Genomic DNA, 227,779 nt, shown 5'->3' with positions numbered 1-227,779 from the left:
CAGGTCCGTTGATTACACTCCTGGATGACGTAATTGTCTATAAATGTTATTTAGGCACAATTCCGAATATTCTGGTCTAACCGGACTCTCGTTTCGACGTAATTATGCGAGTCTCACATCCCGCACCACAGCAACGTGATAAGTCTGGCTTGCAGTTTACGTAAATTCTCACGTAGCGTAAAAAAGAGAAGTAGAGTTTATTTCGCCCAATTACGATTCAAGAAACTAGCAAGATAATGAATTTGAGTTTATGATCAGTCAAGTCTCTCTGCTCATAGTTTTTCCTTGAAAAACCAACCCGGTGTCCGGCTGTTAATAGCGGTTGCGTCGAGGCTTACTTGTAGTTGCGCAGCATGGTGGACGATAACCCGGGCTGGGCACTGGTCGATGCGTAGGTGAATGGAACAGCCTTTTCCATTTTAGCAGCGGCGCAACACGCCTGCACCCGACGAGCCGAAGTCGACTCCACCAGCCGCCAGCACCGTCTCCACGCTCGCCAGCCGCAGACCGTCGCAGGTTAACGCGTCACCATGACGTCATAAGGCTTCGCGCGCCGCGCGGTGTTGGCTCGCGGAAACACACACAAGCGCAGCGCCGTGAATGTCCGTAATGCTTATGTTTTAATCAATCTTCAGGACGAAAATGAACCAAGTGCCAAACATATGATATAATTAATTACCAAATTAAAAGGAGGCGTGGCAAACGCCTCAATGCCTTAAAAAAAAAAAAAAAAAAAAACACTAAAATATCCTCAAAATGACTACGTATTGAGCTATTTTGAGAGAATTTTTTTTTTTTTGGAAAAAAGATTCACTTTTATTCCTCAAAAATTTCCAGAGTCTTAAATGTCCTAAAAGAGGTTAAAGACTCCTTAAAAAATTAAATTCATGCCGCTGAGTCTGGATCTTGATCATTGATACAAATAGCATCCAAAAATATGATACCTTTAGTGTAATATGACAACTCAAGTACATGTTTACATAAAATGAAAAATATATAAATAAATAAAAATTGATAAAAATATTTAATAAAAACACATGCCATTGAGTCCTGAGTCCTCGGGTCGATTCCCGGTGTTTGCAATAATGGTACAAAAATGGACCTAAGATCTTCCTCCATGGCATATATTACTTCCATATTTAACATAATGGCTGCCATCTTGGATCCCTCGATTTGTTTTCATTGCTAGAGTTTACTGCAGCCATATTGATTTATTTTTTACCCGAAAGAGTGCAGTGATATTTATTACCAAATCATCAATTATTGTCGCGTCCACCATCTTGTCAGCCATCTTGGATGCTATATTGAAAAGCAGTAATTTCCACTAAAAAAATTCCAGAAATCATTACAAAAATAACTTATTAATATATACTTATTGATTTTATCGTTAAGGTCCTTGGTTTTATCCTTGGTGTATAAAAAAATATTAAATTTAGCTTAAAAATACTTATTAAAAATTTATTTAATTACATATTATTAAAATTCCCCCAAATTGGCTTAGAAGCTTATTCTACCACATCAGTAGTCTGTCATCTTAAAATATCCATAGCTATAGTCCAAAAAATTAGAATAAACTTCTAAAAAATTGTTTAAAAATTGCCTTGTATTGGTTGACTCATTCTGTCCCCACCTATGCAGGGATCACAGGTCGTACATAATTAATTAAATTGACTCATTACACTAGGTTCCAGTGACAAATAAAAAAAACATCAATATCACATTAAACAGCTGGGCAGAAAAGAAAGGTAACAGCACACTCGCCAAGGGATAGTCACTCATGTGGTGAGAGTCGAGTGTTCGATATCTACCTCGGGCATAACAGCTACTTTGTTCTTGCATTGTTAGATATATTATTTAAAAATACATGTGAAATTGAAATTATTCACGTAGAACTAGTCAAAGAACCTAAATTCAAGCTGGGCTAGAGCCTGAGGCTGGCCAGTTACTGCAGCCAGGGAGACTTAAGGCACGCACACGGAGAGAAGCGAACCAAAAAGGTGCTCTGGCTCAGCCGCCTCAGGATCGAGTGTTGTCCCAATCACCTGGACATCAGCCTGGTACAATAGTTCCTCAGTGCGCTGTATAAGGGCTGTGTACGAACGTATGTACACGTGTTCTCCAGGAAGACTTTCCAATGGCAGTCGGGTCATCTACAGTCATCATTATCATCATCATCACATGTGTTGAAAAATATTGCAATGAATTTACAGTAGAACTTGGCTCTTTAATTTCTGTTTTATAAAAATAGTTATTTTTTCGGTTTTATAATTACAAGTCAAGTTGGCGACTGTTTCTCATATTGGGAGGATTGTTGCATTCACTTATAATTAACCAGAATGTTCACCAATTTTAGGCAATTGATTGGGCTTACTACTTTTACTATCACTTCTTTAAATTGACGCCGACCGCCGGTGCTCCCTCTGGTTCGCACAGGCCGTTATGTCACAACAACACTTACTCTTAAGTGCATCAAACACGCCCGAGCGTGATTTCCGCCGAGTGTGTAAAAGTGCGCCGCGACGAACACCAAAGCGACGACAGCGCCCGGCGGGGTGTGGCAATGCGCCTAATTAAATACGTAATTATTCTGTTCAAATCAAAAACAACCAATTTAATAACAATTTAAAACATAATTAATTTAAGGGAAATCATGTCTAATTATTGTATAATCATATATTGTGTAACATGTCTTTTAAACCCAAAACTGGCCGGATATGTTTTCCCGCGCTCCACGCGTTTAGGCGCGAGGCCGCAGGGCGGTCTCGAACCCAGTTACCGTCGGGAGCTCGCAGGGGTCGGACGCTCCGCGAACGTCGAGCCATCAACTTTCGCGCTACATCCACATAGCAATAGTGTAAGTTTTATAATCCTTCTTCCAGCTCGGCGCCGACCCCACCCAGTCGCACAATATTTCGTGCGAGTCGTAACTAATTAAATTTATACCAACAGGTAACTTTACATTTTCTACGTAATTTCGTGTCCAGAGATTAAGGACAGCGTAATTGTGTTACCCAGTTTCGGCTTCACAGCCAATTAATTGTTATCATCGAAGACTCTTAGCAACGTGTGTCGAGTTCTTACTCGCTAACTTTCGCCTTTTAACTTTCATCGTCTGTAAATGTGTAACTTGTAACATGCAATCCAACCGAGTATCTTCTGATTAATAAGTGACTGTAACGTGTATGATTCCAGCGTACCGGGTTACGTACTTTTTCGGGACCTTAATATTTCGCCATAGGTTAGATTGCAAATAACTTTGGAATGTCCGTTTGTATGTGCTGTTTTCGATGCTAACGTAACTGCCTGTAGAAGTTCTTGCAGCACAGGATATCTGTGGCTATCCGCAGCGCCATTCACATTTATAATCGGCCACTGCATAAGTCCGTGTACACCACTTGGCAACCTGTTCTGATCGTGTGTACCGTTTACTTAGAAAGAAACGCGTGTCGCAGCGATTAGACAACAGAAGCGTGTCAAATCGTTTACGAGTTATTTATAAGGCGTCCTGGGTGGCCTGAACAGACCGGGTAGGTTTCGAACCGCGACGCGCTCCTGCCTGCAGCCACGAGGCCGAACCCCGTTAAAACCCCTGAGATCACTTTCAACATTAATAATCAATTTAAAACTTAGACGGGCAGTGGGAGTGGCGTCAAAATATGTAGCGAGAATTAGGGCCAATTTCACCATGCTATCGTTAACATAAGTTTGACTGAATGTAGTTTAAAGTTACCTAACCTTTTTTAACATATGTTAAGCTTTTTCACTTCACCACATATTTCTTTTGTTTCCTTAACTCATACAGTTATGTTAAGATTAACTTTATTGAAGTTTGTTAGAAATTCAATTACAAGCAGTACGGTAACAATTTTTTTTTTAATTTTTCAGTGATATAAACTTAAGTTTGTAAACAAATACAGTTATTAAGAATGAAGACATATTTTAATAACTTAAACATTAGTTTTATTTATTTTACAAACAAGTTTTTTTAAAAGCACATTTATGTCGTGCACGCCATGATAGTAAAGCCCAGTCTCCACCCTGCCAGTACCAGTCCCAGCTGGCAGAACGCACCCTTACATCACATCTGTAAGAGTCAAGTTAGTAAATGTATTCGCAACTAAGAAGTGCTCTGTGCCATGTGTTAGGCACCTGTATGATTACCAGTGTATTTAATTCCTCTAAGAATTTATTTAAAGTCATAATATTCACAAAATAAAGTGAATCTTTAAGTATGCGTGTGACCCCTTAAGAGTAACTGGTTTGACGAATGCCATAATATATTTTACGACGATTTAATACGCAGTGCTCACTGAGTATATTTAATAATATATAAATAGTCTTGCTCAAGGTAATGGAGTAGCCCACAAGCGACGAACAGTCTCTGGTTTAACTGCTGATTTTCAAATAAAATTTTTCCATATAGATTATATACCTACACATGTTTCGACCTACTGTCAATCGTTTAATAAGGGGTAATTTAACTAAGTAAATTGTAAGATGTTTAGATGGTAAATTATTACATAAAGCATTTATTAGTGATTTATGAATGTGGCATGCGAGGGCTATGTCCCTCCCCTCTCCCACCACTTCCCTCTGGAACAGTCTTCAGGAGTTCGAGGTACAAGGCGGACGTGACCGTTATGTGTGGAAGCTGTAACGCTAACGCTCACATCACTGAGTTCTCCGTACTAGTAACCTTATTAATCAACAGAAACTTTCGGTACTTAATTCACCATGAATACCTGGACCAGTTTGTAGTGTATGGAGTGACCCTCCTGCCATAACTTCTCCGATGCCCCACGATTACACCGTGGAGTTTTAAAAAGAGTACAGGGCCGACTGATTCAGATCGCAATCTTTCTATAGAAGGTCGGCCGCCAGAGGGCATAGACGAGTAACGTGAAGTGAAACATTTGTTATCAGTGTTTCCAGTGTAATTTGTAGCATACCGACTCAGGCTTAGTACCTGCACATCGGCTTGTGTAAATAAAACTACGCCTCCCAATATGTTTGTTTCATTCAGTAGTTCTCCACCCAACCTACTTAGGAATCAACTACCTATATGCCGAGAAGGGAGCGCTCATGAATGTCTTAATTTAGTAGGGTCTTCACCAACAGGAGCAGCCACCGAGCTAGGTAAGCCACACTGGAGCGGCGACCCACACCAGCCCTGGGGTCAGATGCCCGGGCTAACCTGGCGCCTCCTAGACCAAGCTCATATTTAAATTATTGTTCAACCCCGTTCTCAGTCACAAGACCTCCGAGTGGTGGCAAAATCAAATATTTTTTTGGTTAGGTTATTTCTGTTAGTGAAATTGTATACCTAGCTGTAATAAAATTATGAAAATGTGCATTTAAAATTAAGTAAGCGATTGATAAGTAAAATATGAAATATAATTCTAACCTTTGAAATTCCTTGCTTAGTTTAAATTGTGAAATCATGTTTTCAATAAATATATAAATTTTCAACTCATAAAGATGTCTATGAATTTAGTATTAAATCTTTGTGGAATAAATAGAATGTGTCCTTGCAAAACTGATGAATATTTGAATAACCCATAATGAGGAAGTAAAAAAATCGTTTGTCTATAATGGTTCATAACTCTATGAGTTTAGCAGTCAAAAAAATGTTTTTAATTAAGCCCTGAAAAATTCTTGCTACTCTACCACTCTACGACTCTACCAACAATGCCGGCCGACTGTTGGTGAAAATAATATACACATGAAATTTCACTATCAATATTGCAGTTTCAGCCTTTTTTTGTGTACGGACATTCTGTCGAAGGAAAATGTTGCTGAGCTTTAAATATTTTCTGTCATGTGTCATAACGTAAGATATATTGGCACGAAGTACGTTATTGAATTTCAATGTAAGTTTTAGCTATTGATAGCCAAAGTAAAAACCTAGATTGGTGGCTTGGCGAACGAGAAAATAAAAATTTGTACTTTTTTTTTCCTGGCTATTTTCGATTTATACTGTAAGAGATAGTTGTGTATTAGTTTACTGTTTTGATGACTAAATAGTAACACACATGCTGTGCTGTGCTAGCATGAGAATGGTTGGTTGGGTTACGTTATTAAGATACTTGAAAATTGTGTGAACTGTTAGGTTAGGTAAGCTACATTAAACATATTGTAAAATTACCTGAATTGATGGTTAAGATTTACCAGTTTATAACGTAGCATACTTAATCCAATGTAGCTAACCCTAACTAACCAATCATTCACACAATCTCTTAGTATTTGAGATTTAGGTAACCTTACCAAACTATCAATTTATAGTATATATTTAATATAAATAACATAACCTAACTACCTGTTCATACAATTTTAAACCTGAATTACAATAGTCTGTCACCTCCGTCCGTCCGTCCGTCCGTCCGTCCGTCCGTCCGTCCGTCCGTCCATCACATGACTGTTAGCCAATCGAATGGCCCGAAAAATTCCATGCATCCATTGGTCAGAGGCTTGATAACTTCACTCTTTTGCCGGAAGGATGAAATTATAACCTCAAAATCTGTGTAAGGGTTTTGTGTGTCATATTTTATTATATAAGTTTTTGAAATTAGTTTAATTCGTTAGATGCTTATGTGATTATGTTTTTAATTGGTAATTATTGGACGTTGCTGTTTTTTAGGACGGAAAGAAAACAAAATCGGAAAACATGGTTTTCACACAAAACACATGTCTCTAAATTTACCCTGAAGGGTTGGTTTCTTAATTCTGACTAGTTTGAGAAATATAATAGATTATAGCTTACATTACTACTTATACCACCATCGTACGTCGTGGCTTTGGAGAACAAAAAGCAAATTTAAATGGAAAATATGGTTTCAAGTATTAGAGATGTCCCTAAATATACCTTGAAAACATGGTTACTTTACTGGTTCGTAAAAAATAATAGTTTAAAGCATGCATTACAATATCTGTGTTTTTACACTGTCGCACCCTATCATTGTTTATCAGCGATCGTGCATCTCTTTGTTTAGCACAACTGTAGCCAACTGTGGAGAGTTGGGGGGGGGGGGGGGGGGAATTACTAAGAGACCTGAAATATGTCAAGGGAATTCTGTTTGAGGGTTTTGCTGTAGGCTACAACCTGAACATTACATTTATTAAGTTGTTTTTTTTTTTGTGTGTACAAGTTTGCACAAAGATATTGGACAATTCTTTTTCCACCCAGTTTTAATTATTTGAGCGAGTGATGAAACACAGCTATGAGATGTGCTGGATTCATTTATGCTCGAGAAGTGTAGTGCTAACTTCCTGAAAAGGGGAGGGGGACTAAAAAAATGCAGGGGGAATTTCCTTTTTTTATTTTTAGAAAAATCTATAAATACCACAACTGCTTATAAATTTAACCCCAAACCAAACAAAGAATTAATGCAAAGGGAAATAAAATGATACAGTTTTACTTACCAGTACTTCTACACTTGAACTCTGTGAAGCAAAATGTTTCAGATTTGTGAAATCCAGTTTTTATTTACTCTGAAGTGAACACCAATGTTATTTTGTGATCTATAACACAGACATTTAAGCTCTACATATTATGTTTGTTATTCAAAAACTTTATCATCCACAATCAAATTTACATTTTAGTCTAATTAAAAAATAAACAAAAAAGAACTTTTAATTTTTCTCATGGGAATAATTTTAATTTTTTAGTTTAATTATACCTGAACTTGATAAAACAAAAATTTGTTTGAAATGATTTGAGATAATTTTGTTCATTTGATGCACTGTTAAAATATGACACAGTCAAAGATGGCTTAAAAATGCTTAACTTTTCTATTTTTCTGCCTGTGTAAAGCCTAACTCTGTATAGTAAAGTGGCTGTACTACATTTTCATTTCTCCCCTGTAGGTTGACATGGAGCAAGAAGTGATAACCTTGTCGGACAGCGGAACTGAGGAAGTGTCGAGCACAAACACAAAGCTGCCCAGAAGGAAGAAGAGACGCATACGTTCCCTCCACATCAGCATGACGTTGGAAGACTCCTCGGATTCCAGGGAAGATGACGATGGAAGTGATGAAAGTTGTCATCAATCTAAAAAACTTAGGAAGAGAATATCCGTTGTCTACGACGACGAGAATGGCGAGGATGAGGTCGCAGACGGTGGCTCCGACGTGGAGGAAATGGAAAGCTCTCCCACGAGAAAGCAATCCAGAAAGAAGAAGGCCTCCTCGGACTCGGATGACGAGTACGTGCCGGAGAAACCGGCTGCCAAAAAGAGGAAGCTGGCAAGGGATGAAACGAAAGTTAAACCTCCACCGAAAGCAAAGGTGAAAGTGGTCAGAAAGCCTAAAACAGAGGGGAAACCTAAAACAGAAAGGAAACCTAGAACAGAAAGGAAGCCTAAAACAGAGAGGAAGCCTAAAACGGAGAAGAAGCCTAAAACAGCGACAAAGCCAAAGACCTTAGCCACAGTTCCCAGCGACTCGGTCGACCAAGATGACATCATCGAAGTACCGATCTCAAAAGATGTGAAGGCTAAGGTAGGTACTTTTACAAATCTGTACCTCGGAGGCACTTTTGGGCAAAGTACACTTTTAACTTTTAACCATAAACTTGACCATTGTTTGATTTTTTTTTTCTAGTGGCATATAACACCAAGACATGATATGTCAAAAATTCACATATTTTGAGTAGAAAATACGTAGTTGAATAAAATATTCAAACGGCTCTCATGAAAAATATGGTTTTTGTGAAATAGTGTCTTATGCCTCTGAGGTACAGAAATACACTGCAATATCCTATATTTTACGGTCCATTATAAAAAAAATATAATTATTTTATATATATTTATTTATTTAAAAAATGAGTATTCCATACGGTACATATTATACGATGAAGAAAATGTAATTAAAGGCAAAAAATTACCCTCTTAAGTTTGCCTCTTTCAGTATTAAAAAACTGAACTATAACAAACATGTTTTTTTTTGTATGAATTGTTTTCAGTGCTGCAGCCATAGAATACCTTTGTTTTCAGTAAACTGGAAATCGTGCATGAAGTGTGTGTGACATTGAGAACACAAGTGGTCATTGAAACAGTCATAAAGCACTCAAAACCAGGTAACCATTATTTGACTGCTGTAATGCCTGTCCTTGGAAGATTGTCCATATCCAGGGGGGCAAGTGGGTCACCTGCCCCCCCCCCCCCCCCTCTACCCCCTTCTGAAATGGGGGGGGGGAAAAAAAGAAGAAAGGTCCTGTAGTTACTAATTCTGGCAAAATAGTGTCGGGAAAATTATTTTATGAATATTATTTTTTCCTTTTGTTGTTATAGGCTCCATAGACCCTCCTTCCCCATGTAAGAGGTTGAAATCCAGAAAATTTCTTTCTCCCCTTTCCACACATTTAGGTTTTTCTGGTAAATTTAGTAAAATGCCCTTTTTTGGTTTTGAGCTAGATTGCACCCGTGTGCGTATCACTTGAACTGTATGTCCATTATTGGTCACAGTTTATTCTCTTCATGTCAGTAATGTGATCATGTATTTTGTGCTGCCAGCCAGTAAGTTTGTATTATGATAAAAGTAGGGGAAAAAAAACAGACTTCAATTTTATTTCTTCTTTGGTTTCATCTCTCAAGATGATATGCCAGTGCAGCTTGAATCGTCATGGTCGTATCTATAAGTTAGTCTTGTGTACGTTGTTTGAATATTCAAGCATGCAAGGAATATTCACTGTGCAGATCAATTATACACTATTCGGGAGCAGGGGAATAAATCAGTTTCTCTCTTCAAACGTTAATCATTGTGTACAGAGAAAAAATTAGTGCCTTAATTTTTCTCTTTGATTTCGCTCATCGCCAGTACAGCTTGCAGAAGTTCTTGAAATGTATCAGCTCATTCATTGTTTTTTTTTTAAATCTGGTTTTGGTATCTGGCGGATAAGGAACTTAAGATTTTTGCCAGGGCACAGAAGTGTTAACAGGTTAAAAGTGTTAACATTTTTAAGAGTAATTTTTGTAATTTTTTTTGGTATGGTAAATTACTTAAGTAGCAAGACATCTTGCACTAGTGAATATGGGTGCTTCCATATTTTTAGTTAATGTTCATTAGTAATGTTTTTCATGCATATTTATAAATATTTTTGTAATGTATCATATTATCATGGCCAGGTTGTTATAGAAATTTTTTGAACGTAGCAGATACTAATTAATATACTGAGAGCCTTTGTAAAATTCTGCCATATTTATTTTTTATATATTTCTTATAAATAATTATTTAATGAATGTTTACATATATAGTTTTTTTGGGAAACCTGTCTCACAGTCTGTTTTACTGCATTTGGTTTTAAAGTTTGTACAAAAAAAATCAGTCTGAAAATAATTTTTTTAAAAAACGTCATCAAGCATTTATGAACTGCTGCTTCAAAGAACCTACTTTTTTTGATAGTACAATATTTAAGTATGTAATTTTAAATAATATGTTTTCTTATGAATTTTACATGCACCCTAATATGAAGGGTTTAAATTTTTTTTGCACGAGTTAGGTAAATAATATTTTGCATGGGCAATATTGTGCGAAATAGACGCAAACCCGGGCCGTGTGTGTGAGTTGTCTCCTTTAGTTCTGGAGCGTAGAAAAGGGGACACAGCAAAGCTCTACAGACCGGACGGAGTGCGGCTGGCTTTGGGACGAGTTGGCAGGTTCCCCAAGGGCTCCCTGGGTGAGGTCCGCAGGTGGAGACCCACGCGAAGATGGACTGGGAGGAGGCGGAGTACCTCTCCGAGCTGCAGAGACTGGAGCCGTGGGTGGCGGCCAACGTGACGAGACTGTTCGACGAGGACAACACCATCCCCTTCATCGCGCGCTACCGCAAGGAGATGACCGGGGACATGACCCCGGAGAAGCTGCGGCAGGTCAAGGAGTCCTACGAGATGATCAGGTTAGGTTCGCGCCACTGAACTGCGAACATAGTGTGATATGTGCCTTGTCAAAACTGGCAGAAATCACTGAGCTGTCACTGGTAGTGACACTATTACCTGTGGTTTAGCTGAGCTGGTTAAATAGTCATATCACTTATTTCTCACCAAGGCAATGTGTGTTCCACCTGTGGTGGGGTGAAACATAGGTTTCCCCCCCAAGTGCTAAATATGTTGGATTTACCATGAGCTGGGTTTTTCTCAGGACACTTGTGTTAACCCTACTAATGCATCCCATTGCTGTTTCATGCCTCATCTGTTTCTGATGCTCTTATGCTGACGAGATTTTAAACCCTAAGTTGAGATTTTGAACTTTAAAGTTAATTTGTTTCAAAGATTTTAGTTCAAATTCCTTTTTCTGTATTTCATTTTGTGGATCCAGGAGCACAAGGTTGGCAACTAAGTGGTTCGTAATCCACTACGAACTCCGAGGTCCTGGTATTTCGATAATTGCTCTGCTTGAAAGTGGAGATGTGAGAGCCTGCCTCTGCTCGGAGTGTGCTGTGAGTGGACGGTGGTTGTGGCAGGACCGTGAAGCACAAGGCGGAGGTGACCTTGAACAGCATCGACAAGCTCGGCAAGCTGACGCCCGACGTGGAGCGCAGCCTGAGGTGCGCCCGCACGCTCAGCGAGATCGAGCACATTGTGAGTACCGAGGGCCCCGGGGGCAGTCGCGCTCCTTCCACTGCTCGCCCGAGTTACGGAGGAGCCATAGCATGATTGTAGCTCGAAAAAACATTAGCGTCATTTGTAGCTGGTGTTGTAATGAATCTCATTTTAGGTTGTCCATAGTATTGAAAGCTTGGGGAAAGTCAAAGAAGTTGGGGTGGTCAGGAAAAACCATTTAGAAACATTTCAAAGTGTTCAAATCATCAACATTGATAATGCTTGGATAGACAAATGCGTTGCCCCTGAACATTTTAACGCTGGTTGTGAGATAAAGTTTTAAGATCATAGCATTTCACCCCTTTTGCGTGTTACGCAGTTTCATGTGTTTAGTTTGTAAAATAAAATAATTAAAAAAAGAAATAAAGTAATAGAGATTTGGTTTTATTATTCAGAATATTGTGTATTGCGCAGATAAATTTATAATGTGGGATTTGAGTATTTAAAAGTTTTTGTCATAGAAAGTTGGGGGAACATTGTATTACAAAGTTGATTGGACATTTTGTCCCATGCTTCATTGTACAGGCCCAGTCTTGGTGTGAGATGTATCGGCAAAGTTTCAGTTCTGTTGTTTGTTACTAAAGTATGGTAATCATGAGTACGTTGTGCTTGATTGAGGCTTTGGCAATCCTTAGCTCTGTAGTGCCTAGTCGGTCTCACTTGGGGTTGGCTCAGGAACAGAGGCTACACACAACCATCTGTATGTGACGTGAGTCACCATCAAAGTGGGTGGAAGCTATCCAAGTCTGGAAATTAGGATATCCTGTTCTCCATGTGATGTTATGGTACTAACCATGTCCTTTTTGAATTTTCTTTTTTTTATTTTGAAGCTGGAGTCATAATGCCACGATGAATATGACAAGTCATGCCCGGCACACTTATTAGCCAATTAAATACAATGTCACAGTAACATCAACATGACAAAATATGCCCTGTAACAGTCCGCAAGTAGATTTTATTTCTAATTTTGTGTCGTGACACACAACGGAAAACAAAATAGAAACATTGTTGAACTAAACATAAAAAATATTTACCTAGGTACTTCGTAAATCTTTATGCTGAAAAATGAAATTGAATAATTATGTTTGGGTACACTTTCACATTTGTAGTGTGCCTTCACCTGTTTATTACATTTTTTTTTATTTGCAGCATAGCTAACAGGGAAATTATTTTCTGTCACTTATCTACATATATGTAGCTTGCTTACTTTTATCTAAAATAAACCTTATCTCACTTATTGCAATAGATGACTAAATGTTATATTGTTATGCATTTCAACTGTCACCAGAAAATAGATGGGCCTACACTGTTTTGGCCTACACTGTTTTTAATGCATTCTATACTGCATTTTATGTATGCATTTGGCTTGGGTAGACTTACAAACAACTATAATTGGAGTTGGTTGTATTAATGTTGTCATGGTATTGTAATCCTACTCTGTTAACTCTGTTGTGGTGGAACGCTGTACAATGCCTAATCATGTTTGTCGTGTTATGTTCATCGTGGCATTGTGACTCCAGCTTAAGAGTTTGAAAAAAGTTTTTTTCTGGAATTGTGTTTCTACATTTATACAACACTGAAGCTGCAGCTTAAGAGTGGATGGTAATTACCTAATTACTTGGTCGGAATATTTATTCAACTATTTTGGCATATAGAATATCTTACCGACACAGCTATAATCTGATTTTAATCAATGGGTTTCATCCTGCAAAATCTGGGAGGGAACAATTTATTTCTTCATAGAGGCAACTACGTCATAATTGTTACGCTAGTACACCAATGGTGATTTCAGTAATCTTAAAAGTTATTTACAATGTAGTTATACCCTGTCAAGCAGTGAAACGTGCTTATCGCAAATTCAGTGCTGTAAGTTGTGGCAAAATATGCAATGATATTACAAGTTGTTTGGAAACAGTCCCAAACACAACACAACTTGTATGAGAACAGTGAGCTGGGAACTCTTTGGTGTTGACTGAGGGTTTCTTGAATGCCAGGCCATGCGAGAGTATTTCTTGAATGCCAGGCCACGTGGGAGGGTTTCTTGAATGCCTGGTCACGCGAGAGTGTTTCTTGAATCTCAGGCCACGTGGGAGAAAGTTTCTTGAATGCCCGGCCAAGCGAGAGTGTTTCTTGAATGCCAGGCCACGTGGGAGAAAGTTTCTTGAATGCCCGGCCAAGCGAGAGTGTTTCTTGAATGCCGGATCACGCGAATGTTTCTTGAATGCCTGGTCACGCGAGAGTGTTTTTTGAATGCCAGGCCACGGGAGAGAGTGTTCGGGGAGCGTGACGCAGTGGGTGTTCCGCAGAACGCGCCCTTCAAGGTGGGCGGGAAGCGCTCGCTGGCGGAGCGGGCCAGGGAGCTGGGGCTGGGCCCCACGGCTGACGCGGTGCTGGCGGGCGAGGACTTCGTGAACCTGCACGGCCTCGTGCGGCCCGGCGAGAAGGGGCTGGGCTCCCCGGAGGAGGTGCGCCAGGGCGTGCAGCACATCATAGCCGACGTCATCAGCAAGGACAAGCTGGTGCTGGAGCAGGTGCGACGTCTGTGAGTATGCTGCCCTTCCACTTCATGGCGGGTGACCGACCAGGAGGTACATGCTTTTCAAACCAAACTTATTATTTGTTTCCCTCCCGACTCACTCCGTGGTGCGCAGTTGTGGTCTCAGGGAGGAGTCTCCCCTATCGTATCTGTGTCTTGGGAGATATATATATGTATAGATATAACAGTAAGTCACTTACAGCCTCTGCCCCGGTGCTTGACTTTGGCTGCACATGCGCCAACTCCGTCCTTGTTGTGCCACACACACTCACTTAGCACGGATTCATTCTGTACACGTCTGTACACTCCACCGCGCACCGTTTTGGGTGGCGCCGTGAGCGCTGTCATAACTACTAATTTAACTACCAAAATATTTTAGAAACAACTGATATTTATTTTCCTTTAAACAACATACAAAGCTAATGTTTGATTTTTAACAGATGTAACCGATCCGGACACACCAGGTCGGCCACAACCACTAAGCGGACATATCACCCTTATACACTTCACTAGTGAAACACTAGTTCGGCAAGCACTGTAAGTGTGAGTTAAAGACGTAATGGGGCTGACCCTAACGAACAGACTTAATACAAGAGGTACCAAAATATATATTTTATTTTATAATAATTCAGAACAGTATCATCACAAATAACAAATGTATAAGATATTTATATAGTGGAAACAGATACATTCATATAAAACAAATTTATGTTAAACGCCCATGTCAATATGAATTGCGCTATAAATACGGGCGCACAGTCACATACGAATTACAAATGCAACACACATATATGTCTGCACAATCTGACTTACTTCCTCTAGACCCTTGCCTTAATAACGTTAGTAATACGATAAGTTAAGCGCATATACAAATCAACGCACTTGTACAAACAGTACATGCCTTAAACGCATACTTATGTACGCCATTCAAGTGTTTGGTAGCTAAGTAAATTATCATGAACAAATATAAATATACCCGTATAAATATCTGTAATTAAGAACTCTTAATACACAACACGAATAAAACAGAATGCATCTCCTACTAAAGTTAGATGAGCCTAACAGCCCCTAGCAAATTTAAGAACGTAAGGAGGTACTACACCCGAAATTACAATAGAAACACCGGACATGTGTAGCACAAAGACCGTCAAAGACAGACACCGAAAAACGGAAAGTCCAAGTACAATCTCAAAATAAAACACCTAATGAAAACGCGCCCGAAGAAACCCGCAAATCCCGAACACAGACCACTTGCTGTGTTTGCAAAAGGAAACAGGCGCAGCAAATAAAGCGCAGCTAATAAGGACGCGGCTCTATGTTCCAACATAGTAACGGCTTACAACCACTGCCATACGGGCGATCAAGGAGCCGACGGGCATAGTAACGGTGTCAGAACGAGCTCGTAGTGCACATGTCGGTGGACAGCCTTGCTCAGAGGAAGCGATGACTGCAAGGAATAGCCTCAGGCCAGGGGCTTAAATACCAGCAAAAACTAAGCCGATAGGGGCGCTAAAATCGCGGTACACAGGGGAAAGGAGGAGAAAAGAGGGGAAGGAGGGGCGGCATAGCTGGACTAGAGGTGGGGCGGGCAAGTTTAAGAAGGGGAGGGCGGGGAAAGTATTGGCGGGCCGCCGGGGCTTGCTGAAATTGGCTACAACTCCCCCCTCCCTAAGCTCCTCAAGCCTGCGGGGAACGTCAGTGCAAAAAGATTCGGCAACGTCCAGTCTCTGTGCAATCATTAATCTTGAAGCGTGACTGGTAAGACTACGTCGCATTTTCTCACATCATCTAAGTTTTAAGTTGTATTGAGCTTGACCCAATTCAGCATGGATAAACGTTCACAGTAGCAGGGTCAGTCATAACACATATCAGGCACAGGTACCAAAATCATCTCATGGGGGCGCCAAGGAGTGGCTAACCATCCCACCGGTACCCCTCTTGAGGCCTGCAAGAAAAGGCACAGAAAACGATCGCTGACCCAAATCAAACGCCTCCAGACATCCACCAGACTCGGGAAGTCGGAGAAACGCAGAAAGCCAGAATCTAGTTAATCTTGCATCCACTCACGCCACCCATTCCGGGGTGGACCGATGTGTTGATCTCGACGAGAAATCCATCCCGCAGGCGAGGTACACTCTAGCAGGAGGGAGAAGAACGGGATCAAACAGACGTCTCTGTCACTGTCCCGACGAGGCGATCCCACGAAGATTAGCCCCGGCGTGAATGCGCCAGGAAAGGACGAAGAAGAATACAAGGGCGGGCGCGACCAGGCTAAAACAGGTAACAGAGGTGGGGGGGAGCCGCACAGCACCGAACAAACATGGAGAGAACACTCTTATACCTACATATACAAAAAAAGGGCTCCTAAACTGCTTTATTGCCATAGAAGGGCTTTATCTGCTCCACATGGGCCTTGCGAGATTTTCTAGGATTTTTACAATCATTAAGCAGAACAGTGTTCTTACCAAGAAAACGATCTATAACAAAAGGACCTGCATAAGGGGGCATAAGCTTAACATTGAGCTGCGAAGCTAAACTAGGCAATTTGAAACTCCTAACTAAAACAAGATCACCTACTTGATAAGCATGGTCACTCCTATTCTTATTATAAGCCTGGGCAACATCTAGGCGTGCCTTGGTAAGGTTGCAAGAAACAGAATCTAAAACGTCTTCCAGCTCCCTGGCATCCAAGTTAGAATCTATGGGAGGAAGACCCCATTGGTTAAGGAGAGGGTGGGACACCTCCCTGCCCAGGAATGGAACGCAGGGAGGGAACCCAGTAGCAGAATGAGGAGTGGAATTGAGCCCTATATTAAGGAATGGGATGTCGGTGTCCTACAAGGTTTGATCATGTCGATAAAAAGAAATAAGAATACTTTTGATCACTTTGTTTACCCGTTCAACCATATTCCCTTGCGGGAAGTATGGAGAGCTATAAATAGGTTTAATGGCCCACTGGAAAGCAAAGTCTTTATAAATAGCGGACTGAAAGTAAGGCGCGTTGTCTGAAACTATCAAATTTGGAGGTCCAAAAAATTTAAAAACGTAATCTGCTAAAGATCTTACTATGGTTTCAGCCTTCATGTTACGCATAGGTAGCAGGATAACAAATTTGGTAAAGATATCAATAACTACTAAAAGGCACACATTGCCCTTCTTTGACCGTGTCAGTGGCCCAAAGATATCGACATGAATGCAATGCCATGGAGCCTTAGGTGGGTCAGCCGCATACAAACCCTTCTTAGTATTGTGGGGGGGCTTAGAGAGTTGACAATCGATACAGGTTTTCACAAACTCTCGTGTATCCTGGCGCATCTCGGGCCAAAAAAAATGAGAAGAAATACGTTGAAGTGTTTTATCAATCCCTAGGTGACAACCTATAAGAGAAGTGTGAAAATACTGCAGGATCATAGGGCGCAGGACCTTAGGTACCACCGCCCTTCGTGCCCTACCATTTTTACCTGTATGATATATCAATCCATTTTCAACTATAAATTCATTTGTTTTCTTAGCCTTAATATCACGTATTAATTCCTTACAAAATAAGTCATCTTGTTGATACTGGCGGATATTTATATAGGATTCTGGAAAAAGTCTAAAAGCGTTAATGCTATTCACATTATCTGTTTCTGAGATTGTATTTATATTGAACTCGTCAGGGTTGAACATACGAGAAAGGGTGTCTGCAACAATATTCTGATTACCGGGAAGGTGATGTATTACAAACCTAAATCGTGATAACCTCAGAATCCATCTACCTAACTTGCCTAACTGCTGCGGATGGTTAAATAACCAGCTTAGGGCCTGATTATCCGTGAATAAATCGAACTCCCGGTTATCCAGGTATGACTCGAATTTTTCCAAGGCGAATAGGCACGCTAGGGCTTCTTTCTCATATACCCCTAAACGGCGCTCTGATTCTGATAGGGTCTTACTCGCATAGCAAATAGGTCGCATTTTATTCCCTTCCAAGTGTCCTAATACAGCGCCCATAGCTATACTTGAGGCATCCACATGTACGGCAAATCTCTTGTCAAAATCTGGAAGGATCAAGACTGGAGGAGAGCTGATGGCCTTTTTTAATTTATTAAAGGCTTCTTCTTGTGCCTGTTCCCACTTAAACGTTACCTTTTTCTTACGTAACTCGTTTAAGGGAGCGGAAATGGTGGCATAGTTAGGAATGAACCGAGCGAAATATCCTATCAAACCAAGGAAGCGTTGAATCCCCTTAACATTTATAGGCCTATGAAATTGTGTTATTGGGGCAATCTTTTCTGGGTTCATAAGCAATTGTCCCTGATGAATAACGTACCCCAAAAAGGTGACTGACGTCTTACCCCACTCCACCTTCTTGGGATTAATGGTCAACTTAGCTCTCCGCAAACGATCTAGGACCTCGGTCACGTGAGTAATGTGTTCCTGCATCGAATTGCTATATATTATTATATCATCAATGTAGTTAAACACAAATTTATACTTGATATCGGCTAATATATGATCTAAGACTCTGCTCATGGCCTGAGACCCAAATGTTACCCCCATGGGTATCCTATTGAACTCATAATGTCCAAAGGGGGTCGAGAACGCTGTATACTTTCTACAAGCGGGGTAACAGAAGCTGATGAAAACTATTATTAAGGTCAATGATGGAAAATATTTTGGCTTTACCCAAATGTTGCAGTGCACATTCTACTGTCGGAAGGGGATATACGTCGTTGTAAATAATTTTTTTATTTAATGGGATATAATTGTGAGCCAAACGCCAACTAATCCCGTCTTTTTTACGCACTAAAAATGTGGGCGAGCTGAAATCTGAATTTGATGCTGTAATTACTTTAGCCTTAAGGAGGTTTTCAATAATCTCACGCATAGCCTGGAGCTTTGGGGGTGAGGCCTGGTATGCCTTACTCCGCACCGGGACTTCATCCATAAGGTAGAATCGATACGGTAACACGTCACATTTGCCTATATTCTTGGTAATGACGTCAGGATAACGCGAAACCACTTCTTCGAGAGAACAAGCGGGTACATGATTGTGTACCTCCGGGCAAACAAATATAGTTTCGCAATCCTGTTTAAATTGTAAGGGAATTTTACAAGTTTGAGCAAAATAAAAAAAAAGTTCATGTTTGTTTATATCCAATACGGCTCTCGTATGACTTAAGAAATCCAAGCCTAAAACGAAGTCGGGATTTATCCCGGGGACCACAGCAAAACACCACGACCACGAAAAGTGTTTGATTTTAAAGTGCAAGATTACGGACTCTTCCGAAGATATGCAATTACCATTAGCAACGCATATGGTTGTAGGTTGTCGCACAAATGACGTGGAGTTTATTAATTTTGGAAATAAAGCCTTTAGACTATTCAAAAAATTTAAACTTATGGCGGAGCACGTGGCACCAGTGTCAACCAGGGCCGGGAAATACTTATTCTGAATTTGGACTTGAAGGAAATGTAAATAGATTTTATTTTGAAAAGAGGCTTTGCGGAGAAAACGACGGCGGCGACCTCTTTTGCGCCCCGTCAAGGCCGGTTTTCCGGACACAAAGCCCTGTAGTGTCCTGGTTGTTTACATTTAAAACACGTGCGGTTGTTTATTTCTACCCTGGGAGCCGAACAGTTAACAACTGCATGACCAAACTGCATGCAGTTGGCACATCTACGGTGTACAAACTCTAGGTCGGGTTGCCCGCCCTGCCGCGCCACCTCAGCGGTGACGCAGCGCGCGCCGGAGTCAGCTTCGGGCGCCCTTACCCTAGCCGCGGCGCGCGGCTCGCGATGATCGCTCATGACACACCGCTCCGGGGTCGTAGTTACAGTATGCCGCAGGGTTTTATCGTGGTACATAGACGTAGCCGCAGCCTTGGCTTTACGGTCACTATTGATAAGCTGGGCGTTCCCGCCGATTGAAGCAGACTGGTAAAACCTTTGCCGAGCATTAATCCGTGTGTCCACGTCGTTTGCCCACTTACGTAAAGTTTCATACGTAATCGGCAGAGGTAACATACTTGCCAAGCTAATGGCTTCAGGCCACACATTCCCCAAGATAAGTTCGACGAGTTCTTTTTCGTCGTATCTTAAATCTAACACCTGTGCGTACGATAGTACACTGTCAACGTATTGTGAAACTGTCTCGTTGGACAGTTGAAGGCGCAAGACATAATCTCGCTTACAATGTTCAACTACCAGGGGTGGACACACAAATTGAAGAACAGCGGCTTTAAAAGCTGCATACGATTCCTTCTTAACAATTGTATCTGTTAACGCACTGACGTAAACACCAGTGCATTTCGACAATAGGGCCTTAAGGAATGAGTCATGCGGAATAAGCTGTAACTTATGTAACCTATCCGCTTGTAAGAAAAAGTCTAAAACTTGTTTAGGGTCACTAGACTCTAGTGTGGGCACATTCTTAAGAACGGACAGGAATAACTTGTGTGAAAAAGGGTCTGAAGTGACACTTACTTCAATATCAGTAGGTCTAGGATTTCCGACTTGGATGCCAGGAGTGTCCGCCAGGGAGTCTCGGATATGCGTAATCAAACGTGAACGTAAGTCGGCCACGGTTTCGGCGGGGTCTGTAGGCAGCCCATTTTCTTCTAGATACTGGATTAGGTCTGGTTTATGCAATCGATAGACCCATCCAGTACCCTCGCCACGCCCGGAAGTTGCCATGGAACAAAAAACAGAACACACACTGTAAGAGCTGCCCTAGCAGAGTTGCGCAGTAATTGTAACCGATCCGGACACACCAGGTCGGCCACAACCACTAAGCGGACATATCACCCTTATACACTTCACTAGTGAAACACTAGTTCGGCAAGCACTGTAAGTGTGAGTTAAAGACGTAATGGGGCTGACCCTAACGAACAGACTTAATACAAGAGGTACCAAAATATATATTTTATTTTATAATAATTCAGAACAGTATCATCACAAATAACAAATGTATAAGATATTTATATAGTGGAAACAGATACATTCATATAAAACAAATTTATGTTAAACGCCCATGTCAATATGAATTGCGCTATAAATACAGGCGCACAGTCACATACGAATTACAAATGCAACACACATATATGTCTGCACAATCTGACTTACTTCCTCTAGACCCTTGCCTTAATAACGTTAGTAATACGATAAGTTAAGCGCATATACAAATCAACGCACTTGTACAAACAGTACATGCCTTAAACGCATACTTATGTACGCCATTCAAATGTTTGGTAGCTAAGTAAATTATCATGAACAAATATAAATATACCCGTATAAATATCTGTAATTAAGAACTCTTAATACACAACACGAATAAAACAGAATGCATCTCCTACTAAAGTTAGATGAGCCTAACAGCCCCTAGCAAATTTAAGAACGTAAGGAGGTACTACACCCGAAATTACAATAGAAACACCGGACATGTGTAGCACAAAGACCGTCAAAGACAGACACCGAAAAACGGAAAGTCCAAGTACAATCTCAAAATAAAACACCTAATGAAAACGCGCCCGAAGAAACCCGCAAATCCCGAACACAGACCACTTGCTGTGTTTGCAAAAGGAAACAGGCGCAGCAAATAAAGCGCAGCTAATAAGGACGCGGCTCTATGTTCCAACATAGTAACGGCTTACAACCACTGCCATACGGGCGATCAAGGAGCCGACGGGCATAGTAACGGTGTCAGAACGAGCTCGTAGTGCACATGTCGGTGGACAGCCTTGCTCAGAGGAAGCGATGACTGCAAGGAATAGCCTCAGGCCAGGGGCTTAAATACCAGCAAAAACTAAGCCGATAGGGGCGCTAAAATCGCGGTACACAGGGGAAAGGAGGAGAAAAGAGGGGAAGGAGGGGCGGCATAGCTGGACTAGAGGTGGGGCGGGCAAGTTTAAGAAGGGGAGGGCGGGGAAAGTATTGGCGGGCCGCCGGGGCTTGCTGAAATTGGCTACAACATGGTAAAATACATTGCAACACACAACCATAACTTCCAACTTGCAATGACTTGGTTGAACAGAATTGTTATGGTTTAAAAGATCTCGTCTTAACTTTTATTTTCATTTTTATTTATTCGTTTCTCTCTCATTTATATATATTTTCAGATGTGTAAAATATTTCTTTCGTTAGAAGTGTTTGCTAATTGATCTAAATTTTATCCCATAATATTCACACTATCAGCTTATAATCAGATGTCTGTGTTTACACACACATGAAATGATTAAATGTAGATAGATGCTTTAGATTTGTTTTAGCTTAGACATAACTATCTGTTTAGCAGAGTAATGCCTTCCCTAATTACTGTGTTCGCGGAAGAAACATTAACACTTAATGTATATAATGAATGATTTTGTAATGTTTACTGTGAAAGAGTGAGAAGCATAAATCTCACTACCGACTTTACGCTTTCATAATTAATAATTAGTTATGTATTTTTTTCATTAAAGCTAAAGTGGTCTTAGTTCGGTCCTCAACATTCAGCCGGGCAGTGGTACGAGTGACTTGTGAGCTGTGTTTTGGGCGGAAAATAAAATAACGGTCGACGGCTGTTCGGCGAACAGTTTCGAAATTCATGAAACTGTTAACGAAATATACGGAATATTATGTCGCAGAGTGTAGTTAAAATTGCAGCGCAGATTTTGGAGCTTTACCGAGTAAAATATTTAGTATAGACCTGCTGGCAGTAACTTCCCATTTACCCATTATACTGGAGGAACGTTTTCGTTGCAAGTGACTATGACTTTAGCATGCTTTAAAAAAACTGTTTCGCTCACCGAAGAGTTAAGAGTGGATAATTTTTGCGTTCTGCGAAATTTCTGATTACCAAAAATCTTAGTAAATTTTTAGGTAGGGAATTATTGTGGAAATAAATATTGTTTATAAATAAGTTTACATAATTTTTTTAAGGAATTTTATTTGTTAACGTGATGGTATTTTTTATTAAATTTTGAATTTAATAATTTTTAGATTGTTTGGCTATAGCGGTCCGCTTTTTTTTTTTTTTTTTAAAAAAGCCAGTAAGTGTAAAAGTAAATATTGTAATATTTGTTATTTTTATGTTGCTATATTTTAATTTTAATGTACGCTTTTGTATAATTTTATTAATGAGTGCCAATTATTATTATAGGATTTTTGGTAACAGCCATTTTTCACAAAGTAATTGATATAACTTTGTTCTGAGTTAGCTGGTTAATAAATCTGTCCATTTTTCAACTGAAGTCAGTGAATATTATGTATTGGGTTAGTAATGTTTACCTTTTCAGTCGTTTCCACGCAGTGCTCCAGTTTTGGTATTTGCAAAATTGTAGATTTATTTAAGACCATCGCTCAGGAGGGTTGGAATTGTTTTTTTTTTTGTGTTTTATGTTAACGCGCTTAGTGCGCGAATCGCTTGAGTTTTGCGACTCCTGGCAGAGAGCGAAGAAGTTGTGCTCGCCTGCGGGTCAAATACTGTACTGGTTTGACATGCAGGTGGAGGCCACACTTTGCTTGATTAAAAAACTAAATAAAATCATTATTTACACTCATAATAAAAACTCTGCTGTAATAAATTAATTATCATTGAGCTATTCTATTCTTTTACCTTGAGAGGGTTGATAACCTTTTAAATAAAAACTTATGAGAGAGAGAATCAATGAGAAATGTACTTTCTATTGGTTGTTAAGATTATATTGAAAAAGTAAAGATACTAGATGTTACTAATTAGTTGAAAAATAATGTAATCGAATAAAGTCATAGAGATGTAAATCTTAAATGTAAGGAATAAATTGGAGTAAACGATGATAACATAAATACAAGGTAACTATGATTAAAGGAAAATTAATCCACACAAAACACACTACGGAAGCCCATTGTAATCGTGGGAGGCCCTCGCCTGTATTGAAAGTATGTTCAGTGTGAATGAGAAGGGGCAGAGTCGTGGGTAATCGCGTGGCTGCAGGAAGGACGAGGCGTCGAACATCGAGCTGGAGACGACGAAGGCGAAGGTGATGAAGGCGGCGGAGAAGAAGCGGGCGATGGGAGAGAAGGGCCAGCCCAAGGGGAAGGACGCGGGCAAGAAGGTGCGGGAGAGAAGCAGGGAGGAAGAGGAGCACAAGTTCCGGGCGTACTTCAGCTTCAAGACGAGGGTTCGGCAGCTGCGTCCGCACCAGGTACCGTCCCCTCTTCCCTCGCCGCGGTGGATCCTGGTCCGAACATTTCGGTTTCGGTCCTTCGTGGCTTCTCTAAATCACTCCAGGCAAATGCTGGGATTGTCCCTTACTGTAAGCCACGTCTGATTTCCATTCCATCCTTCCCTTTCCGCCCCAATTCTTCTGCATTCCTGCATTGTGTTCATCGTATGCTCATCTCAAATGACCTCTCTGTTGAAGACAGGTAAAGGAAACCTAGGCCTGTGAAAATCTTCGACTAATAAATCAATCGAAGCTCTTTTTAATAATCAGTTGGACTTCGCCAGGAAGTTTTCTATTTGATTAGTTTGTAGCATCGGTTTTTAAACAGAAATTGCATCTTAATGTGAATCATTGTGTTCGTTGCAAAGCTTTAAAACTTAATAACCTAACATTCCCTTATGAAATAAAAAAAAAAGTTTTCTTTAAGTTGTATATTTTCTGCGTGAATAAAGTTGTGATACTGAAAAAAAATCAAAAGGAGGCACTTCTGCTTTTATGAATGCTTAATATTAATATTATGCAAAGTTACTTAATCAATTTTATTGAACTGTGTTGTATTTGGAGTCTAACTTATGAACATTTTCTTGCGGGGTGTCTGCAAATCAATATTTGTTTTGAAATCTATTTGCAACCTCGGTTTACATTGCGAGTGGCGGTGGTTGATCGCTCGGGCGTGGTCGCCAGGTGCTGGCCATCAACCGGGGGGAGAGCCTGAAGATCCTGTCGGTGAAGATCGTGATACCTGACTGGCTGTCCAACCAGCTGAGCGGCTTCTGCTTCCGGCAGTGGTTCCCGCGCGGCCTCCAGTACCCGCTCCGCCAGCAGCTGCTCAACGACAGCATCCAGGACTGCTACTCCCGCCTGCGTGAGTCCGGGGGCGTCTGGCGACCATGAACATGTGTACTACTGGCTCGCTGTAGGAAAGGTTTTGATGGAGATTAAAAACTGACGAAAACTAGCTTCTACTGCGCAGCCTAGGTTCCCCCCTTCCTTCTTTGCGACAGAGAGGGGAGTGACGGAAATTCTCTGTCGCAAAGAAGGGAGGGGGGAACCTAAGCTGCGCAGTAGAAGCTAGTTTTCGTCAGTTTTTAATCTCCATCAAAACCTTTCCTACAGCGAGCTAGTAGTACAACAGTTTCTTTTAGCTCACAGGTTAAAACTCAATTAATTTGTGAATTCTTATTCAAACTACAAATTTTTTTTAATGAAACAAGCGTGTGTTACAGTTTGTTTACATATTTACAAATTCGTAGAGTTGTCATAGGAGAACTGACGTGTAATTAGGCCTGTGTGAAAATCTGTTTTTTTTAGTTAGAATAAAGTATGAATATGAATACTAAATGTTCTCGAATATCAATATCAAATTCAAATAGTAAGAATGAAATTTCTTTCACATCATGTAACAAATAAGGTAAAGATAAAGTAAATTTGAAGTATAGTGGCTTCTGGGAAATTAGACAAATAATACTATAGTGTAAAGTTGGTTAGTTTAAGTCAGCTTCAAACATTATACCACGTAAAATGTTTGTTAAAAGTTTAAATTTAGAAGGAAAAAAAAAAAGTTTTTTTTTTTTTATTATTTTGCAGCTAACCTAACTTAACCTAACCATCCAACATTTCATTTCAGTTCGTATTCATCTTATTTTTCAGAACCTGCTACTCTACATGTTGACCCAAAAAATTATATTGATTTGGGATTGGAAGCAACATCATTGAAATTATGTCACTTAACTTGGTACACAGAAAAAATATAAACTACCGTGTTTTATCGCATAAAGCTCGCACGCGCGTAATCATCGCAACCATATTTTAGGCTGTCAAAATTGGGATAAAAAAACTTCTCGCGTAAACGTCGCATGATGTTTTTGGTCCCGCTAGTAGATGCCGAGCGCTTTGTGTAGTTACCGTAATCACTCGCGTAATGTCCGCAGTAATTTGACCACATTTTTGGCCAAAAAAATGGGGTGCGGACATTATGCGAGGAAAAACACAAAAATACAAAATTTTGTGTCTTAATTATTACTAGAGCCACGATTATATGGTAATGCGCGATAAAACGAAATAACACCGAAAACCACTTGAAAACACTAAATAAAACGAAATTGTGCGAAATCCGCGATATGTCACGAAAGTTCGTCTATCCTGATTATTTACGTTTTTTTTCCATTCTGTAAGGACAATTCACATCTTCAGCACAATCAAATATTTCTTACAGTAACTAGCAGCCATATATATTATATGCGACGGTGATTCATTATAGATTTTAAAATGAAGTCTCTGAATTAACGTAATATTTTCTTTAAACTGTAATCTTGTGTACCATAATAATTTAAGATGTTGATAACTATGATACAATGGCCGCCGTTCACTTTCTGTAAATACAAAAATAACAAACGTCCAAAATATGTTTTTCTACGATTACGTTTTTAATCATTAAAATATTACACACTAAAGCGCATTGCTTTTACTGTTTATTTAAAATAAAGTACGTAGGCTACGAAAATAAAATTAACCCTGCTTAACGTAACGATTGTAAATAATAAATAGTACATGTTTATGTCGGTATTAATTTTCACGTACGTATGTTGGTATTCGGTATGCGTTTGTATTCACATCTATTCTCCATTGTTTTGATCTTTCCAGCACGGCAAGTTTTTGCGTATTGAGAGGTTTAATTCTTCCTATGTGATTAAAATTTTTTTGATAATGCCTAAAACGAAGGTTTCTGCCAGTGACCGATCGAAAGAATTTTCCAGCGAAGGATTTTATATCAGTGATAAAATTTTAATGTGCAAATTCTGTAACTGCAGACTAGACTACGAGAGACGCGATACGCTTGTGAAACATGTCGCGAGTGAGAAACATAAGCGTTTGAGGCAAAACTCATCTGTTAAACGACATCCTTGTCTAAGAGTCTTTAATGCCATTAATTTGCTGTTCAACCCAAGAAATGTGAGTAGGGTTAGAATAGAAGATGCAAACCTACAGAAGTCTCTGCATAACTTACCTTCTGTTTCCCATCTTCCCATTGATACATTCATACATGGCTATGTTGCTTTCAAAAAAATAATTGAGAATGAACTTTCATTGCCAGAAACAAGCCAAATTGATGTTGCAAAGGTACTTTGCTCCCTTAAAGGGGACTACAGTGAATTTGCTCAAGCCAGTTTAAGGGCAATCTGGTTCCCAACATCAAATGTTGATGCAGAACGTTCATTTTCCAGGTACTCACTGGTAGTTAGTGACAGAAGACAACGTCTCACTCCAGAAAATGCAGAAAATTTAACTATGATAGCATTTCAATAAAACCGTCTTAATAGTAACTTTGGAAGTGCTTAATTGTGTAATTTTGTAGTGTATGTGATTGTAATTAAGTCGTGAAATTTTTAGTAGTTATTTAAAAGTTTGAATTTATGAATTTGCAAATGAACTTAATTATCTATGAATTTGCAAATGAACTTAATTGTAATTAGATCATGAGGTTTTAGTGTTTATTAATATTTGTTTTAATAAATTTGCATGTCGTACAGAAAAGCAAGAAAATTTTGCCGTGGGTATTTTTAGCGAAAAAATAAAACCATATAACACCGAAATCTTTATTTCTTTACACCGAAATTTGTCTTAAAATAACACCACAAAATCTTGACTCTAATTATTACTAAAAAGGCACAAAACGTATCTAAAATCATTTTGAATTTCACTAGCTATTTTAAAAGAATATTGCTGCGGGATCGCTTGCAAACAACCCGGCTTAGACCATGTTTACTTTGCTGTAATTGCCACCAGTAACTGTCTTGCACCCGCCAGAACATTAAAAAAAATTACGCGCTACACTGAAATAAGTGTGGTTACGTGTGCCTTATTAATGTGATTAATATGTGATGGATTAAAACTGCTATTAACGGCACGGCTGCAATATTTTAGCCGTACCATATCCTTACGTGCGGCGCGTAGGGAACCAGCGAGCTGGCAACAGCGCAGTGACTCACCAGTTACACATCTGCTGCTGCCCCTCCCGGCAATCTGATGGCCTTCGTGACGTAGAGAAGGAGGAAGGGGAAGGAAACATTTAGAGCGTGAGAATGGCCAAGGGAGGGATTCCAACCAAATGTAAACAGAGGGGTTCTGTTCTGTCCTGACACGTAAAACAGGGTACACACTAATTAAAGTTGACGTTTCTTTTACGCTGCGCTGCGTGTCTTACCTCAACAGAAAACTAGACTGATCCACGCCGTGTTGCATTTGTTGACTGCAACTGCTCTTTTATTTTCCGCCACTGACAAACACTTTTTTCGTGCACTTCAAACTCCCTTTCAGCAGCCCTGTTCCCATGCTCTTCAGCATAACAAACAACTCTTAATTTAAACAGCGCAGTGAAGGATTTATATTTACCCATTCTGTACTCTACACTACAAAACTCGACGCAAAACTCATGCCTTGAACTTGCGTGCGTGTTGGTCAGCTGTGTTTACCGTTACCGTGCTTTGTTCAGTTCAACGAATTTCCCCATCCTTTCAGGACAGGAGAGAAAGGACAGCTCATTGTCACGGCTTTGTATACATAGCCGTCAACTTTCCATTCATACTGCGTCCTTTAGGGGTGGCCAAAGTTGTGTTGCCCGCCGTAGACGACTGGTGCGGACATTATGCGAACATTTAATTTTTTCTTTTAAGGATATATAAATAAAGGGTGCAGAAATTATGCGAGGGCGGACATTACGCGAGTGAATACGGTATCTTTTCCGTATAAAACGATGTATTTTAAAGTATAAATCTAATATTTATTCGGTTATTACCACTTACTTAATAAATTAACGGAAAAATACGAAGTTGTTTGACGTGTTAATTTTTAGGCATGTGCGAAGGTCTCTTTTTAAATGCGAAGCGAAGTCGAAGCGAAGCTTATATTGTGCGAAGGAATGTCGAAGGAAAATCGAAGTCAAAGGATTTGAAATAACATAATTTTTAATATTAAAAAATTGTTACATAATTATGTTTCATCATGATTATATAGACTAAAGAAAATTCCATTGTACCAAACATCTTCAAAAAATGTATACTACATAAGTACTGTTAAATGTCTTAATCCACAGGAAAAATAAGTACTTTTCATTTATTTAAAATTGTAAAATTCATTCATCTGGTTTTCATTAGTAAAGTTAATTTCCACCTGGCTTTGAAACGTGTGAGCCAGCCATTTGAGGCTTGAAAATTGTCAATTTCAAGCCTTAGTGCCTCCATTCGTGCTTTTTCTTGCAGTGCTGTGCCCAAGATGGGTATGTTATTAGAGCGTGCTTGCACAATCCAATCAAAAAGATTTTTGTCAAGGTCACTATCGATACATTTGCTATATCTTTTCCTCTTCTGGTGCATTTTTTCAGCATTTTCTTCAATTTTTGCTCCGTCTTTTACTATTGTGGACAGAGTTGTAGGTGCAATATTAAAGCGTTTTGCAACATCACACTTTTTCTTGCAGTTGTCAACAGCTGTAAGAATCTCTAGTTTTTTGCAATGCTGATACCCACACGCTTTTGGGTACTCATAACTTCTACGGGTAGGCCTACCTACATATGCTGCCCTAATACACTTAATATTAAAAATATAAACAGGTTATCCACGTTGTCATGTCGCGTCGCCATTAAACATGCTTCACGAAACGTCACAAAATGTTCACTAGCGTCGGAAACGTGCCACTAGATCTGTTAAATAAATGTTGCATACGTATTACATTTGTGTACGATTGCGAAAGATGTCAATCTGAAATGATGTTTACAAACAAATTATAGGTTAGGTCATCGTAACAGAAAACAAACGGTAACAAAAACGCGTTAGTAGTCGTTGGCCATCGTATAATCCACATTTTATGTATCTAGCCAGATATGGCCGCCATCGGCCAATATCCATTGCTACAAATTCAAACGCGAAAATACGCATTTTGTAGGATAAATATTATAATCGAATAGTTTTTTTCTTAATTGAAAAAGTTAAGCGTTTTTTATTTATAACTGTTGATTATTCCGCATAAATGTTATGTTGTTACGCCAATCACACAAAAAAAGGACATTTTTTTTTTACGAATGAATATTCTATCCGCACGGTTACCAGCACTGCAACTGCCATTTTACTCAACTAAATAAAGAAAACGTCTGTAAACAATTTTACTCAACTAAATAAAGAAAACGTCTGTAAACAATTTCCACAAGACCTGTCGTTAAACAAAGCTATAGAATTGTGAATGAAATGAGAAAATGTTTAATATTTTGTGTGTTAATATCGGCAAAACAATACGTATTAACGAGAAATTACCGTCCAGGGCTTTGAAAAACGTACGTTATATATTTATTATGCCTATTAATTTGCATGGTGTTTCAAGAGACCGGCGGCTTTATACGTTATACTGGATTGTACGTTAACAAGAGGGATGTACTAGAGAGAATTTGCTGTATTCATAATCGGGAAATTACCCGCCGCAAATATATTTTGGCAGTATATACATATTGATCCAAATAGTGGGCCAAACGTTTCTGGCAAAAATCTTCGACTTTTCCATTCGAAGTTTATTTTTGTCGAAGCCAAAGTCGAAGGAAAAAATATCTTCGATTCGACTTCGATTACTCGAAGCTTCGCACACCCCTATAAATTTTCTTATAAAGACGTTTCTAAACGTTATTTCCTTTATCTGATCGTCTGCGTCGCCGTGGTGTAGGTATAATCTAAAATTTAATTTCGGTCATTACCACTTATTTATTTGATTAACGGAAATACAGAAGTTGCCTGACGTGTAAATTTTCTTTTAAAGACATTTTTAAACTGTATTTCCTTTATCTGATTGTCTGCTTTACCGCGGCGTACCGCTTATAAAAATGTAGCCAGCACATCATTCATGTTTGGTTATGTTGCTTCCCGTATAGAGCGTGCGCACGTAGTCGAATATCGATATCTCGCCGATTGGATGCAACGCGAGCTCTCTGTCAGGTGCTGAGTTAACTACATTTGATAGCCCGCATTCTTTCGTGGCAAGTGTGTACTACGACACGTTAGTTCACGTCAGATTCAAGTGGCTTGCGTTCGCGTTAGAGTTTTGGTTTTTCTATTTAAAGCTGAAAAAAGGTTTTTGTTTAAGGAATTATTAATATAGATTGTTTGGCGTGCTCTTGTATACTCCACCTTTTTTTAAATAAATGTACTTTACATAAACGGGTTTTGTTTTTATGAATAACTTTACCTAACAAAATTTTTTTTTTCGCATAATCGACGCACCCCTACTTTTCAAACTTGATTTTAGAATAAAATGTGCGACGATTATACGAGAAAACACTGTATTAATATGTCTCAAAAACATCTCATCCATCCCATAAACCATTAGTAGTCCAAATGATTTCAAGTTCACAAAAAAATATTGATACATAAGAACAAATAATAAGTAACAAATAATGGAAATAAAAACAAACATCTTATTCCCTACTCATTTCCCGTAATTTACTTTTGTTCTTACATGATGACCAACTGCAAAACAGGGAAAACTTATTAAGAGGTCAAGTTAAAAAATTTTCAAACCCATTATGCAGTAAGTTTTCTTAAGTGTGATTTTCTTGAGAGGGTTTTACTGCAAATTAATGATAATAATACTTGTATAACTGTGTTATTACCTGTCATGACAGAAGGGATTGTAGATAATAGAGAGATAAACATCCAAACTTTGTTTTACCACATTAATTTTATCCTAGCATTGTCAGGAATATTTGAGGTTGTGATACGTGGCAAATACTTATAGATTTTTTTCTTGACCATCATGAATTACGTTTATGGTCCGTGTGTGTTTCTGATCATGTTATATTGAAGGTCTCATTGCCTTGTAGCCTCTGTGGTCTATTTATATCTGTGCCATGGAAAAATCTTTTCTTGACACTTTTTTATCACGACTTTTCCAGCAAGCATGGAATAGATTTTCAAAACAAAAGCAACCTAATCGTGGTCTATATCACACTTGTTTTATTTTCTAAGAGAGATCATGTTATAATGAAGGTCTCATTGTCTTGTAGCCTCTGTGGACTATTTATAACTGTGCCATGGAAAAATCTTTCGTGTACACTTTTTAATCACTACTTTTCCAGCATGCATGGATTAGATTTTCAAAACAAAAGCAACCTAATTGTGGTCTATATCACACTTGTTTTATTTTCTAAGAGAGATCATGTTATATTGAAGGTCTCATTGATGTCACGAGGATGTGTGTAGAGGGTGAGGTGGTGTCTGCAAGTAGCGTGTTTGTGTGTGTTGTGCGCGCGCCAGTCCAGCCGCTGCTGGCGCGCCAGGTGAGGGCGGACCTGAACCAAGAGGCGGAGCGCGCCGGCATCCAGGTGTTTGCTCAGAACCTGAAGCAGCTGCTGCTCCAGCACCCGCTCAAGGGCAAGACCATCCTCGGCATCGACCCAGGTGCGTGCCCCCCCGGGGCTCCAGGGGGCGAGGCCCCTCCGAGCCGGTCCCCGCCCCAGGGACCTCCTGGTGCCGCAGGCCGCGAACCACATCACGCTCTTCTCCTGGGTTCCTGCACAAGTGATCAGCATCGTGACTCAGTGCGGAAGGTGTAGGTCGAAGGAGCTTGGTGTTTCTATCCCGCTGTGCTGCCGCCCGATCCGAGACCTTGGTGTTTATTGACAGGGCCTCGTCTCCAGTGAAATGCGGCTAACTTCTTTCTTATAGCAAAAAAAATCATGTATATCTCTGAGGTAGTAATGGGTTGGTCCCGGTTCTTGGTTCTCCCCCCCCCCCTTCCCGGTTCTCGGCAAATAAACGTGCACCGAGAACCATAAATGTAATCTCTGTACCGGTGCCGGTAGGGCGGAAAGCGCAACGGCTAATCTTTCACCCGGTGAAAATACAATAGACTTCTGGTAAAATGCCGTGGTATATTACCAGTGATGAGTTATTTGTTAAATAGAGCAGTTTTTTCCTTATATTTCTGTACTGAACATAGGTACTCCATAATGTGCATCCAGCTCCATAATGAGAAAAAATTGATAAAAATTACTTTACAAGTGAATATTTACTCAAAGTAACGATGAGAAACAGTATTTGACTAGTCAGCAATAAACTTGCTACCATAGAGTAAATAAGGGTACGCACACTATGGCATGACTTAGTTTGCAAATTATTTATACAGCCATCAGAACAGTCTGCTCGTGACGAAGTTGGAGCAGTCATTCGATGTTGACGTCTCATGTCTGATCGCGACAGTTTTGTGGCGTCGTGTCCCGTCTGATTCTGTGTGTATTGGAAGTCATTAGGTTCATGGAAGTCAGTTACTAAAATTACAAAATGTCGCGACTCATTCTGTGCCTCAGGCGTGACTTAACACAGACTTGTTCCAGCAGTGACCGAGGTCAAAGCGAGCACGTGTAGAGTCTTCACCGGCCGTGTACGGCGCAGTGACGTGCAGCCTGCGTGCCTGCAGGGTTCCGCGCGGGCTGCAAGCTGGGCGTGATCTCGCCCACGGGGCAGGTGCTGGCCACGGACGTCATCTACCCGCACTGCGGCCCCCGCCTGGAGCCCCAGTACGACCCCAGCGCCCGCAAGCTCAAGGAGATCCTTCACAAGCACACGTGAGCGGCGACCACAGGCCTGGAGCACGTCGTACATGCGTTATTCACCTCTGATGTTGCAACGGATTTGCTCCTTGGTTAGCAGTGTGTGATCGCTATACCTGGGGCCTCGCTCTAGGCAATCCCCAACCTCAGTTAGCCATGTGCCAGGCGTGGCTGGGAGCAGGTGGGCTCTCCCCTACCCTTTCATTCCATAAGGCCCTGACTCGTCTCATCGGCCCACATCATGTGCAGTGTGTTCTTGACTCCTCTAGCACCGATGTCTCTCTTGGGTGAGAGCCAGGTATCGGGCGGAGGAGGAGGTCGAGCTGCTGGTCTTGCCCCACGTGAGGCGCCAGCTAAATTGATGTCGTCTCCTCTTCTTCTCTCGCACCGATGTCTCTCTTGGGTGAGAGCCAGGTATCGGGCGGAGGAGGAGGTCGAGCTGCTGGTCTTGCCCCACGTGAGGCGCCAGCTAAATTGATGTCGTCTCCTCTTCTTCTCTCGCACCGATGTCTCTCTTGGGTGAGAGCCAGGTATCGGGCGGAGGAGGAGGTCGAGCTGCTGGTCTTGCCCCACGTGAGGCGCCAGCTAAATTGATGTCGTCTCCTCTTCTTCTCTCGCACCGATGTCTCTCTTGGGTGAGAGCCAGGTATCGGGCGGAGGAGGAGGTCGAGCTGCTGGTCTTGCCCCACGTGAGGCGCCAGCTAAATTGATGTCGTCTCCTCTTCTTCTCTCGCACCGATGTCTCTCTTGGGTGAGAGCCAGGTATCGGGCGGAGGAGGAGGTCGAGCTGCTGGTCTTGCCCCACGTGAGGCGCCAGCTAAATTGATGTCGTCTCCTCTTCTTCTCTCGCACCGATGTCTCTCTTGGGTGAGAGCCAGGTATCGGGTGGAGGAGAAGGTCCAAGCTGCTGGTCTTGCGGCAGGATTCGCAGTTGGCTGGTGAAGGCGAATAGCTAGTGGGGTGAGGGATGGGGGCTAAGCTATTCATTGAAAAATGTCGGTATTTTACAAGGAACTTTTATTGACCTGTATGTCCAAACAGTTCAATTTGTCGCCTTCATCGGCTTTTACAACATACACTGTATTGATACACGATACACCCTATCGTCAAGAAAGGTGGGGGGGGGGGGAGGGGAAGGGAGACAAATTCCCTAGGCCGAGATAGGTCCTCGGATGGCCTAACTCGCGAAGGAGGGGTGCGAGCAGCAGAAAACGGATAGCCAGTCGTTCTGCTGCTCCCCCTATGATCGTCCTATGGCCAGTGGGCGGAATCCAGCCTCACTGGCCGTCGGGCCGATCAACTGACTTTCAGGTGGATGACCTCGCCTTTATATAGGGAGAAATGCGCGGGAACGAAGAAATGAAGGGAGGGGCGAACTAACTCCTCTTTGGAAGGGATGAGATGCGTGCGCATGCATCTCGCCGAAATTTCCCTGACCTGGTGGTGGAAGTATAAACTAGATATAATAATTAAAAAGAAAAGATAAACGTGGCATAAATAATTATATGTAAATACATATATATTCAATCCTATGTATTAAAAAGTATTTAAACTTGCTTTCACACTTAATTAGTTAAATTTATACTGTTATAAAATATAAATACAGTTGGTAGATCGCCGTTCACAAGATGGCGTCACAATGTACATGTTTAGCTCTGGCAAGAGAAAAATATACATTGTTTATATAACTCGTCCATATTTACTATTATATTCTGAAGTACGTTAATATGTGTGGTTATAGCGACGTAAAAAATAAAGGGCGAAGATGGTTGGTTGCTTTAATGAATTATTCTATTTTTCGTAGCTTTGTTTATGACCTAGGACGTTGCACAGATTCGTCGCCGCATATTACGTGAGTAGGCCTACTGCCGAAACATTTTTCCCTGAATTGCTTCTGAAGTTATTAAAACTCGTTTTGGGTTTAATTATAACGTAAAGTAACGTGATATTTAATATAGGAAGGGCGGGCAGGCGTCAATTTGCCCACGTGTAGGTGAAACTTTACAAGTTCTCATTCGTTCGAACAATTCATTCATTCGTTCAGTCATTGTCATTCAGTCGTTCGAGCATGTTTGGCGATGCTCATTTTACCACATTAGAAATATTTTGGAAAAGCAGTTGGCAGCACTGAATTTCCAAACATTGTAACTTTAACCGGAAACATTCAGTTCCTAAACGTCAACCATAATTTTGAAAGAAGTTGAAGAAGTTTTCATCAGAATATCTTTACAATGACAACCAAGTCAATATAGTAGTATATATTTTTGCCAGCAGTTGGATACTGATCTCTACCAGAATTTGTGCGTTATATGGTGCAGTTAACTGTGATTTTTTTTTTACGTTCTGAATTTGTAAGGTCGTAACGAAGTATACAAAATTCAGGTTTTACATTGGAAAAGAAATAGGTTTTCAGTGTTAAGATGGATGTCACATCATCTCGGTCTTAAGGAAATTCGGTAATTTGTAACTTTTACAAGTATGGTAGATGTGATGCATAAAATTTTTTTGGAATGCTAAATTATTATGAACATATGAAAAATGCCGCTTGATCGACTTGACTCAAACTCGCGAGTTTTTGCCTAGAACTCACTTGGCTTGACTTGAAAACCTTTCCTCACAGATGTCTAATAAAAAGATTCAGTTAGTAATTTTATATAATACTATTAGTATAAAAACATTTACTTTTTAATTCATCCAGTAAAGAGGTATTTACTATTTAGTTTAATCATTTCAAGTTTTAATGATTTAATCGTGGGTAAATACTTACGCAGTATATATTTGCTACTAAACAAAAGATATTCGTTCATATTTTTTGTGTTTTTAAAACAAAATTTATCTTGCACACAAACATCATTTTAAAATGTACATCTACCTCTATATCTGTGTGACTTTATTTTGGTATCTATTTGCTAGCATTGCAGCTGTGGTAGAGGGTACTGTCCTGTGGTGAGCAGGTGCGAGCTGGTGGCGCTGGGGAACGGCACGGCGTGCCGCGAGACAGAGGACCTGCTGGGCAGCCTGATCCAGTGCGGGTGGTTCGCGCCCCTGGACGTCACCTACACCATCGTGAGCGAGCAGGGCGCCAGCATATACTCCTGCAGCCCCGTGGCCCAGAAGGAGTTCCCCGGCATGGACCCCAACCTCGTCAGCGCCGGTGAGTGCGGGGGTTGTCTGTGTGCGGCGTAGATGTCCGTACCATACATGCGGGACTTCCTGATAGTTCATAGAATCTATTGTATTTACTGTTGATTCTAATATGTCGGCTTTGTGTAGTTCTTTGATCCTCGAAAAATTGATATGCGACTTTGCGATAATCTTCAATGTAATCAATACGTAGTTTTTTTTTAAAGCTAAGGATGTTAGGCTGATGATTTTTGAATTTTAACATATTTCATTGACCCAATAGAGCTACTTTGCAGATTTTAAGCATGAATTTTTTATATTATTTACCAACCGTATTTTAGATGACATATATTCATCAAAAATATGTATATTAAGATAATTTAAATTCAGTACTTTTTTTGTCTGTGAATAGTTAAACCCATGTCTATACAACTTTTGTCACGACCTTGACCTCCAACTTCTCTGTCAAGGTTGACAAACTCCCCACGCGCTACCAAGAGGGCCATGCACACCTATCTACACTTGGTTCCCCGAAGTCTGAGTCCTCCCTTGATCATGCTTTGTGAGATTCAGTAAACCAAACAATTTATCAACAAAGTTTATCATTTCGTCTGAAATTTATTTAAAATCACATTTGTAACGATCATGGTTGTCGCTGCAAACTGTAGTGTCATTTTAACATGGACATTTTCCACTTAACCCACAATGCTAATAAAACTGTATAAACATTATAAAAGTTTTATGTACACAGTTTTTTTGTATCAAATAGGTGTTCTTAATCTCGCCATGCAAACGCGTAAAAAATATATAAATGAATGCCAGGTAAATATAAAGAATATTATCTCAAAACACTTTATTCCCACTAACTCTAGTCACTATAAAAATGTATTATTAAAAAAAAATAAAACTATCTATTTAAACTACTGTCTTTAATTTGAGCACTTCTAAATATGGTCTTTTGGCCATTCGTAATCATTTTGAAATTCTGAGTCTATTTACTTACATTCTTGCCCATAAAACTATTCCGCTTACATTCGGTTACTTACCGTATATACTCGTGTATAGCGCGCCCTTTTTTCCCCTCAAGTAAAGGAAAAAAATAAGGATGCGCGCTATACACGGGAAAAAAAATTTTGGGGGGGGGGGGGGAGGCGGGGAGGAGTGGAAGTCGTTAACTGCCGGGTGACCCCGGGTGATGTTTCTGGCCAGCCCCCACACATACGCACAAGCAACAAGGCCTCTGTTTCACACACACACACACACACACACACACACACACACACACACACACGCGCACGCGCACGCGCGCGGCAAGCTCGCACATCATGGTCTCTTGTTTATTTTTAGACCTCCCCCCTTTACAGAAAGCCAGCTCAGAAGCTAGTAAAAAGAGAGAGAGAGAGAAAGAGAGAATGTTGTCACCAGTTTCCCCCCCCCCCCCCTGCAACTTCTTCGCTTCTTCCATTCCTCACCGGTGAGTCATCAAGTTCTCCGCGCCAGCTTAGCAACCCAGTTGTGACGATATAGCGCTTCATTATCTTCCGTTTAGACAGCAGAGTTTATGTATTTTCCTGACGCATCACCACACATCAATTTAAATAATCAGGTACCACAAAATGTTAGTAAAATTTATTTATGGGGGAAAAAAAAATTTCAATTTTTTTTTTCTTTTGAATTAGTTGCAAAAATCGTGGTGCGCACTATACACGAGGGCGCGCTATACACGAGTAAATACGGCAATTCACAAGCCATTCATTACAATTATGTATTATCATTAACTCGAAATTCCCATCCACAAACACAGCAATTTTGCAAGCAAGAAGGCAGAACTCACTGTTAAATAAATGTCTCTCTTTTCTCACACTGACGTATAGAATTCATCAGCAACCAACAACAAGAATTTGCTATACGTATGACATAATATTAAATAAACTGCATTCTTAACTTATATGAGTCAAAGAACACTGGGCAAAACCTTTACACTTTTTAATTCTTATGAAATCTGTGATTTTAATTGGTAGTTACTGAAAACAGTACATTGCTCTACTGTAGTGTTAGAAATGGTATTGCAGTAGAATATCATGAATATGCTGCAAACAGGAACACACGGTAAACCAAGGGACACATGATGCTGTTTTGAGGTAACGCTGTTGGCACAAGATGATCTTTCTTGTCATGATCTGCCTGTGAACTGCTTCACTTATGCACTTTAGTCCGCTCTTGTTTATGGCTTTCTGAACCTTGGTCAGGGAAGAGGGGTGGAGCGGGCATGACAGATCGGACAAGATAACACTCTGGAATTGCTTCTCCTCTCCCACGTATAGCCACAGCATTCTGTGCTCTCTGACGTATGGCTGCTTATGAACTACAACCATAAAACTCTTCTCCTGATGATTGCTGCCTTTTTTTTTTTCCTTCTAACTGCCGCTCGCTATATTTCAAAAAGGTAGGGTTGTGCGAATGTTCGGTATACCGATACCGAAATCGAAATTTTGCTACTTTCATTTTCGATTTCGGTAAGAATTTCATCTGTCAAAGTTCGTTTTTAGCGAAATATTTCGAGCCAAACGAAAGTTCAATAGCTTACCGAAGTTCCGTTTGTTCTAGTTGAAAAAGAACTCGTAATTTAATAAAAATGTACAGTAGAATACCGGTACAATAACGTACCTTATTATAAAGTATATTTCACTTAACGAATTTTTTTTAAGTCCCCGCCAAAAATCGTATCTTCGCCATGCAAAACGGTTTCAGTTTAAAGTATCATATTTTCACTACAACGTAAAAATTCTACTAGTAGCGTGGCATTACTACACCAAAATTTACTTAAACTGGTAAATAAATTTCCAGCTAAATTATTAATGTAGTAGAACAAAGATACACAAATACCACCGCAATGTATTTTCTAACCTCTAGATTCTCAAAACAAAGTTAACAAACAGTTGCGCGCACAACCATAGATTATACCGTACGTAGTATGCGACGTGAGCAACACAACACTATTCGATACATCGAAAGACGGAGGTTTGATAGAAGTATTAATTATTTAGACAAAAGTGTTACGCTACGCTAAAAATACTGTTTGATGTCTGTGCCGGGATTGTTTATTGTTATTGTTGAGTTTATTTTCAGGTTACGTTATTTAGACACCGCATTGTATTTGTGCTACAATATGAATGATCCTAGAGATAAAAAGAAACGAAAGCAATTCACGCTTAAGGAAAAAGTGGATATACTCAGAGAACTAGACAAGGGGAAAAAAGCAAGTCGCAGTTGCTAATACATATGGCATTGCGGCTCTCCTGTAGCAATTTTTTATATATTTTTTTTCTCTTTGTAAAGATATGTATGCATGTTTCAGTACTAAGTACAAAAACTTGAGGTACCTGTAAGTACTTAGCACTGAGATTCTACTGTAATGTCTTTATATGATTTGCTTGTTATTACTAATAATGTAATAACATATGCAAATCATATAAAGACATTAATTAGAAAAAAGATTTCCATTAAGATTAATTTACGTGGTGATGAAAAAAACTCACATTAATGAAAATACGGTAAAATCATAATTTGAACAAACATGGCAGATAAAGTAAACAAAATTCAACCGTGATTACAGTAGGCCTAGGTATCAAAACAAAATCATGCAATATTTGAAAAATTACCTGATTCATTTGCTTTCAAACAGTAGTGTAGGTACTATATTCGTAAAACATACATTCCAGAACTGTTAGTACAGTATTTAGTATTTACCGTATACACATAAACAAAGAACGTACCTACTTTTATTCACGCACAGCCAAACAAAAACATTGTCGTCTGCTTTATTTAAATTTTACATACTCTGACTGGCATATAAAATCCTCATAATATACAGCCAATTAGACAAAAAGGTCAACAAGTAATGACCACTTGGCAGCAACCATTTGTTATGTTTTGTTTTGACCATGTCCCTTGCCTGGTCTACAGCTTCCTGAGCTAGCTATGTGTGACAGTGGTGCAAGATGGCGGCCGTTCCGCAGTATTCACGTATTTTTTCATCAGTACCATGCACGTGATAAATATATTATCATAGACTGCGACATTACGACTGTAAAGGAAATAGTCTGTGTGCTGAAAATCTGGATTGATTCTTGAAATTTACGAGTGACATGGGGCTGTGTTGTGTGGTCTAGGGCGGATGTTGATTATATTAAATAATAATATTTATATATATATATATCAAAAGGTACCAAAATGATTTATGTAATAGAATTTATTACTGGAGAGCAAATTTTGGGGCACTTTTTTCTTTGTTAATTAAAAAATTTCGCTTAACTTTCGTTAAGAATATATTTATCTCATAGAAAAATTCATTTTCGTTTCACTTTCGCGAAACTTGATAAATTTTCTTTCACTTTCATTTCGTGTGGAAAAAGTCACTTTCGCACATCCCTACAAAAAGGCAATGCCATTCACTCTACTGGCGGAAAGTGGCACCAGAAGAGCTGTTAGTAAATATGTGTTTGGAGTGTGTTTAGTGTACATAGGTATTTAAGTATTTTTGCTGACGTTACGTGTGCAACAAATTTGAGACTGAACATTCGAACATTTGAATTCCCGCGCTGCACAAGTAGCAGCGCCACCCCTTCACAGTTGGCCACCATGGTTCCAGATTTGGCAACGCTGCCAAGGTTGGCAGCGCGTCGGACTTCCGTCAGGAAGTCAGTTCATCGTGTGTTTTCGTGATGGTAAGTGTGGCTATCGGGCCCGCTCACCATTGTTTTTCGTCTCGTAACGCAATCCGTTGCAATCGTTGTTTGTACAGTCAATTATTTCGCGTGATGCGAACATTTGGTCCTCCGGGCCGGATCTATTTGTGCCGGCGTCGCTTTCGTTGTTTCGGCGTGTCGTGTGCCGCGTGGTGAACGTTTTTGTGTGTAGGGCAAATTTCTTGGGTATGTAATTTTCTCTAACCTTTTGTGCTTCGTTGAACGTTGAGTTTGTCTCCGCTGTAGTTACTCGTGCGTCACCGAGGTAACATTTACCGGCATACTTCTCACGTGGTGGTGTTTTAGGTTATGTGTTGAGTCATTGTACTACGTGACTATTTACTATGGCGGATAAACGGTCAGCGCTGATACGCGTGCGCATCGCAGAGAGTCGCCTGAAGCGGGCATTTGACCTTTCTCAAAGCGCGCGTGAGGACCCCTCGCAAAGAAACTTATTTCTTGCAACAGTGCGCGACTTGGAAAACATAAAGGAGCAGTTCGAAGTTGACTGCGTCGCGGTGGAAGCAGCCATCGGCGAAACAGATGTGGACGTAGCTGAGCACGCTTCTCGCATGGAAGCTTTCGATGATAAATACTTCCAAATCAGGGCCGTTGTAGCCGGCATAGAGGACTCAAAGGTACAGCCCTCCAGCCAACCACAGTCTCAGGTGAGCAAACCACGGGTGGCCCTGCCGAAGATATCACTTCCAAGTTTTGATGGTAGTCCACAGCAATGGCCCAACTTTTCGAACTTGTTCAGTACACTTATCACCAATAATAGTGAGCTTTCCCCTGTAGAAAAGTTAGCCTATCTGAGATCTGCCCTCAGTGGAGAGCCTTTAGGGATGATCAGTTCCTTGACTATGTCCAATGCCAACTTTGATGTGGCCTGGAAGCTACTCGCAGGGCGGTATGAAAATAAGCGACTTGTCGTGGCAATACACGTAGATGCACTCTTGCACGCACCAGCTGTTACCTCTGACTCACCTAAAGCACTACGCCAATTGTTGACAAACATCACTGAGAGCATTTCTGCCCTGACGGCACTGGATGTGCCAGTGACTCAGTGGGACTTGATCCTGCTTCCTATCCTATGCAAGCGCTTAGATTCTTGTCTTCAGACACAGTGGGAAATGTCGCTTACTAATGAGTTCCCTACAGTGAGTGATTTCGTAAAGTTTTTGGAAAAGCACTGTCGCGCTCAGGAGGCTGTTGCTCAGTCACGTGGCAAGTCGTCAGGACTGCAGCCGCCCATGAGAAAATCTTCTCCACCATTCGCTGGCTGGAAGCAATCTCGTGGTCAAGCGCTGAATAGTTTAGTCAGCTCCTCACAGACCTGCGGTCTGTGTGGTGGCCCACATGCTCTTGTAAAATGCAGTAAGTTTAATCAAAGTGACCCTAAAGATAGGTATACCATTGTGAAAAGACAGGATCTGTGCTTGAATTGTCTTTCGCCTGCACATCGAGCCAAAGGTTGTCCATCGTCAGCATGTCGTCATTGTGGAGCTCGCCACCATACTTTGTTACATTTTAAGCAGCAACCACCCGAAGGCAGCTGTGCATCTCCAGAAGGCTTCAATGCTTTGTCAACAGAAGCTAATTCTGCGACAGTTGCCGTTACCGCCGCAGCCCCGAGCTGTTCTAAGACTGTCCTGTTGTCAACTGCTCAGGTAAACATCCTCGACCGCACTGGTACACCATTTGTTGTTCGGGCACTGTTTGACACTGCTAGCCAAGCTAGCTTCATTTCAGAGAAGTGTGTTCAGAACCTGCGGTTAACTAAAAGGGGGACGCATTTGCCCATACAGGGCTTATCCAACACCCCTGTCAATGTGGCCAAATCCTATGTTTCAGTTGTTATCACACCAGTTGGCATCTTAGCGTCTCAGTTTGCGCTGGATGTTTTTGTGCTTCCTCGTATAACCAGTAGCGTGCCAGGTACAAAGTTGTCTGATAGGGTTCGTAAATCTGTGGCACACTTGCACCTTGCTGATCCTGCCTTTGACACTCCTGGTCCAGTCGACCTACTTATTGGTGCTGACCTGGTTCCGTATTTAATGAAAGGTGGAAAGATTGATGGGTCTCCAGTGGCTCTAGACTCTGTACTAGGTTGGATCCTGATGGGGAAGGTGGAAATTGAACAGACTTCAACCAACATGACATCCCTTTGTGTTTCGCTGGTGACCTCTCATCCCCCATTACCTGATGTCATGAGAAGGTTTTGGGAGATTGAAGAATTTCCCCTTGTGAAGCATCAGTCTCCCGAGGATGTACACTGTGAAGAGCTGTTTGTGAAGTCTTACACAAGGCATGAGACCGGCCGGTACAGCGTTGCGTTACCGTTTTGTCAACCTGAGCCAGAGTTAGGGTCCTCTAGACCTCAAGCCATTAATCGTTTGCTTCGCCTGGAAAGACGTCTCAAAGGGGACCCTGCCCTCAAGCAGAAGTATTCCGAGTTTATGGAGGATTATCTCGCGATGGGCCACATGGAAAGAGTCGCTGAGACAGAAATGGACTGTGCCCATGCCTTCTATATACCTCACCACGCTGTCGTGAAACCAGACAGCTCCACTACAAAGGTGCGCGTTGTTTTTGATGCATCAGCCAAGAGTTCCACAGGTGTGTCGCTTAATGATACTTTGTTAACAGGGCCAAAATTGCAGCAAGATATTTTTAATCTACTATTGAGCTTTCGTTTACATGTTGTAGTTTTCACGGCAGACGTAAAACAAATGTATCGCCAGATCCATGTCCATCGTCATCATCAGGATTATCAACGTATTGTGTGGCGCTCTAGTGACGCAGCTCCAGTCCAGGACTACAGGCTGAAAACTGTGACCTATGGAGTGTCTTCAGCCCCATTCTTGGCACTCCGCACTCTTAAGCAGCTGGCTGAAGATGAGAGAGAACAATTTCCCACTGCCTCTCGAGTGTTGTTGTCGGATGTTTATGTGGACGATGTTGTTACGGGTGCGCCGTCTGTGGACTCTGCAGTGGCCATGCAGCAAGAGAACATCAAGCTTTTAGCGAAAGGGGGATTTCAACTCCGAAAATTCATGAGCAACCATCCGACACTCCTGAATTGGCTTCCTGCTGAGGATATTGAAACCCTCCAACCGTTAGCCTTGGATCAGGACAGCTGCACTGTAATCAAGGTACTGGGACTACAGTGGAACCCCACCTCCGACACATATTCATACAAGGTCCGAGCCAGCGCCTGCCCTGCGACAAAAAGGACAATTTTATCGAACGTGGCAAGGATTTTCGATCCTCTCGGTTGGTTGACACCTATCAGCATGTTTGCAAAATGTCTCATTCAAGTCCTTTGGGTTCAAAATCTCGACTGGGATGCAAAACCACCACCAAACATATTAGACAGCTGGAACAAGTTCAACAGCCAGCTCCCTCTTCTGTCTGCACTCAACATCTCTCGCCTTGTCAGGGGAAAACAGGGCTGTTCCTATCAACTTCATGGATTTTCAGACAGTTCAGAATTGGGTTATGCAGCAAGTGTCTACCTTCGTGTGGTTGATGTTGATGGGACAATCACGGTACACCTGCTCGCTGGCAAATCTAAAGTAGCCCCTGTCAAGGCCCAGTCTCTACCTCGGTTGGAGTTGTGTGGAGCTCTTCTCTTGTCTCGGTTGCTTCGTCACATGATAAATGTGCATGGAATGGAACTTGAATTCACCTCCATTGTTGCCTGGACTGATTCACAAGTAGCCCTAGCGTGGATCCACTCTTCATCTCATGAGTTAAAAACATTTGTGGCAAATAGGGTTAGTGAGATTCAGGACCTGACCCCTTCAAGTTGGTGGAGGCACGTGCGTTCAGAACACAACCCTGCTGACTGTGGCTCACGTGGATTGTTACCTGCCCAGATACTTGACCACCACCTTTGGTGGACAGGCCCTGCATGGTTGACGTTACCTGCAGATGAATGGCCTGCAAGTGCTTCGTGTAGTGACATTTCCGATTTGGTCCAACAGGAGAAGAAGTCGTTGGCATTGGCAACTATTCTGTATACTGAAGACATTGATTCACTGGTCGAACGTTTCAGCAGTCTAATGAAGTTACTGAGAGTGACTGCCTATATTCTGCGTTTTGTTGCTAATTGTCGTCACTCACAAAGTGCTCGTGAATCAGGGACCCCGTGTCCTCGTGAGTTGGAGACTGCCTTAAATTTCTGGATACTTAGAGTTCAGTCGATGGTGTTCAAAGATGACCTGGCCTCTTTGAGAAAGAATAAGCGAACCTCACCACAGATACGGAAGCTTCATCCTTTCCTCGACTCTGATGGGTTTCTTAGGGTGGGTGGCAGGCTTGACCAGTCGAAGCTCCCGTTTCAACACAAACACCCGGCCTTGCTTCCTAAATCAAACCCCTTGACGAGCAGGATTATACAACACTATCACAACGTCAATCAACATCCCGGGATACAAGCACTTCAAAGTATTCTTAGAGAGAAATTTTGGATTCTCTCAGATAAGCAGGCAATCACCAGCTGTGTTCACCGCTGCTTGAAGTGTTTCAAGGCACAGCCACCCACTTTTACACCCCTCATGGGAAGTCTCCCGGCCATGAGAGTCCAGCAAGTGAAACCATTTTCGAAGGCCGGCGTGGATTACGCTGGCCCCTTTTTCATAAAACTGGCTCGTGTGCGCAAAGTCACTCTGTTGAAGGCCTATCTGTGTATATTTGTATGTTGTACCACTAAGGCGGTTCATGTGGAGTTGGCGTCTGACCTGTCGACTGAGGTGTTCCTTGCTGCATACAAACGTTTCATCGCCCGCAGAGGGAGATCCTCTGACCTCTATAGCGATTGCGGGACGAACTTTGTTGGAGCCCACAACCAGCTGACAGAACTGCAACGCATGTTGTCATCCTCATCGCATCAGCAGACCATAGTGGATTGTTTAGCTCCTTTTGGAGTGAGGTGGCACTTCAACCCTCCAGCCGCTCCTCATTTCGGAGGCTTGTGGGAGGCTGCAGTTAAGGCGTTCAAGTCACATTTAAATCGGGTCATTGGTGAACAGATTCTCAGCTTTGAGGAGCTCTACACGGTCGTGGTCCAAGTGGAGGCCATACTGAATTCTAGGCCACTCTGTCCATTAAGTTCCGATCCCAATGATCTGCGTGCTCTCACCCCAGGACACTTCTTGACCATGGAGCCGCTGGTGTCGCATCCTGAACCCGAATTGGAACAGGTACAACTTAACAGACTGCAGCGTTGGCAACTAGTATCGCGGTTGCATCAAGACTTTTGGCACCGGTGGCACCGCGAATATCTGCACACACTGCAGCAGCGTTCGAAGTGGCAAGATCAAACGATAGCTATCACACCAAACCAATTGGTGTTGATAAAGGAAGATAGAGTACCTCCCCTGCAATGGAAGTTGGGACGCGTCCTGCATCTTCATCCTGGATCTGATGGTGTGCCTAGGGTCGCTACAGTGCGTACCACCTCTGGGAGTCTAAAACGCCCTGTAGTGAAGTTGTGCCCATTGCCTCTTGAGTAGTGTTGAAATGGGTCATTTCAAGGTGGGCAGAATGTTTGGAGTGTGTATAGTGTACATAGGTATTTAAGTATTTTTGCTGACGTTACGTGTGCAACAAATTTGAGACTGAACATTCGAACATTTGAATTCCCGCGTTGCACAAGTAGCAGCGCCACCCCTTCACAGTTGGCCACCATGGTTCCAGATTTGGCAACGCTGCCAAGGTTGGCAGCGCGTCGGACTTCCGTCAGGAAGTCAGTTCATCGTGTGTTTTCGTGATGGTAAGTGTGGCTATCGGGCCCGCTCACCATTGTTTTTCGTCTCGTAACGCAATCCGTTGCAATCGTTGTTTGTACAGTCAATTATTTCGCGTGATGCGAACAATATGGTATAAATAATTTTTAATTTCTGTGTGTTTGAATTGCGAAGTATTTTTCATAAATTCACAATTAACAAAATTTGGCGTTGTTCTTTGTTTCGATGAATTTCTTCCGGAGGACCATAAATATATAAAGAGTCTGATCTAGTGAATACAACTCTGACAACGAAATGATAGTTGAATACAAATCAAACGACCCGACTGCACGCGGCCCGCCATCTCGCCGAGCTGTCTATATGACACGCCAAAAGGGGCACAAGTAACACTTCACACAACAAGGACATCGAACAGGCGTTGTGTTGTGCTGAGAGTGGCAGGGGAAGGCAGCGCACGCGGAGACGCGGCGAGCGTTGTGCCGCAGTGTCGCTGGCGCGCCGAGTGCAGGAGCCGCTGGCCGAGCTGGTGAAGGTGGAGCCGAGGCACCTCGGGGTCGGCATGTACCAGCACGACGTGTCGCCCCGGCAGCTGAGCGCGACCCTGGACGAGGTGGTCATGGAGTGCGTGAGCTTCGTGGGCGTCGACCTCAACACTGCCTCCGACATCCTGCTGAGGTGCGGGCCGTCAGCTTTGTCGGAAACACACCACGTTACTTGACGTTAGCCATTCATCTGTGCAGTACATTAAACATTTTGAAAGTTATTTTTTTCAAATCATAACTTATTGTATTATTACACTCATTTAAAAATGTTTTTGTTGTTTTGTAGGGACCTGAAAAATTTGCGTTACTACTGTGTTTGGTTAATAGCTGTAGATAAGTTCCTGCATATTTTAAAAAAACCTTGTTTATTTATATTGTTTTTTTTGTTTTTTTGTTTTTAAGTGTTGAAACTAAAGAAGAAACAATGTTATGCGAGACAGAAGAAAAACTTGACAACATCGACTGAATAAATGTTTACATTAGTAAATGTATACTAGCCTGTAGCATCACATTTGATTTTGGAAAATAATATGGTTTTTTTCTTTCCTGGTTCTTGTTTATTGGCTGTTGAAAAAATGTAGTGCGTAAAGTATTGTAGACACGATTTTCAGACAAAGTATTACGACGAGCCCTCTAGTACCGTTGGCCGTGGGATCGACTGTGTTCCTCAGGCGAATCGCGGGGCTGAACGCTCTGAAGGCGAGCAAGATAGTGGAGTGGCGCACGCAGAACGGGCCGTTCCGCAACCGTCAGCAGATCAAGAAGGTGAAGGGCATCGGTGAGAAGAGCTTCGAGCAGTGCGCTGGGTTTGTGCGCATCCTTCCCGAGACGTGAGTGTATCGACAGTTTCTTGTCCTTTTTTTTTACGCTGGTGTTGACTTGTTCTTCTAGGGAGTAGAGATATTCTGTAGTTTTAAAAATGTAGGATGTTAACTTTGTTATATTGAAATTATTGTTGAGAAAAAAAAATTAATATTCATAATCGTTATTTATTTTATTATCCGTAATGCATTATAGGTCGAATCATATACAGTAAAACCTAGATTCTATGTACACTCACGGTTCTCCAAAACACTTACAACCGAGATGTACATACAAACCAGTGAGCCCCAAATCACGTCCATTTGTGGCTAACCCCCCCCCCCCCCCCCTCCATCATTTTTCCTTCTGCCGCCGCAGGAAATGAATTGCCGTTGCCGTGTCCATAAGGTCACGTACATGTGCCTTTGGCAAACAAGTAAGGTTTTTTACATGTATGTTTATTATGCTGATGTATTTTCGATCGAAATGATATCCTATTCATGCAGAAACAACACTTGAGCTAATCAAACATAAAAATAAAAAAAGACAACACTATGTCTAGGCCAAATATACAGCTTACGAAGGCAGTGTCGTACGCCCCGTTTTTTACATTTTTAATATTTTATATCAATAAAACAAAAATAATTAACACGTAACATATTTGCTCAAATAAATAAAAATACAGTGGGTTCTTTATAAATGTAGATAAGATTAGCTAGTAGGCCTAAAAACTTAGTGAAAAACGTAACGTTTATAGTCGGTAATGAGCATTTTAAATCACAAAATATGTATATTTTATAAAGTTTGTACCAAAATGTATGTACATACCAAAGGTAAGTAGATTTGAAAAAAATCTTGCTTTCTGTTCTGGTGAAGCAAATATCATTTAACAAGTATGTATCATTTTTGTTGAAAATTGTGCCATCTTTAAACAGAATGCTTAAAAAAATAAACACAGAAATTCCTTTTTTAAAAAATGAAATTTACCTGAAAATAAAACCATAAAATCTTGTGTATCTGTGTGGTTCCTTGGGGCTCCGTTGGTCTGCCCTGAGCTTGTGTCTCCACGGGACTAGAGCCGAGTGACTGGAAGTGAACTGTGGTGTGTTCCAGCTCGGGCTCCGGAGATGAAGCCGACACCAACTCCCTGGACCGCACGTGGATCCATCCAGAGTCGTATGCAGTGGCTTTGAGGTAATCACTGCCATGTGTGTTCATATCTGCTGGTTTGAACTAATTTTTCTTCAATTTTTTAATGTTGGTAACTATGTAGTGAAGGCCGAGTCCCAATTTTCTGGAATCCGAATCTCGGAGTGCCTTCGAATCTGAATCTAGGTCTCAAAGAGTCAAAAATTAAATAATTACGTGTTTGTTTCTGAGCTTGTAAGCTACAATTTGGATTGGTAATTCGTAATGATTTTACAGTATTTTTAATGTCGGTAACCTACACCAACCAACCCATTTTACAATATCACATTATTATATTTATACTTAACAACCATTTGATAAAATGAAAAACTACTCTTACAATGCCATCTTGCAGAAGGATTTCAAAAAAATGCCTGGAAATTAAGAAAAAATCTTTTTCAGATTCCTTCTCCCCCTTCCACTATCAGGAGCAGGGCTTTTCTTCAGAATTATTGATTGTTTTTATAAAATAAAATTGGGGTTTCAGAAACTATCTGAAAAAATATAAGCTCATCTCCATAACATTCTAAATTCAACCAAAAAAATAAAATAACTTAATGTTAAATCATTACATCATGTGGTAGGTACTAGATTAAGCAATACACCAACTCTATCTTTTGGCTTAAATTGGGCAGAACCTATACAGCTATACAATGTGTACATTTCTAGATGATGTAATAACTAGAGTAAATGAAAAATGAGGATGGAGCTAAATGTACGTTAAACACATTGTAACACGTCTTCACATACCATTAAGAATTATTTCTTGGCCTAACCTATAAGGTCTCTAAAATAATAAGTATAAACAAACACTTATACGTATAGGTTAATACCATAGAATTTTTCAATTTTGTTTGGATGTTTTACAGGAAACTACGTATTTCTCCATTTGAAAAGTTGAAATTTTTGTGTCACATTAAGTAATAAAAGTAATATACGTAAACCTGGTAAATGCATTGCAGCTTTTCCTATTAACAGTCTCATCTTTTTTTTTACCCATCAAATAACCAAGATATGAAAATACAAGATGTACAAATACAGCACAAAGAGCAACATATTGAATTTGTGGCGTTCGAGATATCAAAATACATTGGTATTAAAATTTGTTGCCTGTGTTAAAGATCTATGACCCTATGACCTTCCGGGTGAGTTTATCAAAAATGGCGTCAATCAGTTCGCTAAACATCTATGCACTGCGCCAAGTTGAGAAATTTCGGAAAGAACTTTAAAAACCGCAGAATTTTTTTTTTTCCCCACAAATTTCACGCTTCACCATATTTTTAGATCCTTAAATATGGCAACCTATACATTTATATTTGTTTCATTAACAAAATTTCCAGATGAGTACATGTTATGTATTTAATTTACTTAATGTATTAATATCAAAAGAATAATATTGTGAAATACATACAAAAATTACAATAAATAAGCCTTGTTAACTTTTGCCAGTGTTGAATTTTTCAATTTATTATTTTTTCTGTAATGTTAATTTTAAAATAAATTATTGATGATGCTTTGTCTTGTGTAGTTACCTAAGATCATTTATTTTACGTTATTAACAACAACATTTGATGGCTTAAACAGTAATAAATGTAATTTGTGTTGCATGGATGTAATATTTTCTCTGACTATCATGTGCTAACCATTTTGCATTATCCATCATGTGTTCCCTAATAATCTTTTCAACGCTAACAAAAGATGAGCTGACAATCCTTGCAAATCAACCTCATTCGCCAATACTGATGGCGATGACTTGGTGACTCGCCATACTGTACAAGATAGCAAATCTAACTGTTGTGTTTCTTTATTGAGGCTGTATTTGACGTGATAACGTCTTATAAATCAATGAACGCCGGCTGCACGCACGAAAAATTGTCACGTTCCGCCTGAGCAGAGCGTGCAAGAACCGGCCAACCACAGTGCCAGAAAATCTTCTATAATATCAAACAGGTAGAGGCGGGCTTTTTAACTAATTGTTCGTGATTATATTTAAACAAATTATTTAAATTAAAATTGCAAAAAAATGTTAATAATGTTTGAATATTAAAAAGTATGCAATTTTTCATCAATGTTTTCTTATGACGTTATCACGTAAAATTATCATCCGTAAATCGACTTTACAGACAACCCCATTTTTGCACCACTTTACTTGGCCAGTCATGAGGCACCGCCTCCCCTACCGAGCTGTGGCCCGTAGTGACTGGTCCACGCTTGTCGACAGGTTCATCCACCTGTGTGCGGTCGACGTGGGGGACGTGGGCAAGCCTCACTTCATCTTCCGGGTGCAACACACGGTGCAGGACCGAGGTACTCCAGGCGACCAGTTACCGTTTACAGTCGTCGGCGGGCCGCCGAATGTGGCAGGCGCCCGCCGTTTCCTAGGATTGGATGTAGTCACTTCTTCGGAGGTCTGCGCGCAATCTCAATCCTCTCGGGAGTTCTGTGAATTGAGATTGAGTTTTACTGAGCCCTTGAGCTTATCCTGCACACGCTTGCCTCGAAGTCACTGTCTATGCTGGTTTTTAATCAATGTAACTGCATGAGTAAGTATAAAGTGTTTAAACTGCAGAACTCTATTAAAAAGCCATAACGTCACATTTTTATATGTAATTCTAATGATGTTAATGACCTCATTGATCAACTTACAAACTGTATTTCCAAAAAAAATCAATACATGTATTTCACTATCTTTAAAATCCAGTCGAATTATCCTCTTTGGTTCTCAAGTGAATTAATACGTGCTCTAAAACCTAAGAAATATTTTCACAGGCTCTACAGAAGAAACAATAATTTATTTGACTATTCACATTTCTTTCATTTTTGAAGATTAGTGAAATCTCTAATAAAGCACAACAGAATCCATTGGGACTATATTTATGAACAAGAATGTTAAGAGAAACCCAAAAACTAATGAAAGATTGTTATTATGAACTATCTTAAAGTAAATGGTGATATTTCTAATTACCCTCATGTAGTATTGGATGTATTGAAGGGGTAAATTAGGTTTTAAAATGAATAATTATATCTCCGAAGCTAACCAAGCATGAGAATTTTGAATGGGCCCCAGTAATAAACATACGAATACTATGAACCAGAATTTTACAATTTTGGAAAATTCAACCTCCAAGGGGTGAAAAAGGGACAAATTAGGTTTTGAAAAAATTATATCTCAGAATCTAAACAAGCATAATAAAAGATACTAAAACAGAAGTTATAAAAAAAGCATGTAATGAGATACCGAATCTATTCTAAAAATTTTAAAAGCATATGCTTAACCATTTATTGAAATATCATTCGTAAATGGTTTTGTTATGAATTAAATAGGGTGTGCGAATCCTTGATATTCAGTTCGGTTCGAATCCGATTTGAATCCCTGGCAATATTTGTGATATGAATCCGATTCCGAATATTAAGCACAGAATAATTAAATGATTAATTTAAAAATAATGTGTGTTCTCATTTTTCTAACTGTAACTACTGGCAATTATTTATTACACTGAGATTGAAATGTTTATAAGTATGTAAACTTAATAATAAACAATTTAAATTATGAAAACCAAAACATATTCGATTCTCCAACTCAATCGTAATAAACTGCACGCCACAGGGAAATCTCAGTTTTATAAACATTTCAGCAAACGAAACCATTTTTTCTCCAATAAATAGCCAAGACGTTTTTTCTTGTAGGTAAGTAATTGTTTTTAGTTTATAGTTTTGCTATACGATGAAATTCGTATTTATAGTTTAAGGTCTGGAAATCTCAAAATTCTTTTAATGTCACTGTGTTAATTATTTAATTTACATATCTTTCTTTGATACATCATATTATAAATACTTACGTAATAGTAGCCTAATTTTATTTTTCACTGCTAGTAGTTTTGAGCCGTATTAAATTAATTTATAACTTTTGTGAATATTCGTAATACTGTTCGAATCCATGTACGTACAACAATTCCGGGTTCGGGTAATTGTGGACCCGAAAATATCGGGTACTCGCACATCCCTAGAATTAAATCTTTTATGGACCTGACAATAAATTGTGCCTGTTTGTTTGGTTTGGATTAAATCACACACATATTGTAGGATCTGGGCAATACCCTGGAGTTGTGCGAGCCTGTCAAGAAGCAGTAGAGGAAGCCCGCGAGTGTCCCCAGGACTGGCGCGGCTGGCGTCGGAGCTGGGCGTGCCGGAGCTGCTGGTGAAGCTGATCGCGGACGGGCTGCAGCAGCCGCCGGGCTACGACATCCGGGCGGACTGCAAGCCCCTGTTCCGGCGCGGCGTCACCTCCCTCGCCGACCTGCGGGACGGCACCGTGCTGACAGGTCCGTGCCCTGCTACAGTGCTCCAGGGATGCTCCCTTAGCACTTTGGAAACATTATTTTTTTTTCAAAAGAAATTTGTTTAATTTTGTGAGTGGGTTATAAAGAACCATTTACCGTATTTGCTCGCGCAAAGGCCCCGCCCGCGTATACGCCCCCCCCCCCCCCCCTCCTTGTTTTGCAAACATTTTTGAGAAAAAATTTAAAAACTTGTTTTTTCTGGGTTTATCTGAGGGCAGGGCAGCTTGGCTTGCATCAAACAGCAAGCCATGTATTGTGAGCGGCGGGAGGTGATTTGTAAGCGGTAGTGATACAGAGACTGGTATTATAGTTTGTCCGCTCTCAGTAGGACCGTCGTGAGGCATGCCAGATGTAAGCAGTTAGTCCTATCTCAAACGACATAAAGATAAAGAAAGTTGGACTCGCACGCTTGTGTTAATGTGCAGTGTTGACGGAGTAGAAGAGGGGTGGAAGAGGGGAAGTGAAGGAGGAAGGGAAGTGGGTGGAGCAGGTACCTACACTCCTATGTCTGGTCGGCTGGCTAGCTGGCAGGAGGGAGGTTAAGCCACGCCTATTCCTCTCCCCCCCTCCTGCCACGTCGCTGCCTCCCCCACCCTCCCTCATTAGAACAAAGACACACGACTTGCCAGTCGTTCTGCCAGCTGTTTCATTTAATAAAAATTTAATTGGCATATGAATAAGTTGTGGCGGTATTTCATTTTGCTTTTATTTAATTTTAGTTTTTCATATCTGAAATACCTCCAAATTCGTGTGTAGGCCCCCTCCCCATTTTGGAGTCGAAAATTTGGAATAATTTTGGAATTTTCTGAATAAGATACTTTTGTTCCTGCAGTGAGCAATTTTTTTTTTTTAACTTAACAGATCTAGTTCTTAGAAATTTAGACCCATTACTAGGGCCATGCAATTTTCGCGATCGCGAAAAAATGACGAAAAACGCGAAATATTCATTAAATCTGGTTTTCCCACGAAATTTGCCTTTTTTTGACAATTCACGATAAAACACACGAAATACGCAAAAAATATTTATTAACTCCTTTGTTCAACACAACAGAGACAGTGCCAACTTGTACCACCTTACTACGAAAATAATATGCAATACGTTTTATAACTGTAAACACGGCAAGAAATTTCAACAATCCTTAAAAATCTGACGTGAGTAGAGTATTAAACTTGTATTCTCATAAATTCATGCGGTAAGGGATGTGGATTGGAATACAAACGGTATTTTTGTCCCCCGTAGCAACGTAACTATTTATAATATATTTTTTTTCTAACCTCAGATAACTTGTCGTATATATAAAGCTGTCGGAAAAATATTAAATAGAACCATCCGTCGAAACGATCGTGGTAATATATTTTATTAACGAAGTCACGCGCCATCTTCTTTGTTGATATTGCAAATTTTACCAAACAGTCACAGACTCTTTCTATGCATAGATGTGTTTATCCAGATGTAGAAAGTCGCTCACCCGAACAGTTCCGAAGTTTTCCAATCGCAAGTAAAAAAGCACCATAATTAAAGGATTAAAATACTTTTATTTTACGGTCATTATTTTAAATAACGCCAACCTAACCTAAGATAACGTTTAACTTCGGAAGATTTCAGGTTGTGCTTGTGGTTTCTATTTGAACTGTAAGTTATCCATCCAATACAACACAATGTTTTTAAAAGGCAATATCGCCACTATTCCAAAATGGCGCCGTTCTGGAAATGAATGCAACACATTAGGTCCTGAAATTCAAAAAAAAAAAAAAAAAATTCTTGGAAGTAATTCATTGTTGGTTAGTTCAACATGCCAAAAACGTGTAAAGGAATTTAAAAGTGATGGCTTTTTTATTTTTGATGAAGGAAGTAAAATTATGATGTGCAAGTATTGCACAAGTATTGTATATAGTGTGGAGTGGCTACGAAAAGACTTGATTCCTGTAACTGCAGTCTGATACTTCAGGCCAACCATTTCAAGCATACTAGGGACATTTTTGTACATTTTAAATAAATTATCAATATAAATATACATATATATGTATATATTATTAAAATTTATTGCAAAGTATATGCATTAAGTGGCTTGAATATAAATGCATTATATATTATATGCTAAGTTGATTAGTTTTAATATGCTATTCTAAAGTTAATAAAGTGTATATATGCATATTTGTATAGGAAATTCAATGGAAAAATAATTAAAAAAAATATTATTTGCCGGTAATTTTTTTTTGCTGATTTTTAACACCGCTTTTCAGTTTTTTTAACAAATTTTTATACCGCTTTTACCTGTTTATGATGACAAAATACCTCTTTTTTTTTCACCACTTTCAGGTGGCCCTACCCATTACCAGGAAAATTTTTATTCAGATGGTAAAAATTGTACGTATTTACATATCCAGTTCACTTTTTAATTTCTATTTAATATGCAAACATTTATTCCACTTTCCCAAAGAGGGTTTTACTCTGTGTTTGTGTGTATGTACATGCATGCATAATTTAGCAGATAAATTTCTTTTTGTATTGTTCTGTGTTTAGTTTGTTTGAAAATATGGTGTTCGCACGAGCTAGCATCACACTGTGGCTGTCACAGGTCGCGTGCAGAACGTGACGCACTTCGGCTCGTTCGTGGACATCGGGGTGGGCACGGACGGCCTGATCCCCTTGTCGCAGCTGCGGGGGATGAACCCGCCCCTCGGCAGCCACGTCGAGGTGCGGGTGATGTCCGTCAACCTCCCCCAGAAGAGGGTGTCGCTCAGCCTCGTCCGCGTCCTCGCGTGAGCGCGCCTCTGTGTTCTGTTGGCTGCCACACGTGCTTAGGGACACCTGTATTCGTGTCAAGGTACTTTACAAAACACTGTAGATTTTTCTTGTAATTACTGGCTGTGGTCGGTGAAGGCTGTTTTCCGGCACTCGACGGGGCCAATGAGGACGTAGTTACCGTACTGCTGCACGCCCGCAATTCGCCAAACCTCTAAGAAAAAAGCTACAGTTATGTGTGAAATAGCCTGACACGAGATGTATTCGCGAAATACAGGTGTCCTTACACATGCATCTGGGATGCAAAAAGTTACTAAACTCTCCAAAAAGAATTTTGAATGTTAGTAAAAAAAAACCTGGGGAGTATCAAATTTACTGGTGTTAAGAAGCTAATTCTAATGTCAAGTTTACCATTCCATTGACTGTGTTTGTTTCATTCTAAGAATGATGTGAATGACCTATTTTTGTGTAATTGTTTGTTTATAATTTCAGCTGTTACAGAAAATATTTTTTTTTGTTTGTAAGAGGTTTAAGACGATTGCTCTAAGTTTATCAATTTTTTTTTAATGATTATTGAGGTATTTCCTATTTATTATATTTGATGAAACTTTTTTTTTTTGCAACATGACTTTTATGGTAGACTTTAGTGAACTTGCGCGCATATTCAAGATTTACAGTTATCAATATACTCTTATTTTAGTTGTAAACTGAAGGAAAAGTTATTTGCCAGGCAACTAATGTAAAAGTGGGAAATGGACAGGTACACGTACACACAGGTCAACATATTAGGCACATCTTTGTCAGAGTTTTTTCGTGGTAAAGTCAGCATTGCAGCCAGTTTATCGGCTTTGCTGTGCCACAGCTGTAAACCAAGCTAGTGACTTTTTTTTTGCCCCAGTTGGTGAAAACTAGTATTTCTGTTAATTTTTCACTTTCAATTATTTATAGTTATGCATATCCTTTGAAAGGATTGGGTAATTTATTCACAGCAGTTGTGCTAATACAGTATCACTCTCTCTCAGGAGAAAATTTCCCACTAAAAGGAAATTTCCTGGGTATTAAATTTTAAATATTAATACCTACGATATTACCCTTTAAATAATTTATCTCTGATAATAAGTATGAATTTCTATGTACCTGGAGAAAACATCTTAACAGGGATTTATTGAGTCATTACCAATAAATTCTGTAAATTTCAGTTTTCGTGCAATATACCCTTACTATATATTGATAGTGTAATACTCTAATTGTTTATAATTGCAAAAAAGGAACATACTTACAGTAAAACCTCTCTTGTACAGCCCCCGGTTTGTACGTACATCTCGGTCGTACGTACAGATTTTCAGAAACCGTGAAAAATGAGGCAAAAAAAATACGAAAAGTGTAAGAAATACGTTAAAGTTTATTAAAATACAGTTGCAACCTGCAGCGTTTATAACAAATACGGGCTATTACACATTGCGTCACAGTAAAAATTAAAAAAAAAAAAAAAATGGCAAATTGATGGAAATTTACCGTCAGTAGCGCGCCGTACGCGGAGAAAGGTCATTGTACTCGGTCAGCTTTTGTTGACAGCGCGGCGTAGCCGCCAGCTGGCTCTCTCTGTTCTCTGAGCTGCGCATGCGCAGTATAACTCACTCAACGCTCCGCCCAGACTCGTGACGTTCCATCAGCAGCCAGCCAATAGATGCGAGCTTAGCAGAAAAAAATATAAGCTCCACCTCCCGTGTACCAGTTTTGTCCAGTTCTAATACCAGTTTATTGGTATACGCACCAGTTTTCTCGCTGCCGTGACGTGTTCAAGTTTACGTTCACCTTGATACCAATAATTAATTATTAATTACGATCCCCAGAAATAAATGGTTAGTTTAAAAAATATGCGTCAACTGTACAGTACTTCCTAAATTATAAAATACGTATAAAACAGTTACCAAGACTCCGCTCATTTTATCTTGTGAAGTTTGTCTCGTACCAGTATTTTGGCTAAGTTGTGACATAAATACAGTATCAAAACTTACAAGTAGCCACGTAATATACCCGACATTCCCGTTACGTTTATACATTTGTGAGTTTACGTTTTTCCCTCGTTCATTTTAGATTGTCTCCTGCTATTATTACTCAGACTTTTACACGCCTAGGCTTAAATTATTACATGTTTAAAATTAAAGCAACTTTTCATGTTATAAAATATATATATTTTGCCATTTAAAATGTTCATTGCTTGCTATAAATGTTACGTATTTTACGATGTTTTTAGGCCTACTGGCTAATCTTATCTACACTTAAAGTACCCACGGTATTTTTTTATTTGAGCAAATATAATGTTTGTTAGTTATTATTTTATTGATATAAAATATAGTGGCTTAAGACACTGTCTTCAGTGTCGAGTTTTTATTTTTACGTTTGATTAACTCAAGTGTTGTTTTCTGCACGAATAGGATATAATTTCGATTGAAAATTCATCAATATAATATATAGACACAGCAGGTGGCAGCAGGACACGGCAACTGCAATTCATTTCCTGCGGCAGCGGTGGAATAAATTGGGAGGGGGGGGGGGGGAAATAGCCACAAATGGACGTAATTTGGCCTCTATGGTTCGTACGTACGACTCGGTCGTAAGGACAAATTTTGGAGAACCGTGAGTGTACATAAAATCAAGGTTTCACTGTATTTAATATTGGTTTATATTGGATGCTCATTTTTGTTGTGTTGCAGTGTGTAAGGTTGTACATATGCAGAGATGCCAACCTTGTAGTGTGCCTGTCAGTAGTGAGAAACATTTGGCATTATAAGGAGCGAAAAGGGGTGGTGGTGGTGGGGGGGGGGAAATTTTGTTTAGTAAGTACACATTGGTGCTAATTTAACCATTTTCCTGGTAGAAATACCAATATTATTTTAAGAAATATTTTCTGAAATAGGAGACTGGGGAGGGTTGATACCGTATTTGAACAAATAATGTCTGCTAAACACATAAAACAATGAAAACACGGCCTTAAATATAAATCCGTGTAAGATTTCCGATACTGCTGATTCGGTAGCTCGCTAGTTTTCTTCGAACTTGAAGGCTCGCACATATTTTCAGTGATAGAACTTTTACGTTTCGACATTTTCTGTCATTATATCGAAAATAACACGCCAAATGTAGTGTAGCATACACACGGAATTGATTCAAACATAACCGAAACACCGGAAAATAACAAAGTAAAACGAAACTGCATAGATATGTTGAGTCATTACTGGACACTTGAAAATAAAATGTTACGGAACGTGAGTCTAGGGCATTTTGTTTCACAAGTCTGACATAACACATGCATATATCTATGGAACCACGAACGCAACATACCGCATATTGCTGCGACGTGATGTAAACAAACAGAAAGACCATAAAATGCCTTAAATCCGTAGTTTAAACCTACCATCCGTATTGCCGTAGTCAAGTAACGTAGTACTTGGCATCTCTGCATATGCCAATGAAGCTGTTCGTTATGGGTTGAGCTATGTGCGGCAGTTTTAAAGGTAATGTTTTAGTAAAAGGAACATATTTACTTAATATTGGTTTATATTTGATGCTCATTTTTGTTGTGCAGCAGTGTGGAAGGTTGTACATATACCATTAAACCTGTCTGTTGTGGGTAGAGCTATGTGCTGAAGTTTTAAAGGTAATGTTATAGTATTATTAGTGTGTTAAATAAAACATGTTTGTGACAATTAGATACAAGAAGTGTCATTAAAAATACACTAAATTTCTACAACTTGCAGACATAAAATTTAATGTAGCATGTATTTTAGTTATGGCAAACTTTTTTACCTTGTACTGTTGACATTTTCTGAACCAAAATATCATAAATTAATTATTATATACATTTTTGCAGTATTCCAAGTTTAAGGATGTCGATTCTCAATATCTATTTTGAAAAATGTGAAAAATTTGCTTTTAGAATAAAATGTGCGACCATTATGCGAGAAAACATGGTACTTTGAAGATTTTTGAGGCATTGTAACATTATCTCAAATACACTAGAGTCCCGTTATAGCGAGGTGTCACGGTTCCGGTTTTGATCCTCGCTATAACCGAATTGGACAAATTTTGGCCCCCAAAAAAATAAAAATTAACCGAAAATAGCATAAAAATTGTGTTTAAACCTGTATAATTGGAAAATAACAGGTTATATTAACAAAATATTAATTTCTGTGAGCAGATGTGTGAATTCTCTTTAAAACAATACCCCATAAGTACGGATGCGATCACCGATTGCGTCAAAATAACCAGAATACCCTACCACGCCACGTAAGTATAGCATCTCAGCCCGTGGCAGACGCAGCATTGTCCTGCTATCTATTGTCGACGCGGGCTGTCTGCTGGCGGCCATGTTGGTTCGGGATGTTGCTAACAGGTGGTGCTAGTGTAGCGCGACGATTTATTCCTTACAAAAAAGCAGGAGTGCGGCTGCGGCAACGCACGTACGCCCCGTACGCCCCAAACGTAATAGTCGCTGGAAAACTATACTTTTTTCATTTAAAGAAACCTGTCAACTTTTTTAGAAAATAAATTTGGGATTAAACTCAAACCATCACCACCCCTTTCCCAAACAGATACCCCAACAACTGACCGAAACAAAAGTTACAAGAAAACTGCCCTAGCGATTTGGTAATAAATACAGTAGTGCCTACTAGAGGTGTAAAAGTAACGAAAAAATGTGTACCCGTATGTATTCGTTACTATAACAATTAGTACTCGTTACTATCGTTACGTTACTCCTGATACCGCATAACATGCTATGTTATGTTGCAGCAACGAATCCAGTCGTATTGCGTACATATACAGTATGACGTTGCGTAAATAATAATAAATAGAATATAAACAATTAACAATATTTGATAATTAATAGTTTTTCTTAACCAAGAAACAATTAAATCTCATTAGAATGGCTTTTTCATATTATCTCTTAAGATAACAACCAAAAAAAACGTGAAAATACACGATTATAAAAACAAAAACATACATATTTCTAATTTGTAAAAAATACTTTCTTACGTTGTTTCTGTTCCAATCTCAAACTTTGTCTACACACGGCACAGATAACTAACGGAAGTTTGATAAAAGAAAGAAAGGATGGGATTCAATTTTTAAAACCACGCACTTAGGTGGCGACGGCACGGCTGAAGAATGTGACAGGCGTCAACGGCAAGATGTCTAGTGGCGAGCGAGAGGGGTGGAGATAAAGCAGACAAATAGCAAAAGCGCGTTTCAAGCTATCACGCCGTCAATTCCTCAAAAATACCTCGTTATAGCAGTGTTCTCGCTATTACCGTGCTCGCTATAACGAGATTCTACTGTATATCTATTGCTTGCGGATATTTAAATGGATGCTTTATAGCTCAATGCATTATAAAATTTCAGCTTTCCAGAACTAAGCTTACGATCACCCCTCACAATAAGGAATTGCAGCTCCGGAACATCTGCACTATCTACTTGTTCACAACATACACAATAAGTCCCGCTGGGTATTTCACGGTAAGAAACTTTGAAAATGTAGCAATGAGCCAGAGAGTTTTCTCAAGTGTATCCTGTCCACGGATGGCATTGACACACTATTCCTTCTCCAGAGATTCAGTAAGATTTTTCTCTTCACTCTAATGTGGCAGAAATATCTACAGTGGAGGAATACATATTAATTAATACAAAGCGATTACACATGCCATGTGTTGCCATACTTTAATGAATGTAAAGGCTTAACTACATATTATAACCTTCACCATTAAAAACTGTCAAACATTGTGACTCTTCAATAAGCTATCCACAAAATGCAAGAAGAAAATATGAGACATTTAATAACTTTTATAATACAAGAGCACAAAACGATATTGCCCGAGGTGCTGCCCTCCGCTGTGACAGCGTTCACCTCCAGCTGCTGAAGGAACTCCCTCTGGAACACAGTCGAGAGCGTGCGTTCATGAGCTTGCTCCTGCGTCTTCCATGCAGCAACCGAACATAACACTACTTTGGGCGAGCTGGCCTGCCACCAAATTAGGTTCCTAAATCCTCTTTACAGCTTTTAAAAATCCTGAAAAATGTATAGCCTTAATTGACATAATTTATTTTTCATGGTAATTTTAAATATACATTGCATTCCAAAACATAATTTAAAAAAAATCAAATGACGTTAAAAAATTGTTCAGATTTGCCACTAACATTACAAAACTAATAGTTGGTATCAAAATAAAATGAGAAGTAATTTAAAAATTTCTCTTCAGTATAGGCTTTGGTGCTTTTCTTATTTACAAACTATAAATACATCCATACAACTGAAATGATTTACAAGTTTAAAAAAAAAATGTATTTCACATCATTAACTAGCTACTTTTTCATGTTCTGTGCTTTACTACTACTTAAGTCACGTAAGAAGTTTGTTAACAATTGCCGCACCTAAGTCATTGACATGGCAAAAAATGCCTGTGTTTACTGACGCCATGACACTTCTTAGCGTTTAACTCAACAAACAAAAAGCATTTCCCCGAAACTAGGGGTGAACCGATCACCACATTTGCCGATCATGCCGATTTTTTTGACAGATTAGTGCTTTTTTTATTTAAGTTGGTTGTAAAATATGCTCCAAATTACTTAAGTTAAATATTATTTATGTTAAATAATTTTACTTGAAACTACTCATTACTGAATACCCTAAACAAATAGGTTACATATATTTTATGACAAACTTTTCATTTAGTCACTGATTATTAGTTATTTCCATAAACTAATCTGAAAATCTATTAATCCCTTTAATAAAATCTATAACACACTGTTGACCAACTAATCATCATCATCACACCATTCGAAAATGAATATTTGTTTACATTTTTCCGCTTTTTGGCGCGATTTAAAATGCTTTCTGCTTGATATTACGACGCTGTTCCAACTATATGCCAGCGTCCCCGGCTGACGTGGTATGGCCACTCACATAAGGCTGTTCCAAACACCGCCACCGTTCGCCCAATCATCTGCTTGCTTTTGTATTTATCGGGTGTCGCTGTTCCAAGCTGACGTCAGTGCCCCGAGAGGTGTGCGTAGGCTTTAAAACTTAGCCTGTTTGTCCAAACATTATACCGGAAAGGAAAATAAACGCTGTAGTTTTACATATTTTTACAGTATATTTTTGAGTTTAACATGAGCGTGTGTAAGCTTTTGTTTGCTTTAGTGCATTATGACTAATGTTCAGTGGCGGCCATGTTGCGGTGTTTGTTTACCAGTGGCGAGACAAGTCTTTTACCCAGTATTTAAATTTTGCTTAAAAACACTGCGATTTCGCATTTTAATACTAAATTTCATGTAAAAACGCTGTGTTATGGCGATTTCGCGTAAAAACTGTAATTTACTTTGATTTCGCGTTTATTGTCGTTTAATCGCGAAAAGAACAGGCCCCTATGCATGACTTCTTAAATGGTTTGGTGTGCTTTTGTTTACTCTTTTTTAACAAACGTACTTTTCATGAATATGTTTATTTTTTAAGAATAACTTAATTTTTTTTTTTGCAGAAAATATTAAAACACGTAAGTAACGTTAAAGTTACTTAAAAACGTCAAGCAACAGTTCTGAAGCAAAAAATATGTTGGCGCTTTTGTGTTACGTTGAGATTTTTTTTTGTCTTCAGGAAGCGGTAATCGGCAAAAAGGATTGGCATGCATGAAGCCGATCATGCAAATGACAAAAATGACCAAAATCGGCCGATCTTAATAATCAGCAATCGGCATCGGCTCACCCCTACCCGAAACCATAGATACTGTACTTCATGAAACAATATGTGAGAGTATTTGTTTTTGGTTTGTGGTTAAACGATTGGAAGTTCCATGGCGCTACACCTAACGTGGGTGTTTGCTTTACTGTTGGACGCTTGTGTGGTTTGACAACTTTAAATAGCTAGTTGAAAGTAAATATTCACACGAACAAAATTCAAATATGAAAATATCTGCGAAGCATCATAAATGAATGTCGCCGTTTATCCGTTAGTCCATTTTCAGCTTCAAATATCAGTGAAAACGGATAAAATCATCCGTAAAAACGGCAGGCCTGCTCTATGGCACACGTAAAGGCCGTCATGATTCTGTGAATATGATGGCAAGTAATCAACCACAACAGTGGTTTCACATGCTCAGTAAACATCGATTTGGTCTCATCTCAAGCTCCTTTTTTCACTTAGTTGGGTCAGTATTGGCAACCTGCTTGCCCATTAGCACAAAAGGTCAAGCGCCGACATGCGTTCCTGTGTTGAGCAGCATTTGTCGAACCAGAGTGACTGGAATCATAAAACAACGTCGCTCACCCGAAGGTGGAGGTGGCGGGGAAGGCGGGCGCGCTCTGCTGGGTGTTGCCGAACACGCTGGCCTGCGGACTGCCGAACCCCTGGGCCTGCCCTTGTCCCTGGGCCTGGGCCAGGTTGCCGAAGGTCACCGTGTTCTGGCTGGCCATGCTCTCGAAGGCAGACGGGGCCTGGCCCGCAGCTCCGAACCCTGGAACCACGCCCCCTCCCCTTCACTCTCCTCTCGGAGCTCACGTGGCGTCACGCATGCTCACAGTTCCGCGGATTGCAGTCAGAAGTTCACCACACATTTCACCCCTCCTTTATCTCTCCCATAAAGATTGGATACTGGCGTGTCCTTGAGCAGAACTAATTAATACTGTGCCGATACAAATCGGCAGAAGCCGATTTTGCTGATAATATTTGGTCAATATTATTGAAAAATTTAAATGCCTGTCATAACCTGAAAATACACCAGTACCCTTTTCACTTTTTGAAAATGGGCTATCCTCGATTTTACGAAGGCAATCTTTTGGAACCGTGAGCCTACATAAAATCGGAGTTCAAGTGTATAAAACTTTCTCGCTTTGTATCTTGATGACGTTTTGAGGAATTATCTTTTCACAAGAGGTTGTGGAGAGTAAAAAGTCTTGGAAGCGCTTACTAGGGATAAGTGTGAACAGAAACTGGCAAAAACTATTTTAATTCTAGGGATAAGGGTGAATAAGTGGAAAAAGAAAGGTAATTTCTGTAACTTCAATACAGAAAGGAACCACATAAGTATATTTCTTATGTGGTACAAGAAAATCATGTTTCAAGCATGAAAAACTTATTCCCACTGCAAAACCCCAATAAAAAATATATTAAAGTTAAAAAAAAATTTTTTTTCATTAAATTTAATTATATGCAGTATTGCTTTTACAGAGTTACCTTATGATATTTTTGTTTTTCACGTGCATAAAACAATTACGAGAGCTAGCTTACATGCTTCAGTTACTGTACCTACTTCATTTTAGCCTATAATTTCTGGATTACATTTATTTTAAATGTTATTTTTTTATTAAATATTTATATGTAACATTTATCATGCACCAGATTATTTATTTAATTAAATGCACATGAGGCTGTAGTTACTTTATCCCTTTTACTTTCTATAAGTTTTATTTAAATTAATAACCTGAATAGAATGAAACGCAATAAAGTTGATACTTTTAAAGTACCAAGAGATATTGCTCAGAAGTAACTCACCAGTGCCGATCACCGGAGAAGTGTTTCCAAACACCTTCGGAGGGCTGCCGAACGTGGGGGCTCCCCCGAACGAGGGCGCTGCCCCGAACGAAGGGGACGACCCAAAGGCAGAGGCTCCGGGCTGCCCGAAGACCGGCGGACTGCCAAACCCACCTGCCGAGCACACACCTGCATCGCTACTGTTGCAAAGGAACTCTGTACCTGTAGGTAGATACAAGATTTTATGGTTTTATTTCAAACACAATTTCATTTTTGTAGCCAAAGTTTTTGGTGGTATCGTTGTGTATTATAAAATTTTTAAAATATCACACTAAACATTTTTGAATACTTATTTTACTAAAATAGTGTAATTTTTAAAGTGTTACATTACAAATTTTTACAATAAAATGAATTGCAATAAGCATGTGTCGGACAGAATTGCTTCATAAAAAAAATAAATTGGAAAATGTTTGTGAGTATAAAACAGCAAGGAATTGTTAAACACCAAAGTTGGAGGACAAAAATAAAGGGGGGTAGAAATAAAAAAAAAGTTATGAAATCCATACCTTTAACATATTCCTTTTTATTGTAAACCCCTAAAAATATTATCTTCAACTTTCATTCTAAATTATTTCTTATATGACCAATTTTTACTGCAAGGGGTGGAATATAATAGGTAGAGGTGTATGAAATTCGCAATTGCGATAAATGCTAAATAGATGCGAAATTTTTCAATTACCGCGATTATTTGCGATACTTCAACATTTATTAAATACAGCGAAACCCCTTATTTACGTTACCGTTATTTACGTTTTCCCTTATTTGCATTATATTCTTCAGGTCCCGTTTAGTTCCCATTTAGTCCAATACAATACTTTCACGCGAATTATGTCTCAAAAATCGAATCCATCCCGCTATTTACCTCACGTAACAACCATAGTAGGCCTAAAAACATTGTGAAAAACGTAACGGTTATAGTCGGCAACGAAAATTTTAAATCGCAAAATACTGTATATATATTTTATAACATGAAAAATTGCTTTTATTTCTAAACAAAAATAATTTAAGCCTAGGCGTGTAAAAGTCAGAGTAATTATAGTAGGAGACAATCTAAAATGTACTAGGGAAAAACGTAAACTCACGAATGTATAAACGTAACGGGAATATTACGACTTTACGAGGCTGCTTATAAGTTCTGATACTATATTTATGTCACAACTTAGCCGAAATACTGGTACGAGACATAAACTTTACAAGATAAAATGAGCGCAGTCTTGTAACTGTTTTATATGTATTTTATAATTTCGGAAGTATTGTACAGTTGACGCATATTTTTTAAACCAACCATTTATTTCTGGGGATCGTAAATAATTAATTATTGGTATCAAGACATCAAGATGAACGTAAACTTGAACATGTCACGGCAGCGAGAAAACTGGTGCGTATACCAATACAGTAGAACCTCGATGATACGTTCCCGTTTCATACGTTTTCCCGTGTCATACGCCGATTAATTTTGGTCCCGCCGAAAGTACTATATTTACAATGGTTTACTTTCCCGTTTCATACGTTTTAACGATGCGGAAAAGCCCAAAATTCACAAATTTTTTTTGTTATATTCCTCCTGATCAACTACATTTTAATGCTTTTATTTTGAAAAACGTTCATTGTTTACATTTGCAAACGTAAGAAAATAACTTTATCGCACCATAGATAAGGATATTATCAGGAAGACTGTGCACTTCGCTAGTAGCATCTATGGCCAGCACCAAGCGAGACTAGTGGCGCAAACTGGCAATGATTATGAAAATGGTGCACGCGCTTTACCAAGGCACGGATCTCATATTTTGTGCATTCATTAATCTTTGAACTGAATATACCCGTTTGTTATTGTTTTCTTACGATCGGAGTGTTTTGTATTTTACGTTTCTCAAGTTAAAAATATTATTGAAAATTGTTCTGTTGCATAAAGTTGTTTGTAAAAAGAAACAAACAAGCATAAATTTCTGATTTTCTTTTTACAATAGCCTAATTTTTTTTTAATTTCTAATTTAGGCTTGGTGACTTTTCCTGCCCTCCAAGAAAGGACTTCATAACATTTTATAAGGCCTCTGTTTCTCATGTCAGCTTTACTTGATTATGGACTGTATTTTACATTTCTGGTGGTTTTATTATATGTATATATAATTATGAATTCATATCTTTCATATAATGCAATTATGTATTTACACATTATGTATTTAAGTTTAATCTGACATTGTGCTGGTATGCTATATTGAAGAAAAAATTATTATTGCCATTCCCTTTTCATACACTTTCCCGCATCATACACCATTTTTGTGCCCTCCGTTGAAAAGTGTATGACAGGGGTTCTACTGTAAACTGTTATTAGAACTGGACAAAACTGGTACACGGGAGGTGGAGCTTATATTTTTTTCCGCTAAGCTCGCATCTATTGGCTGACTGCTGATGGAACGTCACGAGTCTGGGCGGAGCGTTTAGTGAGTTATACTGCGCATGCGCAGCTCAGAGAACAGAGAGAGCCAGCCGGCGGCTACGCCGCGCCATAACAGCTGATTGAGTACAATGACATTTCTCCGCGCACCGCGCGCTATTGATGGTAAATTTACAATTTGCGGCCCTTTTTTTTAAATTTTTTTACTGTGGTGCAATGCGTATGTGTAATGTAGCCCGTATTTGTTATGAACGCTGCAGGATGCGACTGTATTTTAATTAACTTTAAAGTATTTATTACTTTTCCCTTTATTTACACTTTTTTACTTTGTCCCCATGAAAAGTGCAAATAAGGGGTTTTGCTGTAATTTCAAAACATGCAACTGAAATCCCCAAAAACCGCGAACTGCATTTTAAAATTCACTTTGTCATTACTTAATACCTATGTGCGTTGTACATATGCTTTAATTATTTACAACAACAAAATCAACAAAAATAAATGAGAGTAAACAATTTTTTTAAATGCTACAAAGTGCTAAAAATCACAAAATGGAAAATGCTATAAAATGCTAAAAATCACATAATAGATGCTATAAATTAAATTTTTAAAAGCTCTTTTCATACACCTTTAATAATAGGGGTTGAAAGACAAAAGAATTCATAACTCCCTCAACATGAACACTAATAAATCCGTTCAATTTGTTTGCAAACTGTATAAATATTAGGGATGTGCGAATCCTTGATTTTCAGTTTGGTTCGAATCCGATTCTAATCCCTGCAATTTTTGAGATATGAATCCGATTCCGAATGTTAAGCACAGAATAATTAAAAATAACTGATTAATTTAAAAATAATTTATTGTTTCTTTTTTCTAACTGTAACTACTAGCAATTATTTATTACACTGAGATTGAAACGTTTATAATTATGTAAACTTAATTAATAATAAAACACTTTAAAATATAAAAACCAAAACATATTTAATTCTCCAACTCAATCGAAATAAACTGCACGCAGCTCAGTTTTATAAACGTTTCAGCAAACGAAACCACTTTTTATCCAATAAATAGCCAAGACTTTTTTTCTTAAAAAGTCAATGCGATGTACAGTACATATTTCACTTTCATTTATCATTTTCAAACCTACCCAAGGAAATGACCATCAATAATATAATTCTAAAATATAGTATGTATAATTATGTTTTTGGGGGAACGTCACGAGAGAGCTGCACGTAAGTCACGCACGCACCTGTCTTGGCCTGGGAGAAGGGGCTGGCGCCGAAGCCCGCCTGGCCCACGGAGGAGCTGGCTCCGCCGCTGAAGGCCCCAGAGCCACCGCCGAACACACTGCCCCCACCTGCAGACACACACCGCACCCCGACTCAGCACCACCGCGGTGCCCGCTCGGTCGTCCGACAGTGTGCACAGCTTCACTCACGAGTCAACATGTATTACTGTCACATTAACCTATTAAGACTTGTTGGACATTCGCAACAAAACGATCGTCATACATAGTTACAAATTTACTCCTTAGATGACATGAACAGGTTACTAATATTTTATTGACGTGACATCTAATAAATCGATGAACGCCGGCTGCACGCACGAAAGTGTCCCGTTACGCACATTGTCTGGTTACGCTGTGTCCCGTTACGCTCATTGTACGCTTGCGCCGCATCTATCTCTCTTCCACTCGATTGGAACAACCATCGATTTGACTTTTTCGAGGTACATTAAACTTGAAACACTCCCATTCGTTTCCTTCTTTACCTATCATCGTCCTATCCTTAAGAGAATAACACACAGACTGGAAGAAGTTAAATAGCAAACATGTATAAAAGTTATAGTAAAAATAATCTCTTCGTTAAAGTAATAAACATATTTGAATTAATGAGTGCAAATAAAAGTAAATTTATCAATTAAATTGTAGATGTCATTTCACTCCTTTGTATCCATACAAAATAGTGATCGATAAGTCAATAAAAATGATTCAATTTAATTCATAAAAGTATGCAATAATTTCATCAATTTTTTTTTTTTATGATGTTGTCACGTTAAACTATCGTCCATAAACCGACTTTACAGACAAACCCCCCCCCCCTTTTTTTTTTTATATAATTACTGACAAATTACTTACTGATTATTGATTTACATTTACACTTTCAGATGAAGCTCAATTTTAAATTTTCTGATATCATCAATGAAGTTAATTTCTTTTGAGTGGATAATTCACATAAATTTAGAAGTATTTAAATATAACTGGTTTGACTCTTTAATAGGGATGGGGCGACAGAATCCAATATCCGCCGAATCCGCCGAATCCTAGGGATTCGAAGGTTCGGCGGGTCTGATATAGGATTCGTCAAAGGATTCGGTTTTTTACTATTTACGGGAAAAAAATACAGTAAAACTCGCTTACGAGGTCCCGCATGGTAGGTTTTTCCGTATAAAGCGTTTAAATTGCCCGAGGTCTCATCATTTACGCCATTAAATGTGTGATATAATGTCCGTTAAAATTTTTTCTGAAACTTCCTGTCTCAAATAATGGCCTACGTAAATATGAAGAAAAGACAAATGAACAACATACGAAGAAATATGGATGATGTACCATAACTACAGTACAAAACCTAATAGTTATTTTAAGATAATTACCATAAAAAGAACTAAAGATTCTTTGTAGAATACCATAATTACTACAGAAGCATGATAGCTACCATATTTGCACTATAGTTACCGTAACAACTGAGATGTATATTTACCATCAATGTATTATTTATTTATGACATATTAAATTAAAGAACATTGTTGGAAAAAAAAAAGGATGTTAAACTTTGATATGTACGGTTGGCACATGTTGCTAAGAAATAATGCGATCTGAAAGAATGCAGCACTACTACGAAAAGTGAAAATGGTACTCGTGGATTTTTAGGTTATGGCAGTCTCTTTCGTTTTTCAGTAATATCGGCCGAAAATTAACGAGCGTGCTGTATCGGAAGTCAACAGAAATGCCGATTCAACTAAATATTGGCAAAATCGGCTTCTTCAATACAGCTCTACATTTAATGACATGAGTAAACATATTTCAGACTTCAGGATATTGAAAAAGACTTTAATTTCCATGTAGGTTTATTGTGTGTATGTTTTTTTGCAAGTGTAAATTGAATGAAGTAAAATGCTTTTATTTTTATTAATTTCAATTGATTAAACTTTAATGACCAGTTACAGATATTTATGACACTAATTTTGAGGTTAAGCAATTTTACTAAAGCATTCCAGCCAAGTAGGTTGCCAGCGAGAGACGCTTCTCATTTGCTGGAAACACTATCTCATCTCCAATCGTAGAGCTAATTTAACTTCTGAACGTGCAGAACAAATTGTTGTTCTGCATGATAGATTAAAGAACAGAATTGAATACTCTGTGACAATCTCTCTCAGAATTATTGTGCTGAAAAGTGGAAATGAAACATGATTTTTGGTGCTAAGTTTGTTGAAGCTCAGTAAGGACTCCAGAAAAATTGACAAAGATGAAATTTTTCCAAAGATATGTTACATTTACACAAACATATACTTGGTTATGTTAGTTGGATGATATCAGTTACTAATTAACCAATAGAAACAGGTAAGATTCAATGGAAAAAAAATGTTATTTTTTTTATGGCAGTGCAAAATGTAAACACACACTGTAAATAGTTACCCAAAATTAATAAGCCCACTTCATTTTAATACTTTATTCAAACATTATACTAAGTTTAAGATAAAAATAATTTCCCAAAAGTGTAACTGTACACAAAAGCTCGAGCTAGGCTCGAAGTAAAATTCTTAGGCTTGCAGACCTCTAGCTTATTTATAGAAAAAATCCTAACCGCTAATCTGTACTAAAACTGAAATTTCTCAAGAAAATTTTTTTGTCTTTATATGCACTTATACCAGAAATGTACCAAACTACATGTGATAAAGTCAAGGGACTTTTAGTGCAAGCAGAATACATCTCACTTACATTAGATATGTGGACATCATCTATTAAAAGATTCGGGTTTGGGTTCGAGATTCGGCAATTCCAGTCAAGGATTTGAGTTAGGATTCGGATTCGAGGAAATCAGGATTCGCCCCATCCCTACTCTTTAATAAAGTACATTAGTGCATACACCACACATTCACCTGTATCACTAAGCCATAAAATGCTAGGTTCACTATGCAACATCCCACAGAGACATTTCAGTGCATTGTGCGTAAAGGCAATGAACGGGAAGTCTGGTGAGGAGTTACTGTCGAGACTCGTCATATCTGTCCAACAAACATGATATCAAGCTCTCTGTTCACCAATACCTGAAGTGTCGTAAATATGATTAATAATAAACATGATTAGGCAAAAATAATTTTATGATATTCGATGAACACATCCATATCCGTCTATTAACAATGAAACAGAAGCAATCAATTAGTTTCCTTGTTACCCATAACTATAAAAAGTAGTGCACCACCAGAAAATTATTTCAACCCAACACAATTTACCACAGTAGCCCCGTATTACTCTATATGTAGAGGGAAGATTATATGGTGAATTGCAATAAAAGTGAAATAACAACAAAATTGAAGTAAATACACCGCCAAACACAGAAGGAGATGTCAATAATACACATCTCAATGTATGGAAGGAAAAAAAAGCAATATGATGCAAAATTCACTTCAATTACCTTGTGTCTTCTATTAAAATATAGTAATTCTTTACACATATCTTTAGTTTACGCTTTTCTTTAAAAACATAAAATAATATGTATAATGATTTCAGGATTTTGACACTGCGTAGTAGTTTTTTGATACTAAAATAGTGAGAATATTATTTTAGACATTGTAGTTAAAAAAGTTTAGTAGTACTTTTAATTTTTATATTTATAACTTTCTCATGAACTAAGAAAGTACTGAATTTTTTAGCTGCAGGTTTTCTTTTTTACTTATATGTAGAATTTTATGTGTGTTACCATGAGATGTTGAAGCATCGTAATTGTGCTTGAGACACAATTTTTATTAGCCCAACATGTGTTTTAATTATTAATGACGATGAAGACGGAATCCGCTATTTTTAATGACGAAATTAATTTGTTTTACAACACCACACAATGTTGGCGCCATCTACGGGATCCACACGTGACGGTCCTAAGTGAAGCTCTCCGGGAGCCGGCACTTGCCTGGCTGGAAGGGCGAGCCCGCGCTGGAGGCTGCCGACGTGCTGAACGCTGGGGTCGACGTGCCGCCTCCGAACACGGACCCACCACTGCTGCCGAAACCAGGCCTGCCACACACACACACACACACAACCAGCGATGGAGAAACATTCTTGCGTGGTTTGGTAACACAGAAAATAATATGATAAATCTGGTATAACAACTGCTTACGACCCACCGTTCTAAATATTATGCGATTCCTTATACGGTACAATTCCTCCTCAAAGTTTGAAAATCGACGGTTCCGATTCCACATGGAAATCAGAGCAATTGAAGTAATGAAAAATTGGCATACCAATTCCTAGAATAAAATATAAGATTCGGGTCATTATTAATATATATTTATCAGAATCAAAATTATTAGAGAGGAAGCTAGAGATAAACCAATAATTAATCTCAAAAGTGTCACCATGAAGCAAACACAAAATTGCTGCTGGCAGACACGCAGCAAATCTTTGTAGGAATCAATAAGATAGTATTAAGTATGTATATTAGAGCTGGGTCAGTCGAATCCTTGAACCCTTGAATGCCATAAAATTATTAGTATTTGAAATATTTTTAGTTAAAGAAAAATATATGAAGAACAATACTGGAAGAAACGTAGTAAATTCAAAAATTAAACATGGGGTACGCAGGGCACGAACGTTTATCCAGATTCTGGAATCTGCGGAGTTTAGCTCTGCTTCATCACTATTCAGAACAGGGAAGACGCCTATGGGGGTTCTCAGTGCAGGAGTCTGCTACCCTGTGAGCAACGCCCTGTCAGTATCCAGTTACACACTCACAACCAACTCACTTTGCTGCCTGGCCGAACACGGAGCCGGACGACTGGCCGAAGGCCGAGGAGCTGAAGAAGGAGCCGGTGGGCGGCGTCTGGCCGAACAAGGACGGAGCAGCCGTGGTGGTGGTGGCGGTCTGGCCGAACGCCGGCGCGGCGGCCGCCGCCTGGCCGAACGGCGAGCCGAACACGGGTTGTGCCTGGCCGAACGGTGACGACGTGCTCGTGGCCGCCTGGCCGAACAGGGAGGGCGTGCTGGTCGGCGTCTGTCCGAACACGGGAGTTGTGGTCGGGGTACCGAAGGTCGAAGCGGCGGTCGTGGTCGGCGTGGAGGCCTGGCCGAACACGGATGACGTCTGGCCGAACATCCCGGGGGCGCCTGTCGGCTTCTGGCCGAACACCGCGGTGCTCGTCTTTGCCTGGCCGAAGGCAGAAGGGGTCGTGGCTACTGCGGCGTTGGCATTACCGAAGATGGAGGCTGTGCTTGCCTGTCCGAAAACTGAAGTGCTCGCCTGCCCAAACACGGACGGTGTGGACGTCTGCCCAAAAAGTGTCGGCGTGGAGGTTGTCGGGGTGAAGAGAGACGTCTTCGCCTGGCCGAAGATGTTTGCGGGCGACTGGCCGAAGGACGAGGGACTGCACACGGGCTGGCCGAAGAAGCTCGCTGCAGAGGTGGATGTGGTGGAGGCGGGCCCTGCTATCGACTGGGCCTCCGGGACAGTGCTCTGAGAGAATGCGCTGTCAGTCTTAGGGGCGAATGCTGACGAGGTCGCCGACGTGGTGGGTAACGTAAAACTAAAGTTCGAAGTGGGTGCGTGATCAGAAGATTTAGACTCAGATGGAGATTTTGCCGACGTGACCGCGACAGGGGTCGACATCGTATTCTTTCCGTCCACGGACTGGGGCTTGGCTTCTGCGATTGATGTAGCAATCTCTAAAGAGCCAAACGAGAATGAAGACATGCTACTTTTGACACTGGCATTCTCCTTCATCTCCGAGGCATTTGCAGGTAGTTTCAGAGCTGAAGGTGTGGTAGGACACACAGTAGCTTCAGCAGACTGTGATGTTGGTACGACTGCAACAACCGTTTCCTGAGGAAGAGTGGCCTCAACTGGCTCAGGAGGTGGTGTTGTCTCGGGAGTCTGCAGAACACTGCTTTCTACTTCCTTATTCGAGGCCGGGCTGCCAAAGAACATGCTCTGAACGGCATTCTGCTTGGCAGAAGAGTCCAAAGACAAATTACCAAACAATGGGACTGACTGATCGAGAGAATCTGTTTTTGGTTCACTTATAACTTTACTGCTGAATTCTCGTGAAGTTTCCTTCAAAATGTCCCCACTACTTGTAGAAACTACAGTCTTGTTTTGCAGAGCAGACTCTTTGGGAGAATTCTGGGCGCTTAGAGAATTATTGAAATTAGATGTCGCAAGTCCAAAAACTGACGCATGTGGAACATTATCCTTTGCTGCGCTCAAAGAAGAGCTTTCAGAAGAAGGTGAAATCTTGGCAGTTCCCGCACCGAATATACTTGTTTGCCAAGCAGGTTTCTCTTGGTTTTGGCCTCCGCTTGAGAAAGACAGACTGAAAGGAGTTTTCTCCTGAGTATTGGACACTGCAGTCGTGAAAGTGAACGTACTTTTAAGTGCACCCCCCGATGGCTCCGAAGAGCTTTGCGGTATGACACCGAACTTGAACATCGTAGCTGATTTGGGTGATGATGCCGCAGTACTGCCAAACACAGCAGTGGCAGAATCGTTCACCTGCTTCACGGCAGGTTTGTCTTCACGAGGAGCCGGCTCCCCGATGCTAGCGACAATGTCACTTAATGACGACAAAGAACTTTTCTGAGGTTTCACGCTCGACTCCACAACCTTTGGAGAACCTGCAGCAGGAGGCTTCGGCGAGTACGAAGATGAGAAAACAGACGAGACAGGAGGGCCCGAAGTTCTCGAATCCGCTTGAACTTTATTTACTTCTTTCTCGGAAGTCATATTTTTCGATGCAACCGCAAATGCCGGTTTGCCCGCAACGGAGCCACCAGCTAACGAAAAGTAACTGCTCGTGAGCTGAGCAGTACTGCTATCAGGAGCATGCGAGAACACGAAAGAGCCCTTCGAGAAAAGTGGAGAATCAAGTTCCTTTGATGTAGTTTGCGGGGAGATGGGGCTTGTGAAACCCTGGAAGGCGACACCCGGGGCAGGGCTTGGCTTGGACTGGGCGGTCTTCCCCGGGGAGCTCTGGCCGCAGGGCTTGGGGACGACGGGCGTGCCGCTGGATATCCCGCCGGGCTTGGCGGCCGTGACGGTGAGGGGGGCCGGGACGAAGGTGGCGGGGCCGATGGGGGCGCTCCTGGTGGAGCAGATGCGAGCCACGGGGCGCTGCTGCAGGAAGTCCCTCAGCCTGCTCTGCTTCAGCGCGCCGAGGGAGCGACGGCTGGCGGCTGGCGGGGCGACGCCCGGGAGCCCACTGCTCGTCATGTCCGACACTTTCAGGTTCGTCACCAGCGCTTCTGCCAGGTCTGACAGCTCCTTGTCTCTGCACAGAAACATTACACAATCGCACTCCCCTGCATCTCAACTTATCATCCAGCCTCTACTTAATGTACAGATGAGATTTAATTTCATAGTACAGGTATTAACGAATTGGTTCCACACAATAATGAATGATTCATGATCATCACAGGCAACGATTAATGGAGATTTCAATCTCTCACTTGGGAGCGATGCAAGCTTCAGTAAAGTATTTACAACACTAAAGTTTGTACTCAAAATTTCATGTACCTACTAGTACTAGTATATTGCTGCTATATCAACCATTTAATTGCTACAATGAACGTAAAAAAAAATATTAACTCTGAAAAATCATACAGAATAACGTCAATAACTCAATATTTAATTAATTATTCTTACAATTATTTGTAATAGTAAAGTTTACTGTCTATGTTGTGAACTTTAAAGAGTTCCCAATCATAAATTATTCTCATTGTAAATCATAACACTGAATATTTTTAAAACTTTTACAGGTTTATGCATTTATTTTTCATCTAATAAAATAAAACCATACATAACCTCTTTTCAAACACTCATAGATTTCACAAATTTTTTCATGTCTTTAAAAAATTGAAGAACTTAAATGCCAATGTTATCTATAAAAATTAAAATTTAAGACAAGAAAGAGATTAAACAATTTTGATACTAATGGTCGCATAAATTGTCATGATGCGACAATGAACATTCCTTAAAATTTCTAACAAACTAACGCCAAGTAAGTCAAGATACAGAGGTAACACCACAACTAATCTTAACTTTACGTCATCAAACTGAAAGCTACACATAACATATTACTACGAACTGGAATTCACAGTTTAAAAATCATACGAACAAGATGGCTGGAGCGTGAATGGATGAAAATACTACTTGCTTTATGGTGAAGTTGTGGCCTGTGCGCTCCGGCTACTTTTTTACAGTTATTTTTGGCAATATTTTATAATAACTTTTTTTTTGTAAAAAGATTTGTCTGTTTACCTTTTTTAAACTTTTATCTTTTAATTACAGAAATCTTTTTTGGTTTTAAATTGAGTTAGTTAAATGTTCTAAGAATGTTTTTATAAGTATAATTTTTGTGTCTTTTATTATTTAATAGTGTCATTCGTTCACCTGAGGGCAGTATTATTCGGCTATTGTGAGTAATTACGTGAGTGCAGCTAGTTGTGGTCAGATACGTGCAAGACTGACGCATGTGCAGACTGTGTTTCTTTGGAATGGTTGCCGCGGAGCGCCAGTGGCGGAGAGAGCAGTCTGATTGGGCTTGGAGCGGCTACCATCGGCGCAGCAACGGGGGGAGGGGGGGAGGTGGGCCGCACACCGGCCAAGGATGACCGCCCCAATTTATGCGTAATTTATAAAAATAATTTGCACTCACATATATTTGAGCTCATTAGGAAACACATTTTACAGGACTTGTAGGAATTTTTAAAGATTTGAATAAGCCCTCTTGAAATTTATATTAATTTAATTTAATATTAAATCATGTTGTTGGATTGTTCCCTGTTATGTATGATATGCATGTTATTAAGGTATTTATTTTAGTACCTATATTAATGTTTAAGCTTTCAGGTGTATGGAGTGCTACCAAATATGCACAGAGGCGTTTTGGGTATTATCAGCTCGTTGCTTAGGAGCGGTAAGGTAAAGCTTATTTACCCTTTTCTGCAAAATACATGCGTTAGTAAACACACAATTTTTTTTTGGTGCAGGGCAGTTCCTCTTCGGAATTAATTTTTTGTTTGTTTACTGATTTTGCTTTTGCTTTCAACATAAAACTTGGGGGGTTTCTCGCATGCGAGTCCGGGAGAGCCCACAAAGTGAAACTGTGAACACCAGCTTTAGCATACAAGAACTGTTCATGGATAGGTATTATCCCAAGGCATTAAGGGAACCACTCGGTAATCAGTTCATACCAAAAAGGCATCATGGTAAAACAACATTATGTATTGCATGTGAGCTCAGTGTTGATTGGTGTTGCAATCTGTCCATCTCGCAACTCCAAATACAGTAAAACTTTGTTAACAGGTAACTGACAGGACCTCAAAATGTAGGCTTTTAATCACAAAACATCTTGAATAATTAAATTACAGTGTTTTCTCGCATAATCATCGCACATTTTATTCTAAAATCAAGTTTAAAAAGTAGGGTTGCGAAGATTATGCGAAGAAAAAAAAATTTGTTAGAAAAGTTATTTATGAAAACAAAACCCATTCATGGAAAGTACGTTTATTTAAAAAGTGACGTTTAAAAGAGCATGAAAAACTATTTAAATTAATAAGTCGTGCAACAAAAACCTTTCTTCAACTTTAAATAGAAAAACCAAAACTATGACCCAAACACAAGCCACTTGAATCTGACGTGAACTAATGTGTAACTATTGTAGTAGTACACACTTGCCACGAAAGAGTGCGGGCTATCAAATGTAGTTAACTCGGCACTTGACATAGAGCGCGCGTTGCATGCAATGGCGAGATATCGATATTCAACTACGTGCGCGGGCTCTATACGGAAAACAACATAACCAAACACGAATGATGCCAACTAGCTCTGGCAACATTATTATAAGCGGTACACCAAGGCGACGCAAACGAACAGATATACGTTATAACGTTTAAAAACATCTTTAAGAGAGAATTTCCACCTCAGACAACTTTGTATTTACGTTAATTAAATTAGTAAGTGGTAATGTCCGAATAAATATAAGATTTCTACTTTAAAATACATTGTTTTATACCGAAAAAATACCCACACAAAGCGCTCGGAAATCTAATAGCGGGACCAAAAACATCATGCGACGTTTACGCGAGAGGTTTCTTTATCCAAATTTTGACGGCCTAAAATACAGGTGCGACGATGATGCGAGAAAAGAGGGTAATGCGTTGATGGGACACGCTACTCACGCCTCATCCCGGGTGCTCGCGACGAGCGGCACGGAGCCTATCTGCTGCTTCTTGACGCTGGGCAGGCGTGCCAACAGGCGCCGCACCAGCGCGGACTGCCGTGTCAGGATGCTGTGGTGCGCGACCATGGTGCGGTACACTGCCTCCAGCGTCGGGATCTGCATTCGCTTCCTGCCACAGTCCACCCACCACTTCACCGCGCTTCTTAACTCCACACTGGCTACATGTTTGTGAACACAGTACTGGACTAGTAGCTCGCAAACACATATAAGATTAATGTTTTATATATGTACATTCTTAATTGAAAAAACTTTGTTATTTTAACATATCCATAACACTAAAATTTGAGCGTTTTAAAATTAAATACATAGGTTTAGCAATACATAGCAGCAGTTCATTTACATCGAAAAATAAATACTAATATGCAAATTTGCATATCAGATAAAAGTGTATTACCAAAAATGGAGTACAATGTTTCCAGACGAATTGATTTATTATTTAGATTAAGTGATAAAATCATGGGAACTAATAAAAATCTGTGTTTTTCAAGAATAAATTTTTTTTTACCTAATTTAACTTCCTAAATTAATTTCATTTTGGAATTTACTGACTTAGCATAGTTATGTGACACTACACCTAGCTTGAATTTTTAGATTCTTTATAAAGAGACTTTTTTGAGTACAATTATTTATTAATATTTAATTCAAACTCAAATTGGAACATATGTCTAGCCCGTGAACTTGTAACTGTCAGTTTCGTTTGAGTTAGTGAAGGGAGGAAATGATGAAAATCATATACTGCCACATCAAATAAAGATACTATATGAATGTAAAATAGTAATTATAAAGCAATACCTTAAGTAGCTTGGCTTCAGGGTTGTAGCCGCGTCCTTGGCAAATAATTCACCGACGTTTCGGTCGACATTGCAGTCGCCATCATCATGGAGCAGTAGGTAACTGTTCCCTGATGATGGCGACTGTAATGTCGACCGAAACGTCGGGGAATCATTCGCCAAGGACGCGACTACAACCCTGAAGCCAAGCTATTTCGGACAACGGCCGTGAAAACCTGAGAACATTATTATTATCGAAGACAGTACCTCAGTTAACACGTCACCAGCTGATGGAAACAATAGAATATGGAATTAAGAAGCTGCTGAGGTATTCAGAGAAGTGCTCAAATGCTATTTACGAACCTATTTAAGAAAGAGGAAAAGAGGTACATGAAAGCATGATCTGGGAACGGCATAGCACCGGACGCTCGAACAGGGGTAGAGGAAGAGATGGACTTGTGCAGAGACAATAACAACCATGTATAAGTGTTCAAACCCCACCACAAGCCCAGCTACTGCAAGGACTGGTCCTGCTCACGGCACGTACTTGGCGCTGGACTGCTGGAAGGCGGCCCACTGGGAGTCCAGGCAGCGGTTCACCTCCTGCAGCTGGCCCTCCAGGTAGTCGGCCAGGCGGTCCATCTCGCGGGACCGCGACAGGTTGATGTGGTCCAGCGTGCGCAGCTGCGTCAGGTGCATGTACCTGCGCAGACGGCCGGGTCACGACGCTGCGCGGCTGCTAGTTTCCGACGTCATGACGTCTTATAGATCGATGAACGCCGGCTACACGCACTAAAAAATTGTCACGTCCCGCCTGAGCCGAGCGTGTGAGAACCGGGCCAACCACCGTGCAAAAAAATCTTCTATAATATCAAACAGGTTAAGGCGGGCTTTTTAACTGATTGTTCGCGATTATATTTAAAAAAATTATTTAAATTAAATTTGCAAAAAAACTGTAAATAATATTTGAAAATTAAAAAAGTATGCAATTTTTCATCAATGTTTTCTTATGACGTTATCACGTACTATTATCGTCCATAGACCGACTTTCCATGGTAAATGTGTACTACAATGATAGTTACGCATTAGTTCACGTCACAAATTCAAGTGGCTTGCGTTCGGGTCACAGGTTTTGTTTTTCTATTTAAAGTTGATAGAAAGGTTTTTGTTGCATGAATTATTAATATAAATTGTTTGGCATGCTCTTGTATACTCCACTTTTTTTTTAAATAAACGTATTTTCCATGAACGGGTTTCGAATTTACGAATAACTTTACCAAACAAAACAAAAAAATTTCCGCATAATCGTCTCACCCCAACTTTCTAAACTTGATTTTAGTATAAAATGTGCGACGATTATGAGGGAAAACACATTAAGTTGTTCCTGTTCTCACACCAAAGTCTCAGCAACCCCCCCTTCTTCAGTCCTTCCATTAATATCAAACATACATTCTCAGATGGGGACATCATCATGTTGAATTTTCAAAAACCATAATTATTCACTAACACATAATTTCTCTCAACACTACGCCCAGTTTTGAAAGCTGACAGCGCACCTGGGGCTGCTGTGCAGCTGCACGCGGGAGCGCGCGTCCTCCAGCCAGGCGAACGTCTCCAGCAGCACGCCCTTCAGCTCCTGGATCTCCGCGGCCTGCCCCAGCGTCGTGGCCTTCAGCTCCCGGCAGAACGCCAGCAGCTTCTCCGGGCCGGCGCGCAGGGCTGCCACCTCCTCCTCGCCCCCGACCTGCGCGAGACGTCACGGCCCCCTCACCCTCCGCGCACGCCACACGGCAACGAGCGGTGCCGAGCGAGACTCACGTGGCAGCTGACGGCTGCAGCCCGGGCCCGCAGGTCCTCCATCTCCTCCCGGAAGTGGTCCAGCTCCTCCCGTATGGCCGCCTCCACCACGGCCCGGGCCTCCTCGCGGGCCGCTCCCGCCGCCGCCTCCGGCGCCCCCGCCGCCTCCGGCGCTGTGGCGCCACGGCCGCCCGCCCCCAGCCTCAGTATCACCGGGGGCGGCGTCCGGGCAGCCTCCGCCTGCTGCTGCAACACACGGTACGGTACATCCCGCGGCTCCACGGGCTCTCTGTCGCCCAGCTGGGGGTCTGCCCAACCCCGTCTAGCTCCTCACGCTGGCACTTGGCACGCCCTGTTGGGCTTGCCGACCACCACCGCACAGGACACGACACCAGTCTGATCCGAGGCTTACGCTCAGCATGGCGCTTCCGACATTCCACGCCCCCAAGCTTCCTGGACTGTCAGATAACACGCCCCTCCTGCACAGTGTCAAGAGGGATCAACCTTGGTCGACCACTGCGAATACACACAAGGCTCCTAGAAACTTAGTATACAGTGTGTTTACAGAGCAGATTAGGAACTGGTCCAGATTCTGCAGCATACGTGTCCAAGGGAACACTTTTAGCCCTCGCTAATTCCTGAGCTGGTGTTGTCTTTGGGACACGGCTGCCGGCTCACCACTCTAGCAGGACACCGCTCTCAACTGCTAAATACAGTCAGTCAAACTAAACAAAGATTACAGATTCTTCAACTGGTACTGGTGTGAGTTGTGATTGCACTGATGTAGCATTCAGTTGCTGTGCTAATGTCCTATTATAAATTCAAATTGCTAATAATCAGGTATTAAAAAAATATTTTCCTGCTAGACTTTTATTTATCTGTTAATGGCCAGAACTGTTTAAAGGCTAGCTGACCTAATAAGTCATTAGGGTTGAATAATAATGTTGTAACTGTAGTTTTATTATATATTTTTTTAAAGTTTTTTATACATCTTAGTTTCACATTCTGCAGAACGTCTTAAGCAAACACAATAAGTGAACCTGTAATTTCACAACCATGAAAATTAAAACTGTTAAAAGTATGTTTTAGAGGAAATGTAAACACAGATTAGGTGCAAATATGCCTATGTATCATAATATCAGTCTGAACTGTAGATTCTGTGGTCAAAACATCTGCATGGTAAAGCCAAGAATCCCAGGTTTGACTCCCGGTTGGTTCATGGATTTTTTTGACTTGTGTTAACTTCCCTCCCTGGTTCAGGGGCCAGGTGATGTGTAGTTTCTCCCCCCAGCATAATGCAGGAGGCAATGGGGTATCATCGCAGAACTGTATTATTATTAGGGATGGGGCGACCGAATCCAATATCCGCCGAATCCGCCGAATCCTAGGGATTCGAAGGTTCGGCGGGTCTGATATAGGATTCGTCAAAGGATTCGGTTTTTACTATTTACGGGAAAAAAAATACAGTAAAACTTGCTTACGAGGTCCCGCATGGTAGGTTTTTCCGTATAAAGCGTTTAAATTACCCGAGGTCTCGTCATTTACGCCATTAAATGTGTGATATAATGTCCGTTAAAATTTTTTCTGAAACTTCTTGTCTCAAATAATGGCACACGTAAATATGAAGAAAAGACAAATGAACAACAACATACGAAGAAATATGGATGATGTACCATAACTACAGTACAAACCCAATAGTTATTTTAAGATAATTACCATAAAAGAACTAAAGATTCTTTGTAGAATACCATAATTACTACAGAAGCATGATAGCTACCATATTTGCACTATAGTTACCGTAACAACTGAGATGTATATTTACCGTGATAGTAATGTATTATTTATTTATGACATATTAAATTAAAGAACATTGTTAAAATAAAAAAGGATGTTAAACTTTGATATGTACGGTTGGCACATGTTGCTAAGAAATAATGCGATCTGAAAGAATGCAGTACTACTACGAAAAGTGAAAATGGTACTCGTGGATTTTTAGGTTATGGCAGTCTCTTTCGTTTTTCAGTAATATCGGCCGAAAATTAACGAGCGTACTGTATCGGAAGTCGGCAGAAATGCCGATTCAACTAAATATTGGCAAAATCGGCTTCTTCAATACAGCTCTACATTTAATGACATGAGTAAACATATTTCAGACTTCAGGATATTGAAAAAGACTTTAATTTCCATGTAGGTTTATTGTGTGTATGTTTTTTTGCAAGTGTAAATTGAATGAAGTAACATGCTTTTATTTTTATTACTTTCAATTGATTAAACTTTAATGACCAGTTACAGATATTTATGACACTAATTTTGAGGTTAAGCAATTTTACTAAAGCATTCCAGCCAAGTAGGTTGCCAGCGAGAGACGCTTCTCATTTGCTGGAAACACTATCTCATCTCCAATCGTAGAGCTAATTTAACTTCTGAATGTGCAGAACAAATTGTTGTTCTGCATGATAGATTAAAGAACAGAATTTAATACTCTGTGACAATCTCTCTCAGAATTATTGTGCTGAAAAGTGGAAATGTTGAAACAACATGATTTTTGGTGCTAAGTTTGTTGAAGCTCAGTAAGGACTCCAGAAAAATTGACAAGGGTGAAATTTTTCCAAAGATATGTTACATTTACACAAACATATACTTGGTTATGTTAGTTGGATGATATCAGTTACTAATGAACCAATGGAAACCGGTAAGATTCAATGAAAAAAAATGTTATTTTTTGTCTAGCAGTGCAAAATGTAAACACACACTGTAAATAGGGCAAATATTTACTTGGGCAATATTTCCGAAAAAAAATGTTAAAAATCCGAAAATACCTTTATTTTATGCTCTTCAACTTCCTCTTTTCATTAAAAGTGGCGGAGGTAAGAAATTCCAAATACTTTAGGAGATATCTAATTTTTTAATTTTGCAATACAAGACCTGTGGAACCATTCGAGCGGCGCCATTTTTGTTATTTTGCCGTGTGTTCGTGAACACGTGAATCGTGAATGCGTAATTAATAAAATGGTTGATTAGGTCAGGTCAGTTACATTATTAATATTTTCAAACTAAGCCGACATTAAAAATTATTTTGTGAATTAATTTTAATGGCTGTTTAGTTTTAAAATATTTATAATGTAACTGACCTGACCAAACAAACCCGGACAGAGGGTGAACAGTAAACTAAAATGGTCGATTAGGTCAGGTCAGTTACATTATAAATACTTTCAAACTAAGGTGATATTAAAAATAATGTGAATTAATTTTAATTATTCTTTAGTTTTAAATTATTTATAATGTAACTGACCTTACCTAACAAACCCGTAACAAAGGATGTACAGTAACAACTCACGTAAGTTTTTTTGTTACTTATTACTTGCACAACAATATCAAAATAACAAATAAGACTTTAAAATTAGAAACGTTAAAAACTCACCTAAGTTGGAGGCGGTAATTAAACACCGTTTTAAACAATAATTGAACTAAATAATCACGTATTAGTTCATTTGAATTCTGGCCTATCACGAACATTCACGTGACATCATTTTCTAATAAAAAAATAGATACTCGTACGTAAACAAGAAACAATGGTGCACGCACGCCACAGGAATGCGCTGGTTTTGTGCTGAAATTTAAAAATTTGATATCTCCTAAAGTATTTGGAATTTCTTATCTTCGCCGCTTTTAATGAAAAGAGGAAGTTGAAGAGCATATGATAAAGGTATTTTCGGATTTTTAACATTTTTTTTTGCAAATACCGCTCAACTACATATGATGAAATTTAAAAATTCGATATCTCCTAAAGTATTTGGAATTTCTTACCTCCGCCACTTTTAATGAAAAGAGGAAGTTGAAGAGCATAAAATAAAGGTATTTTCGGATTTTTAACATTTTTTTCCGGAAATACCGCCCAAGTAAATATTTACCGTAAATAGTTACCCAAAATTAATAAGCCCACTTCATTTTAATACCAACATGATTTTTGGTGCTAAGTTTGTTGAAGCTCAGTAAGGACTCCAAAAAAATTGACAACGGTGAAATTTTTCCAAAGATATGTTACATTTACACAAACATATACTTGGTTATGTTAGTTGGATGATATCAGTTACTAATGAACCAATGGAAACAGGTAAGATTCAATGAAAAAAAATGTTATTTTTTTTCTAGCAGTGCAAAATGTAAACACACACTGTAAATAGTTACCCAAAATTAATAAGCCCACTTCATTTTAATACTTTATTCAAACATGATATTAAGTTTAAGATAGAAATAATTTCCCAAAATTGTAACTGTACCACAAAAGCTCGAGCTAGGCTCGAAGTAAAATTCTTAGGCTCGCAGACCTCTAGCTTATTTATAGAAAAAATCCTAACCGCTAATCTGTACTAAAACTGAAATTTCTCAAGAAAAAATTGTTGTCTTTATATACACTTATACCAGAAATGTACCAATCTACATGTGATAAAGTCAAGGGACTTTTAGTGCAAGCAGAATACATCTCACTTACATTAGATATGTGGACATCATCTATTAAAAGATTCGGGTTTGGGTTCGAGATTCGGCAATTCCAGTCGAGGATTCGAGTTAGGATTCGGATTCGAGGAAATCAGGATTCGCCCCATCCCTAATTATTATATGTATATTATAATATTATATTATCTTATTCAATTCGAGATTTCGAATTGAATCGTTTCTGAAAAAAATCGAAATATTTGTTACTTTTTATCTTGCACATTTTTGTTTGGCCGATATTCGTAGGACGTAAATATTAAAATCCCGTTAATCTAACAATAAGAATATGGTTACATCTATTATGAGTGGCGTTATTAACTTTCGATAATGTTCTGCCCGGTCAACCCGACTGTGACAGCTGAGGTTCCCAACGCCCTCCCAGCATCACGCTAGGGCAGATGTCCAGCGGGACCGGGCGTGTACCTGCTGAGGTGCCCCCAGCGCGGAGGTCGCAGCGGGGACCCCGGGACCTGTCTTCGGCTCGCCGGCCCCGAACAGGTTCTTGGCCAGGCTGGCCGGGGCGACGGCCGGCGCCTGCAGCAGGCCTATGCCGGAGCCAAACGTGTAGGTGGGCTTGGGGCCGAACGCTGGCGCAGGAGCGCTGCTCGCGGCGGATGGCGACACGTCTTCGAACCTGAGACACCGCACCCGACCGTTAATAACACAGCTAGCTACCGACATGAATTTTTCCGAACTTTCAAACATCACAAAAGCAGTAATTTAAGTCACAGAATTCAGCGTTATGTTTTAAATTTTGTGACAAAAAAATTTTACCAAACGTAAAATCACACTATTTTAATTATTTATTTAAAAAAAAGGTTGAAAGTGCTACATTTAAATACATATAACATATAAGAAAAAACATATATAAATAGTTCCATTTACATTTGATGAAGTTAGAAACACTTGCATGGTTCAGACTCATACTTTCCACATTGCTGCCGTAAGTTTTTTTTTTATCGCAGATGTTTCATTGGAAAAAATGAAAATATAAGTACAAAAAATATTCAAGTTAAAAAAGTTCACTTCATGAATGTTAATTTTGCCTCACAAAACTGCAAACACTGTTAGTGTTTATATGAGCACTTTTGATATACCTCTAGTCCCACACCAAGTTTGCCAGTGATGTGCACATGCTAGTTTTCATAGAAGGAACTAACAAAAGATTAGTTATCTTTCCGCCTTTTCTCTACCCACGGCAAGGGGATGGGTAAAAAAAAATATACAACAGGTGGAAGAAATCAAGGGTATAAAAAATGGCAGTCTTCTCCTGTGTCTTATTGTTAGGTATTGCAGGAATTGGAGAGGTCATAAACATAGCGGGTATGGTCGGATTCAAGAATATTGGGATTTAACCCCTCACTAGTTATAAAAAATCTTTATACTATGAAAAAAAAACAACTAAATTTTGTTTCACTTTTCACTGGAGAATGAGGAAAAGTGAGAAATTTGTGCTTTTGTGTTTAATTCACGAGTTGGGGCGTTAAAGTCGCAGAGGCAAAAAAAATTTTTTCGTCTCTATACAAACAAAAATTTTTTCCACGCAAAGTGCTAGCTACTCTAGCAATGGCCACCACCAGGAAAAAAATATATATAAGTGCAAAACACGATATGCAAGGTTTATCGGACGACGACTCTACTCACTTCTGGCTCAGGTTGACCCGTACGTTCGGGAACGAGGAATTGGCAAACCAGCTCGGCTGCTGCTGCTGCTGCTGCTGCTGTGGTGGTTGCTGCTGCTGCTGCTGCTGCTGCTGCTGCTGCTGCTGCTGCTGCTGCTGCTGCTGCTGCTGTTGTTGCTGTTGCAGCTGTTGTAGTTGTTGCTGCTGCAGCTGTTGTTGTTGCAGTTGTTGCAGTTGTTGCTGCTGTTGTTGCAGTTGTTGCTGCGATGGTTCCTGTGGCTGCGGAGGCCGCTGCTCCTCCGCGGGCGGGGCGCCAAACAGGGCCAGGCCGCTCTGGTCCTCGGGCAGCTCCGGCGGGGCACAGAGCACGGCCGCGCCCGGCCGCAGGTTGATGGCGTGGAACAGGCACAGCAGCCCTTGGTGCGACAGCAGCATCAGCAACGGCATGGGGGGCAGCACCTGGTTGTCCCCTGACACGACCACGCACACACACAACACCCGTTAAAACATTCACGAACCACACACAACACCCGCTAAAACATTCACGAACCACACACAACACCCGCTAAAACATTCACGAACCACACACAACACCCGCTAAAACATTTCATGAACCACACGCAACACACACACATTCAGAAAAGACACATGCAACATTATATGGTGATTTGAAATAAAACCAAAATAACACAGAAAAGCATGTTTGTACAGTACAACCCGGTTATAACATTCCCGTTTGTAAAATTTTCCCGTCTATAACACCATAATTTCATGGTCCCGTCATTTCTCCATTTATCACAATGCTTTAATTTCCCGCCTGTAACAATATTAAAATTTCTACATTCCCGCCTTTAACGTTCAAATTTGCTTTGATAACTGCCACAATTTTCAGTATCCCTTCCTTCAAAGTCATAATTTAGAGCGAAAGCATAGCTAGAAAATACAGCATGCATATACAAACATCAGATGTTTAAATTTGTGTAGATCACTATAGACGTGGTACACACGCACTCCACAACTTGCACCGGATCAACTATCAATATGGCGTCCTGTTCGCGCTCATTTGCCTACGACTTGTTCTGTTATACTTATGATGCACATTTTGTGCACAGATACATGGTCGGAAACAGTTCTACTGTATTCTATGGTGCTGGTTTTTGTTTCAAAGTTTTAACACCTTGAGATGGTTAAATGTTCCATGGATATATTCACGGCTTTTGTTTGTGGTTAACCTTTACCGTAATTATTTTTTTCACTTACTTATTGTAGTCACGGTCGTATTTGATTAAAATATGCAGTATTGAAATTTTATTCAGGTTATTGTACGGCTATGATGGCCGATAAATATAAGCGAAAATCATATTCTGTAGCTGAAAAAATTCAGTTTATTAACCAAGTGGACAGGAACCCCAACAAAACGCGTGTTGCGATTGCAAAAGAGTTGAATATTTCTGTTTCGACTCTGAACTGTATCGTACAAAATCATGAAAAATTGTTTGCTGAAAGTGTAGGTACATCTGAAAGATACAAAAAATTAGAAACAGGAAACACGAAGACGTTGAGAAAATTTTTTGCTGCACAAAACAATACACGTGACAGTATTATGAGCTCTGTGTGGCATATTGAGAACTACTTAGTGAAAGTTGCTCAAACAAACAGTAAACAAACTAAAATCACCAATTATTTTTCAAAGTAACTGTAGTAGGTGAATCACAAGCAGATGGAATTTCATTCCAAGTTATGTTATATTTAAATCATTTTTTTCTTTAGCATATTATTAGGTATTATCTATAAATAAAATTAACCAATTTTCCACTCTATTGCTGTACTTAGTGTATTACTCCTGTACTTTGTGTTGTTTTACTTATACTCTTTAATTTAATCAATCCACGCGTAATTTATACAAAGTGAAGATGTAATTTTATGATTTCCTGCTTATAACATTTTTTTAATTTGGTCCCTTGGAGAATGTTACAACAGGGTTGTACTGTACATGGTACACAAAGTCATTTTCAAATAATAAAGAATTTCTAGAGGACCATGCGCGATACGACCACTACTTGTCCATCACACTGCTCTTCATTTCCGGCCAGTGTGTGACCGCACAATGTTTGTAATGAACATTTCCTACCATAAACAAAAAGACCCAGATAATACACTTCATAACACCGAAATGCAAGATAATACACCATTTAGCACCAAAATGCAAATAAATTCATGACATAAACCTGCAATTTTATTCAATTCACCTCAAATTACCAAAATTTAGTCTTTTACTGTAGTAAATCCCATGAACGTTATTTAGTTAGCACGAAGAAAGAACAAAAAAAATTAATTGCAAAAATTCTATTTTTTTTTTTAGATTTTTCATCTTTTATTAGTAATACGTACCTTTTACATTAATGATGGCATATTTTTAATATACATAAAAAAATTTCGACTATATTGCATTTTTCTGAGTATTTACTGTACAAGTGCATTATGGATCAGTAAATAAGTGACATTTCTGTTGAAATGAGTACTGAAAAATATCAATTTTCATATTTGTCGACAATACACAACCTTAGCTTCATGAACAGACAATGTATAAAAATAAAAACAAATAATGCAGATATCGCCATTTTTAAAAACAAAATAAACCTAAAAATAAAAACCATTAAATATTGTCCCTATACATTGTAAACGGTATACAATTCTTCAAGTACACATGTGTACAGCACCTGCCTGGAATGTACACGAGGCAGTGCCATCTACGTCTAGTAAGCAGATTAATACCACGGTGCATCTATGTACAGTATGTTACGCAAATGATTTAGCAGTTAAAACTGTCCCAAAAAATTTAACATCATAATTTGTTAATTTATAGTTTTTCTTCAGTGTGGCAACATATAAAATATATATACAGTAAAACTATTCGTCTTCGAAACTATTCGCATTCTATTCAAAAAATTTAGGTTTCGATTCGAAAATATTCGACCATCAAAATCCACTATTCGCACACCCCTAAAGGATAACGTGGTGTAGAGAGGTGTGCGATACTCCGAGGTGTGCGGACGAGGGAAACGGGCCTCACCCCAGGGCAGGTTCTCCTGCCAGCTGGTGTCCAGGGCCATGCCCACGGGGAAGGTCTCCTGCCGCACGCCCACCGACTGGTAGGGCAGCTCCGCGCGGGCCTCGTCCTCCTGGATCCACTGCTGCCACGTCGCCTGGTCGCCTGCCAGCCCCAGCACGCCCACCTCCGTGCTGTTGGCCGAGCCCACCATCAGGACGTTCCTGCGGGCACGGCGACAACGCGACCTCACTTCACTTTCCTCGATCCGATGGCACCTCCCGGTCACCAGTGCAAGATTCTCTCTTATAACAGGCCTTTGATACACGTCACCAGGGCTCGATTTTAGCGCCTGTCCGCCTGCCCGGGACAGGCAAAATCTCGTCCGGGCAGGCAAAATAAAAAAGGCAACTGTCCGGTGGACAGGTGCAACTTGTGACGCTGAGATTATTCGCACGCACTAATGCAGCAAAGGTGATTAATAACATTTATGCGACCACGACCGCAAATAAAACGTCTTTGACAATATCTATAAATAAACAATAATGGCTGCTCTTTTGTGACGAACGAATCTGGCTGTTGTATACCGCGGGAAAAAAAAAGTAGGTTATGTACAAACCGTGCTGAAATCTTCTGAATCATAATTCTTAAAATCTTACGTTCACGTAATGATTCACGTAACATAGTCGTATTCGTATGCTAGAGATGCAAAACATCTCACACCGATGATGTTTGTTTTTGTTCTCATGTTTTAATATTAATTTCGTTGCAGTCAAGCCAACAATTATGTAATTTACCATTGTATACTTTCAAAATATAATTTTTTTAATTTATTGTCTTTATAAATCGCGACTTTACTAATTCCTTGCTCTACTTTAACATAGTTTGTTAACAAAAAAGCGTTTTCGCATGGTTAACATTTCACGGCGTACTACAGATGCAGCCGACAGTGGCCGCAGTGACTGCGACTGCTTGAAAATTCGCCTGTCAACTGTTGCATCATAAAATAAACATTACTTGTTTACAGAGGACACGGTAATCTTTTACAGTTTATCTTGTCACGGCGATTGTTTAAGTATTTAATTAACTGCGTTACACAATGTGGAAATTCATTACTGGTGCTTCAAAACCACCAGAAAAGAAAAGAAAAACGGACGAGGACAAGTCAGAATATAATGTTAAATATGACAAAATCACCCGGTCCCGTACCTTTTTAACGTCTTGGTGTTCCGAGTTTCTTTGGCTTCGTTACGACACAGAAACAAAACAAATGTTTTGCAAAGTCTGCGAAACGCATTCAAAATCATCTGGATCAGTTTTTGTTACAGGCTGCTCAAGTTTTCGCAAGGAAAACCTAACGTCGCATGCTACAAGCAGTGCCCACAACAAGTCTCAAGATATGGAAGATGCAATACTGACAAAACCTGGACAATCCAAAGCAGAGATGACCTTACAAAGTATTCAAAAGGATGTTTTTCACTAAACTGGAAATACTGTGTTGTACATCTCATGCCCTGGCTAAACATGGGCGACCTTTCACAAACTTTTTTTGGCAGTGTATACTTGACACAAAGAAAGGCCTTGATGTTGGTAATACTTACCGCACTGTCAAGAAGTGCAATGAATTTCTGGGTTCCATTGCAGAAATAGAACGCCAGGAATTGGAAAATAACTTAAGAAGTGCACCATATATTTCAGTAATGTGTGATGAGTAGAGTCAAGATTTTGTGGTGTTATTTTAAGACAAATTTCGGTGTAAAGAAATAAAGATTTCGGTGTTATATGGTTTTATTTTTTCGCTAAAAATACCCACGGCAAAATTTTCTTGCTTTTCTGTACGACATGCAAATTTATTAAAACAAATATTAATAAACACTAAAACCTCATGATCTAATTACAATTAAGTTCATTTGCAAATTCATAGATAATTAAGTTCATTTGCAAATTCATAAATTCAAACTTTTAAATAACTACTAAAAATTTCATGACTTAATTACAATCACATACACTACAAAATTACACAATTAAGCACTTCCAAAGTTACTATTAAGACGGTTTTATTGAAATGCTATCATAGTTAAATTTTCTGCATTTTCTGGAGTGAGACGTTGTCTTCTGTCACTAACTACCAGTGAGTACCTGGAAAATGAACGTTTTGCATCAACATTTGATGTTGGGAACCAGATTGCCCTTAAACTGGCTTGAGCAAATTCACTGTAGTCCCCTTTAAGGGAGCAAAGTACCTTTGCAACATCAATTTGGCTTGTTTCTGTCAATGAAAGTTCATCCTCAATTATTTTTTTGAAAGCAACATAGCCATGTATGAATGTATCAATGGGAAGATGGGAAACAGAAGGCAAGTTATGCAGAGACTTCTGTAGGTTTGCATCTTCTATGCTAACCCTACTCACATTTCTTGGGTTGAACCGCAAATTAATGGCATTAAAGACTCTTAGACAAGGATGTCGTTTAACAGATGAGTTTTGCCTCAAACGCTTATGTTTCTCACTCGCGACATGTTTCACAAGCGTATCGCGTCTCTCGTAGTCTAGCCTGCAGTTACAGAATTTGCACATTAAAATTTTATCACTGATATAAAATCCTTCACTGGAAAATTCTTTCGATCGGTCACTGGCAGAAACCTTAGTTTTAGGCATTATCAAAAAAATTTTAATCACATAGGAAGAATTTAACCTCTCAATACGCAAAAACTTGCCGTGCTGGAAAGATCAAAACAATGGAGAATAGATGCTAATACAAACGCATACCGAATACCAACATACGTACGTGAAAATTAATACCGACATAAACATGTACTATTTATTATTTACATTCGTTACGTTAAGCAGGGTTAATTTTATTTTGGTAGCCTACGTACTTTATTTTAAATAAACAGTAAAAGTAATGCGGTTTAGTGTGTAATATTTTAATGATTAAAAACGTAATCTTAGAAAAATATATTTTGGACGTTTGTTATTTTTGTATTTACAGAAAGTGAACGGCGGCCATTGTATCATAGTTATCAACATCTTAAATTATTATGGTACACAAGATTACCGTTTAAAGAAAATATTACGTTAATTCCGAGACTTCATTTTAAAATCTATAATAAATCACCATCGCATATAATATATATGGCTGCTAGTTACTGTAAGAAATATTTGATTGTGCTGAAGGTAGTGAATTGTCCTTACAGAATGGAAAAAAAAAAACATAAATAATCAGGATAGACGAACTTTCATGACATATCGCGGATTTCGCACAATTTCGTTTTATTTCGTGTTTTCAAGCGGTTTTCGGTGTTATTTCGTTTTATCGCGCATTACCATATAATCGTGGCTCTAGTGATGAGTCTACAGACAGTGCTGTACAAGAACAGGTCATTGTTTATGTAATGTTTGCTGTTAAAGGGGTAATACATTGTAAGTTTGTAGGTGTTAAACATGTAGAAAGGCCTAATGCAGCCCTGATTTATGACTGCATATTGTGTGTTTTAAATGAGTATTGTGGGTTCACCATTTCAGATTTAAAGCTGCATTTTGTAGGCTTTGCAAGTGATGGTGCAGCAGTGATGCGAGGATTGCATAATGGAGTTAGTACCAAATTGAAGCAATCAATTCAGCCCAATTTGGTTGCTATACATTGTCTAGCACACCGTCTTGAACTCGCATTGAAGGCTGCACTTTCTGAAACACCATTTAATCTCAAAGTGGAAAATTTCTTGAAGAAATTCTTCCACCACAGTCCAGTGCACCGAGCGATCTTGAAAAAATATTGTGAAACTCTGAGAATCAAGTTCTGTGTGCCTACCAGAGTTGGAGGCACTCGTTCGGTTTCTCACACCAAACGAGCCTTGACAAATGTGCTCAAGATTGTTCGTGCACTTATCCTCACTGCAGAAAATTTACGCCAGGAATCAACGTGTAATGCATCAACTGCTGGTTCATGCAAATTTATTGAAGATGCACTGAACAATTTGGAATTTTTTCAGTATATTCACTTCTTTTGCGATGTAACCTCCGTTTTGAGTTACTTTTCACAACTTTTGCAACATCCTTATTTGACTGTAGCAGAAACACAAAAGTCACTGTGTGATACTATCACCATATTGCAGAAGCTCTGTGACAAAGATGGCTTTCATCTCCGTGCATGCAACAAATTAATTGAAGATGAAGCTAAGCTGTTGAAAGGAACTCCTTTGCAGACACCCAAGAAAACTGCTGTTATAAATGCAATAGTTGAAAATTTAGAATCTCGCCTTGGAGATAAGAAAACTGGACTCTGTGAATTACTGACTGCTACAAATTTGTGTAGTTTTAAAAAGGTGGCCTACAAGCATTCAGCCAGAGTTTGGTGACACTTGCATCGTTAGGTTGATACACTTTTTTTCTCCCTCCCTTGTGAATAATGGAGTAAAGTGTGAAATGATTGAGTTGGAATGGACAAGTCTAAAGACCACAGTCTACCAGCTGTATAATCCAGTAACCAAAGCAAATTGGAGTGATATCAATCTCAAATACCACACTGGTATGAAAATGTACTCTCTCTCATTGATCTTGTGCTATCCCTGCCAGCTCACACTGCAGATTGTGAGCGAGGGTTCTCGCTCATGAAGTCTATAAAGACAGACTGGCGAAACTGTCTAAATGATGATACACTGTCTGCCCTCATGCGTGTTCAAATACAGTCACCTTCTGAAAGTGAGTTTGATCCAGCACCAGCAATAAATCTCTGATATCATAATGTTCAGAGAAAACGTCGACCCTTTCAGCCTCCTTATCGAAGATGTTCAAGACAGAATCAGCCAAGTAATTCGTGCAGTGACTCAGACAGTGACTCGTCTGAAAATGATGATTAAATAAGGATGTTAAGTGTGTGATAAAAATAGGTGCAAAATGTAACAAAAATTGTTTTTTCTCACTTTTTCAGCGACTTTGAAATTTCTTTTATTTGGGTAAAACAGCGGACAGGCAAATTTGATGGCGGACAGGCAAATTTTCGATTACACCTGTCCGTTGGGCAGGTTAAAATATTCCTTAAAATCTAGCCTTGCACGTCACACATGGTTCAGCTGTACCTACAACAAAACCTACACTGTGAAAAGGACTTTGGTCCGATAATTCGGCACATTCCGTAATCTCGCACCATTGGGGCGCGCACGTTCAGTGGGTTCCTGCTGTTAACTTTGGCCGCTAAAAAGAAATTCCTGCACTGCCAGCGCTTCAGTTCGCTCAGTTGGTGTCAAGTTTTCATTTCAGTACAGCGTTCCCAGCACGGCCGTGATTCCAAACATGCCAAACTAAACTCATTTCACTGCCTTACAGAAAACACAGCCTGAGAAATGGATGAGACTCGTCAATAGTGATTCATTTCTACTGGAATAGACTGAATTATTTTATCAGGACGAAAAAATTTCTTTCCGCTCCTTTTACCCTAATGATACGGAGAGCCCAAAATACATCGACTTGAACAGCCGAGCATCAGCAAAATGCTCTCTGACGTGAAGGTTATGTTCTGCAGCAGTGCCCGTATGTGCTCACCAGCTCTGAGAAGGACTATTTGTTTGGCAGGACTGGTCTGGCTCAGGTGATACGTCATTCCCCGATGCCTCACCAAACTCTGATGGGGTAAACATCGCCACTCACCAAGTGGGCTGGTGAATGATGTAGAACTGGGACGGCCGGAACTCGGCACTGCTGTAGCATATGTCTTCGTAGTTGACGAACGACACGTCGCCGCTTTTGGGGGCGTTCACTATCATCAGACCTGGAAAGCAGGTCACACAAAAGTGTGCTTCACTAAGAGCACTGAACGTAACACTCAAACATTACAGTGTGATCAGTTATGCAAGACAAATGCTGCTACTTCACCCACATTAACAAGATTAATTTCTACTCCGAGGTATCCAAACAGGACTACAAAAAACTGGTGAGCAGATTATGCACAGCTAAAGGGTCACATCCCTATACATAGTTAGAAACAATATTTCGTGAAAGTGAACTGTGATAAAACTTAAACCAAACTGAAATACAATTAAATACATGATATAATATCAAAACACAAGTTACATACTATTTGATTAAGTAGCATTATAAAACAAATTAATGCAAATCACCACAAAATTCAATGAATTACATTATTTCTGCTAGTAGTTTGTATGAAAATATAGATGGAATGGATTGGAAAAATTGATTCTCATGTTTGATCACGCATATATTAATAACTTATTTTTACAATACTAATGTTGCGGTATATTTATCACATGCAGAAGTAACTGCAGATAAAATATTTGGTGAAAATTAATCTGTGTAAGTCATGCTTGAAATAATTAATTTTACAGTAAACATGTATAGTAATGATAGCTAATGCCCGGCCTCATTCAATTTTGTTTTGTAAACTGTTTGAAGTAGGTACAAATATACAAAGCAGCTCTCACTCTCTCTCTAATTCTCTCTCTATCTTTCTATGTACATCACCAAATATCTTTAATATATATACGTACATACACACACCTCTCTTTATCTCTTTTTGACCTGATAACATCTTATAAATCGATGAACGCCGGCTGCACGCACGAAAAAGCATGACTCATTGTCACGGTCCACCTGAGCCGATAGGCAAGAACCCTGCCGACCACCGTGCGAGAAAATCTACTACAATATCAAACAGGTTAAGGCGAGCTTTTTAAAAGCAGCAAATTAAAAAATTTGATTTATTTTTCGATTTTGTCATTTCAAATCAACAATTTATTGACATTGATTTGATTTCAGTTTATTTCTATAACTAATTGTTCCTTATATTTAAACAAATTATTTAAATTAAATTTAAAAAAAACTGTAAATAATATCTGAAAATTAAAAAGTATGCAATTTTTCAATCAATATTTCCTTATGACGTTACCACGTAAAATTATCGTCCGTAAACCGACTTTACCGACAACCCCCTTTTTTTTTTATCTTTCTCTATCTCTCTACAGCTATATGCTTTATACAAAAACATTAATCATGAAAATAAAACTAATGAATAGAAACGGAAGCTGACACGCACTGTGGGTGCCGGCCCGGTCCTTGTAGACGGCCGCGAACTGGTAGTTGGAGAGCCAGGCGACGGCCACGACGCTGCTCGGCTGCCCTCCCTCCAGGACGGGGGCCGGCAGCTTCTTGACGGCCTTGAGGTCGGGCTTGTACTGCGTGAGGGCGCCCGCGCGGTCCCCCACCACCAGCTGCTTGCCCTTGGGGCTCCAGCTCAGGCACCTGCGCACCCGCGCACAAATACACCAGAGACTTACACCGGACAGCTCTGTACTAACAACACAGGCGACGGCGTGACAAATAACCTAGCGGCAAGAGGTGTAACCACAAACATATTATATTTATATATAGTGTCAAATTATATATAATATTATCTGGTGTCAAACATTATTAATTTAATTTTTAAAAATTTAAGAACTGGAGGTTTATCTCTCTCATAAATCTGTACTATGAATAAAAAAAGTTTTTTCCAAGAGAAATGAAAGTTATTTTTGTTACCATAATGTTGGTACCATATGTATACAACAGATACATTGTTCATACTGGGCATACCGTTTGCCATTTATCGGACGGACGTGACAACAACGCAAGGTTTTCACACAAATTTCTTGGAGCTGTCCGGTATTAGTCTCTAGTGTACATATTTGCCCACACACATCTCTCACATCACTCACAGCGTGCTTCGAGGACCTAACCAACGAGTCCCTGTTGTTTGCATTTACTAATATCAATCAGAGCCAATCTGACAGAGGATGCTAATGTAAATACAGTCAAACCTCATTAATACGAATCCGCTTAGTACGAAATTCCCGTTTATGCGAAGTACTTTCACAGTCCCAGAAAATAAGGTATGCTTTCCTATGTTATTCAGTACTTTTAATACGAAATACGGTTAATATGAATTACGAAGTTGTTTTCATCCCTCAAGTAGCTGTTAACGTGTATAAGTAAACTGTTAATACGAATTTCACAGCCGAAGTTTAAAGTAAATCACGTCTTCATAACCGTCATGTAAACAAACATGTCTCCAAAGATAGATGTATGTATCCTACAGCGCAAAATGGTCGAAAAACAAGATGAAAAGTTCAACTCTAGTGGCGATGTCAGTAACTAAACTAGAAAAGATGCCATGTTGTAAACGGAAAACGAAAAGGAAAGTACTCTATACCTTATTAATCTTAGTCGTCAGAAGTGTACATACGTAGAAGTTTAAACAATCTATGAAAAAAAGTTCTGATATTTTCCATTGTTCACGCACGTGTGTCTTAACCTCAATTTTGAGTGTGAGTTGTTTTGTAATATGACTGCGAAACGTAAACGCAACGACCTTACAATGAAAGTTAAAGTTAAAATTATCGAGGAAGTAGACAATGGAGAGAGAACGAAAACTGAAATTGCGAAAGAATTTAACATCCCGCAATCGTCGTCGTCGACAATACTAAAAAAAGCGTGAAAAGATTGAATCAGCTTTTGCGAGTTCGTGATAATTATCAACAAGAAAAAGAATGCGAGGCCCAAAACATCAAGAAATGGAATCTACCTTGTTGCAGTGGTTTGAAGAAATGTGTGCAGCAAACTTGCCTATTTCTGGACCTATGATTCAGAAGAAGGCAGACTACCTAGCATTGAGTTTAGGAATTTCAGACTTCAAGTTCAGCAATGGTTGGCTACAACGGTTTAAGGATCGCAACAATCTTGTTGGCAAAACTATGTGTGGGGAGTCGGCAGCAGTAGATACGACCAAAGTTAAAGATTGGATACAGACTGCTCAACCAATACTTGATCAGTACTGGCCTTTGATAAGCTTTGTAATGTGGTAAACAATGCCTATAAGAAAAAAATAGTGCAAACCAGAATTGATGTTATTTAAACCAAATGTTTGAATAGAAAATGTGTCAAGATTTCAAGTTTATTGAAGTTTGTATTATGATTTATTCTGTGTTTCATTGTGTTTGTTTTCTTCAGTGTTTACAATTTGTTATGCATGTAGTGAAGCCAGCTTATACTACCAATAGTGTACGTATATAATTTTCTTTATGGTTGTACATATAGGCATTTAAAGTTCAATCAATTTTTTTTGTCGTGATATCCCAATAGTTTGGTTAATACAAACCCTCGTTATTACAAAGTGCTAAAATTATGGTCCCTTCAGGTTTGTAATAATGAGGTTTGACTGTACCAAGAAAGGGTTCCTTGTTTCCTTTTGAGCCGGCAGCCCGACGCCATCTATATTTGGATTCTTCATGACAAAACTGACGCATGTCACGTACGCAACTACTGACATATGCCAATACCAACGTCCCCCCTCTCTTTCTTCGTCTCTGCTAGCGCCCGGGTGCGGACAGCAGCACGGTCGCCATCCCGACACACGCCCGGCTCAGTGCTGCTGCGTGACCTTGGACCACCGATATTCCCCTGGGGAGCGAGGCAGCGCCTCCTACCCTCCCTCCCACAGCTACTCAACATGCATCGCCAATCAGCACTGCTCTCACTTCCCACTGGTTACTTTCCTCCCGGCCAGAAGCCATAATTACCAGTTGCCACCTAACCGCCGACTCTCCTTACTGCCTTGATACTCGACGCCTCGTCTCGTTTATCCTCTCCCGTAGGAACTGCCTGCACTTCAAGACCTGCCATGCGGTCATTGTAAAAGGGAACTGCTGCCGATCGTCCTATTACCGTACGTGCCAACCCATCTGTCCAACTCTACAGACGACTCTTTGCGGCACTGTGCGGCCGGCGAGGCACGAAATCTTCAAGATCGTCGCAGGCAGTTCCGCCTCCCGTCAGTTACGAGTCCACTAACAGTTGGCGCTACAGGGGCAGCTCCCCAGATGTGGTGGTTTGTGTTGGGTACAATAAACAGCCTTGCACTGGAAATTGCCTCGACGCATCACTTACAGACTGGAACCTTGTGCATGCTACAGCGGAGAACCCCGGCCACATCATCATCCCTGAAAGAAACTCTGTCGCAATGACCGCGTCTGCCGCGCCTCAGCCACGCTTCTCACGACTTAGCAGTGCTTCTCGAAAATCGGCCGCCTAGTGGCATGGTCACCATTGAGACCCCGAGCGTCCCAAAACCTCGTCCCATAGTAGAGAAGCCCGCATCAGGGAAGGCCACGCGTATCTCAACATAACGCTATTAAAAAAATTTAACAGGTAATAAAAGATGCCAAAACTGCCAAAAAAAAAATAGACACGATAAAAAAAAAGAGGATAAATATATGTTTTCCAGAGCGACGTTCACGTTGTCACGGTTTGGGGTTGCCGATTGGATTTCGGCTAGAGATAAAATTACATTTAATAGCACTTAACCATTCCACAAAGTTAAAACAACATACTCACGTATTCCTGACAGCAAAATAGTCTAAGCGTTAAACGGGAAAGGGGGGGGGGGGGGGGGGGGAATTTACAAATTATCGATGGATGAAATTCCTCCGAAAAACTTTAATGTTTATGTCGAAACGACTTCTCACCGAACCTGATGGATTCGGTTTTTAAATAATTTAGTTTTAGAATAGTTCATAAGAGCAACAGTTGTAAAAATTTGGCATGTGTATAATACAGGTTTTCAGGAAATGAGTAACAGGCTTGCAAAACAAGTAATTTATGTGTACAGTTTGTACATTTAGTCAGCCGCAAGATTAAATTAAAGACAGGATGTTGCTGTCGAAAGAGACTTCAAAAAACAGGAACGTGACAGAGTGTGAGTGTGTGTGTGCGTTATGGAACGCGATGGTCAGCACCGACGCGGCACTTACGTGGCCTGAGCCTCCGGGGGCAGGACGTGGGTCTCGATGCTGCCCGCCTTCAGCTCGAAGACCCCGGCGCCGCCGTCCGACAGGCAGCAGGCCAGCACGCCCGGCACGCCCGGGTTCCAGGCCAGCCCCGCCACGCTGGTCTGGGGGCCGGGCGACAGACGCACCTCGCAGGCCGGGCTGGCGTTCTGCACACAGCACACGCACGCTTCTACACATGCACACGGGCCCGACACCGCGACGGGCTTCTGAGACACCTTTCGCAATCCAATCAAGTACGAAACCACTAAACAATTTCCAATATTTTTTCTAATTGAATTCAAACAAAACATTTTTTTTTGAAAAAAAAATTTATGAAAAAAGAGAGAAATATTTATAATATATAATAAAGAAATGTAAAATTCAAAAAAATAAAAAAAAATATCTAGTACTATAATTTTTTTAAATGAGTAAAAAAAATTTTTTTTGAAAATATTAGTAATTACAGATTAGGTATTTGTTATATACACAATCAGAATGTATGTGCTCTTTTGCAAAAATTAAATAATAATAATAATAATAAATACAAACATCTCAATAAATCTTATTAGCTTCCTACATGTTATATATTTAAATAATTTGTGAATGAATTGCACTTGTAACCACACGTAACGAATAGTTAAAATAATTATTCTATTCCAAATGTTGAACAGATGGGGACAAGATTCTATGGTTTAAATTTAAGATTTTGGTTCCTGGTGTTTTTATTTTTTTTTATGTATTCTGCTTATTCATTACCATATTTATTGAAAGAAAAAAAAATCACACATGATTTTGACTAATATACATTACACTTTTATAGCATAACTTTCAATAAGGATGTTATGTTTCCAATCTTTATAGTCCACACATTCTGCTACAAATTTCCTGCTAGACAAATTACACTTATTGAATTTACTGTATTAAAATACATATTATGTTTTTGTGAAGATTTCATTTTAAGTTATAATGCTGATTAATTTAATTATTTGAGTTGAATTTTGGTGCTCAATAGCATATTAACTTGCATTTTGGTGTTACATTGACGCATTGGTGTGTTATTTGGGTTTTATTGCAATTGACCATATAATCTTATCCCTATGAATAGAATATCAAATTACTGTTGAATATAGTTTATTTTTCAAAAATTTGCAGACCTCTGTTGTCAGTATCAGTTGATGAACATCTTTTCACGTACATATGTTGACAAATTGTTAATCAGACACACACTTTTTCTTAAAATTAATAAATGTAAAGTTGTTTTTTGCCCAATTAATTTCCCCCACATTTAATGTTTTCTATGCCTTGTTACCACTCACCACCTCCGGATAGCTCAAAATTAGGTGATGAGTGGAACATATAGGTTATGTGGCATGTCACGAAAAAATCCATTTACAATGTAAATGTTTGATGTAATTATCTTTTGTTTATTTTATTAAACTCAAAATATCTTTCAAACAAACAGAACACGAAAAAGAATTGAAATTTACATTGAGAAAAGATCAAACACAGAGCCATCGCCCGGGCCCGCCGCCCGAACAACGACCGCTCGGCCCGGTGCTCGGACAATGACTGATCTCACAGCCTTCCTTCCCTTCGTGCGGGCAGTGTCCTGGGCTCGCTGACATTATTCTCAGCCAATCATGGCGCATGGCAATAGAGGCTTCCACGAAATGCTCACTTCTGTTCCCACCACGACGCAGCGATATTGTCTCTTTCTCGCACTCCCGTGAGCGTGAATCACACGCCTAGCGTGTGAAACGAAGCCTAGGTCATGGAAAAAACAAAGGATAATTACGTCAGCACGCCTTCCCATACAAAGAAGACAGCAAAAAAAAAAAAAAAAAAAAAAAAACACTTGAAAATGAACTTTTTAATTTCAAAAATAAAAACCATAAACCCGGAGAATTTCGTTCACAATAACGTCTAAAAGGAAAAATTCTTTACATCATTTGAAAACCTAACCTGAAATATGACAAATCATTTATAACAAATGATTATTACTGGATTGCATGAGGAAGGCTGTAATCTGGGTTGTTACAACCTGTAGCACATGGTGAACAGGGTGTCCACAGTTAGTACTTTCGTACTAGATCTAGTACTTTTATAATTTTTTTAGTGGTCTAGTGCATTTACGCCCAGATCTAGTACTTTTTTTCTTTAATATAATAATGTCACAGTAACTCCAATATGTTTTATTATTAAGCGTAATTATTTTTTAAAAACTATGGAATGTATGTGTGTGTGGTGTGATATTTAAGTTAGAACATTGCAATTTCATTATAACTTCCTAAATTGTTTAAACCATAACAAATTATAATCTAGTACTTTTTTTCTCGCCTAAGTTGGTCCTTGTGGACAGCCTGGCGCACCTGCGAGAGGAAGCACGGCACGTGGTACACGAAGGCGTGGGGGCAGGCATCCTTGCTGGCCACCGCCGCCAGCAGGCCCTGGTCGCAGCTCACGCCCAGGTGGGAGGGCGGCGAGGGCAGCGGCACGCTGCGCCGGGGGAACTGGCTCACGTCCGCGCGCCCGCCCGCGCCGAGGCCCGCCAGGCTGGCCGTCCGCAGCACTGCGCACACACGCACGCCTCGCTGCTGTCCCGCTCTCGCCACAACTAGTGGCTCCAATACAATGGGAGCATTCTGCACCATCTCATTTATCTGAGATGTTCTTTAAATGATTCATGCAATGGGGAACTTTGATTTAATGCAGTTTTGCACTGTTTTTCATTGAAAAATTCTGAAAAATAAAAAAACAAATTCACAGAAAACAAGACTGAATCAGCTGATGTCAGACAAACGGAACTAACGATGAAACTAAACAAGTATTATGGACAGCACGACGACAGCACAGACGAGACCAAGTGCATCAACCAGAGAAAATGTTCAAAGTTTATATTTGTATCAAATTTAGTTTGAAAATAAAAAAAAACTACTGTACGCAAAGCACGTCTCTCTTGCTCGTTATAAAAAAACTACCCGTCTAATGTTGCACCTACCGGGGTACAGTACCGGGCAAAATAATTTCTTAGCAGAGGTTTTACCATCTGCAGACTATCAAAATCATTAGTAGAATAATTTAAACAATTACTCAGCAAAAATTTAATTCCAGGTCATTCAATGTTGACATTATTTGTAAATACTATTAGGGAAGCCTTATAACACCTTTAGTAGGATTATTAAAATGACCAAAAATATTCATGTTTTTTTAACCTACATAAATTTGCCACCATAAAAAAAATCAGAGCGAAACATGACTCAATAGTGCAGACTGTGTGTGTGTGTGTGTGTGTGTGTGGTATGTAAAATACACACATATGTGCATGTACACGGGGGCAGCCTCACCCAGCACGCCCGAGGGGCAGCCGACGAACACCAGCCCGAAGCGACTGGCCGCGGCCACCAGGCTGACGTCCTGCGAGAAGGCGGCGTCCCCCGGCGCGAACACCTTCAGGCGGCACAGCAGCTTGAACCGGAAGTCCTGCGACACAGGCACGGCACGGCGCGGTGAGGGACGCTCCCCCGGCACGCGCACGGGGCAGGAGGTACGGGACGCTCTCGAACCCAGCACGCGGCGGCAGAACAACCAGGGTTGGCATCCCCGCACCGTACTAGTGATGACGACGGGCGAAGATGCCCAGAGGTCGCATCACGCCGCAGACGTCGCCACCGGACGTCTCTGCGTGACGGGCGAACCTAGGCGAGCTGAAACTGCAGTGGCCCAACACTGCCTTCTGCAGATGACGGGACAACACAGTCCCGGCGCACCAGGAGGGAATTCTCTACCCACAAGCGAGGGATCCCCACCCGACTAAGTACCAAACATGGGACCTCCGCTACCAACCACAGCTTTAGCTAGAGATGTTAAAATTTTAGTTTTCTGAGAAAATTTTCATATCAAGTCATACTTTCACAGACACCAACCAATTGATTTTATAAACTTTTTTTTTTACACAAACATTAATAAATAAAACATATATTTGCTCTTACTTTGCACTGAAATGGGTCCATTAACAGTTGAGAGTCTGGCAGGCCCCACGGAGGTAAGGGTGTTGATGTGACTTGGAAGTCAATATGAGAACCCCTATCTGCACTACAAAACCACTTTTGGTTATAAAGAAGTTTAACGCAATTTCTTGCAGATGTGTTGGTATTACGTTTGTTCAGCAATATTCACTACATGATGGCCTATTTTGAAGATTCTTCATAGCGAGTTATTTTCAAGCTATTAAACAAATTATAGATATCCTATTGGCCTTTATACAGCTACAATTTGTTTTGCTACCCAATTACTAACCAGTTTACTTCAATTTCTGAACAGATACTCACTCCACAGACTATACCTCCACGGTAGGACCCAAGCTACTCTCTACCAACTGCTAGGAACAAAAAAAATGTTGTTTAAACAATACCTATAAATCTGCAGAAAAGAAATTATTGTATAACATATATCAACTTATTTTAATTATGTAAATCTTATGTTGGTAATGGAAAAAAAATAAATTCTTCTGGAAAATATAAGCACATATTTTTCTGTAAAATTTTCCCAATCACATCTGTATCTCTAACAACTGACCCCATTATAATTGCAAATCTGCACGACTATTCGTTCTGAAGCAGGGTAGCCACAACCATCTACAGAACATTTCAGTTGATATGAAACATTTTGAATTCTTTGAAGTATTTTTATAAGTATCAATTAGGAAGCCATTCAAATATTTTAACAGAAGAATACTGGTTCTCAATGTTCTCAGAACAGGTGTGAGATGGGTATTTCAGGTCACTATTGACAGCAATAGCTGTCAGAAATTGGTCACTAAATGTTCATAAATAAAATTGTAGTTTGGTTAATTATTTAAAATAAAGGGTCAAATGTTGCAGGTAGCAAAGTGTGCCCTTTCAACTTCCTCCACTCACACTGAGAAAATTATAAACAAAAAAGGCAATGTTTTAAATAGTGGCTATTGCAAAAAAAAAACTACTTAAAAGTTCCCAACTTGTGATACTAGTTATAATTATTTTTTTTTAATTTTTACCCGGGCATACATACAATGTGCATAGTACCTATACTATGCAATTTGAAAACTACTTAAGATATCCGAGGAGGGTCTGTATACGAAAATAATTTAAGAATTTTTGAGGGCCGAAAAAAATAAGTTTGTTTTCTGATTAAGTTTTAAAACTGTATTTTTAGAATATTTGATATGGCTAAAAGGTGTGTTTTCAGAGTAATTTTTAGGGAATAAAATAATCGGTTCCGAATCTTGAAAGCACTTATGGGACTAGCATTGCTCCTTTGTCTTAATTTCTCCACCATGTAATGTTACGGTTACATCTCAAATTTCACAGTTGTTCCATGCTCAAGAAGACTGCGAGCCAATTCAGAGCCTTGTGCTTAGATGCGATATCACGATAGAAACACTTATCATTCTACCTCACTAACATATACACCCCTGACAAGGTGGGCCCCATAAGAGATTTTATTTTCACTGGGATGTTTACGTTTCTGTATCACGTCTGCCATATTAAAGTTTACAAAAGCCTTTTAAGTGATTATTTATCTACTTATCAGAAGACAAATGCTAGCAGCAATTGGTACCTACTAATTAATAAAAATGTCAGATTGTATTTTGAAATAGGTACAAAATTACTGATCATGTTTGTCTTTATGTATTTTATTCTATTTTCTATTTTTTTTTCTGTGTAAAACTGATATATATTTATATATATATATTGTTCTTTTACTGGAGGTTTGGTTAACAATTTAACAATTCTAGAAGAAAACCTTTAAACGTGAATAAGTTGGTATGAAATTATAGTAGGTGCGTAAAGAATTTTATTATTTTGTAGTTGTCACCGACTTTGTACATTATGTAGAAGTATCAGGGCGAAATATGTAACAGTAATTTTAAAGCTGTTCTGTTCGAATTATTTACTATTTGAAACTGTAGTAGAGACTAATATTTTTATATTTTAGGAGTTCATTGTGCAATAAATATTTTATCTAGGAGTGTTGATACATGTACAAGTCAGAAAGTGATGTTTTATGTTTTATTTTTAATTTATTTTACATCGTGGTCTGTTGTGTTGTGTGAATTTTCGCAAAGGGTATGTTTTTTAGTGTGGTTTTTTCAAAGAGAGCTGTGTTTTCATTACTACGTAACTGTAACTAACATCACATGTTGGTTATATTAGTCTGTTTTATTTAAAAGTACATACAATAGTCCAACTCTATCAATTCTCTGCAATCTTAAATCATTATTCCCACTGGCTTCTTTAGAGTCAAAGAGAATTGTTTGGTTAGTGAATTAAAAACAGGTAAATATTGATAATTCGCTGTTATTAGGTTCATACATTAGTTATAATTATTTCGCATTTATATTTTCGTGTTTTTCATAATTTGTACCCATTAATTTCTTTGGACCCCATCATACTAAAAAGGACCCACACAAATTGAAAAACTCTTGTATTGCATAGCAATTAACCAACAAAAGTAGTACTTAAAATACCACATTCGGAACTTTTAAATTTATTATTCGCACAAGCCTCTCTTTTAAAATTACATGAAAATTTGCTCAAGTAAAAACAGTAGTATTCTGGATCCATTTAATCACTTTTGTACGCTCAGAAAGTCCACAAAATATAAGATACTTACCTGGCAGTCATTTCTGGCTTCTGGCGGATTTACCACAGACATTTTTTCAAATTGTCTCGAAGAAAATATTTTTAATTACAAGCCTCCATGCAACCAACGACCATAGTTGTAACCACAAAAAAAAAATTTAACTTTCTTATTTTCAGATTCAAAAACAACAACTAATCAAAGAGCAAAGACGATATAGACACACTGTATTGATGCTTCATGCTGAACAAGAGTAACAATTGGACAATTAACGTTGGCCAAAAAGTTTCTGATAATACTTTTATTCTTAATAATAATTTTAATAAAATTCAAAAGTAAAATATGGTACACTAGAAAGTCCACAATATAATTATAAAAAGTTGTGTACCCTAAAAAAACAATAACATAAGTTTGGTGAACTTCCTTGCACCATTTTCAACATTTTCTAGCAGGAGCATGTGATTTCTCCCATAATGGAGTTAAGATTTGTACGGAGATTACAAGCCCTAACATTGTTAGTCACTTTCTACTGTTTATCGTCATATTGTAATACCCAAAAATTTGTGAAAATGGTGCTTGTCCATATCATCAAACGTGCGTTTCTTTTTGATGCTAAAAGAGAAAATAAACATTTTCCTGGAATCGTGTATTTTACAGGCTACGTTCCAACCTCATTTGTCCTAACTTGCTGAAACCAGAGGAGGGTAAAGGTCCGCCATATGGCTTAGTGAAATACATATGACGCCGTCCCCGCTACCTCCTATGATTTTTGCTTGGGTTCGAGATCTCAGGGAGGTTCGGCCTTATGGCTAGAGGTAGGGGTTAACGCAGTAGGGCCCCCCGAGCTGTTATGGCCATTCGGGACGCCTGAAGAATAACACAAAGTTTCTGGAAGATACTTGATGAATTTATTACGGCACAGCCCTATACAGGATGCTGCCCGTTCTGGCCGTAACGGTTTTCCCGACGCGACCAGTCACACACGCAGCTCACTTCCTCAGTGGCGGCTCACGATTTTAATGCGCGTGAGGGGCGGACTTGTACACGTGATGCGACAGTTACAAAAATACACTCTAACATGACGAACGATATCTTGACGAACAATACACTTCACTATGACCTAACACTTAATAAACTGGGCTAGTGGCACGTAGGCCTGTGTCTCCGGCGACTCTACGTGATACCTAGATGTGTCCCAGGGACTGAATCGTTACTACATTTGGTGGCACGATGCCGTGCAGCGGTGATACCTAAACTCTAACATGACCGATTACACTTTGACGAACAAACATTTCACTACTACATAACACTTAATAAACTGGGCTAGAGGCACGTAGGCCCGTGTCTCCGGCGACTCTACGTGATACCTAGATACGTCCCAGGGACTGATTCGTTAGTACGTTCGGTGGCACGTGTCGCCTGCTGGCTGCCCCGTGCAGGCCAAAAACCAAGTAGCCGGTAAGATAAGTTGGGGCGTGAAGCGCCGACATAAAGTCTCGTAGACTCCCCACAGTACTTACGTATTACGTAGAACACTCATCTTGGAGCACTGATTTAATTAAGTTAAATACCTCATGGTAGATTGAGGCCGGCCGCGGAACTGTACGTAAAAGTTTAAGAAGATATTACACTATTGAAAACTACATGTCAGTGAAAGCAAAGGTTGATGGTTCCGCGTTGCGCGCAGGCTGCCGGCCTGTCGGAGCTCCTGAAGGACACTGACGGTTTCGCCGCGCGCGACCCCCCTCCCCCGCCAGCCCTCCCGCGGAAACGTGTGAATTTCGCGGGAAACTGAACCAGCCAGGTTCGGGACAAATCGCACAGTGAAACATGATTTTGCAAGGACTGAAATATTAATTGATGAAATATAATGTTTAATAAAAACCTGTGGAAAAATATACATAAATTTATTTGTTGTAGTGCGGCGGAGGGATATGCCACACCCGGCTGGATCCTTCCGCCGGCGCAGCACTCGTTGCCTGGCGTTCGCCTCGTCGCACGAACTACACTTTGCTGCGCGCACGAGCGCGTTCGGTGCACACGCTTTTGCGAGACGCTGATGAGGCATAGTGGTCTATGCGACATAGAGGAGCATTGGCGGTCGGCGTCACATAGTTGACTTCGCTATTTGATTACATTGGGAGAAGTTGAAAGTTTGTTAATTTATGTATCGTTAATTTGGTTTTTGTAGGTGAATATGTTGTAATTTCTCAAAGGTTTGGTTGTTTTAGAAGTAGAATGTGTGATTTTGAACCAGTGTGACAATCTATAAAGCATGATCTATTAATATATTATGGCTTCGTGTGCTGTGTATGGTTGTGTGAACAGAAGTTCTAGGAAAACTGAGAGCCAGTTACTGAAGGAAAAGCATAAGAAGATAACCTTTCACAGGTAAATTGTGTTTGATTATTTTAGTGAAATACTATTTTTATCGGCTCTATTAGTTGCTATCTATATTATATTTAAGATGCAATAGACAATGTCGCAATTCCGTAGGACCAAATTTAATCCGACTGTATTTAAAAAGTAGTGTTACGCATCAAATGTTAATAACTGTTGGATGGATTCATTGTAAAAGAACGAGATATTAGTGTTGAGCGATGGCTACCCAGGGCCGGCGCATCCATATAGGCGAACTAGGCAACCACCTAGGGCGCCAAGTAGCTGGGGGCGGCGCAGCACGACACATAACAGCTGATATAATATGTTGAACGATTGTTGAAACTAAATGAAAATGGAATTTTGTAACTGTTTGGAATGTTTATATTGATATAAATAATTATTTAAAGTCCACGTGACCTGTTTATGATTTGTAATAAGTAAAAAAAAAAACACAAACCTGCTTTCATTTGATTGTTGACAAAATCTTAGGCTTACGTAACGTATTTTGAGGCAAGGAAAAATTTTTTTTGTGGTGTCCGGCAGGGGAAGGGGGGGCATTAAGGTTTTTCGCCTAGGGCGCCAATTTACCTTGCACCGGCCCTGTGGCTACCCTGAATTGTTGGCTGGGGAGGAGGATCTAAGGTTGAAGGCATAGATTGAATTTATGGATATGTAAACGAATAGAAAGCATTCAGTTAGTACCTTTCTTTGTTTAAACTACATCTGGGTTAGGTAGGTAATGATGGAACTGATTATTGATGTTGAAGTGGTAATTATCTCGGCTATTCCCTCTATCCTTAAAAAAAAAAAAAGGAAAAAAAAAAAAAAGGAAAAAAATCGGCAATACTTTTATTTCGTGCTACAAATTTCCTCTATTTAACACATTTTGTGGAGATAAGAAATTCCAACTTGTTTAGGAGATATCGCTGTTTATGAATAATTATTAACATACCTGTACATTGATGCGGACAGTGCCATTAATTTTTGCCGTGTGTCCTTGTATGTTTGTTTAGATCAACTCATGATAACTAATGGTCGATTAGGTTAGGTTGACGTCGTACCGACCATGGCCTCTAAGCCTGTGCTCCGCACCGCCAGTACCGGATCCCGTTTTCGGAGCGCACCCCTAGCCCAGCCGGAATGAGTCAAACGAACGCCCCGGGCGATAATAAACTCGAATAAACTTCAGGAAACGAGACCCCGGGGACTCGATTTCATAAAACAATCAATGAATGATACACTAGAAAAATAGTAATTATTCATAAGCATTAAGCAAGTGCTTCGTAGGTAATCCGTGCGAGCACCGCACGCACGGAGTGGGCAACGAACCTCATTACCAGTCGCCGCGGCCACTGGCCTTAATTACAGTGCCCGTGAACCTGATCAAGTCATGTTACGAGAAATCCAACGTAAACAATTTACATTGAGACAATTTGTCACGATATTGACAGTCGCCAACTTGGTGCGACATTTCAAATCATTAAATAATACAAAACAGCTGTTAAGCCTTAATCACGTAATTACCAGGTGCTAGATTTCATTTAAGCTCCTGGAATGTGTTTTTTTGTTATAATTCAACCAATTAATATAATATAAATTTTGGCGCCGTCTCACAAGGGAAGGGAATGTTTCCCCCCCTCCCCCCCCCCCTTGCGAGGCGACCATGTTCGGCAGTCTTGAACCACTCTGCGCCGGGTCAAGACGTGTTCGTCCTTGAGCAGCCTTCACCTTTGTGCTCACCGATCGCTTCTTCTGTAAGTAATGTAATCACGTTACATTCTAATTTGCTGTTGCTCACATCGACTCGGCGTGTATTCCGCAGAACCGGGCCTATCCCGACACTCTTTTTAGTGATTCCGCACCGCGTCGCGGATCACACCACTTACAGTACTGGCCGCCTCTAGCCACAGTGTTTTTTAGTTAATTCGCCGCGTATACACCTGCCGGCTCCAACGTCACGTAAATGTTACAGCTAATTTAGGGTCACGCTTGTCAAGCCCTCCCAGACTCGTTAACTCTCGGCGCTGGCCGTTTCCAGCAAACATTAATCACGTTTCCGCGAGACTGACGCGGTAAAATCCAAGAGTTGTTGTTGTTGTTGTAGTGTTGTGTTTTGTTTTAAAGTGTAAATGTAATAGGGCATAGATCCCGCAGAGCACATTAGCGCAGTTTGTGTAGTGACTTTGTACCGCGTAGTGTATGTGTAGGGCGTACCAGGTACCCACGTGTACCACCGGAAAGTACGTGAATTAAACACCGTTTAATATAAACTGTGTAGTCTACCATCATTCTGCACCCTTCCGTCCTCCACACGGCCGAGCGCCGCAACTCAGCATAGGTTTCAAGCCGCATACCTGGCGGGGCACACGGGGGCAGAGTACCAACGACCCACCATCAACGGCCTAGTATCGCACTAGCCTGGTGCCCCCCGGACATCAGCAGCACCACGACGCACGTAGCGCCCGTCAGGTACCTCCCGGGCCTTAATCAGAGGTCGGATGACGGCAAGGTTAGCTACATTATAAATACCTAAGTACTTTACAAAATTGTGGATGGTTGGTTATGTTAGGTTAGTATAGCTACATTAAAAATTCTGTCAAATAATTTTATGGTTGCTTAGGAATTAACATTTTAATATGTAGCGATCCAGACCTAGCAAACCGTTCACACAATTTCACATTATTTTGATGTAGCTATACTAACCTAATTAACTGTTCAAAATCATTATTTTAATGATTTTAATGGTTTTAGAAGTATAACAACATGTATGTGTTTGTTTGTTGTTTAAAACAGCTGTTCATGTAAACAATTTCTCAGCAACATAGCCGCCATATTGCTTAGTGAATGCCAGCTTCAAGAAGTATCGGTTATGTTCCATCTGGTCTATTTACTTATCTCTGGCTGAAACAGCACGCACTCGTTCTTTTTCACACATACTTGATGCCACAAAGTGATCTAACAAGTTGTCCCAACACAATGGAGAGAAATATAAAACTGGAGTTAACAGAAGTATTTGACTAGGTACTCCATACTCTTGTTCCCTTTTTAGGCAGCCATCTTGGTTTTCAAGGTATTTACATTTATAGTCATTAAGTTAGGACTTCCCCATGCTACTCCTCTCCAAGACAACAATCTCTCCCCCCCCCCCTCCACCCAATTGTTAGCAGCTAAGATCACTGTGAGCCAGCGGTGGGATCTTCGGACTTCAAGATTTGGATTGCATGTCTTGCCTCAGCGAGCTTCACCTGACCGAGAGACATTCCCCCTCCTAATCCCCTCCCTTTAATTTGGCGTGGTAACAATTTCCCCTCCGAACCTGTGCACTATGGTTAATTTTAAGGTAATGTTACAATTTTTTTGTGACGAGCTGGATCTTCTTCGAGTAGGTAGCTCTCGACCTGGCAGCATGCAGAATTCACTTAAGTTAGGCTGTCATAGCACGAGGGTGGTGGGGGAAATATAAGTGAATTTTAATTTGAGTTGTGCTTTCCTAAAAGCTCTTTCAGCTCCGCTCTCATGGAAATTTCTGTTTTGGTTTTGTGACTTGTTTGGCTATGTTGTGCTTCTTTAACATTGCTTTCATTTACTTGCTTTTGAGCACGAGTATGTTTATCTCAGTAGACAAATTAAGAAATTTGACTCACCCTTGAATTTAAATTGTTTGGACTCCTCACAGGCATAATGTTCAACAGTCGTCGCTTGCCCAACTTAGAGGCCGGATGTGTGGACACGAATGCCACGGGGTCCTCGCCGCTTTGTTTGTCTAACTTAGTTGCAACTGTGTAAGTGCATTCTAATCCTATCTTTAATCGGGCCCGTGGCTGGCCTCACCTCGGCGCAGCTTTAAAGAGCTCGGGAATTTCAGCTTCACTTCTCTTGTAGTCGACGGGCCATGTGCGAGCCTATCTTCAGGCAGGAAGCTGCAGTTGTGAACTCTTGACTTTCGCCCGCACTGGGCCATCCACAGACGAAACATGTAGACTCTTTCCTTACATAATCTAATTGGTATTCATTCTTTCGTGGGACTTTTGCTGTAGGTCGCATCAGCACTTGAGGAACGTGAGTGTGGGAGCTGTCTCCCATGCTTAACCATCGATACGCTTAGCATCCTGTGCAACATCGTCCCAGTGTTAATTCACATGTAAACGAACTGAACTGTATTCCCCGCGAGACATATCAGATGACCGTTGTTCGCGCAACTTCTTTTGGACTCGGACCATGTGCTCTTCTAGCATTTTGTAATGTTAAGTAGTATGTGCTTTGTCATCTTAAAGTGCTCTGCCGTGAAAAAAAGTTTTCATCGTGTACTACATCATGAACTTCATGTGTCAATCTGTAACCACGCACTGTCTCTCGTGGACCTCCGCTCCACGACATCTTAAAACTGGTAATTTCGAGAACCGATTCCTACCCGTAATGCTCATGTTATATAAGTACGCAGGGTTGTGCTCCAGCATCGAAACACAATGGACTATGTAAAGTGTGTTTTTTACATTAAAACAACGTCGTTCTTTATCTTTTGTGCTTCATTTCGTAATTGCTGTCTCACGCCACGTGGCCAGGAACCCTCCTTGAGAACTCACCGGACATAAACTTGCCTAACTTCACCTACGGGACAGCCCAGCAGACGACAGCCTTTTCTACTGCAGTTTCCTAGCAACTGGTTTGATTAGTTCTAAAGCATTTAGGAATTCAGTTTGCCAAACAGTGATCTTATTTGTTGATTATGTGTCAACTGAGTCAATAATAATGTTGTCTGCTCTTCTAGATGAACTGATCTTATTTGAACATTACACAGGTGTGCATTTAAAATTGCTTTATCAGTAGACACAGGTTACATCAAAATATATTTTCTTTTAGGGCATTGTTATTTAATGCACTAACTGTAATGCATTGGCTTACACACGGAGGATGGGCAATCACCCCCAACCATAAAATCCCAAACAATCCTACATTCTAAAAAAAAAAAAAAAAAAAAAAGGAAGCAAATAGTGGCAAAGTGGTTCTATCCTCCTCCCCTCTCTTCGGGCAAAAAGTAAAGTTAATCCCGCCCCCCTTTTTTTGTCATGATATTATGGCTGTGATAACACCACTAAAAACTAGGTAAAATTATTGACTAGTGCTTTTAGACTATGATAGAAAACCTCACCAATCGAAGGCAAATTAGATAACATTAGCCTAGAACATGGTTGTATTGTATTTATACCCGAATCAAAGGATTGGGCTGTTGTGGGTGGGTGATGCAGATTCTGGCATTATGCAATGGCAAGCGTTTTTCTCACTCTTCAGCTTCTTAGTCGTCAATAATTGTGTTTTAATTATTTTAAGAAGTACTGCTATATATGCTTGTTGGTTGTTTCTTGAAGACTCGCTTGTAAATATAAAGTAATGTTGATATTGCAGGTTGGGTTACGTGAAATCTTAAAGGTTATGTATGTCAAGGGATATTCATGCGCAGGCTGTTTAATACTAAAAGCTACATTTGCTTAAGTCATTTGCTTTTTATTCCAGTTACACGTACGTAACAGACTCGCAAGAAACAGCCTACATATTTAGCGTGTCTTCGAGGAAGGCTGCATGCACGCGCAAATAAACTCGTTCAATTGTTAACGGGGGTTCATATCAGATTGTACGTGTCGGCATTTGGACATCTAGCATTAACTTTATTCCTTTGTCTTAAACGACTGAGAACATAAATGAAGCCATCAGTAGTGAGTGCCTCAGTCCTGTGATCAGTGATAAACCCCCCGATATTCACAAACGGGAAGCCTTCTTTTCACAGACGAGTGAGCCGAACGCCCGATCGTGCATCTTCGGTTTTTTTTTGTTCATTGTAAATAAATATGGCGGTGTTGATAAAAGGATACTAATGGTCAATTAGGTTAGGTTAGCTACATTATAAATACTTTAAAACATTGTGGACAGTTGATTTGGTTAGGATAGCTACATTAAAGATACGGAAAAAATACATGAACTTCGGGGAACTTCGGGTTTTGGCTCTCTCGTCGGTGAAAAGAAGGCTTCCAATTCACAAACACGACACACGTCCGGCCTGCGAGCACAACATTAGACGTCAAACTTCTAAGGCATGGTGCGCGCGCAGAGAGCATACTAAAATTAAACCCTCATAAAAGTAAAAATATGAATCAAATAATATATACATCCCACTTACAAATTAAATCGCGTGTTTTTAAATATATCGTGTGCAAAAGCAAATAATTTTTACGTAATTATTCTCGTTTCATTTGGCTTTATTTTTAGCATAGTGGAACAATTATCTTATAGAAAACTAATAATTTTTTTTTTTTTTTTTTTTTTTCAAAACTCCGCGACCCCGGAGAAACCCCCGGATGGCCTCCGCATGGGGAGCCCTAGGAAAGAAACGGGCTCCCCATTTGGAAGCCACCCTGCAAGGTTTTTTGTTTCCACCCACCGTCTCTTTGGCAGCCTGACTTGTTACAAGGGATTGTATTCGTATCAGACAAATGCCGCCACTTGCCTGAGACTATACGCCTTGGAGGAGCCGGGGCGCGAACCCGCCTGTGTCTCGGCTCGTACATGGAATGTTGGTGGGCTTGCAGTCTTTCAAAAATAAACTCTGCTGAAATTTAAGTATTTTTTCTATCAGGAAATTAAAAAAAATGTTACTCTGCTTCTTTTAAACTGTCAGATCAAATTGAAATTCAGTTTTTCGTGCCTTACACCACTTAGAAACGAATTATGGCACATACATAAAAAAAAAATAGGTACCATATAAGTACATAGAATAACAACCAAGAATACTAACACAAGACATACACTTATACATATCAATAACTTTACGACAAAACACGAAACAACACAACACACAGATTAATAAAGACTGAGAAAGTTCATATTAACTAATTGGTTATAATTGGTTTTCAAAAAAATATTAAACATGAACTAAAATGGAGTATACAAAATAAATATGGTCGATTATAAAAGTTTAAAATTACTTTTGACGTGACAACGTCTAATAAATCGATGAACGCCGGCTGCACGCACGAAAAAGTGTCCCACTATGGATGTGTCCTGATTGCTCATTGTACGCATGCGTGGCATCTCTCTTCCACTCGATTGGAACAACCATCGATTTGACTTTTCAATCATATTTTCGTCGTTTGAATTATTAATATTATGTAATTTAACGATCGTCCACCGATTTTCAGCACAATCTGTACGGTTATTTAAAAGTAATGTTAAACATTAAAATACGTTTTAAACCAACAATTTTGTTTTACAGTTACATATTATAATAATTCAAATTACACCGGGGATCTTTTGCACAATGTTTTAAAAAATATTGTAACACATTATAAATAAGTTTGGTGTATTTGGGAGGCGTATTTGTTATAAAATCGTGTTATAAAAACGAAATAATATTATTCCCCTACCGTGAACAAAATTTGTATAAATATGTATTGAACTATTCGGCTCTGAACTATTATCTGAACTCAAGTGTAGTCAGATTTAATAATATTATAAATAATAAATAGTTCTCTCTGGATATTAATTACTTTAACTATTAATACTCTGTCGAGTATAGACTCTTTGGTTATTTTAATTTGTATCTGGGCGCCACTCTTATGCACAGTTTAACTTAATTACTAGGATAGGACTAGTGTAGTGTGGTGCATAAGAGAAAAAGGAAATAATTTCACACTTCAAATCTACAATGGGCATGAGATTGACAACATGTAATTTAAGGTCATTAAGAAAACAAACATATACACAGAAAAATGATAACAGGGTAACATAGGATTAAACAAATAATCTTTAATCAAATCAAATATAATTAATTAATGGTTGGACCAGTGGTATACTATTTTGTTTTCTTAAATAACAGGAGGTATGTTGCACACATGATAAAACACAACAAAAGTTCATACAGTTCAAATTAATTATGTCTGTTGCTCTCAATCTAGAATCGAATTTTAGTGTGAAAAAAATAATGTTTATTATCTTCGTAATTTAATTTAATTTAGTGTACCTCGGCTGAATTCAGTGTATAGATGTGGCAGGGCACTATGAGAGCTCCGTCTCATTTCACCTCTGGGTTAGAACTAATTAAAGTGTAGATCAGGATCGTAATTGGCTTTAAAAAAATGTTTATCTCAATAGGGCTTTACTGTGCTCAGCTCAAAATTCAACGTTTATATGTCCGTCGGCAATATTAAAATTACGTTAATGCGGAAATACAGTTCATTCAGGATAGCATCACGAGTCAGATTTACTCACAGTAATGCACTCCTAATTACACGTCATATAGGACGTTATTTAAATAACATGTAATTTATATTCACACGACGATTGAAAACATCCTAGTAATAGGATGATCTAATTAGCTCGTAGATATTTCAGATTTTTAAGGGGATTGAAACCCGGGCTATCTAGCCAACGCCGTCGTTATTCCAAGACTTTCTTCTTAATTTCAGTAATGACGCTTATCTTAAGTAACATGGCCTCTCATTAGCCGAGACACAAAGATCGTTGACTTAATTATCACATCAAAAAAAAATACAGACACTTAACAATACAACTTAATATGCTAAAATGTCTTAAATTTAAAACTTGATTTTTAACAATGAAAGTTCTGTTATGCAAATTACGTGTCAAAAGTACAATTTTCCGTTTAGTCAATTGCTCCCTAGAGGGGTCTAGCTATTTGAGCTTCAAAGTCACTTGGGCTACGCCATAGAGTAGAGTACTCGTAGATATGTCCAAATACACAACAATAGAGCAAAACATAAAAATGTTAACAAATAATAATAATAATAATTAAAAAATGTTATTTATAATAAAAACAATACACTTTCTGTGCGTAAGACAGTCATGCAAGTGCACAGTATATAACTTCTGATACTATTAATTTTCAAGTATGGCCTCGTGGCCATGCGGTCAGCATCGCTAACATTTTCCTTCAAAGACAATCAATTGAAACTTCCGTTCATCTGTACCTAAACCTATATAATATGTAAAACCAATGTTCACCTTTTAAATGGTATATAATTTTTGGCGAAAGAGCACAGATGCTGGCATGTCAAGTGTATCATGTAAAAGTGCTAATGTATGAAAAAGACATAATAAATAGCTTTTTGAATTTTATTTCCAATCCAAAGGTTGTCGGTACGAATCCTGGCCGCTGCGAATTTTTTTTTGTACTTGTAAAAATAAATACGGCGCACGCAACATTTCAAAAGTAATAAATAAATTTGAATTAATGAATGCAAATAAAAGTAAATTTATTAATTAAATTGTACATTTCATTTCACTCCTTTGTATCCATACAAAATAGTGACAATTCAATAAAAATGATTCAATTTTATTCAGAAAAGTATGCAGAGGTAGATTTTATCATACAAAGGATAAAAAAATTTAAAAAAATTCTTCCTCAAAGAATATAATATTTTTAATGCCTAAATGGTTTGGTTGCAAAAACCTATTATGGCTCAGTCTCAGGCCGAATATGATATTTCCTTTTCTTCTGGATCAATCATTTCATCAATGTGTTGTTATGACGTTGTCACGTTAAACTGTCGTCCGTAAACCGACTTTACAGACAACCAATTTTTTTACAAATTTTATAGTTACTAATGATTTTAAAAGCGTCACTATTTCTTTCATTGCAAGTTTAAATTCTTAATTCAAACCGAAATATTGTGTAAAGCATCAACAATGGGAATAAAACGTATGTAACAAATTGTGTACCACTGATTGAACGTGTAGTAAATAGAACATGCAAATTAAATTTTAATAGGAATGTAGTATATTTAAAAGGCTGAAATTTATAATATTAATTGAAGAATTTTTTTCTGCATACTTTCAATTCTATTACAATCAAAATTTGTTATTTAATTCCAAATTACGACACAATATTCTACTTCATAGCTAATCAATTTGAAGAACAAATGATGCAGAGAAATTTATAAATTTTTAAGTTCAAGATCTTCAAGTGCAACTAATAGTATTATCTACATGTTGGTGAAAAATAAAAACACCACGTTTGTCATTTCTTACGATGTGATAATTCTAATTAAATCTAATTAAATCTTATACAATAAATGCTATCGTAAATCAGAGACGTTTGTTAACTTGAAAACCAGATCTGGACAGCTGAAATATCGCGCTGAATAGTTTCACAAACATATTTACTTTTTTTTTCTTCAGCATCTTTTCTTTATCAATTCCGATTACAGTTGGAATATCATTTAGTAAATACTAGCTTATAGCCCACGGCTTCGCTCGTGGCAACTTCAGGATACTGCTGATATTGCTCCACAGCGCCGCTCTACCACTCTGGTTCTGGGGTAGAGCGCCTGCCTTGTGACTTGTAGGACCCGGGTTCGCGCCCCGGCTCCTCCAAGGCGGATTGCCCAGACGAAATGGTGGCATTTTCTCTGGTAGGAATACAATCCCTTGTAACAAGTCAGGCTACCAAAGAAACGGTGGGTGGAACAGAAAAAAACCTTCCAGGTGGCTTCCAAATGGGGAGCCCGTTTCTTTTCTTGGGCTCCCCATGCGGTGGCCATTCCGGGGGTTTCTCCGGGGGAACGGAGTTTTGCAAAAATATTTTAAATTGATTTTACTTTTAAATCAACTAACTTGTAACTAAAAAAAACACATTAAATATAATTTATATTTAAGATTTCATATGGTGGAAAATTTCCCACTTGTGACAATCCGCCGGGTATCGATTTCCGCTAACCTTAAAATGATTAATTAAAAATATAATATAATTTTATGACAATCATACTTTTTTCGTCTTTTTTACTGAGATAATATATTTAACTTTATTTTACATTTTGTCTTTCTATGAAAATTCCACTTTCAATTATTTAATTATATGCACAGATTGAAATTATAGTCCCCTTTTTTCACTTCATCAAAGACACCTACATTATTTTAAGATTGTTGAAACAATCGCGTCTTAATTTGAAATAGAGGTATCAATTTTCTTATCGTACGTGTAAGTAGATAAATAGGTATGCTTAGTACCAATAAATCAATTTCCCAAAAAAAAAAAATATTTATTTGTTTATATTCTTTTTTTTATAAACAAAAGCTGACTAACTTAACTTCTACCTTTGAAGGTTATTCTTTCTCAGTTGGTTTGTTACCTCCCGCTTGATTTACTTCGGAGATTTCATTTTTATTAATATTTCCCACATGACTCCGCACGTTTCTGAGGTTAAATCGTATCTTACCTCACCTCACGGTGCTTGATATCAGATGCCTCAAATTTTCTAATACCAATGGCTATTCCTCAGAACAGAGTCATTATGAAAATTAAAAAAAAGAGCACCCTACGCTTTAATTTCATTATAATTATTAAAATTATTAAATATTTTATGTTATAAGCCTACAGTTGAACAAATTACTTAAAATTAATGTGTGTGTGTTTTTTATACTTTTAAGTTCATACTATTTTTATTTTTAACTTAGTTAATTGTTAAAATATTAACCATGTCCTTCGCTCTAAAATATAATCTGATATTTGTAAATGATACCTCTTAAATCCTTTTTTTAGTCTGCACCAAACATTCAGCAGCTATTTTGAAATATATTTGATACTAGCGGCCCGTCCCGGCTTCGCACGGGCACAGAATAAACAATTGCACGGGTGGACATGATTTTTTTACCTTTTATTTATATTTTTTGACGTGACAACGTCTAATAAATCGACGAACACCGGCTGCACGCACGAAAAAGTGTCCCACTACGGATGTTCCACTACGGATGTGGCCTGTTTGCTCATTGTACGCATGCGTGGCATCTCTCTTCCACTCGAGTGGAACGACCATCGATTTGACATTTCAATCATAATTTCGTCGTTTGAATTATTAATATTATGTAATTTAACGATCGTCCACCGATTTTCAGCACAATCGGTACGGTTATTTAAAAGTAATGTTGAATATTCAAATACGTTTTGAACCAACAATTGTGTTTTACAGTTACACATAATAATTCAAATTACACCCGGGAATTTTTGCACAATGTTTTAAAAAAAATAGTAACACACTATAAATAAGTTTGGTGTATTTGGAATGCGTATTTGTTATAAAATAGTTTTATAAAAACGAAATAATATTATTCCCCTACCGTAGGCAAAATTTTTATAAATATATATAACATCTGAAACTAATATTTTTCAATATGGCCTCGTGGCCGTGCGGTTGGCATGGCTGACAATTCATATAATTACTTGTTAAGTGTAATTTAAAATTAAGTTCATATGATGTAAGTGTAAATATATTATAACTAAATATAGTGCTGAAAAAAGACATTGGGCAAACAAGCCCCCAGGACACTGCAAGAAGGTTTTTTAAATTTTCCTTTAAATAAACTGTATTTTCTGTTTCTGTCGATGTAATGTATAATGTAACAAATGTAAATATTGGCAAAAGAGCACAGAGTGCTGGCATGTCTACAAATATTGTATAAAACACTGTAAAGGGTACTATATGTAAATAAAAACTCTTGAATAATAACAATAATAACTTCCAATCCAAAGGTTGTAGGTTCGAGCCCAGGAAGCTGCGAATTATTTTGTACTTGTTAAAATAAATACGGCGCACGCAACATTTCAAAAGTAATAAATAAATTTGAATTAATGAATGCAAATAAAAGTAAATTTATTAATTAAATTGTACATTTCATTTCACTCCTTTGTATCCATACAAAATAGTGATAATTCAATAAAAATGATTCAATTTTATTCAGAAAAGTATGCAGAGGTAGATTTTATCATACAAAGGATAAAAAAATTTAAAAAAATTCTTCCTCAAAGAATATAATATTTTTAATGCCTAAATGGTTTGGTTGCAAAAACCTATTATGGCTCAGTCTCAGGCCGAATATGATATTTCCTTTTCTTCTGGATCAATCATTTCATCAATGTTTTGTTATGACGTTGTCACGTTAAACTGTCGTCCGTAAACCGACTTTACAGACAACCAATTTTTTTACAAATTTTATAGTTACTAATGATTTTAAAAGCGTCACTATTTCTTTCATTGCAAGTTTAAATTCTTAATTCAAACCGAAATATTATGTAAAGCATCAACAATGGGAATAAAACGTATGTAACAAATTGTGTACCACTGATTGAACGTGTAGTAAATAGAACATGCAAATTAAATTTTAATAGGAATGTAGTATATTTAAAAGGCTGAAATTTATAATATTAATTGAAGAATTTTTTTCTGCATACTTTCAATTCTATTACAATCAAAATTTGTTATTTAATTCCAAATTACGACACAATATTCTACTTCATAGCTAATCAATTTGAAGAACAAATGATGCAGAGAAATTTATAAATTTTTAAGTTCAAGATCTTCAAGTGCAACTAATAGTACTATCTACATGTTGGTGAAAAATAAAAACACCACGTTTGTCATTTCTTACGATGTGATAATTCTAATTAATTGATTAAGTTTTTTTACTAAATCTTATACAATAAATTCTATCGTAAATCAGAGACGTTTGTTAACTTGAAAACCAGATCTGGACAGCTGAAATATCGCGCTGAATAGTTTCACAAACATATTTACTTTTTTTTTTCTTCAGCATCTTTTCTTTATCAATTCCGATTACAGTTGGAATATCATTTAGTAAATACTAGCTTATAGCCCACGGCTTCGCTCGTGGCAACTTCAGGATACTGCTGATATTGCTCCACAGCGCCGCTCTACCACTCTGGTTCTGGGGTAGAGCGCCTGCCTTGTGACTTGTAGGACCCGGGTTCGCGCCCCGGCTCCTCCAAGGCGGATTGCCCAGACGAAATGGTGGCATTTTCTCTGGTAGGAATACAATCCCTTGTAACAAGTCAGGCTACCAAAGAAACGGTGGGTGGAACAGAAAAAAACCTTCCAGGTGGCTTCCAAATGGGGAGCCCGTTTCTTTTCTTGGGCTCCCCATGCGGTGGCCATTCCGGGGGTTTCTCCGGGGGAACGGAGTTTTGCAAAAATATTTTTAATTGGTTTTACTTTTAAATCAACTAACTTGTAACCAAAAAAAAACACATTAAATATAATTTATATTTAAGATTTCATATGGTGGAAAATTTCCCACTTGTGACAATCCGCCGCGTATCGATCTCCGCTAACCTTAAAATGATTAATTAAAAATATAATATAATTTTATGACAATCATACTTTTTTTCTGAGTTGATATATTTAACTTTATTTTACATTTTGTCTTTCTATGAAAATTCCACTTTAAATTTTTTAATTATATGCACAGATTGAAATTATACAGTCCCCTTTTTTCACTTCATCACAGACACATACATTATTTTAAGATTGTTGAAACAATCGCGTCTTAATTTGAAATAGAGGTATCAATTTTCTTATCGTACGTGTAAGTAGATAAATAGTTAGGTATGCTTAGTACCAATAAATCAATTTCCCAAAAAAAAAAATATTTATTTGTTTATATGCTTTTTTTTATAAACAAAAGCTGACTAACTTAACTTCTACCTTTGAAGGTTATTCTTTCTCAGTTGGTTTGTTACCTCCCGCTTGATTTACTTTGGAGATTTCATTTTTATTAATATTTCCCACATGACTCCGCACGTTTCTGAGGTTAAATCGTTGCCTTAAATTTTCTAATACCAATGGCTATTCCTCATAACAGAGTCATTATGAAAACCCCACGCCTTAATTTCATTATAATTATTTTCTTTATTAAAATTATTAAATATTTTACGTTATAAGCCTACAGTTGAACAAATTACTTAAAATTAATGTCTGTGTGTTTTTTAAACTTTTTAGTTGATACTATTTTTATTTTTTAACTTAGTTCCTTGTTAAAATATTAACCATGTCCTTCGCTCTAAAATATAATCTGATATTTGTAAATGATATCTCTTAAATCCTTTTTTTAGTCTGCACCAAACATTCATCAGCTATTTTGAAATATATTTGATACTAGCGGCCCGTCCCGGCTTCGCACGGGCACAGAATAAACAATTGCACGGGTGGACATGTTTTTTTTAAATATTTTTACCTTTTATTTTTTTTGTTGTTTCATTTCTATATTTTTTAAACACAGTATCACATTATCTATGTATACTTACAATCCGAACTTGTTCATCGTTTTTTTATTATAGGAACTTATTTAGTCTTCAGAGATACAATTATTACTTAGTATTTTTTATTTACATTTTTATCTGATCCTACCTAATTAAATTTCCTAAGTTTTTTATATATTTACAATTTTTATTCATTCTTTTTGTTGTTTTTTGTGTTTTAGGTGTGTATTTATTTTAAAGAGTTTTTCTAAGTCATTGTAATTTTTACATTTCTGTATTTACATTTTTATTTTAAAGCTTTATTTAATTCTATTTAATTTAATTTTACAAAACTTTTACCTTAAAGCTTCACTGTACACTATGTTGGCAGTGGTATTTGCAGGTGATAACTCTGGGTCTTCGTCTTCTTTTAGGTAGCTCGGCAACTATTATTTCATCAATTTTTTTTGCCACTCTACAGTATGCATATAACATTTGACCGGCCCAAAAATCGCGTCTTTTGTGATTATTTTTATGAGATTTTTAAGTGAAACACTCGAGCGATGATGACGTCATGCCGGTAGAAAGATCGCAGACCGGGAAAAAGATTCTGCTTTATTTCTTTCCATACCGGATTACACGTGTAAGTTACAAAAAGGTCAAGCCTTCCATAACTGCGCACATATGTCATAGCATCTTGCGTCTTTTCGTGGAGATACCTCGGAGAACCAGTAAATGATGACGGTAAGATGACATGCTGACCTATATTGGCGGCATTTACGCTTGCGTCTTGGTTCAAAGCATCCCTCAAATTAATATAGTCATCTGCTCTAACCTTTCTGAAATCATCTTCACCATCATATCCACACAATACTGATTAAACAAATCTTTGTAATAATGCAGTGTGTTAAAACAGTTGGTCCTAATCATTAAACGATAGGCATAATATTGCATACATGACACCGTCTTATTTCGTAAGGCATTCTGCTGAGGAATAGTCACATAATATCCGTCGTCTCCTGATACAAATATTAGTGGATATTATAACGAATCGTAAGCGCGGTGCAATTCCGACACTCGTTTTAGTTGTCCGTCTCTACCATGCAGTACAATATCCCTGGGTCCTTTGTCTTCCTTTACCAATAGAACGGCCACTTCAATTATGGAAGGAGCGTTATATCTGCCCTGGTGTTCTGCCTGAGGTGTGCGATCAGAGTGAATGATTAATTTTAAACTCTCAGGGTTGTTAAATTCGATACTATGTTTAAAACTTCGTATGTACATGTTGTGGCTATTTAATACGGTCTGCAATTCGTTAATCAAATCTATTTTTAACATAGGGGCCATGTTTGATCGCAATGATAGTTGGTCAGCTTCTGAAATAAAATATATTTGCAGAAATTGAGGGCTTTGTCCTGCTGGCGGTAAGAGGCTAACCATAAGATGATAGACTTGCCCTCTCTCTAATTTCTATCGCCCCAAACGAAGTCATCTGAAAAAGGCTATTGTATCTACGTGCATTATTTTAAAAAAATGCGCGGAAGATGTGTGATTATTATTCAAAAGGCTTTTTATTCGTTCTGGTGGCTCTTTAATATTAGAAAGAATAACTTTCCCAGACGCGCAGAACATACCGCTCGCTTCATCATTCCATTTTTTAGCAAAACATTTAGGACAAACCTAATTCATTGCTCCGATTTGGATGCTTTCTGATGACCGTAATCAATATGTGGATCGTAACTGAATGCTAATCTATTAGTATGAGCTAAAATTCTATTACGCATCCTAGTTGTTAACGAATGTTGTCTTTCTCTCTGTGCAATAAGTCGCTGCGAGCGATCGGCGCTATGTTCCCGGGCATGCGTTCGCGAGTTCCTAACTCTATTATCAGCAAGGCGCTGCGAGCCTTCGGCACTCGATTGTCGTTCGTATAGTTGGAACAATCTGGCATTTTGTGCTGAAAGACGAAGCGAACGTTCGGTGCTAGATTACCTCGCGCGTGCTTGTGACATTCTGTCACTATTTTGAGCAAGGCGTTGCGAACGTTCGGCGCTAGATTCTGTGGCCCGAGATTGCGAAGCATACGTTCTCTGATTTGCGAGACGGTCTGAATTTTCAGAAGATGATTCTCCAATACGTCGTATTTTTGCTAATCTCGCTTGGGAGAAACTTTTAGATAGTTGAGACTTTTTTTCCTAGGAATATCGTTGACTTTTTTTAAATCAGATAAAATAAGAATAGAGCTCTTGATAAATATTTACTATTGAAAAAGTGAGATAATACTATAAAAAATAAACAGTAAAGCGTGAATAAACAATTTATAATTAGTTCTGAGAATAACTTTTTAAGTTGGAAAAAACATTTGCAATTAAAATAGTCAAAAAAAGTTCGCTGCGTAGGGAGCTTTCCACGCGTCTCCCTTTTTCATAGATGTGCCCGCCCCTCTCCCGCAACCCTGCAATGCCTGGCTAGCCACGACTGTATCTGTGAATTTTGAAATTCGTAATATCTTTTGAATGGAATACACGATTTGAAAAATTCAAAAATTAATCTACAGGTATTGAAACTATTTTTAATACAAAATAATTTCTTTGGATAAGGATTAATAAAAAGGTATTAATAACATGCACAACGCGACAGCGTTTATTTTTTCTATTTCTTTGACTTATTAAATTCGTAATATCTATTTATTGGAATAGCCGATTTGAAAAATTCAAAAAATAATCTACATGAATTGAAAACAATATGATTAATTTTGATAACGATTTAAACAGAAGTATGAAACATGGTCTAATTTTGGTTGGTATTTATATCAACTTTTAAAATGTAAAAAGTGGTTATTATGACATAACGATAATAGTTGGACATATAGTATCTCAAAGTTTTTTGTAGTTATTGATATGTTCTTTAATATTGTAGGACATACTTTTGTTCTATCATCAATAGATTCCGCAGGGCATGCGACGTAAGATGTTTTATGGCATTTTTTACACCTTGGGTTACGTTACTAAAGTTTTAGTAAGGATTCCTTATCTTTTCTAGCAATAAATATAGCCTACGTTACTGAGTGTGAATGTAGGTTTCTAATGGTGAAAAAATGTTTGAAATTGGCACAGTAGTTTTTGAGTTTATTCATTACAAACATACAAATCTTTCCTATTTTTAATATTAGTGTAGATTAAAGAGTAGTTGAGATAAACTACTTTTTTGCGGAACATCTAATACCATGAAATTGCATTTGCAAATTTGACTGCAAAGCGTCTATTTGTAAGATAATTAAAACAAATATATACCACACATTGTTTGACGAGGCCTAAAATTGATAATTTTTTAATTATAATATTGGGTTGGAAAGTATAAAAGGCTTTGCTCATGTTGAAATAGATAGAATATTTTATTCTGGATGTTATACTGCCGATCACGCGTGCGCGCGCACACACACACACACACATATATAATTCCGATTAAAGTTGGAATCATTTATTACATATTAAAGAGTAGTTGAGATAAACTACTACTTTGCGGAACACCTAATATCATGAAATTGCATTTGCAAATTTGACTGCAAAGCGTGTATTTGTAAGATAATTAAAACACATATATATATACATACACATAATACTGATTGAAAACTACGTGGTTTTCATATGCCTTAAAAATTTTATTTCGTCAAAAACGTCTAAAATACATAACAGAGATATTGTGACTAAAATTTAACTGTCAATAATACTTTAATGATAAATGGTTAAACACAACAACAACTCACTGACTGATACACACTTAATTCAAATATTTTATGTACAAAAGCAGATTTTTTACAAAATGTTTTAAATGTTTGTTTGAGCTTTATTTATAACATGTTGGAATGATAATGCTACAGTTACTAAAAATTAAAACACTACAAAACATAAATTTGCAAAACTCCGTTCCCCCGGAGAAACCCCCGGAATGGCCACCGCATGGGGAGCCCAAGAAAAGAAACGGGCTCCCCATTTGGAAGCCACCTGGAAGGTTTTTTTCTGTTCCACCCACCGTTTCTTTGGTAGCCTGACTTGTTACAAGGGATTGTATTCCTACCAGAGAAAATGCCACCATTTCATCTGGACAATCCGCCTTGGAGGAGCCGGGGCGCGAACCCGGGTCCTACAAGTCACAAGGCAGGCGCTCTACCCCAGAACCAGAGTGGTAGAGCGACAATCGGCAGTCTTCTTAACACTGACATGATGTTATTCCACGAGTTTACTGTAGTTTCGTGTGTCATTAACACGTGCAGTACGTGTAGTAACATCTATCCTCGGTAACGAACAAATTTATGAATTCTTATGTTGTTCGTTCAGCATGAATGATGTAATTTCATAACAGTGAAATATAATTTGTATAAATATACTGGCAATTTTTTAGTTGATTTTCTGCAAACAAACTTACAGTCCCGATGTACAATAATTATATACTAGTAAAATATTATGTAAAGAGCTTGCACTGTCGATGGTAAAGTTATTTTGAAATAAATTTTAGATATTAAAAGAGTGCGTTTAGTTAAAATATGTGTGCGCTTACAAGCACTATGTTATTGTATAACATTTTATTTTTTTTGGTTTTAAAGACATAGAAAAGTTAACCTTGTTATTTCACCTTTTTTTTTGTTTTGTTTTACCGTGCTTAATATTCGCAGCTAATACCGGAAAGCTTATCAAACAATTGTTTGCAAATAGTCATTTTCAAAATCTTAAATTAAGTACTAAATCAATGATATTGATGGAGATGTCAAATTAAAAGATACATGTCACACTGACATCGCCGGAATTTCAGGTAATGATAGTACTGACCTTAAAATCAATCAGTTTCTGAATACTAAGAATTTACTTATTGAGAAATATTCCCATTATTTGAATACAACTATATTTTATTGGAACTTACAGTACTCCTGAGTACAGAATTCTTGGTAATATCTTACATCAGGGTTAAGCAGGAGCATAAATGTTTTATTTCATACGATGAAACCCTCAGAAACTTAATTAAATCATCGGGATTATTAAACATGAACTTCTTTGAGTACATAACTACAGAAAGCTTTTATTTAATATTTGTGCATATCGCAGTGAAATCGCTATTTAATTATTTGTAAATTTAATTCTAACAAAAATGGGAATTCGGTGTTTTAATTTTGGATGTGTAATATTTCTACGTGTAATAGTATAAAACATGTATTATGTTTTAACTATTAGAGTATCAAAAGTTAATTTAATCGTTGTGTATGTTTATTTTCGTCCAAAAAAATACTTTGTTCAAAAAAATATCCTACAACAAGAGATTTCACTTTTCTGATAATTTTGTTGTTTTAAATTATATTTATTAGAAACTTTCCTTCGGTATATATAATAATTTCGTTATGAAATTTAATTCTCCATACATATTACACTTTATATTTTGAGATTATTACGAAATAATATATAATTTTATTTTATATACATTAAGTGTCTGTTTTGAATTAAAATATTTAGTACGTAGACAATGTCTCGTTTTATTGTTTTTATTTTAAACTATTACACTAAAAGAGACTCGCTGACATAGAAGTTTCACGTGAAACCAACGGCCGTGACTCTCGATACAACCCCACCGATTTTTTTCTAGAAAATTGGTAGGATGGTTCCTTACTGTAGGTCATGGCTAATTCCTTTAATATAATATATTCTGAAATGATTTCGTTGTCATTGACGCAGTTAAAATGTCACAACTACTCAATCAATAAAACTTAAACAGCAAACATGAATCGCTCCTACTATTCCGTATTCACATTTGTGATTGTTTTGATTTATTCTTAATGGCAATTGTTTTTCTGTACATCTATATGTTAAAATACTTTTCTATTGGTTTTCACAGCACATGCTAAAAACAGTATGCTGGAATCACATTACCCTGTAACAGCCCCGAGATGACAAAAACAACACCACAACCATTAAGAAGTAAGGTCGTAGTGAAGTCAGCCCATGAAAAGTGAACCCCAACAACCCATCAGAAATATAATGTGGGTATTATTAAAAATGTAGTAACGTACACTTTTTTTTTGTGAAATAATTCATGCTTAAGTTTACCGTTCTTTTGATAGATATTACGTAAAATAAACTCAATTGAATGGCCACCGCAGTACTATAGATAACTATACACCTGATGGTGATAATCTGTCGTGGAATTTCAAACATATTATATAAATCATGCAATATTTTACTTACTTAACCGTAGGTTGTCAGGTAATTGTGATTTTCGGTCACTAGATTGCATTTAATTTCAACTAGTAACCTGGAGTTAAAGCATTAATTAAATCACAAGACTTTGTACGCTACTTATTTATACAAATTATTTCTAAGATAATAGACATGATTTTATCATGTCGTTCGAGTATTAGGACTGTATGGTCGCATTTTAACTTATGATAGTTTTACATTATGGCAATTTTCCATCCCCCCCACTCTTCCCCAGCAGAATTCCTCTATTATGGTAGTCTTCCAGTATGGTAGTCTTCCAATATGGCAGTCTCTAACTGTAACCTTTTAAGTTAACCTAAGAAACAACTAGGGGGTGGTTAACAGCGCTACCTAGCGATGTATTCTTCACGATACTTCGAGAGAAAAGCAGCTGTGCTCATTCCATGGAGTGTATAAGAAAATATGTCAGAGTTCCACCTCGTCCTTTAAAATTATGGCAGTTTTCCGTTATGGTACTTTTCCGCCTTTTCCTAAGAGGCCAGGCGGAATACTTCCGTTATGGTAGTTTTCCAGTATGGTAGTCTTCCGTCGCCCCGAACATTAGACCCTGCTACCAAAAGTAGGCCTATATGCTACACATATAAAGGCCTAGTACTTTACAAAAGTTAAACATAAATAAATACAGGTAACAGAATCCAATCCCTGACCGTGTGATTGGTCACAAAGGTCAAGACGACAGAGGAGGCCTCCACATTCACCTGACATAACGATATGAGGTTTATTTTCCTTTGGGGCTTTATAAAAGATCATGTCTACGTGATGAGATTTTTTATAAATAATTAAAGCTAATAAATGTTTCGTTACAAGCGGTATTAAAAATTGCAAGAATTATGTTCTTTTTCGTTTGCTGCCAGGAACATTCCAGCCATATATATTGGCAATTAGTTAATTTTAATTAATAGTATTTAGGTTAATTGCATTATTTACATAAAGGGTTTTCATTGGAGAAAATGTGTGTTCATACGTGTTATATTTGTACATTTGTTTCCTGTTAATAACACGTACGAGATGATTATTACATTACACGGAAGGTTTTATAAAGTGTGCTAAATATGTCTCTTAGTATGACTATGAGTATACTTGTTTCGAATTGGGATTGGGCTGTGCAGTAAACATTTTAACTGATTAAAATTATGGGCTCAATTTACAGAAAAATATTTTGTAGTATCTTAGCAAAACTAACTTCTCTGTTGGAATCTTGGCTTTTTGGGCACTTATAATTTTATTGCTAACAAATCTATGCGAAATTGGGTCTTTTCTTAAGAATATAAACAAATTAAGCTGGAAAGTATTCAGAAGTATGGACATACACAATTTAAAAAAAAAAGTGTTTGCGTTTTCAAAAACAGGTTGGGTATCTAGTGTCTACAAGATTTTCTTTTTCTATTACAATTTAAACATTCTGAATGTTATAACACACTTCTGGATGTTTTTCGCAAACCACCAGAAGGGTCGGAATGCCATCACACCCTTGTTCTTGTCGTCCTGCTTGTCACTCAGCAGTTCGTGGCAGACAGCACCCTTCAGGGTTGATGTCGGCGAGATGGAGCACAGTTGAACTGGGTCGCCTGCGCCACAGGCTGTGTGTAGCGTGCCGTGGGTCGGGGCTCGTGGTACGTGACTCGGGAATCGGGGCTCATGACTCGGGGCTGGTGACTCTAGGTTGGGGGTTCGTGACTCCTGACTCGGAGCTGGAGACTCGTGAATCAGGGCAAGGAACTGGTGACTCGGAACTCGTGACTCGTGACTCGAGGCTCATTACTCGTGACTCGGGGCTTGTGACTCGTAACTCGGGACTCGTGACTCGAGGCTCATTACTCGTGACTCGGGGCTTGTGACTCGTAACTCGGGACTCGTGACTCGAGGCTCATTACTCGTGACTCGGGGCTTGTGACTCGTAACTCGGGACTCGTGACTCGGGGCTCGAGGCTTGTGACTCGTGGCTCGAGGCTTGTGACTCGTGGCTCGGGGCTCAGGACTCGTGACTCAGGGCACGGGATTGGGGCTCGGGACTGTGATACGTGACTCAGGGCTCGGGGCTCGTGTGGTAAGTCGGAACATCTGCGGGCCCTCTGCTGTGAGTGCGGCACCGCTTGATGCCTCTTGCGGCATTTCTCTTCCTCCGGAGAGACTTTCCTGCTCCCCTCCCGCGCGGCCCTCCGAGCTAAATCCCGGCCGGCTCTGAGTAAATGGCGTGATTCTCTTGTGACCCCCTCCCCTCTCCACCAGTCCTCGGGGCCTGCACTAGGATTGATTCACCCTCCGGGCACTCCCGCCCTTCTTCCCAGCAGCCGGTTGCCATGGAGACTGTCCCTCCCCCTCCACCCTCCTGTCCTACTCCTGGGCGATCCAGTCCTCGCAGCCGTCACAAGAGCTCCAGCTGGCGGTCGTAGCCGAGCCAATTCATGTGTTGTCTGTACAGTCGGTTCACGGACGATAGTTTAACGTGACAACGTCATAACAAAACATTCATGACATTATTGCATACTTTTATGAATAAAATTTAATCATTTTTATTTTAATAATAAAATAATAAATACTTGAAATTATACTAGTAATCAGATTTTTAAAATGCAAGAATAATTAACCTTTATTGCCGAAATTATTGTCGTAGTAAGCTATGAAAACCACATTAACTTTTCACTTTACTTTATAAACAGTCGACGAAACAGTTCACGTGTAGATGACTTGTAATTAATTTTAAAAACTGGCGTTTAGCTATAAAGTTTAAATATAATTATGAACAAGTTTTCATATAAATAAACTGTAATCAAATATCTATCAACAATTATATGAATCACCATCATTTTTTAGTCAATTGTAACATAACCTGTTATTACTGCACTCGCCGACAGCGTAACGGAACAATGCACGCAACGGAACACAGCGTAACGGAACAATATTCGTAACGGGACACTTTTTCGTGCGTGCAGCCGGCGTTCATCGATTTATTAGACGTTGTCACGTAAAAAACATAGATATTCACACATATAACAACAGAAATGCTAGTAAATTGAGGACAGTTGAACATAACACTAGGCGATTTGAAAATTGACTAAATTACATGGGAGTAAAACTTTACAACTTAATATCACAGAAAATAACTAACATAAACAGTTTACCAACATTCAAAACAACAATAAAACAAATACTTATAGAACATCCTACATACTCTCTGAAGGAATTCTTTAATTTGATTGATAATAGAGAAATTGAACTGTTAATTTGTTGAATGGACTTGTGATAACAGCTGCTTCATGTTTTGCATAAAGTATCAAGTATCACTAAACAGTTAAATTGTGTAACATGTTCTGTATTTTTTTTTGTATCTTGCATCATGTAAATATTAATGTTTGCACATACATATTTGTATGTAAAGGGAACTACATGTATAACGTGACATGTTCTATATCCCGGAGCCTTGACTCCATGTGGGATCAACGGAACAAAAATAAAAAATAAAAATAAAATAAATAAATGAACTGTCAGCTACGATATAAGAGCAACCTGTTAGCAGCCCTGGCCCTCATACTCAGCCCAAGTCACGGATATAGATTCCCAGTTCCACATCTGTACCTGAAACAAAACCTTAAACATTGAAAACCAATTGTCTATTACAAATATCATTACTTAATTTCAACAGTAAACATACAAACATAATTTCGATCACCCTATCCCGTATCTAAAACACACATTTAAGAAAAAAAATACTTATTTTAAACTATAACACGTGATCATTTTGGTTTTTCGTTACATGTGACGCATATTTTTTTTTCTCATCATGTATCTTTTCTATTCTTATAACATTCGGCGCACTTGGAGTCTGTTATTTTTGCCGTGCGCCAGAGATCAAAACACAATCGCGAGTAGCAGGCTCTGGAATGAATTAGACCAAGCGCAAGGCAAACAAAAAATCTAGCTTCCTTTAAGTACAGGCTGAAAAAAAAAATCTTTGTAACAACTGCTTACCATGACCACTTCGCCGCTATCCTACTGCTTGAATCTGTGTGTAAATGTGCGAGTGACTGGTTTTGATATAGTAGCACCTATTGTTTTTCCGGTTTTGATACTATTTGCTGTATGTTCAATTACTTTCCTTTTTATGTATGTCCATGCTTAATTTTTAATTACTTTAAATTAGTTACGGTTGAATATTTTGTAATAGTTAATATTTGAACATTAAGTTAAAATTTTAATTTGTCTCCTAATATTTAGTCAACATCTGCTTTTATCATTCTTCATTTTTAATATTCCACTATTTGATGTAATTGCAGAAAAGTGGTTAAGTGTAAGAAAAGGCGTACCGCCTTAACTTCGCCACCAATAAAGACGATAAATAAATAAATAAATAAATAAATAAATAAATAAAACAAATGCTCGACTATGTACTTACTGTGTGGGACAGAAAAGTGCGAGGTCTACGCGACGTACTGTCTGTCATGCAGTGTCGAAGTTGCTGCAATCTGATTAAAGGATACAGTTGTCTGCTCGTGAATACTGGGAGGGAAACTGCCCAGAACGTAACGTGCTGAGCTTGATCCGGGGAAACTCACCGCCTCCATAAATCACCTGTTCACAGGTCGTTAGAGGTGGCTCATCCTTCTTTCCCCCCCCCCCCCCCCCACCAGGCAACTCAAGACTAACCCCATGACGTCAAGCCAGCCACTTTCTTTGATTCTCCCGAACAATGGAGCGGGTCGATTCACAACGCCCTCTCGAGAGATACGAGTGATACGAGACTGTGCATCACACACACAGAGTGATGCATGTTGCATGTCTGTCGACTCGTACAGTGAATGACACACATCAAACCAGCGCTCACTCACACATTGTAACAGTTGAAACTGCTGTGAATCAGCGGAGGTTCACTAAAAAACTGTTTAAACTGTGTCAGTTTGGATTTTTTTTGTAGACGTTTTTAACTATTTTTCAGTAAAATAATTTCCATTGATTTGAAGAAGTTTTAAGAATTTCATATTTACGCACACTCGATCGACACTCATTAATATTACACAGGCGTATTCTCACTTACGGAAACTAACATTTAACCATATTTGTATATGGGAAAATAAAAATAAAATGATACATCATAAATGTCAATAGACTATCAGTGTGCAACTTAAAAGGTAAAATGAAATCATAATATATTAAATAAAAGTAACCACTCACGTAAAAAAAATACTCATTTTTTTGTGTATTTTCTTTAAGTACAATTCTGCTTGCTGAGTTCAACGAATTAATGATTTGTATAATGATATCTGTAAAACATCTAGAATAGAAATACCAGTAAATCATTTTTTTTTGTTGGGAAAATCAGGCACTGAAATGGAGTACTTATTAGAATTGCTGTGTGCCCCCCCCTCCTCCACCAGACCAACTCTGCTACACTGAGAACACTTGGCACAAGTATGAAAAAGGTGGACGTCCAACTGTATTCAAGATAATTTTTTAACTTTGGGAAATAAACTGGATTGTCAAGATACAAGCCATTTCTTAGCCCTTATAAGTAAGAACTCTATTACTCATAAATATCGAAATAAACCCAAAACTGTCAAAAATTTTCTTTAAAACCTATTAGTCATCTTTTGAACTACGAAGAAAATTTAAAATAAAAACGAGAAATATTCTGAGAATAGTTATCGTTTGAATTCGAAATATATATTTTTAATGTGTACTTTAAACTCTCCCAGTTGCTTGTGCGATGCGAATATCGGAATCTCTCACATCTACAACAAATGGCGCGCCTGGAGTAGGTAGTTCTCGCCATGCGCCGGAGATCAAACCACAGATGCTCGACTGTGCTGCGTGGGGCAGAACAGTACTACTCGCTGCCGAGTGAAGTGTGTGGTTCCGTCACTCTGCGACTCTGAGTCGAAGTTGTTGCAACCTGATTGGTCCAGTAGAAAAAAAAACTAGGTATGTGTGATCTGATAAAGACCAACGTTTATAAACTGACTATATAACGCTTTTTCCAATTATTAGAGACCTGAAAAATTCGCGGATTCATTTCGTGAAATGCTACATTTTAAATAATCATACCTTAGTGCTGCTCCTGCCATTCGTTCACTGTTAATCTGGAGTAATGAGGGCCAATTAGAGGCCCTCACTCGTAGAAGCGTCGAATCACAGGCCGCCCAGTCGAGACGACTCACAAGTCAACAGCCAATGAACAGTTGGCATTTGCCCGAGAGTGTAGAAGATAGTGGAGTCTATCCTGGAGGTCATTTAACCCGCGAATTTTTCCAGTCTCTACAAATTACGTACTCGAATTTTGTTGTATCTTAAGGTTTTCTGTTCCTGAAATTACTTGCGTTATCACACACACGGTAAAGTATAAAAACAAATTAAAAGAACAGAAAATGTGAAATATCTCCTGAACTGAGGATATCTTGTGCTGCCCCTCCCTGCAGCGGGCTCGCACACGCCACTGGCAGCGCCTCATGAATCAGCCGGACTGTGGTAACCCCCGCCTGGTGGAGTAGGGGGAGGGGGGGGGGGCAGGCGTGCTCACCTTGAACCAGTTACAACTCCTTTCCCCGCTCTCGGCTCTCGCCTGCACGGCCGGAGTATGGCTCGACCTTCCTGCCCCCCTCAAGGAATTACATACCACATCACATCGTAACAATTATTACACTCTCTCTGGTGGGCTGGCTGGCAGCCCGGCGGGAAGCGACAAAAGTCGCCCCCGAAACAACCAGTGCCACCCAAACCAATGCGCACAGCAATGTGCAAGCCCCCGACCCCCCGCATGGTAGACTCTTTTCTACTCTGTCCAACTCTTCTTCCAGATCCATCCTTCTGTTTTCCCGTAATCAACCTGCTTGTCAATAATGCATGAAGTTTTGCATCCCGCATGTCAGAGCCCAGGGTTTTCCCTGTGTCTATGCAGGTTTTACCTGGGCTCAACTTATCTAGTTTTAGTCTAGTATAGTCAGTGAGGGGAGTTAGTCATGGCGCCAATCGCTGTCATGACTTGCCAATCCCCCTCCTAGCACACGATGCATGCTACCCCTCCTGCATGGCTAAAAGTAACGCCGAAAAATGTTGCTGCGGGGAGAGGGGCCACAGGAGCAAAATGAAAAACAACTGAATGAATTTGTGTAACTAACCTAACCTAGGCTAGCCTAACCTAGCCTAACCTAATCTAACCTTACTTAACCTAACCTTTGTCTGCAATAACATTTTTCGGCGTTAATGTATTTCGGCGTTGTGGTGCGCAGGTCTACGTGGCTTGGGGCTAGTCAGTTCGCGACACAGTCACTCGCCATTACGTCACAGCGGCGCGTCTCCGCAATCAGCTGGCGCTCTGCCGGCGTCACACCCGCCGCGGCTCAGGCCTGAGGCTTGCAGTGGTAACATACTGCACTCTGAGACCGGCCCGCGCGCTAGCTGTGGTGGTTCATGCCCCAAGCTTCCTCCTCTGTTGAAAGGGGCTTGTCAGTAAAGTCGGTTTACGGACGATAATTTTACGTGATCACGTCATAACAAAACATTGATGAAATGATTGCATACTTTTATGAATAAAATTGAATCATTTTTATTGAATTATCACTATTTTGTATGGATACAAAGAAGGAGTGAAATGAAATATACAATTTAATTGATACATTTACTTTTATTTGCAGTCATTAATTTAAATATGTTTATTACTTTAACGAAGAGATTATTTTAACTATAACTTTTATACATGTTTGCTATTTAACTTTTTCCAATATGTGTTATTTTGTTAAGGATAGGACGATGATAGGAAAAGTAGGAAATGAATGGGAGTGTTTCAAGTTTACTGTGCCTCGAAAAAGTCAAATCGATGGTTTTTCCAATCGAGTGGAAGAGAGATAAATGCGGCGCAAGCGTACAATGAGCGCAACGGGACACAGCGTAACGGGACAATGTGCGTAACGGGATACTTTTTCGTGCGTGCAGCCGGCGTTCATCGATTTATTAGACGTTGTCACGTCAAAAAAAAAAAAACTAATGTGAGTGAGTCTCAGTTCTTGCCAGAGATGTGTAAACACATAACCTTGGTAACGAGCAAATGTATGTGTTCTCATGTTGTTCATGTTGCAAACAAACTATTCGACAGCGAATTTGATTGAAATACTGTCCATGGTTAAAAATTCATTTAAAATTTAATACTTTAAAAGTTTTCGCACACATTAGAACTTTTATACTTTCATGGCATTACTAAAATATTAACTTGATACATTAAAAAAAAACAACATATTATAACTTTAGTTGTATATGTTTGATTTTTGTCTGTACGTCTGAAATTAGCATGCAAAAAATTACAATACACAAAGCTTAAACTTATTGAGCTGATTCGACATTATTATATTAATAACGTTATTAAAAAGAAAAAAAAATATTCCAGTGACGAGAACGAACGAACCACGTCCCTTCAGTAACAAACGAGCATGTATAATCTCTGCAATGCATATGTATTTTAAAACTTGAGATTACTCTTTACTTTGACATTTTTTAGTTTAGCAAATATATTCTGGGGTAGTTTTTCTATCATAAAGTTTCATTTGGCACACCAATATGTTTGGTAAGTACCCTAATGTTTATAAAAAAAGACTATATCCGGGGTAAATTGCTACATGTGGGTACGCTATCTTTAGGTGACATCTCCGTTCATCAACCTGCCTTAAAATTTTCACGAAATGACTCATACCCAGTGACCGGAAAAATTCGCGGGTTCAATGACCTCCAGGATAGACTCCACTATCCTCTACACACTCGGGCAAATTCCAACTGTTCGTTGGCTGTTGACTTGTGAGTCGTCTCGACTGGGCGGTCTGTGATTTGAAACACATGAGTGAGGGTATCTAATTGGCCCGTCATTACTCCAGATTAACAGTGAACCAATGGAAGAAGCAGCATTAAGGTATAATTATTTAAATTGTAGCATGTCACGAAATGAATACGCGAAATTTTCAGGTAAGAAGAGCTAAGATGTTTACACATCAATAAATATTTTACATGCACCGCAGTGACCTGGTTGGCTGGACATTACTTGCGTTTTGATCAGTTACCTTGGCTGTTTTCAGATTGCACATGGAGACACGTGAAGCTTAAACTGCCGGTAAACAATTGTAGACCAGAGGCACTTGTGGCCAGAGTCCGTAGCTGCGTCTCTTCTCTGAGGCCTCAGCTATGATGGGAGTGTATGAGCAGTGCAGCATCTCGTGAAGATGGCTGGAGCAATGCAAGTCGAAAACTTTGCTCACATAAACTTTCTCAAACCCAGAATCCGAGAAGCAGTTTCAGAAGGTCAAACACAAGCACAGAGGGATGGGCTCCACCAATCAGACTCGAGCCTGTTTCCATAGCACCACACAGCGAATAATAAAGAGTCGCTACCGTTTAGTTGCTCCACCAGAACTAGGCTTCAAAATCTGTAGGGATATTCCTCGTTGTGATTAGCGAGCGGTGACGTGACAGGGTGTTTACCAACAAACGCCCGAGCGCCGCGCTTCTGTGGGAGGTGGTGCTCTATGGCACGGCTCACTTGTGTCGCTGTGAGCGCCGCGCTTCTGTGGGAGGTAGTGCTCTATGGCACGGCTCTCTTGTGTCGCTGTGGCCCGCCACAGAGCTTGTGCAACCACCAGCAGCGGCCTTGCGACACCTGCGGTGATTGTCTGTGCTGCACTCTGCCGGCTCGCATGTCCCTCGCTCGGACCAGTGAGGACGCAGCCAGAAGCTCTATGGGCGGATAAGGGGCCTAGTGCCTCGACAGGGCTAACACTTCCCTGGGTCGGGGGGTGAGACCACTTGTCCGGGGCTCGCCCGTCGCCATGGCAACCAGCAGCCTTCCCCGGCGCCACACGCCCAACAAGTCCCGCACAATCTCGCCGGTTGCCAGCTGATTATTAGAGTCCCGGAAATTTCGCGGATTCCTCTGGTCTCAGGATAGAATTCAAAGTTATAGGTGTGCTCGACCCATGTTTATTTTCCCATTGGTTGATTTCTTAGCGAGAACATTTTTATCCTTGTAAATTGGCACTACCTGATTCGCTTACTTCTCTCCTAGCTGGGCATCGTTGGGTCACGGTCGTAAAGGGGCGTGTCCAGATAACTGCGGTCCAATCATGAACACAGTGCGACAGTGTGGAGGTTTGCATTCTAGCTTGCGACTAAATGAATCCGCGAAATTTCCGTGGTTCTACTGATTATCCATCACCATGCATTAATTGAAAACACTCATTATTATCTGGACAGTTACCCATTGTTTTTTTTATGCAACCAAGTTCAAGTATTGATTTTCAGCTCTACCAACAGAAAAAAAAATACAATTTGCTGATAGCTCGTTTTGAACCACTTCCAATTTTAGTTTTTGGAAGGAAGGGATGAAGTTTGATGAACCAACTACCAAAAACTTCAAACCTTTCCTTCTAGAGAAATGTATATTTCGTTGGAAAACAGAATCCGTTTACAGGCCATGTTCAGGTGTGAGATGAGTTTATTCCCAGTAGCACACACGTGTGTGCGGCCATGTGAAGGTGGGAGGGCCGACTGGTAATCCAAGAAGTGTGACTACTGCTCCTGCCTGGCTGGTGGTCCCAGTGCAAGCAGAGACGAGTCACACTAGTGCCCCTGTCATACTGCTGCAGTGGGACTCCCTGCCACGTCATGAGCTGGTGTTGAGCCTCGGCAGTAGATTCATGCGCAGAGTGGTCAGGGCAGGAAGTTTCTCTCCTTGCAGGATTCAACCACAACGAGGACTAAGGTATCACCGACTTTTCCGGTGGCTCGTTGTTTGAATGGTTCAGATTGATTCAATATGCAGTTTCAGACGCACACCATTGATTATTACACTGTTTGTCATAACGAACATCAATGCTAAACAAGAATGATAAATATGCAAACACGCAGGAAACAGTCCCAAATCAAGCGATATCAAAATAAATAGATTAATTAACTAAAAAAAAAGGAGGTTGTCTGTAAAGTCGGTTTACGGACGATAATTTTACGCGATAACGTCATAAGAACACATTGATGAAAAAATGCATACTTTTTTCATTTTTCAAATATTATTTACAGTTTTTTGTAAAATTTAATTTAAATAATTTGTTTAAATATAATCACGATTAATTAGTTAAAAAGACCGCGTTAACCTGATTGATATTAGGTATTGAAGATTTTCTCGCACGGTGGTTGGCCGGTTCTTGCACGCTCGGCTCAGGCGAAACGTGACAATATGTCATGCTTTTTCGTGACATCACGTCAAAAGGCAGTAGAACGCACACTAACCACACATAGAACAAACAATAAGAGTTACGAAACGAAGTAGTTCCTAGCAGCCATACTCATGTTGTTGTGTTGCGACTGATGGGAGAGTTGCAAACGTGCAAGGTCTGAGTTTCAGGGTCAGCCACTTCATTCCTTGCCTGTTTTCCGAGAAAGGAAAGTGGAATTAATTATCTTGGCCGATACAGGTTCCCACCTGTTCGTCCTTCCTCTGACTCTACTGGGTTCCCTCCAGGAACTGTTTGCCGGTTCCGTTGACTGGAGTTGGCATGACTGTAAACAACTCCCCCCCCCCCTCCCCCCCGGCCCAGAAAGTACACTCGGTTTTCCTGGATGTTGGAGAAAACGTGATGGACGTCAGCGGTTTGTGATAACTGAATCATCATAATATTTATAGTTAAATAATGAAAAAAATTAGTTTTTAAGTAATAATGTGTAGTTTACGTAGGTTTAAATTTTTATGAATTATAGTTATTGTTATGGTTTTTTATTTTTTAAATTTTTATATTGTGTACTTTTTCTCTGTATGAAATCAGACCACCATTAAGAGAAAATATTGAAGAAAAAATTAATTCATTAACCATACTTTATTTCCCGTAGTTTGAGAGTAAGTTATTATTATTTTTTAGTTCAGTTGTAATGCCTACAAGCATAAGGACGGGGTGGAAATGTAAATATTTCATTGTAAGAGTAACATTTTTACTTTTTTAAAATCTGAGATTAAGAGTCCGTCTCAACTTCGCCACACACGTAATAATGAGAGGAGTAGATGAAGGAAGCCCTGCCCGCGCCTGCACGGACATACCAACACGCATGCCCGCGCCTGCACGGACACACCAACACGCATGCCCACGCCTGCACGGACACACCAACACGCATGCCCGCGCCTGCACGGACACACCAACACGCATGCCCGCGCCTGCACGGACACACCAACACGCATGCCCGCGCCTGCACGGACACACCAACACGCATGCCCACGCCTGCACGGACACACCAACACGCATGCCCGCGCCTGCACGGACACACCAACACGCATGCCCACGCCTGCACGGACACACCAACACGCATGCCCGCGCCTGCACGGACACACCAACACGCATGCCCGCGCCTGCACGGACACACCAACACGCATGCCCGCGCCTGCACGGACACACCAACACGCATGCCCACGCCTGCACGGACACACCAACACGCATGCCCACGCCTGCACGGACACACCAACACGCATGCCCACGCCTGCACGGACACACCAACACGCATGCCCGCGCCTGCACGGACACACCAACACGCATGCCCGCGCCTGCACGGACACACCAACACGCATGCCCGCGCCTGCACGGACACACCAACACGCATGCCCACGCCTGCACGGACACACCAACACGCATGCCCGCGCCTGCACGGACACACCAACACGCATGCCCGCGCCTTCACGGACACACCAACACGCATGCCCGCGCCTGCACGGACACACCAACACGCATGCCCACGCCTGCACGGACACACCAACACGCATGCCCGCGCCTGCACGGACACACCAAAACGCATGCCCGCGCCTGCACGGACACACCAACACGCATGCCCGCGCCTGCACGGACACACCAACACGCATGCCCGCGCCTGCACGGACACACCAACACGCATGCCCGCACCTGCACGGACACACCAACACGCATGCCCGCGCCTGCACGGACACACCAACACGCATGCCCGCGCCTGCACGGACACACCAACACGCATGCCCGCGCCTGCACGGACACACCAACACGCATGCCCACGCCTGCACGGACACACCAACACGCATGCCCGCGCCTGCACGGACACACCAACACGCATGCCCGCGCCTGCACGGACACACCAACACGCATGCCCGCGCCTGCACGGACACACCAACACGCATGCCCGCGCCTGCACGGAAACACCAACACGCATGCCCGCGCCTGCACGGACACACCAACACGCATGCCCGCGCCTGCACGGACACACCAACACGCATGCCCGCGCCTCACACCAACACGCATGCCCGCGCCTGCACGGACACACCAACACGCATGCCCGCGCCTGCACGGACACACCAACACGCATGCCCGCGCCTGCACGGACACACCAACACGCATGCCCGCGCCTGCACGGACACACCAACACGCATGCCCGCGCCTGCACGGACACACCAACACGCATGCCCGCGCCTGCACGGACACACCAACACGCATGCCCGCGCCTGCACGGACACACCAACACGCATGCCCGCGCCTGCACGGAAACACCAACACGCATGCCCGCGCCTGCACGGACACACCAACACGCATGCCCGCGCCTGCACGGACACACCAACACGAATGCCCGCGCCTGCACGGACACACCAACACGCATGCCCGCGCCTGCACGGACACACCAACACGCATTCCCGCGCCTGCACGGACACACCAACACGCATGCCCGCGCCTGCACGGACACACCAACACGCATGCCCGCGCCTGCACGGACACACCAACACGCATGCCCGCGCCTGCACGGACACACCAACACGCATGCCCGCGCCTGCACGGACACAACAACACGCATGCCCGCGCCTGCACGGACACACCAACACGCATGCCCGCGCCTGCACGGACACACCAACACGCATGCCCGCGCCTGCACGGACACACCAACACGCATGCCCGCGCCTGCACGGACACACCAACACGCATGCCCGCGCATGCACGGACACACCAACACGCATGCCCGCGCCTGCACGGACACACCAACACGCATGCCCGCGCCTGCACGGACACACCAACACGCATGCCCGCGCCTGCACGGAAACACCAACACGCATGCCCGCGCCTGCACGGACACACCAACACGCATGCCCGCGCCTGCACGGACACACCAACACGCATGCCCGCGCCTGCACGGACACACCAACACGCATGCCCGCGCCTGCACGGACACACCAACACGCATGCCCGCGCCTGCACGGACACACCAACACGCATGGCCGCGCCTGCACGGACACACCAACACGCATGCCCGCGCCTGCACGGAAACACCAACACGCATGCCCGCGCCTGCACGGACACACCAACACGCATGCCCGCGCCTGCACGGACACACCAACACGCATGCCCGCGCCTGCACGGAAACACCAACACGCATGCCCGCGCCTGCACGGACACACCAACACGCATGCCCGCGCATGCACGGACACACCAACACGCATGCCCGCGCCTGCACGGACACACCAATACGCATGCCCGCGCCTGCACGGACACACCAACACGCATGCCCGCGCCTGCACGGACACACCAACACGCATGCCCGCGCATGCACGGACACACCAACACGCATGCCCGCGCCTGCACGGACACACCAACACGCATGCCCGCGCCTGCACGGACACACCAACACGCATGCCCGCGCCTGCACGGACACACCAACACGCATGCCCGCGCCTGCACGGACACACCAACACGCATGCCCGCGCCTGCACGGACACACCAACACGCATGCCCGCGCCTTCACGGACACACCAACACGCATGCCCGCGCCTGCACGGACACACCAACACGCATGCCCGCGCCTGCACGGACACACCAACACGCATGCCCGCGCCTGCACGGACACACCAACACGCATGCCCGCGCCTGCACGGACACACCAACACGCATGCCCGCGCCTGCACGGACACACCAACACGCATGCCCGCGCCTGCACGGACACACCAACACGCATGCCCGCGCCTGCACGGACACACCAACACGCATGCCCGCGCCTGCACGGACACACCAACACGCATGCCCGCGCCTGCACGGACACACCAACACGCATGCCCGCGCCTGCACGGACACACCAACACGCATGCCCGCGCCTGCACGGACACACCAACACGCATGCCTGCGCCTGCACGGACACACCAACACGCATGCCCGCGCCTGCACGGACACACACACGCATGCCCTTAACACAGCTCAGGAGATCTGGAAGGATTATTGCAATCCTTATGATGGGCTACTACAGGAATTGTGTTTGCAAGAAGTCTACTTATAACGCCGGTTTTCACGCATGTTACTCTAAGCATGTCTTTCATACAAACTTTACACGTGTGTTTCAAGTAATAATTCATATATATGCATTTATGACTTGTTTTAATGAAAGCATAAAACAGCTAAACAAATAAAAAGCTAAAACTAAAAATGTTCAGTTTTTTTTTTTCAAGCTTAGGTAATCATTATTTATCTTTCTATGTGTAAACGTTCGACTTCTAAAAGTCTACTGTTCCCTGAGATTTTAGTGTGATAATTTTCTTTCAAAACTCAGTTAAAAAGACAATTTACTCAAACGAAATGATATGTTGGTTGCACTGGATACCCTTGTTCACGATTTCCTGACCAGGGAAGCCTTATTTTCACAGACGAGAGAGCCAAAACCCAAAGTTCCTTCCCGGAAGTTCATGCTCGCTTTTTTTCCCCCCGTATCTTTAATGTAGCTATCCTAACCAAATCAACCGTCCACAATGTTTTAAAGTATTTATAATGTAGCTAACCTAACCTAATTGACCATTAGTATCTTTTTATCAACACATTTACAATGAACAAAAAAAAAACCCGAAGTGCACGATCGGTCGTTTGGCTCTCTCGTCTGTGGAAAGAAGGCTTCCCTCCTGGCTAGTGCCCTGACAGCCTATCCAGCCCTGGCCTCGGAGGTATAGCCGCGAGTCCTGGGCAGCCTTGCTCTCCAAGGCTTCACTGGCGCAGCTCGGAGGCCACTCCTGCTGGAAGGACCTCCGTGGAGAGGCGAGTCCTCAAGGCACAGCGAGCCTCCAGATCATCATTCGCATCGACTCGAAACGCCGTAGGAACAAAGCATCATTTATGAAAATAATAACAGTGTGATCTGCTTGCCTGTAAAAGTGACATTTCAAACATTCTGCGGCGTGACATGTGTTTTAACTGGAGCTCATTCAGTAATAATACAGTCCCACATAACCTCCGTTGATGACATTGAAGGTTACCAAAAAAATTGGTTGTCTGTAAAGTCGGTTTACGAACGATAGTTTAACGTGACAATGTCTTAACAAAACATTGATGAAATGATTGCATACTTTTATGAATAAAATTGAATCATTTTTATTGAATTATCACTATTTTGTATGGAAACAAAGAAGGAGTGAAATGAAATCTACAATTTAATTGATAAATTTACTTTTATTTGCAATCCTTAATTCAAATATGTTTATTACTTTAACGAAGAGATTATTTTAACTATAAATTTTATACATGTTTGCTATTTAACTTCTTCCAATCTGTGTTATTCTGTTAAGGATAGGACGATGATAGGAAAAGTAGGAAACGAATGGGAGTGATTCAAGTTTAATGTGCCTCGAAAAAGTAAAATCGATGGTTGTTCCATTCGAGTGGAAGAGAGATAGATGCAGCGCAAGCGTACAATGAGCATAACGGGACACAGCGTAACGGGACAAAACGCAACGGGACAATGTGCGTAACGGGACAATGAGTTACACGCCGGCGTTCATCGATTTATTAGACGTTGTCACGTTAAAAAAATGGTAGATGCCGGCAAAATAACTACATAATGATAATAAATAAATGAGGGAAACTATCCTATCCTGGAATGACTACATCCGGCCCTCACACCTGTACAGCACGAGCACGGTGGTTGTGTCTGGCGCGAGGGATTCACTCTGTAGCGTCACGGCGGTAGACGAGGCCTTCTTTTCACAGACGTGAGAGCAAACACCCGATCGCGCATCTTTGGTTTTTTTTTTTTTTTTGGTTCATTGTAAATAAATATGGCGGTGTTGACAAAAGGAAAGACCTTAACAAGGCAACGGTATTTATTTGTACGCCGCCATATTTTTCGTTTGCCCTGTATCCGTGAATGTTTATTTTGGACAACTCATGATAACTAATGGCCAATTAGGTTAGGTAAGTTATAAATACTTTAAAACATTGTGGACGCTTGATCTGGTTAGGAAAGCTACATTAAAGATACTGTGAAATCATGTAAACGGTTTCCTAGCGCTGGACAGCTACATATTAAAAAGTTATTAGCTAAGCAACCATAAAATGATTTTACAGTAATTTTAATGTAGCTATACTTACCTAATATATAACCAACCATCCACAATGTTTCAAAGTATCTATAATGTATCTAACCTATCCTAATCGACCGCAAAATTTAATGCCACACCGGTTTATACAATGAGATAGAACGGCGTATGACGTATGAGTAAGCTACATCCCAAATAAATACACCTGTTGTGGTACAGAGAAAAAAGCGAGCATGAACTTCGGGGAACTTCGGGTGTGGCTCTCTCGTCTGTGAAATGAAGGCTTCCCGTAGGACGAGGGACGCGGCAAACAAATTGTATCAGTCCGCAGGGAGCCGAAAGTAATGCGAGAGGTCGAGGCAACTCAAGCAAGTAAGTTAAGGCTAAGGCCACACGTGCGTGTTTTCACGCAGAAGCCTAGCGCGTGATTCCACGCAGAACGAACCCGCTGCCCGGCCACATGAGCATTGTAGCGTGATCTGACTCCATCTCCGCTGCGCACGCTTAGTTCTGAATTTATTAAGCAAGAACCAACAAACATTTGATTTGTTTTCTTCGTCTTACTCAGCCCATTTTGACGTGACAAGGTCCAATAAATCGATGAACGCTTGCTGCACGCACGAAAAAGTGTCCCGTTACGCACATTGACCCGTTACGCTGTGTCCCGTTACGCTCATTGTACGCTTGCACCGCATCTATCTCTCTTCCACTCGATTGGAACAACCATCGATTTGACTTTTTCGAGGCACATTAAAATTGAAACACACCCATTCGTTTCCTACTTTTCCTAACATCGTCCTATCCTTAACAGAATATCACAGATTGGAAGAAGTTAAATAGCAAACATGTATAAAAGTTATAGTTAAAATAATCTTTTCGTTAAAGTAATAAACATATTTGAATTAATGAGTGCTAATAAAAGTAAATTTATCAATTAAATTGTAGATTTAATTTCACTCCTTCTTTGTATCCATACAAAATAGTGATTATTCAATAAAAATGATTCAATTTTATTCATAAAAGTATGCAATCATTTCATCAGTGTTTTGTTATGACGTTGTCACGTTAAACTATCGTCCGTTAACCGACTTTACAGACAATGAATGTTTTTCTCCTAAAACAGCCGCATGTTACTAACATCCAAGATTCTCTCTTCTTTTCTCGGTCTTTAAAATTTTTTTACTTTTGGTGTCGTGCAGACAAGGATATGTTTGTACTTCCAAAATGATGAGTTCGCTGTCTAAATCCATGACGCGACACTGCGCAGAAAACGCCGCAGTGTCGGAAACAGAACGCGGTACGTGTGGCCAGCAGTCAACTGAAACGCTGCGTGGAAACGCGCCAACGAACTGACGGAAGTGCATTCTCGAGCGTGTCTTGGCCTTGAAGAAGCGCCTTACCTGTCGTCACCGCGGCGGTGATTCCCGCTGCGTCTGGCAGGTCCCATTCACCGGGGTGCTGTCACAACTTAGAAACACACAACTTAGAAACACACAAGATAGAATCTTCTAAGTTATGCCTGCTCTAAGTTATGATGATTCTAAGTTGTGTGGTTCGGCGTTGCGTGTTTCTAAGTTACGAGTTTCTAAGTTATGATCGTTCTAACTTATGACAGTTCTAAGTTACGTGGATTTTTTCGAGTTTTCTAAGTCATGACTGTTCTAAGTTGTGTGTTTCTAAGTTATGTGTGGTTCCCTCAATCTCCTGGCTGCGGTTCGTATTCCTGGAGTGATTTCACGCAGAATCTCTGCGTGAGAACACGCACGCCTGGCCTTATCCTCGGGACCATATTTTTTAATAACCTAAATTAAAACTAAGTGTATTTGGGAGGGGTCTGGGTTAGGGATAGACTCTAAGTGCGTCTCAGGCCGAAGCCCATACGCTCTAATCATGCAGGGTTTAAGCCATGCGGGAGAGGAAGCATGCACCGTGTGCTAGGAGGGGATTGGCCAGCCATGGAAGCGATTGGCGTCATGACTAACTCCCCTCACTGACTATTCTAGACTATAAACTAGATAAGTTGAGCCCAGGTAAAACCCTGCATAGACACAGGGAAAACCCTGGGCACTTACATACGGGATGAAAAATGTCATGCATTAATTACAAGCAGGTTGATTACAGGAAACAGAAGGATGGTTCCGGAAGAAGAGTTGGACAGAGTAGAAAAGAGTCTACCATGCGGGGGGTTGGGGGCTTGCACATTGCTGTGCGCATTGGTTTTGGGTGGCACTGGTTGTTTCGGGGGCGACTTTAGTCGTTGGAAGACACACAACTTCATAAGAAGTAGTCCGCGGAAGGGTAAAAGTGTGCAGGCCAGGACGCTGCCGAGTTGCGAAAAGGATTCTGGCGCGGGGCACGGGGAAAGATATTTGCGCTGGCAAAGCACCGCGCTCATAGGAAGGTGGGGAGAGGGTGTCAATGGCGTGATGCGCTTTCGCACATGACACAGGAGATGCTGTGAACACAACTTAAAAAAAAATTGTTTGTCTGTAAAGTCGGTTTACGGACGATAGTTTAACGTGACAACATCATAACAAAACATTGATGAAATTATTGCATACTTTTATGAATGAAATTGAATCATTTTTATTGAATTATCACTATTTTGTATGGATACAAAGAAGTTTAATTAAAGTTTAAATAGTTTAGTTAAAGTACTAAATTTAAAAGGTACTATTGAAAAGAACGCCTTAACCTATTTAATATAATAGTAGATTCATAGGCCAATCGAGTGGATGATAGATGCGGCGCAAGCGTACAATGAGCATAACGGAACACAGCGTAACGGGACAATGTGCGTAATGGGACACTTTTTCGTGCGTGAAGCCGGTGTTCATCGATTTATTAGACTTTGTCACTTCAAAAACAATACAACATAACTGTCTCTTGGCGACAGGATAGCGAAGATGCCGAGCCGAAAAGTTTGAGAAAACCGTATACACATATTAAAATAAAATTAAATTCCCTAAAATAAATCTAAAATAATGGATCAATATAAAAACAATAAAATTTAAAAAGTGCCAAAAATGACCTAAAAGTGGCACAGCGGGTGGCTAAACTCTTCAGGTTGAAAGGCAACGCTACTTGATACTCCATGGCATATTTAAACTATAAATAGTGTTTACGGTATAGCTTATTTAACTATTTTTGATGTGAACTTTTTCAAAAATCTTGAAATATCTACCAAAGGAAAAAAAAAATTGTTAGTTTCTTTAAAATCAAATCAAATTACTGTAAAAAAAAAAACTAAAAAAAACGACCGTCTGAAGTCCGTGGAAACTGCAGCCCTGTCTAGCCTGAACCTCGATCACTTGAAATATTCTTCACTCTGTTTCGACACATCCAGGCGGCGATGCAGCTCCCAGGCACTGACCCAGCCCGTGTGAGAACACTGTACCTGCGCGACCTTGCACACTTCACGGCTAGGAGCGGGACAGAGAGATGCCGTCAGCCGGCACGGAGAAGGCAACGGGACAGAAGAGGCTCGTTATTATTTATTTCCAATGAATGTCCTGGGTACTGCACGGGTGCAATGCTGATACTAAATATACTACAGAATGTCTTTATATACAGCGTTCACAGCTTTTTTGTAATTAGACAATGCAAACATAATATAGATCAATTAAATGCACAATGTATTTATGGTATTTAATAGGATAAGGATTAATGCTGTATTGCTTAAAATCGCTTCGTAAATAAGCCATTATTTCTCTTAAAAAGTAAAGGATAAATATGGGTTATCCCTAAGAGATAGTAATCCTATACCATTGCGGACTTTTTTGTACACCTTTTTAAGGTGTACAATACGGTAGTACATTATTTTGATCTATCTCGTAGGGTTCAGCCAGCGTTTGCAATGTAAGCGCGAAAAAATGTGTTTATTTACGACATCACATTAGAAACCTCTAAAATTATCAGTTTTTCTCTACTATATTATGCATGTATTATACATATAAACCTTCCTATTGAATCACTCGATCTATTTAAAAAAACGCATCAAAATACGTCGCGCAGTTTTAAATATCTAAGCATACATAGGGACAGACAGACAGCGGGAAGCGACTTTGTTTTGTACTGTGTAGTGATGAATGCCCTGGGTACTGCGGGAGAACGAGGGAATGGTGAGTATTGTTATTGTGATGTGTAAAAACTTAGCTCTCGGTGAACGGAATTTCGTAGGAGTAATTTCTTGAATGGAAAGGAAGTCGCATGTGTAACGACGGTGCTGCCATCTGTGGCGGATGTAGCGGAGCAAATGTCACAAAGCCAAACGGAAACTTTATAGTATTAACTGTGGGGACGCACCACAACGCCGAAATACCACAACGCCGAAATACACTAACGCCGAAAAATGTCATTGCAGGACTGCCACAAAGGTTAGGTTAGGTTATACTAGGTTAGGTTAGACTAGGTTAGGTTAGGCTAGGTTAGGTTAGGCTAGGTTAGGTTAGGCTAGGCTAGGTTAGGCTAGGTTAGGCTAGGTTAGGTTAGGCTAGGAAAGGATATGTTAGGTTAGGTTAGGTTAGGTAAGTTTAGGTTTGATTGTGGTATTTCGACATTAAGGTACATTTAAGAAAAACACACAAATTCATTCAGTTGTTATTTCGGCGTTGTGGTACACAGCAGTTTTCTAGCTGTCAACGTTGTGGTCAATTTTGACATTCGGCGTTATGGTATTTCGGCGTTGTGGTAAACCCATTAGCTGTTTAATGAAATTTTAACAATAGGGGCCTGCATTTTAATAAAATTCCTTATCGAAAATCAGGTTCAAACACGGAGGTTTATTATTTTTTCCAAGTCTTTTTTACTTTTATCGGAGCCGTTTTGATTCTAAAAGTTTAAAACTTCTGTCTGCTAATCAAATGATTCAGTAGTCGACGTAGCTGTTCCGGCAGCGAATTCTAGCGGCGGGTGCAGAAACTACGTGTGATTCGCGTCCAGAAATGTAGCCGAAAACACAATTTGCGTATATTTACCACACTTGTAATTTTTTTAAAAGATTTATAAATTATATTTCTTGTTCGAGTTTAGTATTATAAGTGTATTCGGAGCATGAGAACACAACTGAAAGACTAGTACATATTTTTTTTAATGAAGATATTTTCAATCATATTTCGTAACATGAACGTAGATAATTTGAAACTCGTCAACTTAGTTGTTTGTGATTGGTAGAGACCGGAAAAATTCGCGAATTCATTTCGCAATAGGCTAAAATACAAATAGTTATACCTCAGTGCTATTGGCTCACAACTCACCTGGAGGACTCTGAGCCAATGCGAAACGCCCAACCAAAGCTGTATCGAATCACAGGCTGCTACGTTGGGACGTTTCACAAGACAGGAGCCAATGTGTGGGTGGCATTTGACCGAGTGTACGTAGAACTATGGAGTTCATCCTGCAGGTCATTTAACCCGCGAATTTTTCCGGTCCCTAGTGATTGGTTGAATATACAGTCGAGTAATTTAGTATAACAGCACTGTTGATTGGCGGCTATACGTCTACGTTATTGCGTGCACTAGATGTTATTGTTGCCGGGAGGCACTTAGGGCTACACTGACATGTGCAGCAAGTGCACACCCGCCTCTACGTGCAAGAGCATGAACACCTTGCATTTGGGCCCCTGGGGGCTATGCCCTCCGCACAGCTGAGACGGCAAGGTCGGGGCATCCCAGGAGGCTGGAGGAGTCACCTCCTCTTCCTCGTGACCAGCTCCACGGAGGCGCTCCAGGCAGTTGCGTCACGCAGTGGCCACGCGCATCGCCAAATGACTGTACCCAGTCCAAGAGACCGTGCACCAAGGGGCGGGGGGTTGGCTCTAATGAATATCCTGCATTATTTTGATTCTAATATTTCACGTCTTGCACGTGATTTTGAATAAAATTATAATGTAACCATACTTGAGTATTAATAAAAGACTCTAAACAAAACCAAATTTTGTTTCCACGCCTTTTTGGATTTCAAAAACTAAATAAAGTTAAAGACGTACATTTTTGTGAAATAAATGTCTTAAGCGGCAGAAACATTCAGTTTTATCTTTTTCAATTTTTTTTTTGCTAAAGGTTAAATATGAGAGCTAAGCAGGTAAACGGCTTGAAATCAAATGAAACATTGACACAATGTTCCCGTCGGAGGCAGGGTCTGCATGGATGGAAACGGGGCTCACACTCATTGTATAAGTGGCTGAATAAGATGGAAACACTAAAATAAATCTCGTCACTAACAGCGTGCAAGAGGCTTGCAGAAGGTTCAGACTTGTCGCTCCATCAGGCAACACCGCCGCAGGGCGAGCTGCAACTGTGCTGTCGTCACAGCCACATGCGGGCCTCGAGGTCCGAGTGCAAGATCCGGGCATCGAACCACAGGCCCCCGGGTATAGTTCCAGGCCGCGGATTGCCGCCCCACTACCTCCAGTTGTGAAGATAGATACTAGGTTTTAATGGTGATATAGATAACGGATGTTTGGTGACCCTGAGGTGTTGTGAGCTGGGAGGTTTGGCGGGGTTGCAGTAAGGACTCGAACCCGTGACTGTGCTGAGGGCGATTTCAGGAGAACGGCAGGATGATGTGTGTTGGCGTGATTTGGGTTCGTGGGTTCGAATTCCCAGTGGAGAAAGTTTCAGGAAGATGGGGTTCCCCCCCCCCCCAACCCTGCGACAACCGGACAGGAGAGGGCGCCCCTTGACGCGACTGGCTTCCAGGAAGCCAGGGGGTTCCCGCTCCACGGGGCCTCCCCACCTCCGTCAGCCGGCAGCCGGCAGCCAGCAGCCAGTCTGACAGCCAGCCACTGTCCACTGCGCCTTGCGTGCTCCGGTCAAACAAGTCACCGGCTTATCAGCGGCCAGCAAGCTATCTCCCCATGAGGAGGGGGGGGAGGCCCTTACGGTACCACGCTTCCAACAGTTTCGAACCACTCCGCGAGAAACATCGCCGGGTTTTTTGAAGTGAAACTTCTTTACTGAGGGGGGATACAACTACCGAGCGTTGCAACTATTACGATCTCACTAGGGGAATGGTAAGGTATGTTGTGGCTGGTGGGGGAAACGTTAGAAGAGGAGACAGCAGGGGAGCAGCAGTGATGCTACGGAATTCTCGTAACGCTGTTTGTATCCTCAGTTATTGTAAAGGCTAACGATTGACACTACCATATCTCTTTTCTTTTATTTGAAGTAACAGCAATTTATTTATTCGTACGGAAAAGAGTTATTGATACGTAAAATTAACTTTATACGTATCATTCATTTTTATGTGAAAAAGTGTGATTGAATGTGTAAAATAAATATATGTTTGAAATTAAGAGGCTAGCTTTATAAGTTTAATTTATTTTTGGAATGTGAACACTGTTGTTTGAAACGCCAAAAGGTCTTACAAGACTTGTGAGATAGACTTTATAAGTTTAATATTTATGTTCGATTGGAGTGTTTTATTGTTCTTTCATTTTATTCAGCTGGAGATCATGATCTATCATCACGCCTAAAAATAATAAGGCAGAAGCAGATAAGAGGGCAACGTGGGAATAAACGGACAAAAGAGGCGCCAAAAAGTGCCAGCAAACTGATACGACAGTGCCGGGCGCGGAAAAACGATTTTTTTTTTTTTTGCATTTGATCAAGCCCGCATCCTTACTCGTATAATTATCTTTTGTTCAATACAAAATATTAGTTTTTCTCTATGTATTATACCTAATAAGCAAGACTCCATGCACACATTTATTTCATTTATGTGTTGGATGTTTGGCATAATACAGCGTTCGCAGTATCTCAGCACATTAAAACTACCATTTAACCGCTCTCATTTGCCCGATATTCAAAGCTGCTTACTCCCCGAGTCAATGTTTCCCTTGTCTCGTTTCACTGGTTAGCAGTTCAATTGTTTCGCCTTTTTATTCTTCTAATTCCACTATTCTGTATGTGTAATGTGCAGTTTTACAAATGAGGTATTCTTTAAGCTTCCACGTCTACTTTACGGCACGATATCTTCGGTCAAGTCACTGAAGGGCCTCGACAACCCAAGCCACACGTACCGTGTGTGTAGGTAGCTTCAGGAAAAACCACGCGATTACAAAACTGCTGAAGATGTCAGAGCGGTGTCTGTTTGCGGAAAAGCACTGAGGGCTGGCGAGTAGTTATGTTTCCTATTTCGTTTAAAAACTGTATTTTGCAGAAGAGTGAAGATGGTTGAAATGCGTGGTTTCAGGCATGAAACATCATAGAGAGATTCTTGATGAAGCACGCATGGGCTTTGCATGTCACCTCATGTAACGTTATGGTTACGGTTCACGTCGGTAGCATGGGAAAGTATGTCCGGGCACAGGCGCAGGCGCGAGGAGCGAGGAGACAATCCGCCATCTTGGATTGTGACGTCAAGCTCATCCAATATGGCCGCCGTGACGTCACAATCCAAGATGGCGGACTGTCTCCTCGCTTCTCGCACCTGCGCCTGTGCCCGGACGTACTTTCCTATACTACTCACGTGTCTGCTCGCACGCCGATTTTTTTTTTTTTTTTAGTTAGCCAGCTTTTATTCATCACATGGCTTTGTACATTTACAAATTTACCCTTTACAATACATTTACCTTCACACGCTTCAGCCCTTTGGCTCTTTCGTGCAAACATGAATTATTACATTACAAAACACATAAATGAACAATTACACTACAACATAATGATAAATTTACTAGGAAAATTTGGGGAAACCCCAGTTTACATCAAATAAATTAGAGCATTAAAGTTAGAATTTTGAAAAGAAAAAAAAAACACACTTACATAGAATAGTTACATCAAGTTATAAAATACAGTTATTCCTCCTTGTTGAACATCAATTATCTCAGAAGGAGATTACAAATACAGTAACTAGAATACTTAAAATTAGAACAGGTTGATAGGACTGCGCCAGACAGCAGCGGGGGAGGGGATGGACAGAGTGCTCTGCAGATCCAGTTACCGGCGCGCCCGAATGTAGCCACTTGTCGGCGCCCTCAGCCTGTGGAGGGAGGGGCAGGAGGGGAGGGGATCGATACCCCCTCCCCCGCCGCGGCGAGGTATAGACGGGAGAGCGCTCCGCCGCCCTCACTCCGTCAAGTGACGCAGGCGACGCAAGACGTGAGTGGACGCCACAAGGTGAGTAGCCGCACCACCGATCTTAAGGGCGTGCCTCCCATTCAGGTCACGGTTTAATATTCATATTAATCACTGCTCAACTCTTAGACTTTTTCAATTGTTTAACTTCCACGAAATGAAAAATACATACAGGGCATACTTTTTGCATAATTATCCGCCAAAGTTACATTTTTAACGTTTTTTTGGGTTGTGCAAATAAGGAGAATTTAATTTATTGCAGAACAGAAACTTTTTATGTTTAACTTTAATACCACTGGCTACATCATGATATGGTTTGCATTTCTATCACAAAAAATTCAAACCGTTTCTTGAAGTAGCCAGTGGCATTACAGTTAAACCTATAAAGTTTCAGTTCTGCAATAAATTAGATTCTTCTATTTGAAAAGTCCAAAAAACGTTAAAAATGTAACCTAGACAGCTAATTATGCAATATGTATGCGCTGTGTATATTTTTTTTCATTTCGTGAAAGTTAAACAATTGAAAAAGTCTACAAGTTTATTTGTAGTTACTGTAAATATAAAATCTGGACCTGAAATGGTAGGCACCCCCCTTAACTAAGCATTTATTTTATTTGTTTTAAACCAAGTGTACTTCTTGGTGTCAGCTGAGGTCAACTCTGCATTGTCCCACGGCGACTTACTTTTGAGAGCCGTGGGTGGATCGCAACTAGGCGTCATAGTGGTGGCTGACGCACTGCGTTACTCGCTAAACGTAACCTCATCAGTAGGGACCGGAAAAATTCGCGGGTTCAATGACTTATAGGAGGAACTCCATAGTTCTACGTACACTCGGTCAAATGTCACCCACTCATTGGCTGCTGTCTTGTGAGACGTCCCAACGTAGCAGCCTGTGATTCGATACAGCTTTGGGTTGGGTGTTTCTCATTGGCCCAGAGTCATCCAGGTGAGTTGTGAGCCAATAGCAGAGGCAACACTTAGGTATAACTATTTGTATTTTAGCCTATCGCGAAATTAATTCGCGAATTTTTCCGGTCTCTACTCATCAGTAATGAATGGACATCTTTTCATTAAATATGAGCTTTAACAAGCGACAACACTACACAAACTTAAAGCAAAGAACCGCAAACCCCCCCCCCCCCCTAAAACCTAGCAGATTCCGCCCCAGCAGGCACGAAGCTACTGGCAAAACTCCCGACCAAGACCAGATGCATCCACAACAAGCACATATCAATGGTTGTTGTCTGCTGCTATTGTTTGATGCAGCCAGTGTCTCGCCTGAAGATGGCGGGAGCAGATTCCAGGCACCGAAACGTCAATCAGCGCCGTGTTTTCCTCTTTGATATCTTTTTTCCGTTGTTTAATTTGGACATGCCCGACATGAATATTTTATTAATATTTGTAGTTGTGCAGTGACGGCAAGGATTTTTTTTTAAATTTAGATTTAGTCCAAAGGGTCGTTATTTGCTGTATTTCCCTCGTTGGGGGGGGGGGGGAGAATTGTTTGTCTGTGAAGCAGGATGGTCTCGGTTTGCGAGCTGTGGAAGAAACAAAGAAACGTCAGGAAAGAGAGAAGTATTGGAAGTTCGTGTAATCTTTTTGGATCCAAAGTTGACTCCACAGATCCTAACTTCATAGAGTCGGCGTGATTTCCCCGCGGGCCGCTGTCTTGCTCCTGTCAGGGCTGCGTGTGACCGGATGACGTGACTGGACTGGAGGCTTTAAACTGAGTTTGTTAATATTTGTAAGTGTGTAAGTTCATTCAGTAATATATTCAGTAGAGCAAAAGTATTTTGTGGGGTTTAAGTGTACCTAGATGGCTCATGAGTAGAGACAGGAAAAATTCGCGGGTTCAATGACCTCCAGGATAGACTCCACTATCCTCTACACACTCGGGCTAATGCCAACTGTTCATTGGCTTTTGACTTGTGAGTCGTCTCGACTGGGCAGCCTGTGATTCGACGCTTCTACGAGTGAGGGTCTCTAATTGGCCCTCACTACTCCAGATTAACAGTGAACCAATGGCAGGAGCAGCAATAAGGTATGATTATTTGAATTGTAGCATTTCACGAAATGAATCCGCGAATTTTTCAGGTCTCTACAGTCATGAGTGCATTTATGCGCAGCTGTTGCTTTGTATTGCTCAAGATGGTTGTCTGTGGGTGGGGTCAGGTTTGAAGGGCTAAATACACACACTTGGAGGCGGTGGTCAGGTGCGCGGCGGAACACCGCCTCCCGGGCGAGCAGAGGGTAGCGACACGGACGCAGTTGCCTCAGAGGCGAGAAAGCTGGCGGCTGTTGCCTCACCTCGACGGCCGGCGACCAGAAGTGCCTCGGCACCCGACACCCGCGAGACGACCTTGACGTCCAGGTCTGGGGACCCGGGTGCTTGTGAGATGACGTATTGGGGGAATGGGGAGCACCCGGAGAAACCCTTCCGGTGGTCTTACGGTCGGACCATCTCGACATCGAGCTCTGTGATTTACGGGAAGCCTAAGATGTCCATCAAGCTCTGTCCCTGCCCGAACACGCCCGGATATTCACCTTCGGCCAACCTCGGGATTTGTTTTATTTTTTGCGCAGGAAAAATGAATTCAAGCATTAAAAGTGGTCGGTTGGGTTAGCTACATTAAAACACTTTAAAACACTACGGACGGTTAGTTAGGTAAGTATAGCTACATTGAAATAAACAGAGAAATATAAATATATATATATATATAAATGAACCCGAGGTTGGCCGAAGGTGAATATTCGGGCGTGTTCGGGCAGGGACAGAACTTGATGTACATCTTAGGCTTCCCGTGGTTCATAGCGGCTCCACGGGTCGGGTGGTAGATAGGCACCGACCCGGTCAGGGGCGTGTCTGAGCTGGCGCGCAGGCTTATCTTCGTGCACAGGGACACTACGAGGTTTGAAATGCAAGTACCTTGAGAGCTTCCAACAAGCTGTACTAGATTTTAGTAAAAAAAAAAACCGCGTTTTAGCCCTTTTCACTCTTCTGAAAACAAATCTCTCGTGTTTGAAGATTTGCTTACGAAAGTTTTACCACAAAATTCTTTATAGTTTTTTAATTCATTAGGAATGTTGAAAATTCCAGAAAATTGACCACAACTTTGGTTTAAAAAATAAAAATAAAAATATTAACTATATACCAGAACGCTAAAATCTTCTATTACAGCTGAATCTTAAACAAATATATTGTTTTTTTGACTATGCTAATGCTTCTGAAAATACAGCTTAGAAACTAAATCCGTAAAAATAAGTACTCGTACGCCCTAAGCATATTCTTATATGCTTTTCGTAAACAGGCACCACTCTGATGCCTTGGCCCTGGTTTGTTCAGAGGCCCTGCACGCAGTACGTGTGCCCGGGTAGACAAGGGCCTTAAAAGTCTGGAGATGGGTGTCGGCCACAGTGGGCGCGGTGATCCTGCGACGGCTCTCAGTTGCCTTCCGCGGCGCCGGCACGAGGCCCAGGGTGGAGGGGGTGCAACAAGGACGAGCCAGGCCTGTGCTTCAAACGCCCGGTCGCCCTTACATACACGCGGACACGGGCCTTCACTCGGGGGCAGCGAAGGGAACTAAAACACACTTCATGTATAAGAACTATCAAAAGTCTGGTTTCAGCAATCTCAGTTGCCCAGAGGTACCCATTAAAACCAAAATCAAAAATTAAATTACATATGAGTTTCTGAATGTTTCAAAATACACCTCGAAAGTCTAAAGTAGTTTTTTTTTTTTTTTTTTTTTTTTTTTTTTAAACTTTTCCAGATGACAAAGGTTTAAACAGAAATATTAAAAAAAAAAAAAACTTCGTCCGAGCTGTCATCTATTTACGATTAAATTCCTCGCGCGGAATTTTCTGTAGCTGTCCAGGAATGTAACATTTTTACAGCTTCTTTTGGCTTGCTTCTCCGCGTGTTTGTGTGTTCGTTTTTTTTTCTGTCTACTCTTGAGGTTTGTCCATGGCAGCGTGGGTAAACAAGCAATTGTCCATGAAATGATCAAAAATTAAAAGTTTAATGTTTTACGCATACTTTTACAAGTGATTGGCCAAAGCATTTAACTTTCCGTCTCTCATTAGGCTTATTATCAAAAATGTTTGTCTTCTGCTATGCATAACTTACATCACTAACTTGTGAAGAGGCTACTTCAACTTTCACCAGTTTCAAAGTTTTTTGCTTGCTGCCCTTTAAGGATATTCGTATGGCACCTGATGTTTAACATTATTCTATTTCAAAACATTTTCCGCAAATAAAACTAATTATGATTTTTATAAGTTTTTGAAATTATTCTTTAGGCGCGTTACAAAAAATTGATTTCAGTGAATTTTTTTACGATGCCGCGCACCATGTAACGAAATATTTACAGGTTGAAAAAAAAAAAATGTTACATTCCTGGACAGCTAGAGAGAATTCCGCGCGAGGAATTTAATCGTAAATAGATGACAGCTCGGACGAGCAGAGAGCAGTAAGTTCAGAGACACCCTGTGGCCAGTGCGCTCCTCACAGCAGGGACACCCTGTAGCTTCCGGGAGGCTGGCAGGTTCCCGGAACAGAGGCGGGGCTCGCTGCTCGCTGGTCCGGGACTCCCCGGAGTCAGTCCTAGTCCCCTCCCTCCTTTTCCTGGTGGTCCACACACCGGCGCAACTGGTACCTCTCTGAGTCACCGGCCATTCCCACTGCCCCTCTGTCTCCACCGGACCACGGGTTCACCGGGTGTACACGAGGGGAAGCCTTCTTTTCTCAGACGAGAGAGCCAAACTCCCGATCGTGCTTCTTCGGGTTTTATTTTTGTTCATTGTAAAAGGTTAGGTTAGCTACATTATAAATACTTTAAAACATTGTGGACGGTTGATTTGGTTAGGATAGCTACGTTAAAGATACTGTGAAATCATGTAAACGGTTTCCTAGCCCTGGATAGCTACATATTAAAAAGTTATTTGCTAAGCAACCATAAAATGATTATACAGTACTTTTAATGTAGCTAGCTATACTTACCTAATATAACCAAACCATCCACAATGTTTTAAAGTATTTATAATGTAGCTAACCTATCCTAATCGACCGCAACCTATCCTAATCGACCGCAAAATTTAATGCCACACTGGTTTATACAATGAGATAAAACGAAAAAAAAAAAAAAAAGCGAGCATGAACTTCGGGGAACTTCAGGTGTGGCTCTCTCGTCTGTGAAATGAAGGCTTCCCGTTCTGAGGGGTCCCAGTGTTATGTAGGCGCCAGCAGTGCTGATGATGTCTCAGGGCTCAGGACACAGCCAACTGTCTGGTCAGCTGAGCGAGGTAAAGGGGCTGAGGCGGTGACTATGCTGGGTTGGTGGCCCCAGCCTCTGCTCTAATACCTAGAGACTGGAATAATTCGCGATTTCGATGACCTCTAGGATAGACTCCACAATCCCCTACACACTCGGGCAAATGCCACCTGCTCATTGGCTATTGTCTCGTGACCACTGTCAAATGGTACGCTTGCGATTCGATATTTTTTTTGGTTGAAGATGTTTTATTGGCTCAAAAGTCCTTCAGATTAACTGTGGGTCAATCACGGAAGCAATATAAAGACACAGTTGTTTGGATTATAGCGTATCATGAAATAAACCCGCGAATTTTTCCTGTCTCTACTAATACATTTCCGATCAAACAACATGGAGTGATCCCTGACAGTTTCTGTTTTAAATAATAATCTCTGGAATGTTTACGAAAAGCGAACTGGAATGCTACTCCCACCCGACCCTATTAGGGCGCATATGTGGGAAGGGAACGTGAGAATGCCGGCCGTAAGGACGGGATTATCTGTCCCTCTGCAGGAAGACACCAGTGTCTCTCTTGCCGGTTGTTTGCTCAACACTCCCTGTTGGGACTGTAGGTGTTTCAGTAATCACCAAGGGACATTAGAATCACAACTTAGCGAAAGTAAAAAATCTGACAAAATTGATCTTGACCTTCAAAATAAATTGTGTTTGAATAGTTTTTTTTTAAATGTAATGAAATAATGCTGAAATGCCGCGTGTGTATAAAATATTTGTATATGTATACATTTTTGCGCAGTTAAGGATCAAGTAATACGGCCTTGGTTTCCAAGTTGGCCGGGGCCGCTCTAGCAGATATTGCGACATGTCGGCCAGGAATGTCCGTGTGCTGGAATGAAAGTGATCGGAGTCCCGGCCTCGCACAGTCCCGACTACTGGCAAGGTCTGCCTTCACGCGCAGACCCCTCTACAGCACCCCTCTACACTCTACAGCGTTCCTCTTCACTCTACAGCGTTCATCTACACTCCACAGCGCCCTTCTATACTCTACAGTGCCCTTGTACACTCTACAGCGCCCCTTTACACTCTACAGCGTTCCTCTTCACTCTACAGCGTTCATCTACACTCCACAGCGCCCTTCTATACTCTACAGTGCCCTTGTACACTCTACAGCGCCCCTTTACACTCTACAGCGCCCCTTTACACTCTACAGCGTTCCTCTACACTCTACAGCGTTCATCTACACTCTACAGCGCCCTTGTACACTCTACAGCGCCCCTCTACACTCTACAGCGTTCCTCTACACTCTACAGCGTTCCTCTTCACTCTACAGCGTTCCTCTTCCCCCTACAGCGTTCATCTACACTCTACAGCGCCCTTCTATACTCTACAGTGACCTTGTACACTCTACAGCGCCCCTCTACACTCTACAGCGTTCCTCTACACTCTACAGCGTTCATCTACACTCTACAGCGCCCTTGTACACTCTACAGCGCCCCTCTACACTCTACAGCGTTCATCTACACTCTACAGCGCCCTTCTATACTCTACAGTGCCCTTGTACACTCTACAGCGCCCCTCTACACTCTACAGCGTTCCTCTACACTCTACAGCGTTCATCTACACTCTACAGCGCCCTTGTACACTCTACAGCGCCCCTCTACACTCTACAGCGTTCCTCTACACTCTACAGCGTTCCTATACACTCTACAGCGCCCTTCTAAACTCTACACCGTCCCTCCTCTACCTTCTACAGCACCTCAGCTGACATCCTGTACACGCTGCTAAAGGCCCTTCATCAACTGGCACCCTGTGCACGGAAAATGAAGGGGGGGGGGGGGGGGGGGGTCGGCATCTCTTGCCCTCACAAAATCGCGACGATAAACGTAAACGTCAACACTATGTTTCAAGGGAAAATTTCTGAATAGTTAAAGATTATGTTCGCATATAGGCCGCAACATGGACAGTATACAACATGCGGGCACTGTAACCAAAGATGACTCGTGTCGGAGCAAAACACTCTCTCTCCCACCTATTTCCCCCCTTAAAATATTCCGCGGTGTTTCTTGCGAGTCCCACAGATTCGCGCCTCTGCGTTACTGTTCTCCTGGGAAGTCCCTGCTGTTCAGTATTACATTACTTCTTAGAATGGCTTAAACTACGAGAGATACAAACAATGGCCTCATAATATCTATAAATGTAATTTTTGATTTTTTCCCAAACGAAGGTAAAGTTAAAAAAATTGGTTGTCTGTAAAGTCGGTTTACGGACTATAGTTTAACGTGACAACGTCATAAAAAATATTGATAAAATGATTGCATACTTTTATGAATAAAATTGAATCATTTTTATTGAATTATCACTAATTTGTATGGATACAAAGAATGAGTGAAATGAACTCTACAATTTAATTGATATATTTAGTTTTATTTGCAGTCATTAATTCAAATATGTTTATTACTTTAACGAAAAGATTATTTTAACTATAACTTTTATACATGTTTGCTATTTAACTTCTTCCAAACTGTGTTATTCTGTTAAGGATAGGACGATGATAGGAAAAGTAGGAAACGAATGAGAGTGTTTCAAGTTTAATGTGCCTCGAAAAAGTCAAATCGATGGTTGTTGCAATCGAGCGGAAGAGAGATAAATGCGGCGCAAGTGTACAATGAGCGTAACGGGACAATGAGCGTAACGGGACAATGATCGTAACGGGACAATGAGTCATCCTTTTTCGTGCGTGCAGCTGGCGTTCATCGATTTATTAGACGTTGTCACGTCAAAAAAAAAATAACGAATGGCTGTCAACTAAAAACATTGCTTCCAACCTGGTATGTTTTTGTTTAAACCTCTCCGTCATCATTAACACTGCTTTCGTACCTTTTGAAAGTACATTTCGAAGTTAACTACACACCTATTGTAACCGTTACCATAGTGCCACTTAGAGAAAAGTTTTCATGATTTTACGTTTCATGCTCCCAGGATACAAAAAAAAATCGTTAACTCAAAAATTTGTAAACAATTTTAGCCTATATATTATCTACTTCACTTTATATGGACATGATAATCTTCAAATATTGCACAAAATACTTACAGTTGACGTACAAAATATATAGATGACAAATTTCGGCCGAGTATGTTAATAGCTGCGTGGAATATGCGAAAATGAATGTTCAATCCGCACGTTTGGAATTCAAGAACATTTAGGATAGTAATTCGTATATACACTTTCTAGACTGTTCAAGAATTTTCTACAAACCGCAATTTAAATTTGTTAAAATACTTAAAATGAGTTAAAATTTTCCGGAAATACGGTTTAAGGGACTTTGGCCTTTTTTCTGTTCCAAATTACAGAAAATCCTACCTTGACTTGTAGGTTGACAATACGGTATGAGGGACTTTGACCTTTTTTCCCCCCCAACTTACAGAAAATCCTACCTTCAATTGTAGGTTTACAATACGGTAATAAGGAACTTTGACCTCTTTTTTTTTTGGTTCCAACTTACAGAAAATCCTACCTTCACGTGTAGGTTTGAGCCGGGCTTGCAATCACTGCACGAGCTGAAAGAATAATCTCGCGCTTCAAGGCCGCACGGCGACATGCCAGCAACGGACAGCCGCGCCTACTCTCCAGTGACTGGCAGTTCCAGTCACACATCCGCTCTGCCCCGAGGCCAATCTGCAATCTCCCGCGCGACAGAGCCGTTCACCGCCCAGAGAGGCCGCTCTGGTTGCTGAAGCCACTACACGCGTGCATAACGAGCTTCTCAAGCGCTCCACGACGGAAAAATTTGGTTGTCTGTAAAGTCGGGTTACGGACGATAGTTTAACGTGACAACGTCATAGCAAAACATTGACGAAATGATTGCATACTTTGATGAATAAAATTGAATCATTTTTATTGCATTATCACTATTTTGTATGGATACAAAGGAGTAAAATGAAATCTACAATTTAATTGAAAAATTTACTTTTATTTGCACTCATTAATTAAAATATGTTTATTACTTTAACGAAGAGATTATTTTAACTATAACTTTTATACATGTTTGCTATTTAACTTCTTCCAATCTGTGTTATTCTGGTAAGGATAGGACGATGATAGGAAATGTAGGAAACGAATAAGTGTTTCAAGTTTAATGTGCCTCGAAAAAGTAAAATCGATAATTGTTCCAATCGAGTGGAAGAGAGATAGATGCGGCGCAAGCGTACAATTAGCGTAACGGGACACAGCGTAACGGGTCAATGTGCGTAACGGGACACTTTTTCGTGCGTGCAGCCGGCGTTCATCGATTTATTAGACGTTGTCACGTCAAAAAACCCACCAATAAACCAAGCAAGTGCTCGAAGTATCTCCCGGTAGCAGAAATTTTCATTTAGTTTGCAAACCCGTAGAAAAATAATAATTACTCCAGGCTAAAAAAAAAATAAGTAATTCTAGGACACTAACGTTAACCATAAACTTAAAAAAATTATAATAACATATAAAATTCGTGCAACTACTCACTTATTTCCCGTCAACAGTTTTAGTTCACATGTAGGAGTTTTTTTAATGTGCTGTCACAAGAGGGATAACAGGTCCGGAAAGGATAGCACAATTAATTAGTTGCAGTTTTATTTACTACCTAATATTTAAACTGTTATTTAAAATACAACAATTAATTGTTTTTCGACATTTTAATCGCAGCTTTCGCAAGTCCGCAATTCCCTCCCCCCACTGAAGCTGGCTCGACAGTTGCTATCCCTACCGCTCGTCTCTGTCCAACCACACTGCCTCGCAGTGCCCGCTGTCCGCCGCGCACACAACACCGAGCCAGACGCTCCGGCCCGCGACGACCCACGAAGCCCTTCGCTCGTCGTCCAACATCGCTCGCTCTCTTCACTCCACTGCTGTCATTGCCCCGAGGACTCGTCTGTGTCGACACTCACACGTCTTGAGGTCGGTGTCGTCTTGTGTACCTGGGACGTTCCTCCGTGGAAAACTCTGGCAGCCCTCACGAAATGTTGCGTCATCAAGAGTCCCCCGACTCAACACTCGAAGCTCCCAGAACAATGGCGTCCTAGTTACGGTGCTCTCGGGACGCGCAGATCGTACCAGGCGAAACAGGAAGGCGTTTGGCTCTGGGAGAGGGGGGGGGGGGGGGAGGTAGTTGGGTCTGTGCGGGGTTTCCCAGCTCAGGCCGTCTCGTAACAGTAACTATTACAACGTTTCTCGACCTTTTACGGATTCGTTGGAACATCAACTGTATGTACTTTTACAGCTTATTTCTTGTATTATGCACAATTCACGTAGGTTGTGTTTATTTTTACGAAATTTTGAACTTTCAGAACTCTTTTTTTAAACTACCATAAACTTACTGTTATGCACCTCACGTACGTTTGATATTATTAACTTTTAAACTATTATTGATGACATCAGCATGTAGAAGAGCCACAGAGGCTTGCCGGCGCAGCTGTAGAGGAGCAGGGCTGTCCAGTGGGGAGCAGCTGTAGAGGAGCAGGGCTATCCAGTGGGGAGCAGCTGTAGAGGAGCAGGGCTGTCCAGTGGGGAGCAGCTGTAGAGGAGCAGGGCTGTCCAGTGGGTGCAGCTGTAGAGGAGCAGGGCTGTCCAGTGGGGCGCAGCTGTAGAGGAGCAGGGCTGTCCAGTGGGGAGCAGCTGTAGAGGAGCAGGGCTGTCCAGTGGGGAGCAGCTGTAGAGGAGCAGGGCTGTACAGTGGGGAGCAGCTGTAGAGGAGCAGGGCTGTCCAGTGGGGCGCAGCTGTAGAGGAGCAGCGCTGTCCAGTGGGGCGCAGCTGTAGAGGAGCAGGGCTGTCCAGTGGGTGCAGCTGTAGAGGAGCAGGGCTGTCCAGTGGGGAGCAGCTGTAGAGGAGCAGGGCTGTCCAGTGGGGCGCAGCTGTAGAGGAGCAGGGCTGTCCAGTGGGGAGCAGCTGTAGAGGAGCAGGGCTGTCCAGTGGGGCGCAGCTGTAGAGGAGCAGGGCTGTCCAGTGGGGCGCAGCTGTAGAGGAGCAGGGCTGTCCAGTGGGGAGCAGCTGTAGAGGAGCAGGGCTGTCCAGTGGGGAGCAGCTGTAGAGGAACAGGGCTGTCCAGTGGGGAGCAGCTGTAGAGGAACAGGGCTCTCCAGTGGGGAGCAGCTGTAGAGGAGCAGGGCTGTCCAGTGGGGAGCAGCTGTAGAGGAGCAGGGCTGTCCAGTGGTGCGCAGCTGTAGAGGAGCAGGGCTGTCCAGTGGGGCGCAGCTGTAGAGGAGCAGGGCTGTCCAGTGGGGCGCAGCTTTAGAGGAGCAGGGCTGTCCAGTGGGGAGCAGCTGTAGAGGAGCAGGGCTGTCCAGTGGGGAGCAGCTGTAGAGGAGCAGGGCTGTCCAGTGGGGCGCAGCTGTAGAGGAGCAGGGCTGTCCAGTGGGGCGCAGCTGTAGAGGAGCAGGGCTGTCCGGTGGGGAGCAGCTGTAGAGGAGCAGGGCTGTCCAGTGGGGAGCAGCTGTAGAGGAGCAGGGCTGTCCAGTGGGGCGCAGCTGTAGAGGAGCAGGGCTGTCCAGTGGGGAGCAGCTGTAGAGGAGCAGGGCTGTCCAGTGGGGAGCAGCTGTAGAGGAGCAGGGCTGTCCAGTTTGGCGCAGCTGTAGAGGAGCAGGGCTGTCCAGTGGGGCGCAGCTGTAGAGGAGCAGGGCTGTCCAGTGGGGAGCAGCTGTAGAGGAGCAGGGCTATCCAGTGGGGAGCAGCTGAAGAGGAGCAGGGCTGTCCAGTGGGGCGCAGCTGTAGAGGAGCAGGGCTGTCCAGTGGGGAGCAGCTGTAGAGGAGCAGGGCTGTCCAGTGGGAAGCAGCTGTAGAGGAGCAGGGCTGTCCAGTGGGGCGCAGCTGTAGAGGAGCAGGGCTGTCCAGTGGGGCGCAGCTGTAGAGGAGCAGGGCTGTCCAGTAGGGCGCAGCTGTAGAGGAGCAGGGCTGTCCAGTGGGGAGCAGCTGTAGAGGAGCAGGGCTGTCCAGTGGGGCGCAGCTGTAGAGGAGCAGGGCTGTCCAGTGGGGCGCAGCGGTAGAGGAGCAGGGCTGTCCAGTGGGGAGCAGCTGTAGAGGAGCAGGGCTGTCCAGTGGGGAGCAGCTGTAGAGGAGCAGGGCTGTCCAGTGGGGAGCAGCTGTAGAGGAGCAGGGCTGTCCAGTGGGGAGCAGCTGTAGAGGAGCAGGGCTGCACAGTGGGGAGCAGCTGTAGAGGAGCAGGGCTGTCCAGTGGGGAGCAGCTGTAGAGGAGCAGGGCTGTCCAGTGGGGAGCAGCTGTAGAGGAGCAGGGCTGTACAGTGGGGAGCAGCTGTAGAGGAGCAGGGCTGCCCAGTGTGGCGCATCTGTAGAGGAGCAGGGCTTTCCAGCGGGGCGCAGCTGTAGAGGAGCAATGCTGTCCAGTGGAGTGCAGCTGTAGAGTACTCAGGACGGACTGTTGCAGGACCATGGACACGGACCAGTTCAAGCTGTTCGCCGGCGACATGGCGCTGTACATCGGCGACTACCTGGACAACATCCGGGACAGGTGCGTTACTCGCGGCGAGCCCGCCATGCCTGGCTCGTGGCTCGTGGCTCGGGGCAGGGGTGGACAGAGGACGTCGACTGTTGCAGGCGGGTGCTGCCCACCGTGGAGCCGGGCTACATGCGGCCCTTGCTGCCTGACAGCGCGCCGGACACCCCTGACAAGTGGCAGGACGTCATGAAGGACATAGAGCGGGTCATCATGCCCGGGGTGAGTGCACCTCTCCTAGTAGATGCTACCAGTCGATTCCTTGCTTTGCTTTAACGGTGATACTTCTCTTGCACTCAAATATTCTCAACACGTGTTCACTATGCATAATATTATAGGTGTAGAATCTTGTGCAAGTGTTTGCGGAGATTACGCAAGGATACAGATGGAGAACGTTAAGCTGCTTTCCCCCTCTTTTTTTATGAATTTCACATACAAAATGGCTGACGTTTTGATTATATTTGTATCAGTTTTCCTAGCCTACTTTTATTAAAGATTATTGTTAGGGTGTTTGGAAGCAAATTAGATCAAAATAGTACTTGCTAATATAGATAAAGAGATATTACAATACCAAAATAAAGCTTAATAATACAAATTAAATTTTAAAGTTAACATTTTTCGCCAATTTAACCTCCAAAACAGGTTATTCTGATACATTTGCAAACAAATGGCCACCATATTGGTAGTGTAGTACACTGAAACACCTCTCCCCTTTTGACTTCAACCCCTTCGTCCAGAATCGGACCTTATGCTCCATCTGTATATATCCCTAATCTCTGAGTGCTCGCTATTATAATTACTTGCACGATATTTTCACATCCTTATATTACACTAACAAAATATCCGTTTAAAATAAATGGTACAACCACTAATGCAGGAGGAAATTTATGTTAAATTACAAAAATCCCCCTTAACTAATGGTAATGACTATTTTAAATTAAATATATTAATCATGTGGCACTCAGCTTAAAGACTAATGAGTACAGATATTTAATTCGTAAAATGGTTTGATCTTGGTAAATCAAGATATAGTATTATATATTATTAAGTTTTTACCTACTTGAAATGACGCTACATAGCCATAATAAAAGTTGTTACCCCCCCCCCCCCCGGAAAAAAACTTTAATTTGTGCAACTTGTCTTTTAAACATATTCAAATTCAACAAGCAAATATTAATTTGATACAATAAGTAGAAACGATAAGCTTAAATAAGAAACAGAAATAGTAAATACATACTTTTTATTAAAAAAAATGAATACTAATTTTTTTCATTAAGATCGAAGTAAGAAATATTATGACAAAAAAAATATTTCCGAGCACTAGACTGAAACTGGGGCATGGAAATATCAAAACAATATTCCATGACATATTGTTTTGGCCGTTCTAATGTTGGGACCACAGTATTGTAGGTGGGGATGCGCAGCTAACACGCTCGCTCTACCCTAATGCTCAGTTCATGGTTGTTCCAGGTGACGCACTGGCACTCGCCGCATTTCTATGCCTACTTCCCCACGGCCAACTCGTACCCAGCCATCGTGGCTGATATGCTGAGCGGCGCTATTGCTTGCATCGGCTTCAGCTGGGTGAGTGTCCAGGCAGCCCGCAGCGCACTCAAGACACACCGGTTGCCTACCTTCCATGCTGACAGTCCGTGGCCCCTAGTAGTCAGGAAGCCCGCAGCGCACGCAAGACCCTCTAATTGTCTACCTGCCATACATACAGTCCTTAGCCTCTAGTAGACAGGCATATTATTCCGAATTCAATAGGCTTATTATCTTAATTCGTTGCTTCCAGATCTAATTCACATCTTCTTTGAAATAATAACTTATATGTAAACTAGTCTAACAGCATACTGGGAGGTTGTCAATGTTTATTTCGATCAATTGTCTCGTTTATCGGCTGACGAGCGTCATATTATTACTGTTAATTAATATTTTTTGGTTTGATATTTTTTTATCCATAAATGAATGATCTTACTGCTGAGCTTCAAAATATAATAATCCATATCTACATTTTCTTGTTTCTTCACTCTTCGTCCCAGCTCCAAGCGGTCTCTCTTTCTGAATGATCTTCAGTGTCAGCTTCCTTCAATCTTATTTATTGTTAATAATGATCTACCTTCCTAAAACTTTATTCTGACAACAGTGGTCTGACAAAAAATCTTTAATACGTGATCCATCTCATCTTTCTTCTATCTACATCATAATTTTGAACTTCTTTCTTCTATATTGTCTAAAAAAACATGCATTGTTTTATTTCTTATTATCAAGGTCAGCTTTATTTCTCTCTTCCAGTTATTTCCTTTATAATCTGAGTTCTTCTTATATTTCAAATTCCAAGTATTCATCTGCTCCATTTTCTGTGGGGGAACCCATGCATCGAACTCTTCAACTATGTAGTCTTCCCATGTGGTAAACATTCATCTTAAATAATTTTAATGTTTCTTCTTTTTTTGTAATATCTGTACAATGTATTCTAAAGTACACCCATAGTCCAGTATGTCAGCGCTGTATTTCGTCCTTATGTATTCTACCTTGATACATTTATTTATCTTGACACATTGACGTGATACGTGGATGGCAGTGTCGCCTGTACTAACCCTGGAGAATGCAGTCTGCTCTTGAGAGTAAGAGATGTTGTGTTGTAACGCAGATCGCCAGCCCCGCCTGCACGGAGCTGGAGGTCATCATGCTGGACTGGCTGGGCAAGATGCTGGAGCTGCCTGGAGAGTTCCTGGCCTGCTCGGGGGGCAAGGGCGGCGGGGTGATACAGGTGAGACCCTCCCTGGGGCTCCCATGAGTTAGAGCACTGAGCACATGTATCATGTCACAACACACAGTGCACACGGTATTACTGCTATACTCACAGAGCCACACACTCCACGCTTGATCCCAGAGGCATGAGCACCAGGCCTCACTGACAACACGTTTGTTTGAATATGGCCAAACAAATACAAACGGTTGGTTCAAAGAAATATTTTGCAGTAAGAAAAGCTTGGTTGACCCGACGAAATGGTTTTGTCAACTCAACTGAACGTTTTGTTAGGGGGTAAAAAACAAAAACAAAAAAATTGAAATTTTTTTTACACGTAGTATTTGGTACGCCCAACCGAAATTTTCGCCATCAGCAAACCTTGTTCCCTGCGTGAGAATCTCACGTCGCCAGACCCGAGTTCGTGCAATTTTTGGACTTCTGCATTTCGGTAGCATATCAACCATTAAACTTTCTGATAAAACCCAACTTTCAGCTCACTTACTAAAATACTTGAAAATCAATTAAAAGCACATTTGCGAGATTGCTAGATCCGGGCGTGTAACTGAGGCGAAGTGAGTCCAAGGACTCTCACTGAGACTAGAGTTGCTTCTCAATAGAGACCTTGTGAGTTAAGCAGTTCATTAGTGTTCCCTGCAGAACTGCTTGAGATGGATCAGAAACCACTGCTTTGACTTGAAGCTTGACGCTTGAAGCACGGTCCCGCTGGGAAGTATCGAGGCAGAGCTGATCAGTCTACCTGAACAGTGTTCTATGGCGTGTGCGCAGGGCACGGCGAGCGAGGCGACCCTGGTGGCGCTGCTGGGAGCCAAGGCGCGCGCGCTCCGTCGCGCCAAGGAGGAATACCCGCACTGGAGCGACATCGAGATCGTGTCCAAGCTGGTCGCCTACGCCTCAGGTGAGCCTCAGTCTTCCTATTCTTTGTTCTATGGTGCTGTTATCTTTGCCGTGGATGTAAGAATTAAGGGAGTTTGTGTGTACAGTCTTTTCAATGTTAATACTTGAAGTCAATTTGAGAACGACACAACACCCTTTCCTATCTGCATAGCCAAACAATTTTTGGTTATAATAAAGTTTAACGCTAATTTCCTGCAGATGTGTTGTTATTATGTTTGTTTGGAAATACTCACTACATGATGGCCTCTTTACGATCCTTCCTAGCCAGATATTTTCAAGCTAATAAACACATCTATTGCGTATTAACCTTTATACAACTAAGATTATTTTTGCTAACCAGTTGACTCAAATTCAGAACAGACTCCTCCTCCATAGACTACTATCTCCATGATACTTTTCTCTGTTTTATCTTTCTAGTGAAACCAGTAGGTGATACCACGAGGCGCACGACATGCTTTTGGAACATTGCTTAAGTAATGCAATAGTTTGTAGTTCTAGATTTATTTGCTGAGCAATACAAGCGTGGCTCCAGAAGGGGGGCGGCGGGGGCGATAGCCCCTCCCGAGACCAATTTTATTGATTAGTGTATATTTATGTTTACTTAAAATATTTAATTTCATACGTTAAACTTTTATCTCGTCAAAAGTTGCATGGAGCTACTGAGATCTCTGTATATGAAACCTGTAATTTGTAAATAATATTCCAAGGCAATATCTGACCACTTTCATTTTTTTTGCAACTACGACCTTTCTTTGTGCGATAGCTAGGGACCGGAAAAATTCGCGTATTCACTGACCTGCAGGATGAACTCCATAGTTCTACGTACACTTGGTCAAATGTGTCACCCACTCATTGGCTGCTGTCTTGTGAGACGTCCCAACGTAGCAGCCTGTAATTCGATAAAGCTTTAGTCGGGCGTTTCTCTTTAACCCAGAGTCATCCAGGTGAGTTTTGAGCCAACGGAAGAGGCAGCACTGAGGTATAACTATTTGTATTTTAGCCTATCGCGAAATGAATTCGCGAATTTTTCCGGTCTCTAGCGATAGACCCTCCCGAAAAGTCATCCTGAAGCCGCCATTGGAGCAGTAAGTCGAAGGAAGCGCGCAGGTTGGCGTTGAACAGACACTGAGGTCTCGACCGAGCAGCGAGCAGCCAGGCGCAGGACGTTGCACGGCGCAGCTCGCGCCGGGACTTGTGCAAGCCCTGGTGACGACATGGCCGGCGGGAAGGTGTTGGGTGGAGGGGGGGGGGGGGTGCCCAGGCCCGTCGAGGCCACTGGCTGTCGACACACTGGCCGACACGGCCTGCCTCGCGCGCGGTCGACTGAGACCGCGGCTCCACAACAAGCCTCCTCAGCAGATAGCGTGCTGTCACGTGGCTGACCTCGCCAACCCCGTATTGTCCCGCCCAGAACACTGCTCAAACGGTGATTGATAACGTCAGATCATGTTCAATAAGTAGAGACCTGAAAAATTCGCGGAAACGCTACAATTCAAATAATTATACCTTAGTGCTGCTTCTGCCATTGGTTCACTGTTAACCTGGAGTAATGAAGGGCCAATTAGAGACCCTCACTCGTGGAAGTGTCGAATCACAGGCTGCCCAGTGGAGACGACTCACAAGTCAACAGCCAATGAACAGTGTGTAGAGGATAGTGGAGTCTACCCTGGAGGTCATTGAACCCGAGAATTTTTCCGGTCTCTATCAATAAGTACGGATTAGAATCGGTGGCGTTAAAAAAACATACACTTTCATACAAATGGTCATTTAAAACTGTTTCCACAATGCAATCACTACACTTAGCCAATGTTGATGGCGCAACAATGATTTGCTGAGGAAAAAATAAACAGCTTCACACATTTACCATGCAATCATGCAGACGTGGCCACTTCCTGCTTGTTCCACGTCTAGAAGCCAAGGCCATGCACGAGGAGTGTAACCCTGCGACACGACACGGTGCAACGATGTTGGATTTCCTAACCTGTCATTCATCCGTTACAGCGTATCAAAACAAATGTTAGGTCCCGTAGACACACCACAGAAGAGCAGTTAATCAATAGCCATGCAGCGACCTTCTTCATTTTTATACACCTCGCGCTTGGTAGAAAGAAGAAGAGAAAGTCACCTCATGTTTGATGTCAAAAGTATTCACAAGAAGGGAGCCGTACGGTGGTTCGAGTTTGTTGGTTGTTCATTGAAGATTCAGACTGTGACTGGACTGTCCCTGAACTTAACGAGAATTCATCCGACGGAAATGGAATTTTTTTTTCTGTGTTCAATTGGGCCGGGAAATGAAGAAGAACGACAAGCCATCCGCCCACGCTGGTTCTTTCGTCGAGCCGAGCCTTCCTTCGATGTGACGGCGAAAGACCGATAAATGACTGCTCGAGTCCGTTGCGTATCTTCGTGTCAGGTTTCGACACGCACCGCTGCAGAGTCCCGTCCCCACGGCGCGCATTGTTGTTACGCAACGGGGCTACGCTATGGTCGTTTGCTACACGTGGATACCCACCTCCTGTGCGATGCAAGTCCATCCTACAGAGATAGCAGATGCCCTGCGACCAGTGCAAAGAGCCGCATGCAGGCACAGGGCGCTATGTTCCGGGTCTGTCAGCCGCCAAGTGTGAAGCTGTCCCAGAGAGCGCACCACTTGCTCAAGGCCGCGGTGGTTCCAGCCAATCAGAGATCACGTGAGACGTGTCTGTGTGTATGTGAATGTGTGAATGTGTGTGTGTGTGTGTGCGCGCATGTTGTACCGAGCTGGACTCTCGTCACCATGTCATCACTTCTAACAGTAAATTGCAATTTGAGTTGACGACCCCAGGGAGACTTCTGTACAATATTTAGTGTTCTAGTTAATTTTTTGTTATGTACTATAAAAGCATTTTTAATATCTTAGCCAAATAATTTCTAGTTATCAGTATTGTTTGCATTAATGCTTAGTTTTAATTATCATATATTTAAAATGTAAATATTTTTATAACCTAATTCGGCTAAAGTTTATAGGTGAAGTATCTTATTAATCTTCATAATTCGAGTTTTCCCTGGGAATGATTTTAGTAATTGTATTTGGGAACACGAAATGATTGCGAGGATAACTTCTACCAAAGTGGCTATACTGTAAGCTGTAGCTGATGCGCACAGAGGTAAGTTGAATGTGCTTAGGAGGATAGGATGAACAATTGAAGGGTAATGCCTTAAATTGAGGTCACCACTATATTAAGCAGACTATCGGAAACAATAGTGATATTCTGTAATAATTGAAGTGTTTGATTATTTCCAAAATGTGTCACAACACTATCAAAGGTTGGTCATATGAGTGAGTCAGAGGTTGTCAGTGGCTGCTGTCAGAATTTATCGGAGTGTCCTCGTTCCTTTCTCTCTAGTAGTCACGTCTCTTGTACACTCACTGCACCCACAACATGGTCCTCACTCTGTACACTGACCGAGAGAGACTGGTGTCCCTAGGGTAGGGCAACGACTGCACTGGGAGAAAACCTCATAGTATCCATGCTCCCTCTACCTGGTTATTCTCAGTTTAATGTAAACAGATGAATACTAATAAGCTCACGTAAAGAAAACGCTATCAATTCTGGGTAGGCAAGATGATTAACAAATACACCTCTCGTTGAGAGTTAATTGTAAACAATGCTGCTCCATTTCAATTCCATACTGAGTACGAGAATAATATCTTGAACGTTGGAAGCGTGATGAAAGGCTATAATACCTGCAATCCTGAAGATAAATCAACACACTTCTTACAAACCGAACATAAGTCCATAATCAGTTTTAAGCTCACCAGTTGAGCTACTATTACAAGCAATCTGGTACTGTAAATTTAAGGGCAGTTATTTGGCAAAATGTAGTGTCAAGTTCTTCGTTAACTCTGAGGCGTGTACGTGAAATAACTAACAGTCATTGCAAGTTTAGGAAGTACACAGGTGTCTAATGTCTATCTAGTTGCCGAAATTCATTGCGAATAAAAATTCCCAAGGTTTCTCGTGAGTTAGATCACTTTGAGAAACGAGAGATCCGCCGGTTGGCATGGTCGCCGAGATATTGCGCTCAAGTGAATGTGATCTTGGTTTCGATCCAATCCCATCCACTCCTCAGTCCAGAAGGACCGTAATGCCGCCCAAGTAGTAAGCACATAGTCCTCGGTTATCTCGGAGGTACGTGGTCTTCAGCCTCAGCGGTGACGGCGTGCTGACGGCCAGAACTGTGTCCTTGTGCTCACAGAGCAGGACTGTGTCCTTGTGCCCACAGAGCAGGCACACTCGTCCGTCGAGAGGGCCGGTCTGCTGGGAGGGGTGCAGTTCCGCCTGCTGCCCGCCGACGACAGGTTCCGTCTCCGCGGGGACTCTCTGGAGAAAGCAATTCGCGAGGACAAGAAGGCTGGGCTCATACCCTTCTACGTGAGTACCATGCAGTCGTGGCATTCTGGTTCACGACTTGCACTCCAGTGAAACCATCACAGCCGGGTACAAAGTACACAGCGTCCCTTAAAGGAATGTCCCAGTTTCAATGGTATATTATAACGGTTCAATTTAGACTATTTACGACAAATCGTACATAAAACTGAAGGTGAACTAACTTTTTTTTGTATACAAATGTTCAATGTGTGCAACCTTAGCACACATTCAACCTAAAGTACAATTATTCCCACACGTTGGTTAACGTATCCGGAAAAAGGCCCATTCTACAATGGCATAGAAACGGAGACGGATCATGTAAACGCAGAAGGATTTCCAGGAATTTTTTCAGTATCGCGTCTCTGCTGCTTCCACATTGCACCAATGAGATTGTATCTCAAGGATACGAAATATTTTTTCATAAAAAAATATACTATGCTTCAAGACCTTAGCACAGGTAGAATTTACATATATATATATATATATATATATATATATATATATATATATATTGAAAATAAAAAAATCAAAGTCCAAATAGAACACTAGATATGCTTGAGATTGAAACAATTTTTAACGTACTTAGAAAATAAACAAACATGACTACCACCACAACCAAGTACTCGGCTTCTATTGGTCGCACGGAGCAATGTAAACTGAAGAATCAGCATTGCCGAGCTTATCTGTATGGGTCCGTCTCCGTCTGCGTATTGTAGGAACTGTGTTATGTGAGATCCGTATCCTTTTGCATTATCCGTCCCCGGTTTCGTGTCATTTTAAAACGGGCCAAATGGAAGCAATAGCCTGGCAAATCATTAGGTAGCGGCGGAACGTAGGCAAATCATTAGGTAGCGGCGTAACGTAGACACGATCTTTTATAAAGCCCCAAAGGGAAAAAAAATCGCATGTTGTTATGTCAGATGAACGTGGAGGCCAGCGAAAATGAGCTCTGTCGTCTCGATCATTACAACCAATCCAATGGTCAGGAACTTTGACGTTCAACCACTCTCGTACAAACAGATTCCAAATGGGAGGGGCTCCATCCTTTTGCTATACACAATTTACAGGTTCACCTTCTAATAATTGAGTAAAAAGCCATTATTTCGCGTTGCAAGCGAGAAAACAACAAAGCAGTATTCTTGCATCCACTTAGCTAAAGCTGTTGAGTTACTCTTTGTGACCTCTACAATACTTACAATTGATACTATTAAATTTCATAACTGGGACCTTCTTTCATGGACATACAGCATTGTGGCCATCCGTGGAGAAGCGGTGAAACATTCAGTCCACATAAAATGTAACGTGAGTAGTGAAATGGTTGTGCACTGGCTGATTCTAAACTGAGTGCAGCAGCGAGAGAATTCCGTTCCAACTTGCAACAATCTTCAAGACTTCGTTGGTTTTGCAACTAAGTTTTACGGGGGTCACCTAACATCTTGGCTTTAATTTACATGCACAAAAGTTATACAATATATTTATTTATTCATTTTTTCTCATTTATGATGAAAATGATTATTAGTAATTAGTTTATTATTGTAGACAAAAAGTATTAAAGATATATTGTATTCTGATGTTTGTGAAAGACCAAATCGTACATCACTTTTATGAAATGACATAAATGGATGTCTCGAACAGAAGGAGAGCGTCATCAGGATGTCTGGTGAGTTTAGAGAGTGTGGGTCCTGTAAGGTCGTCCCGGGTGCTGCAGGTTGTCGCCACCCTGGGAACCACCAGCACCTGCTCCTTCGACGCGCTGGACGAGTTGGGCCCCGTGTGTCAGCAGGAGCGCGTCTGGCTGCACGTGGATGCTGCTTATGCAGGTGCGTCTCCCATTGGCCAGTGGCGATCCTATGGTAGCACCTCTTGCACCTATTCTCCTCCCCCTTTACACCCATTACTCATCCTAGAACTAAAGACATCTGTAGAGTTAACTGACTTCAGTCTGCTACAATCCGCATCTGACTTTTCAATCGGTTAATTTTTTGTTGTGTAAAAATATATTAGGTATTTTATGTTTTATGGTGCTGATTTACTGTTTGTAATTTTTTTTAAATTTTAACTACCCTTAAACATTAGGTAGAATATAGTTTTGATGATGAATTTTCAAGACATCAGAAATGTGTTAAAGTAGCCTTTTAAGACACAGTTGTTGGAAATTTCTGACTCCCCGTTAAAGTGGGGTGTATTTCATACCGACCACCCCACAGTGGGAAACTGTCCACGCCCCCACTAGTGCTGGACCACTCAGGCTTCATAGCGAGTGCTGAGAGATGATGGCGTGGCATGTCTGTCGGCAGGCTCTGCCTTCATCTGCCCCGAGTTCCGGCACCTGATGGCGGGCGTGGAGCTCGCAGACTCCTTCAACTTCAACCCGCACAAGTGGATGCTCGTCAACTTCGACTGCTCGGCCATGTGGTGAGTGGGGTCGCAGCACATCAAGCTGCCTGAAGCTAGTTTGTCAAAAATCAGACACCTCAAAAAATTCCCAAAATACAAATTCCAAAACCAATTCAAATAAACTGTTTATTCACTTCTAGCCGAGTCCCCGTAGTCATAACTTACTGAACTGGATCATTTTCACTCATGTTTACAATTCCAATCAAAAACATTGCTCTGGTGAACTATAATGCCTGGATTTAATATTGTAATGAATTATGAGCATGTCTTGGAGCTTTCTATGAAGTATTCTTCTTCCTTGCAGGCTGAAGGACCCCAATGATGTGGTGAACGCCTTCAATGTTGACCCCTTGTACCTGAAACACGACCAGCAAGGAGCTGCCCCAGATTACAGGGTGAGTATGAAGCTACTACCCCAGTATGAAAATATTTGCTGTCTTATTGCGAATGGTATTGAAGTCTAAAAAAAAACTGTGCTACAAGTGTATAGCCTACAATGAAACATTATCACGTATTGTAGTAAGCATATTTAATTTAATGTTTTTTTCCTGGTTAATCTCTTAAAACATTAAGTTCTTTGTTTTCATAATTTCATATTTTATACCACCTTGATTCTTTCTTTCCCCTCAGCATTGTATTCTATTTTATAACAATAATTAATCAGCTAACTATTTACCAAATCAGGAAATGTTAATATTTGAAATCAAAAACCGAATCTAAGCATTAAATTGTTAAGATTGCACTCCCTCTGAGGTTTTTCAATGTTATAACTCATGATCGGTGTCGGCACACAACTCGGCTAGTGTCTGACCAGAGTGTGTGTCTCCCTGCAGCACTGGCAGATCCCCCTGGGCAGGAGGTTCCGCTCCCTGAAGCTGTGGTTCGTGCTGCGACTGTACGGCGTGCAGGGCCTGCAGAGCCACATCAGGAAGCAGGTGGATCTGGCCAAGCAGTTCGAGGACCTGGTGCGCTCCGACGACCGCTTCGAGATCGTCGGTGAAGTCATCATGGGTCTCGTCTGCTTCCGGCTCAAGGTCAGGCACTGAACACACATTATTGGTTATGTCACTTGAACAGGTATTGGTAGTAAGTAGCCCGCCAGAGACAGAGTCCAATCGAAGACGTATAGCAACTATGACACTCCTAATGTCGGCAAATGTCTGTGATGACAATCACCATTCTGGCTTGGTAGCATGACGTCACAATTTGGGGAGTAAATTAAACACAGATATTAGGAACTGCATCCCTTGACTAGCCGACTACATTTTCGTAAGACGACCAACTGAAGTCTTGCGGATTGCTGGCCGATGATCCAAGGTGGTCAGTCTGCGAGCGCGGCGCGGAGTCCTTGCGGGACAGCAGCAACTCGTAATTAAAACAGGCGATAGCCTTCGAAAGAATGAGAGGACTTCGGCTTCCCGACCGAAAGGTTCCGAAGATTTACGAAGGGGTGGTCGAGAAATACTGACTTCGATATCTCGATGTTGGTGGTAGTGTCCAATTTCAGCGCGACCTACTGAGGGTTGTCCCAAACAAGAAGAGATCGACTCGTTCATCTCTTCCACGAGACGACTTCGAAAGCATTGGGTTTATGGAGGGGACTAGTGGAGTGCTCTGGTGGCTTGGAAAAGAATTACAGGGCACAGCTTGTGGCATGAGGCACAATGGGACAGGCATTCAAACACCCAGGGGAAATAACTCTAATATCCGCCACGAGAAGACAGAGGCGGTACACATGAAGACCGATGGGTGTCCTTGGGTTCGGCCAGGGTTGTTGGCCAGTCGGTGCCCTGGGAAATGTTCCCAGGAAAGGTTTTAGTGGGGGGTGGGGTGGAAATGTGCAACTACCGTGGGAAATTAAGCTCTGGAGAGGCCAGAGACATGCCGATACATAGGGAAAACGACTCGCGATCATGTCTTAGAGCATCAGAAGGACTCTTAGAACCGAGCTGCTCTGATAGCTTGCAGTTATTGTCATGGCTCGGAAGAGAATTACAGGCGACGGGCGTGCGTCCAAGCAGGGATAAAATGAGCGCACCTGTTAGCTCGCAAAACACTCGGCAAATTCAAACTAGTACTGGGGACATATTGGGGAGATGGCCTGACAAAGATTAACTGGGAGTGTAAGAGAGTATAAAAAGTTTAAGTTTTTAGCTGCAATTTACAGGTAAAATTAATGTTTCAAAATTCAAATTCAAATTTGTGCCAAAAAATGTTAATTGGCAGCACAATTGACTTGGCTGCTTATAATTTCCTTCTTCATCTTCGCCTTCGATGCCATATTTCCGGCTCCTTCAATCTTTTTTGCACTTCATCATCTTTTATTTTTCTATCATAATCTGTTCCTTATGTTTTTTTCAGGATTTTGTTACATCATGCATGTTAGTTTATCTTCTTCCTTCATTTTCATTCTTCTTAATGTATACTTCTTCACAGCCTAGGTTCTGCTAATCTTATCCAGGATTCATTTCTTCCTTTATTTTTCCTTCTATAATTTCTCCTGTTTTACTGAATGGTTTTATCTCTCTTTTTTTTTCATCTTCTATGTCCAGAATAGGGTTTTTATTGGCGTGCCATGAGTCAAAATTCTCCAGTATACTCCCCATTATCAATGTGATTTACTTCCACGTGTCATAATGCGAGTCCTTATTTTCTACCTTGGTATCAGATCTTCATATATGCTATTATATTTGACAAGTGGATCTTCCCTGTATTTCTCCCGGATTTAATCTATTTCTTACAGATTCAAATATAACATGCGATACTGTGTCATCCTATAAACATATAGTTCATCTTGGAGATTCGATGAGGTTCATCTGGTGCAGCTTATTTTTAAATTACCATTTCCAGTTAGATAGGTACTGGGAATAATAGTTGCTCACTAAAGCTCTTCATTATTCATTCTTCTTCTAATATCTAGTTTTTGTAATACCAGAATTATAGTCAATTAGGAATTAACAACTTTAGCTAGTAAATATTTTATAAACTGCTGGCATCCCTTGGTGAACTGGCCTGCTGCGGGTGTCGCGGAGAATTTGGAGGTAGTATTGTCGGGAGTGATAATTTATAATGGAGCCTGACTGCCAGGTGGTGCTTTAGTAGCCTTCGGGTACCAAAGTGGAGGGAAAACGGATCCGTGTTTCGGATACCAATCCTTGAATTCTCGGATTTTTGGACAGTACTTTGACCCTGTCTGCGAACAAGCCAAATTCCAAAATAATTAGACCTGGTCCGCAGATAGTCGTTAATTAGGCATAAATGCCCACAAAAAGGGAAATTGTTGGGGAAGAGGACAGTGTGTTGTGGTTTGGCTTCAGGAGAAGTCTCGCCGAGCTGCCTGCGAAATCTGTACCGAATCTGGCTAGGTGGTCGCGGAAGCACTCATAATTTAATTTTAAGAAAAAATTTAGCAAATAATAAAAATCTATACACTACATCGCAGTCCGACTGATAGCTTTCTAAAGACTTAGGGAGGACATCTCTAGACGAAGCGACTACATCCTTGTGGTAGTAGCGAAGTTGAATAGTGCTGAGGGCTGGCCGAGAAACGATGCTGCTCGTGAGACGTCACACCGAAATGTCCCTCGCATGTCACCTGTGACGTTTAATTAAATCAGCGCTTAGCCTTGGATTAAGGGTGGGGATACATCGTCTACAAGGCTGAAAAGTTCCGAAGATGTCCGAAGGAGGGATCGAGAAATACTTACTTCTATATCTCGACGTTGGTGTCAGTGACCGAACGTAACGCGATCTACTGGGGAGTGGCCAAAACAGAGAAAAAGTCGACTCGTACATATCGCATAAGGCTACTTCAAAAACACGAGGCTTATGGAGGAGACTGGTGGAGCGCTATTGTGGCTCGGAAGAGAAAGACAGGAGAGTGTTGGTTTCAGGAGTCGCTAGAGGGCAGTGGGGTTTAAGCCAGACCTCGAAGTAGTTGAACACTTGTGTCCAGACTATAGAGACGACACAACACGACCAGCCAGTTGTTGTGAGATGTGCGGTGTTGTTCCCCAGGGCTCCAACGAGCGAAGCGAGCGCCTGCTGAAGAGCATCAACGGCCACGGGGTGATCCACCTGGTGCCCTCCAAGGTGCGCGACGTGTACTTCCTGCGCCTGGCGGTGTGCTCGCTCTTGTAACAACACAACATGACCAGCCAGTTGTTGTGAGATGTGCGGTGTTGTTCCCCAGGGCTCCAACGAGCGCAGCGAACGCCTGCTGAAGAGCATCAACGGCCACGGGGTGATCCACCTGGTGCCGTCCAAGGTGCGCGACGTGTACTTCCTGCGCCTGGCGGTGTGCTCGCGCTTCACCGAGCCCTCGGACATCCAGCGTGCTTGGCGCGAGGTGCGCACCCTCGCACAGGACGTGCTGGCGGAGGGCGAGCCGGGCAAGTGATTGGCCGCCGCCTGGGGCCGCGGGAAGACCGCGCTGGGCTGCCATACCTCCTGAGCCAACCCGCTTGCTTCCCGGCCAGCCCACCCCCGCCCTGCTCTCTGTGACTTGGCATATCTGCTGTGCGCAGCTCGCTGGTGGAGCTGAGTAGTTGCCTGTCCTTGTGAAGAGCTTACGTCATATTCGCCTGGGTGTCCCACCCATGACACAGTTGCTATTGGCTCAATCTCCTTAGCTGCATGTATCTGAGACCCATTAAAGTGTTTGTAGCTAATCTCAACTATTCCCCTTGCACTTCCTGTCTCTAGCTATGACGAAAGTTAAAGTAAACTGCTTACAATAAAACTTGCCAGCCACGCAGCTCATGTGAAACTGTCTTACGTAATGTCCAAATATCATAGAACTGCATGTCAGCTCTTTTGTTTACACCTAGAATCAAACTACGACGAAACGTTGGGTTTTTTTATCCAGTAGCTTATCATGAAAATGAACAAGTGTTTTTTTTCAGTTAATTCCGCGTAAAGGGACTTATGCATAATTTTAAATTCGATGAAGGTTTATATATGTTTTTGAAAAATGTCTAACTCGTAGTTTGTAACATTTCTATTATTGTTCATAAGTAAATTTTGATGCATAACTATTCCCCCACTTTTTCAACATAAGTAATATCTCATTTAAAAAAAATCAACATATCTGATCATTTTCAGCTATGGTGCCAAGTATTCTGTTTTGTTCGAGAAAACAAGTCTTTTCAATGATGCTACCAATCAGAGCACTACCTGCTTGTTTTTTTTTTTTTTAAATAGAAGGGCAAATTGTGGTTCTGTTTCACACGATATGGATTTATTGTTTCTCTCTCTCCCCCCCCCCCCCCTATTTTTCCCTTTCAAAAAAAATTCCTCACCCACAAATAAAAATGTTTTATGACAAAATATTTTGGAATTGAGTGAGGGGACTGAATTCAAAATTATCTTGACGAATTTAACCGAATATCGGATGAAGTGTAAATGTACATGAAGGAGTTTGGCTTTAGTTTTAAAAAGTTGACAGGACTGCGGTGAACATGTTCGCGGGCTTCCATCCTGTAGTACCACTACTCGCCTCGGCGCAGCGCTGTTGTTCCCAAGCTCACCCGCGCATAGGTGCTTTCCTACATGTGTAATGGCATAGAGTATGCTTTGGATATTTCCTGAGACGCAGTTAGACTAGCCAAATGTATGTTAAAGGGACCAACATGTTGATACAAGAACGTATAAAATGATATAGTTGTGAAAGTTACCTTTACTTGTAAATACTATAAATTTTATTTTTGTGTGTAAATATGACATAATTTTAATATGGTTTTTATTAAAAATATAAAAATGTGTTTTAAGAAAATATGTTCCTGGAATTACTCTAATGTGAACCTTGTGATATTTTTCTGTAAAAATAACTTTCATAATCATAGAATGTATTTTCTCATATGCAACATATTTTGTTAAAGGTCTTGTAAACTATTGTTATTTTTCAGCAGTAAAATAATTACAGTACATTTCAAATAATAATCAAGAGTGCTGTATTATTGCATAACTGCAAAAGAACTTTAAACAAAAACGTTACTCTTATAAAGAAGTTTTGTTTAATCATGAAAATGAAATAAAGATAGGTCTATGTTAGCAGCAGATATAGTTTTAAAACAAGATCTTTACCTGTTTATTTTAAAATTTTAAATCCTAATTTTATACTAATATTAGTAAAGATGTATTTATACCATTGTAAATAATTTATTTTATGTTTACGACTAGTCACATATACTTTTAAAATTTTTTGTAAATGTTTTTAATGGTAATTTTTCTTTTACCTCGAATATAATTTATCCTCACAATCAGTATTGTATTTAATTTTTCAAGCGAACCATCGGAATAATTTTAGATAAAAAAAAAATTAGAAACTTGTACAACCTTACTAATTTTTAGAAATTTTAGAATTAAGTATCTATTCTTTCTTTACTACCTGAAAATAATAGAATCGAATAGGTCTATTGACTGGATTAATATTAAGGAGTATAAAGACAATCTAATTAAAAATTGTGACAATTAAAATAATATATATGCTTATGTTAGAATAAACCATACGAGAGATACAAAATGTTTAATGACTCAATTTTTCCAAGCCTGTAATTTTTTTAGTCACTGAGATTATATAAAATGTTTCTTAGTAATGTATCCTATTTGTAATTTTTTTATTTTATAGCAGTGTAAGGGCAGGAATAAATTTCTTTAATATGACACTGTATCTTTCTATGGAAAATTTGATACAATCACAGGGTATTATAAATATTTTTCATATAATTTAGTGTTTACTTGCTTATTTTTGAAGTGGAATTCTGTATGCTTAATTGTTATTGCAATTTTGAAATATGATGACTGTGATTCGTTGTCCTGTTAATTTATGATAGAAAGCTTACCAAGTTTTATTTTTCGAAATATTGTAAACAGTGGACCAAAATAAATTGTAATTATTAGCACACATATTGTCCTTTATTTATATTTACCTATATTATAACATATAAGATGGTGATCAAAAGAACTGTAAAATTCCATCCTGAATGCATGTATCTCTAAGGCGTGGATTTCAAATTTTTGGGTCTGAATAACAAATTAAAATGTAGGGTAGCATGGATTGCCAAAACTTTGGTCTGACTCAAAGTAAATAACACTGCACAGTTGTGTAGTTTTCCTGTAGCACAAGATAACTAGGCCGTCTTTAATGGAGACAAACGCTTGCCCTTGACTTGATGTAAGCTTTTGGAAATATGCCATTGCTTAGCAATGGCGTATGTCCAAAATCGTACATCAAGTCATGCCCTCCCATTGCACAAATCTTTCATAGATAAACGCTTGCCCTTACCAAAGGATGATGAAAACTCGAAAGCTTCTCCAATTTTGTCCAAAATGAAACGAGACAAAACCCAACTGTTGTTGAACACACTTCACACTGTCACGTAAACAATTGTCTATAAGATCATGAAGCAGAAAAGGATGTGAAGATCAAAGGTTGTTCAGTATATGAAGGTAGTTCTAGTGGACATGGAGGAGGTCCAAGGAAATCAAGTCTGCTTAAACATTCTCAGACTTTTTATTGTATCTTACTGCAAAGGCAAATGAACCACTAGCTCCAGACGAATCAGTTCCACATGCTTTGAAATGTAAAGATGCTATGCTATGACTGAAGAAGTCATTATATATAAACAAAGATGCCTTTGAATGGTCAGATCTACCTCAGGAAAAGACAGTATTTTATACTAAGTGGTTTTACAAATTTAATAACACAGACAGCAAAAGCTCATTGTACAAAGCTATATTAGTTCTCAAAGGCAGTGTACAGAAAGCCAGTATTGACTGTATAAAATCTTTTCACCTGTCATCAAATAAACATCATTAATATACCTGTTTGAATTATAAAAAAATATAAGTATAAACTTAAAAAATGACACACATGGATTCAAAATAGCATACTACATGGCTATTTAGATATGTTTATGTACTACCCCCAGATTAAATAAGTGACGAATCAGGAGGGATAGTTTGGCATTTGAAGAAGACGATGCATGTGTTAAAAAACTGGACAATTTTGGAACAAGGGCCTTTACGCAATGATTAACATATTGGTTTGGAACAGTCAAAAGTAAAACCTTGTATTTACCTGAAACAATGAGGGTAGGTGTAGGATTAGTGGATGATATCATCACAAAAAAATGAATAAAGCGCCGAGAAGAATGTTCGCGACATGTTGGAGTCCCAGTTACTAATGAAGAACCTTGGCGATGTTAAACTGTCAGGGGTGGAAGATCACCAGGGACTTGAAGCGTAGCAGGCATTGGAGTAGCCATTCTGAAAACATCTATATGTTTGCGATAATGTACTGTACACCCATGACAACTTCGGTGGAAACAATGAAAGTGATAGTGATGTGCAGTGTAGTGAATATATGCCTTACCAGCAAACTGTAGGAAGTCTTTTGTACAAGTAAACATGAAGTTAGGATTAGTCAAAAACAGTGACATTGAAATAGAGATTTTCAGTAATGCTGACTTGTGGGGATGAAATAAATAGGCATTCAGTCACAGGCATAAGTTTCAGGTAGATGCTTTGTTGTTGTTGGTTGTAAAAAAAGAGGACAGTTCCTTTAAAGCACTGTAAAATAATGGATGCATATCACTTATCGCTGTACAGGAAGCCCTAGGGTTGAGAACTGAACGATGAAATGTTCCATAATCTGAATTGTTAGTTTTTTTGACAATATAATGCACTGTAATTGAGTGATTAAATAATTTAATGTTTTTAGGGTATGTTTTGCAAGTAATATATTTTTGAAATTGTTGTCTTATTGCTCTTTGTAGTAATTGTTATTCATTTTTGTCTATGGAATAGTTTATTACAGAATAAAATTGCGTGTAAATAAAAAGCTGAAACGTTTTACTTATATCATTGTGATAGTGATAGTAACTTCATACGTGTGATGAGGCTTATGTTCATATGTAGCAACACACCCAAGTTCACATAAAAATTCACACAGGTGAGAAGCCTTTCTTCTGAAATGATCACTACTACCAAGAGTAATGCTTCAACTCCACTCAAATGATGAAATTCATAGTTCCACCTTCCCTAGCCAAGTATACATTATATACTTTAACAATCAAGTCACTAAACACAAAAATTATTCTTTTTTAAAAAATAGATAGATTCAATAATAATTTGAAGGTATATCTTTAATATAGAAACAGTTAAACCAAGCCAACTAAACAAACTTAGTACAAATCTTTTCATTACAAATATTTCATATACTGTTTAAATAATGACACACTTTAAATTAAAATATGAAAGTTTCATGAACCTTGCAAGCCTGAATGGTTGTCAGAAAATTCCTTTAGTTATATCGTACTTTATATGACAGGAATTTACAAGTTGCACTTGACTGAACAGCTGTGTTTGTCTGTCTCCCCGACACCTCCTAGCCACCGCCTGGTGGGGGAAGGAGGGCTAGGACCTAGTTGTGCCTGGGGACAGTCACTTCAGTACGTACAGACCTCAGTCCATTCCTGGGGTTGTCTACATTGAAGTACATAATAATACTGTAAAACCGTTGTAATTTTTTTTTAATTTATCAAATTTAATTATTTTCAAAATATCGTCATTGTTAACTGAGTTTTTCAAGTGAAATATAAGTTATGTGCTTAAATTATTAATTATATTTATAGTTTTACAATTACAGTTGATGCATTAGCATATTTAATTTGTAAAACTTAATATAAATACTGACATAATCATCGCAGTTTCTCACAAAGATTAAATAAATATTTCAATAGATTTGTATTTGAATATTACTTATTTGAGACACTGATTATTTTTTTTATTTTTTTTTTTTCATTGCTATGGACTACACTGAATGATATATGTTCCATGGCTGTAGGTATAAAAGAAAATCAGTAAATTGCTAAATAAATTTTGACTAAATCATACGGTGTTAAGCCATTGGATGTATGACATAAACACATAAAAAGACAAAATATTTGAGACAGTATAAATTTAGTCAACTAGGCCTATTCAAAATATAAATTATCCACTTTGTAATTAAGATAAAAATAACAAATTACTTTCGTACTGCAATGTGTCACACAGTGGCTTGAAGTGTCTTTGTATGTGAACTTGCATTGCTAATATTAATACTACTTATTCTATGTATTACAAGTTATCTTCACACAAAAGTATCATGTTGTTGTGTTTTAAACACATAAAATTCAAGGTATTTTCTCTCTACATTCTATTTTAGCATATGTCTACTACCGATAAAGACTGGAACCAATTTTAAACTAATAAATTCTTGCTGAAAACTATCAAGGGTATTTTATACCTCTCACTTTAATGCTAACATAAACAAAAAATTGTATCACGATCTGTTAAAAATAGTCTTTTTTCCAGTTGAAATGAAATTTATTCTTGTACCACATGAGCACACCATTATCTTCCAGTATTTGATGTGACAATAGGCAGCACCCTAGGACTTGCCATTCAACACCACTTCGGTGTTGCTTCCATTCTGCAGGCTGTTGCCGCCATTTGTGTAGACGTCCTTGGCAGTGGCGGTCTGCGCGTTCCCTCCGCCTTTCAAGGTCATCCCATTCACCTTACCGCCCGTCAGACTGCTGCACTCATCCGCAAGCACTGCCTTAAGTGGGCGGGGCGGAACGTTCGCTTGCCCGTTCGTGGGTGTTGGGCCAATGTTGTTGTTCTTGGGTGTCTCGTCGGAGTTGCCGTTCGTAGTTGAACCAGCGATATTGCCGTTGGTGGGTGTACCGTCGACGTCGAAGCTCATGGCCGCTCCATTGGGGTGTTTGGCGTGGCCGTTGGTGGGTGTACCGTCGACGTCGAAGCTCATGGCCGCTCCATCGGCGTGGCCGTTGGTGGAAGTCCCGTCGACGTCGAAGCTCACGGCCGACCCGGCGGACGTGACCTCGCCGCCTGGCCCCAGCACGAGGAGAGCCTGGTCGCGCACCTCCTGCCAGGCGAACTGCACGTCACGCAGCTCACACAGCCGGCTGCACACCACGAACCTGAGTGCGTACGCGCCCAGCACCACCGTGGGGATCATGTAGACCCTCTGGCGCGCCGTCAGCCGCTCCAGCAGTGTCTTCGTGAGGTCGTCCTCTCCCTGGACAGCGACAAGCATCACCACTTGGTGTTGTTCCTCAGGATCACCACTGATTGCAAGTCAACCTCCAAAGCCTTATTTCAAATTGAGAAAATGCCACTAACCAAATGCATTGTATCCCTAAACCAATACATTAAACCATCATATTCTAACATGACCATATGTTTCAATCACATCTGTCCATACTCTACTGTGCCTCCAATTAGTATTTTTGGCACAATTCTAAATTTGAATTTTTGAAAAATAATTTCACCAGTCATTTTTTTTTTGCTGCAAGAACTTAAACTTTTTCCGCCTCCTGTACAATCCCGTTTAATCTTTGTCAGGCCAGTCTCCCCAATCTTTCCCAGCATTAAATCTAATTTTGCCAACCATCTAACGACCCAGCAATTGCGCTCGTCTTGTCCCCGCCTTGGTGCATGTCCGTCGCCTGTAATTGTCCTCCGAGCCGTGACAAGAACTGCTATGTCCTGCAGGCTATTAGAGCAGCTAGGTTCTGAGAGCCAGCCTTACGCGAGCGATTTCAGGCACACCCGTGGGTTGCCTTAACTTACGTTTCGACACGACCCGGGTTCCTGCCGAGAGATTTTCCCACTGGCAGCAGCACATTACACCCCCCCTTTACAGCCTTTCCAGGGAACAAGTCCCAGTTCAATGGCCGGCCGTCAACCCCGGCCCAATTTCAAGAACACCTGTCAGTCTCCGAATTTATCACATCTGCTCTCTCGTGGCAGAGTTGCGAGTTATTTCCCCTGAGTGTTTGAACCCCTCGCTAAACGCCTGCCCCCTGGCGCCTCACGCAACGAACAGTGCCCGGTAGTTCATTTCCAAGCCACCAGAGCGCTGCACTAGTCCCCTCCATAAGCCCAATGCTTTAGCAGTTGCCTCGTGTGAGTTGGTCTCTCCTTGTTTCGGACACCCCTCAGTAGTCGCGCTGACATCGGCCAGTACCACCAACTTCGAGATATCTAAGTAATTATTTCTCGACCATCCCCTCTGAAATCTTCGGAACCTTTCGGTCTGGAAGGTGAAGTCTCCCCCTCATTCTTTTGATTGACTTCGTCTTTTAATTACGAGTCGCTGCCGCCCCAAAGTTACTTCGCACCGCGAGAGCAGACGGACCACACTGCATTGTCGGCGAGCCGCACATCAAGATTTCAATTCGGTCGTTGTTCAAAAATGTAATGAGCTAGGCAAGGGATGTCGTCCCTACAACTATTAGTAGTTAGTTAATAGTCTGCGCACCTCGTAGAAGCAGTCATGCTTTGTCAATAATACTTCATAATATTTTCTTTTTAAATCATGGAAACGTCTGCGACAACCGCTTGTTCGCGAGCTCCGCGCCCTGGCTGATGCTAGAAGCCATCTCCCTGTAAGACAGGGTCCAAGGGCCGGCTGCGGACCTAACAAAACCACTCTCGAGTGCTTCCTCCAGCAAGCCGGACGACTAGGGCTCCCTGACGCCTCGTTAGCAGCTCAACTTCGGCCAGCGAGCGTCAAACCTCTGGTCCTTCAGCTTTTTTTTATATCTTCAGAATAACAGTTAGTTCACGAAGTTGAAAATATCGGAACACCCGAAATTTTTCCTTCGGGAATTTAATCGCTCTAAGCGCTTACATTGGGATTGTAAAACTTAAATTGTTTATTGTTTCTGATTCTATTTTAATTATGTCCAATGAAACTTAATGGTAATTTTCTAATTAGGGCCAGCCCATTCTTTAATTAATTATGTAATTGTAATTTATTTTATTATAATTTAATAATTTTAATATATTTGTCAACCAATTTATTAAAATTTATAATATAATTAACAGTTAAATAAACATAGAGGTACTTATATCTAGACGAAATCACGCCTTGTTATTTTCCTTTTGTTCTGTCATTTTGAAACTAAAGATCCATAAGTTACACAAGTCATCAAGAGAGAGTGAAGTGTGACAAAATGGTAGCAGATCTTGGGTTCACTGTTTACTCTGTTATTACTATGTGAAACACTACCGTTCATAAAACTAATGGCCTTTAGTAGCCACTAACATGAAAAATAGTACAAGCTTAATTTTATGCTACGACGAGAAATGTCCTTCATTTACTTTCAACTCAGTGGAGAGGGGTTACAAGTTCAAATCCTTAGGTAAAGCATAAAGTGAGTGTCATTGATAATTTGAAGGTTAGTTAGAGGTGTTAAAACGAAGGCCGTTAAAAAACCAATAAATTAAATGAAGACAAAATAGATTCTTCAACAATGTAACGCAAATACAAACTTATCAACTTCCATTGCATGTAGTCATTATAAAGTAGGCTGGTGTTTCAAATGCCTGTTGTTTAAATAACGTGTGTATTAATGTGATTCCGAATACAAGATGTATTAAGAGATAACAAACATTGATGGACATATTTGACGTATGTGTGAGCTGCGCTCGTAGAGGGAACTGGCTGAAGGCTGGAGTAGAGCGAGGGTAGACCAGGAGAGGAGAGATAGGGGCTGTACCTTGAGCCGGAAGCAGACGAGACCCATGCTGTGCTCGGAAACGATCTCGAAGCGGTGGTCGGAGCGCACCAGGTCCTCGAACTGCTTGGCCAGAGCCACCTGCTTCCTGATGTGGCTCTGCAGACCCTGCACGCCGTACAGTCGCAGCACGAACCACAGCTTCAGCGAGCGGAACCGCCTGCCCAGGGGGATCTGCCAGTGCTGCGGGGAGACACACACTCTGGTCAGACACTAGCACAGTTGTGTGCCGACACCGATGATGCCCAGGGGGATCTGCCAGTGCTGCGGGGAGACACACACTCTGGTCAGACACTAGCACAGTTGTGTGCCGACACCGATGATGGCCAGGGGGATCTGCCAGTGCTGCAGGGAGACACACACTCTGGTCAGACACTAGCCGAGTTGTGTGCCGACACCGATGATGGCCAGCGGGATCTTCCAGTTCTGAAGGGAGACACACACTCTGGTCAGACACTAGCACAGTTGTGTGCCGACACCGATGATGCCCAGCGGGATCTGCCAGTTCTGCAGGGAGACACACACTCTGGTCAGACACTAGCACAGTTGTGTGCCGACACCGATGATGCCCAGCGGGATCTGCCAGTGCTGCAGGGAGACACACACTCTGGTCAGACACTAGCACAGTTGTGTGCCGACACCGATGATGCCCAGCGGGATCTGCCAGTTCTGCAGGGAGACACACACTCTGGTCAGACACTAGCACAGTTGTGTGCCGACACCGATGATGCCCAGCGGGATCTGCCAGTGCTGCAGGGAGACACACACTCTGGTCAGACACTAGCACAGTTGTGTGCCGACACCGATGATGCCCAGGGGGATCTGCCAGTGCTGCAGGGAGACACACACTCTGGTCAGACACTAGCACAGTTGCGTGCCGACACCGATGATGCCCAGGGGGATCTGCCAGTGCTGCAGGGAGACACACACTCTGGTCAGACACTAGCACAGTTGTGTGCCGACACCGATGATGCCCAGGGGGATCTGCCAGTGCTGCAGGGAGACACACACTCTGGTCAGACACTAGCACAGTTGCGTGCCGACACCGATGATGCCCAGGGGGATCTGCCAGTGCTGCAGGGAGACACACACTCTGGTCAGACACTAGCACAGTTGTGTGCCGACACCGATGATGCCCAGGGGGATCTGCCAGTGCTGCAGGGAGACACACACTCTGGTCAGACACTAGCACAGTTGTGTGCCGACACCAATGATGCCCAGGGGGATCTGCCAGTGCTGCAGGGAGACACACACTCTGGTCAGACACTAGCACAGTTGTGTGCCGACACCGATGATGCCCAGGGGGATCTGCCAGTGCTGCAGGGAGACACACACTCTGGTCAGACACTAGCACAGTTGTGTGCCGACACCGATCATGATTTATAACATTGGAAAACCTCAGAGGGAGTGCAAACTAAACCATTTTAATGCTTAGTTTTGGTTTTTAACTTCAAATATCAAAATTTTCTGATTTTGGTAAATAGTTAGCTGACTAAAAATTGTTGTTAAACAAGGGAAAAGACACAATCAAGGTTGTATAAAATATGAGATTATGAAAACAACGAATTGAATGTTTAAGAGATTATCCAGGATAACATTAAATTAACTATGCTTACTACAATATGTGATAATGTTTCATTGTATACACTTGTAGCATACTTTTTTTTTAGACTTCAATACCATGCGCAGTAAGACAGAAAAGATTTTCTTACTGGGGTAGCAGCCTCACACTCACCAAGCTTCCTCTTAGCGATTCTCAACAGCTTAACCACCGTTGTCTTACGTTCTGATGATTCATGCAACGGGGAATTTTGATTTAATACAATTTTCTTGGACATACACCTTTGCATTTTTTTTTTGTTTTGTTTGTCATGAAAAAAAAAACAAGAAAGCAAATTAAGAATTAAAAATGAAAACATAAATCGACAGAGAACGAGCCTAAACAGATAAACCCAACGATAAACTGAACAGGATAATGAACAACACAACAATGACTGCACAGACGAACACATTCAAAACTTAAAATATTAGACAGCACAAGAATTCCATGAAAAGGTTTTGGTCTTGAAAAAAAAATTGGTTGTCTGTAAAGTCGGTTTACGGACGATATTTTAACGTGACAACGTCATAACAAAACATTGATGAAATTATTGATCCAGAAGAAAATTAAATATCATATTCGGCCTGAGACTGAGCCGTAATAGGTTTTTGCAACCAAACCATTTAGGCATTAAAAATATTATATTCTTTGAGGAAGAATTTTTTAATATATTTTTCTATCTTTTGTATGATAAAATCTACCTCTGCATACTTTTATGAATAAAATTGAATCATATTTTATTGAATTATCACTATTTTGTATGGATACAAAGGGGTGAAATACAATATACAATTTAATTAATAAATTTACTTTTATTTGCATTCATTAATTCAAATATATTTATTACTTTTTAAGTGTCTGGCGCGACGTATTTATTTTTAAATGTACAAAAAAAAGTATTTCAACGGCCGGGTATCGATCCGTCAACCTTTGATGTGGCATTCAGCGGTGCTAACTGCACGGCCACGAGGCCATATTGGCAACAATTGTTTCAGATGTTATATATATAAAAATTTTGTTTTGTGTTGTGGAAGTTTTAAAACGTATTTGACTATTCAACATTACTTTTGAATAACCGTACCGATTGTGCTGAAAATCGGTGGACGATCGTTAAATTACGTAATATTAATAATTCAAACGACAAAAATACCTATGATTGAAAAGTCAAATCGATGGGTGTTTCAATGGAGTGGAAGAGAGATGCCACGCATGCGTACAATGAGCATAACAGGACACATCCGTACTGGGACATCCGTAGTGGGACAATGTGCGTTACGGTACACTTTTTCGTGCGTGCAGCCGGCGTTCATCGATTTATTAGACGTTGTCACGTCAAAAATAATAACAGTCCAGACGAACGCAGATATGATAATGATGAGACAGTTTCAATAATAACAAAACAACAAAACCTGGACAACGGAGCAAATATACAAACACAACAATGAAGATAAAAATATTATGGAAACAACTAAGTCAACACCAAAGATCACAGTATGTTTCCTAAGACAAAACTTTGATTGAATGTGCTTGTCTGTGCTGTGGTCGGTGTGTTGTCCGTAATGACTGTTCAGGTTCATGGCTGGGTTTATCTGTTTGACATAAGCTGATTTAGACTTGTTCTCTGTGGGTTTATGTTTTCATTTGTAATTACTAATTTGCGTTCTTGAATTTCTTGTTCCATGACAAACAGTGCAAAACTGCAATGGCGAATGTTCAATAAATTGTATCAAACCACCGTTATCTTGCCATAGACACATCAATACATCATGTTCAAGCTGCAGTCTTATCCTTATTTAGTAAGGTTAACATTCGTTGATTGTTTACGAGGTGAGTTAATAGACCTTACCATTTCGCTTTACATTTTTTCACTCGTCTGCATGATTTTATGGTAACAGAGCGAACCCTTTTTTTTTCCTCGGCTAATTGTTGTGCCATATCAGTAAGATGCTAAAATTTGGGCTTAAATGTACTGTTTGCACCGTGGAAAGAATTTTAAATACTATTTTTATTTAACGACGGAAATTCTAGTACATGCACCATCATCAGAATGTATTAAACACAATCTTCGCAATGTTTTGGACGGAACAATATGGTGATAGCGAGGTTACTAAGTGACTTCAACTACGTCATAGCGTTTTGTCTCCTAACATTTCCTAACTCCATGCTTCCGATAGTACACCGCAAAAGGTACAATCTCTGTAATGTGTAATTTGCTATAAATGTCAATGGCGTTCTTAGCAAGCTGCGGGATCTTCACTCACCCTGTAGTCGGGCATCTGTCCTTGTTGATCGTGTTTCAGGTATATGCGGTCCACATTGAAGGCATCCACGAGATAAGTAGAATCCTTTACCCTGGAAAAACATTGTACAATAATTTGAAACTGTGAAGTGCCAAACAGAGGCAAAAACATTTTAACTGTGCGATTTTTATGCCGACAAATTGATTTTTTTGAGAACTTACTCATGATAAATGTTAAATAAAATATATAATTCAGTAATAGATAGATACAGATAGCTATAATTTATGTATATTTATGCAATTAGCCTATTGCCAAATATTGCTATTACTGATTGTCTGGAACAAAAATTAACGACTTTGCATTTTACAAATAAAAAGGGGGTTGTCTGTAAGGTCGGTTTACGGACGATAATTTTACGTGATAACGTCATAAGAAAACATTGATGAAAAATTGCATACTTTTTAGTTTTCAAATATTATTTACAGTTTTTGCAAATTTAATTTATATAAATTGTTTAAATATAATCACGAACATTTAGTTATAGAAATAAAATGAAATCAAATCAATGTCAATAAATTGTTAATTTGAAATGTCGAAATTGGACAAATAAGTCAAAATTTTTAAATTGCTGCTTTTAAAAAGCCCGCCTAAACCTGTTTGATATAATATAAGATTTTCTCGCACGGTGGTTGGCCGGTTCTTGCACGCTCGGCTCAGGCGGAACGTGACAATGAGTCATGCTTTTTCGTGCGTGCAGCCGGCGCTCATCGATTTATAAGACCTTATCACGTCAAAAATTATACAAATAAAAATTATAATGTGCACATTTCGAAATCTATCATTACCTATTTAAGTACCTATGTGGATAAAACATACTTTCTGAATTAATATCTAGGTCAAAGACTTTGTCGCCGGTCTTGACTTTCCTCTGAGAGCCGGGTTAGAGTGCTTTGTAATTCTGAACTTTACGGACATGGTCTCAGCCTAAGAAGCAGGTACAAAATGTACCTTTTTTTTTTAGCATCTATATCGTATCACGGTTTACAAATTAATCCAAAATGTAACTACTCATGCCACAGACGATAAAACCTAATACACTGGCTCGAAGAACCTTATTTGGCGATTGTGATCTGAAATTACATTTAATTTACTTAGTAAACAATTTTTCGAACAATATTTTTTAACGTAACGTTACACACGTGTCACAAATGTTCAAAATATTCTTGCTACTAAAAAGTTTCATCATTTTATTAAGGACACTTTTATAAAATATTTTTACTGAAGTATGTATTGTTATAACATTTTAAAGCGCTTAAGGTTCTTGTAATTTAAAAAAAAAGAACTCCATAAGTATTGTTACTGTAAAAAATGTATATATTTTTTTTCAAGGATGTAGTCTCCAGTTACTTTACTCCTAAGGGAAGACTCCGAAATAAATATCTAATTTTTCAAAGAAAAGTCATGTCGACACTGCAATAATATACTATTTATAGTTAATTTATTTAGAATTCATATCAGGGTCACAGTTTAAATGCGTGAATAAAATGGTGATACAATATAGAGTAAAAATCTAGTTTAAAACTTTATATCCTTGTTACTCAAAATTATTTAAGGTGAGAACATCTAATTAATAATAAATATAAAAATTTGTAATTGTTCATATTTTTATATGGGAAAATAAATATTTTATGTTCGTACCACATGTTTTTTACTGAGGCTTTAGAATTTTAAAACATTGAACAAAATCTGCCTTATACCTACCTACCTAACTTTTCAAAAATCCAAACATATGTTCTAAATCCAATGAATTGGGTGTTTTAATTTCCCTAGAAAGTATTTTGTTAGGGCTACCGTTCCGAAGAATTTTGTTATTCTTAAATCAAGCTTGTGTCTATGATCATAATCGAAACAAAGTTGTGTGTGGAGATGAGGGCAGACAGGGGATGTCGGGTCGGGGTAGCTCAAAGATACGCTCACATTTTTCCAAAATTAATTCCAGGCATCATAGTTCACCAGAGCAATGTTACTGATCCGAATTATAAACATGAGTTAAAATGATCTGGTTCAGCAAGTTATGACTATGGGGACTCGAGGCTGGAAGTGAATAAACAGTTTATTTGAAATGGTTTTGGAATTTGTATTTTGGGAATTTTTTGAGGTGTCTGATTTTTGGCAAACTAGCTCCAGGCAGCTTGATGTGCTGCGACCCCACTCACCACATGGCCGAGCAGTCGAAGTTGACGAGCATCCACTTGTGCGGATTGAAGTTGAAGGAGTCTGCGAGCTCCACGCCCGCCATCAGGTGCCGGAACTCGGGGCAGATGAAGGCCGCGCCTGCCGACAGACAAGTCACGGGCTTCCAGCGAGGAGTTTCTACGGGACTCCCTGATCTGGTGATCCTCTTATTACGAACACTAATATTTACAGTGGCCTTCAGTTCGTTTCCCCAGCTTGATTGCCTATGAACACTGCTTGTAAGGTTTGAGAGGGTGTCCCGTGCCAGCGCACTGAGCGATACGGTCGACTGCAAACATGCAAATCACTTGGCCAAGACTTTGAAAAACCATTGGAAACATTATTAAAATGTGGGGATCGTATTCTGTAGAGCCAAATGAAAAAAAAAATGTTTTCAAGGAAAATGGGTTTCCAAAGCTATGCACTGAGACCAATGGTCCATATTGATGTTCAAACCGACTAAATAGTAAAAAATAACACGTGGGGTAAAACTGCAGGAAAGAATCCATCTGCCAATTGAAAATTTATGACTATGGCTGATAGACGTTTGCATGCCCGAAGGAGCAGTTAAGAATTATATGGTCAGCATGGTAATCACATTGGCAACAAAAAGTCTAACATCTCCGTCATGTGACTCGCATGGTGTTAAAAACCTGACTCCGAGAGAATACGTGATGCAGATGTGTCATGAGTGAAGCAGTTGTAAACATCTTCCATCGCCCGAGATTCTGTGCTCAGTGCCCGGAGTGGGTCTAGTGTTTTAAGGTAGAAACATCCGGGCTCATGACGTCTAACAAAAAGATGTCTCGGGTCGTTGGCCCTAGCGTAGTTCACAAGACTCGTAGGCTGAAGAATATAACTTTGTCCGAAGCTGGCTGCTACAATGATGGAATGTACCTAGTCAGCATGCAGTATACTGGTTCCTACGTGGTCCTGGCACTGGAAAACTCGAAATAACACAGGCTAGACTGCAATAAACTTTATCGTTATTCACATTTGCTTTGGTATAGCAGCGGTACACTAGCACACGTGAGGCTCTTGATACTTAGGTCTCACTTGAAACATGCAGGTGCTTGCGAGATATGTCTACGGGGGTTGGTTTCCATGAGTTCAAGAAGTTGGGTGTCCATAAAAGAAAGTCACAGTTTCAATGGTATATTATAACAGTTATTTTAGACTATTTACAACAAATCTGCCATGTTTTGCCCTATGCCTAAACTTGGACTTGAATACTTGGCAGGGATTGAAGACTTTGTTACAACACCAAGACGGTGGCATCACTGAGCTCAGTTGACTGCGGCACCAGCTCTGTACGAGTATGGTTTCATCCCAGTCCTTCGATAGTTGCGACCATGGCTGGTTCCAGTGCTCCATTGGCAAGTCTAGTGGGCTGTAGGGTCGATGAACTGGAGTGAGGAACACCTCACAGCAGCAGCAGGAAGATGCTTGCTGGTACCTGCATATGCAGCATCCACGTGGAGCCACACGTTCTCTTCTTCACAGATGGGGCCGAGCTCCTCCAGGGCGTCGAAGGCACAGGTGCCTGTGGTGCCCAAGTTCGCAACCACCTGAAACACAACACACGTCACAGCACCAGCAAGTTGTTGAAGGAGTGCAAACATTCAGACCTCAAGAGTAAGCGCTGCGAACTATCACTTACATGGATACCAAATTTTGACGTGAAGCGTCTTTAAAATCACACCGAAACATGCGGGTAGCAGAACAGAAATTTGTACCGTAACAAAAAGGTCTGTACCGTTTTGCTTAATAATTCCCTAAATATTAGTCTTAGAGACCTAAGTGTGGTGTCATTATTTAACTTATACAATCAGCTCATTTATACGACCTTGAGTTAGCGTCGTGGACGGGCGGGTTTGCGGAGAAGGGGAACCGCGCGGATTGGTCACAACCGCTGCTCTCGCTCCTTTCTACTCAGAGCAGCTGACGACTCAGACGTGACAGCGTGGTGATTCGTGTGTTTGCGTGCAGAGTTTATTAAGATCGATTTATTTAAGCCAAAAAATAGTATATTTATACATAATAATGTAAAGTCAGCCTATAAAAATTATTAAAATACAATATGTCCCCCTGAGTTCATGTAAGAGCCAGCCAAAAAAACATAAATCACGCCCATGGTTGGACAGAGGAGGCTATGGGCCACGCACGGGTGCCTCAGTGTCCGGGGTCCAGCAGTGAGACTGTCTGGAGTGGCGCAGAGCTGTCACGGCGTGACTCCGCGAGCACTCTGACACTGCTGTGCCTGCAACAGTGGACACAGCGAGTAGTGAAGGGAGCACCCACACATCTGGCGAACACGGCTCTGAACTGAGGGACGCGAACCTCAGTCCAAGTGAAGTGATGCAGGACCATTGTCGTTTAGCTGACATAGACGTTCCACGTTGAACCAACGGCCGTGTGTCCCGACACAGCCCCGCCCAAGGGCAAGGACAAAGCACTGCCCAAGAACTACAGGCTAATAAACCTACTAAGTACTATGTCAAAGGTCGCTGAACGCATAATGCTACACACATGACCTCAACTTACTGCCAATTGAACACAGGGCCGGTGCAAGGAGTTTTTTCGGCACATGCGAGATCTGGATTTGGCGCCTATATATATATATATATATATATATATATATATATATATATATATATACACACACACACACACACACACACACATATTAGTGACTTCATATATTGGTGCAAACGCACATATATATATACTTATACACACTAGCCTACTGTAGTAATAAAAACAAAGGAAATAAAGACTAAAAATTTATGATACAACTATCTTATTTTATTTACAGTTTCTTGAACAGTCAATAACAAAACAATTAATAAGGTCATCATCATCAACATACTCATAACTTCCTAACTACACTCGTTCATCAGCAGTGTTCTACTTCAGAAAACCTTTCTTTCTTGATTTAGCTTTTGCAAAATCCTTTAAAATCGTATCTGTATCTATTGTGTTCAATATTTCATTTTCAATGGCCAATGTGGCAAGACCACTAAGACGTTCTTGTGAAATGCTAGATCGAAGGTAGTTTTTTATTCTTTTTAGTTTTGAGAAGCTCCTTTCTCCACTGGCGATGAAAACATTTGGAAATATGTCTATTAATCTGTTTGTTGTGAGATAGCTCAGTGTTGTGTGAGGGGAGCTCTCTTCTTGTGACAACATTGAAATTAATATTGATATTTCCTTAAAAAGATCTTCTGCGTTAATGTCTCTTTCATCACCTGCTGTCAGTACTTCGCTCAAACGTTGACAATTTCCTTTGATAGTTTTTTCTTCACCATTTTCTAATTTTTTCAAGTCATAAAGAAATTGGAAATGTTGGCTATGGTTGTGCATAAGATCAAATCTCTCGGACAATGAACTGATGGCTGTATCGAGAATCACAAAAAAGAAATTTATTTTGAAAGAATCTTTTCCTGTCTCTGTCTTAATTGTTTCGTCGACACCTTCATACAAAAATTGACGTTTAACCTTTCTTGTCCTTACTACCGTTTCATTAGGAAACTCAGAGCTGATTCCGAGTTTATCAGCCAACTCCTTTGCGTCTGTAACAACATTATTAAATCCATTTTCTGTTCTCATTTTGATCAAAAACGACTTTACGCTTTCAATTAGGGTCATGGCACTCTGCAGGTTGACTTCTTTTGCCTGAAGGGTTTTGCTTACCAAATTTATTTTGAACAAAACCTCATACCATGTGATCAAGCAACAAAGGAACCGAAAATCTGTTATTTTTTTGGCAATACCAGTGGCTGTATTTTTTCCAAAAACATCAATCTTGGCATCAGTAGAGGCTGCGTAAACAGCGTCGTATATTTCATCAATATGGTAGCGCAGAGGTTCAAGAGCGTCAATCCTACTTTCCCATCGGGTTTCACTTAAAGGTTTTACTGTTAAATTTGTTACGTGATGTTTCAATATGTCCCATCTATGGATGGATGCCGAAAAATAGTTATAAATCTCTTGAACGTTACTGAAAAAGTTCACGGCTACAGTACAGGAAAGAGCAGCGTCGTTTACTACTAGGTTTAGTGAGTGACTTCCACAAGGGACAAAGAAGGCTCTTGGGTTGAGGTCTAGGATCCTTTTTTGAACCCCAACATGTTTTCCCTTCATGTTAGACCCGTTATCATACCCCTGGCCTCGCATGTTGTTTAAAGCTATTCCTCTTTTTGACAACTCATCCAACAAAAGAGCTGTTAGTCCTTCTCCAGATGTATCAAACGCTTGCAGAAACCCAAGGAAGTATTCTTTGATTATTGCGTTTTCTCCTGGTACAGCGTGAACAAATCTGACTACTAGAGTCATCTGTTCTTGGTGGCTAACGTCAGGTGTACAGTCAAGAATGATGGAATAGTAGGTAGCTTTATGCAATTCACTTAAGATGAATTCATTAACTTTACGAGCAAGTACATCTATGAACTCATTTTGTATCTCTTTGCTTAAATAGTGTACATGAGTTTCTTTCGAAGTTATCCTGCGAAGATGTTCAGAGAGAACAGCGTCAAATATGGAAATGTGCTCCACTAGTTTCAAAAAGTTTCCGTTATTTTCTTGGAAAATCTTATCATTTGTGCCACGAAAAGCTAATCCTTGAGCTCCAAGGAACTGCACTATAGTAAGAAGTCGCTTCAAATCTTCATACCAATGCTCTGTTTCTGATTTTATGATGCGTTGGTTTTCGTCGTCAATGGTTTTCCCTGACTTCAATCTCTGGGAAAGTTCTCGATAAGAAATGGCAGCTGTTATATGATAAGGTGACTTTTCGTGTTGGCGTAAGAATGTTGACATGTTTTGCCAATCAGAGTAACCCTCTGTTCCAGAAACAGATATAACTTCATTACTGAAGAGTTTACAAAAGAAACAAAATACTGAATTTTTCGATTTTGAGTACACGAGCCATTCTCTGTCGATTTCTTCTCCATTTGACAATTTTTGTTTATAATTGGCAACTGTGAAGCATCTGCCAGATTTATGGTCAACAGGAAATTTAAAATGTTTAACCTGCACAGGGCCTTTCTCGACGAGAACTTGACGGATGTCATCGGTGATTTTAGCCGGCCATTCTCCACAGTCGTCAAGATCGTTCCTGTTTTCCTTGAGATGAAAATCCTGAAAACACATCAACACAGTGGTTAATTTCAGTGGGAACGCAACATAACGGCGTTCCCTTACCTCCCAAGAGTGCCGGAACGCAAGGGAACGCACGTAATTCGTAACTTGTAAAACTACAAATAAAAAAAAGGATATGGTTAGGATCAATTTTAGGCTTTGCTCGCGATCAGGGAGGGAAGTCAGTCATCTCGCCCGCGCTACACAATAACAAAACAAAACCCCCCGCCACTCTATTAAAACAGCTGTTTGTAAATGTTTGTTAGAAGTCTAGTCGGAAACCGAGAGGGTCAAAATCAGCACTTTAAGTATGTGTAATAATATAAAAATTGTTGTGATTTTTTTACATCGTTTTTTTATTTGGATTAACATTAATAATAAAGTTAAAAACGAATTTTGAAAAAATAATTTTTGTTCATCCTCCCTTAATGGTGTGCTATAAGCTACGATTTCATGATCGGCTACTTACCAAATATAGAAACAATTGAACAAAAAGCACCTAAAATATATTCAAATTTACCTGCAGTGGATGTTGTTCGATGTTCTCAGATTCAATTTGAACAGTTGGTCTAGATGATTTGGGTAATGGAATAACCAAAGTTTCCTCGGAATCAGAATCCTGAAACACGTGTAACACATGTTGGATACTAAATCATCCCATAGTAAATGCACAACAAAAGTTGAGATAATTTGTAAGTAAGATGGAGAAAACTTAATTTTTCGTTTAGTTTAAAAGTACAGATAAATATAATAATTGCTCTCTTACCTGCATTGTTTGTTGTTCTGCGGTGTCGTTCTTATGAGACTCAGACTCTACGGAAGAGCCAACTCAGATCTAACAAAAAATTTACTCATTGCTTTCGCCTGTTTTTCGTTTCCTCTTTCCATGTCCTTTTTTCTTTTTCTATAAAAAGTACCCGTAGGTTTCTTCTTGTCCGCCATGATACCACCACAATAATAATATCAAACTGGACAGTGGCGTGTGCATGCACTTGTCGAGTTGACAGATAACACTAGCACTGAGACTGAGCGGTGCAGTGAGCAGGCACTTACGGTGGGTCGGGGGCAGCAGGAGGAGGGTGGGGAGGGCTTCACGTTGTGACAGGAAAGCAGGGAAGCACCGCGCGGCGCGCACCACCACCACATGAGTCATCGCCATCGCATCACCACCGATGCTCGCATATTGCTGTATTAGCAAACAGAAACACTCTATCTTTTATAAAATTATAATCATGTTCATGGCGTTTATTTATTTATAAAACAATTTGCTCAAATAAATTAAAAAAATTTTTGTATTTTTTTTTCCGATAGCTCCGTTGGCGCCACTGCCCGCGTGGCGCCACATGCGGCCGCATGTGCCGCATGGGCCTGGCGCCGGCCCTGATTGAACAGTTCGGCTTCCGCAGTACTCATTCAACAGTAAAGCTACTTTAGTAGAGACAGGTTAGTTTTACCCTACTGAGAAAAGTGTCGTTGCCCCAGTATTCCTGCTCAGTACGAGAGGAACCGCAGGTACGGGCCACTGGCTCACGCACTCGGGATTAACGACCGGTGGTGCGAAGCTACCATCCGTGGGATTACGCCTGAACGCCTCTAAGGCAGTATCACCCTCTGAGAGAAGACGATGATTTAAGGGTTCCTGAGCCGGAAGGCTAATGATGACTTTACAAGGCGGTTCCGTATGTGTTACGGCCGCTCACTGTGCCCTTGTGAGCCACCAGAGGATTCATTCGGCACAGCGTTCCTTCGTTTCCGGTGGTCAACCATGGGTATGAGATCTGGTGTAGGAACTCGAATTGTTTGCTCCAAAAAGGGAACACACACATGTATAGTGTATGTATAGTGCTTGACGAATGGTTGGATCCCTGGGCTCAGGTGTCGTGGCCGGGGAAGAAGTGGGAGACACTCACGCAGCAAGGGATGAAGCCCGCCTCCTTGTCCTTCCTGATGGCCTCTCGCAGGATGGGTCCCCTCAGCCGGCACTTGTTGTCTGTGGCCAGCAGTCGCATGGGCACCGACCCCAGCATACCTGCCTTCTCCACCGACGAGTTGGACTGGTCTGCAATTCCACACAAACACTAGCATGTTGGACTCGTGTACTACTTGTTCCACTGTCTCACTGTCTGAAGCTACATACTCGTGTACTGGCCACTGCTGTGGAAGAGTTGTTTCGTCCTTTGGACTGGGTCATGGGCCAGGATCTTCCCGCAAGGATGTGGCCAGGGAGAGGTCCTGTGGTCAGGACTCCTCCCTTACCAGGATTTAAAAGGCGACTTGGCCCCAGGTTACAAAGAGATTATTTTGGAAGTATTATTGTAATACTTAGTGGGCTACAGAAATGAATTTCCTACCCATTATAGCCCGACATGACTCGTATCTAGGAATTGTGTTTCTAAGTAGTCTATGTTCAATACCAAACTGAATACATTTTAGGTACCTGCTGCAAACATATGTTTCATTAAAATTTTATTTGTGCCAGGACAGCGAGGTCCACGCCAGGACCGTGAGGTCCACGTCAGGACAGCGAGGTCCACGCCAGGACCGACTCACCTGAGCTGTAGGACACGAGCCGCGCCTGGATGTAGCCCTTGTCCCAGTCGGGGCGCTCCGCCCTCAGCCGCCGCACAGTGCGCTCCCTGGCCGCTAGGAGCGCCACCAGCGTCGCCTCGCTCGCCGACCCCTGCACACACAGGCCCTGACACCTGTACCCTGCACACTGTCTTGTACACTCGGGGACTCGAGCAGCACGGAGCTCGCCCGCCCGCTTGCTATTGGCTGGAGTGTCATCTGAGGTCGTCAAGATGTCTGACGGCGAGTGCTCACCTGAGAACCATGATTTATTTCCTTTTTCACACCGGAGGACTGAGTGCGCCGCACAATCTAAACCTTCACGAGGCGCCATCCTGCAGAGCCGCGAGCGCTCACGTCCGCTTGGTTGCCTGGCAACCAGATGAAGCCATTTCTTTACTCTTCTGTTCTGCGCCATGTTGCTTAGACGCCCGAAACATTAACGGAAGAGTAGTTTTTGTTTGTTGAAAAAGTTTTAAATTACGTAATTCTATAGAAAAGACCTATTCAACAATGGGAGAGTCTAATAAAAAACTAAGATGTTTCCACAAAAAAAAAAGTGCACTTGAGGCCAAAAGTGCACATCGACGCCTCAAACAAAGGAAACTGGACGAACCCTTTTGCGCACATTGCGCAACGAATGAGGTTAAAAAAAAAATAAAACGTTGCAGATGATACAATTTAAGCTTCAGTTGCAACATATTAATTTAAACTAAAATTTTCTTGGAGAAATATTTTGAAATTTGACATTTTAAGCCATGTTTGCAAAAATCATTACTATGTATTGTACAGAAAATGTTCTTCTGTGTGACATGTGTGCTTTTCGTTTACAATGGCGAGAGTTGGTTATAATTACTAGTAAGATTTTGAATTCTTCCCTATTTCCAAATGAATATGCGAAGTTTTTGGCGGATGTGCATTCTTGCTCACTGGCAGAAAAACCTCGCAGATTCGTACAGAACCTGAAACCAGTCGATTCGTCAGTGGTTGCATTTCCGCTAGCAGCCAGTCACTGGTTTGACTTGCTCCCTCAAGAATTAAACTCGGATGGCTCAGTCTTCGTGCTGGATGGACGCCCTCTGGGGTTCCGACCGTGGAACAATCTCTTGAATAAAATAAACGTACACGCACTAAGAGTCCGACCCAGTAGCTATGGATGGGGACGCACCACAACGCCGAAATGCCAAATTTACCACAATGCCGACAGCTAGAAAACTGCTGTGTACCACAACGCCGAATTATCACAACGCCGAAATACACTAACGCCGAAAAATGTCATTGCAGGACTGCCACAAAGGTTAGGTTAGACTAGGTTAGGATAGGTTAAGTTAGGTTAGGTTATATTACGCTAGGTTAGGTTAGGTAAGGTTACGTTAGGTTAGGTTACGTTAGGTTAGGTTATATTACGCTAGGTTAGGTTAGGTAAGGTTACGTTAGGTTAGGTTACGTTAGGTTAGGTTATATTACGCTAGGTTAGGTTAGGTAAGGTTACGTTAGGTTAGGTTACGTTAGGTTAGGTTATATTACGCTAGGTTAGGTTAGGTTAGGTAAGGTTAGTTTTGATTGGGTTATATCGGCGTTAAGGTACATTTAAGAAACACACACAAATTCATTCAGTTGTTATTTCGGCGTTGTGGTACACACCAGTTTTCTAGCTGTCGGCGTTGTGGTCAATTTTGACATTCGGCGTTATGGTACCTATTTCGGCGTTGTGGTAACGACCCGCTATGGACTCCCTGGAATTTGTAGCTGTTGTGATTTTCTATTCAGAAATGCGGGCACGTGTCAGCGGAAGAAAAACCTTTTGCGAGATGGAACGTCGTCTTCGTGCAAGAAACGGAACACGACCGAGTTCCGTCGGGCGTCGAAGACGAATAGCCGTCACTTGACCTTCCGCTTCCGGGCTGGCATGCGACTTTCACTCGCGAATATCGCCTCTGTGTGATTAAGTCACTCTCACTTGTACTGCCGGCTAAAGACCGCTAGCTCCTTGGCTCATGGAGAGAAAAGACACGGGCTCCATTTCTGGACAGGCCTGGTCGGAGATGAGGTAAGTATTTATTTTTGACGTGACAACGTCTAATAAATCGATGAACGCCGGCTGCACGCACGAAAAAGTGTTCCGTTACGCACATTGTCCCGTTACGCTGTGCCCCGTTACACTCATTGTACGCTTGCGCCGCATATATCTCTCTTCCACTCGATTGGAACAACCATCGATTTGACGTTTTCGAGGCACATTAAACTTGAAACACTCCCATTCGTTTCCTCCTTTTCCTATCATCGTCCTATCCTTAACAGAATAACACAGATTGGAAGAAGTTAAATAGCAAACATGTATAAAAGTTATAGTTAAAATAATCTCTTCGTTAAAGTAATACATATTTGAATTAATGAGTGCAAATAAAAGTAAATTTATCAATTAAATTGTAGATTTCATTTCAGTGATAATTCAATAAAAATGATACAATTTTATTCATAAAAGTATGCAATTTTTTGTCAATGTATTGTTATGACGTTGTCACGTTAAACTATCGTCCGTAAACCGATTTTACAGACAACCAATTTTTTTTTTAGTCATCCGCTGCAAGTTAGATATTAACGTATACATAATACGTAGAGCCGCGATCATTTAGCGGGTTCGTTAGGTATCAGAGTACACTTGAAGCTTCACTTCGCTGAACACGCCTTAATGACTCTGAGCCAGTTATACATAAGAGAAGAATTGGTTGTCCAATCCCGTGTAACCCGCCAAACGACGTGACATTGTTATAGACCAATGAACACTCTAAAAAAGGCTTGATTGTTTGTGGGCAAGTTGAATCTAGCCTGGAGGGAAACGAATCCGTGAAATAAAGTGGCCATTCTAATGCATGATCAAGGAGAAGGCTTTTCTCTACAATTTCATTCTCAGTGGCCGTAAATTGATCCATACATGAGTAATTATGAGCTGGTTAATGAGTTGCTCCCTGTCTTCCCCCCCCCCCCCTCCTCCTGACTCCTGACTTCGTTTTTGTACAGTCATTCCTCAATGCCCCATTGTCTCAGAATCCCTATCTCGACTCCAGTAAAAACAAGCAACATGTATTTGCAAGTGTTATTTTCTGGTTTATTTACCTCACATTGTAAGTATATCAATACTTAAAACATTTTACTCCCCTAAATCGTTTCTCTGCGATTTGGGAAATCTCATAATGAAAATCAATTCCTTTGGCTACTTTGTTTTCAATTGACAAGCCGACCTTTTCTCACGGCGAACCTAAAATATCTCTTGATTAATTTATATTTGAAAAAAAAATTATTTCACACGATGCTACTGAAACATGAGACTTTTAAAATAATCTTAAGGCTTAAGTCAGATTTGGTATTAAAAAAAGGGGGGTTGCCTGTAAAGTCGGTTTACGGACGATAATTTTACGCGATAGCGTCATAAGAAAACATTGATGAAAAATTGCATACTTTTTCATTTTTTCAAATATTATTTACAGTTTTTGTGCAAAATTTAAATTAAATAATTTGTTTAAATATAATCACGAAAATTAGTAAAAACAGCCCGCCTTGACCTGTTTGATATTATAGAAGATTTCCTCGCACGGTAGGTTGGCTCGGTTCCTTGCACGCTCGTCTCAGGCGGAACGTGACACTTTATCGTGCGTGCAGCCGGCGTTCATCGATTTTATAAGACGTTATCACGTCAATAAGAAGGTTTTGTATTCAGCAGAAAATTCTGAAATACTCACAGGTATTTGTATTATCTTTGAAAGATTTGTGCAATGGGAGTGCATGACTTGATGTAAGCTTTTGGACATACGCCATTGCTAAGCACATGTATGTCTGTAGAAGAAAACTACAAAAAAACCCAAAAAGATAAAAACACAAATTAAGCAAAAAAATTGCTGTTGTCAACAGGATATAAACACCAAATAATATTCCATAACAGGAATATGGTCAACAAACAAAGAAAAACAAAGAAAAATGGACTAAGAGTACGAAAAAAAAACCACAAATGACAGCACAAAAATATTGAACCCAAAAAATAAATAAATAAATAAATTCATCACAACAGTTGCAAACGAGACAAAAACACGACAAAACGAAAAGACGAAACAAACACAATAGTTTTCCAAGTTTTGGATATGATAGTTTGTCAGGTTGCCCAGGGAGCAGCACCCGGGACGCACCTGGATGACTCCTCCCCCTGGGCCCGGCTCGTGGTTCAGGAAGTGCCTGGGCAGGTCCAGCATCTTGGCCAGCCAGTCCGTCACCAGCATCTCCAGCTCCGTGCAGGCGGGGCTGGCCATCTGCGCAGACCAGCACCTCCTCCCCGTCACAGCGCGCCCGTCGCACCAGCTCACCCGCCCGTGGTTCTCACATCCAACAATTACAACACAAACGAGATAATCCATGACTAGAGACCTGCAAAATTCGCGGATTCATTCGGTGTTAGGCTAGAATTCTAACACATATACCTCTTAGATAATTTTGCTATTGGCTTACTGTTCATCTGGACGAATCTCAACCTCAACCAAAGAAGGATCGAATCACAGACAAACCAGCTGAGACGACTTATAAGTCGGCAGCCAATAAACTTACGTTATTTTCCCGAGTGTACAGGGGTGTGTGCAGTCTATCCTGAAGGCCATCGAAACCGTGAATTTTGGAGCTCTCTGTCCGTGACAAGTTTTCAATATCGCATTAATGCACTATAAGTTGTTGAATATTTATTTGAAACAATTAAAAAACTACTGCCTCAAAATTGAAATTTCTTGCATGTGTACTAGAATTTCGTGTATTTGGGAATATATGGCACATTGGCCACAAATTGCAGCTGTTCACGACACTCATTCGTGCAGACATCTGGGTCCTCGGTAGCCGTGAGTTCTGGGGCGCCATTCTCATGTCCCCGGGCATGACTCATATCATGAGCAGCTCTCATTGATTGAGCCAACTCATTCCCGGTGTCCCGTCACCTTAGAGGATTTTAAACTGCCATATTAGAGTTATAAATTCCTATATATAATTTGTTTACTGTACCTTTCCTTTTAAATACCCCCCCCCCACCCCCCTAAATTACTGTCAATACCATTCTCAAATCATTTGTATCGCCAAGTTTATTGACGTTGTTGTAGTCTAGTTTAACAGCTAAACCGCCTTCATCTAGCATGTACTTGTCGGGGATAGCTCCTGATTGTTTTTATAGACCACTCGAAAATATTTTATGGTTACAGGTAACAAAGTCTCAACAATATAATTATAAAGCACGCAAGTCGCAAGACGTCACAATCATGTAACTTAAAATTGTAAAACAGTAAAAAAACAAATTTTCTTCCCCGGGCTCTTTTGATAATATTAATCATGAAAACAAAATACGTTGTCAATAATTTGATTTAAAAGTTTTCTGTTTATTTTTACTGCGTGAAAATTGAAACAATTTGTAATGATGATGTATTTAATAAAATGAACACTGTGGCCTTATTTCCAAATGTCTGGGTCTTTAAAAGATTTCCGAACAGTTCTCTTGAAATATGGCCGTCGGAAATTGCGTGGAGCAAATATGGACAAACAAACATCTTGTGTCGGCGACCAATCTGTTTATTCTGTTATGGCTAGCAGTCAGGCCACAATATTTTTATAAATAATGTTTTTACGTAAAATAATTCTCTAAAATGTAATATGTGTTATATTTTTATTGTAAGTGTTTTAATTTATTCTGGCAGTCCCAACATCAGGCAGATAAAAGTAATGAATTTTGTACGTGGCTCATGATATGAGTCATGCCCGGGGACATGAGAATGGCGCCCCAGAACTCACGGCTACCGAGGACCCAGATGTCTGCACGAATGAGTGTCGTGAACAGCTGCAATTTGTGGCCAATGTGCCATATATTCCCAAATACGCGAAATTCTAGTATACATGCCAGAAATTTCAATTTTGAGGCAGTAGTTTTTAATATGTTTGAAATAATTCCTCAACAACTTATAGTGCATGTATGCGTTCTTAAAACATGTCATGAATAGTTACTTTCTGTGAAATGTTACACCTTATCACCTGCACATACTACAGTTATTTTTTTCATGTTGTGTGTTTAATAAATGCGTGCCTTGCAGGAGATACTGGGGTATATTTCCATTGTCTTTCGTACCTTGAATGCTAGTCGATAGCCTAAATCTTCTGAGCTGGGAAAATTAACCGTCATGAATAGACTTGATTGCATATTAAAAAGTTATTTGCTAAGAAACCATAACATGATTTTCAGTATTTTTAATGTAGCTATTCTTACCTAAATTAACCAACCATCCACAATGTTTTAAAGTATTTATAATGTAGCTAACCTATCCTAATCGACCTCAAAATTTAATGCCACACCGGTTTATACAATGAGATAGAACGAAAAAAAAAAAGCGAGCATGAACTTGGGGGACCTTCGGGTGTGGCTCTCTCGTCTGTGAAATGAAGGCTTCCCCGCCGCGGTGACAGCAGGGGTGCCAACCCGACGGGACAGAGGTCACAGGAGGGAGACTGACCCAGCTGAAGCCGATGACGCCGAGGCCGTCGGAGATGATGCCAGCCACGATGGCCGGGTACGAGTTGGCGGTGGGATAGTAGGCGTGGAACTGCGGCGAGTGCCAGTGCGTCATCTGGAACAACCATGCACGTGTCCTGGAGCAACCATGCGCGTGTCCTGGAACACACTCACGTCACCTGCTGGCTGAAACTGCAACTAACTATTCCCTCGATTGTCTCAGGAGCCCTGGGATTATGCCCTTCAACTGAAAAATCAAAACTAACATTACCGCAAGCCAAGTGACTCGTAACTGAGCAAGATTTAACATGTAATTGTTATAACAATTTAATTTCAGTACCCACAAAATTCAAAGCGTATACTTTTGATGAAACTTCAAAAGAAAACAAATTATTATCGTAGTTAACTGTATAAATAACCTGGAGTACCCAGACAATAGACACTCTCATGCATTGTCCGTGATTTTCAAGGGATAGATTTTTTTTCCAAATGCTCATTTCACAAGCAAACTGAAAAGTGAACGCACCGTATCAATGACAATTGAGTAGAGACCGGAAAAATACGCGATATGCTAAAATACAAATAGATGTACCTCGGTGCTGCCTCTGCTATTAGCTCACAACTCACCTGGATGACGCTGGGCCAATGAGAAACACCCAAACAAAGCTTTATCGAATCACAGGCCGCTACGTTGGGACGTCTCACAAGACAGCAGCCAATGAGTGGGTGATATTTGACCCAGTGTACGTAGAACTATGGAGTTCATCCTGCAGGTCATTGAACCCGCGAATTTTTCCAGTCCCTACTCATGAGCGTTCATCACACAGCTGCAGAAGCAGGACTTCAAACTGTCCCTAGAGGCGTTGACGACAGGTGGAGTCTGACGCTCTCCAGGAGACAGCCGAGCACAATCACCCCTGTGGTCATGTTCTAGAGTATCTAAGCTTCCCGGAGGCTACTGCAGCCGTGACTGAAGCGAGACCCGCCAGCCACCAGACACTCACCCCGGGCATGATGACCCTCTCCACGTCGTCCAGCACGCTGCGCCAGGACTCGGGCTGCTCTGGGGCGTCGTCGGGCACCAGGTGTCTGAGGTAGCCGGGCTCCACCGAGGGCAGCACGGGCCTGGGAGGGTCATACAATACAGACACTGTTCCTACCTGAGCCACAACCACTGTCTGGTTGGTGGAACAGTGCTCGACACAATGGAGAAAGGAGGGTCATACAATACAGACACTGTCCTACCTTAGCCACAACTACTGTCTTGTTGGTGGAACAGTGCTCGACACAATGGAGAAAGGAGGGTCATACAATACAGACACTGTTACTACCTGAGCCACAACTACTGTCTTGTTGGTGGAACAGTGCTCGACACAATGGAGAAACGAGGGTCATACAATACAGACACTGTCCTACCTTAGCCACAACTACTGTCTTGTTGGTGGAACAGTGCTCGACACAATGGAGAAAGGAGGGTCATACAATACAGACACTGTTCCTACCTGAGCCACAACTACTGACTGTTTGGTGGAACAGTGCTCGACACAATGGAGAAAGGAGGGTCATACAATACAGACACTGTTCCCACCTGAGCCACTACTACTGTCTTGTTGGTGGAACAGTGCTCGACACAATGGAAAAGGAGGGTCATACAATACAGACACTGTTACTACCTGAGCCACAACTACTGTCTGGTTGGTGGAACAGTGCTCGACACAATGGAGAAAGGGGCTCATACAATCCAGACAATGTTCCTACCTTCGCCACAACTACTGACTGATTGGTGGAACAGTGCTCGACACAATGGAGAAAGGAGGGTCATACAATACAGACACTGTTCCCACCTGAGCCACAACTACTGACTGGTTGGTGGAACAGTGCTCGACACAATGGAGAAAGGAGGGTCATACAATACAGACACTGTTCCCACCTGAGCCACTACTACTGTCTGGTCGGTGGGATGGGAGGCTCATACAATACAGACACTGTTCCTACCTGAGCCACAACTACTGTCTGGTTGGTGGAACAGTGCTCGACACAATGGAGAAAGGAGGGTCATACAATACAAACACTGTTCTTGCCTGAGCCACAACTACTGTCTTGTTGGTGGAACAGTGCTCAACACAATGGAGAAAGGAGGGTCATACAATACAGACACTGTTACTACCTGAGCCACAACTACGGTCTTGTTAGTGGAACAGTGCTCGACACAATGGAGAAAGGAGGGTCATACAATACAGACACTGTTCCCACCTGAGCCACTAATACTGTCTTGTTGGTGGAACAATGCTCGACACAATGGAGAAAGGAGGGTCATACAATACAGACACTGTTCCTACCTGAGCCACAACTACTGACTGGTTGGTGTGATGGGAGGCTCATACAATATAGACACTGTTCCTACCTGAGCCACAACTACTGTCTGGTTGGTGGAACAGTGCTCAACACAATGGAGAAAGGAGGGTCATACAATACAAACACTGTTCTTGCCTGAGCCACAACTACTGTCTTGTTGGTGGAACAGTGCTCGACACAATGGAGAAAGGAGGGTCATACAATACAGACACTGTTCTTGCCTGAGCCACAACTACTGTCTTGTTGGTGGAACAGTGCTCGACAGAATGGAGAAAGGTGGGTCATACAATACAGACACTGTACTACCTTAGCCACAACTACTGACTGGTTGGTGGGATGGGAGGCTCATACAATACAGACACTGTTCCTACCTGAGCCACAACTACTGTCTGGTTGGTGGAACAGTGCTCGACACAATGGAGAAAGGAGGGTCATACAATACAGACACTGTTCTTGCCTGAGCCACAACTACTGTCTTGTTGGTGGCACAGTGCTCGACACAATGGAGAAAGGAGGGTCATACAATACAGACACTGTTCTTGCCTAAGCCACAACTACTGTCTTGTTGGTGGAACAGTGCTCGACACGATGGAGAAAGGAGGATCTTACAATACAGACACTGTTCTTGCCTGAGCCACAACTACTGTCTTGTTGGTGGAACAGTGCTCGACACAATGGAGAAAGGAGGGTCATACAATACAGACACTGTTCTTGCCTGAGCCACAACTACTGTCTTGTTGGTGGAACAGTGCTCGACACAATGGAGAAAGGAGGGTCATACAATACAGACACTGTTCCCACCTGAGCCACTAATACTGTCTTGTTGGTGGAACAGTGCTCGACACAATGGAGAAAGGAGGGTCATACAATACAGACACTGTTACTACCTGAGCCACAACTACTGTCTGGTTGGTGGAACAGTGCTCGACACAATGGAGAAGGGGGCTCATACAATACAGACAATGTTCCTACCTTCGCCACAACTACTGACTGGTTGGTGGAACAGTGCTCGACACAATGGAGAAAGGAGGGTCATTCAATACAGACACTGTTCCCACCTGAGCCACTACTACTGTCTGGTCGGTGGGATGGGAGGCTTATACAATACAGACACTGTTCCTACCTGAGCCACAACTACTGTCTGGTTGGTGGAACAGTGCTCGACACAATGGAGAAAGGAGGGTCATACAATACAGACACTGTTCTTTCCTGAGCCACAACTACTGTCTTGTTGGTGGAACAGTGCTCGACACAATGGAGAAAGGTGGGTCATACAATACAGACACTGTTCTTGCCTGAGCCACAACTACTGTCTTGTTGGTGGAACAGTGCTCGACACAATGGAGAAAGGTGGGTCATACAATACAGACACTGTTCTTGCCTGAGCCACAACTACTGTCTTGTTGGTGGAACAGTGCTCGACACAATGGAGAAAGGAGGGTCATACAATACAGACACTGTTCCCACCTGAGCCACTAATACTGTCTTGTTGGTGGAACAATGCTCGACACAATGGAGAAAGGAGGGTCATACAATACAGACACTGTTACTACCTGAGCCACAACTACTGTCTGGTTGGTGGAACAGTGCTCGACACAATGGAGAAGGGGGCTCATACAATACAGACAATGTTCCTACCTTCGCCACAACTACTGACTGGTTGGTGGAACAGTGCTCGACACAATGGAGAAAGGAAGGTCATACAATAGAGACACTGTTCCTACCTGAGCCACAACTACTGACTGGTTGGTGGAACAGTGCTCGACACAATGGAGAAAGGAGGGTCATACAATACAGACACTGTTCCCACCTGAGCCACTACTACTGTCTGGTCGGTGGGATGGGAGGCTCATACAATACAGACACTGTTCCTACCTGAGCCACAACTACTGTCTGGTTGGTGGAACAGTGCTCGACACAATGGAGAAAGGAGGGTCATACAATACAAACACTGTTCTTGCCTGAGCCACAACTACTGTCTTGTTGGTGGAACAGTGCTCGACACAATGGAGAAAGGAGGGTCATACAATACAGACAATGTTCTTGCCTGAGCCACAACTACTGACTGGTTGGTGGGATAGGAGGGTCATATATTATAGTCACTGTGCCTACCGGAGTCTCTTTTACTTTTTTTTCGTGTGATAATGTTCAACACGGAGTGGTTGTGTTAGCAGGCCACTCGTGGTCAAGTGCTGATAAGACCCTCTCTGCCGTTCGCCATTCATTACAAGCCTTGTACTTCACAAGCACGGGTTGTCTGTCCAACTAGCAGTCACGTGTTCTCGCCGACCTCAGCAGGCGGTGGGGAACTTGGGGCTCTACCGGCGCGCCTAAGAGTCTCGTTCAGGGTCGACGGGAAACGTGGCGGACGATGCTCTAAGGGTTTGGAGTCGGACCTCGTCCGATGTCGCGCCTCGGAGCCACTGGCCTGATACTTATGACGTCAGACACGCACGATAGCACGTGCTGCTGTTTGCAAGGAATACTTCAACAGACCAAGAGCTTAAATTGTTTGACTGACAACTTATATTTGGCGTTTTTCGCTCTTTATTGTTCATGTCATCAAATAGCGAACTTTCTTCACATTAAAATTAGGACTTACAAAGGGTATATTTTTTACAATTAAGCAGTTTTTTGTTTAGGCCACTGCTTGCGTTGGCATGACTCGTCATTAGTTGGTTTTCACTGTTTGCTTGGAGATGCTCAGTTAGTGGTTCGTCTGTATCTCCTTGTGCTAACTGTGCAAAATAATAATGCAACATAATTGGTATATTATTTAGTAGGATAGATTTTCGTGTATGTATTGAATTATGCGTGGTAAAGTATAAAACATGATTATCGTACGCAGTATTTGGTGGAGGGGGGATAAAAACACATTGGCCTATGTTTTATTTCCAATTATTTTCTTTTAAAGGTGGAAATGATATATTTTGATAGATTTTTTAAGGATTTCTGGGAGAGGGGTTATATCCTACGTCACCTCCCCCCCTCCCGCCCCCTGTTTGACTTATCCCTGCTTCTAAGGTGTATAAATTCCGATTAATGTATTATTATATATTTTCGCAAAATACTTAATTGATAAAACAAAGGTTACCTTGGCATACATAACTATTTAACAAGTTGTGTAGTACTGTTCATTTAAAAATTAGTGGCATCGAGCATAAATCGTGTAAGATAAACAAATTGTTTACCGTTTAGTTTGCATTATTCTCGCATGCGTCACACACTCGACGGCCGCTTCATGCATGATGACCCTGCTCTGCGCAGCTGTGCACTGATGTTACAACTCGAGTGGAAAAACTCTTAAGAGTCTAGGCCAGGTTACTTACAAACTAAGCAAGGGACGCAACGACGCAAAGACGCAACGCAAGAACGTCTCAGTCGGTATTGAAGCACGCTAGTCGCAAGACGTCATCAGCCCCAGAACTTGAAAAAAGTAAAATTTTCTACCCAGGACTCCTTTAGATAATTGACATTTATCACGAAAACAAAATAAATTGTCAATAATTTAATCTGGAAGTGTTATTTCCTTTCACTGTTTAAAAAGGTTTAACAAGTGTCCACATGATGTGTATGATAAAATAAAATCTTGGCATTCTGCGTCTCTAGAATTGTTCTGCGCATTTCTTTAAAAAAAAAATGGCAGTCAAAAACGAAAGCCAAAACACAAGAAAATCGGTTGCCTTGGGTGGTTCAGAAACCGGTACTCTGAAATGTGGTTGCTGAAAATTTAGCATCTTACGTACTTGGTCCTTGCGAAGTTTACAAACCAGGCCTTGATCCTAGCAGTTGCACTTTATCATTTCCTAAACTAAAAAATTAATATTGTGCATTTTAACTAGGCAATATATATATTTTTTAATTTTTATAAAATAAAGAAAAATTATAAAACAAAGGGGGTTGTCTGTAAAGTCGGTTTACAAACGCTAACTTTACGTGATAACGTCATAACCAAACATTGATAAAAAAATTGCATAGTTATTAATTTTCAAATATTATTTACAGTTTTTGCAAATTTAATTTAAATAATTTGTTTAAATATAATCACGAACAATTAGTTAAAAAGCCCGCCTTAACCTGTTTGATATAACAGAAGATTTTCTCTCACGGTAGGTTGGCCGGTTCTTGCACGCTCGGCTCAGGCGGAACGCGACACTTTTTCGTACGTGCAGCCGGCGTTCATCGATTTATAAAACGTTATCACGTCAGTATTCTATGTAACAAGATAATTGGAATGATAATGCTAGATGTACTGTGGTAGCAGTGAAGGATGATGTCGACCAGTGTCTGTGTGAACTGTACCGTCGACAGAGGTCGAGCTGACGGGGCGACTGAAATGCTACCCCTTGGAAGGGCAGCCCTTCAGGATTTTTCTGGCAATGGTTTGTTTGTACAGCGACTGGAAGAGCAGCCCATCCAATTTCTGAAAACATGTTTCTTTAAGTGTTTAAATAATCCTGAAAACTTGCCCCTTGGAAGGGCAGCCCATCAGGATTTTTCTGACACTGGTTAGTTTGTAAAGTAACCTAACCTAACCTAACCAAACCAAACCTAACCTAACCTAACCTAACCAAACCTAACCTAACTTAACCTAACCTAACCTAAACTAACCACTGTCAGAAAAATCATAAAAGGGCTGCCCATCCAAGGGGCAACAATTCAACAACCTTTAAAAAACACCACTGTCAGAAAAAATCCTGATGGGCTGCCCTTCCAAGGGGCAAGTTTTCAAGATTATTTAAACATTTAAAGAAACATGTTTTCAGAAATTGGATGGGCTGCCCTTCCAGTCGCTGTACAAACAAACCATTGCCAGAAAAATCCTGAAGTGCTGCTCTTCCAAGGGGCAACAATTGAGCTCCCCCGAGCTAAGGAACCTCCACGCCCCCCTCAAGCACCTCACCTGTCGCGGATGTGGTCCAGGTAGTCGGCGACGTAGTCGACTGCGGCGCCGGCGAACCGGCGGAACTCCTGGCTGTCCATGTCCGCGGCGACGTCTCTGCGCGGCGGCCCGGGTGAAAGTGCGGGCCTCTGCTCTCTCCCGGCGCCTCCTGGCTCCTCCGGACACGTCTGCCGGCCGCTTCCCCGGCTCCTGGGACTGTGGGCGCCTGTGTGACCTTGCACTGCGCGGGCATGTGTGGTCTAGGACTGTGCGGGTCTAAGAGGCCTATGTCTGCGCGGGCCTGGCTCAGCTTCCAGAACACGACGTCGACTGCTGTGAGAGTAATAGCGTGGGTTGCAGCACACCCTGGGCTGTCTCAGTCAGCAGCCGTCTGTGCTACTCTTGGTACGATATAGTGTCGGCAAGTTTTCAAACAATATGCCTATTACAAATACAGACGGTATAGCGTCCAGAATTATTTTCAGTTGTTTATAAGACATGGCAGTATAAATATCATAATACTATAAATTATATTTTGTCACAGGACTATTTATTTCATAATTCTCAGAACAATATATGAATCAACGGACTCGTAACGGACTCGAGTGAAGATAATGAATAGATAAAAATTTATATTAACACAAAAAAAAATTTTACACCTAGCTACTATTGCGGGGATAATTTTATAAAACTTGATGATTTGAAATTAAATCAAATCTCATAAAGCAGTAATATGTTTAATATAGAGTAAGATATACGCAGTTTTGGAATCTTTAAGCAAGAATGCAGTGATAAGCGAAATCAACATACCATAATGAAATTATTATTTTCATAATGACATTCTATATTTAACATAAAAAAAAAACTAATGTCAATTCACAGAACTTTATTTCGATTATTCGGTAACGTTAATAACCAATTTGGCAGATATTATTTTTAGTAAATCCATTATTTTTCACGTTCTCCTTGAATGGCTGTTAAGTTTACAGTACCGTGTCGCATGCCTCTCCAACAAGGCTGGCAGTTGTGTCGCTCTGCAGCGCTGCGCTGCCCAGTGGCGCCAGCGGCGAGCCAGCGGCGGGAAGGAGAACTACCAGCGACGTGGCAGCGGAGCGGCGCGCAGATAGCACTCTTCTCTTCCTATCTCGAGTCTATTGTTGAGACTGCCTCATTCATATCGGCTCGTTGGTCTAGGGGCATGATTCTCGCTTTGGGTGCGAGAGGTCCCGGGTTCAAATCCCGGACGAGCCCGAGTTTTTTATTTTACTTTTCCTAATATTGTAAGTTAAGGCCTATTCGAGTTCAGACAGTTGGGCAACTGCCATGCTGGTGTCCCTCTATGTGGTTGAACAGGAGCGATTTATCAGTTCCTAATCGATGATTTATTCTAGATGAATTGTTTACATGCTCGATTTTGATGAATGTATTCCGTGAATTCTTAAAAAAATAACCTGCATTGTGCACACTAAGAGAAGCGGTCGAAAGAATATCTAGCAAAAAAACTTTTAGGTTCAGCCACGGCTGGAGAAACGATGTGTGACGTCAGCCTTAAAACAACAATCCTCACTTGTGCAAAATAATCAAAAATGAACTCCGTGACAATACCAGTTATAATTGATTTTTTCAAAAACTGTTTGTTTGATCAGATCGACACGACTCTACTGTTCCAGCACCCTGTAGCGACGCCATCATGTGTCGATAGTCATGATTATTCGCGCCAGACTTTACCTGCTGAAGCCACTATGAAGTAGCGCTCGTCCACACGGGCAGTATCCCAGGGACTGCGAAGACGTGCTGTCTGTCAGGGTCAGAGCGAGTCCACATATATGCGGGCTTATCATCAAAGTAAAGCACATTTCAGCAGTGGCGGATCCAAGGGAGGGGGGGGGGCACCAGGGGCAAGTGCCTCCCCCCTCCTCCCCCCCCAGAAAAACCAGTTGTCTGCTACATTAATATTGCCAACAAAAAATATTGTTTCTGAAACCAATAAATAATTTTAATATAATTAGTGAATTTCTTGTAGAATCATAATATCTGGTGGTTGGATGTTATGTGTAGTGTGAGTAGATTAAATACAAATTTAGTAATTTTAAGACATTTTTTCTCTGGCTATTCTGAAATCCTAGAGTGCCCCCTCCGAGGTGAACCTCTGGATCCGCCACTGCATGTCAGTGTACAGAATGTCCATAAAATAATGTCACAGTTATCAAATTTAATAGTATCAACTGCAAGCGATGTAGAGTCTTGGTTCAAGGTCACAATTAAGGAGTTACTCAAACAGTTCTATACATATACGCATGCGCGAATACTGATTTCTTTTCTTTTTTTCTCGCTTGCAGCGCGAAAGAATGCCTCTTTCCACAGTCAGTATGGGGTGAACCTGTTAACTTTGACAACAGGATGGAGACCCTCCCCAATGGAATTGTTTTTTATACGAGAGCGATTAAACGTTGATTGGTCGTAATGGTGGAGACGACAGAGTTCTTTTTCGCTGGTCTCCACGATCACCTGACATATCGCCAAGCGATTATTCCTTTCGGGCTTTATACAAGATGGTGTCTGTGTACCTGATGATTTGCCAGAATCCGGACTTGTTAACTAAAGTGCGGGAAGAATTGGACTTTTTATGTTGGATGTGTGCCGTATAACTGAAGGTCCACGTATTGAACATCTGTAAGGAAAAAAACAAGGTTAGTTTACTTTCAATCTGATGTATGTATTTGTTGCAAAGAGTCTATGTGCCATTGAACCTGGGACAATCGTTTATGGAAGACCTGCTAGCGAGGGACACCTTGCGGTTCGCAGCTGAGTCTGCGGCCAAGCCAGTGTCGCAACCTTGACCACCGCGACAGGTTGTTCCCCGAGACTCGTCCGACCGGACCAGCGCTCTGCCCCTCTGGTGTCCGCTCTATAGGCAGGGACCGGAAAATTTCGCGGATTCACTTCACGACAGCCTGAAATTCCAATAGTTATACCTCAGTGCTGCCTCTGCTATTGGCTCACAACTCACCTGGATGACTCTGGGCCAGTGAGAAACACTCAACCGAAGCTGTATCGAATCACATGCCGCTACGTTGGGACACCTTCACAAGACAGCAGCCAATGAGAGGGTGACATTTTACCGAGTGTACGAACTATAAAGTTCATTCTAGAGGTCATTAAACCCGCGAATTCTTCCGGTCCCTATCTATAGGCCCGGCACGCAACACCACGCCGCGTTTCACTTCCATGGACTATTATTAATAAGAAAAGCACTGCTCTCAGAATCGGACGCGGGAATATATAGGTTTATATGTCCTGCAACAGCGGTTGGGGGGACAGGAGCCAGGGAGCCAGTGAGGCCATTTTGTGCTACATCTTTTCCTGCGGCCATCTTGGGTACATGATTTTCTGTGGCCATCTTGTGTTACGTTATCCATTTGGCCAATTTGGGTTACGTAATTTCCGGCGGCCATCTTGGGTACGTGATTTTCGGCGGTCATCATTTGTTACGTGATTTCCGACGGCCATCTTGGGTTACGTCATTTCCGGTGGCCATCTTGGATACGTAATTTTCGGCGGTAATCTAGGGGTTA

At 40.8% G+C, this 227,779-nt stretch overlaps 5 protein-coding genes and 1 non-coding gene across 8 annotated transcripts in view; 3 read left to right on the top strand and 3 right to left on the bottom strand.

The window, feature by feature from the left end:
* Positions 1–5,674: 5,674 nt before the first annotated feature.
* Positions 5,675–60,877, top strand: LOC134531292 (S1 RNA-binding domain-containing protein 1). The gene is made up of 16 exons (XM_063366989.1): positions 5,675–5,870; positions 7,864–8,496; positions 10,686–10,891; positions 11,456–11,573; positions 13,901–14,136; positions 24,065–24,275; positions 24,981–25,161; positions 32,588–32,731; positions 33,750–33,897; positions 36,837–37,036; positions 47,992–48,181; positions 48,720–48,878; positions 49,963–50,043; positions 52,259–52,344; positions 54,192–54,359; positions 56,957–60,877. Exons 2-16 carry the CDS (start codon positions 7,870–7,872, stop codon positions 57,142–57,144), a joined length of 2,943 nt encoding a protein of 980 aa, XP_063223059.1. The 5' UTR covers positions 5,675–5,870; positions 7,864–7,869; the 3' UTR covers positions 57,145–60,877.
* Positions 60,878–62,815: 1,938 nt separating this feature from the next.
* Positions 62,816–109,938, bottom strand: LOC134531277 (nuclear pore complex protein Nup214). 2 transcript variants are annotated; one of them, XM_063366973.1, is made up of 19 exons: positions 109,809–109,938; positions 106,499–106,634; positions 105,524–105,723; positions 103,137–103,321; positions 99,389–99,594; positions 97,987–98,107; positions 92,366–92,565; positions 89,315–89,762; positions 88,094–88,304; positions 83,195–83,419; positions 82,933–83,120; positions 81,924–82,079; positions 80,545–80,715; positions 75,117–77,633; positions 74,285–74,388; positions 70,348–70,455; positions 66,668–66,820; positions 65,444–65,630; positions 62,816–63,052 (listed from the first exon to the last, which is right to left on the bottom strand). In XM_063366973.1, exons 1-19 carry the CDS (start codon positions 109,848–109,850, stop codon positions 63,025–63,027), a joined length of 5,586 nt encoding a protein of 1,861 aa, XP_063223043.1. In that variant the 5' UTR covers positions 109,851–109,938; the 3' UTR covers positions 62,816–63,024. The 2 variants fall into 2 exon arrangements, with proteins under 2 accessions (XP_063223043.1, XP_063223049.1); XM_063366979.1 differs by having other exon boundaries at positions 83,195–83,416.
* A 49,884-nt stretch (positions 109,939–159,822) lies between these two features.
* On the top strand, positions 159,823–191,957 carry LOC134531261 (aromatic-L-amino-acid decarboxylase-like). Of its 2 annotated transcripts, none has more exons than XM_063366956.1 (12): positions 159,823–159,881; positions 172,523–172,606; positions 172,693–172,813; positions 174,062–174,175; positions 175,245–175,364; positions 176,133–176,262; positions 180,528–180,676; positions 182,382–182,493; positions 182,971–183,088; positions 183,375–183,465; positions 183,904–184,104; positions 187,263–191,957. In XM_063366956.1, exons 2-12 carry the CDS (start codon positions 172,527–172,529, stop codon positions 187,467–187,469), a joined length of 1,443 nt encoding a protein of 480 aa, XP_063223026.1. In that variant the 5' UTR covers positions 159,823–159,881; positions 172,523–172,526; the 3' UTR covers positions 187,470–191,957. The 2 variants fall into 2 exon arrangements, with proteins under 2 accessions (XP_063223026.1, XP_063223034.1); XM_063366964.1 differs by lacking the exon at positions 187,263–191,957 and adding an exon at positions 187,088–187,252.
* On the bottom strand, positions 170,519–172,528 carry LOC134528612 (proline-rich protein 36-like). Its single transcript, XM_063362364.1, has one exon. The coding sequence runs from the start codon at positions 172,526–172,528 to the stop codon at positions 170,519–170,521; it is 2,010 nt and encodes a 669-aa protein (XP_063218434.1).
* Positions 191,958–192,201: 244 nt separating the features above from the next.
* The window catches only part of LOC134531253 (aromatic-L-amino-acid decarboxylase-like), a 53,550-nt gene continuing 17,972 nt past the window's right edge, over positions 192,202–227,779 (bottom strand). The window contains exons 2-12 of the mRNA XM_063366947.1: positions 224,226–224,420; positions 217,972–218,092; positions 216,969–217,082; positions 214,626–214,745; positions 210,427–210,556; positions 209,787–209,935; positions 204,194–204,305; positions 202,719–202,836; positions 200,524–200,614; positions 196,645–196,845; positions 192,202–194,156 (exon numbers count right to left, since the gene is read on the bottom strand). Coding sequence (XP_063223017.1) covers positions 193,503–194,156; positions 196,645–196,845; positions 200,524–200,614; positions 202,719–202,836; positions 204,194–204,305; positions 209,787–209,935; positions 210,427–210,556; positions 214,626–214,745; positions 216,969–217,082; positions 217,972–218,092; positions 224,226–224,305 — 1,890 coding nt within the window. The 5' untranslated portion in view covers positions 224,306–224,420 and the 3' untranslated portion in view covers positions 192,202–193,502. The remainder of the gene's footprint in view (positions 194,157–196,644; positions 196,846–200,523; positions 200,615–202,718; positions 202,837–204,193; positions 204,306–209,786; positions 209,936–210,426; positions 210,557–214,625; positions 214,746–216,968; positions 217,083–217,971; positions 218,093–224,225; positions 224,421–227,779) is intronic.
* Positions 225,384–225,455, top strand: Trnap-ugg (transfer RNA proline (anticodon UGG)). Its single transcript has one exon. It is a non-coding gene; the product is annotated as a tRNA-Pro (tRNA).

Source organism: Bacillus rossius, chromosome 1 (genome assembly GCF_032445375.1).
Source record: "Bacillus rossius redtenbacheri isolate Brsri chromosome 1, Brsri_v3, whole genome shotgun sequence".
Taxonomy (NCBI): Eukaryota; Metazoa; Arthropoda; class Insecta; order Phasmatodea; family Bacillidae; genus Bacillus; species Bacillus rossius.
Note: the sequence above shows the minus strand (reverse complement) of the source record. Positions and strands in the feature narration are given on the sequence as shown.

What these genes read in the sequence shown, in the direction of transcription:
- LOC134531261 (XM_063366956.1), top strand. Translation starts at nt 172,527, where the DNA reads ATGGACACGGACCAGTTCAAGCTGTTCGCCGGCGACATGGCGCTGTAC. An exon ending in GCTGGTCGCCTACGCCTCAG is followed by an intron (nt 176,263 to 180,527) that starts GTGAGCCTCAGT and finishes TTGTGCCCACAG; the next exon opens with AGCAGGCACACTCGTCCGTC. An exon ending in TTCGACTGCTCGGCCATGTG is followed by an intron (nt 183,089 to 183,374) that starts GTGAGTGGGGTC and finishes TCTTCCTTGCAG; the next exon opens with GCTGAAGGACCCCAATGATG.
- LOC134531292 (XM_063366989.1), top strand. Translation starts at nt 7,870, where the DNA reads ATGGAGCAAGAAGTGATAACCTTGTCGGACAGCGGAACTGAGGAAGTG. An exon ending in GGACTGCTACTCCCGCCTGC is followed by an intron (nt 25,162 to 32,587) that starts GTGAGTCCGGGG and finishes TGCGCGCGCCAG; the next exon opens with TCCAGCCGCTGCTGGCGCGC. An exon ending in GGACGGCACCGTGCTGACAG is followed by an intron (nt 54,360 to 56,956) that starts GTCCGTGCCCTG and finishes TGGCTGTCACAG; the next exon opens with GTCGCGTGCAGAACGTGACG.
- LOC134531277 (XM_063366973.1), bottom strand. Translation starts at nt 109,850, where the DNA reads ATGTCTGTGGTAAATCCGCCAGAAGCCAGAAATGACTGCCAG. An exon ending in CGGGTCAACCTGAGCCAGAA is followed by an intron (nt 88,305 to 89,314) that starts GTGAGTAGAGTC and finishes GCGGTGTCTCAG; the next exon opens with GTTCGAAGACGTGTCGCCAT. An exon ending in CTTCTCCCAGGCCAAGACAG is followed by an intron (nt 66,821 to 70,347) that starts GTGCGTGCGTGA and finishes TGTGCTCGGCAG; the next exon opens with GTGGGTTTGGCAGTCCGCCG.
- LOC134528612 (XM_063362364.1), bottom strand. Translation starts at nt 172,528, where the DNA reads ATGGTCCTGCAACAGTCCGTCCTGAGTACTCTACAGCTGCACTCCACT.